The sequence below is a fragment of the Schistocerca piceifrons genome, chromosome 8, assembly GCF_021461385.2.
Source record: "Schistocerca piceifrons isolate TAMUIC-IGC-003096 chromosome 8, iqSchPice1.1, whole genome shotgun sequence".
Taxonomy (NCBI): Eukaryota; Metazoa; Arthropoda; class Insecta; order Orthoptera; family Acrididae; genus Schistocerca; species Schistocerca piceifrons.
In genome coordinates this window covers 162,403,193-162,691,550 of record NC_060145.1, presented here as the reverse complement: position 1 = coordinate 162,691,550, position 288,358 = coordinate 162,403,193, and the positions used below count along the sequence as shown (strand labels likewise).

Sequence of the window (288,358 nt, the reverse complement as noted above, 5' to 3'; positions counted from 1 at the left end):
TTGTTCCTAAAGGTATCATATGCTCATGACCTCTTCTCTTTGGGCAATTTATTTTCAAGCGAACACTGTTGGACTCCGATGCTATGTGGTCAGCGTAGACAGAAGACTGGAAGGAAGAAAGATTAGGCTGAAGCTTCCTAAAAAATTAAAACTGTGTCCTGGAGCGGAACTCGAACCCTGGTGAGTGGAGAGCTCCGTCGGTAAGAGCATTGACCTCGAAAGGGAGGGCTCCGTGTTCGATTCTTGGTCCATAACACGGGTTTAATGTGCCAGGGAGTTTCATAACAGCACTCACTCACTGCACGGTGAAAGATTTGTTCTGGAAACATTAGGTTGCTGACTGAGACAGCAAGTGATTACAGATACTTCTAAATTATCGTTATTTATTTGCCATACCTGTTTCGGGCCATTATGGCCATTTCAGATAGCTACACTTGCTTTATTATGCAGCCAGTATCATCAGCTACATCTGCTCTTGTACCGCATGAGAAAATTTATGCATTTATCGTCCCTTTACGTGCTGCATGGATTCCTTGCATGTACGAAAGTATGCTATTGAGAACAGAGAACGAGAATATTGACAGTGTAATACAACGAGAATAGCTATTCAAGATGCTTAAAGCAGCCTGAAACAGGTAATGGCAATGAAATAAAACTTTTTTAAAAAACTAATGAAGTGGTTGAGGTCGCTATCGACAATCTTTAATTGAACAACAGCGACGAAGATGAACAAGACCCATTGTGTGTAAATACCAACGATTTCTATTCTAAACTCTGTTTGTCATGAGGTTATTGGGGATGGATCTCATGTTCGGCATGAACAAGAATTGTTGATGGAACTGAATGTGTCGTTTTCGAGGGAAACAGTAGGTATTGCCTTAAGCGACTCAGGGGATCCTCAGGAAATCAAAATCTTATTGCCCGGGGCGGCATTTGAACCTCCCTTCCCCTGAATGCGAGGTCAGTGACTTATCCACTGCGTACCTTCTGCTTCGGAGGCACGTTTGTTACTCATTTTGATTCCGGTGACGGCGTGACGGTGATGTGTGTGGCACGCACTCATTGTGTTCCGTCCTTGGTTCTTGTGCAGCTGCTGTCGTGGCATTTCCGTTAAGTGTGAGGTGTACGCTCAGCTGATGGTGACGTTACTATTTTCCTAGTCACTGATACGTCCAGCGGCTGAAGTATTCAGCGTTCGTCTGAGGATAAATCTAACTCATCCCTCTCATTTAGTAGGACTGAGGTATTTTGCTTTAGGCCCACCAGACGAAAAACAAAGACGCCTTCACAGTAATAGCATGTAGCACCTAAAAGAGCCTGGACTGGCCTTATAGTTTTCTTCGGCACGTACTGGGCAAGTTTTGAGTCTAGGAGGCGTCAATGTTCAACACCTCGTAGCGCAACTGGCGGAAGTCAAGTATACCACATAAAGAGGACGAGGGTGAAGCCTGGTATCGGTTCAGCATCTATTTGAAGACAGGCAGTACACGAATGTTGCGGTACAGCAAATGCAACCAGGGCCGTTTGTCGCACACTTTCAGCATTATTTCGCAACTGAAAAGGTCAGACGTCTCCTGATTCTAAAAGTGTCGTTAATTAGCGAGATTTTCACACGCTGAGGTAACGTCGGCTGACGTTTGTTTAATACTTTTCTTTTTTTGGTGTTTCGTAAGCACAAGTGGCTGTCAGTGTCAGAGATTCGACCTCTACTGCAGGTAAGGGGGTTTAATACTGTGGAAGCCACTGGTGCTGGCGAAACGTCATAAAAATTACGAAGTAAACGGTGGCCGGAAATCCGAGCCACGAACGCCTCAACAATTTTTATTTTATTTTTACTCATACTATCTATGATCCAGTCTCAAAAAACCACTAAAATGTGGATATACGAGGAACGTTCAATAAGTAATACAACACATTGCCAGGCTCTGTGACCGAGTGGTTCTAGGCGCTTCTGTCCGGAACCGCGCTGCTGCTACGGTCGCTGGTTCAAATCCTGCCTCGGGTGTGGATGTGTGTGATCTCCTTAGGTTAGTTAGGTTTAAGTAGTTCAGTCTAGGTGAGTGATGACCCCAGACGTTAAGTCCCATAGTGCTTAGAGCCATTTGAACCATTTTTTACAACACATTTTTTTCTGAAAGCAAGTTGGTTTTAATCAGGATTCCAATACGTTATATTATTCCCAACTCTTCTGGCTACAAAATCCTGTTCTGTTCGATGCGCCGGTTTATGCCACCTCACCGGAGGTCATGTATGTACGCATTGTACAACTCTACTGGTCGATGTCGAGACCAGCATCGCGCTACATCAATTACGTCTCCATTATCCGCGTTCTGCTTCCCTCCTTTGGGCCAAGCAGATGGAAGTCGGAAGGTGTGAGATCCGGGTCGTAGCAGACTTGTGTGAGGCCTTGCGTTTTTATGAATGTGGAGAAGCTTGTTTGCGTTTTTGTGGCCACGAACACGCAGAAGCCTTTCTTCAGTTTTGCTCTGGGTAGTAAATTACAATTTTGAGTTGGTCATTGCACCAAGAGGGACGACATCGGACAGAATAGCCCCTTCAGAGTATCAGAAGCCAGTCGCTTTGATTTAATCGGGTGAGGGTGCAGCTTTGAACTTTTTCTTCGGAGGAGGGACGGTGTAGCACTACGAGGTACATTCAAGTTCTAAGGCCTCCGATTTTTTTTCTAATTAACTACTCACGTGAAATCGATGAAATTGGCGTTACTTCTCGACGTAATCGCCCTGCAGACGTACACATTTTTCACAACGCTGACGCCATGATTCCATGGCAGCGGCGATGGCTTCTTTAGGAGTCTGTTTTGACCACTGGAAAATCGCTGAGGCAATAGCAGCACGGCTGGTGAATGTGCGGCCATGGAGAGTGTCTTTCATTGTTGGAAAAAGCCAAAAGTCACTAGGAGCCAGGTCAGGTGAGTAGGGAGCATGAGCAATCACTTCAAAGTTGTTATCACGAAGAAACTGTTGCGTAACGTTAGCTCGATGTGCGGGTGCGTTGTCTTGGCGAAACAGCACACGCGCAGCCCTTCCCGGACGTTTCTGTTGCAGTGCAGGAAGGAATTTGTTCTTCAAAACATTTTCGTAGGGTGCACTGTTACCGTAGTGCCCTTTGGAACGCAATGGGTAAGGATTACGTCCTCGCTGTCCCAGAACATGGACACCATCACTTTTCTAGCACTGGCGGTTACCCGAAATTCTTTTGGTGGCGGTGAATCTGTGTGCTTCCATTGAACTGACTGGCGTTTTGTTTCTGGATTGAAAAATGACATCCACGTCTCATCCATTGTCACAACCAAGGAAAAGAAAGTCCCATTCATGCTGTCGTTGCACGTCAACATTGCTTGGCAACATGCCACACAGACAGCCATGTGGTCGTCCGTCAGCATTCGTGGCACCCACCTGGATGACACTTTTCGCATTTTCAGGTCATCATGCAGGATTGTGTGCACAGAACCCACAGAAATGCCAACTCTGGAGGCGATCTGTTCAACAGTCATTCGGCGATCCCCCAAAACAATTCTCTCGACTTTCTCGATCATGTCGTCAGACCGGCTTGTGCGAGCTCGAGGTTGTTTCGGTTTGTTGTCACACGATTTTCTGACTTCATTAAACTGTCGCACCCACGAACGTACTTTCGACACATCCATAACACCATCACCACATGTCTCCTGGAACTGTCGATGAATTTCAATTGGTTTCACACCACGCAAATTCAGAAAACGAATGATTGCACGCTGTTCAAGTAAGGAAAACGTCGCCATTTTAAGTATTTAAAATAGTTCTCATTTTCGCCGCTGGCGGTAAAATTCCATCTGCTGTACGGTGCTGCCTTTCTCTGGGACATATTGACAATGAACGCGGCCTCATTTTAAAACAATGCACATGTTTCTATCTCTTTCCAGTCTAGAGAAAAAAAATCGGAGGCCTTAGAACTTGAATGCACCTCGTACTCCATGGATTACCGTTACATTTCCGGTTGGAAGTGATGAACCTATGTTTCACCGCCTGTGACGATGTTCGACAAAATGTTTTCACGATCAGTCTCGTAACGCACAAGCAATTCCGCACAGACGGTTATCCGTTGAACTTTTTCGTCTTTTATGTGGGGAGGAATCCCACCTTCGAGTACCCAAACTGGTGGGCGAGTGTGTCATCACTGCAAACAGAGACGTCCAGTAGAGTACCGAGGTATTTAATTGTGATCCATCGATCATCTCGAATAAGAATGCCCGCCGCATGTTCCAACGTTACAGGAGTCACAGCTGTGTGGGGCTGGTCAGCACATTGGGAGGTCGGACAGATTTGTGCGACCTTGTGCAGTGATGACAGACGCCTCGCCCAACAACTTTGTTCAGTGCCAGGTCTCCATAGACATTCTACAAGTGGCTACGAATATCTGCGATTCTCTGTTTTTCCACCAAAAGAAACTCAGTGACAGCTCTGCTTGGTACAAGCCTCCGTTACGGATGCCATTTTGAAGGCTACGTACGGCGCCTCCGCATATCGGAACTTCGTTAATTATAGAGGCTGGAGAGGAAATTTTCCACAGTACCCCTCAACAAATTCCGCATGCTTTTCAATCGGAACTGGTCGAGAAAAAACGTGATGCAAATCTTATTGAACGCCCGTCGTAAAAATTATTTGTATGTGTATTCTAGCTTCATGTGACTGCAAAATATATAAACAACATTTTCTGAGTCATCACGTTGACTGCCGCAAGCGTAGTGATAGACGCTTCGCCGCCAGGCCAGGGCACAGCGTTAGATGAGAGGCTTGTGATGGCAACCGGCGGCCTCGTGGCAATCAACGTGTTACATTCATTGTGGATTTTAAGTACCTCTTGCGAAGAGGCAACATTAGTATGTTAGGTGATTTAACAAAACCACGTCAAACGAAAATCGAGTCTAGTTTCAGGTCGGTAAGAAGGTGGGCACGTTATCTTGGACGAGGATCATCGACGAGGATAGAAATAAGTTCAGGAAAGGCCAAAGGGGGTGTGTTGGTGTCATTTCTATTTATTTTTTATGTTAATGATCTGACAGACAATGTTTATAGTGACCTCAGACCTCGTTAATGAAGTGCTGTCTAGAAAAACCTGCAAAAATTTTTAGTGAGATCTTGAAAAGATTTCAATCTGGTCCAAAGGTTGACAACTGACTTAAAAGTTTCTGTAATTCCATCTCGTGTGGATGGAATGGGACTGTGGCCGGTCGAAGAAATAGATGCCAACAGCCGTAAATTTATTCAACAATTTTAATTTAGCTACCAGGCCTCTGTAAACGTCATCTAAACATGAAGGATACACGTCTGCCGGGAAGAAGTCCACGGAAACCAGTTGAATATAGTGGTCTCTACAGTACCACAGATGACTAGATGACTTACCTAGTTTCCTGAAATGGTGCTAATGAGCCATCGAACCTGGTAGCTAAATGAAATTATTGAATAAAATTACTTCTGTTGGTTACTGTTTTCTTCAACACTAACATGAAACGTTTAGAGATGTACAATTTTGCACTTAACTAAATGAGAGAGTGTAGTATACTTTGACTACAATCTCACTGGGTCACAAATGGATTCAGCGAGCAAAACCCCAGTGTAATTTGTAGGAATTCGAGATGGAATAAGAGTACCACCACAGCTGTAGGAAAAGCAGATGGCAGACTTCGGCTCATTGCTCGGAAAACAGGACAGTGCGGTCAGTCTACAAAGAAGATGACTTCCAAAACACTCGTAAGATTCATTACAAAATATTTCTCAAGTGTGTGGGACCCATATCACATGGCATTAACGCCGGGTATTGAATGTATAGCCTTAAGCTTGGGGTAATCACTTCCCTTAAAAATTATTGGATTGTTGTAGAAGAGTTTTATGATTTTGGTATAGTCATTTGAAACGTGGTGCCCGAACTGTTCCTGAGCATTACTTTGTTCAGTAATCCTTCCGACATCGTAGCGGTCAAGCCTACCTGATGGAGACGATTGTAACCACGTCAAGTGCCACACAACCATCGTATTGTTCATTATATTGGGTGGTGCGATTCCGAGGAGCCTTCACAAGTCAAGACCCGTTGGCTTCAGACAGGAAAAATCCCAGAGCCAAGAAGGAATTGTGTGGGATAAACGAAAGTTGGGAAGCGCTTTTCTACATCTAAAAGATGTCTCTTTAAATTAATTGCCTGTCGCATAAGAGTGACGCTAGTAACGGCACTATGAGGATGAAAATCAGGTTTGCTTCAAATACGTTCTGTAACGGTGGTCAGCGTTAGTTGCATTTGAGAGTGGATGTGGTGAGTTGATGTTAGTGAAGAATGCCTTTAAGACGACGAAGACGCCATTATCAACAGCTCACTGAGTTTCAGCGAGGTTGTGTAATAGGGGTACGAGATACTGGATGCTCCTTCCGAGATATTGCAGAAAGACTCGGCAGGAATGTAGCCACTATACAGGGTGTTACAAAAAGGTACGGCCAAACTTTCAGGAAACATTCCTCACACACAAAGAAAGAAAACATGTTATGTGGACATGTGTCCGGAAACGCTTACTTTCCATGTTAGAGCTCACTTTATTACTTCTCTTCAAATCACGTTAATCAGGGAATGGAAACACACAGCAACAGAACGTACCAGCGTGACTTCAAACACTTTGTTACAGGAAATGTTCAAAATGTCCTCCGTTAGTGAGGATACATGCATCCACCCTCTGTCGCACGGAATCCCTGATTCGCTGATGCAGCCCTGGAGAATGGCGTATTGTATCACAGCCGTCCACAATACGAGCACGAAGAGTCTCTACATTTGGTACCGGGGTTGCGTAGACAAGAGCTTTCAAATGCGCCCATAAATGGAAGTCAAGAGGGTTGAGGGCAGGAGAGTGTGGAGGCCATGGAATTGGTCCGCCTCTACCAATCCATCGGTCACCGAATCTATTGTTGAGAATCGTACGAACACTTCGACTGAAATGCGCAGGAGCTCCATCGTGCATGAACCACATGTTGTGTCGTACTTGTAAAGGCACATGTTCTAGCAGCACAGGTATGAAATCATGATAACGTGCTCCAGTGAGCGTAGGTGGAAGAACATGGGGCCAATCAAGACATCACCAACAATGCGTGCCCAAACGTTCACAGAAAATCTGTGTTGATGACATGATTGCACAATTGCGTGCGGATTCTTGTCAGCCGACACATGTTGATTGTGAAAATTTACAATTTGATCACGTTGGAATGAAGCCTCATCTGTAAAGAGAACATTTGCACTGAAATGAGGATTGACACATTGTTGGATGAACCATTCGCAGAAGTGTACCCGTGGAGGCCAATCAGCTGCTGATAGTGCCTGCACACGCTGTATATGGTACGGAAACAACTGGTTCTCCCGTAGAACTCTCCATACAGTGACGTGGTCAACGTTACCTTGTACAGCAGCAACTTCTCTGACGCTGACATTAGGGTTATCGTCAACTGCACGAAGATTTGCCTCGTCCATTGAAGGTGTCCTCGTCGGTCTTCCCCAGTCGCGAGTCATAGGCTGGAATGTTCCGTGCTTCCTAAGACGCCGATCATTTGCTTCGAACGTCTTCCTGTCGAAACACCTTCGTTCCGGAAATCTGTCTCGATACAAACGTACCGCGCCACGGCTATGGCCCCGTGCTAATCCATACATCAAATGGGCATCTGCCAACTCCGCATTTGTAAACATTGCACTGACTGCAAAACCACGTTCGTGATGAACACTAACCTGTTGATGCTACGTACTGATGTGCTTGATGCTAGTACTGTAGAGCAATGAGTCGCATGTCAACACAAGCACCAAAGTCAACATTACCTTCCTTCAATTGGGCCAACTGGCGGTGAATCGATGAAGTACAGTACATACTGACGAAACTAAAATGAGCTCTAAAATGGGAATTAAGCGTTTCCGGACACATGTCCACATAACATCTTTTCTTTATTTGTGTGTGAGGAATGTTTCCTGAAAGTTTGGCCGTACCTTTTTGTAACACCCTGTACATGATTGTTGCTAGCGGTGGTCACGGGAAGGTAGAGCACAAGAAGACCGGGGCTCGAACCGCGACGTGGCACTACCGACGGGGAAGACCGTCGTGTCCGCTGTGTGGCTGTGGCCCTTTGTACTACGTCTGCAGCAGCAATCTGAGCAGCAGTTGGCACCACTCTGACACAACGGACTGTTACAAATCGATTACTTGAAAGAGAGCTACGAGCTACACGCCCTGTAGCGTGCATTCCACTGACACCATCCGCTGCCGTTAGGGTCTCCAGTGGTGTCAAGCTAGAGTTCATTAGAGTGCGGGATGAAGGTCTGTTGTGTCTTCTGATGACAGCCTGTTCTGTCATGGTGCCAGTAACGGCTGTATGTTTCTTAGGAGGGGAGGCCAGATAGCGCCTGCAACCGACCTGCCTGCGGCCTATACACATTTGACCTTGACCTACACCTGGAATTATGCTTGGGAGTGCGATTTCGTAGGACACCAGAGGCACTCACGTGGTTATCCCACACACCCTGACTGCAAATTTGTTAAACAATCTGGTGATTATACCTGTTGTGCTGCCTTTCGTGAACAGCAGTCCGGGGGGTGTTTTCCAACAGGACCACGCTCGCTCATTTACCACTGCCGCAATCCGACATGCTCTACAGAGTGTCGACATGTCGCCTTGACCTGCTCGATCACCAGATCTGTCTCCAACCGAGCATGTATGGGACATCATCGGACAACAACTCCAGCGTAATCCACAGCCAGCATTAATTCTCCCCATACTGACTGACCAAATGAAACAGGCATGGAACTCCATACCACAAACTGAATTCCCCACCTGTACGACACAATGCATGCCGTTTCCATGCTTGCACTCAACATACTGGTGACTGCACAAGTCATTGATGTACCAGCATTTCACATCTGCAAAGGTTTTTCCCGCACTTACATTAATCTTTGGACTTGCAACGTTAACCATTTAAAACTGTTACCGACACAAACGTATTTCCGAAATTTCATTACTCTACATTAATTATTTCTTGGTGTTGGAGTTTTCGCCGTCAGTGTAGGAATCGATAGTTACATATAAGGGAACAAGTTTTGGAGTAGAAACATCAAGGTATCACGGTCTAGACAATATCAGACTTCAATTAACTCGAAGAGGTTATTTCCGCTACAGCTGTCCTGATAGTCTGATAAATGAAAAACTCTGATGAGTTTTGTCAACTTACTCTCAATAAAAGAATGCAATTATTTGTAGGTAATTAGAGAAGGGTGTGATCAAGATGTTGAGGCGATAGGCAGGTGATAATTTGGGCAGATATCTCACGGTATTCCTTGTAGGCCGTTATTACGAACGAAAGACAAATTTTAGTCTTTGACTACAGTTAGTTATTTGCATGTTCCGTGTCACGAGCCTTGGACAATCCTGCATGAGGCAGTTTACGTGCCTCGAGGATACGGATTACCGTTAGCGCAACCTCATCGGATGATTATTTGTGTGTGTGTGTGGAGGGGGGGGGGGGGGGAAATTATGGATGGGCCATTATGGTCCCTGAAGACGAACCCAAGCCTTCTCAGCGGTTGCGGGGAAAACAGTCTCGATGACTGACTGATCTGGCCGTGTAACACTAACCAACAGCTCTGTTGGTACTGCGAACATCTGAACACAAGGAAAAACTGCAGCTGGTATTTACCTGAAGGCATACAGCTTTACTGTATGACGTTATGACGACAGCATTCACATGCGTGAAATATTCCGGAGGTAAAATACTTCCTCCAGCACCGCCGTATTACACGTTAATACGCCTACAACTTCCACATATACTGAAGATGTAGAAAGGATGTATTCAGGTAGTTGAAGGAGATGAAAATTTAATATTGTCTGGGGGATTGGTATTCGTTAGTAGGGGAGAGTCTTGTTCCTTGGGGCATTTTAGAGAAGTTCGTCTCTAGCCAGCTATATAGCTGAAGTTTAACATATTTTCTTATTCCATTTTTAAATTATGACATTCTATTTTTATTTGCTGCAGCCTTTTCCTGAAATTACAATAATTACTCCGGAAAATTAAGGTTTCTCCAAACGAAAAAATATTCCAAGGAACAAATATTCTATTGAAATTTCAAAGCGTAACAATTGATAAAATCTTGTCTGTACTGTATTTAGTCATCTATCTGTTGCGTTATTACCCTACTGCATATCAGTAATCAGTGTGTAACATCAAATTAAGCAGAAGTATGATCAAAAAACCAGTTACAATTTAAATATCTTTTGAAATTGAAGCTGTGATAGTCCTTTGTCTAAATTAACTGATGGAACGACGCGTGACTCATCAGATATGAACGTAATCCGTGACTTATCGAATGTGAACAAATGTCTGTTGAAACAAATGATTTTAGTTTCTTTAGCGAGGGATTTGTACCCCTCGTTCTCTTGTGTCTTAGTCTCCGATGTAGACGAGGAGCTTTGAGAGGAGCTGCGGTGTTTTTGATGTCTGCATATTTTATGTTAATATATCACTTAAACTCTGGAATATTATTATTTAAGGTGAATTACTGCATCTACTTTGTCCTAAACTGTATTTATCTCTTTCAGCGTTAATCTGAGACGAGAAGAAGCGAAAGTCTTGATTAAGGTGTTGCAGCTGACCGGCTGCCATTACAGCAGCGTACATGCAAATTTTTCTGATCAATCATAGAACCTGCTTTCATTGTCTTTTCATGATTTACTTAGTCCAACTGTAATTTGTCGTACGCATTTTAATGCACGCCAGCGCTGGCGATTCAATCTTTTATTACCGATACGCAGTCTAGCACCACGCTGTTAATGAATGACCACGAAAACCAGCTAAGCCGATTTTAAAGCAAAACTTTTATTCATTTCAGTTTCTTTATCAGAGCGTCCCTATTCCCTTATAATATCACTGCTCTAATCAACTGGATTGTTGTTGTTGTTGTGGTCTTCAGTCCGGAGACTGGTTTGATGCAGTTCTCCATGCTACTCTATCCTGTACAAGCTTTTTCATCTCCCACCTACTGCAACCTACATCCTTCTGAATCTGCTTAGTGTATTCACCCTTTGGACTCCCTCTACGATTTTTATCCTCCACGCTGCCCTCCAGTACCGAATTGGTGATCCCTTGATGCCTCAGAGCCGGCCGGAGTGGCTGAGCGGTTAAAGGCGCTACAGTCTGGAACCGCACGACCGCTACGGTCGCAGATTCGAATCCTGCCTCGGGCATGGATGTGTGTGATTTCATTAGGTTAGTTAGGTTTAAGTAATTCTAAGTTCTAGGGGACTTATGACCACAGCAGTTGAGTCCCATAGTGCTCAGAGCCATTTGAACCATTTTTTTGATGCCTCAGAACATGTCCTACCAACCGATCCCTTCAAGTCAAGTTGTGCTACAAATTTCTCTTCTCCCCAATTCTATTCAATACCGCCTCATTAGTTATGTGATCTACCCATCTAATCTTCAGCATTCCTCTGTAGCACCACATTTCGAAAGCTTCTATTATCTTCTTGTCCAAACTATTTATCGTCCATGTTTCACTTCCATTCATGGCTACACTCCATACAATTACTTTCAGAAAAGACTTCCTGACACTTAAATCTATACTCGATGTTAACAAATTTCTCTTCTTCAGAAACGCTTTCCTTGCCATTGCCATTCTACATTTTATATCCTCTCTACTTCGACCATCATCAGTTATTTTGCTCCCCAAATAGCAAAACTTATTTACTACTTTAAGCGTCTCATTTCCTAATCTAATTCCCTCAGGATCAACCGATTTAATTCGACTGCATTCCATTATCCTCGTTTTGCTTTTGTCGATGTTCATCTTATATCTTCCTTTCAAGATACTGTCCATTCCGTTCAACCGCTCTTCCAAGTCCTTGCTGTCTCTGACAGAATTACAATGCCGTCGGTTCTCTTTTCTCCAAAGGTCTACTTTATTTTCCTGTAGGTAGTATCTATCTTACCCATAGTGAGATACACCTCTACTTCCTTACATTTGTCCTCTAGCCATCCCTGCTTAGCCATTTTGCACTTCCTTTCGACCTCATTTTTGAGACGTTTTTATTCCTTTTTGCCTGCTTCATTTACTGCATTTTTATATTCTCTCCTTTCATCAATTCATTATTTGTTCAGTTACCCAAGGATTTCTACTAGCCCTCGTCTTTTTACCCATGTGATCCTCTGCTGCCTTCACCATTTCATCCCTCAAAGCTACCCATTCTTCTCTACTGTATTTCTTTCCCCGATTCCTGTCAATCGTTCCCTTATGCTCTCCCTGAAACTCTCTACAACCTCTGGTTCTGTCAGTTTATCCAGGTCCCATCTCCTGAAATTCCCACCTTTTTGCAGCTTATTTAGTTTTAATCTACAGTTCATAACAAATAGATTGTAGTCAGAGTGCAAATCTGCCCCTGCAAATGTCTTACAGTTTAAAAACTGGTTCCTAAATCTCTGTCTTACCATTATATAATCTATGTAAAACCTTCCAGTATCTCCAGGCCTCTTCCATGTATACAACCTTCTTTCATGATTCTTGAACCAAGTGTTAACTATGATGAAGTTATGCTCTGTGCAGAATTCTACCAGGCGGCTTCCTCTTTCATTTCTTACCCTCATTCCATATTCACCTACTACGTTTCCTTCTCTTCCTTTTCCTGCTATTGAATTCCAGTCTCCCATGACAATTAAATTTTCGTCTCCTTTCACTATCCGAACAATTTATTTTATCTCATCATACATTTCATCAATTTCGTCATCTGCAGAGCTAGTTGGCATGTAAACTTGTACTACTGTAGTAGGCGTGGGCTTCGTGTCTATCTTGGCCACAATAATGCGTTCACTATGCTGTTTGTAGTATCTTACTCGCACTCCTATTTTTTTATTCATTATTAAACCTACTCCTACATTACCCCTATTTGATTTTGTATTTATAACTCTGTATTCAACTGACCAAAAGTCTTGTTCCTTCTGCCACCGAACTTCACTAATTTCCACTATATCTAACTTTAACCTACCCATTTCCCTTTTTAAATTTTCTGACCTACCTTCCCGACTAAGGGATCTGACATTCCATTCTCCGATCCATAGAACGCCAGTTTTCTTTCTCCTGATAACAATTTCCTCCAGAGTAGTCCCCGCCCGGAGATCCGAATGGGGGACTATTTTACTTCCGGAATGTTTTATCCAAGAGGACGCTATCATCATTTAATCATACAGTAAAGCTGCATGCCCTCGGGAAAAAATTACGGCTCTAGTTCCCCTTGCTTTCAGCCGTTCCCAGTACCAGCACAGCAAGGCCGTTTTGGTTAGTGTTATAGGGCCAGATCACTCAGTCATCCAGACTGTTGCCCCTGCAACTACTGAAAAGGCTGCTGCCCCTCCTCAGGAACCACACGTTTGTCTGGCCTCTCAACAGATACCGCTCCGTTGTGGTTGTACCTACGGTAGGGTCATCTGTATCGCTGAGGCCTCCCCACCAACGGCAAGGTCCATGGTTCATTAGGGGAGGCAACTGGATTAGTAATCATTTTTAACGATTAACTCTGAACTGGATCAGAAATATTGTGAACCCATGGAAACTATCACAAATTTCTATTTTCAAGTCAGGTAAAATTACAACTATCCCATGTACCATGGTAAGTGTTTCAAGGTACAAAATGCTGCTCGACCGTCGAATTAAGGGTTTTACCGCAGACGTTACTTAACTGGTTTTCAAAATATACAGAATTTTACATGTCATAAATTTCTGTAACTGAAGACTTAACAATATTACTTCGAAACAAATACGATAAAGGGGAATAACTTGGCTTCAGCTGTGTTAGGTATAGATGTACTAACTTCTGCTGGAGTACGAAATTGGTGCCACACCGAGACGCGAACCCGGATTTCGCGCTTACCGCAAACAGCCACCTTAACCGTTAAGTTGTGCGTGAACAGCATCCGAACTGACCCAAACATTCATATCTCACACTGGCTACATCCCAATTACATAGTCTCTATATTTATCAAGCAAATAAGTATTACATGGCGGGGCGAGCGTAACGCGATAACATCATGGGTCTCGATCGATTCCCCGTAGTCTTAATCTCACTGGTGCGGGAATAAAGAGTGTATCGGCGAGCATTTACTGATAAACGTAGGAGACTGTCGATTGGGATGTAGACAGTTGACATTTGGAGAATTGGGTGGGTCCGGCTGGCGTACACGGGTAGCCAAAGGTTAAGGCGACAGTTTGCGATAAGTGGAAAATCTGTGTTCTGGTCCAGGGGCGGCTCCAATTTTCCTGTATCACCAATAAGTTGTACATCTGTACCTAACACAGTTAAAGCCGAGTTATTCGCAATCAAAGAATTTAGTTAGAAGTAATTACAGACGGGTGTCTATCGATAACAAGTCTGTTCATCGAGACATGCAAGTAAATTAACGACGTATTCCAAACAGCTTTATTGTATTGCACAGCACTTAAATGTGTAGAACTCAAAATATTTACAAATGCTGCGCTAAACATAACCTCATGTCCAACAATAACAAAAACTGAAGAAAGTGGCGGAAACTGCTTATGGTGCATTGTTTCGTGTGATACTAAATTCAGTCACTAGACTGAAGTACCGGCCAAAAAAACATCACTCGTTCCTGGCTACACTATCCTCCAGGTACAACACACTCTTCTACGAAAACGAAGAGTAGAAATAATAGTAGGCGAACATTGACAGGGGGGGAAAGAAGAGAAAGGGGAAGACTCTTGGCAGAATTCTGCACAGAGCATAATTTAAACATTGCTAGCACTTGGTATACGAAGAAAGAAGGTTGATGCATTACGGAATTGTAAAATAGAGCTTTTTACTGCAAAACATTTCTAGATGCAGATGTGAACTCTAGTCACGGTTTACTGTCTGTACTCCGCAGATTAAAACTGGAGAAATTGAGGAGATGGGAACTGGAAAAGTTCAAATAACCAGAGATTATTGTGAGTTTCAAATGGAACATTAGATAACGATTGACTGAAACAGGAAAAAGGAATGCTATAGAAGATGAATGAATATCTTTGAGATATGAAAGAGGGAAGGCAGCAGAGGTTCAAACAAGCAAAAAGACAAAACCCGGTTGTAATACATTAATAAAAGATCATTTTAACTGAAGAAAAGAGAAAAATATAAAAATGCAGCAAATGTAGTCGGCACAAGCGTCGTAAAGCCTAAAAAGTGAGACTAACAGAGAGTGTAAAATGACAAAGGATAAACGGCTGAAGGAAAAACGTAAAACTGTAAACGCATGTATGAGCGCGGGAAAAATAAACGCAGCCTTTACAAAACTTAAAGCGTCGTCTGGAGAAAAGAAAAATACCGTTTGAAGAGCTCCAATGGAAAGTCAGTGCTAAGCGAAGAGGTAAGGGCTGAAAGGTGGAAGGAATTTATGAAAGGATTACGCAAGCGAAACGAACTAGAACACAGTATTATAGAAAGAAAAGAGCGAGTGGATGAAGATGAGATGGCAGATATCATATTGCATAAAGAATTTGACAGAGCGATGAAAGTTCTACGTTGACAACCTTCCTGAAATCCTTGCATAGCCCGTCATTCATGAAAAAGTATTTCACCTGCAAGATACGTAAGGCTGTCGAAACACCCTCAGACTTCTAGAAGAATATAATAATTTCCGATCCAAGGGAGGTAGATGCTGACAAGTATGAATACTACTGAGCCTTCAGTTTAATAAGTCATGGTTTCAAAATACTGACAGGAATTATTTACAGACGAATGGAAAGACTGATAGAACTTGAACTCTGGGGAGGGATTCTGGTGTAATGTAGAAAAACATGAACAATAATGACCCTACCACTTATCTTAGAAGATAGGCTGAAGAAAGTCAAACCTACGTTTATGGAATCTGCACGTTTAGAGAAAGCTTTTGTTATTGTTAACGGGAGTTTTCTTGTTCCGGCGTTACACCAAGCGCCGACACGTCGGCTTGGAACGTTACAGCGGAGAGGGCTGTGAGACGACGTCAGCCAGTAGTAAGCTGACTTAACTTGCTGTAATAAACCGCATTAATAAGATTTGCTTGAATTGTTGTCTAGCTATCCGAGAAAACAGCTTCCTAGGCACCCTATATTAGACGAGTGATCAGGATATGACAATTCTGATAGTAACAGAGATGAAATATTCGGAGCGAAAGGTGATGTACGATTTGTACGTAAACTAGACTTCAGTTGTTATAAGAGTGGAAGGATATGAAGGTGAAGCAGTAGTTGCGAAGGAAATGAGACCCGTTTATAGCCAATTCCCGATGTTATTCAATTTGTATCTTGAGCAAGCCGTGAGTGAAAGAAAGGAGAAATTTTGAAGGAGAATTAAAGATCAGGAAGAACAAATTAATTGTTTCAGACGCGACAAAGGACTTTGTGAATTGGTTTGGCAGAATTGACAGTGTCTTGAAAAGGAGTTATAAAATGAATATCAACAACAGCAACAAAAGTAACGGTATGTATGCAAGTTCGGTAATTGTAGTAGGAAATGAAACACTAAAAACAATGGATAAGTTTTATTATTTGGACAGCAAAATAAGTGGCGATGGGCGAAGAAGAGAGGATATAAAATGCAGACTGGTAATAGCAAGTAAAGCGCTTCCGAATAAGAAAAATTTATTAACGTAGATTATAAAATTAAATTAAAATCTTAAACATGCCTGCAACTTCAGCAACTGTGTGACAATAAACTTGGAGAGGTTGAAAAAATCCGTCAACCAGTTACAAAAAAAAGTTTTATTGGAACCCTTGACCTAGATTTTGACAATTTTAAAATTCTCTTCTGTAGGTTGTATAATGTGTCAAAAAAATTATGTTAATGATTACAGAACTATTTTAAACTGAAAAAAGTAGCAACAGTAGCCAAAAGATCATATGATAAGGGTACTCATTTGTTACACCAGGTACTGACTGAGTTCATTGAATAAAACGAGTCGGCTCTAGCCATATTCGACATCATCTTAAGAACACAAATAATAACAAGCCATGACTTAGGATTGCAGCTCTACAGTATTACAGGTGTGCGGTCAAATGTAAAGTGTAGTGGCCCACTAACATATGACTCTTGTTTACGTAAAAGTTGACTTGCGTACGTACAAGAACCTCCCTCCTTTTCTTTAAAGTGTTTATTACTTTTAATAACGCTACTTACAATATATACAGCGAAATGTCATAGCAATGCTGCTCTGTATAAGCTACTATTTATAAACTTCTTTAACGCTAAAAGCCCCCCCCCCCCCTCTTTACGGTATTTACTACTTTTAACCACAATATTACGACATGCACGGCGAAATGTTGCTGTCTGAAGCAATCAGCTCTTATCATATTTGACATCATCTTTAGAACACAAATAATCGCCGGCCAGGGTGGCCGAGCGGTTCTAGGCGCTACATTCTGGAACCGCGCGACACCTACCGTCGCAGGTTCGAATCCTGCCTTGGGCATGGATGTGTGTGATGTCCTTAGGTTAGTTAGGTTTAAGTAGTTCTAAGTTCTACGGGACTGATGACCTGAGAAGTTAAGTCCCATAGTGCTCAGAGCCATTTGAACCAACCACAAATAATGACAAGCCATGACCCAGGATTGCAGTGCTATAGTACTACAGGCGTGCAGATCAAATTCCAAGTGTAGTAGTCCATTAACACATGGCTCTTGTCAACGAAAAAGTTGAGTTGTAAACTCTTGTAATACAGATGTCATCACTGTGCTCTTTTATGTTCGACAAGAGCCTTATGTTAATGTCTCACTACACTTGGCATTTGATCTACACAGCTGTAATACTATAGTGCTGCAGTACTAAGTCATGACTTGCGATTATTTGTGTTCTTGAGATGAATATCGAATATGACCAGAGTCGTTTGGCTTTATTCAGTGAACTTAATCAGCATCTGATGTAACAAGTGAGTACCATTATCATACAATCTGTTGGCTACAATTGTTGCTTTGTTCTGTTTAAAATAGTTTAGTAACCATTGATGTTATTTTTACGGTCTATTATATCTTATGAAGAAGACAATTTTTAAATTGTTGAAACCTACGTCTGGGGTTCCCAAAAACATTTATTTTCAACTGGCTGGCTAATTTTTTCAACCTTCCCAAGTTTATAAAAGTAAGTGTTGGGAAATCGATTCTGAAAGTAGTATTCAGGAGTGTAGCATTGTAGGGCAGTGAAACGTGCACGTTTAGCAATTCAGACAAAAAGAGAAGGGAAGCTTTTGGAATGTTGTGCTACGGAAGATTAGGTGAGTAGATAATAACTACTGAGTGTAATCTGAGAGAGAAGAGCATTATGTCCCAGCTTGACAAAAAGAGAAGTTGAATTGAATGGACACATCGTGAGAAATAAAGGAATAATAAATTTGGCGATAGAGGGAAGTTTGGGGGAATAAAAATTGTAGAGAAAGACCAAGGCTTGAGCAGATTAAGGAGTTGAACTGGTGTAGGCGAAGAGATCAAGAAACTGGTACAAGATTGACTAACACAGAGAGTCAAATCAAACCAGTCTTCGGACAGACCATGACAACAACAGTAGACAGCCTGTGGAGTACCGTCGTTAAAAGGAGAGGAAGCTGTGGCATAATAACAGGTCCTTCTTCCAGGAAGTGGGAGCAAATCCGCGTTCCAAGCTCCCTGGCTATTCAGAGTGTAGCCGCACGCCGGAGTCCCCTCCATTGTACTTGACAGACAGCGACCAAGGCGGCGCCCGACACTTGCTTTGACCCAGAGGCCCTCAGGTAGCTAGACACGACCGCCGACCCACCTCTAGCTACAAGGCGGAAGCAGGAGCTTACCGGCATGAGGAAGACGTCCAAGCCGTACGCCCCAGATTTCTGTTTACTTGTCCGAAGATCACATAACCCATAGTAGTGTGGTAAGGGTAACAGGAAACGTCCCGCCTACACCGTAAGCACAAAAAGTTCAGAGACGGATTTTTATTCCTGGCGTACAAACGGTGTCAGCGCACTAACTATGGTGGCAGTTTGAACTGACAACTATAAACAACAACCCTGCATTCGACCAGTAAGCTGTGAGCAGGCTGTGGTAAGTCGCGGACGTGCGAACATTGTTTTGTCACGTATCGCAGTGGAGCAACTTTTCTATATCAGGTGTTCAACACGTTCTCTAAAAGGTTTTGAAGAAGAGAAAAGTGTGTGCAGAATTTTTAGTGCACACCTAGACTCCTGAACAAAACCAATGATGTGTAGACGCCTGCCGCGACTTGATTGAAGTGCTAAACGCGGACATTTCCTTTCTGGAGAAAATCAGCACTAGGCAGTACACTTTGTATTATCAATACGAATCTACCATAAAACTACAAAGTGCAGAAATTCGTATGAAGGATCAACACTTCGATGACGTAACCGGCATTCATGTCAATGCGAAGCGCTGGGTCAACATTAATTATCCCATAGACGAAATTTTATGGCGGTTTCACTTGATTCTATGAACGTTCTGCACGCTGTACTCAAGTGGAGGAAGACTGTGTAAAATACATGAAGCACCATCTTAACTTCTCTCAGTTTCTTATTAATCTAGTTTCGAAACGTTTTGAACGTCAGGTCGTAAGACTGGACGAAAAAATGATTCAAACGGCCCTGAGCAATATAGGATTCAACGTCTGAGGTCATCAGTCCCCTAGAACTTAGAATTGCTTAAACCTAACTAACCTAAGGACAACACACACACCCATGCCCAAGGCAGGATTAGAACCTGCGATCGTAGCGAAGACTGGACTAGAACGCGGAAAGGAATCGGTAGTGACCTTTTGCAAGGTACCACACGCAACTTGCCTGAAGTAATTTGGGACTTTTCACTGAAATACCAGTGACTTTCTTGATGTTTCTACGGGAAAGAACGAAAAATAACGTATCGATTATCGGAGGAATATATCTAAAAAAAATCAAATTACCGGTACGTCGATCTTAATTAAACTTATCCATTACGGATGTTCTAGAATCCGTACGACTTTCCCAACTGCCTGTAACTCTGCGTGGAAGCATAAAGAAGAAAAATCGTTCATTTTTAATCTGTATCTGAACATGTGTGTTATGTATAAATCGGGTACTTTTCTGTGTTCTATAAAATTTTCTAGTTAATGAATAGTGTTGATCTAGATACAAATAATTATTGGATTCATGTGCGGTAATTTATGTTTTTTGTATATGTTATGTGACGATTGTTTTATGGATATGATGATTGTGTTTGGTTTCTGATTGTTTTGTCTAATTGTGGTTTGTCTAATTGTGGTTTGTCTAATTGTTTACATGTACCTGAGGATGGTCTGTTGTTTGAGCGAGCTCGTAGTTTTACTAAAGTGACGTACAGCTATTGTGCCAAATCATGATTTTTCAAAAATATTTAAAAGCTGTAAATCATCGCTGTTTTAAATAAATTCAAATCTATGTACCGTGTTAACATATAACTCTTTTTTTTTAAAAAAAAAGAAAAATGCTGTTCTTCCTATTCCAAATCTGCATTTTATATCCTCTCTAATTCTGCCATAGTCAATTATTTTGCTACCCAAATATCAAAACTCGTATACTAATTTCAGTGTCCCTCCACATCACCTGATTTAATTCGACTACATTCAATTACTCTTACTTCACTCTTGTAGATATACATCTTATAACTATTTCAAGACACTCTCTGTTTTATTCAGCTTATCTCCAAAGTCCCTTGCTGTTTGTGAAAGCGTTACACTGTTGTCAACAAACCTTATACTTTTTTTATGTCTCCTTTTTGAATTTTAATGCTCTTTCCAGATTTCTTCTTGGTTGCGTTAATGTTTTCTCAATCTACTGGGATGAGCTTATAAGATAAACCTAAATTCATCCGATAAGGAAATTTTCAGATGATCTCAAAGTCCAGCGTACTCGTTGGTGTGACTGTTGCCAACGGCAGACCAATCTTTGAATGAGAATTTGATAAAAACAGTCATTGGCGGCCTTCGTACCTCTTAGCCGTCTTCACCGAACCTCCCGGATGCCGAAAAAGTTGGAAGTTAGTGCCCACGGTATATTAACAACAGGAGACTGGGCATGAAACCACTTTAAAGAGCGTCGTATTCACCATGAAAAACTGCGAGTTGAACAAAAAAATTATTTGCTAACAAATTCATTAACACCGTATTGTATTACAAAATGTAAAGCCTGATGAAGGTCTGTACAATCGAAACTAGTGATAAACAAATTTATTTGTTCAAGCAGCAGATGTCTTGTTGAACATTACGCTCTTCAAATATTTACAAGCCATAGGGAACCACTTGCATAACATTTAACATAAACACTTATCGGCTTCAAAGTTGGAATTGTCACGACTATACCGATGGTCTGAGGCGTCTTGCCACGGTTCGCGCGGGTCCTTCCGTCGGAGGTTCGAGTCATCCCTCGGGCATTGGTGTGTGTGTTGTCCCTAGCGTAAGTGAGTTTAATTTAGATTAAGTAGTGTGTAAGCCTAGGGACCGATGACCTCAGCAGTTTGGTCCCGTACGAACTAAACACAAATATACCGTTGGCCCTGCGCTATGGTTCATCTGGTAAACAATGAGTCGACGTGATTCAACCAAGATTAACTGGCTGTTCTCTGTGTCACAGCACCGGCTAATGGGGTTTCAAACATGAAACTATCGGTTACGAGCACACAACGCCAACTCAATGCATCGGCACTAGTCTATTTACGACTGTTGTGCTGCGCTACCGTGGCAACAACGTTTCTTGTTGACTGGACTGCGTGGTCCAGAGTTTATGTAGTTTTTTCACATTTGCCTGATTTATGGATACCCGTTGACATTTCAAACGGAGGTAAACGCCAAAGATCCTTATTCTTTACGTAATTGCTAAGTAGACAAACGCAACTGAGCACGGAAGGAAGGAAGAAAGGAAGGAATATTGAGCTTAACGTCCAGTCAAGATCGAGGTTATTAGAGTACAGACTCGGACTGTGTCAAGAGAGGGGAAGGAAATCGGCAGTGCCCTTTCAAAGGAACCATCCTGGCATTTGCCTGGAGTTATTTAGGGAAATCACGGAAAACCTAAATCTGGATGGCCAGAGGCGGGTTTGAACCGATGTCCTCCCGAACGCGAGTCCAGTGTGCTAACCACTGCGCCGCCTTGTTCTTTAATTGAGCTCGGAATAAATAATGCAGTAATACCAGCAACCATTTACGATTTCCTTGGTGATTATTGCTTATTAGTAAGCTTTTCAAGCACCTTTGTGTGTAAATACGAGGGTTGGAACTTTAATAGTGAAAACTATTTATTTACAGCTCGTAAAAAATAGATACGTGTTTCAAAGTTTTACTGACATTCATAGTAGTCACCAGCATTGTGTATAACCCGTTGCCAGTGATGTAGAAGTCGTAGGATACTCTTAGCAGTACCAGTTGTGTAGACAGTTCGAGCGGTGCGGTCTATTGCCCGACTAATTTGTAGCAGTTCTGAAGCGAATGCCGTGAAGTGGTTCCTTCAGTTTAGAAATCAAGTTGAACTCACTAGGGCTTAAGTCAGGGAGTGCAGTAGGTGGTATAGCATTAAGCTGCCCCATCAGTCAAACAAATCAGTAACAAATGTTGATGGTGTTAGGACAGCAATCAGCCACAAATTTACTTTCAGTTCCTTGATTCAAAGGGTACCCTTTGAATAAAGGGACTGAAAGTAAATTTGTGGCTGGTTGCTGTCCTAACACCATCAACATTTGTCTTCAAACAACAGCCACGGTCTCCATCATGTCATCATATGACAAAATTTCAAATCAGTAACAGCTTGCACTGTACATGCTTGAGTGCTTGAGCATTCTCCTGCAAAATGATGGTCAGGTCCTGCAGAAAGTGTCATCACTTCTGTCTCTAAACTGGTCGTACGTTGTGTTCCAAAAATGAACAGCATAGAGACATAAGTAATGACACTTTCTGCAGAACCTGACCATCATGTTGCAGGACAATGCTAAAGCACGTACAGTGCCAGCTGTTACTGATTTGTTTGACTGATAGGGCAGCTAAGTGCTATACCACCTAATGCGCTCCCTGACTTAAGCCCTCGTGAGTTCAAGTCGATTTCTCAACTGGAGGAAACACTTCACGGCATTCGCTTCGGAACTGCTACAATTTCGTCGGGCAACAGACCGCGCCGCTCGAACTGCCAACACAACCGGCACTGCTAAGAGTATCCTACGATTTCCACATTCCTGGCAACGGGTTATACACAATGCTGGTGACTACTTTGAAAGTCAGTAAAACTTTGAAACACGTATCTATTTTGTACGAGCTGTAAATAAATAGTTGCCACTATGAAAGTTCCAGCTCTCGTATGTAGATCGCCAAATTCACGAACTTCAAGAAATCATACTTACCGTTGAAATATGTGGCGTATTTTTTAAGTAACTGCTATTTTGACGTTTTGAAATAAAAATGAAACAAGTAGATTTTTCTTAGCAACTTTATTTTTCCATGAAAGCCTATACTTTAATTTACTTATTTACATAATTCCCACCAATATTCGACGTGTTTACGATTGTCTGTAAGTATGTGAAAAGCCTCTTCCGATTGAGAACCGCTCCGACTATGAAATACATACTATGATTTATTTTCCTCGTGCTAAAGGCGTGAAAGTGGCTGAAATTCATCGTCAGATCTGTGAAGTCTATGGAGAAAACTTTATGAGCGACGCAATGGTACGGAAAAGGGTGAGAGCTTTTAAAGGTGGCCGTACGTTTGTGCATGATGAGAAACGAAGTAAGTGACCTTCAGTCGTTACTGTCGAATTGCTGCAGAAAACTGATGATCCAAGTTACAGAGAGCAGACGCTGTACGATTTCGACGTTTTTGATGAGTTTCCTCAAGACGGCAGGTTTCTGCGAGGATGATATTCAAAAGTTGATTGTACGCCACGATAAGGCCTTAATATTGTTGGGAATTATGTAGACATGTAGTTTAAGGTACAGGCTTTCATGCAAAAAATAGAACTGCTAAGAAAAGTCTACGGGCTTTATTTTTATTTCAAAACGGTACTTACTTAAAAAAAACAAGCCTCGTATTTCGCCTTGTTGTCTCTTGTTCTGACTCTTCATCATCTTTAGAGAGTGTATTTATTAATATGGCCAAAGAGTGAAACAAAGCTAAATTTATAATACCGGAAATTATGTTCATTCAAAGATGCGTACCTTAGTGTGTTGATGAAGAGAGGCGAAAAGTAGACTCGTTTCAGGCTGAAGACAATGTGGCTTCTGCTGTGATGGGAGTGAACCATGGCGTCCGTCTTATGTAGATGGCCGGTGGCTGCTGAAACTAGTAGTTTCGTACTGAAATTGTTGTGATTATGCCAGACACTATTTTCAAAAGTAGCAATCACTTGTTTCCGAGATAAATGCCGTTCTTCACGACGAATGTCCGAGTTGCAGCAGCAGCATCATGAGACCTAATAGTATCACGATCGACAGTCATGTGGAATAACAGAGGCCATAACCACGGAGGATCGTAACACTTGTCCCTCCTTTCAACCGTCGTACGAGCGTCGAAATGGCAGATACTGAGATAACCGATCGTGGAACTGAAAAGCAGCTACAATCGCTTGGTAGTGGAAAGGCATCAGGACAAGATGAGATACCTATAAGATTCTATAAAGATTAGGCGAAAGAACTTGCTCCCCCTCTAGCAGTAATTTATCGTAGATCACGTGAGCAACGGAAGGCACCTAGCGACTGGGAAAAAGCACAGGTCATTCCCGTTTTTAAGAAAGTCCGTAAGACATCCACACAATTATAGACCTATATCGTTGACGTCAATCTGTTGTAGAATTATGGAACATGTTTTATGCTCAGGAATTATGATGTTTTTGGCAAATGAACATCTCCTCTATAAAAATCAACATGGAATCCGCAAACAGAGATCCCGCGAAACTCAGCTCGCTCTGTTCCTCCGTGAGATCCACAGCGCAGTGGTCAACGGCGCTCAAGTTGATGCCGTGTTCCTTGAGAGAGAAAAAAAACCGAGCTTACGGGGTATCGGAGCAGACGCGACTAGATATCAAGACTTTCTTGCAGATTGAGCTCAATACGTCACTCTTAACGGAACTAAAACGACAAATATAAAGGTAATATCCGGAGTACCACAGGGAAGTGTGATAGGACCGTTGCTGTTCACAATAAATATAAATGATCTAGTAGAAAGCGCCAGATGCTCTTTAAGGCTATTCGCAGATGATGCAGTTGTCTATACGAAAGTAGCAACTCCAGAAGATAGCAAAAATTTGCAGAACGACCTGCAGAGACTTGATGAATGGTGCATACTCTGGCAGTTGACCATGAACGTAAAGAAATGTAACATACTGCGCATACATAGGAAAAGAAATCCACTACTGTATAGTTACAGTTTTGATGACAAACAGCTTCTGCCGTAATATCTAAGAGTAACTGTCCAGAGCGACCTTAAGTGGAATGATCATATAAAACAGGTAGTGACCATATAAAACAGACATAAAACAGAAAAGGAGATACCAGAATCATATTCATAGGAAGAAGCTTAAGGAAATGTAACTCATATTAACAGAATCTTCCGTCGGTTCTTGGTAGAACAACATTATAATAACAAATGAAAAGCACCAGTTTGCTTTTGTTCTACAATATTATTTTTATTGCTAACCGATTTTCGGCTTACAAGGCCATCTTCAGACATTTGTAGAACAAAAGCAAACTGGTGCTTTTCATTTGTTATTGAAATGTAACTCATTGACGAAGGAAGTAGCTTATAAAGTTCCTGTTCGGCCGATTCTTGAGTACCATGTAGGACTGATAGAGGAGGTAGAGAAGATCCATCGAAGAACGGAGAGTTTCGTTACGGGATCGTTTAGCTGGTGAGAGAGCGTTACGGAGATGCTGAACAAACTCCACTGGCAGACGTTGCAAGAGAGGTGTTGTGCATCACGGAGAGTTTTACTATTGAAATTTCGGGACAGAACTTTTCATGAGGAGTCGGACAACATATTACTTCCCCCCCACATACCTCTCTATTATTGACCATGAGAAAATTCGAGAAATTAGAGCCAATACGGAGGCTCACTGACAATCATCCTTATCACACACTATTCGCGAGTGGAACAGGATTGGAGGAATCAGATAGTGGTACCGAAAGTACCCTCCACCACGCACAGTTAGGTGGCTTGCGGAGTATGATGTAGAAGTAGATGGAAATTTGCAGTCACAAGCCCCTAATGTACTGATGACGACCTCGTGATAGAGTGTTGTTGTGGTATGAGGTGCGACTTCATGCGACTGCAGTCATCACTGGTTTTAACAGCGCTCTTTGACTGTCCAGTCATCCATGTGTGGGGCCCGGGTAGTATTCCCGGTACTGTCTGGGATATTTTCTTAATGGGGGGATCGGTCCAGTGGTAGACTGATGAGATAGTTCAACCATTGGCTCTGCTGTTTCTGAATGCCTATGCCAGAGCTAAATCTTCCAGAGGATAAGGCTTCTTGTCGTGCTGCCGTCCCTACCCTTCATTCTCGGCTGCTTCGCGAGCTGCCCACCAGTACGACAACTGCACAAATCTCTTAGTTTAGCAGTAGCTATCTTAGCTGAAAAGTCAATATTAATGGAATATGGTAATGCACCAATTGTATGGCATTTTTAGTTCGGGGCAAACCCGTTAAAATAGTGCAACAAACAACGTACACCATTCTGTTCAAGTACCAGAAGTTGATCCAGATGCCGTCAATGCACACGAACACATTAGCTTATTCATTACGTAACATTTTCATTGACACTGTAGACTATCTCAGCTGCAAATTCCCACATTTCTTAATGAGACACTATTCCAAATGTTGCCGTCGCAATGTTTTGCAGAGTACGCCATGTCCTTCAGGTAGCACCATAAAAAGTAATCGAGATTTGGCACGTGAAGATTTGCGACTGGATTCAAGACTACCTTGCAGACCGACTTCAACACGTCACTCTTAACGGAACAAAATCTATAGATGTGAAGGTAATTTCCGGAGTATCCCAAGGAAGTGTTACAGGACCGTCACTGTTTACAATATGTATATAAATGATCTAGTAGAAAGAGTCGGATGCTCTCTAAGGCTGTTCGCAGATGATTCGTTTGTCTGTAACGAAGTAGCAACGCCAGAAGATAGTAACGATTTACAGAATGACCTCCAGAGAATTGAAGAATGGTGCAGGCTCTGACAGTCGATCCTGAACGTAAATACTCGTAAACGTAACATATTGCGTATGTATAGGAAAAGAAATCCACGACTGTTCAGCTACGCTACTGATGACAAACCGCTGGAAACAGTATCTGCAGTAAAATATCTTCAAGTAACTATCCAGACCGCTTAAAAAATGAAATACTATTTTGTCTAAAACTGACATAGTGAGACCGTGGCTGTGTACAATTAATGTAAGTTAATTCTTACAAAGAAGAAGACAGGAAGCAGCCACTATTAATGCTGCTATTTATTTAAGTAAATAGCGCAGTAACCGGTTTCTAACTTGCAAGTTCACCATCAGACGGCTGTTTACTTGATTAGAAAGATACACTTTACATAATCGTCAGTTTGCGATTTTTATTCTTCCAGTGGGAAAAGCCGGTGTCAGACTCAGATTCATAAGAAAAAGCTTAAGGAAATGTAACTCATCCACAAAGGAATTGGCTTATAAAGCGCTTGTTCGATCGATTCTTGAGTGTTGTTCATCTTTCTGGCATCCTTAGAAGAGAGAGAGAGAAGATCGAACGAATAGCGGCACGTGTCGTCGCTGGATCGTTTAGTCGGCACGAGAGCGTTATGGAGATGCTCAACAAACTCCACTATCAGACATTACAAGAGAGGCGTTGTGCACCAATGAGAGCTTACTACTGAAATTTCAAGAGCCCACTCTCCAGGAAGAGTCGGTCAACACATTACATCGCCCTACACACAACTCACGTAATAACGATGAGGAGAAAATTAGAGAAACTCAGCTAATACAGAAACGTGCCGACAGTCATTCTTCTCACGCGCTGTTCGCAAGTGGAACAGGGTTGGAGGGGACAGTTAGTGGTAGAAAAAGTACCCTCTGTCAAACACCGTTAGGTGGCTTGCGGAGTACGATTAGATGCAGATGTAGAACCTAACCGTTGTCGCAGCAGATCACGACATTCAGTCGAATAACAGAACATTGGATTGAGCGACATCATTTATGCATACTTACTTACTTTAATTTCGCAAAATTGATCAATTTCGGTCTTACAGGACATCTCAAGTGCAGTAGGTGCCAAAATGTAGTTGTGTCCCGTTTATGTTACAAAAAGTGCACAATATTTCTGCGCCTCACGTATTTGGCGTCACTAGGTGCTGCAGAAAAATCACGAATAACTTGTGATAGAAATATTGTTCAGTTTTGGCAGCACCATATGGCTGAAAATCCAAGCACAATATTAAAAACTAAAACCTCACTCCATGGGAACTGCTGCGCTACGGTCCGAAGGTTGGTTTGGCGTAGCTCCCTACTCTAATTCATACAGTAGAGATGAATTTTCTCGGAAAATATAATGACTGTAGTACTCATTACTTTCATCCTGTGCTGTTACCAACATACCAACAGTGTAAGGTGCTTGGATGATGAGAAGTGGCCTTAATTTTTATGATCTTTGCCACAGGAAGTTTTATACATGTTTTTATACCTGAACATGTGGGTGGAATAAATCTCTTTGGTATCCAGAGTTAGTGTTACGTGCAGATGGCGTCATAAGCTTCTTGCCGGGTAAGCTTATTACATCGTACTGTTGGCAGTGATAGAGGCTGATTTTGGGATGCTGTTTTTTCATGTCTGTGTGTATAGGGTAAAGTAACATGTAGGACGTATCAAAACTTTTGCATCTGCTGCGAGCGCTAATTTCCGCGAAATATGCTTAGGGCAAATTATTCATTTTGCGAATAAGGCTACGTGGAGGTCAAATTCATGGTTAGCAAAACTTTGTCCGGGTAGCCATTTCACGATTATCACGAATGTGTTCAGGAAACGGTTAGATCACTGTCCACTTTTTTTTAAAAAAAAAAAAAGAAAAAAGGAAAAACGCGATGTGGAGGTAAGGTCTTGCCAAAATTGTTTAATGCATCAACAGTTTTCCTTTTCCACGCTTGTGTCCAAGGGATTGTTAGCACCAACACTTCACGAGAGGCATGTACATACATTCAAATATTAACCCTTTAACAGTCCATGCTTTCTTGGTTACAATATACGAGCAAAATTGAAACATATTTTTGGTGTATTTGATATCGAACATCCATATTGTCCCGTAATGATTGAAGGCTTACTTTGTATGCCATTTCTGACATGCACTGCACAGACGCCTGATTAGTCTGTTAAACCTTTATGTGCGATTTGCGCTTAGCATGATTTATTTAATAGGCATTTGTTTAGCAGCGCGTTGCACAAGCAGGGTGATTCTTTTCCAAGTCCACACGCAGCGTGATTTATTACAGGTACTGTGTGAAGACCAGAGCAGATCGTCCTCTGCGCACGTAATGTTACAGTTAACAGTTCTTCAATGTGTTTAGGGAACAGTGATTTTTTTATCATTTTCTATATAATTCCAAAGCTGGATCAGTAATTGCACGTGGTCTTTGCATCCGATATTTAACATTACAAAGTTATGGTTGTTGAAGGGCAAGTTGATGAGTGACGTTTTTCACAGACAATTGCAGGTGAGCAGTATTCAAGCAGTGGGCGAACAAGTGTACCGTAACATACTTGCTTTGTTTTCGGAATGCATTTCCTTAGGATTCTTCCAATGAATCTCAGTCTGGCATCTGCTTTACCGACGATTAGTTTTATATGGTTATTCCATTTTAAACCACTCCTAATGCCTACCCCCAGATAATTTATGGAATTAACTGCTTCCAGTTGCTGACCTGCTATATTGTAGCTAAATGATAGAGGATCTTTCTTTCTATGTATTTGCAGCACATTACACTCGTCTACATTGAGATTCAATTGCCATTCCCTGCACCATGCGTCAATTCGCTGCAGATCCTCCTGTATTTCAGTACAATTTTCCATTGTTACAACTCTCGATACACTACAGCATCATCCGCAAAAAGCCTCAGTGAACTTCCGATATTATCCACGGGGTCATTTACATATATTGTGAATAGCTACGGTCCTATGACACTCCCCTGCGGCACACCTGAAATTACTCTTACTTCTAAAGACTTCTCTCCATTGAGAATGACATGTTGCGTTCTGTTATCTAGGAACTTTTCAGTCCAGTCACACAATTGGTCTGATAGTCCATATGCTCTTACTTTGTTCATTAAACGACTGTGAGGAACTGTATCAAACGCCTTGCGGAAGTCAAGAAACACGGCGTCTACCTAGGAACCCGTGTCTATGGCCCTCTGAGTCTAGTGGACGAATAGCGCGAGCTGGGTTTCACGCGATCAACGTTTTCGAAACCCATGCTGATTCCTGCTGAGTAGATTTCTAGTCTCCAGAAAAGTCATTATACTCGAACATAATACGTGTTCCAAAATTCTACAATTAATCGACGTTAGAGATATAGGTCTATAGTTCTGCACATCTGTTCGACGACCCTTTTCGAAAACGGGAATGACCTGTGCCCTTTTCCAATCTTTTGGAACGCTACGCTCTTCTAGAGACCTACGATACACCGCTGCAAGAAGGGGGGCAAGTTCCTTCGCGTATTCTGTGTAAAATCGAACTGATATCCCACCAGGTCCAGCGGCCTTTCCTCTTTTGAGCGATTTTGTTTTTCTGTTCCTCTGTCATCTATTTCGATGTCTACCATTTTGTCATTTGTGCTACAATCTAGAGAAAGAACTACAGTGCAGTCTTCCTCTGTGAAACAGCTTTGGAAGAAGACATTTAGTATTTCGGCCTTTAGCCTGCCATCGTCTGTTTCAGTACCATTTTGGTCACGGAGTGTATATACACTTTGTTTTGATCCACCTACCACTTTGACATAAGACCAAAATTTCTTAGGATTTTCTGCCAAGTCCGTACATAGAACTTTACTTTCGAATTCGGTGAACGCCTCTCGCATAGCCCTCCTCACACTACATTTCGCTTCGTGTAATTTTTGTTTGTCTGCAAGGCTTTGGATATGTTTATGTTTGCTGTGAAATTCCCTTTGCTTCCGTAGCAGTTTTCTAATTCGGTTGTTGTACCACGGTGGCTCTTTTCCATTGCTATGGTTTTGTGTGAACAAGCGATAGCTACCAAGTTATGAGTCATAGATGCTAGGTCACATTCCACAATACATTTAGAGCACTGCATTTGTAACTTTCCGTACCCTTACACTTTAGACAGTTGGACAGTCACGTTGCGTTTAGAAAAATGCAGACTGGAAAATTTCGCAGAAGTTTCAGTCTAAAGATTACAGCATAAACTTTACTTATTTGCAAAAGTATATTGGCTAATGCTACAAGGCTATATCAGTCAATCATCCAGACTGTTGCCCCTGTGAATACTGACAAGGCTGCGACCCCTCTTCAGGAATCATGTCTTAGACTGGCCTCTCGGCAGATACAACTTCGGTGTGGCTCCTTCTGCATTACGGCTGTCTGTGCCATTGAGATGTGCAGGGCATCCACCGCGGTAAGTTCCATGTTGGTAGGGAGTTTAGTTGTACAAGCTGAAAACTTTCAGCACAACTGGATGGTAAAATTTTCTGATGATAGGGTGCCGTTGGTATCTCCAGTTAGACTATAGGCGTGTCACATTACTCAGCGTCCGCAGGTTGACCACTGAGTTACGTAGGATCAGTCTGGAAGACTGGCAGCAAAACGAGCAACTTGCTCTTTATTCTGGGAGACTACCCAATTTATGAAATGTGAAAATGTAGTAACCTTTGACGACCTCATTACAGCTGGAGTCAGTCATGTCATACAAACGCCTAGGGATAACAACCGGTGCCTAGGGATATCAAAACATAGAAATGTGAGTTGGCAAGTCCGCATAAGCTCAGCTGCAGGTAAAGAAAATTGCAGGCGTTGGTTAAAGGGAAATATTAACGGAAACTCCAGTTTGTAAAAAGATTGCTTACAAAAGGCTTCTACAGCCCATATCGAAACTTCAGTTCCACACCTTTCTCTCAAGAAGTTACTACACCGGGAAAGCCTCAAACAGCATATCACAAGGTCATCTGGATGAGGAGACAGTAACAGAATCATGAAAACCATTACTCGCGGACACTCGGCGATAGATGCCACATGTATCATCAAACCCTGCTTCGTGAATTTCAAAGCAGAGACTTCTTCCCAAGCTCCATCTGTAAACGGGACGGGAAGAAAATATAGGCTGTAATAAGAAGTTATAGAAAGAACAATATTTAATGCCTTCCGGAAAATAAACGCAGCACCCTTAAGGAACAAAGCCATGTTATTGTCAGGTGATGTGCGGTCATTGAAAGAGTATACGATAACAGATTTAGGCCTAGTGAAACACACGTGTCACAGTAAAGATGCCCAAACAGCCGCATCAGTTTACAGTGTACCCCTCTCAGGCGGCAACCCAGACGTATATTCTCTAATGCAAACGATCGTAAAGGTGCAGAATGGCATCCTGCGATGGATTGTCCCAGGAGCTTGGCCTTTTGTTGCTTTCATATTCTGGAAACGAACGAGTTCCCGCTTCACTATGTACCATACGTGTTCAATTGGCGAGAGATCTGCTGATCTTTCTGGCTAGGGCAGTTGTACACCGTGTAGAGCACGATGCGTCGCAGGGGCCGTGTAAGGACTAGCACTGAGCTGCTGAAAAACCTGTGCAGCGCGCAGTGGCTACTTTACCATGAAGAAACACCAAATATGACAGTGAGTTATAACTGATGGACCTTCAACATACACTATGAGATCAAAAGTATCCAGACACGTGGCTGAAAATGACTTACAAGTTCCTGGCGCCCTCCATCGGTAATGCTGGAATTCAATACGGTGTTGGCCCGCCCTTAGCCTTGATGACAGCTTCCACTCTCGCAGGCATACGTCCAATCAGGTGCTGCAACGTTTCTTGGGGAATGACAGCCCATTCTTCATCGAGTACTGCACTGAGGAGAGGTACGTATGTCGGTCAGCGAGGCCTGGCACGAAGTCGGCGTTCCGAAACATCCCAAAGGTGTTCTGTAGTATTCAGGTCAGGATTCTTTGCAGGCCAGTCCATTACAGGAATATTATTATCGTGTAATCACTCCGCCACAGGCCGTCCATTATGAACAGGTGCTTGATCGTTTTTAAAGCCGCAGTCGCCATCCCCGAATGGCCCTTCAACAGTGGGATGCAAGAAGGTGTTTAAAACATCAATGTAGGCCTGTGCTGTGATAGTGCCATGCAAAACAACAAGGGGTGCAAGCCCCCCTCCATGAAAAAACACGACCACACCATAACACCACCGCCTCCGAATTTTACTGTTGGCAGTGCACACGCTGGAAGATGACGTTCGCCGGGCATTGGCCGATTAGCTGTCCACGTTCGAAGTCCGCGAGTTCTGCGGAGCGCCCCATTCTGCTCTCTCACGATACCTAATGACTACTGAGGTCGCTGATATGGAGTACCTGGCAGTAAGTGGTAGCACAATGCACCTAATATGAACAATCTTTTTGGCAGTGTCCGGATACTTGTGATCACATAGTGTATGAAGCCTGGGTGGGACCTGTGTGTCGTGAGTGACTCTCCGGATCAGATTATCTCACCAGGCCTATGCTGTACATTTGTACGTCCACCACTCATAGAAAGATCGATGATCATCATTTCACTCTCCGGACGACGCTTACAAGACACCAGAGTAGCCGTGCTTGGCGGAGTCCTGGTATCAGTGGCAGCTTGGCCGGAGTCACACGTGATCTTAGTCCTGCTGCAAGCAGATAGCCGGCAGTGGTCCTCGATGGCATAACAGGGGCCAATGTGCCCAGATTTCTTCCCTGGATAGTGTTCGGTCGGCCACAGTTTCTCTCAGAATGCGTCGCTCTTGACGTGCGCCTGCATTACGTGGACGACCAGAACCTGGTCTGTGGGTATGGGAATGTTCCACAGACCACTGTTGAAACCCTTGACACACCAGAGGTACACTGTGCCCAACATGTGAAGCAATCCGTCTATACTTCCAGCCAGCTTCCCGCGAGCTCCTAATGTTCAAATACATGTTGTTTACAGAAATACATACGTACTCGTCGGTTGGACATTGCTTCCGTACCCTAGAATGACTGTTGCACAGGCTATTCACCTCTAAATACAGCACAGTCACTGTCTGCAGAGTCAACATACAGAGGGCGCAGAGGCAGGCCTCCTGAACGCCATCTGATCGCCCATGACCGTGAAAGATGAATCACTAATACTGCAACCCATTCATATCTTTAGCGTGGTGCCACTGAACACTGTCCTTGAGTGTGTTGCGTTTTTCTTCCGGCAGTGTATATATTCACCACGATCGCGATTTCCGTCTGTTATGCCATTTTCAAGTGACATTTCACTATGAAGTGCGTCTGTAGAAATCGTCCTTCTTAAGAAGAAGGAGACCGATCGACTTCGGTTTACTTGGAGAGTTTTAGGAAAGTGTAGCTCATCTACAAATGAGATCGCGTGTGGAACACTTGGAAAACCCATTCTTGAGTACTGCTCGAGTGTTTGGTATCACCACCAGGTCGTATTAAAGGAAGACATCGAAGGAATTCAGAAGCATGCTGCTAGATTTGTTACCGTTAGGACAGATCAACGCACAAGAGCTCGGAGATGTTTTACGAACTCGGAGGGAAGACGACGATCATTTCACGAAACATTATTGAGAAAATTCAGTGGCCAGGAATTTCTGGCTGACTGCTGCCGTCAACGTACATTTCGCATAAGATCCGCCAAGACAACATAAGAGAAATTAGGGCTCGTGCGGAGGCATTAGACTAGTCGTTTTTCCCCTCGCTCCGTTTGCGAGTGGAACAGGGCAGGAAAAGTCTAGTAGTGGTACAAGGTACCCTCCGCCACGCACCATACCGTGGCTTACGGAGTAGGTATATAGATGTAAATGTAGAAATAGACAGTGTCCTCGTGTCAATCGTGTCTACGTATTCAATAAGCCTTAAATGACAAGAGTCTTTTTCATTTATATAAGGGAACGTAGCACTTTTATGTAAACGTCGAAGACTTTATTACACATGTGGAATGTGTAAATATGGCTGATACGAGGACAGTATCATGTTAAAAAAACGATCATGGATTGATGCATCTCATAGTGAGGTATCACTTGAGATTGGCATAATAGGCCGAAATCCCGACCATGTTAAATAAATGTTTAATAACAGTCTAGGCGATAAATGTTCTCCTTTCTAAAATATTGCAAGGCTGTGGACGCAAATAAACAGAAAATAATAAGAAAAGTAGATGCGTCAGTAACAGCGAACAGATTCACAACGGTCACATATATGAAGTTCAGGCAGATTGGTTTGCCTTTTGCCTTTACGAAACATGGCAGAAGTGAACCAAGGTTATGTAATACACCAGCGGAATATATTATGTAGAAATTGTGGTAGAAGAAACCACATTCTACCATGATCAACAAATACAAATACTATTGTCTGTGTAAGCGCATGTGTGGTGTGGCCAGTTACTTTCGCGATCAATCCTGTAAAGTACACTTTGTGTATTGATAAATTACCGAAACATATTAGCGCCAACACCTCATTGTAAGTGTACCTCCATTAGTGCCTTTAGGTATCCTTAATTCACCTGCCCTAATGGTATAATAAACGTACTACCTTAAGAATGTGTTTGCAATAGGGAAGGTGAAATCTGGTTCAGAAGGATCACCTGAAGTTGAACGATAAGTTTTGGAAAGAATGACATTTCGGTCCTGCAGGAGATGTCAGTGATTGTTACAATATTTTAAATAATGTTTTATTTTCCGGCACAGTCACAGACAATGTCAGCAATAATTTAATAAATTAGCGATTTAAACAATCGCCGGCTACTTTGAGATCATAAGAAGGAAGCAGCAGTTCAATTCCAAGCGCGTCGTGAAAGCCGCATTGTCAAACTAGGATCTGAATGTGGCCGGCGACCACCTTAAGACCGGTAATTTCTTGTTGAAATTGTATGTAATTGTCTAGGAGAATAAAAATGAATGCTTAACACGTAAAATATATTTAAACTGAGCCAGAGGTCTTTCTCCAAAACAACAGCGCGGACCGGGGCGCCTCGTCAAGGTTCGCGCGGCTCCCCCCCCCCCCCCCCCCCCCCCTCCCCCTCGTCAGAGGCTCGCGTCCTCTCTCGGGCATGGGCGTGAGTGTTGTTCTTAGCGTACGTTAGTTTAAGCTAGATAAGTAGTGTGCTAGGCTAGGGTCCCATAGGAACTTACGACAGCAGTTTGGTCCCACAGGAACTTACGACAAATTTCCAAAATTTTTCTTCCAGCGATTACCATTTAACTTAACACGAAAATTCCCGTAACAATCTAAAATAATCGGTCACTCTCTTGTAACACACCTGAGAATTTATTCGACCTGTGTGCTTCATACCGAGCTGATGAGGTCTTCGTGTTGTGCTCCACAATTTTCACATTCATTACATTGTCCCAGAATGCACCGAAAATCGAAGTCCCTATTCACAACCCTTACCTCTCACCTCCCTCATTCCTCCAAAGCTTACTCCTCTATGTATGCGTGCATCTTCTCAGTGCAGTAAATTTACAGGATAAATATTCCTTTGCGAGCGAGTGTTTGAACACGAGTAAAACATGTTATACACAGACGAAGATATGGATTAGCTTTTGTGCAACAACAAAAGGTCATGCTTATGTATATACGTGTATGACCACCTACATAATATCTGGGCGCTACAGTCTGGAGCCGATGCGACCGCTACGGTCGCAGGTTCGAATCCTGCCTCGGGCATGGATGTGTGTGATGTCCTTAGGTTAGTTAGGTTTAATTAGTTCTAAGTTCTAGGCGACTGACGACCTTAGAAGTTAAGTCGCATAGTGCTCAGAGCTATTTTTGAACCTACATAATAGCCAGTATGTCCCCTCTGGCACGGATAACAGCGGCGACGGGTCGTGGCATGGAAACAATGAGGCCTTGGTAGGCCGTTGGAGGGATTTGGCTCCACATCTGTACACACTGGTCATTCCTCTAAATTCGGGAAGGGTGGGGGGGGGGGGGGCGGCGATGAGCTCTGACGCCAGTTCAGTCACATCCCAGATGTGTTCGAACGGGTTCAGATGTGGCGAGTTGAGGGGCCAGCACATCAACTGGAACTCGAAACTGTGTTCCTCGAACCACTCCATTACACTCATGGCCTTGTGACATTGGGAAAAATGATCCTGATGAATGGGTGTACCTATTCTGTACGATGCTCCTTGGGCATCATGGCGCCTTGCAAGAGCTGCACTGGACCTAGGGATGCCCAGATGGAATGTTCCCGAGAGCACAATGGAGCCGCCGCCAGCTTGTCTACGTTCCGCAGTTCAGGTTTCAAGGAGAGCTGACCAGAAACAAATGTAGGGTGTTACGAATACATAGACACCCTACTGGAAAATGAAAGAGACCTTTGGAGAAAACACAAGGACCTGTATGAATATCAAGAGCCCAGATGGAAAACCAGTCCTAAGTAAAGAAGGGAAAGCAGAAAGGTAGAAGGAGTATATTGAGGGTCTATACAACGGAGGTGTACTTGAGGCCAATATTATGCAAATGAAAGAGGACGTAGAGGAATATGAAAGGAAAATATGATAATGCGTGAAGAATTTGACAAAGCACTGAAAGACTTAAGTCGAAACAAGGCCCCAGGAGTAGACAACATTCCGTTAGAGCTACTGATAGCATTGGGAGAGCCAACCATGACAAAACTCTTCCACTTGGTGAGCAAGATGTATGAGAAAGGCGAAATACCCTCAGACTTCAAGGAGAATATAACAAAACCGATTCCAAAGACAGCAGGTGCCGACAGGTGTGAAAATTACCGAACTATCTGTTTAATAAGTCACGGTCGCAAAATACTAACGCGAATCCTTTCATGAAGAATGGAAAAACTGGTAGACGCCGACCTTGTGGAAGCTCAGTTTGGATTCCGTAGAAATGTTGAAACGCGCGAGGCAATACTGACCCTTGTACTTGTTATAGAAGATAGGTTAAGGAAAGGCAAACCTACGTTTATAGCATTTGTAGACTTAAAGAAAACTTTTGACAGCGTTGTTTGGAACACTCTCTTTCAAATTCTAAAGATAGCAGGGCTAAAATACAGAGAGTGAAAGGATATTTACAAATTGTACAAAAAGCAGACGGCAGTTATAAGTGTCGTGGTGCATGAATGGAAAGCAGTTGTTGAGAAGGATATGAGACAGGGTTGTAGCCTATCCCCGATGTTATTCAATCTGTATACTTGTAAGGTGGTTATAATTTCGCACCTTACAAGCACTTAGCCACATACTTTGCCATGAACTATAACCTCAATTAGGTATCATTTGATAGGTTGTACATCGTATACATGAATATTTACAGCAGACTGACATTGTCACGTACACCTAGTAAATAATTGTTAACGCTTATTGCATGAAAGGTGACGGAGTGCCTTTATTAACAGAATAGTGTAATGAATGATTGCCTATGCTGGTAGAGGTTGGACCGCCAATGGAGATGAAACGGTAGGCTGAACTCAAGCTCTGGGTGGAAGGCCCACACGGGTGTGGCGGTGTAGCTCCACACAGGAAGTGCCAAGATGGACAGTCTGGACACCTGAGCGCGAAGACACAATACAGAACCGGCCGGCCGCTATCGGCTGCTATTGTAGCAGGGCCAGAAGGATAACCAGATAATACTTCCGAACTCTGCAAATCTTGGACGTAGGTGAGAGGAACGAAGAAGCGGCACCTCGGAAACCACGCAGGCTGGCTTATTTCCAAGGACTTTTACTCAGAAGCATACCAGTATAGGTTTTTACTCGCAAACTTTCCGCGCTGGACGACAAAAGACTAAAATATGGCTGGTCGGTGTTTGGAAGAATCTGTAGAGAGGGAGAATATTCCGCTATTTTGGGAATATGATTCGTTTTCGGAATTACGAGGGTGGGGAGCCGAGCCTTGCTGGGAAGCCAGCATTGGAGACACGATGTCTTCCGTTGTGAGCGCCCGTGTGTGACGGTCGCTCGGTATCAGCTTTGTTGGTACAGATGGACTTGCTGTCTTTGCTCTCAGGAGAGTTTATAAAAATGGTTCAAATGGCTCGGAGCACTATGGGACTCAACTGCCGAGGTCATTAGTCCCCTAGAACTTAGAACTAGTTAAACCTAACTAACCTAAGGACATCACAAACATCCATGACCGAGGCAGGATTCGAACCTGCGACTGTAGCGGTCTTGCGGTTCCAGACTGCAGCGCCTTTAACCGCACGGCCACTTCGGCCGGCGAGAGTTTATAATCAGAACAGTTAGGCACTGTACTGGTGCAAACCTATACGATTCTGGATTTCACCTCCGGGTTGGAAGTCGTAGTTAAGAACGCAGCGTTCAGTAATTGAGAGCACTTCATCTGTCTATACTCACTTTGAGACGTTATCTGGACTCCGTCGTTGTGGCTGGGAGTTCGCGTTTCTCGTCGGTAGAACACTGAGAGGAGAAGACAATATTAGACTATATTAGTCAGAGGACCGCCTTCTGCCATCCTACTGTTTGAAAGAGCTTATTTGTGGCTGTAGATCTTCCAAGGTCACAGACGAGTACCAGATCCATCACTTCAACACACCGGACTCAGTACATACGGTGATATCGCACATTGCTTCGGCTTATTAGGACTATAAAGCTAAACAGCTGTGATCACGTTAGTTTATTTCCAATGAGATTCCACACCACTGTAGATCATCTTTGAAAGTAGTGTCTTCTAGTGTTTGCTACGTACATGACGTCAGTCATTTAGCGTTATTGATATTAGTTCGCGCTGTCATAAAAATTGTCAGAGTTGGGCAATTGATTAATGATTTTAGTTAGGATATATAGACAACTGTACCTAAAGGATTGATTTTAATCTATAAAAAATATATTGAACAACAACGTTTATCATTTAGTAGTATTAATTGTCTTCATCATTCATTTATATTTTGAATGTAATTTACTTGTTAAGAAAGAGCATTAAGAGGTCCTAAGATCTGCTTCAGGGGGATAGCCAGACAGGGCCAAATCATTATTTTAGCTTTCATTATTTTCCGTTGCGCACATTCATTTTACACCCGCCTGGAGTAGCATCTTTGATACTGAAGAAGCAGTAAAGGAAAAAATTCGGAGTAGGAATTAAAGTCCAGGGAGAAGAAATAAAAAGTTTGAGGTTTGCCGATTACATTGTAATTCTGTCAGAGACAGCAAAGGACTTGGAACAGCAGTTGAATGGCATGGACAGAGTCTTGAAAGGAGGATATAAGATGAACAGCAACAAAAGCAAAACAAGGATAACGGAATGTAGTCGAACTACATCTGGCGATGGTGAGGGAATTAGATTAGGAAATGAGACAAAGTAGTAAATGAGTTTTGCTATTTGGGAAGCAAAATAACTGATGACGATCGAAGTAGGGAGGATATAAACTATAGAGTGGCAACGGAAAGACAAGCGTTTCTAAAGAAGAGAAATTTGTTAACATCGAGTATAGATTTAAGTGTCAGGAAGTCCTTTCTGAAAGTATTTGTGTGGAGTGTAGCCACGTATGGAAGTGAAACATGGATGATAAATTAGAGTAGAAGAGAATAGAAGCTTTCGAAATGTAATGCTACAATAGAATGCTGAGGATCAGATGGGTAGATCACATAAGTAACGAAGAGACACTGACTAGAATTGGGGAGAATAGAAATTTGTGGTGCAACCCGACTAGAAGAAGGGATCGGATGGTAGGACACATTCTGAGGTATCAATGGATCACCAATTTAGTAATATAGGTTGCGGTAGTTACTAGGAGATGGAGACGCTTGCACAGGATGGAGTAGCATGGAGAGTTGCAGCAAACCAGTCTATGGACGGAAGACCACAACGACAACAACGGACACAAAGACACCAGAACAATCACTGAAAGCAGTTACTCTGGTAAGAGGTAAGAGATCTAGGAGAATGCATACGGAGCGATCGAAGTGGAATGATCACATAAAATTAATCACAGGTAAGGCAGATGCCAGACTGAGATTCATTGGAAGAATCCTGAGGAAATTTAATTCATCGACAAAGGAAGTTATTTATGAAAACTATTTCTGGCAATACTTACGCATCCGTACCAGGTAAGATTGACAGAGGAAGTAGACAAGATCCAAAGCACGTTTCGTTTCAGGTTCATTTCGTAAGTGTGAAAGCGTCAGTGAGATGCTCAGCCAACTCCAGAAGCAAACTGTATCACAGTGTGCTTTAGTGTTACAGCTCCAAGAGTGTACGTTCCAAGCAGAGACAAGCAATGTATTGTTTCCTCAACCGTGTAACTCACGAAAAGACAACGAAGGTAAAATGCCCGCTTATCAGCAATCGTTCTTCCCGCGAAACTGGAACAGGAAAAGGTGACAGTGAGACAGGTACATAAAGTAACCTCCGCCACACACCGAAAGGTGGCTTGCGGAGTACAGATGTAGGTGTACGTGTGGAGTTAAGGAAACGCTGAGTAAGTGGCTAAAAACAACAAATTTCTCTGAGTACTTCTACTTTTCTTCTGACTCGTTAGCAAACAAAATGTTAAGCCGTATTCATACGGTACGTTTTTCTCATCGCGAAGCACACCAGGCGTGTTGTCTGTTGCGGTTGCTGCACGCTCTGAAACGACATGCTACATCTCACGGAACGTACTCCTCACCGTGATTTGCGACCTTAGCGCTCTCCAGTGGCAGTTACCGGATCCATCTGGCGCGTAAATAACACAATTTCTTTACAAAAATGAGCACGCCTAAAATTGCTGCTTTGACGCTGTTTGAGATTGTTGAAGAAGAGCGGAGAAATTCGCAATACGTTCCTGGACTCCTAGATGGCCTGAACACTACATAATGCTTTACAACGATCAGAGGTACGAACTAGTAGATGTTATTCTTTAACCTAATTGAACCTTCATCCCATTTGCGGTTTCAAATTGAATATGGTTTAAGTATAGTATCTAATGTCAGTCTGCACATGCATAATATCCACATTCTCGATGTTGCGTTGACTACCGTCACTCTAAAGTAACGTACTTCATCATACAATCGACGAGATCCGTTCCGTTTCGTAATTCCGTTTAAGTGGAAGAGAAGATTTCTTCGAGACTGCTCACCACCATCGAAAAAGATATTTAACAGCAAGATAAAACATGAGCCACTCCATTAAAGCTGCGTATAAGAGGGGCGCTTTAAATACACGTTGCAACTGTCGGACCGTTTGTTTGACATTAGACTTGGGGAGTTGATGTCAATCGAGGGTGGCTTTAAGACGACAAAGACGCCATTATCAACACCTCACGGAGTTTGAACGAGGTCCTGTAATAGGGCTACAAGAAGCTGGGTGTTCCTTCTGCGATACTGCAGAAAGACTTGACAGGAATGTAGCCACTGCACGTGACTTCTCGCAGCGGTGATCACGAGAAAGTACGGTATCAAGAATACCGGACTCCGGACGACCACGTGGCACTACCGAGAGGGAAGACCATCGCGTCTGGAGTATGACTCTGCCGCATCGTGCTGCGTCTGCAGCAGCAGTTTGAGCAGCTATTGGCACCACAGTGACTCATCGATCTGTTACACATCGGTTACTTCAGGGACAGCTCCGAGCCAAACGCCTTGCGGCGTGCATTCCGCAGACCCTAAACACAGTCATTTGCGACATCTGTTGTGTCAAGCGAGAGCTGGTTGGAGTCCAGGGCGGAGGTTTGTTGCGATTTCTGATGAAACCTGGTTCTTCTTCGGTGCCAGGGATGGCCGTGTTTTGGTTAGAAGGAAGCCAGTTGAGGGCCTGCAACCAACCTGTGTGCGTGTTAGACACACTGGACTTACACGTGAAGTTATGGGCTGGGGTGCGATCACATGATAGCAAGAGCTCTCTCGTGGTTATCCCACGGCACCTGACTGGCAATTTGACTGGAAATTGGTACGCCAGTCTGACGATACGACGTGTTGTGCTGCCATTCATGAGAGCATTCCAGGGTGTGTTTTCCGACTGGATAACGCTCGCCCACATACCGCTGTTGTACCCCAACATGGTCTACACAGTTTCGACTTTTTGCCTTGGCCCGCTCGATAACCAGATCTGTCTCCAATCGAGTACATTGGCGCATCCACAAACAGCATTAGCAGTCTCTGTATTACAAAATTGTTAAGGCTTTCGTGGCCACATGTTGACAAACTGCCTATTGGCTTCTGTCTCGGGTTCTTCGGCCGACGTTCATCTAATGATTTTTCTGACGTCGCAGGTAGCAAGAGGAGAACCGCACCGGAAATGACCGCGGTGAAGCCCTCGGACGTTGGCGCGCCAGGTACATATAGTCTGCGCCCGCGAGCTCGGCTCCAGTTCACCACCGGCAATGGAGGGTGAAGCTTTGACAATGCCAGCCACTCGTGCTGGCGAAACGTCAGAAAAATCATTAGATGAACGTCGGCCGAAGAACCCGAGACAGAAGCCAATAGGCAGTTTGTCAGTCTCTGTATTGACCGACCAAGTGCAACACGTATGGAAGTGCATCCCAAAAACTGATTTCCGGGACCTGTGCAACATAACGCATGCAGGTTTGCATGCCTGTATGCAGCATTCTGGCGGCTACATCGGTTGTTAATGTACCAGCATGCAAAATTTGCAGTAGCTTATCTTGCGCTTACATAAACTTGTGATGTTAATCACTTAGATGCATTATATAGAAAAATGTATCTAGGCAAATGTTCGACTTCGGTTTATTGGGAGAATTTTAGGAGGAGTGGTTCACCTGTAAAGGAGATCGCATATGGGGCGCTGGTGCGACCTATTCTTGAGTACTCCTTGAATGTTTGGGATCCGTACCAGATCGGATTGAAGCAAGACATCGAAGCAATTCAGAGGCGTGCTGCTAGATTTGTTGCCGGTAGGTTCGAACAACACGTAAGTATTAAGAAAACGCTCGGGGAACTCAAATGGGAATGACTGCAGGGAGAGCGACGTTCTTTTCGAGGAACACTATTGAGAAAATTTAGAGAACCGGCATTTGAACCTGACTGCCGAACGATTCTGCTGCCGCCAACAGACACTGTGGGTAAGGATCTCGAAGACAGAAGAAATTAGGGCTCACACGGAGATATACAGACAGTCGTTTTTCCGTCGCTCTGTTTGCGAGTGGAACAGGAAAGGAAATGACAAGTAGTGGTACAGGGTACCCTCCACCACACACCGTACGGTGGCCTGCGGAGTATCTGTGTGGATGTAGAATTTTCATTACTCAGCATTAATAATTTTTTGGTGTTGGGATTTTTTTTCCGTCAGCGTATTTTACGGAATGTTTCGTAACAGCAAGAACTTCCAGTGTGTAGCTTGTATTGGTTTCGGACTCAGAGTGGCAATGGCGTTAAAATTTCTGCCCACTGGGGGAACATTCCGATCGGTGGCCTTCGTAACAAGAATTGCAACAAATGCGTTATTTATTACTAGCTGACAAACACAGAAATGCCCGAGTGTCGATTTTGCCAATTTTCTATTAGAAACGAAAACAAAAAATGAACTGTTTTAGTAGCGAAGTATCAAAAAAATTTCATTTTCATTTTTTCGTGAAAACACCTTTGAAATTACGAAGCGATCATAGGAAGAAATATCCGTAATGTGCAAACGCATAAGTGCAGTGTCCGAATTAAGTAACGTCATCCCTGACAGTTTCTGTACGCTGGGGGCAGATGCTTTGCGAGTTTACAACGCGATTTTGTAATCATCTCTGTGGCAACGTCTCTTCATAGCTCTATAGACGGCTATCGTTTTCGCCTACAGCTTTGCGCTTCACAGTTGAAAGCTGTCAAAAGCGCTGCCAGGTGTCAGGGATATTAACTCGAATGTAGGAGTGTCTCTGTAGTGAAGAATAAATGTGTTTCAACTTCATGCAGTGTGTGGCATTTTTTCACGTATCTCAGTGTTTATGATTTCATATCTGCTGAACTATGTGTGGTATCATGATATTGTTCCGCAGGTGCATTTAGCAGCATACGCTCATTTAAACGTCATGTATGATGCGGCAGTTTTCATGCATCTCATTGTTTATTTTTAGGTAATTCTTACCCCTACACCGATTTTTGCCTGACAGTGAGGGATAGATACGAAGCCCATGCCTACCACAGTAGTACAAGTTTATATGCCAGCTGGCTCTGCAGATGATGAAGAAATTGAAGAAATGTATGATGAGATAAATGAAATTATTCAGGTAGTGAAGGGAGACGAAAATTTAATGGTCATGGGTGACTGGAACTCGAAAGTAGGAAAAGTGAGAGAGGGAAACATAGTGGGTGAATATGGATTGGGGGAGAGAAATGAAAGAGGAAGCCGGCTGGTAGAATTTTGCACAGAGCATAACTTAATCATAACTAACACTTGGTTCAAGAATCATAAAAGAAGCTTGTATACATGGAAGAATCCTGGAGATACTAGAAGGTATCAGATAGATTATATAATGGTAAGGCAGATATTTAGGAACCAGGTTTTAAGTTGTAACACATTTCCAGGGGCAGATGTGGACTCTCACCACAATCTATTGGTTATGAACTGTAGATTAAAACTGAAGAAACTGCAAAAAGGTGGGAATTTAAGGAGATGGGACCTGGATAAACTGACTAAACCAGAGGTTGTACAGAGTTACAGGGAGAGCATAAGGGAATAATTGACAGGAATGGGAGAAAGAAATGCAGTAGAAGAAGAATGGGTAGCTTTGAGGGATGAAATAGTGAAGGCAGCAGAGAATCAAATAGGTAAAAAGACGAGGGCTAGTAGAAATCCTTGGGTAACAGAAGAAATATTGAATTTAATTGATGAAAGGAGAAAATATAAAAACGCAGTAAATGAAGCAGGCAAAAAGGAATACAAACGTCTCAAAAATGAGATCGACAGGAAGTTCAAAATGGCTAAGCAGGGATGGCTAGAGAACAAATGTATGGATGTAGAGGCTTATCCCACTAGGGGTGATGTGTCGACAGAAGTGCCGACACAGTGTGGTTTGAGGGGACCGCAATGCACGCTATAAGCTCACGAAGGATGGCTTGAGGTCTGAAACAGGATACGTAATAAATGCTATAAAGAAAAGTACGTAGTTGCTGGAATACTTAACTTTAATCCATCCTTGTTGTACATCGCTATTGACGATACAATTGAGACTCTGTAGATTCAGGCAATAAACTACTAATGGCGCGTTGCTAGGTCGTAGCCATTGACTTAGCTGAAGGCTATTCTAACTATCTGCTTAGCAAATGAGCGAGGCTTCGTCAGCGTCAGTGTGCATCGCTAGCTACGTCGTCCGTGCAACTGGGGCGAGTGCTAGTCCGTCTCTCGAGACCTGCCGTGTGGTAGCGCTCGGTCTGCGATCACTGACAGTGGCGACACGCGGGTCCGACATGTACTAATGGACCGCGGCCGATTTAAAGCTACCACCTAGCAAGTGTGGTGTCTGGCGGTGACACCACAAGGGGTAAGGTAGATACTGCCTACAGGAAAATTAAAGACCTTTGGAGAAAAGAGAGCCACTTGTATGAATATCAAGAGCTCAGATGGAAACCCAGTTCTTAGCAAAGAAGGGAAAGCAGAAAGGTGGAAGGAGTATATAGAGGGTCTATACAAGGGCGATGTACTTGAGGACAATACTATGGAAATGGAAGAGGATGTAGATGAAGATGAAATGGGAGATAACACTGCGTGAAGAGTTCGACAGAGCACTGAAAGACCTGAGTCGAAACAAGGCCCCGGGAGTAGACAACATTCCATTGGAACTACTGACGACCTTGGGAGAGCCAGTACTGACAAAACTCTATCATCTGGTGAGCAAGATGTATGAGACAGGTGAAATACCCTCAGACTTCAAGAAGAATGTAGTAATTCCAATCCCAAAGAAAGCAGGTATTGACAGATGTGAAAATTACCGAACTATCAGTTTAATAAGTCACAGCTGCAAAATACTAACGCGAATTCTTTACAGACGAATGGAAAAACTGGTAGAAGCCGACCTCGGGGAAGAACAGTTTGGATTCCGTAGAAATGTTGGAACACGTGAGGCAATACTGACCCTACGAGTTATCTTAGAAAATAGATTAAGGAAAGGCAAACCTACGTTTCTAGCATTTGTAGATTTAGAGAAAGCTTTTGACAATGTTGACTGGAATACTCTCTTTCATATTCTGAAGGTGGCAGGGGTAACATACAGGGAGCGAAAGGCTATTTACAATTTGTACAGAAATCAGATGGCAGTTATAAGAGTCGAGGGGCATGAAAGGGAAGCAGCGGTTGGGAAGGGAGTGAGACAGGGTTGTAGCCTGTCCCCGATGTTATTCAATCTTTATATTGTGCAAGCAGTAAAGGAAACAAAAGAAAAATTCGGAGTAGGTATTAAAATCCATGGAGAAGAAATAAAAACTTTGAGGTTCGCCGATGACATTGTAATTCTGTCAGAGACAGCAAAGGACTTGGAAGAGCAGTTGAACGGAATGGACAGTGTCTTGAAAGGAGGATATAAGATGAACATCAACAAAAGCAAAACGAGGATAATGGAATGTGGCCAAATTAAGTCGGGTGATGCTGAGGGAATTAGATTAGGAAATGAGACACTTAAAATAGTAAAAGAGTTTTGCTATTTGAGGAACAAAATAACTGATGATGGTCGAAGAAGAGAGGATATAAAATGTAGACTGGCAATGGCAAGGAAAGCGTTTCTGAAGAAGAGAAATTTGTTAACATCGAGTATTGATTTAAGTGTCAGGAAGTCGTTTCTGAAAGTATCTGTATGGAGTGTAGCCATGTATGGAAGTGAAACATGGACGATAAATAGTTTGTATAAGAAGAGAATAGAAGCTTTCGAAATGTGGTGCTACAGAAGAATGCTGAAGATTAGATGGGTAGATCACATAACTAATTAGGAGGTATTGAATAGGATTGGGGAGAAGAGGAGTTTGTGGCACAACTTGACAAGAAGAAGGGACCGGTTGGTAGGATATGGTCTGAGGCATCAAGGGATCACAAATTTAGCATTGGAGGGCAGCGTGGAGGGTAAAAATCGTAGAGGGCGACCAAGAGATGAATACACTAAACAGATTCAGAAGGATGTAGGTTGCAATAAGAACTGGGAGATGAAGAAGCTTGCACAGGATAGAGTAGCATGGAGGGCTGCATCAAACCAGTCTCAGGACTGAAGACCACAACAACAACAAGGGATGTTTGAACCAAGTTTGGTTGAAATAGGTCTAGTGGTTAGGAGGAGATGTGGAAAACACACACACACACACACACACACACACACACACACACACACACACACACACACTTACACGTGCGCGCACATACATATCTACTCGTTTATAATACCTGTATGTATGGTTAAATAACATCGACTTTTGATGTAGTATTTCTATCAGATGAATAGGAAAGACACAGAATCGTTTAGAAAACAAAACGTGAAAAAAAATATTTTGTAAGGAGGTGGACGCGAACCTATTACTTTTTCTGCGCAGCTCACAGCAATCAACTTTGTTACATGTTCGATGTGACACCTGGACCTCCGTATATCGCTTACACTACAGACTGTATCTACAGCTGACATTGATATTTAATATCCAAACTGTACCAAAAATAGTTGCTTTTGATAGATCAACATTGTGCCGTAGCATTGACACAATATACTTTCATAGTCCACAAGCTACAACACTAAAAATATCAGCTACATGAAGCCTTCGCCTAACGAGATAAGCTGTCATTTTATCGCCGGCTGTAGTGGCCGTGTGGTTCTAGGCGCTACAGTCTGGAGCCGAGTGACCGCTACGGTCGCAGGTTCGAATCCTGCCTCGGGCATGGATGTGTGTGATGTCCTTAGGTTAGTTAGGTTTAATTAGTTCTAAGTTCTAGGCGACTGATGACCTCAGAAGTTAAGTCGCATAGTGATCAGAGCCATTTGACCCATTTGTCATTTTATCATTACAAATCGCAGCTAAAACGATACGTTTACGAAAGATCCTCAGTTTGTGTATGCTCTGAAACAGCTTATATTCATACCATGTACTATGTGAAGAAGAAGCCCCACAAAAGACGATGTATAACGGCATACAGTATGACCGCTCGTATGTTCTGCTTGCTGCGTAAGATGATGTCGCATCTCATTGACCACTCTCTTTTCCGCGAGGCGAAAATCTGCCATTCCAGATTCTTTATTTCACTCTGCGCAGTGTAGTGGGACGTGGAATTTCACACTATGCTCTTCGCCGACGTTCATTTTCATGTCCCGTGAGAGGACGGTTGGTTGATTTGGCGGAGTGGACCAAACAGCGAGGTCATCGGTCCCACTGGATTAGGGAAGGATGGGGAAGGAAGTCGGCCGTGCCGTTTAGAAGGAGCCATCCCGGCATTTGCCTGAAGCGATTTAGAGAAATCACGGAAAATCTAAATCAAGATGGCCGGACGCGGGTTTGAACCGTCGTCCTCCCGAAAGTGATTCCACCGTGCCAACCACTGCGCCGCCTCACACGGGGTGAGAGGACGGCTTAAACGAAAGAGAAAATTTATCGTGACTCGTTGCATCTACGGCGAGGGCCGGGGCCCGTGTAGAAAACGACGGTGGGGGCCACAACGAGCGCTGACCCGGCGTACGCTGACGTCAGCTCTGGAAGCGGCGAGGGCGAAGGCGCGCTAAACAGCCGGCCGTGCGCCCGCGCCCGCTGGTTGCAAAAGCCGCGGCCACTCGCTTTCCTGGCGGCCCCGAGGCCTGGCCGTTGCCCACGGCAGCTGCTGCTGCGGCGCAGATTTTGCCCCTATTCTCTAGTAACGTGCGAGTAGATTTGTGCTCTACCGAATTACCGAAACCACGGTTCGGTTGTTTTGGTACAGTACATAAATGACGTAGTAAATGGTAGGATTACCTATAGTATTGGTAGCATTGGCAGGAAGAAGCAGAGCTGTCCGCTGTGGCCGAGCGGTTCTAGGCACTTCAGTCCGAAACCGTGCTGCTGCTACGGTCGCAGGTTCGAATCCTGCCTCGGGCATGGTTGTGTGATGTCCTTAGGTTAGTTAGGCTTAAGTTGTTTTAAGTCTAGGGGACTGATGTCCTCAGATGTCCCATAGTGCTTAGAGCCATTTGAACCATTTTTTAAAAAGAAGCAGGAGCGAATGCGTGAGAGAGAAACCCGGAGTTGACGACTTCTCTCTGTTTTTTGTTGGTTTATTTTGCAAATAACTAGAAACGCACGTCGTACAGCATTAGTCAAAAAATGTTCAAATGTGTGTGAAATCTTATGGGACTTAACTGCTAAGGTCATCAGTCCCTAAGCTTACACACTACTTAACCTAAATTACCTTAGGGACGAACACACACACCCATGCCCGAGGGAGGACTCGAACCTCCGACGGGACCAGCCTCACCAGCCTCACAGTCCATGACGCCGTAGACCGCTCGGCTAATCCCGCGCGGCCAGCGTTAGTCCATTGTGCGTTGAAATGTAAATTACACTTTATAAGTAATGAAAATTAGCTGACTACGTAATTTATGCGCTGTTATATAACTTAGTCCAGATTACATGCACAAACACAAGAAAATCTCTATAATTATAGGTGTTATATCTTACTCAAAGAACGTTCTTCATCATGATCAAACGCAAGCGTTCCCTATTGTTATCGGTAAGTGCGAAAGTTGTTTCATATAAGGCAATGTTTGATAACTTTTTGTTTTGCGTTTCTTTACGTTTTCCTTTCTGTGAGGAAATTGCATTTTCTGGAGTTATATAATAAATCCGTGTTCTTGCTTTTATTTTTGTACGACGACCCTCTGTTTCATAGTATAAATCAGCAATGTTCGAATAAAATCTGAATTAAGAATTGACAGTGTGAATCCTGATATAAACACTGTTTATTTTTAAATAACGCATCGGAGGATAACTATGTAGAACAGGAATTTTCAGTGGATTACGCAGCCATTTATACACTGGTGTCCAAAATTAAAGCAACAAACGGAAATATCCCAAGGTTGTGTTTATTTTGCCACAGAACAGTATAAACAGGTGATAGTAAAGTAGCACTCCATCTTCAGGCCACGAATGGCCTACCGGGACCATCCGACCGCCGTGTCATCCTCGGTGTAGGATGCGGATAGGAGGGGCATGGGGTCAGCACACTGCTCTCCCGGTCGTAAGATGGTATTCTTGGCCGAAGCCGCTACTATTCGGTCGAGTAGCTCCTCAATTGGCATCACGAGGCTGAGTGCACCCCGAAAAATGGCAACAGCGCATTTCGGCCTGGATGGTCACCCATCCAAGTGCCGACCACGCCCGACAGCGCTTAACTTCGGTGTTCTCACGGGAACCGGTGTATCCACTGCGGCAAGGCCGTTGCCATGATAGTAAAGTAGAAAAAATGTAAAGAATACACAAAGTAAACAACTGCAATATGCATAACGGTATACACAAATGTTCTTCGTTTTTTCCAACTTAACGGATTTGTACTCATATTTCGAAAACTGATTAATGCACTCAGTGTCGGGTGTGACCACCTCTGGCATCAATACAGGCCTGACAACAACGAAGCATGCTGTGCATGATATCATCAATCTCATGTTGAGGCAATAACGCCCATTCTTCCTGGAGAGCTGCTCACAAGTCATGGAGAGTGGTTGGGGGATGCCAAAGTGATGCAACCCGTCTTCGTAGTGCATCCCAGACATGCTCTATAGGATTCAAATCGGGAAAGCGAGCAGGCCACGCCATGCGTGCAAGGTCTTCCAAGAAAACGTCAATCGCTCTTCCTCAATGAGGTTGATGACTATCGTCCATCAATACGAAGTCTGGTCCCGCACCACATCGCAACAACCACACATGAGGTCTCAAGATCTCGTCACGATACCTGACAGCAGGTAAACCTTACCAATTCACCCATACAATTTCATGAAGGGGTGTTCATGTGGTCAACGTAATCCCTGCCTACAACAGTAGGAATCCTCCTCGATTTTGGTATCTTTCCACAATGTCTGGGACCCGAAATCGTGTTCCACGTGCCCCCCAGATGTGAATGCGTCGAGAATCACTCTCCAGACCAAATCGGTACTCATCTGTGAAAAGAACATTGGCCCACTGTTCGATCGTCCGGGTGGCAGGTTGACGACTCCACTCTAAAGTCCCCTTCTTTGAAGAAGCGTCAGAGGTACACATACAGCAGGTCTCTGCTGAAGCCTTCTGTAGACCATTTGGCTCGCAACAACGCGTCCAGTGGGTGCTGCCATGCAGTACTAAGGCGGTACCGTCGTGCTCCTGCAGTCAAAGAACGCCTCTCTCTTTCTGATGTTAAACGTGGTTGACCCCGCCCTGGTCTTCGGGATAGTTTCGATCTCTACAAACTGTCGCCACATCCGATAATAAGAGAACAGTTCACACTGGGCAACATCAGTTTCCGACTGTCCTGCTTCAATTCTTCCCATAGCCCTCCACCACAGAGAGTCTGGTAGGCGTCTAATTTGTGCCCTGAAGCACCGTCGGTGACTGTATACTCAGCGATTGTGGATGTGAGACAGCCTGGCAAACACTACCCCGTTTGATGGGTGCCCTGACGTCATCGTTGACGTGGCTGTCCGTAGACCGGAATGCCATTTTCCGTGCAGAAGACGATTGGACGGACATCTGTTGACAGTTTGTACGATTATACGGTGAATTACACACAAGACGGGGAAACAACGCTTCGTTGCTTTAATTTTGGAGACCAGTGTATATCCTCACTCAGTTTCTAGATGGTTCACCACTTCCAGTTTCCAGTGCTAAATTTCTTGCCTGTTCCGATTCTCTGGGTGCCCTTCTCTCTCTCCAACGTTTGTACACAGCGGATGAAGTAATTCAGAATATCCAGGATGCCCTCCTCCAACTGCAACGACTGGGGAAGGAGATGTCTTAATTTTGGGTACCATGGCACTGCGGGGAACGAAAGAGAAGTGCGGATCTAGCAGCCAAGGAGGCGTGTCGTCATCCTCAGTTCTTTCAGTGTGGCATTCCCCTGTACGCTGTTACCTCACACTGTTGAGGTACAAAGTCACGCCTCAATGGGAAGACGAGTGGCTATAAGTTGCCGACAATAAGCTCCGTGTGATAAAGCCCACAGCTCGGCCGTGGCGTACCTGTTTCCATCCACGTCGACGGGACGAACTCCTTATTCGTCTTCTCCTATGACGCTTGGCTTCTTACTCGGGCGAGAAGACCCTCCAATGTGAGGTGCTTTTGGTGTACACAAAACTGTGCGCCACATTTGATTGGACTGTGTTTTATTTTTTGACCAGCGGGCCGCGGGAAATTTGTCGACGTATCTGCCCTCTATTTTAAGTAACGTTCGAAAGAATGTGGCTCTAGTTTTCAAGTTTTGTGAATTATCCAATATTTTCCACAAGATTTTAGGGGAATGGTTTTAATGTGTTCACAGGGTGACTGGGTCGCCCGTGTCTGTTTGTAAGTGGGCAGCCAATCACATTTCCTTGTGCCTTTCTTTTAGCTCCTCTGTCGTTTTACTTGTGTTTCAATAGCGTATTTGCGTATTTCTTCCTTGTCTCAGCGCGAATATTAACATTTCGCTGTTTTACCCACATTCGTTTCTTTTAATGTGTGTAAGGGCGCTGATAACGTCGCTATCGGGCGCCCTTAAGCTCAACACACACACACACACACACACACACACACACACACACACACACACTTTCAGTTTCTAGGGGACTGTAGTAAGAAACTGACCGCATATGCAGACAAAGCGATCGAAATGGTGTAACGCCCGATAGGCATGTAACACACCTAAGATACGCCGCGCGGGATTAGCCGAGCGGTCTAGGGCGCTGCAGTCATGGACTGTGCTGCTCTGCTGGTCGCGGAGGAGGTTCGAGTCCTCCCTCGGGCATGGGTATGTGTGTTTGTTCTCGGGATAATTTAGGTTAAGTAGTGTGTAAGCTTAGGGACTGATGACCTTAGCGGTTAAGTCCCATAAGATTTCACGCACACTTGAACGTGACCTAAGATACAGATAACGCGGTTACAATCTTAACTGACCAAAGCTAGCAGGAAAACTACCGTATTCTAGGCTTACTTACGTTAGTCAACGGTAGCCTATGGTAATCTTACAATTCTACGCGTGTTCAAGTTTCTGACTAGGTCGCCCCTTATCAAACGATGTAGAGTCACGATTGAGACACCATAGTGTTATTTAGGAGACGAGAGATTTTATGCATTACTGGTTCTGAGCACTATGGGACTTAACAGCTATGGTCATCAGTCCCCTAGAACTTAGAACTGCTTAAACCTAACTAACCTAAGGACAGCACACAACACCCAGTCATCACGAGGCAGAGAAAATCCCTGACCCCGCCGGGAATCGAACCCGGGAACCCGGGCGTGGGAGGCGAGAACGCTACCGCACGACCACGAGCTGCGGACTTTATGCATTACTATCACACCCTAAATCCATATGAGCCTGCAAGGATAGAAGGAAAACACAGTACTGACCATGTTAGAACGCAATAGTACACGCACTTCACTGCTGACAATATTATGAAAAGAATTGACTGCTACTCACCATATGGTGGAGATGTTGAGTTACAGACAGGCACTACAAGAAGACTGCTGAATGAGTGAGCTTTCGGCCAAAAGGCCTTCTTATAAAGTAGACAACACACACACACACACACACACACGCAAGAAAAACTCACACATACATGACCACTGTCTCTGCCAAAGCGGCCACAGGTAGTGGTCATGTGTGTGTGAGTTTTTTTGCATGAATGTGTATGTGTGTGTGTGTGTGTGTGTGTGTGTGTCCGTGTGCGTGTGCGTGTGTGTTGTTTTCCTTTGAAGAAGGCCTTTTGGCTGAAAGCTCACTCATTCAAACGGTTCAAATGGCCCTGAGCTCTACGGGACTTAACATCTGAGGTCATCAGTCCCCTAGAACTTAGAACTACTTAAACCTAACTAACCTAAGGACATCACACACATCCATGCCCGAGGCAGGATTCATTCGAGCCTGCGACCGTAGCAGTCACGCGGTTCCGGACTGAAGCGCCTAGAACCGCTCGGCCACCGCGGCCGGCTGCTCACTCATTCAGCAGTCTTTTTGTAGTACCTGTCTGCGACTCAGCATCTCCAGTATACGGTGAGTACCAGTCTATCCTTTTCATAATATTGTCATTACTTCAACCTGTATTTTCCACAGCCCACAATTGGTGTTACCTGGCCCTACGACTCACGATGAATGGTTACAAGAAGTCAACAACTACGCACACAATGAATCTATTGAATACATCTACACAAACACAACGGTTCGTTGCACAGTACAGGCTTTCACCGCTGGTATTTACTTCCTTCGTGAATTTTAATTTTGTGGTATTTGGTCCTTCGTCCAACGCTTATTACTGGCCTAAAGTTTAGTCTCCTAATGCAGGAGGTATCATAGGAGGCTATAAACAGAGGTTTGGAGCTACTAGTGAAAAATATCGAACTGAAGAGAAAGCCTTCCTCTCATTTCCGAAGACAGTTACATATGTCAGCAGTAGGGAACTAAGAAGACACGGCGTTAGCACAGCGTTCAAATAAACAAGAAAGATTCGAGAACATTTGAACACTGCAAAATACCTGCGCCCGCCACTGTTTATAGCAGCAGTACACAAAAACTATTGCACTGCGATCAAGTGTAAATAGGAACTACAAAAAGAACCATTATTTTTCTTTGTCATCAGTCTTTTGACTGGTTTAACGCTCCCCGCTACGAATTCCTCTATTGCGCCAGCCTTTTCACCTCAGAATAGCAATTGCAACGTACGTCCTCAGTTATTTGCTGGATGCATTCTAATGTCTGTCTTTCTCTACAGTTTTGCCCTCTACAGCTCCATGTAATACCATGGAAGTTATTCCCTGAAGTATTAACAGATTTTCTATCACCCTACGCCTTCTTCTTATAGGTGTTTTCCATATATTCCTTTCCTCGCCGATTCAGTGAAGAACCTAATTCTTTACCTAATCAGTTCACCTAGTTTTCAACATTCTTCTTTGGCATCACATCTCAAATGCTTCGATTCTCTTTTGCTCCAGTTTTTCCACAGTCCAGATTTCACTACTATGCAATGCTGTCCTCGAAACACACATTCTCAAAAATTTCTTCCTTAGATTAAGGCTTACGTTTGATACTAGTAGGGTTTCTTCAGCAGGAATGCCCTTCTTGCCAGTGCTAGTCTGCTTTTTATGAGTTCTTTTGCTACGTGAGTATCAGAATCCTTTAACTGCGTCTACTTTGCGATCCGCAATTCTGATGTTAAGTTCCTCGCTGTTCTCATTTCTGCTACTTCTCATTACTTTAGTCTTTTTTTGATTTATTCTCAATTTAAATTTTGTGCTCATTAGGCCGTCCATTCCATTCGACAGATCCCATAAATGTTCTCCACTTTCAACTGAGGATAGCAATGTCATCAGCGAATCTTATCGTTAATATCCTTTCACCTTGAACTTTAATCCCACTCTTGCACTTTTCTTTTATTTCCGTCATTGCTTCTACGATGTATGTATTGAACAGGAGGGGCAAAAGACTTCATACCTGTCTTACAGCCTTTTTCATCCAATCAGTTCGTTCTCAGTCTTCCAGTCTCATTGATCTTTCTTGGTTGTTATACATACTGTATGTTAGCCTTCTTTCCTTATTGCTTACCCCATTTTTCTCAGAATTTCGAACATCTTACACCATTTTACATTGTCGAACGCTTTTAGCAGGTCGATAAAATCTACGAATGTGTCTTGATTTTTCTTCAGTCTTGCTTCCATTATCAATTGCAACATCAGAACTGCCTCTCTGGTGCCTTTACGTTTTCTAAAACCAAACTGATCATCACAGATTCTCAAATTTCTTTTCCAATCGTCCGTACATTATTCTTGTGGATGCAAGAGCTGTTACGCTGATAGTACGATAATTCTCACACTTGTCTGTCGGCTCTTGCAGTCTTGCGAATTGCGTGGATGATGTTTTTCCGAAAGTCTGATGGTATTTTGCCAGTCTCTAATACGTGCGAAAGAACGGAAACCACACATATGATAGCAATTTACAGAAGTTGTTGCTGCCACTGAACGTAGGTCGTCTCAAGCAGTTTCCGAGTGACCATTGGGAAAGGAACTGCATGTAATGAAGGTTACGAGCCGGGTACCTCACAAAAGGTCCTTTCTCACACAAGCACATAAAGATGCGCGTTTTCAGTGGGCCAAACAACACTGGGCAGTATCCGGCTGGAGGTGTGAAGTATGGTCCGACGAATCGCGACCTTGGCGTCTGTTCAGGGGGTGTAACTCATCGGGTGCACCTATGGTCCAATGACGGGTGTTTAACACACAGTATGTGGTGGGTGAAGTTGGGGCAGCAGTTGGTTCAGTTCTTTTTTTATTACTGTTTGTGTGAGAAGGGAGACTTGTAACATGACATGGGCTCACTCAGATTACGCGAACAAGAACCAGATTGTTTATTAAAACATTCTGGATGATCTTATGTTGTCGCTCCTGCATCTTCATGATAAGAATGCTGTGAATCCGAACAAATTTGTGGACTCTGTTCTATGCCGCTCTCAGGCGATTACCAAGTCTAGAGGCGGTGTTGCACCATATTAGCATGTGATGTCTCCTCAGATGACTAATTTTTTTCATTGTGTTGACATCAAGTGTTTCAGCGCTGTTCCGGCACGTTTTATCCGCACAGTGTCTCTATGATTTTCTGTGCAATTGAAGGAGTACTTTGACCGGGTGCATAAAAACGTGTGTCAGAGACTTATCTTATTTATTCTTGACATCAAAGCATGAATATGTGTCCAAAAATCCCTCGCTAGGGAATTATGAAAGAAATTCCCTGTAGTGACTCTTAATTGTGTAATCTACCTCAAATGTGCATTTTTATTCACTTTCTTGTTTACAGCTGGTGATGCAATTTGTTTTGTTTCTACTGATTTTTTGTCGTTTGTTCTATTTTAAGATAACTTCCATCGCAATATCTCACAATGATGAATCCAGTGTCTGAATTGACGGATAAGCACTACACGTACGGCCTAGCAGATGGTAATGTCGACGCAGCACATTAACTTTATGCTTAACGTTATCCTGGGCGGCGGTTATCTTGTATAAGAACGACTCCACCAATGCCTGCCAGAGAAGCTCATTTGACGAGAGAGTTACAGATGGTGGGAGACCACACGATACACGAACGCCTGAGCTTTAATGACGGGTTCTTCTTACTGCGGATGAAACTCCGTCAATTAATACAAGGAGAACTGCGAGAAAAGTCGTTAATCACGCGACGATCTTGAACGTCCTGCATGAAAATCTTCTGTCATCACCTTCAACAGATGCAAGGCTTAAATGAGGCATACATTCAACCAAGAACAACTTTCGGTTAACTCATGTTAGGGCAGAGTGCTGTTTTTCTGCAGTTCTTAGAATATGCCTTATTCACTAGGAATGTGCTCTTGCAAAACAGCATCATATAGTAGTGAATCATGAACTATGGTTAAACCGGAACAGAGGAGAATGGAAGCACTTGAGATGTGGTGCTACAGAAGGAAGTTCAAAATTAGGTTGACTGGCAAGATAAGGAATCAGGAGGTTGTCCGCAGAATCGGCGAAGAAAGGAACAAATCAAAGATAGCGACAAGAAGAACGGACAGAATGATGAGACATGTATTAAGATATTTCGGAGTAACTTCCATGGTACTAGAAGGAGCTGTAGGGGGTAGAAACTGTAGAGGAAGACAGAAGTTGGAATACATACAACAAATAAATGAGGACTTAGGTTGCAAGTGCTATTCTCAGACTGAAATGTTAATCGTTTCGTAAAATATTTAGTTTCTTAAGAAAAAAGTTAATTTTTAAAAATTAATTTGTTTTTATTTAATTTTTAGATATAAATAATATACTATTTATTCTTTAAGGGATAAGCTTTGAAGTTATTAACCTATACTTTTTTTATTTTAAACTATAAATAGGGTTTAAACCAGCTATCTTCAAAACTGCGTTTCAGTTCATTATTTTAAAATTTGAATTCGTGGTGGGCTGCAACAAAGAGAAGACTGATAACTCAGTTACCATAAAAAACGCGTATGGACTTATGAAAACACTTATGAGAAGCGAGGTTCAGCCTCAACGTGTGGAATCATTCATGATCATAAAATTGCCCCCTACTTGTTTCAGTCGTACTGGACAAATGTATCTGCAATTTATCAGTCATGAGCTGCTTCATTTACTTGAAGATATACCCATAAACATCGTCCAAGGAATGTGGTTCATTAACGGCGGTGCACCACATCACTTTACAAGGATAGTTCACCACTGTCTCGATGACCAGTTTTCAAGCAGGTGGATTGGTCGAGGGGGATCCATTTTGTGTCCTGCACAATCGCCAGATTTAAATCATATGGATTTGTTTCCTTTTGAGGACATTTAAAATCAACTCCTGTACCCAATGTCGATGTAATAAGGCAGCATATCCAAAATGGATTTGGCCGGGTATGGAACACACGAAGAGTTTTTTCATAAAGTACAGCAGAGTATGGAACGCAGTCTCCGGGGCTGTATCAAAGCAGAAGGTGTTTACTTCGAACAATTTTTGTCATTCTAGATGTATTTGGTAAATGTATAATTTTTACCATAAATTTAAATCATTTTACATCTTCCCAACGAAAGATTGTCGGAACCACGCTCATATGACCTTTCAGTAATGCTTTTATGTCAAGAATATATCCCTACAGTTTCTGACAAATGTTTTTGTACAACTTATAGACAAGAGTGTAGCAACTAACAAGGGGACTACGCTTACACCTCATCACCGATTTCGCCCGAATTCATAGTATACGCAGGGCTTGGCCAGAAACGAAAGTGACGAAAGCGGGAGCAAAAAAAAATTTTTTTTGGTGCAGTCGAGTGACGCATGTGGAACGCATGTTAGCTTAGTTACCATGTAGCGGTTGGCGCCGGGGGAGTGCACAGTAGGTTAACCGAGGTCATGGTAACCGCTCCCTGCACAGAAACCCTATTTTCCATTTTTACGTTACTTACACTATATATGAACCTCATTATTGCTCGGTACAGCTACATCTACATGGATACCATGCAAATCACACCTAAGTGACTGGCTGGCAGAGGGTTCAACGAACCACCTTCATAACAATTCTCTATCACTCCAGTCTCGAACAGCGCGCGGAAGAAACGAACACATATATCTTTTCGTACGAGCGTTTTACCCTATGTAGGCAACATCAACAAAATATTTTCGCATTCGGAGGAGAAATTTGGTGACTGAAATTTTGTGAGAAGATTCCACCGCAACTAAAAACGCCTTTGTTTTAATGATGTCCATCCCAGATCCTGTATCATGTCAGAGACACTCTCTCTTCTCCTATTTCGCGATAATACAAAACGTGCTGCTCTTCTTTGAACTTTCTCGATGCACTTTGTTAAACGAATCTGGTAAGGATTCTGACCATGCAGCAGTACTCGAAGAGGACGGACAAGCGTAGTGTAGGCAGTCTCTTTAGTAGATGTGTTACATTTTCTAAATGTTCTGCCAATAGAACGCAGACTTTGGTTTGCCTTCCCCGAAAGTTTTTCTACGTTCTTTCCAATTTATGTCCTTCGTAATTGTAATTCCTAGGTATTTGGCTAATTTACGGCCTTTAGATTTGACTGATTTATAGTGTAACCGAAGTTTCCTTTTTGCACTCTTGTGGATGCCCTCACGTTTTTTATTATTTAGGGTCAATTGCCAATTTCGCATCATACAGATATTTTGTTCTAAATCTTTTTGCAATTTGTTTTCATCTTCTGAACAGCTTACTAGACGATAAAAGACAGCATCATCTGCAAACAACCTTAGACGGCTGCTCAGATTGTCTCATAAATCGTTTATATATATAAGGAACAACACAGGGCCTATAACACTATCTTGGGGTACGCCAGAAATCATTTCTGCTTTACTCGACGACTGTCTGTCAGTTACCACCAACTGTGACCTCTCCGACGGAAAATCTCGAATCCAGTCACTTTACTGAACAGATATTCCGTAAGTACGCAATATCACTACAAACCATTTTTGTGGTACAGTGTCAATAGCCTTCTGGAAATCTAGAAATACGGAATCAGATGTTCAAATGTGTGTGAAATCTTATGGGACTTAACTGCTATGGTCATCAGTCCCTAAGCGTACACACTACTTAACCTAAATTATCCAAAGGACAAACACATACACCCATGCCCGAGGGAGGACTCGAACCTCCGCCGGGACCAGCCGCACAGTCCATGACTGCAGCGCCTTACACCGCTTGGCTAATCCCGCGCGGCAAATACGGAATCAATTTGATATCCCGTGTCAATAGCACTCAACACTTCGTGTGAGTAATTTCTAAATCCGCGTTGACCGTGTGTCAATAGACGTTTCTCTTCGAGGTAATTCATAATGTTCGAACACAATATATGTTCTAAAATCCTGCTGCATATTGACAATGATATTGGCCTGTAATTTAGTGGATTACTCCTACGACCTATATTGTATTTATTAATATTTTCATAAAAGGCATGAAAAGAAAAGGCGAGGGAAAATTTGGGGTTGCAAATAAATTTTCAGAAAGACGTTGTAAGTGTACCCGAGATATTCGTTTATAAAATTTGATCCGTTTTGTGCAGTTGATGATTTACACGCGCTGAGGCGATATTCATCGTGAAAATAGGGGAAGCAGCAACTGTCTCGAAGTTTTGCCAGATTGCAAGTACGATGTTTTTAAAACTACATGGTTGTTTCAAGTTTCTATTCAAAAAGAAACTTGGTTTACGTTCATAGAGGATTCTTTCGCATAGCACAGTTTATCAGCAAACTACACTTGTAACGCATAATTTCATCAAATATCGGCGAGGGTAGCTGGTGATGTACAATGGAATGTATTTAGATGCAGTCTTCTCGGGATGTTATTTCCCTTTCTGTCTACATAAGCCGATTTTATCCGTATCTGGAACCTACTGAACACGTATGGCTGCCAAGTGCTAACACAATACGAAGTCCTGTAAACTTTAGTTGCGATATACTTTAGTTACAATTGTTGTCGTTGTGGTCCTCAGTCCTGAGACTGGTTTAATGCAGCTCTCCATGCTACTCTATCCTGGGCAAGCCTCTTCATCTTCCAGTACCTACTGCAACCTACATCCTTCTGAATCTGCTTAGTGTATTCATATCTTGGTCTCCCTCTACGATTTTTACCCTCGGCGCTGCCCCCCAATATTGAACTGGTGATCCCTTGATGCCTCAGAACATGTCCTACGAACCGATCCCTTCTTCTAGTCAAGTTGTGCCACAAACTTCTCTTCTCCCCAATCCTATTCAATACCTCCTGATTAGTTATGTGATCTATCCATCTAATCTTCGTCCGCAGCTCGTGGTCGTGCGGTAGCGTTCTCGCTTCCCACGCCCGGGTTCCCGGGTTCGATTCCCGGTGGGGTCAGGGATTTTCTCTGCCTCGTGATGGCTGGGTGTTGTGTGATGTCCTTAGGTTAGTTAGGTTTAAGTAGTTCTAAGTTCTAGGGGACTGATGACCAAAGATATTAAGTCCCATAGTGCTCAGAGCCATTTTTTTAACAAATTTCTCTTCTTCAAAAACACTTTTCTTGCCATTGCCAGCCTACATTTTATATCCTCTCTACTTCGACCATCATCAGTTATCTTACTCCCCAAATAGCAAAACTCCTTTACTACTTTAAGTGTCTCATTTCCTAATCTGATTCTCTCAGTATCACTCGACTTAATTCGACTACATTCCATTATCCTCGTTTTGCTTTTGTTGATGTTCATCTTATATCCTCCTTTCAAGACACAATCCATTCCGCTCAGCTGCTTTTCCAAGTCCTTTGCTGTCTCTGACAGAATTACAAAGTCATCGGCGAACATCAAAGTTTTTATTTCTTCTCCATCGATTTTAATACCTACTCCGAATTTTTCTTTTGTTTCCTTTACTGCTTGCTCAATATACAGATTGAATAACATCGGGGACAGGCTACAACCCTGACTCACTCCCTTCCCAATCACTGCTTCCATTCATGTCCCTCGACTCTTATAACTGCCATCTGGTTTCTGTTTAGTTACGATATCTTTTTGGAAAGTTATTTGCTGAATCCTCATGGACCCTGGAAGTACAATCCTTTCTTGGAAACTTCTTTACAATTCCAATTTTTCCTTTGCCTTTCCTTTCCATACCGTCTATCAATATATCAGTGAACACAATATATTTACAATTATTTCAGTTGATTTTCAGTGTAAGTAACGCAAAAATTGAGAGCAAAGGAAGTTTCTGCAAACGGATTTGGATTACTGTTCTGCACTCTTTTCGCTGCGCTAACCGCTGATTGGCTGATTGGCAACATGTTAACGCAAACTGCTCATGAGTAATGGGAACCGTGAAAGAATGGTATTTTTTCTAAACGCTTGACCATCTGCAACTCTCAGGTCCGTCATTTCCATTTCTAGCTGAGCCTTCTATATGCTACAAATTTGAACGAAATCCGTCCTCTCGTAAATGTCACAGTAATCAGTACCAGTCTAAAGAAAGAAATATTTGTGTTCACGCGACGCATTCGTTCAACCGAACGCTTGTGCAGGTAGGGGCCACATTTAGGCCACCGGCGAGGTGGCGGTGGGGCGCAGAGGCGTGGGCGGTGCGCGCTGGATACAGAGCACGTCGCGCGCCGTGCATAATGCGGCACGCTGCGGGTGGCTGGGTATTTCTGGACGGCTGGCATTTCGAGTTGGTAAGTTAACTTCGGCAAATCGTGTTCCGCTGATGGGCTCGCGTCCCCAACCTGCGTCATCCGCCCACGAGCAGAACAAGGCCCGCGGGCTGCGGGCTGCATCAACGTGGCACGTGTGGAGGCCTCGCAACGTGCTGCACGCCTGCCAATGAAGGCACAGTGCGAGGGGCTGCGAGGAGGGGATAGCGGAGGGAGGCAGGCGCCTTTCCGTGTCCTGCCTACCTCTCTCTGTCTTTCTTTCACACCTTGCCTCTCCATGCCTCCCTCCCTACCTCTCTCTCTCTCTCTCTCTCTCTCTCTCTCTCATATATACACACAAACACAAGTGCGCACAATTTCTACCTTGAAGAAAGGTTAATATTCCAGGAGGTGACAGAACATGTTTCTTTGAAACATTTACATCTACATCTACATACATACTCCGCAGTCCACTATACGGTGCGTGGCGGAGGGTACCTCGTACCACAACCAGCATCTTCTCTCCCTGTTCCACTCCCAAACAGAACGAGGGAAAAATGACTGCCTATATGCCTCTGTACGAGCCCTAATCTCTCTTATCTTATCTTTGTGGTCTTTCCGCGAAATGTAAGTTGGTGGCAGTAAAATTGTACTGGAGTCAGTCTCAAATGCTGGTTCTCTAAATTTCCTCAGTAGCGATTCACGAAAAGGACACCTCCTTTACTCTAGAGACTTCCACCCGAGTTCCTGAAGCATTTCCGTAACACTCGCGTGATGATCAAACCTACCAGTAACAAATCTAGCAGCCCGCCTCTGAATTGTTTCTATGTCCTCCCTCAATCCGACCTGACAAAGATCCCAAACGCTCGAGCAGTACTCAAGAATAGGTCGTATTAGTGTTTTATAAGCGGTCTCCTTTACGGATCCCAAACGCTCGAGCAGTACTCAAGAATAGGTCGTATTAGTGTTTTAGAAGCGGTCTCCTTTACAGATGAACCATATCTTCCCAAAATTCTAGCAATGAACCGAAGACGACTATCCGCCTTCCCTACAACTGCCATTACATGCTTGTCCCACTTCATATCGCTCTGCAATGTTATGCCCAAATATTTAATCGACGTGACTGTCTGAAGCGCCACACAACTGATGGAGTATTCAAACATTACACGATTCTTTTTCCTATTCGTCTGCATTAATTTACATTTATCTATATTTAGAGTTAGCTGCCATTTTTACACCAATCACAAATCCTGTCCAAGTCATCTTGTATCCTCCTACAGTCACTCAACGACGACACCTTCCCGTACACCACAGCATCATCAGCAAACAGCCGCACATTGCTATCCACACTGTCCAAAAGATCATTTATGTAAATAGAACACAACAGCGGACCTACCACACTTCCCTGGGGCACTCCTGATGATACCCTCACCTCCGATGAACACTCACCATCGAGGACAACGTACTGGGTTCTATTACTTAAGAAGTCTTCGAGCCACTCACATACTTGGGAACCAATCCCATATGCTCGTACCTTAGTTAGGAGTCTGCAGTGGGGCACCGAGTCAAACGCTTTCCGGAAGTCAAGGAATATAGCATCCGTCTGATACCCTTCATCCATGGTTCGCAAGATATCATGTGAAAAATGGGCGAGTTGCGTTTCGCAGGAGCGAACAAAGTAGTCCATACACACTGAGGTTACCAAAGTTATGGGATACCTCTTAACAGCGTGTCGGACAATCTTTAGCCGTGCATAGCGCAGCGAGTTGACATGGTAACGACTCAACACGATGTTGGAAGCCCCCTGGCGAAATACTAAGCAATGCTGCCACTATAGCCCTCTCGATTGCGTCCCAAAAAAGGTCGATGGGATTTGTCGGGCGATCTGAGTGACCAATATCCGCTCTAATATCCAGTATGTTTTTCAAACCAATCGCGGACAATTGTGGCCCGGTGACATGGCACTCTGTCATACATAAAAATTACATCCAAGAATTTTTAACATTGTACAGTCCTGTCAGCAACTGTCATAATTGAACACGTAACACGTCAGCCTCAGTTGCAAATATAAACCAATCTTTACCCGGGTTTCAGCCAAAATAATTTCGCCTTCTTCAGAAGCCAGTGACACTAAACTATTGCATGCCAAAGTTTGGCCATGTCAAGTATAAAACTGTAGCACCGTTGTAATCGGTCATAAATCTACATTACTTGGGCTGAAGACAAACATCAGGCCCCACTGCGCGGACGAGGTCGGTAGGCCGCGAGAGCTGCGCCGGAACTCAAGTTCGATTTTCATTTGAAATACATGTACCTAACTCTCTGAATCTCCCTTTATCCTCCAAATATCTACTGGTAAAGGACCTCTTCAGCGGCTCTTCTAAAGAAAACACTTTCACACTAAATTTCCTCGTACACCCACCCGTTTTAGCACCATCTAGCCTAAACTGGGGCAGCTCTCGCGGCCTACCGACCTCGTCCGCGCAGCTGTTTCTCTTCGGCCCAAGTAATGTAGATTTATGTCTGGTTACTAGGGTGCTGCAGTTTTATACTTGACAAGGCCACACTTTGGCATGCAATAGATTAGTGTCACTGGCTTCTGAAGAAGGCCAAATTATTTTGGCTGAAACGTGGGTAAAGATTGGTTTCTATTTGCAACTGAGGCTGACGTGTTACATGTTTACATCATTGTCTGGAAATGCGAAGTCCATGAAGGGCGACAAATGGTTCCCAAGTAATCGAACATAATCATTACCAGTCCACGTAAACACAGCAGAAGATACTATGAGCCACCACCAGCTTGCACAGTGCCTTGTTGACAATTTGGATCCATAGCTTCATCGTGCCTGCGCTACACTCGAACCCTACCATCAGGTCTTACCAACAGAAATCGGGACTCATCTGACCAGGCCGCGTTTTTACAGTCGTCTAGGGTCCAATCGATATGGTCATGAGCCAAGGAGAGGGCTGCAGAGGATGTCGTGCTGTTCGCAAAGGCATTCACGTCGGTCGTCTGCTGCCACAGGCCATTAACGCCAAATTTTGCCTCATCGTCCTAGTAGATACGTTACTCGTATGTTCCACATTGATTTTTGCGGTTATTTCACGCATTGTTGCTCGTCTGTTACCACTGACAACTCTACTCAAACGCTGCTGCTCTCGGTCGTTAAATGAAGGCCCTCGCTCTGTGATGAGAGGTAACTTAGAAATATGGTATTCTCCGCACTTTCTCGACACTGTGGATCTCAGAATATTCAATTCCCCAACTATTTTCAAAATGGAATGTCCCATGCATGTTGCTCCAACTACCAGTCCGCGTTCAAAGTCTGTTAAGTCCCGTAGTGCGGCCATAATCACTTCGGAAACCTTTTCACACGAATGACGTGACTACAAATGACAGCTGCACCAATACACTGCCCTGTTATACCTTGTGTACGCGATTCTACCTCCGTCTGCAATGTGCATATCGTTATCTCATGACCATGTCACCTGAGTGTACAGGGGGTGGACGAAATTATGGAAACACCAAAAACACAACACATTACAATGCCTAATACGGTGTAGGAAAACCGCTGGCTTTCAAAACAGCTTCCAATCGTTACGGAATGCTTAAATTCAGGTACAGTATGATAATTTAAATGGGGTTTTATGCCACTCTTCCCGCAAAACAGTGGCAGGTTCAGGTAAAAAATGGTTCAAATGGCTCTGAGCACTATGGGACTTGACTTCTGAGGTCATCAGTCCCCTAGAACTTAGAACTATTTAAACCTAACGAACCTAAGGGCATCACACACATCCATAGCCGAGGCAGGATTCGAACTTGTGACCGTAGCGGTTGCGCGGTTTCAGACTGTAGCGTCTAGAACCGCTCGGCCACCCCGGCCGGCGGTTCAGGTAACAATGACAGAGACCGCACAGCAACATCTCCAAAGTCGATCACAAAGACTGAATAACAGAGGGATCTGGTAACTGTGGTGGCAGGGGAGATGTGACAGTTTATCCTCATGCTAACAAAACCAATCCTGGACGATGCGAGCTGTGTGAGAAGGGGCCTTGTCTCTTGGAACTTCGCATCACCATTGGGGAACAAGCATTGCACGATGGGATGGACCTAATGAGACCACACAATCTTTGACAGTAATGCTAACTTGCAGAGTAACCGGCGAGGCCCATGGAATACCAGGTATGTCCACACAAAACATTACTGAAACCCCGCGCCATATTTCAGCCCTGGCAGCAAGAAGTTTGCATCGTAGTGTTGGGATGGCGGACGCCAGGCATGAACTCGGCCAGAATTTAGAACAAGACTCATCTGACCAAACGACTTTCTTTCGTTGATCCGTAGTCCAGGTTTCATTGTTTCGGCACGTTTCCCTGTTACAGGTATTTGCATCTCTGATGTGTGATTTTGGAATACTAGTTCGACATGGAATCCCCAGCTTATGGAGCTCTCTTTGTTTTGGTTTGGTGCAAGCAATGGTTCTGCAGTGATTTTTGCTGCTGGCGTCCTCTTATTTTCGGTCACAGTCTTCTCCAACATCCGTCTGTCACGATGACTCATCATACATTTTCGTCCGTGTTGGATGAAGCTTTTCCGTTTCCCTGTGTGCCGTGCTGTGGCTCGCTTTGGTGCCTTGTGTAGGTTTCTCCCAGACCGTATCGTTCAGTTGGCATGGTTGCGTTGTTTGTCTTCTCGTGTTCACTCGCGCCACTCGGTTTCATAAGCGTTGCCTGTCCGCTAGTGGCAGCAGCGGCGCTTATCGATATGTAGTTCTGCAGCCCTATCTTTGGGGGCGGCCTCGTGCTTCATCCGTGTGGTATGAGTGTGGAGTTCGGTTGGGGACGCAGGAGCAGCGAGGTCCACGCAGAGCGCAACACGCCGGGAGCGCTGGCGGCGTGTATGGACTGACGGATTGAAGGGCAGTGGTCACGATGGTGCACGACCCCGTCGAAACCGGGTCCTGGATGTTTAAGTTGAGTGAATTGCAATTCGCATAGGGAAACCTCCTCCACTGTGAAATCTCGCGATTCTCCAGTGACTTGGGTTCGTGTTGCCGCTCGTAGTGTCGCCGAGGCGAAAAGCACCTGGGGAAGGCGGATCTACATCTACATCTACATCTATACTCCGCGAGCCACCTTACGGCGTGTGGCGGAGGGTACTTATTGTACCACTATCTGATCCCCCCTTCCCTGTTCCATTCACGAATTGTGCGTGGGAAGAACGACTGCTTGTAAGTCTCCGTATTTGCTCTAATTTCTCGGATCTTTTCGTTGTGATCATTACGCGAGATATATGTGGGCGGTAGTAATATGTTGCCCATCTCTTCCCGGAATGTGCTCTCTCGTAATTTCGATAATAAACCTCTCCGTATTGCGTAACGCCTTTCTTGAAGTGTCCGCCACTGGAGCTTGTTCAGCATCTCCGTAACGCTCTCGCGATGACTAAATGTCCCCATGACGAATCGCGCTGCTTTTCGCTGGATTATGTCTATCTCTTCTATTAATCCAACCTGGTAAGGGTCCCATACTGATGAGCAATACTCAAGAATCGGACGAACAAGCGTTTTGTAAGCTACTTCTTTCGGCGATGAGTCACATTTTCTTAGAATTCTTCCTATGAATCTCAACCTGGCGCCTGCTTTTCCCACTATTTGTTTTATGTGATCATTCCACTTCAGATCGCTCCGGATAGTAACTCCTAAGTATTTTACGGTCGTTACCGCTTCCAATGATTTACCACCTATGGCATAATCGTACTGGAATGGATTTCTGCCCCTATGTATGCGCATTATATTACATTTATCTACGTTTAGGGAAAGCTGCCAGCTGTCGCACCATGCATTAATCCTCTGCAGGTCCTCCTGGAGTACGTACGAGTCTTCTGATGTTGCTACTTTCTTGTAGACAACCGTGTCATCTGCAAATAGCCTCACGGAGCTACCGATGTTGTCAACTAAGTCATTTATGTATATTGTAAACAATAAAGGTCCTATCACGCTTCCCTGCGGTACTCCCGAAATTACCTCTACATCTGCAGATTTTGAACCGTTAAGAATGACATGTTGTGTTCTTTCTTCTAGGAAATCCTGAATCCAATCACAAACCTGGTCCGATATTCCGTAAGCTCGTATTTTTTTCACTAAACGTAAGTGCGGAACCGTATCAAATGCCTTCCTGAAGTCCAGGAATACGGCATCAATCTGCTCGCCAGTGTCTACGGCACTGTGAATTTCTTGGGCAAATAGGGCGAGCTGAGTTTCACATGATCTCTGCTTGCGGAATCCATGTTGGTTATGATGAAGGAGATTTGTATTATCTAAGAACGTCATAATACGAGAACACAAAACATGTTCCATTATTCTACAACAGATTGACGTAAGCGAAATAGGCCTATAATTATTCGCATCTGATTTATGACCCTTCTTGAAAATGGGAACGACCTGCGCTTTCTTCCAGTCGCTAGGTACTTTACGTTCTTCCAGCGATCTACGATAAATTGCTGATAGAAAGGGGGCAAGTTCTTTAGCATAATCACTGTAGAATCTTAAGGGTATCTCGTCTGGTCCGGATGCTTTTCCGCTACTAAGTGATAGCAGTTGTTTTTCAATTCCGATATCGTTTATTTCAATATTTTCCATTTTGGCGTCCGTGCGACGGCTGAAGTCAGGGACCGTGTTACGATTTTCCGCAGTGAAACAGTTTCGGAACACTGAATTCAGTATTTCTGCCTTTCTTCGGTCGTCCTCTGTTTCGGTGCCATCGTGGTCAACGAGTGACTGAATAGGGGATTTAGATCCGCTTACCGATTTTACATATGACCAAAAGTTTTTAGGGTTCTTGTTTGGATTGTTTGCCAATGTTTTATGTTCGAATTCGTTGAATGCTTCTCTCATTGCTCTCTTTACGCTCTTTTTCGCTTCGTTCAGCTTTTCCTTATCAGCTATGATTCGACTACTCTTAAACCTATGATGAAGCTTTCTTTGTTTCCGTAGTACCTTTCGTACATGATTGTTATACCACGGTGGATCTTTCCCCTCGCTTTGGACCTTAGTCGGTACGAACTTATCTAAGGCGTACTGGACGATGTTTCTGAATTTTTTCCATTTTTGTTCCACATCCTCTTCCTCAGAAATGAACGTTTGATGGTGGTCACTCAGATATTCTGCGATTTGTGCCCTATCACTCTTGTTAAGCAAATATATTTTCCTTCCTTTCCTGGCATTTCTTATTACACTTGTAGTCATTGATGCAACCACTGACTTATGATCACTGATACCCTCTTCTACATTCACGGAGTCGAAAAGTTCCGGTCTATTTGTTGCTATGAGGTCTAAAACGTTAGCTTCACGAGTTGGTTCTCTAACTATCTGCTCGAAGTAATTCTCGGACAAGGCAGTCAGGATAATGTCACAAGAGTCTCTGTCTCTGGCTCCAGTTCTGATTGTGTGACTATCCCATTCTATACCTGGTAGATTGAAGTCTCCCCTATTACAATAGTATGATCACGAAACTTCTTCACGACGTTCTGCAGGTTCTCTCTGAGGCGCTCAACTACTACGGTTGCTGATGCAGGTGGTCTATAGAAGCATCCGACTATCATATCTGACCCACCTTTCATACTTAACTTAACCCAGATTATTTCACATTCGCATTCGCTAATAACTTCACTAGATATTATTGAATTCTTTACTGCTATAAATACTCCTCCACCATTGGCGTTTATCCTATCCTTGCGGTATATATTCCATTCTGTGTCTAGGATTTCGTTACTGTTCACTTCCGGTTTTAACCAACTTTCCGTTCCTAATACTATATGCGCACTATTTCCTTCAATAAGAGATACTAATTCAGGAACCTTGCCCTGGATACTCCTGCAGTTTACCAATATTACGTTAACTTTTCCTGTTTTTGGTCTCTGAGGACGGACGTTCTTTATCAACGATGATAATGTCCTCTCTGGTAAGCCGTCAGGTATTTTATCGTTTCGCCCAAGGGGGGGTCCCTCTAACCTAAAAAACCCCCGTGTGCACGCCACACGTACTCTGCTACCCTAGTAGCTGCTTCCGGTGTGTAGTGCACGCCTGACCTGTCTAGGGGGGCCCTACAGTTCTCCACCCAATAACGGAGGTCGATGAATTTGCAACCATTATAGTCGCAGAGTCGTCTGAGCCTCTGGTTTAGACCCTCCACACGGCTCCAAACCAGAGGACCGCGATCGACTCTGGGCACTATGCTGCAGATATTAAGCTCAGCTTGCACTCCGCGTGCGATGCTGGTTGTCTTCACCAAATCAGCCAGCCGCCGGAAGGAACCAAGGATGGCCTCAGAACCCAAGCGGCAGGCGTCATTCGTTCCGACATGTGCTACTATCTGCAGCCGGTCACACCCAGTGCGTTCAATAGCTGCCGGAAGGGCCTCCTCCACATTACGGACGAGACCCCCCGGCAAGCACACCGAGTGCACACTGGCATTCTTCCCCGACCTACCCGCTATTTTCCTGAGGGGCTCCATAACCCGCCTAACGTTGGAGCTCCCTATAACTAATAGGCCCGCCCTCTGTGACTGTCGGGACCTTGCCGGAGAATCGGCCACTGGCCCAACAGGCGAGGCATCCTGTGGTGGCTCGGAAACTATGTCATCACCACTAGGAAGCACCCCGTACCTGTTGGAAAGGGGTAAGGCAGCTGCCACGCGGCCAGATCCCACCTTCGCCTTTCAGCCAGGCACGCGCGAGCCCACCACTGTCCGCCATTCACCCTGGAGTGATGGCTGACCGGTAAGATGCTCACTGCCGGAAGACGCAGCGACATCAGGGGTTCCATGTGATTCCAAGGCCACCGAAGTAGGCATAGGTCTCACCACAGTTGCCCCAACGCCACTACGAGCCGACGCCTGCGCCTCGAGCTCGATGAGCCTAACAGACAAAGCCTCCACCTGCCCCCGAAGAGTGGCCAATTCTCCTTGCGTCCGCTCACAACAACCACAGTCCCTACACATGACTATGTTTACCCTACTCTATACGGTGACAAATTCCCAAGATAATCTTCTGATGAGCTACTCTGATAATCAAGAAACACTCACTGAAATACGAGACGCGAAAACTACGCTAGGTTTTCCCAGAAAAACTATTTAAAAGCTAAGCGCAGCAAATAAGTACAAAAACGCTTTATACAAACAGTACTCGCTGCTGCTGGTGCTCTCGCTCTGGCTGTCACAAGACAACTGCTGATTCAAGTGACTAGTGGCTAACGGCCGCGAAACAAACAAAAGACGGTTTTAGGGCGCTTTCTGTTCTAAACGATCAAGAAAACACTAAGAAATCTAACACGAAAACTACGTAAAGTTTTATCAAGAACTGTTAGTTACTATGCTGAGCAGATAAACACAAATAGAATCCCTTCCTTAGTGGATGGTCGTAAACAAAATGCAAAATAAACGCTTTATACAAACAGTACTCGCTGCTGCTGGTGCTCTCGCTCTGGCTGTCACAAGATTAGCCTTCCTGAGTTTATAATTACTACTTACTATTTTCAGCTTCTTACGTTGTTAAGTTCAACCAGCGGTAATTTTTCCTGCCTCGTGGCCGCTAACGTCCCAGTTACCTGCCCCGGGGGTTAGTGTATGTAACGGCAGTGTACGTTTCCTCGCCTTGCTGCCGCTGTCCGGTAAGGCGTGTAAGTTTGACAGCTTCTTGATTGTAGGTTGAGTGGCGTTCTTCTACCTTAGTGGTAGTTATTCTTTCTTGTTCCAGGCGCTCTAAGCACAGTATACTGCGGGTGGAGCGAAAGTCGCTCGTTAGACTGCCACTAGTCCGAGTTACCACCTTGTGATTTGAATGCAACTCTTTGCTGCCTTCATCTTCGCTCGCGAAAGTGTTTTAGGAGGTTGATTCCTGGAGCATCGTCTGTCACAGGCCCTTGTGATTTATTTTATTATTGTATTACTAAGTTACCATCATTTGTCTCACCTGTTTGGTGATCTGTTTTTTGCTTTTTTTAAATTAACTTTTGCTATGCCATTCACCGTTTGACAGTTGTTGTTGTTGTTGTGGTCTTTAGCCCTGAGACTGGTTTGATGCAGCTCTCCATGCTACTCTATCCTGTGCAAGCTTTTTCATCTCCCAGTACCTACTGCAACCTACATCCTTCTGAATCTGCTTAGTGTATTCATCTCTTGGTCTCCCTCTACGATTTTTACCCTCCACGGTGCCCTCCAGCACTAAATTGGTGATCCCTTGATGCCTCAGAACATGTCCTACCAACCGATCCCTTCTTCTGGTCAAGTTGTGCCACAAACTTCTCATCTCCCCAATCCTATTCAATACTACCTCATTAGTTATGTGATCTACCCATCTAATCTTCAACATTCTTCTGTAGCACCACATTTCGAAAGCTTCTATTCTCTTCTTGTCCAAACTATTTATCGTCCATGTTTCACTTCCATACATGGCTACACTCCATACAAATACTTTCAGAAACGACTTCCTGACACTTAAATCTATACTCGATGTTAACAAATTTCTCTTCTTCAGAAACGCTTTCCTAACCATTGCCAGTCTACATTTCATATCCTCTCTACTTCGACCATCATCAGTTATTTTGCTCTCCAAAGAGCAAAACTCCTTTACTACTTTAAGTGTCTCATTTCCTAATCTAATTCCCTCAGCATCACCCAACTTAATTTGGCCACATTCCATTATCATCGCTTTGCTTTTGTTGATGTTCATCTTATATCCTCCTTTCAAGACACTGTCCATTCCGTTCAACTGCTCTTCCAAGTCCTTTGCTGTCTCTGACAGAATTACAATGTCATCGGCGAACCTCAAAGTTTTTATTTCTTCTCCATGAATTTTAATACCTACTCCAAATTTTTCTTTTGTTTCCTTTACTGCTTGCTCAATATACAGATTGAACAACATCGGGGAGAGGCTACAACCCTGTCTTACTCCCTTCCCAACCACTGCTTCCCTTTCATGTCCCTCGACTCTTATAACTGCCATCTGGTTTCTGTACAAATTGTAAATAGCCTTTCGCTCCCTGTATTTTACCCCTGCCACCTTTAGAATTTGAAAGAGAGTATTCCAGTCAACATTGTCAAAAGCTTTCTCTAAGTCTATAAATGCTAGAAACGTAGGTTTGCCTTTCCTTAATCTTTCTTCTAAGATAAGTCGTAAGGTCAGTACGTTTGACAGTATATTTGTTAAATTTTTTATAATTGCCATTCCGGCGTTAAAGGCCTTCAGCCGAGATTGTGGCTACTTGCAGTAAAATTCTGATTGCGACGACACTGGCTTGTCTTCAAAATTATTGGCGGTCTGTATTTTATGTATTTGTTAAATTTTAAATAATTGCCATTTTTCGCGTAAAAGGCCTGCAGCCGTGATAGTGGTTACGTGCCTTAAAAGTCTGATTGCGACCTCATTGGCTTGTTTTCAAAATTATTTACAAAAATAAATGAGTGAAATTGCAAAGCAAACCAATAGTAATTGATTCGGGCCCCATCCACAATCGTAACCCAATCCTGGCTTCCTTAATTACCAGGTTTAACCCTGTGTGTGGTATAAATCTTCGGTACGGTGCCTCTTGATGCAACGAATACTTCGGCTACCTTGTCTACCGTGGCACCCACCATACGAATACAATTTGCCCACGTTCCAGTTCACTTAGCTTCAACAAAATGTACTCAGGACTGCACAGAACACGATTGACACCACTGCACAGGTGCCGTTCATGGTCAGATACAACAGTGCCGTCTGTAGGCTTGGCCAGCACCTGAATTTATGTTCAAGCAATCACCCTTCGCGGCGATTCTATATTTTTGTCTAACCAGCCTACACTCAAGGTGGCGCGTCGATTTCACGAACAACACAAGAAATTGTAGGCTAAACGACAATAGCTGGTCAGTGAGAACGTTGAGATAAACATCCTGGGTCATATTCATATTAACGTGAATAAGTAGGTCCAAGTCACGGTACGAGGAACACTCCTGAAACATCACAGAACCATCTCCGGCCTGAATTGCAACCTCCACACACTGCGTGTTAAATGCCCTGTTGGACCACCGATGCACCCGACGCCTAGAAGTTTTGGGAAGGAACAAAATCGCGAGTCGCTGGATCACACTGCACTCCACACAGTCGAGTAGTGCCCACTTTGTGTTTTGTTTAGCCCATTGAAGACGTGCAGCTTCATCCGTCGCTGTGAGCAATGTCTGAGGCCATGTACCCGACTGCTAATTTCTGTTGTTTGGAGTTCTCTCCGCAATGTTCCCGCGGAAGGCGATAGGGACGCATTCACAGATCACGCGTATTCTTGTCGAGTCCTGTACCGATTGCATTGACAAGGCGTGACACTCCTCTCTGATCACTGACATTTAGAATCTTTTTACGACAACTTCATGTTACTTGCCTACAAGTCGTACAGCATTCGTGATAGACACGTTGACAGTCCATGTTGTTAAGCAAATCGGGCAGGTTGATTGACTGTGTGGCCTTGGGCACGCCCAGACACAGGAGATGAAATGCAAGGGGAACAGACACGAATAGAACATAAGCCTCTAAGCCAGGAGTGAGGAAGACTTAGAAGATACATTGATACGTACAATAGGAAGTACCATCTGCCATCCACTTCACAGCTGTTTACAGACTGATGTGCATTAAGGATAAGCCAAGCAACGACAAAGACGGTAAATAAAAAGTGTGTAAGGCAGGAAATGTGTGGAAGAATATTAAATCAAAGACAGGTCTATTTGGTCCCGGCGGAGGTTTGAGTCCTCCCTCGGGCATGGGTGTGTGTGTTTGTCCTTGGGATAATTTAGATTAAGTAGTGTGTAAGCTTAGGGACTGATGACCTTAGCAGTTAAGTCCCATAAGATTTCACACACAGGTCTATTACGCATCATTTGTAACGAATACGTTTCCCAGTGAAATGCGTTCCAGTTTTTAACACAGAAGCTTTTTAGACACGGCCTATACATCTGACGTAGAATCCATGTTTCACTGTATATTCGCCACGCGGAGTAGCCGCGTGGTCTAAAGCGTCTTGTAACGGTCCACGCGGCTGCCCCCGTTGGAGGTTCGAGTCCTCCCTCGGGCATTGGTGTGTGCTTGTCCATAGCGAAAGTTAGTTTAAGTTAGATTAAGTAGTGTGTAAGCTTAGGGACCGATGACCTAAGCAGTTTGGTTCCATAAGATCTTACCACAAATTTACAAAATTTTTTTCACTGTATATTCGCATAAATGAGTTCCAGAAGTATGTGAGTAGCTTTAATATTCATGTATTTTGTTAGATTCCTAGGATAATCCCCATCTCTGACATTAACGATAATCTTGGAACGTATAGTAGATACGTAAGAGTGGGCAACAGCGTGTCTTGCATCCAGACACAGCAAACCCTCTGCACGACCATGATACTACTAAAATTCAGATGAAACCAGCAGGCTAAAAAACCGAGTCCTGTCGTCTTTTAGACGAGGGTTATCGCTACCAAACTTATTAAAAACACAAACACAGCCCACTACACTGATCTCGCCACGGACCCTTCTTTACTGCTCGCTGACAGCGAAGGAAATAAGAGGGGTGTTCAAAAGAAAAGGTACGAAACAACTCTGTGGGTATGATAGAAGGTTCCCTTTTGGGACTGACACTGTTTAACATATATGTATCTATGATACCAGACTTGCGTCTAGTCAACATAGCGTCCTTCGATGACGATACGGCCCATATACTCTCTAAGACAAAATAAGCGACGCACCACGAAGGAATTATCCGAATGGGACGGAAATCATTAGATGTGATATACATGTACGAGGGTTGTTTTTTAAGTAAGGGCCGTTCGCGTGTATAGTCCCGTAGTTCGCGCGGACGCCGCAACAAGCCACCGCGTCACTTGCCGGCATCCTTCCCGTTCACACTGATGCAAGTTGCAGCTCTGTAGCTGACGTGTACGCATCGCTGTGCTACTTTATAATGTTTACGATTATTGAATCACCCGCCACGTGTGAGATACGGTCAGTGACACGTTTTTTGACCGCGAGAAGCCTATCAGCTGCAGAAATGCATCGTCAGTTAACAGAAGTTTATGGCTTGAATGCAATGAGTGAAGGTAAAGTGCGTCAATGGGTTAGAGAGTTTAAAAATGGCCGTCAAAACGTCCATGACGAAGAACGCTCAGGCCGGCCTCTGTGATCACTGATGATTTGGTGGCTGCAGTCGAAACAAAGATTCCTGAGGACAGAAGATTCACAATTTCCACTCTTTCTTTGGAATTTCAACAAGTTTCAAGATCGGTTTTGTTCAAAATTGTGTCTGAAAACCTAAACTTTAAGAAACTGTGTTCTCGATGGGTGCCCAGACTCCTCACAGAGGACCACAAAGGGAAGAGATTTGCCACGTCATTGGACTTTTTGATTCGTTACGAGGAAGAAGGGGATGACATGTTGAGTCAAATTGTCACTGGAGATAAAACATGGGTATCCCATATCACTCCTGAAAGCAAACGACAATCGATGGAATGGCGACACACAACCTCACCCGTCAAGGTTAAAGCCAAACAGACGCTGTCAAAGCGCAAGATTATGGCAACTGTGTTCTGGGACCGGCACGGTGTTTTGCTAGTGGACTTTATGCCACGAGGAACGACAATCAACTCGGATGCCTACTGTGCAACTCTAAAGAAGCTCCGCAGAGAAATTCAAAACAAAAGGCGCGGCATGCTGACAAAAGGAGTTTTGGTCCTGCACGATAACGCTAGGCCTCACACCTCTCAAAAGACTCGGGATTTGATTGATTCTTTTGGCTGGGAAGTTTTGGACCATGCACCACACAGCCCCAAACTTGCTCCTAGCGATTTTCACCTTTTCCGGCACCTGAAACACTATCTTGGCGGGCAGCGCTTCAATGACGACGATGAAGTGAAAGCGGCCGTGAACTCTTGGCTGTCGGAGCAGGCGGCCGAATTCTTTGAAGAGGGAATTAAAAACTTAGTTGTACGGTATGACAAGTGCTTAAATAAACAAGGCAACTATGTAGAAAAATAGGTAAAAGTGTGTAGAATCAGAAAATAAAAGTTTTTTTACAAAAGTATTTGTATTTTTTAAAAAATAAAAACGGCCCTTATTTAAAAAACAACCCTCGTACAAAGAAACGATTATTCAGAAAATTTTGATGATTTATTCAAGAGAAAGAGTTTCACAAATTGAGCAAGTCAATAACGCTGTCCGGTGAGTCTGTAGAAAAATTTTCGACTGGAATCTCGTTGACTGGAGTAGAATTGTCTCCAATGAGTGAGTCGCGTTTCGGACCGAGCCACGATGACCGGTGTGGACGTGTCTGCTGACGGCACCGACAGCGGTCGGATTCCAACTTGACTGTCACCCGTTGTACGGCCTGGCAACCAGAAGTGATGATCTGGAGTGCCATTTCTGTTCATAAAAGGACACTGAGCCGTACTGCGGCTCGTGTTGGTGCTGTTTGTGTCTTTCTGTCCAAATCAAATGGCACTGAGCACTATGATTTGGTTGCGGTTGTTTGTCTTCTTCTCGTGTTGACTGTCGCCACTCGGTTTCGCAAGCGTTACCTGTCCGCTAGTGGCAACAGCGGCAGTTATCGATATGTAGTAACTGTTGCCCTATCTTTGGGGCGACGTCGCTGTTTTTCCGGGTCGTGTGAGTGGGCCAGTTCGGTTGGGGACTCAGGAGGAGCCAGGTCCGCGCTGTGCATGAACACGCTGGGACCACTGGCGGCACGCATGGACTGTCGAATGGAAGGGCTGTGGTCACGAGGGTGCAAGACCTCGTCGTAAACCAGATTCTTCAGGCTTTAAGATGAGTGCGTTTCAATTCAAGTAGAGTAACCTCCACCACTCTGACATCTCGTGATACTCCAGTGACTTGTGTTTGTGTTGCTGCTCGTAGTGTCGCCGAGGCAAAGAGCAGCGAGTGGAGTGCTTGGGGAAGGCAGACATGATTAGCTTTCCTCGACTTCTTGTTGCTATTTACTGCATGTTACAATTTGTTAACTTCAACCAGCGGTATTTTTCCTGCCTGGTGGCCGCTGACGCCCCAGTTACCTGCCCTGGGGGGTTAGTGTATGTAACGGCAGTGTACGTTTCCTCGCCTTGCCGTTGCTGTCCGGTAAGCTTTCTTGACTGTAGGCCGGTTGTGATTCTTCTACTCTGGTGTAGTGATTCCTTTCTCGTTCCGGGCGCTCACAGCACCGCATTCTGGGGGCGTAGTGCAGTTCGCCGGTTCCCGCTTTGGCGTTTTGTTCCATTCTTGCATTTGGTTTATTGGACGTTAGGAAGCTTCAGCAAGATTATCATTAGTCATTCGTTAGACTGCCACTAGTCTGAGCTACCATACTATGAAGTGAATGCAACTCTTGGCTGCCTATCTCATCGCTCCCGAAAGTGTTTGTTGCCGGACTTTCTCAGAGGTGGACTCCTGAAGCACCGTCTGTGACTGGTCCTTGTGTTTTACTACTGTATTATTTATTACCATACCTTGTAATGCATGCATTAAAGGTTATGTATGTCTAGTTAATATTTCCGGTCGCCGTCTGGAATAAATCCAGCAGTGTAAGGGTTGTGTTACATCTTATTTCACCCGTTTGGTGGTCAGCTGCTTGTTTCTATTAATTAACCTTTGCTTTTATTTGCTGTTTTACAGCTGGTTTCTAAATTTCTTTATATAATTATCGTTCCTGGCGTGTAAGGCCTTCAGCCGGAGTTGTGGTCATTTGCTTTAAAAATATAATTCGATGTTTTTTGGCACTAAGCCTTATAACCTTATTTACTGCCATTCCTGGCGTCTGATACCTTCTGCTGTGTTTGTGGTCACTTACCTTAATATTTCAATGCCTGTAAGTTGTAACTGTAGCGACTTCTTAAACATTCTTAATTTATTGCCATTCTTGGTCGTGTAAGGCCTTCAGCCGTGATCACAAAGGCTTGTTTTTTTAAACATTATCTGTATCTGTATTTTATGGTGATTTGCTAAATTGTAACACACTGTCAACACTATTATTTACACATCTGTTTATTCCTTCATTAATAACGTGTAGCATTTTTTATTTGTCGTTGAGATGGAATTACTGTTTTAAAAATAAATATGTGTAACTGTAAAAGGCAGCCACTAGTAATTGACTCCGGCCCCGTCCAGAATCGTAACCGAATCCTGCCTTCCCTTGCCTATCAGGTCACAGACACCTACGGTTCTCATCCGCGGCATCCTGACAGCACAGCGATACACTGACGATGTTGTACGCCCCATTTTGTTGCCCATCATGGCAAGCCATCATTGGTTCACATTTCAGCAAGATAATGCCCGCCCGCAATGTGCTTGTCTTCGCTCTTGCCAAACCCTACCCCTACCAGCAAGGTCGCCGGATGTCTCGACAGTTGAGAAAGTTTGCAGCATTGTGCGTAGTGCCCTCCAACCAGCTCGGGATTTTGACGAGCTAATGCACCAGTTGGACAGAACGATTTTCCTCAGGAGGGTATCCGACAACTCTATCAATCAATGCCAATACGAGTAACTGGTTGCATAAGGGCTAGAGGTGGGCCATCACGTTTTTGACTTCTTCAATTAGTGAAGCTCTTTCTCTTGAATAAATCACACTTTTTAAAAAAAAAAATTCTAATAATTTGTTTGTCCGTATATGTATATCACATCTACCGATATCCATCCGAATCTGATAATTCCTTCGTGGTGCTTTGTGCTTTTTTGAGTTTTTACAACACCGTATTGAACATTCGTGACAAAATTTACTGGGCTCTGCTACAATTTGAAAACTGGTACACGAAGTGACGGGTCAAAATAAATCTGGAAGTCAAACTACGTTTTATAGAAGAAAAAGATAGGATTTTCATACCCTACTGCTGCTATTCAAATATGATATTCCTTGGACTGACTCCGCAAAATATCTTGGAGCTCACCTGAATGAACCTGTTACCTTTAAGAAACATATAAGCGACGTTGCGAACAAAGCACACAGTGTATTAGCCACCTTGTATTCATTACTAAACATAATGTCTTCCCTAAACATGAAAAAAATCTTGTACTTTATAAATCGGTAATAGACAAGTCCTGTTGTTTGCCTATCCTATATGGGGCACACAGAGTCTAATGCAGCTTCACAAACTTCCCGTTGTTCAAAATAAGGCATTGTGCATCACACCAAATGTTCGTTAGGACCACTACGATTCACGACTTGCAAAAAAAAAAAACTGTTCCAGATGAGATCCAACACAAACTTCCTTCCTCAATCGACACACTCCTTCGTTAATTACCCATTCATGCTCTCAATGACCAGCACAAAAGTAAACGTCCTAAATTGGAATTTTTTGCACGTCGGTAATCCAAACTGAGGCTGACAATTCGCAAACAAGCTCCTTCCCATTGTTCTCACATATTCATGCGTGTTACCGGCCACACATCATTGTAAATAATGTTTTGTAATATTGTGAGGGGCCGGCCGGGGTGTCCGAGCGGTTCTAGGCGCTACAGTCTGGAACCGCGCGACCGCTACGGTCGCAGGTTCAAATCCTGCCTCGGGCATGGATGTGTGTGATGTCCTTAGGTTAGTAAGGTTTAAGTAGTTCTGAGTTCTAGGGGACTGATGACCTCAAGTGTTAAGTCCCATAGTGCTCAGAGCCATTTGAACCAATATTGTGAGTTGTGGCGTTCTGATTGTAATATTGTACATTGTAAATCTGTTTTGCTCTATTTATTTCATAATATATGCTGTACAATACTTATGTATGCGGCTATTCGTAAATTTATCGTTAATCACACTTTATTTATGACCTAGTCTTTGTCACACAAACTTGAATCCACGTTCTATAGTCATTTGTGTATTGGTATTGTCATTTTATAGGCTTTTATTGGTTCAATGGCAATAAAAACTGCTAATTATACGGAATATTATGTAGCTGGGTGTAAGGACCAACGAGTCGGAACCCTCATCTATCAACTCTACTTCCGTTAATACTAAACAGCGTGAAAATGCGATTTACGCTGAGTGGAATCAGTATCACCTCTAATAACTCTTGTTCGTCGGAGAACAAACCACATCGTTTAATGAGCACAAATTTTCTATTAGTTTGGATGAATGTATGACAGAATGCAATTACTTGCTAATTTTGGAAAACTGATTGGCGCGAATAAAGAATCAGTTTTGTTTCTTTAGGAAGTTTTTTTCTGAAATCGTGTTAGTTATGTGCAAGTACATCGTTTCCTTCGTGGTATTTTATGATGCTGAAACACAGTATATGTTCCAGAATTCTATTAAAAAGTAGTGTCAATGATATGGATCTACAATTCAGCGTCTACTTCTCTTTGGTTTCTTGTCTATTGGTGTGACCAGTGAAACTTTCTTGTCTTTATATGCCTATCTTACATCAAGCGAACAGTTCTACACACATCAAAAAAAGTTTTCTATCACCTCGATTCCGAGAGTTCCGGGACCTGTACAGAAAATTGGAATAGAGATCAACATAAACATCATTTCCACCCTTTTTATTGCTCATGAAAACACACATTGCTTGTTGTACCACCATAGAGAGAGAGACCTTCAGAGGTGGTGGTCCAGATTGCTGTACACACTGGTACTTCTAATACCCAGTAGCACGACCTCTTGCATTGATGCATGCCTGTATTCGTTGTGCCATACTATCCACAAGTTCATCAAGTCACTGTTCGTCGAGATTGTCCACCTCCTCAACGGCGATTCGGCGTACATCTCTGAGTGGTTGGTCACATCGTCCATTAACAGCCCTTTTCAATCTATTACAGGCATTTTAGATAGGTTTCATGTCTGGAGAACATGCTGGCCACTATAGTAGAGCGATGTCGTTATCCTGAAGGAAGTCATTCACAAGATGTGCACGATAGGACACGAACTGCCGTCCATGAAGACGAATGCCTCGCCAATATGCTGCCGATATGGTTGCACTATCGGTCGGAGGATGGCATTCACCTATCGTACAGCCGTTATGGCACCTTCCATGACCACCAGCAGCGTACGTCGGCCCACATAATGCCACCACAAAACAGCAGGGAACCTCCACTTTGCTGCACTCGCTGAGCCGTGTGTCTAAGGCGTTCAGCCTGACCGGGTTGCCCCCGAACATGTATCCGACGGTTGTCTGGTTGAAGGCATATGCGACACTTATTCAGTGAAGAGAACGCGATGCCAATCCTGAGCAGTCCATTCGGCATATTGTTGGGCCCATCTGTACGGCGCTGTATGGTGTCGTGGTTGCAAAGTTGGACCTCGCCATGGACGTCGGGAGTGATGCTGCACATCATGCAGCCTATTGCGCACAGTTTGAGTCGTAACACGACTTCCTTTGGCTGCACGAAAAGCATTGTTCAACACGATGGCGTTGCTGTCAAGGTTCCTCCGAGTCATAATCAATAGGTGGTGGTCATCCACTACAGTAGTAGCCCTTGGGCGGCCTGAGCAAGGCATGTCGTCGACAGTTCCTGTCTTTCTGTATCTCCTCCATGTCTGAACAACATCGCTTTGGGTCACTCCGAGACGACTGGACAGTGCCCTTGTTGACAGTCCTTTCTGGCACAAAGTAACAATGCGGACGCGATCTAACCGCGGCATTGACCGTCTAGGCATGGCTGAACGACAGACAACACGAGCCGTGTACCTCGTTCCTGGTAGAATGATTGGAAGTGATAGGCTGTCGGAGCCCCTCCTTCTAACCGGCGCTGCTCATGCATGGTTGTTTACATCTTTGAGCGGGTTTAGTGACATCTCTGAACAGTCAAAGGGACTGTGTCTGTGATACAATATCCACAGTGAACGTCTATCTTCAGAAGTTCTGGGTACCGGGGTGATGAAAAACTTTTTTTGATGTATGTATATGATTGCTAAAAATGGAATTCTTTTTACATGCTCTGAAAGGAACCTAACTGATGTACCTAAATGATGTACCAGAAAGCTTACTTTTGCTCTCACTTACGTCACTTCGCTACACCCTGGGTATCTATAAAGTCCCGTCATTGGATCGCATTTAGTGTTGAGATAGTTCTTAATTCCATATGTACAGCAGTAAACTATCTGCAACACCATTCTCTGTAAATTAGGCTGCACTCCTTGTTAGTTTTACGCCCTCGTGACGTCAGATGAGCAACACATTATAGCTGGCGCCAGTGTGGTGATGTTCGCGTTTCAAAGTACCACGTGTATCGGAAACGAGCAGGTTGTTGTGTTACTTCAACGAATTTTTCTTTCATCATTATGCACAGAATTGCCCACTTCAGATATATTACGAAATTGTAACTTATCATATCAATAGGTTAACTGAACATACAGTAGAGCAGTACTGTGCACTATCTCCAAAATAATACCCACATTTATCCTAATGCAGTCACTGTCCAGAAAATAATCGCGAAATGCTTCAAACAGATCGTTATTTCAAGAAATACTCTTGTTCCAATACATGTCATTTGTTGTTGTCTTTTCGATACAGCCTACGTTTCAACGAATGTTTGTAAAAACATTGTTATGTATTTGGTGACCACTGTCCAGTTACATGAACAAATACACCTGCCACAAGCATGAATAACAACATTTTGTAGCACGGACCACTGAGAGACCTGCAGGAAGTGAGTCACTGAGGTTCTGGAATGTACTGACACGGATGTGGAGCCATGGCGATTCCATTGTCGTGGCCAGTTGCTCTAGGTTTCTCAGTTGAGGATCCATGGCACGCACAGCCCGATTGAGGTGCTTCCATAAATTCTCCATTGGGTTTAACCCTGGGAGTTTGGTGGCCAGGGTTCATCCTGTTGCTCTTCGAAACACAGACGTACCCCGCGAGCTGTGTGTTACGTTGCTAGATGCCATGGTGCGAAGGAAAAACAAACTGCATGTAGGGGTGGACATGGTCTCCGAGGATAGACGCAAATTTGTGCCAGTTCATTGTGCCTTCCAGAATGATGAGATCGCCCAAGAAATGCCATGAAAACATTCTCCAGAACATGCCTCCCTCCTCTGGCCTGAACCCTTCCAACGGTTGTTGCAGGGTATTTGCTTTCAGGCGTTTCAGGTCGATGGAGCGTAAAACCTATCACCACACAGTGAACGTCCAATTTCGGGACTGGGATGCAAATTCTAGCCTTCGTCGCCGATGAACGGCAGTCAGCAGGGTTGGATGAACAAAGCGCCTGCTGCGGAGGCCCATATTCAGCAACGTGCGCTGAACCGTCGTTGACGAGACGCTATTGGTAGCCCCCTGGTTAATTTGGGCGATCAGCGGCTTAACAGTTGCACGTCTATTCGTCCTTACACTCTCCGCAGCCGTCGTTCACGCGTCATCTATGATCCGTGTTGTGCCACAATTGTCTCTGCGCCGGTTTTGGATAGCACCATTTTGCCATGAGCACCATACTTTTTAACCACAGCAGCACGTGAACAGTTTACAAACCTAGCCTTTTCGGAAATGCTTCTACCCTTGGCCCGAAAGCCAGTAATCATGCCCATTTGGACGTCAGATAAATCGTTCCGTTTCCGCAGTGCAGCAACAGCTGCACTGTTTCCCACGTCCCCCTAACTCCCTCTATATACCCTCCACTGCTAGTGCTTCCACCTGCCATCTGTGAGTGGTTACTGCACGTTGGTGCCGAAAACAGGCTACGGTCGCATTAAAATGACTGGACTGTGTATAAGACGTAGATGCTCCATCCATTTTTGTTACTATGGTACGGAAACGTCTGCTGCTAAATCATCTTGGCAAAGTCCTCAAATCCTCGCGCATAGCGGGGAAATGTTCTATGGTTGGAGCATCCTTACAGATTAACACTGTGTGCCGAACGGGAAATCGAAATAATATCCTTAGGTGTTTATGAATAATGTTCAAATCTTCAATCCGACAGTGTCTATTACTTCTAATTTCCAAAAAACGTATACTTCGCTACAAAATATTCTGGAAACGACACATTGATTGCCGTTGCTTGACCATTCCTAACAGCATCCTTTCTCTCAGCACTACGGTTCAGCACCTTACGCAGCAGGAGAACTTTTGGAAAACGGTAGGGAGGTGTACTCCCAGTGAAACGTTGAGACGAATCGTTAGGCGTGCTAGAATTTCTTAGTCTTTTAAGGGTGTTGCGAGCAAAACAGAATGGTAACTAAAACCAATAGACCAAGACCAGACCACGAAAACTCTACCGTACTGTAATAGCTTTCTGAAGAATTTCACAGCTGGAACCACGGACTCAGTAACACAAAGCTCACATGTTACTTACTGACGTAAGTTTATAAACGTTATCAGACTCTAGTTATGTGTTGGTCAACCGGTATCGCACTTCTCCATTGTCCTAGAGTCCACAGGCGATATGTTAACGCCGCTGTAATGACCGGACGGCGTTCAGTTGCATGATATTTCGTTCATATGCCTCAGCTCGCTCATGGAATCCAAATGAAAGCATTTCCTGGCGAATGGTGATTTTTCTTACGAACGGTAGAAGTTCCAGGGTAACTTCCTTCGACAATAGACAATTTTGATCGTTGCAGGTAAGAGACATTCCAGCCGCGTGCGGACAGCTCGAACTAGACTCACAGTATACCACGGTTGGTACAGTTCTTTATAACCATATTTCTGTCTTATACGAAATGCACACCTCTGCAACTATAAGCTTCAGAGGTATTCTCTTTCGGCAGCACGTTTGTGATCGTTATGGTGCTGTGATAATATATTGTGATGTCGGATCTTACGGATATCTATACCGACGACAAAATGTAAACTGCATTCGTGACGACAGTTATAAATCTACTGAAGGTATCTAGCGTTGTGGGAACATACAAACTTCAGGGGGAAATTTTATCTGAAAAATAGAGTAGCATTGTCTAACGAAGTACGTATTTGTTTACTTACAGAAAGCACTGTGGGAATAGTAATAATAATAATTATTATTATTATTATTATTATTTAATTTTCCTCGATCATGTTGTACAATAACAATATCACATGTGAAAAGGTGTACAGAATGTGAAAAAGGAAACACAGAAATTTTTTGTCTTAATTGTGTCTAACTGCTTTTCACATCTTGTTTTCCAAATCACCTCTCATCTCTCTCTCTCTCCTCTCTCGCCACCCCCCCCCCCCCCCCCCCCCGTCCACCCTCTTTCACACACACACACACAAGTTCACACAGAAGTTGAAGTTCATTGACTCAGTTACAAATAATATTAGCCAAACTCACTTCAGTAGCATTCTGGCTGACCGAATGACTGAAACCATCAAAACAAAGAAGAACAAACATTGTTTTCGTGCAAAGCGATAGCAAAAGATATCACATGTGTTCTTTAACTAAGTCGCACGTAACGAATCAATGTAAATAAGTTCTGTATTCCTCAATGGTTTAAAAACTATTAGATATAAGCATTGGCCTCATCTCTTTCTTAAATATGCCTTAGGCTTTTATATTTTTCATTTCTGCAGACAATACACTGAAGATTATTTTAGGTTCACACAGCATACAGTACTTTTCTGGTGATAATTACGCTACGAAGTTTTCTATCAATTGATAATTTTGTAATTGTGAAATTGGTTGTTCAAAAGTGAAAATTTCCTGTGTATTTTAAATTAGGACGAATTTTCGTGCATATGCAGTCCTGAAACAAAATTTTCCTGCATGATTCCTTTCATTATTCTTATTGTTCGCTTTAGAAACTTGAATGAATATTTTGCTAAATTTGCATTTCACAGAATAACACACAATACCATAACACACTAATTACATTTGCATAGTAAGTGCATAGTACAGTTTTAATGTTACAGCAGCGTACAAAGCTTCCAAAACTCTGAACTACATTTTTTTTTCTTCCAAATATTAGTAATACTGGACAAAGCGTTAATATTCCGGAACGCAGGAAGATAACATGTATAATTAGTGAAACAAACGGCAAAAATATACAGACTGTATCAGAATGACTCTTCACACATATTGTAGAGCATGAAATCTTGAACGTTTTACTATAAGCAACCCACAGCCGGAAATGTGAAGTAAAGTTTGTGCAGCCGCCACTGGGCGGTTGAAAATCCACGCTCTACCTTTCGAGAAGTTGCCAAGTGAGATTCTCAGTGAACGTTTCGGCTGGAATTCTTTATTACCTTACACTGAGGTGAGAAAGTCTTGGGATACCTCCTAATATCATGTCGCAGCTCCCTTTGCCTGTTGTAGTGCAGTAACTCGATTTGGCATGGACTCAATAAGTCGTCGGAAGTCCCTTGTATAAATATTGAGCCTTTCTGCCTCTATGCACTCTGTCTTCAGGCCACAAGTGGCCCATCGGGACCATCCGACCGCCGTGTCATCTTTAGCTGAGGACGCGGATAGGAGGGGCGTGTGGTCAGCACACCCCTCTCCCAGTCGTTATGATGGTTTTCGTTGACCGGAGCCGCTACTATTCGGTCGAGTACCTCCTCAATTGGCATCACGAGGCTGCACCCCGAAAATTGATAACAGCGCATGGCGGCTCGGACGGTCACCCATCCAAGTTACGGGCACCCCCGACAGAGCTTAACTTCGTTGATGGGAACCGGTGTTTCCACTGTGGCAAGGCCGTTGCCTATTCTGACTCTATAGCTGTCTATAATTGCGGAAGTGTTGCCGGCGCAGAATTTTGTACACGAACTGACCTCTCGATCATGTACCATGAATATTCATGGTATTCATGTAGGGTGATCTGGTTTGTCAAATCATTCGCTTGGATTCTTTAGAATGTTCAAACCAATCGCGAACAATTGCGACGTGATGACATGGCGCATTGTCATCCACAAAAATTCCATCGCTGTTTGAGAACATGAAGTCTATAAAAGGTTTCCAAGTAGTTGAACATAACCACATGCTGTCAACGATCGGATCAGTTGGACCAGAATACCCAGTCAGTTCCATGTGGACACTGCCCACAACATTATGGAGCCACCACCAACTTGCACAGCGTCTTGCTGACAACTTGGGTCCATGGCTCCGTAGTGTCTGCGGCACACTCGAATCCTAACATCAGCTCTTACCAACCGTAATGGGGACTCATCTGACCAGGCCACGGTTTTCCAGTCGTCTGGGACCCAACCGACATAGTCAAGAGCCCAGGAGGGGCGCTGCAGACGATGTCGCGATGTTAGCAAAGGCACTCGCGTCGGTCTTCTGCTGCCATAGTCCATTGACACCGCATTTCACCGTTTTGTCCTAACGGATACGTTCGTCGTACGTCCCAAATTGATTTCTGCGGTTATTTCCCGCAGTGTTACTTGTCTGTTAGCACTGAGAACTCTACAGAAACGCCGCTGCTCTCAGTCGTTAAGTGAAAGCCGTCGGCCACCATGTTGTCCGTGGTGAGAGGTAATGGCCCAAATATGGAATTCTCGGCATACTATTGACACTGTGGAACTCGGAATATTGGATTCCCAAACCGTTTCCGGAATGGAATGTCCCATGCATCTAGCTCCAACTGCCACTCCGCGTTCAAAGTCTGTTGATTCCCGTCATGCTGCTACAATGATGGCGGAAACTTCTTCGCATGAATCACTTGAGTACAAATGACAGCTCCGCCAATACACTCCCCTTTTATACATTGTGTACCTGATACAACCACCATTTGTATGTGTGCATATTGCTATCTCACAAGTTACGTCACAACAGTGTACAAAATCACTTGCACATGCGATCAGGTGCACATAGGAACACGCATTTTACCAGATCGTTTGAACTTTCTGGACAATGCCTTCCTTGAACTTCTGGAGGACGTCCACGTGCAACTGCGCACTGGTTGTTGATTTCAGTACGGTTGTACTGCAGCGCACTTTGATCGTCGAGCCAGGGCATACACTGATCAGCCAGAACATTATGACCAGTGCCCACCGCGACATTGGATGACACCTGATGGCGTTGCGGGCACGTGACGTGAGAAGAAAAGTATGTAAGCGGAGCAGACACTGTCGTGAGATCACCCTAGCGAAGATATGGGCTGCAAATGTGGAAATCATTGAGATAAGCTACTTTTAAATACGACATATTATTATTACGCAGAGCCTGTGAACGAGTGTCTCGAAAACGGCGAAGCTGGTCGAATGTTCACGTGCCACTGTCGTGAGCATCTACAGAAAAAGGTAGAACGACAGTGAAACTACCATTAGGCGCTGAATAGTTGGGCGTCCACGACTCTACACATAACGTGGGTTTCGAGGCTTGTCTGCTGTGTGAAGGCCGTCCGTAGTGGCCGAGCGGTTCTAGGCGCTTCAGTCTGGAACCGCGTGACCGTTACGGTCGCAGGTTCGAATCCTGCCTCGGGCATGGGTGTGTGCGCTGTCCTTAGGTTAGTTAGGTTTAAGTAGTTCTAAGTTCTAGGGGACTGATGACCACAGATGTTAAGCCCCATAATGCTCAGAACCATTTGCTGTGTGAAGTAGGATAGATTATGAGCTGTGGTATCTCCACTGAAAGAGCACAACGCTTGCGCATGCGCAAGTTTTCAGCGTAAATTGTTGAACACGTGCTCCGCAGCTCACCACCCTTACCTGTTCATATTTTCAACCAAACACATTGACAATTACCATTGTAGTAAGCACGAGACCATTTGGATTCGCCCATCGATCAGTGGAAACATGTCGGCTATTCGGGTGAACCACATTTTTCTACACTAGGTTGTTGATTGTCTCTACAAACGCCGACATCGAAGTGAACGGTGGCTCGAAACGTGCTGCGCGCCACGGACGCGGGTTGGTGGGAGCTATTTTACCTTTGGGAGATATTCTCCCCATGAGACCTGTGGTAGTAATTGAAGACAAGCTGACAGCTGCGAACCACCTGCATCCCTTCATGCTTGGTGTCTTCCCCGACAGCAATAACATCTTTCAGCAGTAGAATTGTCTGTGTCTCGGAGCCAGAACCATGCTACAGTGGTTTGAGGAGCAACATATTGAACTGACGTTGATGTCTCGGTGACCAAATTCACCAGATGTAAATCCTATGGAACGCACCTCGGTCACTGTCGGTCGCCGTCACCGCGTACGCAGATCAGCGGGCTGTTAATTACGCAGATTACATAACCTGTGCGTAGACATCTAACGACACCTCCAAAAACCTTCCAAGAAACTGTCGGATCGCTGATATGCATAATCAGTGATGTAGTTCGCCCCAAAGACGGACAAACAAGCTACACCATGTGATCAAAAGTATTCGGGCACCTGGCTGAAAATGACTTACAAGTTCGTGGCGGCCTCCATCGGTAATGCTGGAATTCAGTATGGTGTTGGCCGACCCTTAGCCTTAATGACAGCTTCCACTCACGCAGGCATACGTTCAGTCATGCGGTGGAAGGTTTCTTGGGGCACGACAGTCCATTTTTCAGTCATCCAATGTTTACGCTCCTTACACCAAGCGAGGTGTCATTTGGCTTTACCGGCGTGATGTGTTGCTTACGAGCAGCTGCTCGACCATGAAATCCAAGTTTTCTCACCTCCCACCTAGCTGTCATAGTACTTGCGTTGGATTCTGATGCAGTTTAAAATTCCTGTGTGATGGTCCGGGTAGATGTCTGCCTATTACATATTACGACCATCTTCAACTGTCGGCGGTCTCTGTCAGTCAACAGACGAGGTCGGCCTGTACGCTTTTATGCTGTACGTATCACTTCATGTTTCCACTTCACTATCACATCGAAAGAAGTGGACCTAGGGATGTTTAGGAGAGTGGAAATCTCGCGCACAGAAGAATGACTTAAGTGACACCCAATCACCTGACCACGTTCGAAGTCCGTGAGTTCCGCGGAACGCCTCGTTCTGCTCTCTCACGATGTCTAATGACTACTGAGATCGGCGATATGGAGTATCTGGCAGTAGGTGGCAGCAAAATGCACCTAATATGAATAACGTATGTTTTTGGGGGTGACCCCATACTTTTGCTCATATAGTGTATGAAGCAGGTCGTCATACGTTTTGGCTCAGTAGTCAGAAACAACTTCAGGCATAGAGTAATTGGAAGGGGGTGCCCACTGCCTCGGCTTGTGCGCTCCCCTGGTCTCACCCTCTTGACATTTTCCTCCGGAGTTAGGTTAAGTCTCTCGTGTTGTCCACACCAGTAGGAATAGCACCTGAGCTTACTGAACGCATCTTTACAGCGTTTGATACCATCAGAGCATGGGAGGAATCTTACTGAGATTCAGACAAAACATAGATCGTCGTTGAGCACTATGTAACCAAATTCATGGTCGTTAAAGTGAATTCCACTTTATTTTCTTTGATTGCTGGGTGGTGAAAGATTCAACTGAGTATATTTATATTATTTTCGCCAGTACGTTTCCCCCCAGTGAACCATGGACCTTGCCGTTGGTGGGGGGGCTTGCGCGCCTCAGCGATACAGATAGCCGTACCGTAGGTGCAACCAAAACAGAGGGGTATCTGTTAAGAGGCCAGACGAATGTGTGGTTCTTGAAGAGGGGCAGCAGCCTTTTCAGTAGTTGCAGGGGCAACAGTCTGGATGATTGACTGATCTGGCCTTGTAACACTAACCAAAACGGCCTTGCTGTGCTGGTACTGCGAAGCAAGGGGAAACTACGGCCGTAATTTTTCCCGAGGGCATGCAACTTTACTGTATGATTAAATGATGATGGCGTCCTCTTGGGTAAAATGTTCCGGAGGTAAAATAGTCCCCCATTCGGATCTCCGGGCGGGGACTACTCAGGAGGACGTTGTTTTCAGGAGAAAGAAAACTGGCGTGCTACGGATCGGAGAGTGGAATGTCAGATCCCTTAATCAGGCAGGTAGGTTAGAAAACTTAAAAAGGGAAATGGGTTGGTTAAAGTTAGATATAGTGGGAATTAGTGAAGTTCGGTGGCAGGAGGAACAAGACTTTTGGTCAGGTGAATACAGGGTTATAAATACAAAATCAAATACGGGTAATGCAGGAGTAGGTTTAATAATGAATAGGAAAATAGGAATGCGGGTAAGCTACTACAAACAGCATAGTGAACGCATTATTGTGGCCAAGATAGATACGAAGCCCACGCCTACCACAGTAGTACAAGTTTATATGCCAACTAGCTTCGCGGATGATGAAGAGATTGATGAAATGTATGATGAGATAAAAGAAATTATTCAGATAGTGAAGGGAGACGAAAATTTAATAGTCATGGGTGACTAAAACTCGACAGTAGGAAAAGGAGGAGAAGGAAACTTAGTAGGTGAATATGGAATGGGAGTAAGGAATGAAAGAGGAAGCCGTCTGGTAGAATTTTGCACAGAGTATAACTTAATCATAGCTAACACTTGCTTCAAGAACCATGAAAGAAGGCTGTACACATGGGAGAAGCCTGGAGATACTGGAAGGAATCAGATAGATTATATAATGGTAAGACAGAGATTCAGGAAGCAGGTTTTAAATTGTAAGACATTTACAGGGGCAGATGTGGACTCTGACCACAATCTATTGGTTATGAGCTGTAGATTAAAACCGAAGAAACTGCAAGAAAGTGGGAAATTGAGGAGATGGGACCTGGATAAACTGAAAGAACCAGACGTTGTAGAGAGCTTCAGGGAGAGCATTATGGAACGATTGACAAGAATGGGTGAAAGAAATACAGTAGAAGAAGAATGGGTAGCTTTGAGAGACGAAATAGTGAAGATAGCAGAGGATCAAGTAGGTAAAAAGACGAGGGTTAATAGAAATCCTTGGGTAACAGAAGAGATATTGAATTTGATTGATGAAAGGAAAAAATACAAAAATGCAGTAAATGAAGCAGGCAAAAAGGAATACAAACGCCTCAAAAATGAGATCGACAGGAAGTGCAAAATGGCTAAGCAGAGATGGCTAGAGGACAAATGTAAGGATGTAGAGGCATCACTAGAGGTAATATAGATACTGCCTACAGGAAAATTAAAGAGACCTTTGGAGAAAAGAGAACGACTTACATGAATATCAAGAGCTCAGATGGAAATCCAGTACCAAGCAAAGAAGGGAAAGCAGAAAGGTGGAAGGAGTATATAGAGGGTCTATACAAGGGCGATGTTCTTGAGGACAATATTATAGAAATGTAAGAGAATGTAGATGAAGATGAAACAGGAGATATGATACTGCGTGAAGAGTTTGACAGAGCACTGAAAGACCTGAGTCGAAACAAGGCCCCGGGAGTAGACAGCATCCCATTAGAACTAATGATAGCCTTGGGAGAGCCAGGCCTATCAAAACTCTACCATCTAGTGAGCAAGATGTATGAGACAGGCCAGACAGATGTGAAAATTACCGAACTATCAGTTTAATAAGCCACGGCTGCAAAATACTAACACGAATTCTTTACAGACGAATGGAAAAACTGGTAGAAGCCAACCTCGGGGAAGATCAGTTTGGATTCCGTAGAAATATTGGAATACGTGAGGCAATACTGACCCTACGACTTATCTTGGAAGCTAGATTATGGAAAGGCAAACCTACGTTTCTACCATTTGTAGACTTAGAGAAAGCTTTTGGTAATGTTGACTGGAATACTCTCTTTCAAATTCTGAAGGCGGCAGGGGTAAAATACAGGGAGCGAAAGGCTATTTACAATTTGTACAGAAAGCAGATGGCAGGTATAAGAGTTGAGGGGCATGAAAGGAAAGCAGTGATTGGGAAGGGAGTGAGACAGGGGGGTTGTAGCCTGTCCCCGATGTTATTCAATCTGTATATTGAGCAAGCAGTAAAGGAAACAAAAGAAAAATTCGTAGTAGGAATTAAAATCCATGGAAAAGAAATAAAAAGTTTGAAGTTCGCCGAAGACATTGTAATTCTGTCAGAGACAGCAAAGGACCTGGAAGAGCAGTTGAGCGGAATGGATAGTGTCTTGAAAGGAGGATATAAGATGAACATCAACAAAAGCAAAATGAGGATAATGGAATGTAGTCGAATTAAATCTGGTAATGCTGCCGGAATTAGATTAGGATGAGACTTAAAGTAGTAAAGGAGTTTGGCTATTTGGGGAGCAAAATAACTGATAATGGTCGAAGTAGAGAGGATATAAAATATAGACTGGCAATGGCAAGGAAAGCGTTTCTGAAGAAAAATTTGTTAACATCGAGTTTCTGAAAGTAATTGTATGGAGTGTAGCCACGTATGAAAGTGAAACGTGGACGATAAATAGTTTAAACAAGAAGAGAATAGAAGCTTTCGAAATGTGGTGCTACAGAAGAATGCTGAAGATTAGATTGGTAGACCACATACTAAAGAGGAGGTATTGAATATAATTGGAGAGAAGAGTAATTTGTGGCACAACTTGACTAGAATAAGGGATCGGCTGGTAAGGCATATTCTGAGGCATCAAGGGATCACCAATTTAGCATTGGAGGGCAGCGTGGAGGGTAAAACTCGTAGAGGGAGACCAAGAGATGAATATACTAAGCAGATTCAGAAGGATGTAGGCTGCAGTAGGTAATGGGAGATGAAGAAGCTTGAGCAGGATAGAGCAGCATGGAGAGCTACATCAAACCAGTCTCAGGACTGAAGACCACATCAACAACAACAACACGTTTCCATATTCCATACAGGGCGGGGGGGGGGGGGGGGGGGGGGCGGGGGGTGGAAGAATATACGGAAACATAAAAAAACAATACATTACCATGCCTAATATGGTGCAGGGAAACGACTGGAATTCAAAACAGGTTTCAGTCGTCTAGGAGTGGGTAAATGCAGGTCTTGTATGATTTTCAAGGAAAACATCCCATTTTTCCTGAAAAACAGTAGCAAGTTCAAGTAACAATGTTGGAAGTGGGTAGCGATCATGCACCCTTCTCTTCAAAGCAGACGAGAAAGGCTAAATAACACTGAGATCTGGTGACTGTGGTGGCAGAAGAGAAGTGGCAAGTCACGCTCCTGCTCACAAAAACAGTGTTGGCCTTTGCGAACTGTATGAACAGGGCCCTGTCGTCTTGAAACACAGCATCAGCACTGGGGAACAAATATTATACCATGGGATGGACCTGATGAGTCAGAATGGTCACATAGTCCACAGTATTGATGCGACCTTACAAAGCAACCGCGTGGCCCATGGAATACCACGATACAGCTGCCCAAATCTTCAACGAATGCTTCCCCCCTCCCCTCCCCCACATGTTTCACTCTTGGGGTGTACACTTAGCCAGAAATTGGAAACAGAGTGAAACAAGACTTACCCGACCTAATGACTTACTCCCAAAGTTTCATAGTCAATACTTTATTGCTTTGGCACTACGTTTTACAGTTACTGGCATTTGCATCACTGATGAGTGGTCTTGGAATTCCACCTCACCCAGTAATTCCCACCTGCTGGAGCTTCCTTCGTGTTGTTTTGGTGCTGGAGGGGTTCGCGAGTGCGACATTCAGTTCTGTAGTGACTTTTGCGTCGTCCTCTTATTTTTCATCACAATCTTCTTCAACGACCGCCCGTCACGATCACTCGACAGACATCTTAGTCCGCGTTGTGAAGTAGTGGATGGTGTTTTCCTGCCTTCTTCGCATGGGGTATAAATTTTTGACACGGTGCCTCTTGAAACTGCAAACACTTCTTCTACAGTGGTTAAGGAAGCATCAAACATATGAGCACCAAGAATTTGATCACTTTCGAATTCACTTAGCTTCGACATAATGCAGAGCACTGTTCTTACAGCGGTTGACATTTGCAGAGTATCGGGGACACTGCATAGGTGCAGTTCGCCGTCAAATAAATCTGCACAACATGCAGGCTTAGCTAGCATCTTCACCGAAGTCGAAGCAGGCATTTGTCTCGGTATTTCCACGTTTTTGTATAATGCTGGACGTGACTCGTGCGATCCGTTTTTCTTTTCTTTCAGTAGAGCTCGACCTCTAATATAAGTGCGAGTTTTGTACAAATACGGGCACGAACGCAGTTTCAACTCGTTAAATGAACACATATTTCAGCACGTCCCCCACTTTCTTCAATTATCGTGTTTCCTACGACTATGCGACGTATGAGCTTTCAAAGGTAGACAGCGCCGCTCATCAAGGAAGCAACAATAACGTCTCCGTCACTCACCACGGGGTTGCAAAGTTACCTAACGGTTTCCATGTCCACATTCTGTGAGTCATATTTGTTTTCTGGCGTTGCTTGTGTTCATCGTGAAAGATAGAGCAATGATTTTGTTTGTTCCTCTACCGTGACACTGCATGAGACAGAAGGTTGAAGGTTCGTCTTATCAACTCGAGCTGGCCTGTTCACCGATCCGCTCGTGCGAGCTGGCTCGCGATCACGTCACTGCAGTGAGCAACGTGCTGGCTCACGGCGATTAATGTCCGCCCCCGGTAGCTGAGTGGTCAGCGCGACAGACTGTCAATCCCAAGGGCCCGGGCTCGATTCCCGGCTGTGTCGGAGATTTTCTCCGCTCAGGGACTGGGTGTTGTGTTGTCCTAATCATCATCATTTCATCCCCATCGACGCGCAAGTCGCCGAAGTGGCGTCAAATCGAAAGACTTGCACCAGGCGAGCGGTCTATCCGACGGGAGGCCCTCGTCACGCGACATTTCATTTCATTTCATTTCACGGCGATTAATGGTTGCCGAAGAGGGGGAGGGAGGGAGGGGGGGGGGGGGTAGCAGGAATCGAAACGATGCAACTCGGCACAAGACACTTGTCGACGACTCTGTCCTACGGTCGTTAATAATTCTACGGAGATGTATCGCTTCACGGGGGCTAACTAACGCCTTTTTGCGGCAGATTTATTTTCTAAAACTGTTGCATTGATGATAAATGACAATGGAACGAAACTTTCTTTTCCTTTCATTGCTGAGACGAAGAACGCAAGATCACTAAGTACGAGTGGCTCTCACCCACTTCCATTTTCTCTCTTTGTTTCCTTCCTCTCCTCCTAGTACTGTCTCATTCACTCCCTTTCTAGCACTGTTGTGTCACTATCGACTATGGTTCACTGCCAATGTCCCCCCACCTTTCTCTGACACTGCCATTGTCTTCTTCGCTCTTTCTATAACACAGCCGTTATCTATAATGTCCTAGTATCCATTACTTTTCGGTCATTTTGCCACTGCAATTGTCTTTCTCTCTCTCAACATGAAAAAAGCGCGAACAAGTTTGCAGGCCAAAATTTTTTGCGAAAATTTTTGAAAATGCTGAAGATTGTAGGCTGAGGCAGATACTGCCCCACTTTTCAGTCAGAGTCTTTTAAACATACTCGCATTTTTTCTGCTCTGCTCTGATGAGTGCATTTTCCGCTGGTTCTCTTCTTTTCTCCGCTGCAGCAGGGTATGTAACTCATATGAAAAAATTCTATTGGTCAGTAAAATTTAGAAATTATTCCATTCTATTTTGGCATGCTGGTAAAACGACCTTCTATTGCTACTAATTAAAAAATAGTCGTAGGTTGCAGAACATTCCGCAACCTACGACTGTTTTTTATATAGGAGTAAACTTTAGGTTTACTTATGTGAAACTGAAATAACGGAAAACTAACTTTACATCTCAGATCTGATTTTACGTGCCAAAAATTTTGCGTGTGCTTCAGTACTACAAAATGGCGTTCCCAGATCACAACGGAGACACTACTACATATTTCTCCGTGTTACGTCACTTTACTCCTATAAACTATGTTTTCACCTCACACCGGATTTTACGTGCTTGTTTTGCATGTACAAGTAGGGTAACTTTGAAGCTCTGTATCTCGGAAATGGATAAAAACATGTAGAAAATTTTGAAGGTAATTGGAGATCTGGATCTTAGGAACATATTGCAAAAATTTCAACCATTTGCTGTGCATAGCCGTCTTGGTATCCTTGGCTGGGTTTTGGTCTCGTGGTGACGGCGAAAATATAGTAAAAACGCCTTTTGTGGAGTTATGTGAGGAGCCGTCCATGAACTAATGGTGCCTCCAGAAGTCCCATCAAACCCACCGTAGACCAGATCATATGCAAAAAGAATCAATCGATTTGCTAAGGAGAAGGAAATGTGTAATGTTCATATTTTGACCCTGTGCTGTAAGAGAATGATACTAAGACAATCATTATGTTGCGTATACAAATTGTCACTAGTCCAAGGGCTTTTCAAAACACTCGACCCTACCTTTTAATCACCAATAGGACCTGAGGAATGAGCACCGGTTCGTTGGATGATTCGGGGAAGGGGACCAAAAGCGAAGTTATTTATTTATTTAACTTATGGCATGACACACTGCATTGGAAACAGCATAAAAGAGAATATACATTGTTAAAATATAGAATACAAACCTAATAAAATAATGTAAATTGAACATTGGCACCAAAAGCGAAGTCATCGGTTCCATCGGATTAGGGAAGGATGGAGAAGGAAGTCGATCGTGCCCTTTCAAAGTATGAGCATCGGAAAATCCAGTTTTTCTGCGCGGAGTACTGGAACATTTTCGGCGCAATCGTACCGATAAACATTATTTATTTTGCTTTTCACTGAAGTGTCAGCGTCTGGTACCAGTTTCTGAGCACTGCTAATTCAAAGATAAGCTTTTAAATTGGGGTCTGTCAGTGAGATTCTTTGAGTAGGTTTCATTCTCTTCACTACGGAAAGAAGTTGCTGGCACATGTATGTAGTCCCAGACATCGCCATAATCGTAGCTGCAAACCTGTGATGTTATAAGAATTTATGTCAAATAACATTTTTATTCGAGCCTACAAGGTATATTTTATTATATGACGTATCACACAACTGCCTGCTCTTTAAGTTCTAACTGCAGCTGCGCATCGTGCACGAACGTTTTATAAATTGATACTGGCGTGGCTGACCTTCGCTTTGAAATACCCATAATGCTGCTTTTCATCGATTTTAAAAGAGCTGCTCTCCACTTCAAGCATTACCTCATTAAGTACCGGGAGATCAAAAAGTCAGTATAAATTTGAAAACTTAATAAACCACAGAATCATGTAAATAGAGAGGTAAAAATTGACACACGTGCTTAGAATGACATGGGGTTTTATTAGAGCCACCCCATATTGCTAGACGCGTGAAAGATCTCTTGCCCACGTCGTTTGGTGATGATCGTGTGCTCAGCCGCCACTTTCGTCATACTTGGCCTCCCAGGTCCCCAGACCTCAGTATGTGCGATTATTGGCTTTGGGGTTACCTGAAGTCGCAAGTGTATCGAGATCGACCGACATCTCTAGGGATGCTGAAAGACAACATCCGACGCCAGTGTCTCACCATAACTCCGGACATGCTTTACAGTGCTGTTCATAACATTATTCCTCGACTACAGCTATTGTTGAGGAATGATGGTGAACATATTGAGCATTTCCTGTAAAGAACATCATCTTTGCTTTGTCTTACTTTGTTATGCTGATTATTGCTATTCTGAGCAGATGAAGCACCATCTGTCGGACATTTTTTGAACTTTTGTATTTTTTGGTTCTAATAAAACTCCATCTCATTTCAAGCATGTGTGTCAATTTGTACCTCTCTATCTATATTATTCCGTGATTTATTCAGGTTTCAAATTTATACTGACTTTTTGATCATCCGGTATATACGTTATGACTAACAATCCTGTCGGAGGAACATCCGTAACTGAGCTTTATACCAGAGGTTGAAAGTACAGCTACAGTTGTAAGGTTCTTTTGTTTAGCACACGACCGGTTTCGGGATCTTAAAGGCCCATCTTTAAGCGGCGTAACTTGGTGCTATGACCCTGAGCGCCGCGGTTGACGACTACTAGACGCGGCGTGCTACCAACGAGCGCGGAACATGGAGAGGCATTTGGTCTGGGTGGAAGAACTGCAAAACTTTTCGTATCACTGCTCCAATGGTACTCATGCATGACGTTGTGAGTGGATATACACTGAGGTGAGAAAAATCCGTGCTCTGCGCTCGTTGGTAGCACACCGCGTCTTGTACTCGTCCACCGCGGCTTTCGGGGCCACAGCACCAAATTAAAATATCTGAAGATGGGCGTATAAGAGCCCGAAACCGGTCGTGTGCTAAATAAAAGAACCTTACAACTTGTGACGTCCCCTCTCCCCTTTTGTTGTCGCTGTTGATATTGAGCCGCTACTGTTACAGCTCGGTCGGTGGAGTGGAGACGCGACGCGCAGTGATGGTTGTCCCCTTCGGGTAACGTGGAACAGCACCTGAAAATCTATGAAGAAAATTGTTCCTCGCGTATTGTATGAAAGTCCGTTTGCGAGTCCACACAGTCTTCTCAGCGATGCGATCTGCTCATTTCAATTGTCTATTATGGTTCCATGATGATTTGCTATGCCCGGTTAGTTAGTTATTGCAGTATTGAGTGAATCATTCATCACCGGCGTCGTTTCACACCACTGAAGCGAGGAAAAATTCATTTGCGGTTCAGTATCAGTAGTTGTTGTTACGTTGGTAGGCAGAATTGTTCACTACAGCACGACGCTAATCTAGAGATAATCCATAATGCGTTCTTGCTTTCGTGAGTCGTAATATTATTTCGGCAGAACACTCCTTTCAATGCTCCATGTTCATCAAGTCACTCTTTCAATTAAAATGTTTACAGTTAATTAATTTTGATCATCAACTATCACACAGTTCAATTAATGATGGAGCCAACACGTGAGATTTCCATTACTGACGAACAATTTTTATTGTTCGTTCTTAGCAGTTAGTTTATAATCATCACACCACACGCACACCGATGCATCAGATTATTTACGATTCTTTTCAGTTCGGTGATCGTCACAATTACAACTTTTATAATCGGCATATTTGTTCAAAATGGCTCTGAGCACTATGGGACTCAACTGCTGAGGTCATTAGCCCCTATAACTTAGAACTAGTTAAACCTAACTAACCTAAGGACATCACAAACATCCATGCCCGAGGCAGGATTCGAACCTGCGACCGTAGCGGTCTTGCGGTTCCAGACTGCAGCGCCTTTAACCGCACGGCCACTTCGGCCGGCGGCATATTTGTATTATCTTCGTGTGCTCGTATTAATGTTTCCTACTCAAGGCTAATCAGGTATTGCAGTCTTCGACACTATGTCCATTCTTCGTTGTAACTGTTCGCTTTGATGAAGATCGAGTCCAACAATAATATCTCCAATAATTAAAGTTCATTAACTCGTCGTACACTATCAGAGTATCACTTCAAAAAATGGTTCAAATGGCTCTGAGCACTATGGGACTTAACATCTAAGGTCATCAGTCCCCTAGAACTTAGAACTAACCTAATGACATCATACAAAAAAAAAAAAAGGTCCAAATGGCTCTGAGCGCTATGGGACTTAACAGCTAAGGTCATCAGTCCCCTAGAACTTAGAACCACTTAAACCTAACTAACCTAAGGACATCACACACATCCATGCCCGAGGCAGGATTCGAACCTGCGACCGTAGCAGTCGCGTGGATCCAGACTGAAGCGCCTAGAACCGCTCGGCCACACCGGCCGGCATGATCACTTCAGTTCAAGTTCTCAAGTCAGAATAACTGAGAACAAAGTCCTCGCATCTCTATCACGCAATAGTACTTTTTTTAATAGAAACAATCCCTTAGCGTTCCGTTTGTAGTACTATAACAATCGGTGCACACTTACGACTTGATAGCAAGCAAGCTAGCAAACGCCTAACATTTCCACGATCGAGCATTTGTAGTGTAATGACGTAAGTTTTGTATAAATGGTTTTCTTTTGATATATGACCATGTGCAGACTTCGTCACCTACGTCAGTTACAACACACTTCAAAATTATTTAATTTCTTTTCAAATTGTCTCTGAATGGTTCTTGAACGAAACTGTAAAACATCATCATTTTAGTCGTATGCGCAGAATTACGTCACTCAGTCCAATTTGTTTGCGTAAACTTTTTCAATTTAGATGTCGTTTGTTTCTCCTCAGAAATTATATTAATGCAGGTTATCTGCTTTAATAGATATTAGAGCCACATTGAATAAACTTTCAAGACTCAAACTCGCGATGAACGTTGTCAAAAATTAATAATCTTGTCAAATATATTATTAATTCATTCACATAATTCTTCATAAATAAATTCTCGGAACACGTATTTAAACTTTTGTAGCATCCACTAGTTTATTATCTTCCTACATATAGACGTGAACCTGAGCCTTGACAAGACAGAACTGAACATTTACAACATGATTAACTTTCTATGACGTCATTGTTGTACAAACATTACAAATTCTTATTTTTTTCCATTTTTTAGAAGCACGACGCAACAACTCGGTTTCAGGATCTTCTGCTGCTCTTTGGCTGTCGACCCGCGACGTATAGTGGCCAGCAATTTTCTCTCTGATCCCGGCAGTGAAGATGCTGTCTCCGTTCGTTGCGCCGCCTTCTCCGTACATGAAACATAAAAAATAAATACAAAAACTTTAGACAATTCACAACCATTACAAATATTACAAAGATGCATAACCAAAACTAAATTAAACTTATATTCACCTGCAAACTGGGCTGACACTGGTGGATGGGTGACGCTTCAATTTCGCGTCCCACTACACATTGTAGACGCATTGAAGTTCCTTTTCGCCACGTTTACAACTCTCTTTCACAATAAATGTTATCTCTGACCGACATATTACTTTGGACTTAACTTTCATCGTACTGATTTGCATTTATTACTGAGTTGTTTGATTGCTAATTAAAAACAACCTTTCTTTCCTTCTACCTTTATATCATGACATACTGAGTAATTATTGAAACTGGTGTTCATCAAAACTTTAAGGTGTTATATTATTGTCAAAGCTGTCGTACCTGTCAGGATAACACTGTTCCCTACTTTAAATTGTCATGACATTCTTATCTGGGTTTTCAGGTTTCTTGTGGTGTTACAGACTGCAACGGTATTTTCAGCTTCTGGTATATACGCTTGCATTTAAAACTACGGCTAACATTCCTCTGCAGACAAAGCACAGTGTGTACTTTCCCTGCGCTACATAATGACGTCTGACGCCTATATTTTACCGCGAGGGGTCACTACTCAGCCGGCGAGCGAAAGTGAAGGCTCATGTTCACATAGCAGTTCCCTGAACAAGCCTGAACTAGAGGGCGAAACATCGGTGAAGCAGGATCAGAGAATAGCTACGACCGTGATGTGCTGATGTGCCCATCTTCGTAATAAAAACGATATGATAACATCTCATTTGCAATGTACATTCCATCGTTAATAAGAAACAATGATTTTCATTCAATTGTTTTCAATAGAGTTACGAATAACCTGAAAATAAGGAAAACTGACCATCAATTGTATTACCAAAACCAAGCAATTCCGCTTGGTCGTCTCTCTTTTTATAGTTCCTCATACATACATTTAAGAGTGGATCAGCTCCCCTTTTAGCGTTAGTTATTGCCTTTTAGTCTCGTTCCCTGGTAAGGCGCGTAGTTTCCTATACAAGTCAACCGTCATCTGAAAGGGATAAAAGGATCTGTCACAGTATTCGTAGGTAAAGACAGAATTGTCGTGATCGAATATACACGCCCTCCCCAGAACGATAAATCGTGGATTCAGCGTTTGTTATTCCCGTAAAGTCAGCTGTATTCTTTCGTCTGTTTTATTTCTCTACAAATATCTCATCATCGATCTTCTTACTGAACCGTTAGTAAATGTCTAGCAGACAATTTCCTGCTGAAGGCATTTCTTAGTTTTTTAAAAAAGAAGGGTAAACGAACGTACCTTGACATTCGAGCTTCTCTCTCTCTCTCTCTCTCTCTCTTTCTTTCTGTCTGTCTGTGTGTGTGTGTGTGTGTGTGTGTGTGTGTGTGTGTGTGTGTGTGTTGCTTCTTTTATGGGCCCCACGGTGAGTGCCGGTTACTGATGTCGTGTCTTATTAACATAATTAAAAGAAACAAGCTGATTATTAATTGAAGTTACACGCATTTATTTTTAAAACAGTAATTCCATACTCAACAGTAAATACAAAATACCACACGTTATTAATGAAGGAATGAGCAATTATGTAAATAATAGTGTTTTCAGTCCGTTACAATTTAGCAAGTGACCATAAAATACAGATACAGATAATATTAAAAAAAAACATGCGGCTGTGATCACGGCTGAAGGCCTCAACGCCAAGAATGGCAATAAATTAAGAATGTTTAAGAACTCGCTGCAATTACAACTTACATGTGTTGAAATATTAAGAGGTAAGTGGCCAAAAACACAGCAGAAGGTATCAGACACCAGGAATGGCAGTAAATAAGGTTTTTAAGGCTTACTGCTAAAATACAAATATCAAATTCTTTCTTCAGAGCAATTGACCACAATAACGGCTGAAGGCCTTACACGCCAGGAAAGGCAGTTACGTATATAAACAATTTAGAAACCTGCTGTAAAACGGCAAACACAAGCAAAGCTTAGTTAAAAGAAACAAGTTTCTACCCTCCAAACGGGTGAAATAAGATGACTGATGGTAACCTTGTAACACAACCCTTACACTGCTGGATTTATTCCAGACGGCGACCGGAAATATTAACTAGACATACATAACCTTTAATGTATGCATTACAAGGTATGGTAATAAATAGCACAGTAATAAAACACAGGGACCAGTCACAGACGATGCTCCAGGAATCGACCTCTGAGAAGGTCCGGCAACAAACACTTTCGCGAGCGATGACATAGGCAGCCAAGAGTTGCATTCACTCCACAAGATGGTAACTCAGACTAGTAGCAGTCTAACGAATGACTAATGACAATATTGCTGAAGGTACCTGACGCCCAATAAACCAAATGCAAGAATGGAACAACACGCCAAAGCCGGAACCGGCAGACTGCCCTACGCCCCCAGAATACTGTGCCTAAAGCGTCCGGAACGAGAAAGGAATCACTACCACCAGAGTAGAAGAATCAAAAACGGCCTACAATCAATAAAGCTGTGAAAACTACACGCCTTACCGAAGGGCAGCGACAAGGCGAGAAACGTACACTACCTTTACATACACGAACCTCCCAGGGCAGGTAAATGGGGCGTTAGCGGCCACCAGGCAAGAAAAGTACCGGTGGTTGAACTTAAGAAATTGGAACAAGCGGAACGCAGTAAATAGTAATAAGAAGTCGAGGAAGCTAATCAGATCCGCTTTCCCCAAGCACTCCACTCGCTGCTCTTCGCCTCGGCGACACTACGAGCAACAACACGAACCCAAATCACTGAAGAATCGCGAGATGTCACAGTGCTGGAGGTTTCTCTACTTGAATTGAAACGCACTCATCTTAAAGTCTGCAGGATCTGGTTTACGACGAGGTCTTGCACCCTCGTGACCACAGCCCTTCCATCCGACAGTCCATGCGCGCCGCCAGTGGTCCCAGCGTGTTCTGGCACAGCGAGGACCTGGCTCCTCCTGAGTCCCCAACCGAACTCGCCACTCACACGACCCGGAAAAACAGCGACGTCGCCCCAAAGATAGGGCAACAGTTACTACATATCGATAACCGCCGCTGCTGCCACTAGCGGACAGGTAACGCTTGCGAAACCGAGTGGCGACAGTCAACACGTGAAGAAGACAAACAACCACAACCACGCCTAGTAAACGATACCGTCTGGCCTATAACAGAGGGCGGAAACCTAACAACAGCACCAACGCGAGCTGCAGAACGGCTCAGTTTCTTAAATGAAACAAGGAAAATAAGCAATAGTCCTGTGCCTCTCAAAGGCAGTTGGCCCGGGTGGAGGAACTGCAAAACTTTCATATCACTGATCGAATGGTACTCATGGATGACGATGTGTGTGGATATATACTGAGGTGACAAAAAGCATGGGGTAGTGATATGCACATATACACATAGAGGTGGGATCTCGTACTCAAGGTGTAAAAGGGGAGTGCATTGTAGCATCTGTCATTTGTGCTGAGATGCTAAATGTGGAAACGCTTCCGATGTGATTATAGCCGCCCGACGGGAATTAACAGACGTTGAACGCGGAATCGTAGATGGAGCTAGACGAATGCGACATTCCATTTCGGAAATCGTTAGGGAATTCAATATTCCGAGATCCACAGAGTCAAGAGTGTGTCGAGACTACCAAATTTCAGGCAATAAGCTACTCCTCACGGCGGACAACGCAGTGGCCGACGGCCTTCGCTTAACGACCGAGAGCAGCGGCGTTTGTTTAGAGTTGTCAGTGCTAACAGACAAGCAGCACTGCGTGAAACAACCGTAAAAATCAATGTGGGACGTACTACGGACATATCCGTTAGGACAGTGCGTTAATGGGCTATGGCAGCACGCCACCGACTCGAGTGCCTTTGCTAACAGTACGACATGCCTGCAGGGTCTCTCATAAACTCGTGACCATGTCGGTTGGACCCTAGACGACTGGAAAACCGTGGTCTGGCCAGATGAGGGCCGACTTCAGTTGGTAAGAGCTGATGGTAGGGTTCGAGTGTGGCACAGACCTCATGAACCCATGGACCCAACTTGTCAACAAGGCACTGTCGTGGCTCCATAATGTCGGCTGTGACTCAAGGAATGGACTGGTATCTCTGGCCCAATTTAACCGTACATTTGGCTACTTGGAGACCATCTGCAGCCATTCACAGACTTTACGTCCCAAAACAATCATGAAATTTTTATGAATGACAATGCGCCATGTCACTGGGCCGCAATTATTTGCGATTGGTTTGCAGAACATTCTGGACAGTTCGAGCCAATGATTTGGCCACCCAGGTATCCCGACATGAATCCCATCGAAGATTTATGGGACATAATTGAGAGGTCAGTTCTGGCAAAAAATCTCTCATCGACAACACTTTCGCAATTATGGACGGCTATAGATGTAGCATGGATCACTATTTCTACAGAGGACTTCCAACGACTTGTTGAGTCCATGCACTTCGCCAGGCAAAAGGAGGTCCGATATTAGGCAGCAAGCATGACTTCATTTACATTTGTGTATTTCTTTTACAGTCGAGACTATAAGATCGTTACGTGTCTCTCTACACAATGCGTATATGTATATTACGACTAACTGCAGCTGCGCTTCATTAATTATGTGGTCAGACCTACACTTCTTAAGCGTTTAATCAGATACCACTTTCTCGCGCACGTCCGCGCTGGAGCTGAAGGTCGCGACTCAGATGCATCTAGCAGAGCGCGGTATAATAAAGCTGGCAGCTGAGCTCAGGCGGCCGGCATTGGCAGCCGCTCTGCCTGTTTATTCGCGACTTGACCTCGGCGAGTGCTGTAAGCCGATACGCGGCAGCCTGGCTTCCTGGCGGCCGCGCCTTCTATCAGGTGGGACGTTGCTCGCTCGCCTTATCTGCTTCCGCTGGACGGCCTCGCAGTTAGCAAACATCCTTCCTCAACGTTTCCTGCTCGTCAGCTTCCACGCGGCGTTTCCGTAGGACGAAACCACGCGCCGCTGCAGTCGTTGTTCATTCATTTGCACGGAATCATTACGATTAGGAGTAGGTATTAAAATCCATGGGGAAGAAATAAAAACTTTGAGGTTCGCCGATGACATTGTAATTCTGTCAGAGACAGCAAAGGACTTGGAAGAGCAGTTGAATGGAATGGACAGTGTCTTGAAAGGAGGATATAAGATGAACATCAACAAAAGCAAAACGAGGATAATGGAATGTAGTCGAATTAAGTCGGCTGATGCTGAGGGAATTAGATTAGGAAATGAGCCACTTAAAGTAGTAAAGGAGTTTTGCTATTTGGGGAGCAAAATAACTGATGATGGTCGAAGTAGAGAGGATATAAAATGTAGACTGGCAATGGCAAGGAAAGCGTTTCTGAAGAAGAGAAATTTGTTAACATCGAGTATAGATTTAAGTGTCAGGAAGTCATTTCTGGAAGTATTTGTGTGGAGTGTAGCAATGTATGGAAGTGAAACATGGACGATAAATAGTTTGGACAAGAAGAGAATAGAAGCTTTCGAAATGTGGTGCTACAGAAGAATGCTGAAGATTAGATGGGTAGATCACATAACTAATGAGGAAATATTGAATAGGATTGGGGAGAAGTTTGTGGCACAACTTGACCAGAAGAAGGGATCGGTTGGTAGGACATGTTCTGAGGCGTCAAGGGATCACCAATTTAGTATTGGAGGGCAGTGTGGAGGCTAAAAATCGTAGAGGGAGACCAAGAAATGAATACACTAAGCAGATTCAGAAGGATGTAGGTTGCAGTAGGTACTGGGAGATGAAGAAGCTTGGAAGGATAGAGTAGCATGGAGAGCTGCATCAAACCAGTCTCAGGACTGAAGACCACAACAACAACAGCAACATTATGAGCTTCCGAGAGCGCCACGTTTGATATTGCACTTGATAATGAAATAAAAATCAAGACCCTTCTTAGGATCTGTCGGCCTAGAAAGAGCGTTCGACAATGCAAAACAGAGCAAGGTGTTGGAATTTTTCAGCTATAGGTAAAGACGAGTGACATGCAATATTTACGGGAACGAGGAGGGAAAAATAAAAATGAAAAAACAAGAACAAAGTGCCCGTACTGCAATGAATCACCAAAGAAACTGGTATAGGCATGTGTATTCAAATACAGAGATATGTAAACAGGCAGTATACGGCACTGCGGTCGACAACGCCTATATAAAAGAACAAGTGGATGTCACAGTTGTTAGATCGCTTATTGCTGCTACAATAGCAGGTTATCAAGATTAAAGAAAATTTGAACGTGGTGTTACAGTCGGCGCACGAGCGATGGGACACAGCATCTCCCAGGTAGCGATGAAGTGGAGATTTTCCATACGACTATTTCATGAGCGCAACGTGAATATCAGGAATACGTTAAAACATAAAATGTCCGACATCGTTACGGCAGGAAAAAGATGCTGCAAGAACAGGACCAACGATAAATGAAGACAATCGTTTATCGTGACACAAGTGCAACCCTTCCGCAATTGCTGCAGGTTTCAATGCTGGGCCATCAAGTGTCAGACTGCAAATCATTAAACGAAACATCATCGACATGGGCTTTCGGAGCTGAAGGCCCTCTCGTGTACCCTTGATGACTGCACGACACAAGGCTTTAAGCCTCGCCTGGGCCCGTCAACACCGACATTGGACTGATGATGACTGAAAACATGTTGGCTGGTCGGATGAGCCTCGTTTCAAATTGTGTCGAGCAGATGGACGTGTACTGGTATGGAGACAACCTCATGAATCCGTGAACCCTGTATGTCAGCAGGGGAGTGTTCAAGCTGGCGGAGGCTCTGTAATGGTGTGAGGCTTGCGTAGGTTGAGTGATATGAGACCCCTTATATGTCTAGATACGACTCTGACAGGTGACACGTACTTAAGCATCCTGTATGATCACTTGCATCCATTCATGTCCTTGTGCATTCCGATGGACTTTGCCAATTCCAGCACTACATTTCGACACCTCACACGTGCAGGACTGCTACAGAGTAGCTCCAGGAACACTCTTCTGAGTTTAAACAGTTCCACTGGGCACCAAACTCTCCAGACATGAGCATTATTAAGCTTATCTGGGATACCTTGCAACGTGCAGTTCAGAAGAGATCTCCACCCCTCGTGCTCTTACGGATTTATGGACAGCCCCGCAGGATTCATGGTGTCAATTCCCTCCAGACATTAGTCGAGTCCATGGCACGTCGTGTTGCGGCACTTCTGCTGCTCGCGGGCGCCCTACACGATATTCGCAGGTGTACCAGTTTCTACGGCTCTTCAGTGTAGGAAGGGTGTGGGACAGGGTCGCAGCCTTTTGCTCCCACCGTTCAACCCAATCAGGTTGCCTCTTCTATGGTTTGTCAGGCACATTTTCTCTGGTGTTACGGGGGATATTTGAAATTTAGTTTTTGCGGTGTGTAGAGAAGTCTGAAAAGAAGGTTCTGTTTACTGTATCACAATCATAGATGGAAGCATAAGTGACTAAAGACATTCTAACATAGGACCTAACCAGCTATGACGAGCTAACGCACACAAACGGCAACATCCGCGAGTCCCTGCACGTCAGCAATATTGACTGGACACCCCAGCTGCTATCAAAGTCGACCAAAGGGCAACGGTAGGGAAGCCGATAAACTCGCAAACTAACGCACAAACAAACAGCCTAATCTACCCTACATTCTGTATCCGATATATAACCTAACTGACGACGAACTCAATTGTAGCAAGCTGATGCTGGCCGAGAAGAGAATGCCGGTAACTTCAGCCGCCGAGTGACAACGCATCGCAACGTCAAAGGTGTCCGCATGATACCAACTACTAACTAACCTAACGCTTGCACGATCTGTCGCAAGTGGCAAGCAATCCGCTACTGCTCTTAATTTCCGACCAGACTATCGCAGATTTTTTTCCCCTTAGCTCTTGCCGTGGCACTTTTTCTCCTCTACCCTTTCAACGGCTACACTTCGTTCAATTTCCGAGCCAATCTATCTCCAGATGAGCGCACATTAATGGTTAACCATAGCCGCGCGGTCACAGGCTCCTTGCCGCCGATCGCGCTGCTTCCCGCCGTCAGAGGTTCGAGTCCTACCTCTGGCATAGATTTGTTGTCCTTAGCGTAAGTTAGTTTAAGTTAGATTAAGTAGTGTGTAAGCCTAGGAACCGATGACCTCAGCAGTTTGGTCCCTTAGAAATTCACACACACACACACACACACACACACATTTTTGGTTAATCATAACCAGAAGTACGCAAACATCGCAGTACCCACATCATGCGTACACCTCACTTAGTGAGCAGTAACCGCTATGCAGAGTTTCATACTGCGCTTCGCATAGTCGGAAACGTTGGTTTGTTTACGGTTGCGTGTAAAACGATACATAAAGTGGAATTTTACGTGCCCATTCGATTGAGCGGCCCCAAATTAGTCTAGTGTGACATTCGTTTTACTCATTTCTCTTAACACGGACAGTAAAACACAAAGAATAACCAGTACTTCAGCAGTGTCAGCGCGGACTTGGGTAGTGCTGACTGCGACCGCCAACTGCAGCAAGGCTGTTCAGTTGCTGCTGGAGTATCCACAGAGAATATAGAAGTAAACTCTGTGCTCTGTGGGAATAACGGGTAATCTTCTTTTTTTACTGGCAACAAATATCGCAGTAATTTGAGACCGCTCAGTCAAATTGGTACTTGAGATTTCACTTTAACTTCTTTTTTTTTTTTTTCGTAACGGGAAACAGACTGATGCTTTCCGCCGGCAGCGGCCCTCGCATGGGAGGGTTGACTAGCAGTATTTCTTTGGGCTGACGCCAGCTACACATTGCATAACCGCAACTGCACATATCTGCCGAAACACCACAAAAAATGCGCCTGACTATAAATTAGGAGAGACACTTATGTAGAAGAAGCAATGACAAAAATAAAAGAAAGTCTCGGAACTTGGATTAAAATTCAAGAAGAAGGGATATCAATGATGATATTGCTATTCTCAGTGAAACTGAGGAACGAAAAGCCGTTGCATGGAACGAGAGTGTGGATTGAGAATAAACCGATGAATGACGAAAGTAATGAGGAGTAACAGAAACGTGATTAGCGATAACCTTAACATGGAAATTAATGATTACGAAGTAAGTGAATTAAAGGAATACTGATACGATGCTACTACAGTGCCTGTCTTCTTAAGAAGAATGATGCAGTGTTCCTTCGAACATAACGTGTGTACGGGTAGAGGGTGTGAACCAGGAAAGACAACATATGGAAGGTTTGGTCTGGCCGTGAGTCGTGAACGGATAGCCGAAGCGCTAACAGTGATCGCCAATGTAAAGCGGGTAATTCGGATTCGAGTCCCAGTTGGTTGTTCGTATTCGCAACTACGAATACATCAAACGAATTCTGATACCTTGGAAGCAAAATAACAAATGGCGGACGAAGCAAGGGGATATAAGAACCAAACTAGCACAGACAGAGAGGGCATATCTGGCCAACAGAAGTATTTAAGAAGGAGGATATTTCTGTGTTGCTGGAGACCACAGTGACTGAAAGTTTTGAAATTATTTTAAAAACGTTTTCGCAGTGGTGGGATTGAACCAAGCCTGTAACTAATGATTTGAGAATTTCTGATGCTGGTCGAAAACAGAAGTTTCGTTAGAAATTAATGTGCCTGTGCCTGATAATAAATTAATTTCAGAAGAAGTCTATTAGTGTCAAACGTTAGAATTTATTTGAAGAAGAAATTTCTGAGGGAGTACCTTTGGATCACAGCATTGTATGTAAGGGAACTACGAAATGAGAAAAAAAAGAGAACTGAAGCGCGTGAGATGTTGTAGCATAGAATGATGTTGAAAATTAGCTGGACTGATAAGAAATGAGATTTTCCGTGGGACTGGAGAAATAAGGAACATATGGAAAACCCTGACAAGCAGGGACAGGATGATAGGTCACTGTTATGTCATCAAGAAATAACTTTTATTGTACTAGAGATCTGTAGACGGTAAAAACTCTAGGGAAAGATAGAGATTGCAGTCTCGTTTTCTTCTTCTTCTTCTTCACTTCAAGGAGTAGGCTTATAGCATGTTCCTTGGTCTTCATGTACCTCTCTTTCCTCTTAGTCTGTCGTCTATTACATGTCTGATTATCCTTTATGCTACCGTTCCTTCAATACACTTCTTTCATTTTGTTTCACCGTATTCTGTTCTTTTATTCATGCAAAATATGTTTAATTCTTTCCTCATTTCAGAATTCTTTATTTTTTTACTTCTCTTTGTACATCATTCTACTTTCCTCAAAAATTTCATTTTAGCTGATTGTATCCTTCTTTGGTCTCAGCTGGTTATTGTCCAGGTCTCACTTCCGTAAGTGAACATAACTGTTCACTTGTAGATGACGTCAGTATCACATTCATAACTTACAACTCAACACAATAACTGAAAGTGAGATACCAGTCCTTGTGATTTTCCTTTTACGTTTATTTTAGAACGTACTTGATATTTTCCTTTAAAAACCACGACTTTGGTTTTTTCAGGTATTTTCAAGTTACAGAGTTTGCCTCCTTATTATTAGCCCAAGCGACGTACAGCAAATTTCAAATCATCCTCTCTCTTTTGAATTATATTGTCATCAGCAAAGAGAACAGTATTTAAATGTGTGTTTCTAGGAATTAATTTTGTTCCTGGGGTAAGTTCCTGTTCCCATTGTCTGTGTTGTCAATGTGGATATTAAAGTGGGTGAGTGACTGCATCCTCGTCATACTCCTCTGTTGACTGCTAATGGTTCTGTTCTCTATGTCCTTGTATCAGATTAAAATTTTGTTGTAAAAATACAAACTTTTTATCACTTGTATTAAATGTTTAGCATAACCTAGTCTCCCCATTATATTCCACAGCATACACCTGTTCACTCTATCGAAGGCCTTTTTCACAATCTGCAAATGTAATCTGAGTCTTCAGACTATGTTCTCGTCTCTTTCCAGTTATGTGCTACACTGTTGTAATATAGTTACTGCGTGATCGTCTTTTTCTAAATTTATTTTGTTCCTCCAGCAAGAGGGCCTTACTTATTCTTTTCAGCGCGTTATTAATTTATAGACAGCGTTCAAGTAGACTTAGTCCTCTGTAATTTTCACAAGAGTTCCTAGTTCCTTTTTATAGAGTGATATTACTAGCGCCGCTCGCCAAGAGTCGGGTATCATCTCTATTTCCAACATTCATTTAGTAAACGCAACAGCCCGAGTTCTAACATTAATCTTCCACATTTGATAAGTTAAGTATTCATTTCTTGGGTTTCTGCTGCTATACTATCTCTCCCGAAACGAATTTAAGTAAAGAAAACGACGCTAACTTGAAATAACTTCGTGCGGGTTGACTTTAACCTCATGCAAAGTATTACATGTCTTACTTGCTAAGACGTAAAAAATCTTGGAAAATTCCGAGTGCTTGTCGTTAGCGTAGTAATTTTTTCTTCTTGAGAGTAGTAGACTGAGCGGCTTAAAGTTGCAAGTAAAGTTGACCCTTTCTGCAGGTTCAAACCAATCCGGTTGGCATTAATCCGGACGATCTTTAGAGCGCCATAGTACTGCGTGAATAGGAATGTAGGTTTCGATTAAAATAATCACCAACACGTACCTTTTTGCATAAATATCAACTTATATTCCACAGACAACACTTTCCCTACATAAATGCTAGCAAATTCTAGTAATTAGCTGCGCGGGGTAGCCGAGCGGTTTAGGGCGCCTTGTCACGGGTCCCCCAGTTGGAGGCTCGAGTTCTCCCTTGGGCATGGGTGTGTGTGTTGTCCTTAGCGTAAGTTAGTTAAAGTTAAATTAAGTAGTGTGTAAGCGTAGAGACCGACGATCCCAGCAGTTTGGTCCCGTAAGAACTTACCGCAAATTTCTAGTAATTATTCTTTAGTATTAACTACTTAAGGCCAACGGGCTTGCCGCATTGGTAACACCGGTTCCAGTCAGATCAACGAAGTCAGGCGCTGTCGGGCTGGGCTAGCACTTAATGGGTGACCATCCGGTCTGCCGAGCGCTGTCGGAAAGCGGGGTGCATTCAGCCCTTGTGAGACAAACTGAGGAGCAACTTGATTGAGAAGTAGCGGCTCCGGTCTCGGAAACTGACATACGGCCGGGAGAGCAGTAGTAGTAGTAGCTTTATTCACCCGTAGATCTCTTTTTACAAGGATATAGGACATCAGCAGTGTGCTGACGACATGCCCCTCCATATCCGCGCCCAGTGACGCCTGTGAACACAGGATAACACGGCGGCCGGTCGGTTCCGTTTGGCCTTCATGGCCTGTTCGGGAGGAGTTTAATTTTTTATTAATGACTTTCATCAGATCAAAGTTTCCGCAGTGGTGGCTTACAAAAATACCTTGATCTTACAAAGACACACTCTATCTAAAGAATCGACTCAATTCTCCGACGTCTCGCACAAAAGTGTCCGCTGCATTCCAGCGTGCTATTAACATTGATGATTCACAGACTAATGCTGCGAGTCTAATAGCGAGGAGCGAACTCGCACGCGTTCCTCTTTGACTGTTAGCTATGAGGAAGCCGATGCTTTCAATAATTTGGTTTATACGCAACGTTTGTTTAAATGCTGTATGTGTTTCTTCCAAGTTAATGTTATTTACTACCGATAATAGCTGATAGTGTCTTATTAATTTTCTTTGACTGTTACATATACTTGTTCAAAATCTTATTGTGGTTTAATAAGAACTAAAATTAAAAAAGAGCTACTTGCTGTGTAGTGAAATTGAAAGGTGTTTTGATTTTCAATCATGTGACGAAAAAGTGACTCATACCATTTAATACACACACCAAAAAAAGTTTTGCATCACCTACGTTCCGGGAGTTCCGGAACCTGTACAGAAAATTGGAATAGAGATGAACATAAACATCAATTCCGCCCTTTTTATTGCTCATAAAAAATATACATTGCATGTTGTACCAACAAACAGCCAGACCTTCAGAGGTGGTGGTCCAGTATGCTGTACGCACTGGTACCTCTAATATCCAGTAGCAAGCCCTCTTGCATTGGTGCGTGCTTGTATTCGTCGTGGCATCAAGGGACTGTTGGTTCAGCTTGTCCCACTCCTCAATGGCGATTCGACGTAGATCCCTCACAGTGGTTGGTGGGTCACGTCTTCCATAAACAGCCCTTTTCAATCTATCCCAGGCATATTAGGTAGGGTTCACGTCTGGCGAACATGCTGGCCACTCTAGTCAAGCGATGTCATTATCCTGAAGGAAGTCATTCACAAGATGTGCACGATGGGGGCGCGAATTGTCGTCCATGAAGACGAATACCTCGACAATATGCTGCCGATATGGTTGCATGTCGGTCGGAGGATGGCATTCAAGAATCGTACAGCCGTTAAGGCGCCTTCCATGACTACCGGCGGCATACGTCGGCTCCACATAATGACACCCCTAAACAGCAGGAAACATCCACCATGCTGCACTCGCTGGACAGCGTGTCTGAGGCGTTCAGCCCGACACGGTTGCCTCCAAACACGTCTCTGCCGATTGTCTGGTTGAAGGTATATGCGACACTCATCGGTGAAGAGAACGTGATGGCAATCCTGAGCGGTCCATTCGGCATGTTGGTGGGCCTATCTGTACCGCGCTGCATGGTGTTGTGATTACAAAGATGGCCCTCGCCATAGGCGTCGGGAGTGAAGTTGCGCTCATGCAGCCCATTGCGCACAGTTTGAGTCGTAACAAGATGTCCTGTGGCTGCACGAAAAGCATTATTCAACATGGTGGCGTTGCTGTCAGCGTTCCTCCGAGCCATAATCCGTAGGTAGCAGTCATCCACTGCAGTAGTAGCCCTTGGGCGGCCGGAGCGAGGCATGTCGTCGACAGTTCCTGTCTCCTGTATCTCCTCCATGTCTGAACAACATCGCTTTGGTTTACTCCGAGACGACTGGACACTTCCCTTGTTGACAGCCCTTTCTGGCACAAAGTAACAATGTGGACGCGATCGAACCGCGGTATTGACCGTCTAGGCCTGGTTGAACGACAGACAACACGAGCTGTGTACCTCCTTCCTGGTGGAATGACTGGATCTGATCGGCTGTCGGACCCTCTCCGTCTAATAGGCGCATCCATAGTTGTTTACATCTTTTTGCGAGTTTGGTGACATCTCTGAACAGTCAAAGGGACTGTGTCTGAGATACAATATCCACAGTGAACGTCTATCTTCAGGAGCTCTGGGAACCGGGGATGATGCTACACTTTTTTTTATGTGTGTAGTCAGAACGGGCAATGATTGTTTTAAACTATCTATACATCCATAGCACCATCCCTATTTTTACGAAGACCAGTTGCTGGTCTTGCTTGAGCTCAGTTGTTGTTTTGTTAAACAGTTCAGTTCTTACCTACATCTGAATTTAATGTAAGTTATTGTTTTTGTGCTGTGTGCTGGTGTGATAGTTTCTAATTGTGGATAAGTTTGTAACGTAAAAGAAAAGGAAAACTGATTTTGATTCATCCGCTAGCGGCATGGTAAGTTAAAAACATGTAGGCATCAGTATAATAGTCTAATTATCCATTCATGGCAGTTTAATGTTAACTTTAGAGGCGTTATTTGGAGGCTGGTAGAACTTTGGGGTTGCAACATTTCAGGATTTCACAAAGCAACTGAGCGGTAAACATCATCACAAAAACTTTTAATTAAAATCACTGCATAAAAATAAGCTTTTATTTGTGTCTGTCGCCCAAAAACCGCATTAATCAACAAAAATACCGCGCAAACGGTGACGGTTGTATTTTAAAAAAATTGCTCAATATTCTATCATTAGTAGCCCAAATGGCAAAATATCGCCCAGTCTGGTCACCCGGCGGTGCTCAGTTATGAAAACCAGTTTCGATATGGAACAAAGTAGTGGGATTTATGAAGAGCGGATGGGGTATATAGTGGCAGCACATTCTATAGCTAGTTCGTTTCTAAAAGATTTTTTTCCGCAGGCTGCTTGAATTCGCCAGAGACGACTCGTTTTGCATCCATCCCTCCCCCTTTGGTCAAAAACCTACACTCATCCTCATAAATTAAGGATAATTGCAGAATGTGGTTCCACACAACATGGCACTACACAAAATTTGCGTTAATGGCATAGGCACATAGGGAACACACGAGACGCAGACCTGTAAGTCCACAGTGTTGGTGATAAGTTGAGAAAACCGTCCCGAAACATACGTGCTACGAAACGCCACTGTTTCCTGCGCATGTTCTCCGTTATCAATATGGTTTATAATCACCAAGCACAAGTACACAGGCCGCAAAACGGGTTGGCTTACTCTGGATCAGGTGGTCGAGCAGCTGCTGGGGTGTAGCCTCCCATTCTTGCACCAGTGCCTGTCGGAGCTCCTGAAGTGTCGGAGTGGTTTGAAGACTGCAGCGATACGTCGACTGAGAGCATCCCAGACGTGTTCGATGGGGTTTAGGTCTGGAGAACAGGCAGGCCACTCCATTCGCCCGATGTCTTCTGTTTCAAGGTACTCCTCTTCTGTTTCAAGGTACTCCTCCACGATGGCAGCTCGGTGGGGCCGTGCGTTATCATCCATCAGGAAGATGGTGGGACCCACTGCACGCCTGAAAAGGTGGACATGCTAGTGCAAAATGACGTCCCGATACACCCGATCTGTTACAGTTCCTCTGTCAAAGACATGCAGGGGAGTACGTACACCAATCATAATCCCACCGCACACCATCAAACCACGATCTCCATACAGGTCCCTTTCAAGAACATTAAGGGCTTGGTATCTGGTTTCTGGTTCACGCCAGATGAAAACCCGACGAGAATCGCTGTTCAGACAATACCTGGACACGACCGTGAACATAACCTGGAACCACTGTTCCAATGAGCATGTACTGTGTTCTTGACACTAGGCTTTACGGGCTCTCCTGTGATCAGGGGTCAGTGGAGTGCACCTTGCAGGTCTCTGGGTGAATAAACCATGTCTGTTCAGTCGTCTGTATACTGTGTGTCTGGGGACAACTGTTCCAGTGACTGCGGTAAGGTCCCGAGCAAGGCTACCTGCAGTACTCCGTGGCCATCTGCGGGCTCTGATGGTGAGATATCGATCTTCTTGTGGTGTTGTACACTGTGGACGTCGCTCTTGAGATCACAATTTGTGGCACACGGAGGGCCTATGCTACGACCTGCTGTGTTTGACCAGCCTCCAGTCGACCTTATATTCTACCCCTCATAACATGAGTATGTGTTCTTTGAGCCTTTTTCAATACACAGTCACCATTAGCACGTCTGAAAACGTCTGCACACTTACTCTCTGCCCCGTACTCTGACATGCACCAACACTCCTCTGCGTATGTGGAGTGCTGCAAGCGCCACGGTGCGACGACCGCAGGTCAAATGCACTGCATGGTCATACCCCGAGGTGATTTAAACCCGCAAACCGCCTACCAGAGCGTTGTTTCACCATGTATCAGCATTATCCTTAATTTATGAGCATGAGTGTATTTACACTCTTGTAATACTGTAGTAACCGACGCCAGCAATTTCGTGCACAATTAAATCTTAAAATATGCACGCATTCATGCACTTTCAATATGCTCAGTTATATGGGAAATATGTGATTTCAGAATTCAGTCTTTTGTTGTGATGCATTTTATTTTCTTTTAAGACGCTATAAAACAACCAGTTATTCCCGACTCTCCACCGAGTAGGGGTGGCTCTGCGAGTTTAGCCGCTGAATTAGCAAATGGCTCTGAGCACTCTGCGACTTAACTTCTGAGGTCATCAGTCGCCTAGAACTTAAAACTAATTAAACCTAATTAACCTAAGGACATCACACACATCCATGCCCGAGGCAGGATTCGAACCTGAGGCCGTAGCGGTCGCTCGGTTCCAGACTGCAGCGCCTAGAACCGCACGGCCACTCCGGCCGGCCGCTGAATTAGCAGTCCCTGCTTTGCCACCGCAAATTCCTTCTGAGAGTTTCATTCCTGATAGTTTGCAGTTCTCTTAAAGATGCAGCCCCTTTGGACACCCCACACTAACAGTAATCCAAATTCTCATATTAGCTCGTGCTTTTATCTGCTGGGACATTCTTTAAGGCGTAAAACGATCTTTCTTTCACTGCAAGAAGTGACGGCTTCATATGTAAGTGAGGGAATGTGGGAACGTTTAAGGTTGAATAATTCAAGATCCTTTGCAATTTCGTCATCAAAACTTGTTTTGTCTTTTCTGTAACAGGACAATATCAGATCTGTTTATTCCAACAGCCCTGTCAGTAATAATCACGGTGTCACAAAAAATTCATCCATTCCTGATCACTTCCCCAGCTCAAATCCAGACTAAAAGAAGAGTGCAAAGTGACCTTGGAGAGTGAAGGGAGACTCGAGCATGACAGCTCATATCTCCGCTTGGTGAAAACTCCGAGATCATTGTCAAACAAAATTTTTTGTCGTTCTTTAAATTTTCAGAATAAGTAAAAAACATGACTCATTTTAAAGTCCCCCTTCACAAATCGGACCTCCCCCCCCCCCCCATTTGGGGCAATATCCTGGTTACGTTTTGGATGTAGCTCATTTTAAATGTTTGTTTTCATGTCTAAGAAAATAGCGAGATAAGTCCATCAAGAATCCAGCATTAGCCGGCCGCGGTGGCCGAGCGGTTCTAGGCGCTTCAGTCCGGAACCGCGCGACTACTACGGTCACAGGTTCGAATCCTGCCTCGGGCATGGATATGTGTGATGTCCTAGGGTTAGTTAGGTTTAAGTAGTTCTAAGTTCTACAGGACTGATGACCTCAGATGTTAAGTCCCATAGTGCTCAGAGCCATTTGAACCATTTTTGAATCCTGGAATAGATTAGACGATATCCAACAAATAATTGAGAAAGGTTGTTGCAAGTGCTACTCTAAGATGAAGAGTTTGACATAGCCAGAAAACTTATGGCCCAAAAAAGACTAAGTAATCAAGCAATAATTTGTATGAAAGGATGTAGTACCTAACACTAGAGGTTGGCACGTCGCAACCATACACAAGGAAAACGAAAACAGAACGGAAGTTTGTAATGCAAAATTGAGGTTTATAGAGTGCGGTTTGAATCTCTATTTGGACATTCTGATTTATGCTTTCTGTGATTTTTCTAAATCGGTGTAGGTGAATGGCGGCACGATTTCTTTGCGAAAAACGCTGACGCTTCGCTTTACGGCCTCTCCGATCTTTTACTCCGTCTCTGACAACGTATTTGACCACGTTTTAAAGATCATTGGATCACTGAAGACTTCGGCAAATGTCGTACACTACAAAGACGACGACAGGACATATTATACCGTGATCATGTTAGCTTCTCCGCGGAACTGGGGACGAAGTCGTACGAGCTTCTATGCGCTGGCTTCGGTCCTGGGACAGATAATACACAAGTTGTGCAACCACCTTTCATACACGTAACTAATGAGTCCAAGGCGCCGAACTGGTTCTTGGGAGATACTAGATCAGTTTGTTGTTCTGGAGATACCCATTTGGATTTTCCTACGTCTTGCACAATCAACTGTTGACGAAGGAGCGATTCACTCTCAAAGAAGGTCATCTCGATCTCGGAAAACTTATCTGAAATCTTCAGTAATCCACACTCTGCCAACAGTGAACCCGACACCCGCACGTGTTACTGCCAATGTTTAACAGCGTTCCAGTACATTGTATCCGTTTATCAGACTTGTAGCCACTATTATCTGCCGAAAAATGGAGAGATTTAGAAGGCTTCCGGTCTTACTTGTGATTAAGTTACTGAAACCACTACGATAAGACTCACGATACACATAATGCTAGATGGTTGCTGTGATATTGAGAAATCGTTTAATGTCTTTAATTTTTTTTGTTGAAGAACCAGGACGCAAAATTATGTCTTTACTCACGTAAGTCGCGATTATGGAAACTGAAAACTCACACAGAAGAAACAAAACTCGTTACTTGACAAAGAAAGACACTGCAAATTCCCTACTATGTGTTTCTGTACGACATGTAGCTCAACTTTACCTCCAACTCTAAAAAATGTCTACGCATTACCAAAACTATGTACCCACAAACTATTATCCAACTTAAACTTGTTTGGTTATCCTAGACTAAACAGAACCAAATTTGAATAGAACTGTAGCTGGTCTACATACAACTTGTCTTTATGGTAAACGCGCAACTGAAGTAAAACAATTGTCTGCCCCAATGTTGCAATGCGAAATCAGAAACCTTCTTTAAACTGTAAGATGGGGAGAGAAAGTATTCCTATGAAAAAATATTCCTAGTCGACGATTTTAGAATCAAGTATGCATTCAGAAAGACAGAGTAAAATTTCGCGTGATCTACACAAATAACATTGATCTGAACAATCAATGATATATAAAAGAGTGTAATATTAACAGAGAACGTCTACAAAACCAAACGGCTTAATCAGTTGATATGCTAATGCACAGGGGAAAACAGTGGTCTTTCTCTCTGCTCTGGGCAAGTGACAAAGTTAACTAGCTGACAGTAATCAGTCCGACAAACTAGCTGCGCAGTGTTGCAGTCTTACCACGAACCTTCGCTCTCTCTCTCTCTCTTTATCTATTTCTTCATCTAACAGATACCATCACAAATGAACATAGCCCTGCTGAATACGTGTATCACCTACCACACTTCAACTAAGAATGTATCTGACTGCGCAGAGGCAAAGACTGTGCCACAAAAAGACCAAAGATTGTTTAACAGTAACATAACTTGTTCTCTCTCTCTCTGACGCGCACATCGATAACTAACAATAATTAAAATGACATGCCCACCTTACAAGATGAAGTGCGGAAAAAAGTAACAAAATTTTTGGAAATTTGTGGTAAGCTCCTATGGGACCAAACTGCTGGGGTCATCGGTCCCTAGGTTTACACACAACTTAATCTTAAACTAACTTACGCTAAGGAGAACACATACAGTCATGTCCGAGGGAGGACTCGAACCATCGACGGTGGGAGCCCAGAGCGGTACGCAAGTTGTACGCCATGCTGATATGTCCAAAACATAATACAACCTTGCCAATGCTTGCCACCTAAAATGTAAACAATAATCATACTGACAGGTACACTGCCACCGCTCTTTTTCCTTAGACAACTTGTGAACAAGCCTATATTTTGTTCTACCCTGACTGGGAGACCTCACTGACCGTGAGGCCATTTTCTAGGATGGCCTTCGGCTGTGCGTCTGAGCAGGACTTTGAGGTTTGCATTCACTGTGGTTCTAATAATTATACCATAATGGCCTGTACCGTCCCTGTCGAAAATAGTAATATCGATGCGCACACCTTATTCCATTTGGCATAAAAATAAATTCTCTGTATGCTTCCCTGAATTGCCGTATTAAATCGTCCAGATTTGGCTAATAATACCAAAGTTCTTCCAATACAATTACAGCAGCTGAATAATTAATCTTGTTTCCATAAAATGTAATTGCTAACTCGTCAATTCTTTCTTGACTGGTAGGAACAAGGAAGGCCAGGCGTAGGTCGTCCGGGTAATTTCTTATATGGTCCCAGTTGCCATAAAAAAACGCCAACGCAGACATTAGCTGTAAACAATAATCTTTATTCAGAATGTTACTGTTCCCTTGCGTTTACAAGACTGCGCGGCTAAAAAGAAAAAAACTAACAGACAAAATATACCACTGATTTGACTATATTTTCCTTGGGAAGGAGGATCCTCACGTGAGCGGAGCGTTTTCTGCGTGCGCGCGCGTTTGTGTGTGTGTGTGTGTGTGTGTGTGTGTGTGTTCCGTCTGGTGTATGCGCTAAAGTAAAAATGCAATGTTTCTAAATGGAATTATAACATTCTTCTTGACATGATGGTATTTCGCCTGTCTCATACATCTTACAGACCAGATGTAATGGTCTGTTCAAAAAATGGTTCAAATGGCTCTGAGCACTATGGGACTTAATATCTGCGGTCATCAGTCCCCTAGAACTTAGAACTACTTAAACCTAACTAACCTAAGGACATCACACACGTCCATGCCCGAGGCAGGATTCGAACCTGTTAGCGTAGCGGTCACGCGGTTCCAGGCTGAAGCGCCTAGAACCGCACGGCCACACCGGCCGGCAATGGTCTATAATGGGTGGCTCTCCCAAGCATCACAATAATTATGAAGAAATGTCGTTTATTCTAGGGGCCTTCTTTCGACTTGGGTCTTTCAGTGCTCCGTCAAATTTTGTCGTATTATCATATCTCCCAACTCATCTCCAACTACTTACGCTTCCCTTTCTATAATACTGTCCTCAAGTATGTTTCCTTAAGATAGACTCTCCATATATCTTCCTCCCATTTGTTAGGTTTTTCTTTTTTGACCAGCACTGACGTACCACCTGAGCTCGTGATATTCATGCAGCAATCCCTTTTTTCTCCAGAGGTCTCATTAATTTTCCTATAGACGGCGCCTATATTTGTCCTAGTCATGCAAGAGGATATATTTATCCTCTGGGCATACCTGCTTAGAATTTTGCATTTTCTGACACTCTCGTTTTCTAGACTTCTTATTCTCTTTCGCCTACTTCATTTGTCTAATTTTTGTATTTTGTTCTTTGCTCGTAGGTATATCCCGCGAAAAGAACTTCATGGTAAAATTATAAAGGTTCGAGTTCACACAGAAAATGAAAATTCCAGCGGGGCATTATTGACAGGAGTGGGAGAGGTGGGAACAAGACAGAGGTAAATAAAGTACCCTCCGCTACGAGCCATAAGGTGGCTTGTGGAATATAGATGTAGATGTACATGCAGACTAGGCATACTGCCTTAGGGAACCTCAAATTTAACATCTTTTCCTTTCTTGTGTTAACATCCGTTTAATGAGACACAGAAGAACACCTCCTACAACGCCGAATGTTCATGTCTGGCTGTTTTTCTGTTCTTCTGTTTGGAACGCTGTACAAGCACCACTGTGTACTTTGTTGAATCTTACTCGAGTGCTGTAAAAATTTGCACGAATGGAAGGGAGGTTCAAATGGTTCAAATGGCTCTGGCACTATGGGACTTAACTTCTAAAGTCATCAGTCCCCTAGAACTTAGAACTACTTAAACCTAAGTAACCTAAGGACGTCACACACATCCATGCCGGTGGCAGGATTCGAAACTGCGACCGTAGCGGTCGCGCGGTTCCAGACTGTAGCGCCTAGAACCGCTCGGCCACATCCTCCGGCTTGGAAGGCAGGGGGACGACATGGTGGCAACTGACTTTATCCCAAGTTTCTTAGTGTACAGCTTACCCGATATAAATCAGTGATGTGATGCCAAACGTGATAGACGAATTTAAAAAAATGCTTTCGTTGTTAATGACATGAAGTAAGAGATAAGACAGTAAGTAACTAAACTTTGTGGCTTACACAGAACGGACTGTAGCTTTACTACAACGAAATATGTACAATTTTGACAGGCAAATCTAGTAAACGTGTGATTTTATTGTCACAGTGTAATGTCCGACTTATTTATTTCCTACATAGAGGCATTATAAACAAATTGAAGTTTGCGATGTTGTGTCTTAAGTCCAAAGACTGGTTCATGTAACTCTCCTCTCTAGTATACTAGGTGCATTCAAGTTCTAAGGCCTCTGATTTTTTTCCTCCGGACTGGAAAGAGATAGAAACATGCGCATTGTTTTAAAGTGAGGCTGCGTTCATTGTCAATACGTCCCAGAGATGGCAGCACCGTATGGCAGATGGAATTTTACCGCCAGCGGCGAGAATGAGAACTGTTTTAAATACTTAAAATGGCGACATTTTCCTTACTTGAACAGCGTGCAATCATTCAAATTCAAATTCAAATTGCTCTGAGCACTATGGGACTCAACTGCTGAGGTCATTAGTCCCCTAGAACTTAGAACTAGTTAAACCTAACTAACCTAAGGACATCACAAACATCCATGCCCGAGGCAGGATTCGAACCTGCGACCGTAGCGGTCTCGCGGTTCCAGACTGTAGCGCCTTTAACCGCACGGCCACTTCGGCCGGCTCAATCATTCGTTTTCTGAATTTGCGTGGTGTGAAACTAATTGAAATTCATCGACAGTTGAAGGAGACATGTGGTGATGGAGTTATGGATGTGTCGAAAGTGCGTTCGTGGGTGCGACAGTTTAATGAAGGCAGAATATCATGTGACAACAAACCGAAACAACCTCGGGCTCGCACAAGCCGGTCTGACGACATGATCGAGGAAATGGAGATAATTGTTTCGGGGGATCGCCGAATGACTGTTGAACAGATCGCCTCCAGAGTTGGCATTTCTGTGGGTTCTGCGCACACAATCCTGCATGACGACCTGAAAATGCGAAAAGTGTCATCCAGGTGGGTGCCACGATTGCTGACGGACGACCACATGGCTGCCCGTGTGGCATGTTGCCAAGCAATGTTGACACGCAACGACAGCACGAATGGGACTTTCTTTTCGTCGGTTGTGACAATGGATGAGACGTGGATGCCATTTTTCAATCCAGAAACAAAGCGCCAGTCAGCTCAATGGAAGCACACAGATTCACCGCCACCAAAAAAATTTCGGGTAACCGCCAGTGCTGAAAAAATGATGCTGTCCATGTTCTGGGACAGCGAGGGCGTTCCAAAGGGCACTACGGTAACAGGTGCATCCTACGAAAATGTTTTGAAGAAAAAATTCCTTCCTGCACTGCAACAAAAACGTCCAGGAAGGGCTGCACGTGTGCTGTTTCACCAAGACAACGCACCCGCACATCGAGCTAACGTTACGCAACAGTTTCTTCGTGATAACAACTTGGAAGTGATTCCTCAATCTCCCTACTCACCTGACCTGGCTCCTAGTGACTTTTGGCTTTTTCCAACAATGAAAGACACTTTCCGTGGCCGCACATTCACCAGCCGTGCTGCTATTGCCTCAGCGATTTTCCAGTGGTCAAAACAGACTCCTAAAGAAGCCTTCGCCGCTGCCATGGAATCATGGCGTCAGCGTTGTGAAAAATGTGTACGTCTGCAGGGCGATTACGTCGAGAAGTAACGCCAGTTTCATCGATTTCGGGTGAGTAGTTAATTAGAAAAAAAATCGGAGGCCTTAGAACTTGAATGCACCTCGTACAGCAAAGCTCCGTGTGCTCCTTCGCCTTCTCCCGCTTCTTGATGAGCTCAGCATTAGGTTCGGCATTATTCTATGGGTTGTGTTGGCTGGATGCTCTTTCCTCCACCACCACTCCGCCTCCGCCACATTGTCACTTCAGGCTTGACTTTCTCTTCAGGATGTCTGTTACCTTCGTTCTCCTAATGTTTTCTGAACGAAACCTGTCGCAGAGGCTGGGTTCTGGCATACATAGCTCCACGGCTTGTTGTGAGCACTTCAGAGTACGAGCACTTGCCTCTGAGCAGTAATCGTCAATGTCTTCCGCTTCAGAGCCACACTGACACTGGAGGGCGACACCCCGGGCGGCAGAGGGAGTGTGGAGGTGTAAAGTGGCCACGCGAAGAGAAATTCAGTTTTCACTAAACCACGGTTATTGAAAGAAGGACTCGTTGACTAGCACAATTGCATTATAACTGTTAATTAAAATAGGCTGTACCTTTACCAGTATTTGTGTAGGTTATAAGATAGAAGACGATCACTGGTGATAGCAGATTCGTCCAGCTATTGTGTAACACCTTGTAAATGCAATTCGATTTTTGTACTGATTGCAGATAATTGTCACATCGCATACAGACGTAAGTTTTGATCATATTAACTATTGCTTAAGTGACAATGAACTTATTTCATTGTCGCGATCATTGTTGTCTATATTGTGACTAATGTAAGTTGTCATATTTGATTTCTGTTATTCCTTTTCACAACTGCAGATTGCACCATTACGGCTATGCAAAGACGCCGGAAGCCTCTGGCTGTCGTTCTCGCCCACTCCAGCGCTCTGGAAAGGCAAGTGCGGCCTTTTGCCTTTCGCGTGGCGGCCGACGAGCTACCTGTTCGGCTTGTCGTCTTCAGATGACGATCGCGTCTCAGTGTTTCCTATCTCGCCTGCTGACAGCCGAGCACTGGGCGTTACATTACATTAGGATACTCCACTAATCAGTGCAATGGGAAATTTTAAACGTTTTGATTGAAGATTAAAAGCTTCCCTATCCAGGAACGGATTGGCGCTGTCTTCACTGCATGAAAAATTTCCGCCTTTACTGGCACCAGTCCGCCAAAGAGTGTTGACTCCTAATCCGGATAATTTTTAGGGTTCCGAATCTCAATCGATAAAAACGGAACACTTAAAAAAGAATCACTTTATTGTCTGTCTGTCCGACTGTTAAAAACACTTCTTCTCAGGAAGGGGTAGACGTAAGTAGTTGAAATTTATACCACGTATACGGTCTACTGTCCCTTGACGGCGTAAAAAATTGAGGCCTCTAAGTCAATACAGTCAAAAGATGCGGATATACTTTGATCCTCGCAAACTCACTCATCAGAACCTATAGGGTACTTCTCGTTGACATGGGATCATGAAATTTGGTAAGAACCGCTGTTTCATAGTACAACCAAAGGAAAAAAAATCCGAAAATTCGTAATTTGTAATTATTTAACACTATTTTTTTGTCATTTGTTAGCAGATTGTCTGTACACTGATTAAGACACTTTTTTCTCAGTAACCGGTTAACGTATATTTTTCAAATTTATGTGAGATACTGAGGTATACAGTATATTGACATTGGAAAAAGATTAAGCTTCTATGTCAATGCAATCAAAAAATACGGCCATATTTTTACACTCACAAGAATTCTCATCAAAGCCTGTACGGTACTTCCCGTTGACCTAAATTACGAAATTTGGCAAACAGCAAGCTTTCACAGTCAAGTAAAGGAAAAAACTCCAAGTACCGTCAGTTTATAACTGTCCACCACAAAAAGAAAATTTTTGTTTTTTGTTATCTGTCTGGCTGTCCGTCCGCCAGTTAAAACCCCTTTCTCTCAGGAGCGGATGGACGTATGAAGCTGAAAGTTATATCTCATACGAAGTCCACGATCCGATTGTGATGCAATACATTTAAGTATCTGCATCAACGCAGTCAAAACAGACGGTCATTTATGTCACATAAACTGAAGAGCGAAAGAAACTGGTACACATGCATAATATCGTGTAGGGCCGCCAAGTGCATGCAGAAGTGCCGCAACACAACGTAGCATGGACTCGAACAATGTCTGAAGTAGTGCGGGAGGGAACTGACACTATGAATCCTGCAGGGATATCCATACATTCGCGACAGTACGAGGAGGTGGAGATCTCTTCTGAACAGCACACCGCACGGCATCCCAGATATGCTCAATAATGTTCATGTCTGGGAAATTTTATGGCCATCGAGAGTGTTTAAAAACAGAATAGTGTTTCAGGAGCCACTCTCTAGCGTTTCTGTACGTGTTGGCTGTCGCATTGTCCTTCTGGAATTGTCCCAAGTCCGTCGGAATTCACAATGGACATGAATGGATACAAGTGATCAGACAGGATGCTTAAGTACGTGTCACCTGTCAGAGTCGTATGTAGACGTATCAGGGATCCCATATCACTCAAACTGCACACCGTTACAGACCCTCTACAAGCTTGAACAGTCCCCTGCTGACATGCAGGGTTCACGGCTTCATGAGGTTGTCTTCATACCCGTACACGTCCATCTGCTCGATATAGTTTGAAACGAGACTCGTCCGATCAGGCAACACGTTTCCAGTGATCAACAGTTTAGTGTCGTTGTTGACGGTCCAGGCGAGACGTAGAGCTTTGTGTCAAGCAGTCATCAAGGGTACACGATTGGGCCTTCGGCTCCGAAAGCCCATATCGATGATTTTTCGTTTAATGGTTCGCACGCTGGCACTTGTTGATGGCCCAACATTCAAATCTGCAGCAGTTTGCACTTCTGTCACGTTGAACGATTCTCTTCAGTCGTCGTTGGTCTCTTTCCTACAGGATCATTTTCCGGTCACAGCGATGTCGGGGATTTGATGTTTTACTTGTTTCCTGATATTCACGGTACTCTTGTGAAATAGTCGAAAGGGAATATCCCTACTTCATCTCCACCTCGGAGGTGCTGTGTCCCATCGCTCGTGCGCCGACTGTAACATCACGTTCGAACTCACATTAATTTTGATAACCTGCCACTGTAGCAGCAGTATCCAATCTAACCACAGACACTTGTTGTCTTATATAGGCGTTGACGACCGCAGCGCCATATTCTGCCTGTTTATATACTTTGCATTTGAATACGCATGCCTATACCAGTTTCTTTAGTGCTTCGGTGTATTTTAATACCTTGCATAATCGATAACAGGCAAAAATCAGCGAAATTCTTGATTCGCATGATAGATGAGCTACCTATATACATAATGAAGTTTGTACGGGATCCTCGGTGCCTGAGTTCTACTCGCATTTACTGGATTTTTTATTTGTCAAATAGGACGTCTTAATGTCGTTCTTTTTTCCTTAATCACAGGGTGTGACGATGTAACACATTTTATATCAGCTATAACACTGCCAGTTGCGACAGAGAATAAATATTAAGTAACTTATCTTTACTATATTTCTGTTTAGTTTTAGTTTCCCATATTTTAAAACAGCAGTGACGGAAGTCAGTTTGGCTACAGAGCACATGTTCCCACATCCAGCAGCTCTAAGAATGTTGTCATGAATATCTACATCGGTAAGTCTTCGTTGTGACTTTTCAGTACCAGCTGAGGAGCAGTAAATGTCGTGAGGACATTATCGCGGAGAGCTGAAGCAGAAAATAACTTGATCGTAGCTCTAATGGTGTCGTAATGCTGGATGAGAATTGCAAGGAGATGTCTGGTGGTAACATGAGTATATTAGTCAATGCAACAACGACGAGTACTCTGTATCACACTTACTCTTGGAACGACCCATCTCAACTGAGAAAACCAGAGGAAGATACCTTGTGTTTTAAGTGCAAAGTCATCGCAGCATCAGCAGTGATCAGAAAGAATTAGTAATCCCGTATATGATAGCGGATCTCACTGGATTGCTGTATTACGAACACATAATATCATTTCTCTATATGGCACCGAGCGAGGTGATGCAGTGATTAGCAGACTGGACTCGCGTTCGGGAGGACGACGGTTCAAACCTTCGTCCGGCTATCCTGATTTAGTTTTTCTGTGGTTTCCCTAAATCGCTTCAGGCAAATGCCGGGATGGTTCCTGTGAAAGGGCACGACCGACTTCCTTTCCCATCCTTCCCTAGTCCAATGGGAACGATCACCTCGCTGTTTGGTGCCCACCCCCAATTCTGCCAACCAACCTCTATATGGCATTTGGTAAGATACCTATGAGCATTGAAAGACATAGTCTTGCTGTGGAAATTTTCTGTTGCATAATGGGAATATCCCTACTTGATTGTGTTTCCGGCAACAGTACTCAGCAGAGACTTGGTTTATCTCCTGTTTTTATATTTGATGACGGACTACAGTTTCAAAGATTGAAATTTATTCCTGAACTCCAACATAACTGTAATGGTATAGCTGCACTGCCTAAAGCGTCATACGAAAATTTGTGTCCGACCTGGACTCGAAGCCGGATTTCCCATCGACTCAAACCTACATGTTCCCCACGCCTATCCATTTCTTCTCGTAGATTATTGCTTCATTTATCCACACTCACAGATCTTGTGATTCCTGTGCAAGTTTCAGAACAAAAACAACGAGAAGTCTTCGCCTTACACATTAGGTTGGGGCATAAGTACGTAGCGTTTTTGTTTCCTGTATTAGTATTCTGGTTGGTATGGGTTTACCAACCGATTGTCACTTTTTATTTGTAGTTCGCTGTTGCTGATTGAATTTAAAAGTGTCATTTTACCATTTGGAGCTATGGACGCTAGAAAATGGAGTAGCAAGTGGAGAAATCGGAACATTTCCGATATATTCTCTTCAGTTTCAATAGAGGGGTGACAGCAGAGCAGGCACCCAGAAACATTTGTGCCGGGTACAGAGATAACAGCACAGGGCAGAGCACGGAATGAAAGTAATTTTCTCATTTTAAGGAGGATCTTTTGAATTTAGTGGGTCGTCACATTCAGGAAGACCTTCGGGGTTGATGAAGATCGTTTGAACGCATTAATCCACAATCATCCATGCAAGTTGAAACGTCCCCTTTGAACAATTATACATGACTGTGCTTAAACTGACACACAATATTTTTAGCGCAACGCAATCTAACTTTCAAAAATCCCTACAAAAGAATGGCCCTGACTAACATTAACCTATACCTTTCAAAAATCACTTACCTCACCAAAAATCTTCGTTACTCGAACTACTGCAATACAGCGAGTGCCACTACTGCCAGCTAAATAAAAGATACAAACTACAGAAGGCACTAACTACTGATAGGCATAGTTAGCAAATGAAAGATTTTAATAGAGAACAAACAATGTATTTACCTTAATAGACATGAAAAGTCATAATATATATAGCAGTTCATGACATCCAGTCATACAAATTTCAAAATTCCGCCATTTCTCTCCCCACACCCACCACTGCTGGCGGCTCACCTCCAACTGCGCAACACTACGCGCTGTTAACATCCAGCTGCCCAACACTACAATGGCAGACAACAATGCAAACTAGCCACAGACTGCACACAGCACAGCCAGTGATTTTCATACAGAGCGCTACGTGGCGTTACCAATAAGAAAACCTAAACAGCCTACTTACATAGCCCCCATGCTCCCCACAAAAAATTTTACAAATTGTTTTGGGCAGTGGCCAATAATGATTTGATAAAATTTTTCATAATTACAATAACAAAGATATCAAATGCACACACTTATTGATACAATGTTGGTCAAAAGCTTATGTTTTCTCACAGTCCATAAAGACAGTCGTGATCATTCATCACAGTAAAATTGCAGTGTTTTTCTCAAAGTCTGAGCAGTAAAAGAAAATGCACACAGAAGTAGTGGATTTCCATGCAGTCTTGAAGAAGTAATGTTGTCCTTCCAACGGAAAGACAGTGCTGACTCTTGACATGCAGACAGGTATTGGTCCACAACAGAGCAAACCCACAGCAGAGTCAGTCGAAATTTTGAAGAGTATTGGTAGGTAGGTCATTACAGAGCAGACCCACTGCAGTCCTGGTAGAGATTACGGTATTGGTGGGCTACCAGAGCTGCAGACCCACTGCAGTCCTTGTAGAAATAATGGTATTTGTGGATCATCAAAGATGCAGACCCACTGTAGTCCTTGCAGAGACGGCCAGCAACCATCTGTTGCGACTGTGCAGGTGCACAATCACCATCGAAGAGTCTTGCGGACAATATAGTAAGTCCATAAACCACCACTTGTGCACTCACAAATTTTTTTTTTTTAAATGTCCTTAGAACCAGCAATGCTGTTATCCAGTCCCTTGCTGAATTATCAACACACGTGCAAGCACTAACAGTCCCAACTTCTCACATACTGTGCATATACTATGACCAACAGAAACGTGTGCAGTCAAATGTAACTTACAAGTTACGTAATTTGATGAACTGGTGTCAATTACAATTTTATAATATAAGAATACAATAACAAAGGTACAAAAAACATCATTAAAACATAATAATACAGATAACATTTGTAGTACAGGCTTTACAAAAGAATCGAACTAACATATACATCAGTGTTACAGGAATTATGACATGAGTACATACATAAAGATCAGAATAACTTTTGAAACATCATCTTCACATATGAGCAACAAAACAGAATAAATCATGTCTAAACATCTTTTCAAAGTAAATAACATATTACCAGAAAAATTCTACAATGTAACTCTCATCAGAGAAACACATAAAGACAGGAAGATCACAAATATACAAGAGTACACAAAAACATAGCGGAATAACAGAAAGGGAAAGGACAGGGTCTGTTTTACTGCAGTATCTTGCAAACAAAACTTTCTTTACTTCTTGGAGATCTCCCTTCATTCTTCATTATTTCAAAAAGTGCTATCTGTACCTTCTTTCTGTACTTTTTTCATAAAACTTCTCAATGCATTTCTTCCAATTCATCGCAACTCATTCTCTTATATAGTCTACCCCCTCTTAAGCTAACTTAAATCTACTGAGCTCAGATGCTAAACTAAGGGACAAGGCAATGCAGCAGCATAAAACAATTAATACAAACAGCAATGAAAAAAATGGAAATTGTCAAAGCAAGCTGCAATAAATCTAAATTACCAAGCAATGCAACATTACAACTAATATGAGCCAATGTGCAGCAACAAGAAAAATAAATCAGTAGTAAAACTAGCTTAACAGAGTAATACAAAGTGAAATTTAGTAGCACTATGCCTGGCAAACAGCAGCAGCAAATGCAATAACTTATATCTAAACATGACAAAGCTCAATCATAAAAAATATTACAGTAAAAATGGCCATGTTTAATACCTATGTCACATCTTAACACTAGGGTGATGCATCACTGTAACTTGCTCTACCAGACAAGTTACCAAGTCACTGACAAAAATTATGTATGCAATTCCTGTGAAGTGGAAATGTCTTATTGTCCTCCCTCATTTTTTTGGAGTACATCCATCATAAAGTTATTTTTTACTGGATCTGTAGGCATAAAATATTTATGTTAGTACATCTATAAAATTTTATTTTAACCAATGCTGCAGTGCAGCTTGGAACTAGATATTAAACAAAATAGGCAAAGCAAGGCGTGAAACGTCATTCACTAGCCATATGGCATTTCATAATGCAGTAAACAATCTTTCAACTAGCAAGACAATAGACATGAAATGTTTCTCATCATTTCATTTCAGTAAATATCATAAATTAAGAACTCTACAGTGCAATCATGTTTTCAAGTTTGAGGGTGTCATATTTACGATGCGTTCTACAAAGGAATGTCAATAGCGAGGATAATGGCCTCCTTTTTTTTTTCTCCACCTGTGCCTCTGAAAGGCACACACTAATGGCTTTTTTCCAGGCGTCTGTCGCGCAGCTGAGTGCCCACGACGCATTACGTGAAGGTGGTCACTTAACTTTCTTACGGAAATATTTATGACAGCAGTTTCCGCTATAGTGACAGTCTCATATAAAAATATTTCACAGGTCAAAAATTTGCGTTACAAAGCTGTAGAAACAAAATCCTATTGATATAACAGTGTCCAAAAAATTTTCGTCAGCATTGTAATACATTCACGCATTTACATACATTTCATAACTCTTAAAGTACGATTTTTGGTTTCCAACAACCTTTTTCACAAACCAGAGTCCGTAACCACTACTCACTATTCCTTACCTTATTTGTCGACACTTCTTCAATATTTCATCATAACAGATACGTAGCATAATCAAATAACTCATATAGCATCAGCTTATTGATCATAAACATACCGCAACAACATAATACACATTGTCATCATAATAATAACATCATGAAAACTCAGCCAAATCTCAAAAACGTCATAGTTTTCTGCAATAATTTCAAAACCTAAGGAAAATTCTCTGCTCATTTCAATAGTGTCATCTACCTCAAATGTACTTTAAAAATCATGATCTCATACCAAATACATCATTCAAAGCTCTCATAGTATCACAATGGTTCTGAAAAAATATGAAGAGTTCACACAGTGCAGACAAAATACAGTTTCATAAGTGTGAAGTTATCCAACTGTGTAATTGTGTAAACATGAGTCACTGATTAAGTAAAAAAGTTTATCTCTCAGTTAAATGATCAGGTAGCTGTGTAATTTATGTGTTAGAGAAATATGGTACCGATGTGTAAAGTTGTATAAGCCAATACCATATTAGCTAGGGCTCCTTGTGCTTGCCAAACACATGATACACAAAGTAAGTGTGTACCCCCCTGCGGATTAATGTAATTATACCCTCAGGTGTTACAGATTACAGCAATGGAATGAAATGTATCACGGAAAACCTTTGTATCGTTGTGCTTCAAATATCTTTAAAAATAAATGGTTTAAGTACAAAATTAATCACTCAAATAAGTGTACTGTAGCGCTAAACTGTGCGTCTTGTTGTAAGATAATCTCTGTGGAAGTGTCGTAGTTATCGTCCTCCGAAAGCTAAGTTCTGCAGAAGCCAATGTACTTACCTCATGATAAACAAAAATGAAATGCTTTGCATATAGATATCTTAGTTATTACGCTTATTGCCATGATTAAGAAAGTACTGTACTGTAACGTATTGTTGTGCTATGGAAAAGGCAGTCTCATTGTAGCTATATCACAAAAGTTACTATTAAAACATGTTTTACTTTCCACAAGAGTAGAAAAACTGTGCAGATATAAAACAGATACACCACAAAAGCAACAATGTAAATTGTGTCACATATTAGTAGCATCGTGATATAATCGTGTAGCTGTCACATAAACTAACCACTGTATCATCTGGTATCTCACTGAAAGTACTTTAAATCCAGAATGTATTTTCAAGTAAACCAAAATGTTGCATTAAAATCTCATTAGCAGTACCAGTATATGTTCTAAGTATGTAAGCCTTATAGTCATTACGTAATCATGCAACTACCAAGCAAAAATGTACACATACAGTAACACTGTGTCGTCTGTTCACTATAACAATACATTTGTAATTTCTGTTTAAATAAGTTCTCTTGGTTCTTGATTGGATATTTAACTTCAAACATTGTTGCATGGTAACAGTTTCTAAGTCTGACAATGCATACAAGAAATGTGAAGTGAAAAGTTTTATGGCAAAGACAAAGTTTAAAAGCAGTTTATCTTTCAATAAACGGTTTTACATGTGAAATGTGGTGTAAACCTTTACTCTTTCTAGTATGCAGAGTTTCAACTTCAACGCAATTATCATGTGGTATACGTCGGATTCTGTAAGGTCCATTGTAAACTAGAAAGAATTTGTGACTCAAGTGTTTCTTCTTATGTGACAATGAATGAGCTTTAATGAGAACTTTCTGACAAATATATAATTTCTTTGCATTTGCTTTATCGTGTAGTTTTCTCCTTTTGTCTGCCGCAGATTTTATATTTTTAATAGCTAAGTCAATTATGTCTTTGTGTCGAAGTTTACGTGCATTCGGAAAAGGTACAAGCTCTCTGATTCTGTAATGCATTTTCATGCCACGAAAAAATAGGTTGAAAATGCTCACAAATTTGTGTTTTTACGTCATTACAGACTTTTTGACATTTCGATTCAATGTTATGTAACTCAGTAGTTAAATCTTCACGTGTTTGTTCAAGCGTGGTGTCTAACTTCCGAATATTTTGTTCCATTGTGTCTAACTTTTGAAGATTTTGTTCCATTGTGTTTAACTGTTGCTGTGTTTGTCTCTGGTGTTGTTCCATTGTGTCTAACGTTTGAAGCTTTTGTCCCATTTGTTGCATTAATTGTAATAACAGTGCACTGGTGTCTGAAACATGTTCCTCAGTGCTATTCGACAATGCATCTGAACCGGCAATATTCGCATTTTGAAAAGCAGGAAATGTGTCTTGACTTATTTGAGAAAACGACGAGGACGCAAAACCCGAATCTACAGTATTTGCAGGATTGTGTCCTGTCATTTCGGATTCCTGAGGCGAGCTGTTGCCGACCGATCGATCGATAATGCTTCCCTGTTCACTATTTGTTTCACTGTCTACGCCATTATTTGCAGCCTGCTCCATTTCCCTATGCACAATTACCAAATTACTACTTTGAACATTAGTTAATTCATTACTCGGCGGCGCTAACACACTGCTTTCGTCTTCACTGTCATTTCTCAGTTTACTTTGGAGCCTAGTATTACGTTTTTCACGCGCCATTATTATCACAGTATTTCACACGATAACACAGAAAAGCACAATTTGAAGAGCAAAAATAAGAGAATACATTAACATAGCACTGAAAATAATATCTACTTAATTGCAAGCGCTGCTGCGAAATACTTGGTGCGAATCTACATGCATGCCACAACTGTTTTACTGTACAACAATGAAAAACTACAACTACAAAGGAGATTCTCTCTACAATTACGCGCTAGCAATAAACAAAAGCTACACTAATTACACAAACTACAAGAAAAAATCAGAAGATTCCAGTGAGGTATCCTCGGCTAAGGGTCGACATATGAATCTTCCGCTTTGAACAATTATACATGACTGTGCTTAAACTGACACACAATTTTTTAGCGCAACGCAATCTGACTTTCAAAAATCCCTACAAAAGAATGGCCCTGACTAACATTAACCTATACCTTTCACAAATCACTTACCTCACCAAAAATCTTCGTTACTCGAACTACTGCAATACAGCGAGCGCCACTACTGCCAGCTAAATAAAAGATTCAAACTACAGAAGGCGCTAACTACTGATAGGCATAGTTAGCAAATAAAAGATTTTAATAGAGAACAAACAATGTATTTACCTTAATAGTCATCAAAAGTCATAATATATATAGCAGTTCATGACATCCAGTCTTACAAATTTCAAAATTCCGCCATTTCTCTCCCCACATCCACCACTGCTGGCGGCTCACCTCCAACTGCGCAACGCTACTCGCTAACATCCAGCTGCCCAACACTACAATGGCAGACAACAATGCAAACTAGCCACAGATTGCACACAGCACAGCCAGTGATTTTCATACAGAGCGCTACGTGGCGTTACCAATAAGAAAACCTAAACAGCCTACTTACAAAGTTTACTCGAGAACTGGCAAATGTGATGAACTATGATCATTCCATCATCGTGCCACACTTGCATGCAATGGGGAATGTTCAAAAATTGGTGTATAGGTACCGCATGGTCTAAGCCTGCCTGCACGGTAGCTCCGCGTGTTCGGTCAGAGGAGTTGCTGCCCTCTGTGATAACAAAACTGAGTGATATATTCAACGATCAGCTTGAAGGGGTGTCATGTGACGTCTGCCTTGACCAAATGAGGAGAACAACGACGAACAGAATGGACCAACGACGGGGAAAAATATCAGTGGGTGGTCATGTGCATCTCTGCTTGCTGGTCATCAATTGGCTCGTGAACATGATCGATAATTCCTATCCTGTATCGTTGCTGATGACGAGAAGGAGTGTACTTATTCTAACATAAGGAAAACAAAGTAATAGTTAAGCCCAAACAAAGCAGTAACTCCCCATACAAAGACCTGCGCGCGTTCACAAAAGATAATGTTATGCATCCGGTGGAATAGCGACATTGTGGTGTTCTACGCATTGATTCATCGATGTGTAACCAACACAGACGCAGTCCAAGACCAAAGACCAGGAAGACTGTGTGAGCTGATGCTGCTCCACGATAGCGCTCGCCCGTGTTCTGCTAGACTGATAAAAAACACTGTACAGGAGTTGGGTTGGGAAGTTACTTGGCACCCACCTTAGTCACCTGATCTTGCGCCCTCAGATATTCAACTACTCTATCTCTATGGAACGACCTTCAAGAAACTTCCTTTCTGGATGAAAAACAGCTCAGAAGATGTCTCACCGAATTCTTCTCCGGAAAACCACGTGATTTCTACAGTCACTGATTTGTAAAGTTACCCCAGCGTTGGAAGACTGTCGTAAATAGTGAAGGAGAATGTATCATTGATGACTAAAGTCTCTGTTACGTGCATCTCTTGTGTTTGTGAGAAGTATGTTACTAACTTACCCACAGTATTTATATTTAATGAGGAACTGCAGTTTCCAGTAGTGAACTATGTACCTGTAATTCAACTTATCACGAGTTGTGCGAGTGTGGGTAAATGAATTAATAATCTACGAGAAGAAATAGGTACGTGTGTGGAAGCTTGAGTCGGTCCAGGGATCCTAGTCGTTTAGCCTAAGCAGTAAGGCGACCGCTTGCGATAAGGCGGAAACCTGCGCTCCAATCCCGGTAGGGCATAAATTTTCATGGCCCCCTACGTAGTACATCAATACCTATTACAGTTGCGTCGAATTTCAAGAATAAATGTCATTGTCTACCGTTGCATAGGAAATGTTCAACGCCGGTTTCTAGTATCGACGAATCTTGAGAGAAACGTCTACACCTGTAGTCATAATTACGTGCAACCTGGAAACTACAGTATATCGACTACCTTAGCAGGGCCGGCATTACGATCCTAAGAGAGATTTGAAGAACTTTGCTCTGCACCCGAGGAAATACTGAAAAAGTGGCGTTATAGGATGTGAAGAAGCGGGCTCCAATGGGTACACACAACAATTGCAGGCAGAAGCGACTTATCCATACAGTATGTGCAGCATACGTTACGGGCTCCTCAGCCACACTGCTTTGTTTGTGGGTGCAAATACACTGATTACCAAAACATTGTTACCAGTGTTCATCTACATCTACATACATACTCCGCAATCCACCATACGGTGCATGGCGGAGGGTACCTCGTGCCACAACTAGCATCTTCTTTCCCTGTTCCACTCCCAAACAGAACGAGGGAAAAATGACTGCCTATATGCCTCTGTACGACCCCTAATCTCTCTTATCTTTGTGGTCTTTCCGCGAAATATAAGTTGGCGGCAGTAAAAGTGTACTGCAGTCAGCTTCAAATGCTGGTTCTCTAAATTTCCTCAGTAGCGATTCACGACAAGAACGCCTAATTTCCTCCAGAGACTCCCACCCGAGTTCCTGAAGCATTTCCGCAACACTAGCGTGATGATCAAACCTACCAGTAACAAATCTAGGCGGCCGCGGTGATCTTGCGGTTCTAGGCGCTGCAGTCCGGAACCGCGGGACTGCTACGGTCGCAGGTTCGAATGCTGCCTCGGGCATGGATGTGTGTGATGTCCTTAGGTTAGTTAGGTTTAAGTAGTTCTAAGTTCTAGGGGACTGATGACCTACGATGTTAAGTCCCATAGTGCTCAGAGCCATTTGAACCATTTGAACAAATCTAGTAGCCCGCCTCTGAATTGCTTCTATGTCCTCCCTCAATCCGACCTGATAAGGATCCCAAACGCTCGAGCAGTACTCAAGAGTAGGTCGTATTAGTGTTTTATAAGCGGTCTCCTTTACGGATCCCAAACGCTAGAGGAGTACTCAAGAATAGGTCGTATTAGTGTTTTATAAGCGGTCTCCTTTACAGATGAACCACATCTTCACAAAATTCTACCAATGAACCGAAGACGGCTATCCGCCTTCCCCACAACTCCCATTACATGCTTGTCCCACTTCATATCGCTCTGCAATGTTACGCCCAAATATTTAGTCGCCGTGACTGTGTCAAGCACTACACTACTAATGGAGTATTCAAACATTACGGGATTCTTTTTCCTATTCATCTGCATTAATTTACATTTATCTATATTTAGAGTTAGCTGCCATTCTTTACACCAATCACAAATCCTCCTACAGTCACTCAACGACGACACCTTCCCGTACACCACAGCATCATCAGCAAACAGCCGCACATTGCTATCCACCCTATCCAAAAGATCATTCATGTATCATTTTCGTATTGCTCCTGATGGTAGTGCGGGCACATGACGCGGTAATCAAAGTATACACTGACGAGCTGAAACATTAAGACCATCTGCTTAATAGGTTGTTTGTCCGTTTTGGAACGAAATATATCACTGATTCTGCATATCGGGATCCGATAGTTTCTTGGTAGGTTTCTGAAGATATGTGGCATTAGATGCTTACGCACAGGCCATGTAATCCACGTAAATAACGGACCGCTGAAGTACGTACGCGGTGACGACGTCCGATTGCGACCCAGATAGGTTCCATAGGATTTACATCAGGCGAATTTCGTCGCCGAGGCATCAACGTTGAGTTCACTATAATGCTGCTCAAACCACTGTAGCACTGTTCTGGCTCCGAGACACGGACACTTATTCTGCTGAAAGATACCATTGCTGTCGGGGAAAACCTCAAGCATGAAGGGACGCAAGTGGTTCGCAGCTGTCAGTGTGTCTTCGATTACTGTCACAGCTCCCATGCAAGGGCAGGTGAATATCTCCCATAGCATAACACAGCCCTCACCGGCCTGCGTCCGTGGCCCGCTGCACGTTTCGAGCAGCTGTTCACCTCGATGACGACGTTTGTGGAGACGTCATCGACATAGTGTAGCAAAAATGTGATTCACCCGAAGAGACGATGCGTTTCCATTGACCGACGGTCGAATCCCGACGGTCCCGTGCGCACTGCAATAGTAACTGACGATTTCGTTGGGTCCCCATGTGAACACATAGGGGTGATCTGCTGCGGAGCTCCATGTTCAGCAATGTACGATGAGCGATGCGCTCCGAAACACTAGTGTGTGGGCCACACTTGAGCTCTTTTTGCTGAGATGCCACCTATCACCATATATCCTACTTTGTGGGGCAGACAAGCCGCAGAACCCCACTTTCTCTGAAGAGTCGTGGACGTCCAACCCTTTAGTGCCTGATAGTAGTTTTACTGTCCTTCACCTTTCCGTAGATGCTCACGACAGTGGCACGTGAACATTTGACCAGCTTCGCCGTTTTCGAGATACTCGTTCACTGGCTCTGCGAATAATAATCTGCGGTTTGTCAAAGTCGCTTATCAGAATGGATTTCCACATTTGCGCCCAATATCTTCGCTAGGGTGATTCCCCGTCCGTGTCTGTCTCGCTTACACACTTTCGGTACCGCATCACGTGCTCGCAACGCCACCAGTTGGCGCCCAAAGTCGGGCTGGTCATAATGTTTTGGCTTATCAGTGTATAAGCCATGCAGACGCGAAATGAGAATCATTCTAACGACTACAGTGGTCGCAAATCGGGAAATCCAATGAGATAAGGGACTTTGAAAAAGGGCAGATTTTTATTTACAGGCGCCCCTGCACGAGCAATTGGATTGGGCGAAACTGACTGGCCATTCGTGTGCTACTCCCGTGAGTATCTATGGAAGATGGTTGCTCGATTTGCAGAGCAGGGTAGGCTGCGATCTATGGCAGACTGGACGACAGGGTACAACGCTGGTCCAGGCACAAGTGCCTAGGAGCACACTGTTCAACTCACACTGTTGAAAATGGAGCTCCGCAGCAGGCGATCCCCATGTATTCACATACTGGCACAATGACATAGTCAGATAAACTTGTAGTAGCTGGGATTCATAGTCATAAAAAATTGTTTTGAAGGATATCATCTTTACGCCAGTGACTGTTATAAGTTTTTATTACACTATTGCAATTTCGTCCTTAAGCCATTATCAAGTGCTGATATTATTGCTGTAAGCCAGGTCAACGTAATATAAGCTGGCACTGACAACGATGTACAAATGTGTCAGCTTACATTACGATGACGTGGCTTAAAGTCATAATATCAGCACTTGATAATGGCATAAGGCCGAAATTGCAGTAATGTAATAAAAACTTATAACAGTCACTGGCGTAAAGATAATGTCCTTCATAGTCAGATAAGATTGCAGTGGCCACGGAATCTTTGAGAGTGGACCGTGTACCAGTGGAAACGTGTCGCCTTGTCGGAGGGACCACATCTGTTATCACACCAGATCGGTGGCCTTGTTCGGATACGCCGTCACACAGGCCAAATGCTGGTAGAAGGAAAGGCACCGTGCTACAGACATAGCTTTATTCTGTGGGGGACAGTAATCCAAGATTCCATGCGATCTGTGGCAGTAATCGAAAACACCCTGACAGCTGCGTACAACCTCTCGACCACCTACATTTCTTTACGCTTGATGTCTTCCTCAACTGTGGAGGTATCTTCTAGCAGAATAAATGCCTGCGTCACAAGGCCAGATTCGAGCTATAATGATTTGAGGTGTATGATAGTGATGTTGATATGTTGTGCACCAAATTCGCCTGACATGAGCCCGGTTGAAGTATTAACTATTATTTGTTCGCATATCTTTTTGGGGAATAAATAAATAAAGAAGTATGGGACCATTATGTGGTTGGATTAAAAAAAGAGATAGACGATATCCGACGAAGAATAGTACTATAAGGTTTATAGCTTAAAACAACCACAAGTACGATTTTAAAAAGTTTATTTAAATCAAACCATTAGCAATTTCGAATTTATTACAACTCCATCTTCAGATGGCTCTAACAGATTTTTCTTGTTCTGCTGCTGGGGCCTTGTTTGTAGTTTTATGGTTTTGTGCACTAAGATAAACAGAAAGAATTTCGTTCAAAATTCGGTATTCTTACGAGAGATGTTTTGTTTCCTTTTTGACCTTAACAGAAACATACCTGAAATGTTTTTAAAATTAATAAAAAATTAAATGTGGTGAAAAGTTACTTAGGGCATATTTCTGTGCGACGATTTCGTCGTGTAATTGTGTGATACATTTTAAAGTTCCCAGATGTCTACTTTCGACAAGAATAACGGTACATTCCCGTACAGGATTGTTTTTTAAGTGTGAGAGCGTTAAGGCATGTACACACTAGACCAACGATCGACAGCAAACCGCTTCACTGGACGAGATTTGCTAGGTGTGTACGGGCGGCAAATCGCAGCCATCGAAGAAGTTGGCCTTGGTTGCGGTTCGGCAGTTTGGTCTGCAGACGGTAACATCAAAGTGTTGGCTGTTGTTTGGCGTCGGGACACCTCTCATAATGTGGACGCCGCGTCGAATGTTCGGTTGGTTCCGTAGCGATTTGCTGTCTCTTCAAAACGGATGTGTAAGTTTTTCAGGACAGCCACAAGTCGCACACGTTTTATTGACCGGTTCCAATCTTTAATTTAACAAAAAGATTATTAGAAAATTTGGAATTTACACTTTATAGTACATTAGAGCGAAACCAGTCAATAAAACATACTGAGTGGGACTTGTGGCTGTCCTGAAAACTTAACTTCATCAGTCTCTGTTCTCCTTGCAGGCAATGCCTGCTCTCGCTATGTGGTGTTATTATTACGTTTAAAAATACTGGAGTATGGAGTGAAATAGGGATGTAGCATTAAATCTGATAGTTTTATCGTGAACGTGAATTTTTGTGGTGATATTGAAAATAAACTGAATAATCTAGGTGCTTTGAGGGAAATAGCTCAGTTATTAGAAAGTGATATGCATGATGCGAAAAATAAAATATTTATTGACATGTTTTCGTTGGGGACGACAAAGAGAAACGGGGAAAACTGGGAGTGACTACTCACTTTCTGCTGCTGGTACATTTCTTCTAAAAGAGGTGTTATCTTTGGAAATTTTGGGCCTTACACAGCTCAATAACAAATCTAAATTTGTAGCTTTCATTTGGAGAAAAGGTACGAAACACTGAAAGACGTCCCTGGGGCAAGGATCTTGTCAGTCTATTTTGCCACTGAAAAGCGCTGAGTATCCCCTCTGAAGTGCAAGCCCTCCAGTATGGTCCGCGTGTATGTAAAGGAATTGTGCGCACGAAAACGGAAGGAAAGGATTGGCCTTAATACCTCTACTGCAGTTGTGTGCCCTGATTAAACATGAATAATTACTATGTAACGATGGCGACTATCAGTTACTGTAATGAAACACAGGTTACAATTATGTGCATTTATTGTGATGACTTCAATGATTGCTCAGAGCAAACAAGGATCAAATATTCGTCACGGGAGAATGAGTGCATGTACACTCATGAGCATATGATCATTGTGGATCTTTAGAGAGAAAAGACTGGAAAAGTTCTCAAATAATAGACTGAATAAAAAAGCGTGTTAACTGACTGCTGCCGTATTTTAGGCACTATAGGACGCACCTTGAATTTTAAGCAATTAAAAAAACATACTTACCATTTTTGTTACAGACTGCAAAGCCAGATTAAAAAGTATCTTATTTATAAAACCGAATTGACCTTTAAAATCGCTGAAAATCGTCATCTGAACATTCTTCTTCTTCTTTGTCGTCGTCGTCATCGTTGTCCTCTTCATATATAAGATGGTCTTCACAGCTATCGAGAGCGTTACTTACGCCGCAATCCTTGAAAGATTTAACAATAATGTCTTCTCTCGCTCTAGACCACGACTGTTTTATCCACTGACGCACTTGTTTAGTTGTCGGTCGTTTTAAAGCTCAGTTCGGCGTGAATACGTTTTGGGTTCCATCCATCATCCATTTGTTCCGTTACTCTCTTTAAATGGTTTACTTATCGAGAGTCCTTCCGGAATAACAGCAAGCTCTTTATTTCTCTGTCCCAACTTCTATTTCCAACAATGTTTCAAATGACTACTAAACTAGTCTAGTACAAGAAGAGAACTCTTCTTCAATAACGCACCTTTCCTTTTGCCGACACTCTGTTAATCCATAGTTTCATACCAGCCTCCTCCATCCAACCCCTGCCATGTACGTGAACGACAACACCTGGCGGTATACAGAAGGTTATCGCATATTTTTGCACTTGAAAATTATCATTGGATTAAGTTTAGTACCGTCAGCACAACGTGAAAGGACAATAGTGTGCATTTTTTCACGTTCACTTGTTTTTATAATTACAATTTTAGCACTTTTCATAGCAGCAGTTCTGTTAATCGGAACAACAAATGTCACAGGAGTTTCGCCCATCTTGCTATTTGGTTTAGTTTCACACTAGTTTTCTTTTGGTGTTGAATAATAAAGCGATGGAAAGATAACATTTTCTCTTCATACACTTGTGGCATTTTCTGAGATATTTTGGTTTCGGTTCGCATGCTAAGTTAGCTACTAACAAAGACATTGTACTTCTACCGATAACACAGATCGCTTTCTGATCAAGTTCATTGCCACTGTAGACTGCATTGACGGATCATTAGGCTAGACAGTGCTGTGCGTTTTTGATTGCGGGAGAGGAGGGGGGGGGGAGGGGCGAAGGTAGACAATATTAGTAGAATTGAGAATCCCCGCATCTCATATTCGTCGCATCGGTGCACCGCTGCTGCCAGTTGAATCCAATGTTGCCAGACAGAGAGAGACAGGTTTCCCACGGCATCGGATATATGGCCATTTTTAAGACTGCCAGGAATTTTAAATCAAACACTGGAATTTTTATATTAGTTTCGAGTATAAGACGCACCTGAATTTTGGAGGCAAATTTTCGAAGAAAAAAGTGTGTCTTATAGTCCGTAAAATACGGTAATCGTGGAACTGAAGTGCTGGTGATGACTACATCGGAGATTAGTGAGTAAAGAGAAATAGAGCCCCAAAGAGTAAAATCAAGGCCGAAGGGTCGCCACGCAATGACTGACTGATCAATCTGAACCACAGCGCCTATCGTCCCGTACGAATTTCGTACGACGTTGCTGCGACACTTACGAGATCTGTTCTAAAAATTCCAGAACATTCGTAATTTGGCGCCAATGGTGTCTTGGAGCGAAATGCGGTTGGCGTCCCTGCACACACCTGTGTTTAATGTGTACCTGCCAGAAGTTTCATTGTTGTATGTCAGTTATTGTTGAGTGCTGTATTGAGTAGAACGTTGTGTTGCACAGTTTACTAATTTGGCAGGGTTAGAGGAGCAACGCATCTACATTAAACTTTGGGTAAAACTCAAGAAAACTTTTAAAGAGACACACCAAATGAGGAAGAAAGCCTACGGTAATGAGTGCTTAAATCATACTGAGTGTTAGGAATGGTTCACACGGTTTAAAAATGACCGGTTGGGAGTTAAACATGATCTCCGTTCAGGACGCCCTTCGATGTCCACCGACGAAGCTCATGTCAGGAACGTCAACGAAATTATGCAGCCAATCGAAGACTGTCTGTCCGAGAGACTGCAGACGAATACAAAGTTTCAGTTGCATCATGTCATGAAATCCTGACGCAGCATCTTGGAATGCATCGTGTTGCCACCAAGTTCGTCCCACGGCTCATGAGTCCAGAAATCCTCTACAATCATCACCCACTCTCATGGATAATACCGCTGTTTTTTATGTACATTGGAATTTATTGATTAATTAGACCTATCTTGTTGATGAATTAAGTGTGCTGAGAAAAAAGGAGTATGAAACATGAGGCTGGCTACAGGCTGGCGCGTTTCAATAACCCATATTGCAACTTATACCCGCACATCCACCGTCGTCGCGACTGCACAGATATCGCTTTGCCGTTCCCCCCCTCCCCGGCAGCGGAGCTGACATCAAAAGTTTGTGTATATGTTGTCCGCCGCTCGTGGTCTTGCGGTAGCGCTCTCGCTTCCACCGCAGCGGCTCCCGGGTTCGATTCCCGGCGGGGTCAGGGATTTTCTGTGCCTCGTGATAACTGGGTGCTTGTGTTCTTCATGATCATTGACTCGCAAGTCGCTGAAGTGGCATCAGCTAAAAAGGACTTGCAATACGGCGGCCGAATTTCCCCTCATGGGGCCTCCCGGTCAACAATGCCATACGATCATACGATTATTTTTTTGTGTATGTATTGTCCCGGCTAGTTACGAACCATTCCCTGCCGTGTGGGTTGGGCATAAAACATCTCTGAATCACGGTGTGAATCTAAGTGTGTGAACTAGCAGTTGAAAATTGATCTCGTTTTCTATTTCCAGAGATATTTCATACACTTTCAGCCTCGACGGATCCAAAGATAGTGATTTTATTTATTACTCGTGAATAACATAGCAATTGGATTCCAGTCTATTTTTTTCTAATTTTTGTTTCCCAAATAACTTGATTTAATTACCTTCGTAGTCAATATGCCTTCGTTAAATCCCATTATCTGTTTGTAACAGGTTGATCAGCTTTTCTCAATAACCTTTGAATATTCACAGATATAATTGTCTATGTACAAGCTGATTTTTAGGATTTGTAAAACACGGAGAAAGTCTCGTATATATTCTGTTTTATTGACACAATTAACTTTTTAAATTAATGAGAGATGGTATTGGGGAATGAATGAAGAAGTTGATCCTAGTGTGTATCGTTTCGGTATAACAACACAGTCCGTACCACATTCCTCCGTGTTCCTATCACCAAAGATGTGATTTCTCATGAAACTGTCCTTTACCATTAATATCTGATAAATCATAAATATGTCTCTGGCTTTACAATGTCTAAGCTTCTTAATTCTCACCATACGATATTAATTATAAGTTCGAGTTCTTTCAATGTCTGTTCAGCACAAATTTAGTCTTTTCACGGGCACTGTATTTCACGTCTCGTTTATTAGCAGAATCGCCTTGACAACGATCGGCAAAGTTATTAGTATGATAAGGCCCAACTATTTTCTGTCCCAAAATCTCAAAATAATGTATTACCCACCACTCCAATGTCTTATCTAGTTATCAGAATGATATTTAATTAGGCTTATAATCCCTAACTTCCGACTACCACGGAAGACTGCGAACATGCACCATTGAAAACAAAGACTCAAGAGAGGTAACAATGCTGCGCATTGGTTTATATATTATATTTCAAACAAAACGCAGCTCTGTTAAGTCTTCCTTGGATTCCCTTTGTACCACTTTGCGTTACTCTATTTCAAATATCTATTCTTTGTAAAATTTTAACTAAGTGTTACTTCGAAATACAACTATCGTATTTTGGCTCTTGGGTCATTTCGTATTACAGAATTTAATCTAATATTCGTTTCTGAATACCCACTCTCTAAAGAGCTCAGTTTTAAGGCCAGTCGCACCACACTGCTCGCTACATTTTAAAACAGAGGTCGTCCAGAGCGTTTTTTCTTCTTCTTTTTCTGACGATCAGCTTCTAGCACATGCGAAGACTGCTAATTCCTCTTCTTCCCTCATAATACCGGCCAGTAAGTAAAACGCAGTTGAATGACCATAACAGAACGGAGCAATGTCGGCATGTTCTCAGAGCCACCTGTGATTCTACACGGCCGAATCCCTTGGCCACAAACCCTTCGTTTCGTGTGAAAGAGAAACCGGACGCCAATACACGGGCGACCAGCGTTCGGCTGAATCCAATCTCTGTCGTTCGTTGGCCTAGTGTAGACGTGTCTTTACAGGGATGTTCCAAGTCCTCCAATGGAGGATGCCTCAAGAGAGGCGCGGGAATGTTTACTGTAGAAATTCCGAAAGTATACATTCCAAGATGAGTCGGGCGAATGTTAATTCCTCTCGCATACGGTTCCTGAAATGTCCACAACGAGAGAATCAAAGAAATAAAAGATCCTACGGAGACTTAAGCCGTTGGCTCACGGACCGTGCTGTCGAATGTCAACGTTGAGCGTGCTGAAAGTTCAACGTGCTGCTGAACGCTCAAGAACGATGCGACTTGTGCATACGGTAAGTGGGCCCCAACGTGGTATACGCGATCACAACGCACTCCAGCGGCAGTTGCGGTATGTTTCTATTCGTAAATCACACTGTTTACTAAACGGACGCGCGTAAAATTCCCACGTTAGCTCTATTAAAACGCACATTTCTTCCATCGTCCACGAAAGGGAAAGTACAATGTCCAATCAATAAGGACACAGGCTTATTAAAGTTCCATTACAAACAGTGCGATACAAATTTGCAATACTTCTCCACATAAGAAAAACATTATTTCATCATTCTCACATTTTAGTAAAACCCCAAGGTCAGCCTTACTTGATCACTGCTCCTACCCAGTAGCAGAATCTTTGCAACATGTGAATTACGAAGCGTAAAAGAAAAAGGAGCAGAATATCTTTATACAAGCAGCGCAAGCTGTCCTATAGATTGAGCCAATCGAACAAAGTCACCCCTCATAAAAAGCTGAACTTATATTTACATAACATCAAATTTTATAGTATATACTTATATTAAACTAATAATAAAGTATCAGAACCTAATAAAACCCAAATGTTAGGACAAAAATGTGGAAGTGTCAAGTCGCGAACCACGGCCCAAACATTCTACTTCATACAGATTTTTTTTCGTTGTTGATCGTTGTGTTTGTTGATCCTTCCACTCAGTCTTTTTATTACAGAGGCCAACCAGATTTTTTTCGATATAGTTTCTTGCGCTTAGTCTGGGCAGACGTCACAAGACACCCGTTCAAGTTGATAGTTGATTCCTTGACTCAGTTATTTTATTACAGAGAGCGAGCAGCCCTCTGACCGAGCACGCTAAGCTACCGTGCCGGCTTCCTGACCGAACACGCTGAGCTATCGCGCCGGCTTACAGATCAGTGACGCTACTCACTGCACTAAACCAACAACACGCTATGGACACTCAATATTAGCGTGTTGGCACTTGCTAAAAACCTTATTCGTAGATACGTTAGTAATTAAAATTTAATTATAACAAATTATACCAAGAACAGTGCGTATTTGGTGGATCTTCAGTGTGTCGCTGTTTTCAAATAGCATACTTTCATAATACGCAAGTTGCACTAATTCATTTGCCACGAATGAATCACACAGTTGACAACGGGTTTTCTAGTGATTCTCAAGTTGCTGGTGCCCAGAAATTTCCGTCCAATGTCACTGTTGCCAGCATTCTCAAAAATTTTAGAAAAAGTAATGTACAATCGGCTTTATAACCATCTTATCTCAAATAAAATACTGTCAAAGTCACAGTTTGGATTTCTAAAGGGTTCTGATATTGAGAAGGCTATCTGCACTTACAGTGAAAATGTGCTTAATTCGTCATGCAAAAAATTGCAGGCAACTGGTATATTTTGTGATCTGTCAAAGGCATTTGACTGCATAAATCACAATATCCTTTTAAATAAATTGGAATATTATAGCGTAACAGGAAATGCTGCAAAATGGTTCAAATCTTATATCTCTGGCAGGAAACAAAGGGTGTTATTAGGAAAGAGACATGTATCAAGCCATCAGGCATCATCCAACTGGGCACTAAATACACGTGTGGTCCTACAAGGTTCCATCTTAGGGCCCTTACTTTTTCTTGTGCATGTCAATGACCTTTCATCAGTAACATTATCAGATGCCAAGTTTGCTTTGTTTGCCGATGATACAAACATTCCAATAAATAGCAAATCAAGTGTAGTCTTAGAAAGATCAGCTAATAGAATATTTGTGGACATTAATCACTGGTTCCTAGCCAATTCTTTGTCACTAAACTTTGATAAAAACACGCTACATGCAGTTCAGAACTTGTAAGGGGTGTCCCACGAGTATATGCCTAACATATGACGGCAAGCAGATAGAAGAAGTGGACAGTGTTAAATTCTTGGGATTACAGCTTGATAATAAATTCAACTGGGAGGAGCACATCGCAGAAGTGCTGAAGCGTCTTAGCAAATCTCTATTTGGTATGCGAATTGTGTCAGACATAGGGGACGTAAAAATAAAAAAGCTGGCATACTATGCTTACTTTCATTCCATAATGTCATATGGGATTATTTTTTGGGGTAATTCAACAAGCCAAGCTAAAGTTTTCCGGGCACAAAAACGTGCAGTAAGAGCTATATTCTGTGGCATCAAGGGATCACAAATTTAGCATTGGACTCAAGAACATCCTGCAGAAGCCTTTTTAGGGAAGTGAGAATACTAAGTACTGCTAGGGATACTAAGTACTGCTTGCCAATATTTTTATTTCTTAATGAAATTTGTCATTCAAAATATATCACTTTTCCAAACCAAGAACTCAATTCATGGAATCAATACTGGAAATAAGAATAATCTTCACAAGGATTTAAAGGCACTTAGTCTTGTACAAAAAGGTGTGCATTATTCAGGAACACACATTTTCAATAACTTGCCAGCAGCCATAAAAAGCTTAACAACCAATGAAATTCAGTTTAAGGGAAGCCTAAAGGATTTATTGATGGCCAACTCCTTCTACTCCATTGATGAATTTCTCAGTAAAACCAACTGATTTGCACAATATAACTTCTGCACAATTTCAGTGCAGTAATGCGTTCATTGTAAACGTGTGTGTGTGTGTGTGTGTGTGTGTGTGTGTGTGTGTGTGTGTGTGTAAGTACAATCTAACTTCTGCACCATTTCAGTGCAGTAATGTCTTCATGAATACTGAAGATTAGGCGGGTAGATCACATAACTAATGAGGAGGTATTGAATAAAATTGGATAGAAGCAGAGTTTGTGGCACAACTTGACAAGAAGTAGGGACCGGTTGGTAGGGCATGTTCTGAGACATCAAGGGATCACAAATTTAGCATTGGAGGGCAGCGTGGAGGGTAAAAATCGTAGAGGGAGACCAAGAGATGAATACTCTAAGCAGATTCAGAAGGATGTAGGTTGCAGTAGGTACTGGGAGATGAAGAAGCTTGCACAGGATAGAGTAGCATGGAGAGCTGCATCAAATCAGTCTCAGGACTGAAGACAACAACAACAACAATGTGTTCATTGTAAATAAGTATTATAATAGTTGTATTACACGTTTATTACCTTATAAATAAATAAAAAACTTTTTTATTTTAAATTGAGTGCATTAGTATTTGTACAATGGCTGTTTCACATGGTGTTCATTAAAAAATGACGAACATTCCACTTGGGACCTGTGGAATGGTACATTAGCTTATTTGTTTTAGTTATAAATATTTGTCATGTATTGTTGTTTTCTGACGTCTTCTACATCCTGGAGGACCTCCTCACTATGGATCAATCGGAATGAAAGTAAAATCCATCCGTCCATCCAGAAACGGCATATATACGTGTAGGCTTGAAATGAATGCCAATATGGCGCCTCACAGCTCTGTACTGAAGGGAGACGGCGTGCGGGGACGTCTCATTGGTCAACGCTCAGAGGCACGCTCAGAATATCTGACATGCCAGATATTGCCCTGCACGTTCGGGAAGACTCGCGAACGTTCTATTCCATGCCAGATATTGCCAGATATTGCCGTGCACGTTCGAGAAGACTCGCGAACGTACTACTCCACGCTATGAGGTCAGAAACTCGGCACGCTCAGCGCTCTACGTTCGGATGCACGGTCCGTGTGTCGACGGCTTCAGGAAGTTTCTCGTTCGCACGTGAGCCGGTTCTGTGACGTCGCGGGTGGTTGCGGCAGAGATGAGAGTGCGGTGTGTACACACGCGGCCCCGGCCAGCGCGGCGCCAGCTGCGTGAGTGACGCGGGGTGAGTAGCTGCCGGCTGCAACAGGCCGGCTGACTCAACTGGCGCCGCCTCGTCTGGCCGTGTGGTGGCCCCCGCGGGGCACGCTGACTCAGAGCTGCCCACCCGCCGTGTCCCGTGGCCACTCCTCTGCCTACCGTAAACACACAAGGGGGCAGCGCCGCGTCTAGGGTTGGGCCAGTCGCATAAGAGTGGCGTTATTAGCGCTGTTAACAAAGGAGCGGTAATATCCGTGAGAGTGGGTGATGATTGTAGAGGATTTCTTTTAACTTCTCTCAATCCTAAAGTGCACGCTGTATTCGTTCTGGTAGTTTGTGGGGAGTGAAAACGTGGCGAGGACGTTAGTACGGATAATTAGAATTATATATTAATACCTTGCCGGCCGGAGTGGCCGAGCGGTTCTAGGCGCTACAGTCTAGAACTGCGCGACCGCTACGGTCGCAGGTTCAAATCCGGCCTCGGGCATGGGTGTGTGTGATGTCCTTAGGTTAGTTAGGTTTAAGTAGTTCTAAGTTCTAGGGGACTGATGACCTCAGAAGTTAAGTCCCATAGTGCTCAGAGCCATTTGAACCATTTTTATTAATACCTTCAGCTGCTGACGGGCGTTGAATATCAACGGGGACAGTTGAAAATTTGTGACCCGACCGAGACTCGAGTCCGGGATCTCCTCCTTACATGGTAGACACTCTATCCCTTTTTTTTTTTTTAATGTCATTTTGCTCGCTTTCGTTCGTTGCATCTGCTCGGGGCGGACGTCGTAAGACACCCGTTTAAGTTGGTCGTTCATCTGTTAACTCAGTTCTTTTATTACGAAGGGCAGCTAACCCTCTGACCAAACACGCTGTATCCATCTGCGCCACCGAGAGCACAGAGGATAGTGCGACTGCAGGGACAATCTCGCGGACACCTCCTGCGAGACTCACATTCTCACCTTATATGTCCACACACTACGTTCGTAGTGTCCCTACCCAACACACTCATTACTCTTGGAAGACATTCTTACGAAGTCCCGTAATATGTGTGCATCCGCACGGAAGATTAAGGTCATGGCCGGTATTTCCAGAGATATATACTTATATCGATATGGTGTCTGTTCTCTCGGACATGTCCATATAAGTATATAGTTCTGACAATACCGGCCATGACCTTCCTCTTCTGTGCAGATGCACACATATTACCCGAACTCTTACGAGACTTGGTAAGAAGGTCTTCCACGAGTAATGAGTGTGTTAGGTAGGGACACTACGAATGTAGTGTGTGGAAATATGAAGTGAGAATGTGGGTCTCACAGGAGGCGTGCCTGAGATAGTCCCTGCAGTCGCACTGTCATCTCTGCCCTCGGTGCCTCATATGGATAGAGCGTATGCCATGTAAGTAAGAGATCCTGGGTTCGAGTCCCCGGCAGAGCACACATTTTCACCTATTCCCGTTCATATATCAACGCCCGTCAGCAGCTGAAGGTATTAATATATAATTCTAATTTAGTTCTAGACGGCTGCAGGTCATATAAGTACGGATAGGTCGGCGTTCGAAATCTTCCAAAATAATCGTTGTTGAACCTTCCAGAACAAAAGTTTTAGGAGATTTCGGATTGGAGAAATAAAGTACGCGGTCTCAGTTTAGTCAAAATGGCAATTTTGCCAGTCGCACACTGAGAAGGAGCACGAGTGTAAACTATCAGACACTTCCTCGCTGTAGCCCTTAGTGGACACTGACAGCCACAGTAAGCACTTCTTACCCCGGGAGCCACAATAGTCGTTCGCCGAGAGGTCTTCTTCAACGCGAGAGAAGCAGGCACTCCACGAGCAGACGGGACGTGCCCTGCCTGCCGTCTCGCGGAAATGATATGTGTTGGAGCCACGGCGTACGCAGTTCGTGCGGGATTATAGGCGCGTTGCTTCAGATTGATCAATCAGTCACTGTGTGGTGAGTTTTCGGCAATGATTTCAGTCTTTGGGGTTCTATTTCTCTTTACTCACTAACCGCCGATGTAGTCATCACCAACACTTCAATTCCGCGATTACAGTTTCTTACGCGACCATGAGACGCACTTTTTTCTTCGAAAGTTATCTCCAAAATTCAGGTGCTTCTTGTACTCTAAATTAATATAAAAATGACTATTGTTTGATTTGAAATTCCAGCCAGTCATAAGAGGGGCCATATTATTATTTAGCGTATGGCTAATACAGACATATCATGAAATTACATATACATATGTACATATTGACACACAAGAAACTTAAGTTTGTCTTTACAACTGAATATCCAGTCCTTCAATCCAGCGCACTGCATCTGGAGTTGCTAGCAGGAAGTCCTCTTTGGCGCTGTGATAGGCTCGAATCCTGCATTCACTGACAATGTGGTGAACAGTCTGGTATGGAGCCCAGCAGTCACAAGCTGGATCAGGCAGCTTCTTCCACTTAAAGAGAGCATCCCTGCATCGCCCATGGCTGGTACGGATTCTGTTGAGAGTAGACCACGTCTTGCGTGGTAAGTCGAATCCACTTGGAAGTTTAGCACCTGAGAAGATGTTATGCAGGTGCACATCTGTCACTGCTTCCCACCGACCTTTCCATTCTTCAAGAGGTTTGAAATTCTTAGCAACCATATCAGCAGCATCGCACAGAGTTGGATGACATGATTTCAGTCTCTTGCGATTTAAAAGTGGAAGGTCGATATGCACGGGTAGGTTAGAATTCCTGGAGATCTTGTGGAATTCTCTCATAAGGGCAGTACATCTGCGTAGATCAGGAGGCATTATACCGGTTAACAGTGGAAGCCAATAAACTGGAGTAGATCTGATTGTGCCAGATATTATGCGGATTGTTGTATTCAGCTGGGTATCAACAAGCCTTGTATGATGACTATTCATCCAAACAGGTGCACAATACTCAGCACTTGAGTATACCAAGCCCAGAGCTGAAGTTCGCAGGGTGGTTGCTGAAGATCCCCAGGTAGTTCCGCATAGCTTATGGAGGATGTTGTTTCGAGTCCTCAGCTTTTGAGCTAAGTTAAGAAGGTGTTGTTTGAAGCATAGTGTACGATCCAGGATGACACCAAGATATTTTGGATTCCAGTTGTGACGAAGAATTCTGTCTCTGAAACTTACCTCCAGTTTTACGTTTGCCAACTGGTTATTTAGATGGAAGCAACACACTTCTGTTTTACTCACACTGGGTTGGAGTCTCCAGATTTTGAAGTAATTGTCTAATGCAGACAGGTCATTGGCTAAAATCTCTTCTGTTGTCTTCATTTCCTGATGTTTGACGGCTAGAGCCAGGTCATCGGCATAGCAGTATTTTCTGGACGAAGTGTCAGGTAGATCAGATAGATATAGGTTGAACAGTAAGGGTGAGAGAACTGATCCTTGAGGCAATCCGTTGTTCAGCTTCCTCTCCTTACTTATGTTGCTTCCAGTGATTACCTGGAACTTCCGATCACTTAGCATGCTGTTAATCAGTCGAGCCATTGTTCTGCAGGGTATGATGCGGAGAAATTTGTAGATAAGGCCTTTCCTCCACACAGTGTCGAAGGCGGCAGTTAGATCAACAAGAAACATTGGACCAACTATCAGACTCCTTCAACTGAGAAGGGCCATATATTCGATGCCACGGGAAATCTATATCTGGCAAAATTCTATTCAACTGCCAGAAGTAGTGCACCGATGCGACGGACAGGAGGAGTTGATGCTGGTCAAGAATGCCTTCAAGCCGACAAAGACGATAGCATCAGCACCTCACTGAATTTGAGCGAGGTCGTGTAGTAGAGCTACGAGCAGCAGGATGTTCCTTCTGAGATACTGGAGAGAGACTCCAAAGGAAAGTAACCACTGTACAAGACTGCTGCCAGTGATGGTCGCGAGAATGTGCGCTCGCAAGGAGACCGGGATGCGGACGGCAGCGTGGCACTACCGAGAAGGAAGACCGTCGTGTTCGGCGTATGGCTCTGGCGCATCGTAATCCATCTGCAGCAGCAATTTGAGTAGCAGTTGGCACCACATTAATACGATTAACTGTTACGAATCTATTTCTTCACCGTCAGCTCCGAGCCAGATGACCTGTATGGTCCACCCCACTGACCTCAACCACAAACATTTTCGACTTCAGTGATGTCATGCGAGAGATGATTGGAGGGCAGGGTGGAGGTCTGTTGTGTTTTCTGATGAAAGCTTATTCTGCCTCTGTGCCAGTGTTGGCCGCGTGTTGGTTAGGAGGCCAGTTAAGGGCCTGCAGCCAACCTGTCTGTGTGCCAGACACACTTCACCCACAGCTGTGAAACTATGTCTTCACTTATTTTTATCATTTAAACATTGACCTACAGAGTTTTCCCTGACAAGGAAAACTCAAACTTAACCTATTCATTTATTACCCACAATACACAAGCCCAAGGCATTCTGACTGCTATACAGTGACAACATGACTTCCAATATTTAACACAAAAGAATGGCCCTGAATTGCAAGAAATCCTAACAATACTACATGTCCAAAAAATACGAAATAAAAATGGTTCAAATGGCTCTGACCACTATGCGACTTAACATCTGAGATTATCAGTCCCCTAGAACTCAGAACTACTTAAACCTAACTAACCTAAGGACATCCCATACATCCATGCCCGAGGCAGGATTCGAACTTGCGACAGGAGCGGTCGCGCGGTTCCAGACTGAAGCGCCTAGAACCGTTCGGCCACCCCGGCCGGCTATGAAATTAAAGAAATATGAAACTACCTTCAACTGTGTTAACTGCCTAAACTCATTTCAGTCACGAACCCCGTTTTTTTTTTTATTAGTCACTTACTTCACAGAAAATCTTCATAACACGAATTACGGCTTACGGCAATTACAGCAAGCAACAACGACATCCAGCTAAATAAAAAGATCCTAACTACTATAGAGTATCCAGAATGAGATTTTCACTCTGCAGCGGAGTGTGCGCTGATGTGAAACTTCCTGGCAGATTAAAACTGTGTGCCGGACCGAGACTCGAACTCGGGACCTTCTGTAAAGTTTGAAAAGGTAGGAGAATAGGTACTGGCAGACGTAAAGCTCTGAGTACGGGGCGTGAGTCTTGCTTGGGTAGCTCAGGTGGTAGAGCACTTGCCGCAAAAGGCAAAGGTCCCGCGTTCGAGTCTCGGTCCGGCACACAGTTTTAATCTGACAGGAAGTTTCACATCAGCGCACACTCCGCTGCAGAGTGAAAATCTCTTGCTGGAAACATCCCCCAGGCTGTGGCTAAGCCTTGTCTCCGCAATATCATTTCTTTCAGGAGTGCTAGTTCTGCAAGGTTCGCAGGAGAGCGTTTCCAAAGTTTGGAAGGTAGGAGAATAGGTACTGGTAGAAGTAAAGCTATGAGTAGGGGGCGTGAGTCCTGCTTGGATAGCTCAGATGGTAGAGCGCTTGACCGCGAAAGGCAAAGGTCCCGAGTTCCAGTCTCTGTCCGGCACACAGTTTTAATACTATAGAGTTGATCACTATAGACTGACTACTAGGAGGCATATGGTTAGCAAAAGAAAGATTTTCTTGAAGAGCAAACAATGTATTTAAAAAATTTATCTTACTCTTGTGACAACCAGTTCAAAAAATTATATAGTTTTCAATAATTCCACAACCCAAACATAACGAACAACATCCATCCTTATTTTACATTTCCTTGCGCTTCACTTTACAATACATGTCCTACCAACACAGAATCTCCACTAAGAATATCATGTCCATACATTTCTCTATCCACTCGCTAACGGCTAGTCCGTCCAACCACAGAATGTCTTGCCGAGGGCGCAGAGCGCTCTCACCGACATTAACACAGTTTATACGCTGCCAAGATACAAACAGGCTTCTTACAGCTGGAGTTATGTATAGCCTGGGGTGCGATCTCGTACGACAGCAGGAGCACTTCAATAGTTATTTGACGCAACCAGACTACAGATTTGTTCATAAAAAATGAAATGAAATTATCGTATGTCATTTATTTGCCGGGATATCCCCTTCGGGGTTCGGCCGCCGTATTGCAAGTCTTTTAGTTGACGCCACTTCGGCGACTTGCGTGTCAATGATGGTGAAAATGGTGATGAACGACATACAATGCCAGCAGCTGTGGCCGAGAGGTTCTAGGCGCTTCAGTCTGGCACCGCGCGACCGCCACGGTCGAAGGTTCGAATCCTGCTCGGGCATGGATGTGTGTCATGTCCTAGGTTAGTTAGGTTTAAGTAGTTCTAAGTTCTAGGGGACTGACGACCTCAGTTGTTAAGTCCCATAGTGCTCAGAGCCATTCGAGCCATTCTGGACACACAACACCCTGTCCCCTGTCGGGAATCGAACCGGCCCCCCTGCGTGCTACGCGGTAATGCCACCGCTGCGCTACGGAGGCGGACATTCGTATGTAAATCTGGTGGTTCGAATTATTGTGCTGCCACTCACAAACAGCATTTTTATGAGAATGGTTTCCAACAGGATAACGTTCGCCCACATACCGCTGTTGTAACTCCATAGAGTGTCGACATGTCCCTTGGCCTGCTCGATCACAATCTGTCTCCAATAGAGAACATATGAGATATCATCGCACAACAGCTCCACCGTCATCCAAAAACAGCATTAACCTCCCCTGTATTGACAGATCGAGTGCAACAGCCATCACTGACAGACCAAGAGCAAGAGCCATGGAACTCCATCCTGCAAACTATTCTTCGCTCAAATGGTTCAAATGTTTTTGAGCACTATGGGGCTTAACATGTGAGGTCATCAGTCACCTAGACTTAGAACTATTTAAACCTAACTAACCTAAGGACATCACCCACATCCACGCCCGAGGCAGGATTCGAACCTGCGACCGTAGCATCAGCGCGGTTCCGGACTGAAGCGCCTAGAGCCGCTCGGTCACAACGGTCGGCATTCTTCGCTCGTCATATGAATAAACAAGCGGGATGAATGGTCAGCCACTGTAACTCATGTACACTGGCGTTGTTCCGCTCTTGGATGTACGTCCAACATACGCACTAAATATCTTATTACTATGTTCAAATGGCTCTGAGCACTATGAGACTTAACATCTATGGTCATCAGTCCCCTTGAATTTAGAACTACTTAAACCTAACTAACCTAAGGACATCACACAACACCCAGTCATCACGAGGCAGAGAAAATCCCTGACCACGCCGGGAATTGAACCCGGGCGTGGGAAGCGAGAACGCTACCGCACGACCACGAGCTGCGGACTATTACTATGTCATTGTAAATGAAACTTTAGGACATTTTGATGTATTAACAGCCATCAACTGTTTCTTAATCGTACTTTAGCTACGTAATTTTTATATCAAAACTCGCATCATAGTCTCCGTAAACGCCACTAGTGCTGTGATTGTCTCGCTGTTAACACGTACTGTGAAAATCGATGACACTGCTTCCTGCTTCGTTGTGAAACATGCGTGCGGAACATCGGTAACGGTGAGAAACAAGTTGTTCTTAATGGTTTTCACAAACTTACAAGAAAAATCAGATCTGACGTTTTCCGAGAACCACTACGTACTATATAGCACCTGGCTTCCAACGTATATGCGTGGCGCAAGCGGTAGTGTCGTAGTTATTACTCATGTAATTTAGGGGGAGGGGGGGGGGCAGCAGTTCGAAGCTAATTTTTTTCGGTTCCTATACCCAGATCATTTAAATAAGAAAGTCTTCAAATATTTAGTAATTAACTCATACTAAACCATCATTTTTCAAGAAAATTGAAGTCTTCTAGTTTCTAATTACATACCTCAGGCAAAATCTGGTTTTCACTGCAAATATAAAATCTTAAGTGTCGATATTTTGTAAAAGATTGTTAAAGATTGCTAAAATTACGAAAACAATACACAATCAAATTTTTTGGAGAAAAAATGAAAAATCAAACACTTTTTATTCGAATACGCCTATTGTTTTGTAGGACAGACGTGGTCTCTCACGAGCTAGTGTGATAACCGTCGTAGAAACATGGAAAACAATAATTTTCATGGCGTCGAGCACACTGTAGAAATGCTGCGTTTTTACAGTTGTCACCGTACCATTGCTATCTGATCTAGAGCCAAGTTAAGGGATCAGCCGCGAGAAATAACACATTTTAGCTGCCAACCTTGCTGGAACTAATGCACGAGGCTTTGTGACATGTCACTGGTGAACGATGATGAGATGCACAACAGCACGTCATAAAAGAGGAGGAGGAAATGTTGACCTCTTGCTGGCTTGTGTTTCTGTTGCTGATCGCCTCATTACGTAGCAGTACTGAAAAGTATACTCCGGAGTCCGATGCGGAAGGTCAGAGATTACCAGACGATAGACTGTAATACCTACAATGGCTTCAATATTTAACTACATGGAAATCAGCAGTGCGCTTTTACACCATGCATAGCTCATGCAGGAAAATTACCCTTGTTAAAGCCAGAAATTTTCATCATTCTTGTTTTTATTACAATACTATGTTATCTAAGATCGAGGGCATTTATGTTTTCCGTCAGATTACCTAAGAAGCGTATCTTGAGTTTTTCTATGTATAATTTCCTTCTGTTTAAAAATTAAACGACATTCAAAGTTATATTATTCTCTGCTCGTTTCTTTTTACGTCTTTGCTACAGCTGTTCACATCACTGCAGGTTAGTTATATAATTTGCCTGGCCTGTGGTGTCCAGGTTAGATGCGCCGGTAAAGCTGTTGTCCCGTATCATTGCTGAGTCGATGTATGCGCAATGCACAGCATGAAAGTTATCCTCCTTAACGTACTTGACTGTACTAGAGACAGCTTGGCTTCCGCTGCACGTGAAACAAAATCCAATGAGGATTCAGCAAACGCAGAAGAATGCGTAGTATAATGTTTGCATGAGGTTTATTCTCATGATGGCGGAGTATAACATCCGGCACCTGTACAACACAATTCATGCTCGTTTGCACGCTCGCATTCAACATTATGGCTGTTACATCGGTAATTTTGTACCAGTATTCCATATTTGCAATGCTTTATCTAGCTCGTACATGTGATGCCACAATGTTAATCGCTTAAATATGTTACGTAGACAAATTTGCTCCCAAAATTTTTTTCCGACCGTGTATTTAGTTCGACATTTTATACTAAAAGCCGGATTACTTATTTAAAACAGAGTCAGCTGGAAATTTACAGTCGCTTATTAACAATCAATTACAGTCTTTTGAGAGATAAACTTTAAACACATTTAAACTAAAGACACAGTGAGTAAATTATTTGCCAATTACGACGGTAACTAAGTGCTCAGCCTTCACAACTGCCAAGTCTTCTTCCTAAGATAATCTCTTGCCAAAATAAAAGTTTTTCATTTAAAAAAATATTGTAAACAATCATCTATTCTTCTGGGATAGACAACGAAAATATATTTAATAACTTCGTTCGTTTCGATTAGATTTATAAAGAAATAACAACAGTATGAAGTTAAGTTCTCATCTGAACCCACTTTGTCAAGGACGTAGCATACTAAACCCTCGTCAGGTCTACAATTGCAGGTGGCACCAATTCGCTGTTCGCCCAATCTAGTATTGTCAGTTTATGCTGTAAAAATGGACATTTTGTACCTATTATACATGTGACATAGTACTGGAGACATTATAATTGTAATTGTACACTTTATTATAATTTGGTAACAATATAATATTTTCTCCCCTTTAGTGCTCTAGCGTAAAGTCAGAAATCATTCATTGTGATTGTATCGGGTCGCAATGTATTGCGTTCCATTGGTCGTTTATAAAAGGGAAAACCGTTTCAACGTTGACATTGTGGCCTGGGATTGCAAAGTAATATTATGCCAATAGAAATAATTCAGTAACTCCGAATAAAATTCTTGGTGATTGCGTGTTTTGAAACGAGCCCTCTAGTTTTCACGAACCAAAAGCTTTTTAAAGGTAGCGGCGTCCCCCTTGAATGTCGTAACATTTTGCCACTGATCGAAGAGTACACTGTCACCCAACTTTACGTTTCTTCTAGGACAGCACTGGACAGTACGTCTATACAGTCTTATTCTGAATCTCCTTACTCCTCGGCACACTCATTCCTCTTGCTTTCGTCATTAGCTTGGAACGAGCCTTAGTTGTGCCCTGTCTAGTTCATAGCTAAACACCCTAACAAAAGATGGATAGGCCGGACCTGTACAACTCTTATTTAGCTGGGCACGACCGTAACAAGAGAGACATGTTCGGTAATTGCCAGACACCTGCAGCCCTACCCATGCCACGAGCCTCGCTCTGTCATGGCCCTTTTGGAGAAGAACGAGAGGTAGAATTCGCACAGAGTTACGTCGCTGGTAGATGCGCAATCGGTAGGGCATACGAGGGGAGAGCGGTAATGGTGGGGTTTGCGGGCAGGCACTGTAGAAGAAAAGCCGAGCGCTGGAGGCGAAGTGCCGCTCCAAACTGAAGCCTAAGCTCCTGTTTCTTGTAAATATTGGGTGGAGCCCTTCGACACCCGCACTTGCATAGTGACCATTCACGAGGATTTACTGTTACTTCATCTTTCGTTAGTATCACAGAAAATTTACGCTGAAAATGTAACAAAAACAGTGATTTATTTTCGTGCGGCTTGTTAACCATTTGTAACTTTCAAAAAAGCGTGGTGAGTGTCGAATTTGAGAAAAATCTCTTGTTACTGTGGTAAAATTAGCTTCTTTTGCCAAAATACAGCGAAGTTTACACAGTTCACCTCACTAAAAATTGTTGCGGAGATGCGAGAGAATACTGAAACATTGGTTTATTAAATTCATTATGTGAGGAACTGAGGAAATGTAAGGTCAATAGCTTACGAAAAAGCACATCCTGACTACAAAAATAGACCTGTAATATCTTCACTTATGTTGTTCCAAAACCCACAGCATTTCTCGTTTCATCAGCTATCGAAGGCCCTTAAAAATTTCGTTATTTCATCGAAAAAGTCTGTAGGTAGTGCAATAACACGGTAGATAAAGAAGTTTCGCTTAATAACCATTTAGGAAAAAACCTTTCTCGTTTTGTGCCATAATTTGCCAAAATCTCATTCCGATATCTCAAACTATTTATGAAATGTGATGAATGTTGTGGATATTTCATTCTAGCTTTATGAGTTTGCCATATGAGATCAAATTTCTCGACATTTGTGACAGGTAGAGACATCCACCCAAGCCTAAAGATAATTTCAATGTGTTAGCTAAATGTCATATGTAGCAACATATTATGTAAAATGCACCAAACAGACACCTGTTTTTCATTGCAAACTTTTTCAAATTTTGAGCAGTGTCTTACTTAAATGCAGTTATCACAATAACTATGACCATTAACGAAATGATAGACACCTCATCACGAAGCTGACATTTAAAACTATTAGTATCGTAAAAATGATTTATTTTATTATTTTTATTTACCAGTTCCTATAAAATCGTTTGAGACAGACTACAGGGAGTGCACCTCGATTCTGTCATCCAGCACGTAGCAGACCGGCTGAAAGTGGGCAAACAACTTTCACGTGACCTTCCAAAACAAGCAAATGAACTCGCACCGCACTTTGGACGAAAATTATTTACTGCGCATCGGCCACCATATCCTATACGGACTCTAATCATATATATATAGTCGCATGTGTCTTCTGAGTGGTTTGATGCGGCCCGCCACGAATTCCTCCCATAAAAGCAATGTCCTCAATTATTTTCTGGATGTATACTGATCTCTGTCTTCCTCTATAGTTTTTACCCTCTGCAGCTCCCTCTAGTACCATGGGTGTTACTCCCTGATGTCCTGACACATGTCCTCCCCATCTTCTCCTGAGTGTTTTCCAGACCTTCCCTTCCTCGCTGATTTTGCAGGGAACCTCATTTCTTCTCTTAACGGTTCACTTAATCTTCAAATCTTTCTGTAGCACCACATACGAACCCTTCTGTTCCCTTCCTTTCTGATTTACCCACAGTCTGTGACTGACTACCTCACAATGCTGTGCTCCAAATGCACATTCTCAGAACTATCTCCCCTCAAATTAAAGCGAACGTGTGACACTAGCAGACATCTTTTGCCCAGGAAATTCCTCTTTTCCTGTGATAATCTGCTTTCTGTGCACTCCGTGCGTTGTCCGTCATGTGTTAGTTTGCTTCCAAGATTGCAGAACTCCTCCACTTCGTCTACTTCGTGAACCCAATTGTTTCAGATGTTCAAAGGTGTGTGAATTTCTAAGGAACCAAACTGCTTAGGTCTTTGGTCCCTAGACTTACACACTACTTAAACTAGCTTAAACTAACTTATGCTAAGAACAACACAAACACCCATGTCCGAGGGAGTACTCGAACCTGCGGTGGGAGGGATCGCGCAGTCCGTAACATGACGCCTCAAACCACGCAGCCACTCCACGCAGCTCTCAATTGTTTACGTTACGTTTCTCATAGTTCTCATTTCTGCTACTCTTCATTACTACCATCCTTTTCCAGTTGATTCTCAGTGCATCGTGTGTGCTCAATTCGCTGTTCATCCCATTCAATGGATCCTGCAGTTCTGTTTCACTTTCAGTGAGGTTAACAATGTCATCAGTGAATCTTATCGCTGATACCTTTTCACTCTCAAATTTAATCCCACACAGAACATCTTTTTTTATTTACGTAATTGTCTCTTCGAAGTATACATTGAACAGTAGGGGTGACGAACTAAATCCCTCTCTAACACTAATTCTAATGAGAATACTGCGTTCTTCGTCTTCCACTTTAATTTTTGCCTGTTGGTACTTGTTCAAATTGAATATTACCCGTCTTCCCATATTGTTTACACAAATTTTCCTGAGTATTTCGAACATTTGACGCCATTTTACATTGTCCAACGCTTGTTCTAGGTCGACAAATTCTATGACCATGTCTTCATTTTCCTTAAGTCTTGCTTGCAATATCAATCGCAACCTCAGAACCGACACTTCATGGTTTTACCTTTGCTGAAGTAAAATGATCGTAATATTTTAATTATCGCCCCGAGAAACTATGAAATTTGGTAATAGTGTTATTACTTGGAAACAAATGACAGCACCAGTCAGAGCTTTATTTTCTAACATGACGCTCGATTTTAGCCACCACGGCCACTTTCATGTCGTAACATCGTGGATGTTCACTGTCTGTGTACCTATCTCTAATCGGCCGTGGGTACCTCCATAACGACGTCATAACAGGTAGCCCTAGGTGAGTTTCGCGCAGGTAACCGGAATACACCCCCCCCCTCCCCCCCCCCCCCCTGACATCCTGACAGGTTCGCCGCCCCTCATTGCAGCAGAGCATGGGATGATTACACTTACCACCAGGGAGGGGAGGCCCATGTGTGTCGTGAGCTTCGCGACCCTCTCGAGAGGAAAAAGCAAAGAGCATTTCAGTATACGCGCTTACATTTTTACATTCAGGGTGAACCACAGCTCAACCGATAAAATTTTCAGGTATATTTTCCGACTATTTTGGTATCTGTGGTCTCCGATGACTCGTTACAGGTCAGCTTTGTTTCTGTGAAAATACTTTCACAACAGTGGAAAGGCCTGTAATACCCAGTCACCAAAACCTAGTGACATAGAAGGATCCTGTTAGTCGAGGGCGTCTATGTCAGATTCAAAACTACTTTGTTGTGGTTGCTGTCATTGCTTTTCCATTCCATTCAGTGATCCCATGGACGAGATGTATATCGGCCAGTTCGTCCGGTCTACATTGTCGTGTATCATTGTTTACGTACAGCTAACACAAACCCAAGACAGGACCGTTAGTACTGAATGCAGGCTTGAGGAGCAGGAGTAAAATGGTCCTTCACTAATGTCAACACCAGGTACCATGAGTAACAGGAACAAGTTTTCAAACAAGACACACAGCGAATGCCGTAAACATTTGCGCTGTTGTACCGATATTTTTCATAGAAAGAAGATGCAAGAGGTAAAAACCAAACGAGACACCGGAGACCACACTCCCTTGTACGCGGAAAATACCGGTACCCCCGAAAAACTTCCGAAATTTTGTTCGGTGGTTCACGTTGTATGTCAGTTCCCAAATTTCACAATTAACTTTTGGAGAACAAAGTAGTATGAAAACTAAAAATTTAAAAACTGCCAAGGAACTCTAAAAATGCTTGCCTCAAGGGCTTATGCATTTGGATGGGGTTGCAGTTCGAATCGTAACATTCCAGACAGCTAATGGCGCATATTCACACGTTTATCATACCTGGTGACAGCAGCTAACCTGACGAGGTCCGTGATTCCTCAGGCAGAACAGGCGAACTACAGGGAGACGAGTAAAGGAACACAAAAAGGGACAGATGCTTCACTAAGACAAAATAACACAAAAGTGATGTCCTAGAAGCAAACGAAAACGACTGGATAAAACAGCATTCCTCTCCGACCCGATTTACACGGACGTGTAGCCATAATCTGCAGACTTGTCTACAAAGCGATAGTTCTTACTGAATTACGTCTATTCATAATGGCAAGTACATACTTCAGTTTTGTCCCGTGTAAAACATGACGTCAAAGTTTGGAGATCTTGATGCAGCTATATTTCTTAATCTAAATGCATGACACATGAACTTCCTCAAAATTTGGACGTATGCTTTCTATCCACCCCGAACCACACCATTCACGGCAGTGGTGTGACTTTCGTGCATCGAAATTACAAATAGCCGTAACGTAGGTAGAGCCACAACGGAGAGATGTCTGTGGAGAGGCCAAACAAACACATATGGCTCCTGAAGAGGGGGAGCAGCCTTTTTTAGTAGCAGCATGGCCAACAGTTTGGATGATTGACTGATCTGGCCTTGTAACAATAGCCAATGGAGCAAATTACCATAAAAATTACAGAAATTACAAAGTCAAGGATGATGAGGTGTTTCCAAAAGCGGCAAAGCTGTATGAAAGTGCCTTATTCGCAACTACCGGTTTCACGTCAGTATAGATGCATCTCTAGTTTGGTATGGTTATCTTTCCATAACGTAGATAGCCAATCACGGATTGCCAGCTTTCGGGACGTTATCCACTTTAAAACTCAAATCACTGTGGTGCGTTGTCATAATAAAGTTGAGTACACCCAAAAGATGCTTGTCAAAATGTAAAAAGCATGACTGCTTAATGAGCCAGGCCGGATTACACGAAGTAGTATATATTATAAGAACCGGTAGACACAAGCTGATAAAACTAATGAAGCAAAACTTAAAACCCCCGTGTAATCTGCGTGCTTCCGCCATATTGATAACAGGCCGATGTGATGTAAGCAGCCCGTGGAGGCTAGCAACGCCCTCCCCAGCAAGCTGAATGTAATCATACTTACCTATTCCAAAGAAGAAAAAATGGCTCTGAGCACTACGGGACTCAACTGCTGAGGTCATTAGTCCCCTAGAACTTAGAACTAGTTAAACCTAACTAACCTAAAGACATCACAAACATCCATGCCCGAGGCAGGATTCGAACCTACGACCGTAGCGGTCTTGCGGTTCCAGACTGCAGCGCCTTTAACCGCACGGCCACTTCGGCCGGCTCCAAAGAAGAAAAGTGTAGAAATGTATGAATATTACTATACCACCTGATTAATAAATCATGGTTGCAAAATACTGACGCGAGTTATTTACAGAAGGATAGAAAAATTGGTGGTAGCCAACCTTGGAGAAAGTCAGTATTGAGTTCCAGAGAAGTATGGGCGCTGCTGAACCTGTGACTTATCATAGAATGTAGTATGAAGAGATGCAACTCCATGTTTACTGCATTTGTAGAATTAAAGAAAGCTTTTGAAAATACTGACTGGAATAAACTCTTTGAAATTCTGAAGGTGTCACCGCTGCTAGCAGTGTTCCCCATTACGAAAAGAGTACCACACTCTCCAGTCACATTAATGCGACCACTTGTCAGTAGTCTGAATAACCACTTTTTGCAAGAGCGGACCGCTGCGAGACGTCGAGGAAAAGAGTCAATGAGGCTCTCGAAGGTACGGTCAGGAATGAGGAGCCTTAGCGACTGCAGTTGACAATTCGTGGCACGAACAGCCCGATCGAGGAGATCCCTATGGTTCTTGATTGGTTTTAAATCTGGGAAGTTTGATGGCCTGGGGAGTACGGTAAACTCATCCCAGTGCACTTTGAAACACGCACTTACGTTGCGAGCTGTGTTATGCCATCGTGCAGAGGGAAAACAAACTGTATGTAGTGTAAGGTGGCTATAATTTCGCACCTTACAGGCACTCATCCATATCCTTTGCCGTGAACTACAACCACAATTAGATATTATTTGATAGGTTGTACATGGTATATATGAATATTTAACGGAGACTGACATTGCCACTTACACCTTGTAAATAATTGTTAAAGCTTATTGCATGAAAGGTGATGGAGTGTCTTTATTATCGTACTAGTAGAGGTTGGAACGACAGTGTAAATGAAACGGCAGGTGGAACTCAAGCCCTGGGAGGAAGGCCCACACTGGTGTGTTGGTCCTGCTTGTACACAAGAAGCAGCAAGGCGGAAATTGTGACACCTGAGTGATGGGGCACAATAGAGTCGCGACCGGACGGTTTTGTAGCGAGACTAAAAGTATTGTACTTCGGAAAATACGAAAATCTTGGACGCAGCTGAGAGGAACGAGGAAGCGTCATCTCGGAAACCACGCAGGCTGGGTTATTTCCAAGGATTTTTACTCAGAATCGTACCATTGTACATGTATACGTTTCTCCTCGCAAGCTTCCCGCGCTGGTAGACAAAAGACCAGAATATGGTTGGTCGGCGTTCAGAAGAATCTATAGAGAGGGAGAAAAGTCCGTGGTTTCGGGAATACGATTCGTTTTCGGAATTAAGAGGGTGGGGAGCCGAGCCTTGCTGGGAGGCCAGCGGTGGAGAGACGAGATCATCCGTTATGAGCGCCCGTGAACGACGGTCGCTCGATATCAGCTTTGTTGGTACAGGCGGACTTGCTGTCTTTGCTCTCAGGAGAGTTTATAGTTAGAACAGTTAGGCACTGTACTGTTGCGAACCTATACGATTCTGGACTTCACTTCCGGGTTGGAAATCGTCATTCAGTACGCAGCGTTCAGTAATTGAGAGGACTTCCTCTGCCTATACTTACGTTGAGACGTTATCTGAACTCCGTCCTTGTGGCTGGGAGTTCGCGTTTCTCGTCTTTAGAACACAGAGAGGAGAAGACAGTATTAGAGTATATTAGTCAGAGGACCGCCTTCTGCCGTCCTAGTGTTTGAAAGACTTTATTTTGTGGCTGGAGTTCTTCCATCGTCGCATCCGAGTACTAGAATCATCACTTCAACGCACCGGACGTAGTACATACGGTGATATCGCAAATTGCTTCGGCTTATTAGGGCTATAAAAGCTAAACAGCTGTGACCACAATGAGATTTTCACTCTGCAGCGGAGTGTGCGCTGATATGAAACTTCCTGGCAGATTAAAACTGTGTGCCGGACCGAGACTCGAACTCGGGACCTACCAAGCTTGGGTAGCTCAGTTGGTAGAGCACTTGCCCGCGAAAGGCAAAGGTCCCGAGTTCATGTCTCGGTCCGGCACACAGTTTTTATCTGCCAGGAAGTTTCATATCAGCTGTGACGACGTTAGTTTATTTCCACTGAGCTTCCACACCACCGTAGATCATCTTTGAAAGTAGTGTCTTCTAGTATTTGGTATGTAGAAGATGTCAGTCATTTCGTTTATTGATATTAGACTGTGTAGTCATAATAAGCAATTGATTAGTAATTTACTTAGGAGCTGTAAACTTTGTAATATAAAGGCTTTTTTAATTTACAATAACTATACAAGCAGGAACAACGTTTATCATTTAGTAGGATTAGTTTCCCTCATCATTCATTTATGTTTTGATTGTAGTTTATAGACTTAAGAGATCCTAAGATATGCTTCAGGGGGTAGTCGGACAGGGCCAAATCTTCATTTTAGCGTTTATTATTTTCCGTTGTGCACGTTCATTTTACACCCGCCTGGAGTAGCATCATGGAGTAGGGACGGACTTTTCACGCCATAAGCGCCAACGGCCAGCTGTCCGATGGAGCATAAAACGTGATTCATCTGAAAAGGCCACCTATCGCCAATCAGTGGACGTCCAGTTGCGGTATTTTTATCCAAATTTCAGCCTTCGTCCGATGAACAGCAGGTAGCCTGGATGTATGTGACCCAGGTACCTGCAGCGGAAGCCCACACGCAGCAACGCTCGTTGAGCGGCCGTTGAGGAGACACTTTTGGTAGCCAGTTGGTTCATCACGGCTGTCATTTGCTCAACAATTGCTCGTCTACTCGCCCATGCGCATCTCCGCAGCACTTGTGTAATTTATGGCCCATGGTGGACCACAGTTATCTTGGCGCCGGTTCTGGATATTACCATTTTTCTATGCACATTAATCCACATCTGCGTGATTACTCTGCTATTCACAATAAAGTGTCTGGCAGAGGGTTCAATGAACCACCTTCAAGTTGTCTCTCTACCGTTCCACTCCCTGACGGCGCGTGGGAGAAACGAGCACTTAAATTTTTCTGTGCGAGCCCTGATTTCTCTTATTTTCTCGTGATGATCATTTCTCCCTATGTAGGTTGGTGCCAACAGAATGTTTTCGTAATCGGAGGAGAAAACTGCTGATTGAAATTTCATGAGGAGATCCCGTCGCAACGAACCCGCCTTTGTTTTAATGATTGCCACTCCAATTCACGTATCATGTCAGTGACACTATCTCCCCTATTTCGCGATAATACAAAACGAGCTGCCCTTCTTTGTACTTTTTCTATGTCATCCGTCAGTCCCACCTGATGCGAATCCCACACCGCACAGCAGTACTCCAGAATAGGGCGGACAAGCATAGTGTAAGCAGTCTATTTGGTAGACCTGTTGCACCTTTTAAGTGTTCCTCCATTGAATCGCAGTCTTTGGTTTGCTCTACCCACAATATTATCTATGTGATCGTTCCAATTTAGGTTATTTGTAATTATAATCCCTAAGAATTTAACTGAATTTACAACCTTCAGATTTGTGTGACATCGCGTAATCGTAATTTAGCAGATTTCTTTTAGTACTCATGTGGATAACTTCACACTTTCCTTTATTCAGGGTCAATTGCCACTTTTCGTACAGTACAGATATCTCATCTAAATCATTTTGCAAGTTGTTTTAATCAGTTCATGACTTTACAAGACGGTAAATGACAGCATCATCTGCAAACAATCTAAGACGGCTACTCAGATTGTCTCCTTTGTCGTTCATATAGATCAGAAACAACAGAGGGCCTATAACAGTTCCTTGGGGAACGCCGTATATTAATTCTGTTTTACTCAGAGACTTTCCGTCTATTACTACGAACTGTGACCTTTCCAACAGGAAATCGCGAATCCAGTCCCACAACTCAGGCGATACTCCGTCGGCACGCAGTTTGGTTAGAAGAGGCTTGTTAGGAACGGCGTCGAAAGCCTTATGGAAATCTAAAAATATGGAATCAATTTGACATCCCCTGTCGATAGCATGCGAACTGTTTGTAAACTTAGCCGTTTCGGAAATGCTTCCATCTTTGGCCCGAAAGCCAATGATCATGCCCTTTTGGACGCATAGTAAACCACTCCGTTTCCGCATTATGACAACGACTGCACTGTTTTCCGCGCCCCCCACCTCCTCTCGCCATCCCACGCCCACACTCTCCACTTAGGCTGCCACCTGCCGGCTGTAAGTGGTTACTGCACGCTGATGGCGAACATAGGAGGTGGTCACATTAATATGACTGGATCGTCTAAATATTGTTTGCTTCGAAGTCTTCAGTCCAATCATATACCTTATACAGGGGACAAAAGATTCTCTACAAATTGTACAGAAAGCAGACTGAAGTTACAAGACTCGACGGAGGTATTACTTAAGAAGAGAGTGACACAGGGTACATCTCCTATACTATTCTCTTTGCATTTGTAGAAAACAGTAAAGGAAACCACTGGGAAATTTGGAAAAGGGATTAAAGTGCAGGGAGTTGAAACAAAATTTCAAGGTTTACCGATGACATTATAATTCTGTCGGACACGGCAAAGGTCTTGGGAGACTGAGTGGAGCAAATAGTGTCCTGAAATGAGCTCTGAAGATGAACATCACCGAAAGTAAAAGCAGGGTTTGGAGTGAAATCGAATTAAAGTAGTAGATGCTGAGGGAATTTGGTTAGGGAACGAGATTAGAAGCAATAAACTAGTTTTGTCATTTGGGTAGCAAAATAAGTAACGACGGCCAAAGCAGAGAGGTTATAAATAAAGACAGGCAATTGCAAGAAAAGCTTTTCTGAAGGAGAAGAATATTTTAACACCTAATACGCTCCAAGTAAAAAAAAGAAAAGAAAAGACGCGCGATGAAGTTCCTGCTCTGGCCCTTATGGAAGCCGTTACTCGGCCTTGCATTGATTGATAAAGTTGTTGAATGTCTTCCTGAATAATATTGTGCCTAATTCTGTCCAATTGACGCATTGGATCATCAAAATCTCCAGCTGGTTGGAGGACTCTGCCCATAATGCTCCAAACGTTCTCAATTGCGGCGAAATATGGCGACGTTGCGAGCCAAATAAGGGTTTGCCAAGTACGAAGACAAGCAGCAGAAACTCTCGCCGTGTGCGAGCAGGCATTGTTATGCTGAAATGCAAGCCCAGGATGGCTTGCCACGAAGTCCCACAAAACGGGGCGTAGAATATCGCCAACGTACCTCTGTGCTGTAAGGGTGTCGCGGATGACAACCAAAGGTGTCCTCCTACGAAATGGAACGGCAGCCCACATCATCACTGTTGGTTGTAGCGTGGTATGGCGAGTGACAGTCAGCTGGACCCTCTCCAGATAAGCCTTTGCTAGTCATCGAGGCTTACCACTGAAAACAACTCTACTCCATTCAGTGGGATTCCGGAACGAAGTGTGGAGACGCTATGGGCAGCAATGGCATACGAACCTGATTCTCTCCCGCCGTACGGCCCGACAACAGTGCCATTTCATAGCAGACCCCTTTGGTTCCCATCAGCGGTACCCTTACACCACAGTGCTACGTCGACGATATTACACGCTCCATTTTGTTGCTCTTCATGGCAAGCCATCACGAGTTTACATTTCAGCAAGGTAATGCCCGTCTGCACATGACGAGAGTTTTTCCTGCTTTTCTTCGTGCTGGCCTACCTTGGCCAGCAACGTCGCTGGATCTCTGCCCAATTGAGAACATTTGGAGCATTGTGGGCGGGGCGCTCCAGCCAGCTCTTCATTTAGACGATCTAACGCACCAATTCGGAAGAATATGGTACAACATCCCTCAGGAGGACATTCAGTAACTCTGTTAATCAGTGCCAAGCCGAATAACTGTTTACATAAGGGCCAGGGCTGGACCAACGCGTTATTGACTTGCTGAATTTGTGAAGCTCTTTCTCTTGAATAAATAATCTAGTTTTTCTGAAATTATAATCGTTGTATGTCCGAACACGTACAACGCATCTACCTATTTCCGTCCTATTCGGATGATTCCATCGTGTTGAATTGTGTTTTTATATAGAGTATAAGAGTATAAGTGTGTTAGGAAGTTTTTTTTCTGAAAGTATTGTCTTGAGTATAGCCTTGTGCGGAAATTGAAATATATCAACGTCAGGCAGCACTGGCAATGTGTTATTACAGACGAATGCTGAACATTAGATTGGGAGGTCGAGTAATTAACGGAAAGGCACTACATGGAAGTGGGGAGAAAAGAACCTTGTGGCACTACTTGACTACACGAAGAGATAGAGGTTCCCAGAGTGTAGTTAATTTGGTAACAGAGGGATGTTTAAAAGTCGTAGGTTAAAAATTGTAAGGCTTCACTAGAGTAAGCAGGCTCAAGTGGACGTATGTTGCAGTAGCTATGCAGAGTTGGAGCGACTTCTGCAGGATAGGGTAGTGTGGTTATGTAGAAAGTGAGCCGTAACAGTTGTTACCACACTTCTTTGAACTATATCTGACTTTTTTTCCGCTGCCGGTGGTGTTTCGCCATTAAGAAAGAGATACTACATGTTGTTTGCTCGAAAGTCGTCCGTCCAATGAAATGCCTTCTCCGATAACTAGAAAGCATGTATCGTGTTTGCTAGGTGACGTGGGTCGCAGGAAAACACACTAATCAACCCGGGCTCTACTGCCTGGTTGTCTGCATTTCCTGAACAGAAATGAAAAGCAGCGTTTCACACGATCGATGCTTGCTGAATCCGTGATGTTTCTCATCAGTGAGTTTTCGGTCTCCGAAAGAAATCAGACACGAGCAGAAAATATCTTCCATTTCATAAATAATGCACACTTTTTTTTTTACTTAAACGTCTGTTTTTTTTTTTTTAATTCAATGTATATTTACATTCCTTCAGTATAGTCTCCCTGTTCCTCTATGACTGAATCCCGACGTCTCGGAAACTCTGTTGTTCCATTCAGGACTCCACTTCTGTTCATCTGTCGAACAGCTGGCAGAAGGCTCTTCCAGAGAAAGAAAACGACGTCCATGCATGGGTTTTTCCAACTTCGGGAGCGAGTCGAAGTCTGGTGGACTCATGTCCGGGCTGTGGGGGGGATGTGGCAACGCTTCCCATCTGTGTCTGCGCAGTTTATGGGCTACAACACTGCCGATATGTTGTCGAACATTGTCGTGGAGTATGAGTGGCCCAGTCTCGGACAAATGAGGTCGGGTTTTATGTATTTTGCTGCACATGTTTTATATGAAGTTAAGATAGTACACTGCTGTGACACGGGACTACCTGTCACGAGATTCCTTGGTGGTCATGAACAAAAACCCTCATTTACTTGAGCTTTGAGTGAGCACGTTGAAATTCTGTTGGACGCGGAGGATCTGAATTTCTCCATTCACTGAACTGTGATTTCAACTCCGGTTCAAAGTCTTTAATCCATGTTTCATCAGTCGCGACAATTCGACACAAGAATCCTTGACCTTCACGGTCGAATCGTTGTTTGAGCAATGTTACAATGTCCAGGCATTTCTACTTCTCTTCAGCACTCAAACAGTGTGGGACCCATTTCGCAGAAATTTTTCTCTTCTTCAAATCATTTGTCAGAATACGGAATACTGATGTTGGGGGAATTGCCTTGGTTTCAGAGAGTTCCTCATACGTCCCACTGCGATCTTCTTCAAGAGCATGTGCCAAAAGTTTCGCGTTTCGTTCATCTGTCGACGTTTATTGCGTTCCAAGTCTTCGATTATCGTCTATGCTCATAGGAGCACCACGAAAACGATTAACCTAAAGTGAAACTGTACTATTTTCCGCTGTAAACTCACCACGAACTTCACTTAGCACTGTGGATTTCTGTCGGCTTTTTGCCGCTTGCCGTCCGGTGTGGCCGCGCGGTTCTAGGCGCTTCAGTCTGGAACCGCGCGATCGATACGGTCGTACGTTCGAATCCTGCCTCTGGTATGGATGTGTAGGATGTCCTTAGGTTAGTTAGGTTTAAGTAGTTCTAAGTTCTAGGGGACTGATGACCTCAGATGTTAACTCCCATAGTGCTCAGAGCCATTTGAACCTTTTTTTTTTTTTTTGATGTCCGACCTCTGTCCTTCAACTATCATCGTACCCGAGAGCCCTGCAGGGAAGCATTTCTACCTCTTGCCAATTTTATATTAGATTACACACCGAAAAATCAAAAACACGTGCTTCTTTCTCTAGCTCCCATCCACATCTAACGCAATTTTCATTGTTGCTGCATCCAATAATCCATATTAATACCAACCCGCGCCTTCTTTATGAAATGTCCTTCGTACAACAAACTGAGATGAGCAGAACAGACTTGTAGTTCAGTGCACCTGTCGTGTTACTTGTGATAAATGATGTTCTTGTGTCTTTTCTCATCCACCTGAGACGCTCCGTTGTTCTAGTGTCCAACTATAGACTTTATTCAACAAATTCAATGAACAGAATCTAACGGTTCGCCCTTCCAGGTGCAACATGTTTTCCTCTATCCATCAATTCGACGCTCACTTATTTTTGTATATTCAGTACCTTTTGTATTTTTGTTTCTTTGCGACGGCTGACGGTGGAACTTCCTTGTCATCTTCGGTGGCACATTTCCGTAAAACAGAACATAGTATTTCTATTTTCATATTATATTAATCGGCCGATTTTCCGCGGAACCAAACCCATTCTTCTTTTTCCACGACTCTGGACATCAGACAATAAGACATTCATCCTTCAGTTGCAAGGTAAAATTTTTTAGTTTACCTAAGTTTAGATGTCAATAATGGTATCTTCTTCAGAACCTCGGCAGGCACAAATTTACAAATCTTTAACAGAATCCAGCGCTTCAGCAACCGTGAATTCTTCAGACAATAAGAAATTCAGCCTTCAGCTGCAAGGTTCATATGGCTCTACGCAGTATGGGACTTAACATCTGAGGTCATCAGACCCCGAGGCTTAGAACTACTTAAACCTAACTAACTTAAGGACATCACACACATCCATGCCCGAGTCAGGATTGGAACCTGCGACCGTAGCAGCAGCGCAGGTCCGGACTGAAGCGCCTAGAATCGCTCGGTCACAGCGTCCACCTCCAGTTACAAGGTTAAATTTTTTTTAAATTTATCTAGTCTTCGATGCCAATAATGATATCTTCTTCAGAACCTCGGCAGACACAAATTCACAAATCATTAACATAATTGTTCAGACAATTGCAACAGAAGGCTGAATTTCTTATTGTCTGAACAATTCGCAGTTGCTGAAGCGCTGCATTATGTTAAAGATTTGTAAATTTGTACCTGCCGAGGTTCTGAAGAAGATACCATTATTGGCATGGAAACCTATGTAAACTAAAAAAAAAAATTACCTTGCAACTGGAGGCTGCCTTTATTATTGTCTGAACAATCCGCGGTTGCTGAAGCGCTCCATTATGTTAAAGATTTGTAACCTCTGAAGACCTCTCATTCGAGCCATTAATGCCAGTTTTCTATACCAGAACCTCAATTACCTCTTCAGGAACACAGAAAAATCAGTTTGTAGGATTTGCAGGTGATCTATGGTCCGCTCTTTCACTCTGGTAAAAGAGGATATGACGACTGGAATTGCCTCCGACTACGAAAATTATTCAGTTATCCCATCAGCAGTTCCCATGATGTCAAGTGAACCCCAATTCAGTATGTCCACCAAAGCAACACGTTTTTCGGAACCTGGGATCGAAACCGACCGCCAAAGCACGTAATCGAACAAATAATTTTACGCATACGAACAATTGGAAAGTTAGTAAACTATGGTAGCTTCACGTATAACAGACAGGTAAGAATATTGCAGCTGTCAGCTGTTCTCTTACAAGTTGCTTGTCAGCCGCTCGTATAAATTCTGTGCGGTAAAGAAACTGACCGCAAGGATGACAAAGACCTTGTACAGAGCCGCAGTGCAGCGCCGATGTCACAGGCCAGAGAATCACGGCGCTACACAAAAGGAAAGTTGTGCACGCCGGCAGTAATGTAATGGTACTACAGCAGAACTCGTTTCAAGGGATTTCTCTAGCTTAGGTTTTTATGGGGGAAAAAGGAACAAACCGAAGAAAATAGCGCTATTATTTTGATGTGAGCAGTACTACGTCACTGAGAGACGGGTGCATCAACAGTTTTTAATAAAGAAAAATATTTAGAAAAAAAGACTACTGTGACTTCTTCGTATAGCTTAACACGCGGCGCGCTAGCTAGAGAGACAGGGAGGTGAGAAGGCTCTGAACCGAATTCACTCCAGAAATACCTGGTACCCCGGCTAATCTGGATAAGATTTTTAGGCGGATTCTCACGCTCATTTAGACAAATGCCAGGCTAATTATCTCCTCAGAAACACAGAGTCACAGTTTGTACGATTTACGGATAACCTATGGGACAATATTATTCTGTGGTATAAGAGATATGGCGATCGGAATCGCATCCGACTGTAAGAATTGAATATATCCCAGGAGAGGGAGAGAGATTTAAAAACCAAAAGGTTAATTACAAATTTTATTTATGTATTTTAAATTTATTGAACAGGACATATCCAAAATCAGAAATATCAAAACATTCTATTATGTGACACCGAAACGAAAATAAACCAGATAAACCTACTTCAAGAGACAGCTTCAAAAGCAACCATATGTATACGGTATCTTTTGAAGAAACAGAGTATATGACATATGCGAAAGCGGCACCGAAAGACATGGAAACTGATTATGGAAGTATAAAAAAGCTGCAAAATTTAAACATGTAGGTAAAATAATACAACGAATTGCTTTGGATAAAGAAGCTAACCTAGCAAGGGCAAGGAAAATGGAACTGGTTTTTCAATTAACAAAAAACCTGTGTAACAAGGAATCTTTATCCATATACGTAAAACTCCATCCCTACAACACTGTCATTAGAGCAGAATGCCTTTACACTTCAGAGGTCCTTTCGTTAAATACGGGCAAACAGTTAGGTGAAATGGAAAAGAAGTAAAGGAAAATAGTCAGGATACATCTGGGGACCAAAATATAAGTACGGGATACAATAACGGGAAGCAATACAGAATTTTTTGAAAGAACAGGACGAATATTAGACGCTGTAAGGAAGAGAATAGTTTTATTCTATGGAAACCTGAAAAGGCCAGGTGGAAAAAGAATAACAAAAAGAATTTTTTATCTTTTTTGATATAAACTCAAGAACACCAATGAAGTTAAAACAGACCTGAGGGAAATGGAAATAACGGAGGAAGAAATAGGAGAAAGAGAAGAGTTCAGAGCAAAAATAAAACGTTTAAAGAGCGTCAAGGAGAATACGGAGAGAAAGGTACAACTTGGACAGAAGTAAGGAGAGAGCAACATAGAGAAAGAATGAAAAACTACTGGGAAGAATGAAAGGAGAAAAGAAAGATGACATAAAGTTATTTCATGTGATCCTCAGCTGGCCAAACCGATTCAAAAACTGAAAAAATGTTATATTTAATATTTGTAGGTGATGTTGGACAGTTTTAAATAATTTAAGAACGTCAGCAGTGCTTGACTTTTTGTTGAAACAATTTCAGTCAAGATACAGGACCACCTTCAGATTATAAAACACAGCACTTAAACTGATTATCAAAACGAAGAAAGGATTCGTGTGTATAAGATCCTCATATGGCAACGCCACTGTTGTAAACTTGAAAATGGTCCCATTTCTTGATTGATTCCGGCTCGTTTAATAAAAATTCAAGCGCAGTTCTGTAATCATATGTCATATAAGTCTCTAAGCGTTGTACTTATTCTGCTTTGCAATAAAGGAGACTGGTGTAGTGTAAAAAGAACTGTAAAACTGTGAGCATGATTTAGTGATGATGTTTGTAAACTGTACACAACAGACGTAATATTATTGGGATTTCCGTCGTATGAGAGCTTTGAGTACCCTTGGAAAGACATTCACCTATCTGTATATTAAATGATCAACTTATGAGATGAGACCTATTCTTAGAAAGACATTTATTTTATATAATTTACGTACCGGTAACTGTAAAGATGCGCATCTAGCGCGGACGCTAATACATCGATTGCGCAGTCAAAGAAACATTTTAACAGAAGCTGAACTGAACAGTCCGCTTCGATCTAAATAAAAGATGACATTAAAAACCTTTGTAGATCTTCAGATTTTATCGTACTTCTGATTGTAATGTGAAAGCGTAAAGAAGGGCGTCTTTAAGCCATAAAAGTGAACGGTCTTGCCAGCGTGCAGACTACATTATTAATTAATAAAATTCAAGATATTGTTATGAAGGTATTGAATGGTGCAAGAATTGTCTCGAAGGAAGGAGAAAAGTAATGACAGTAATTTGTGACAAAAACGTGAACCAAGAAGCTAGAACAGGACAGGCTGAAATCTGATCGCACCATACAGTTAGAAAATTACTTATGTAAGTTATACTGTTTACAAATAAGCTCTAATTGCTTGTGAGAATTATTTGAATATATTTAGTGTTTACCAGATTTCTTATTCTATTCTTTTCCTTTATTTTTTTTTTACCTCCATGTCATATTATTTTTATAAATGTCAAACAGCCTTTACTACAGCAGAGAATACTGCGGCATCCTGGTCGTAGACAGAAGGCCGCTCCTTGTCTCCTATACAACTCATTTATTAATGATTTCATTTGCAAATGCAATTTTTTTATTGTTCATTGTTAAAGGTCCCTTAGGTAATTATTAAATTCATACTGATTACGTAAAGAAATCCGGGTTGTTCTTTTCCGAATAATAGAAACCTTTGCGTAATCAATAACTAGCCTCCTTCTGACAACGATCAGGAGCCGACCAGAAGACGGACGTCTTCGACCGCTTTCGTGTTTCCTGTGGCAACGCTGTGCCAAACTGGGAACACGACATTCGTGTCATGACTTCAGTACAGCGGTGGCCGTGCGGTTCTAGGCGCTCCAGTCCGGAGCTGCGCTGCTGCTACGGTCGCAGGTTCGGATCCTGCCTCGGGCATGGATGTGTGTGATGTCCTTAGGTTAGTTAGGTTTAAGTAGCTCTAAGTTCTAGGGGACTGATGAGCACAGCAGTTGAGTCCCATAGTGTTCAGAGCCACTTCAGTACAATTCGGCAATGTGAAGATGCTCAACGAACGAAACCGGTCTTAACACAATAATTGTGTTTCCATTAATCATTAATTTCTGACTGACACAGCATATGTGTCATAACTACAACAGTGGATGACGTTGTGTTTTTTTAGCATTCTTGCTATTTCTTTAACTTTTATGTGCGATTATGAATAGAGACTGAAAAATAATGGATCGTAATCGACATTCTTTAACCGCTCTATGTAATAATAAAATGATGTTCAACCATGTGTAGCTTTTAAACGTGGGCAACAGAAGGGCGGAACCTTTATAACCGAAACTAATGCGATTTGGACCGATACTTTGTATTTATCCTAAGTATGACCGCTGGCGCTTCAACATGATGCAGAACCCGGCCAGATCGGGACTAGAAGCCAGGACCTTTGCCTTTCGCAGGCGAGTCTCTGCCTCCTACTGAGCTATCCAAGCACGACTCACGACCCGCCCTCATAGCTTCAGTTCCGGCAGTACTCTTCTGCTACCTTCTCTGTAATATCCTTTCTTCCAGGAGTGCTAGTCCCGCAAGGGATGAAAGAGAGCTTCTGTGAAGTCTGGAAGATGAAAAGAAGAGGTACTGGTGGCAGTGAAGCTGTAAAGGTGGGTCGTGAGTCGTAGGGGATAGCTCACTTGTTAGTATACTTGCCGAAGGCAACAGTCCCGGATTCGAATCCCCATCCGCCACGAGTTTTGACCTGCCAGGTAGTTTCCAATCAGCGCATAATCCACTACAGAGAGATTCATCCTGGAATGAGCATATTTCGAAACCTGTTCAGCTAATAATGACATTTACAATGCGTCATAGGTGGTGGACTGGCAACATATTTCAAGGATTAAAATTTGGCCCTTTTGATGTTTTATCTCCCTTCTTCTATTGTACCGGTGACGGTGTTTCCTCCTTGCAGCTGACCGTATCGTGGTAACCCACGAAGTTTTACCGGGGCGGGAATATTTGGAATGGTGAACGAGCAGTCTCTTGAGAACCACTCATAAGTTGTTGGAGCAGATAAGCAGCGAGAGCGAGAAGGAGTCAGGGTTGCCGGTTTGTGGAATGACCCGCTTGTTGATAAAACGGACGGGAAGTCAGTTGGAGTTGAGACACGCCCGACAAGAGGTGAAGTGCGAAACGTGACGTGAGCTCCAAGCAGGTGAAGGGCGCCAACTTCACGCAGTTTGGAAGCGTAGTGACTGCGGAGAGTACACCAGCGTCTGCCCACACCAAGGACATGTACTGGCCTCGCCGCTTCATTGGGACCTCATCGCTTCCATTCCACACGCAGCTGACGCTCCACTGCATATAAATAATGCTTTGATGCTTCTATTACTGGTAAAATTTGCTAAAAACAGTCTTGATCGCTTAAATATTTTATTTAAACTGGTGACCGGTTTCGATGTATTGCACTTAGATCAACTTCCGACCTTGCAATCCGTAATAGGAGCCGGGATAGCTGAGCAGGCTGCTCTAGAGAGATGTAATTTCTCACCATTATGGAGTATAAGGTTTGCAGATGATGTACGTGCAACAGATCGAAACCGGTCACCAGTTCAAATAAAATATTTATGCGATCAAGACGGCTTTTGGTAAATTTTATTGATACGCTTGAGATCGCTGTTTTTCTAGAACAATGTTCCAGAAACTATCCTATTATTGGCTTAGTACGTCCTTCAAGGACTGCTTTTAGCAAATTTTATTGACACACCTGAGATCTCTGTTTTTCTAGAACAATGTTCCAGAAACTATACTATTATTGGGTTACTACGTCCTTCATCAACAGTCTAATCATGCATTACACGGCTGACATTACTCTTAACAATATTAGCAATTTAGAGGCTGGGAGTACAAGTGGTACAAGAGCTTGCTGAAGCTAACTGAGTAGGTGACTCCCGAAGTTGAATGGCTATCTATAAATTGTGTGAGTTAATATCGAAACTTAAGAAATGTTTTTCTAATGGTCAGTTAGTCCGCGTGTAGCTGTGAGCATGGTTCGAGATGACAGAGCTTCTGCATTATTTTTATAATATATTAAAAATACATATGCTCATTGCATCTTAAAATTTTTTAGTATAAAACGGGTACAAGTGCGAAAACATTTTTTTACTGTGCTTTATTCTGAATTTTTTTGATACAACACAGTGATGCTCTTGGCACAATACGTGCTCATTATAAAAAAGGAATATGTGCTTAATTACGACAAAATTAATATAACAAGCTGAAAAACAAAATGAAAATAGCAAATTAAATAAAAATACTAAATCGAAAATGTATTGATGTGGTTGCAACACGTACGAGAGATTGTTCATTGTCACTTTCTATAATCCTCTCACAGTCAGTGTCTTAACATAGAACTAGAATTATTTCCTTTTGTGGTATATCTTGGAGAATGTCCCTCTTGGGGCAACACTCGTCGTGCTGTAACATCGTGCTGTGCATTTTTCGGTCCTCCTCATCACCTTCTCTGACCACGTCCTCTTCTTTCTCCACTCCCTTTTCTTACATCCGTACTAACTGCTGTCTGGGAACGGGATACGTTATTACAGAAGTCGTGATAAATTGGAGTGATATAGTTCTTCATTTCCTGAAGATTTTTTCACATTCCAAATTTTATTTCATGTAATCTTGATGCAACAACTACAGAAGAGGTATTGATGGGCGACAGTATTGTGCTTCGCTAAACCCAAGATTGCGTTTTAGTAAGAACTTGAGCAGCATTGTTAGAGGATTGCTGGTTCAGATCCTACTACTATTCCTCCACTGTATTTTGTTTCCTTGAGTGTCTTTAGCAGCTTTGTCCTTTGCTATGGAATCCATGGCTGTACTTGAAATAAGGTTTTTTTTCATTTCCATTAGGGAATGTTTGAGGTTGGCCTTTTTCACTGCTTCCATCCTGTTGGAAACAAATACATATTTCACTTGTTTCGTTGCATTATCATGTTCCATGTGCGTATGACCAGGTTCAAGGACCTTTTTTCAGTATGCTTATCTTGTCCTAAGAAGTACATCTCCTATTTCAAAATAGGGCCTATTTAAACGTGCATTAAAATTACAATAAATAATCTTAAAAGCGTTGCACTACTTTCAAAAAAATGCATACTTGAAGCTTCGTTAAAGACTCCTTTCGTTCGCCATTTCACTTGTACTAGTTATATTGTAAATGCGATCCAGACATTGACTTAGAGCCTAACGTTCATCATCTCAAGAGTGCAAGAGACTCAACACTTTAGCGTGACTTAGATAATTTTATCGTGAAACCTCACTTCTACCGCTTATTCTCTCAGAACCTCAATTTGTAATAGATACTGCGGTAGCTGTCTTAGGGTCTCAGCAGATGGTCCACTGGGTCTTTAAAAGGACTTCTTCATTGAACGGTCACTGGAGCCTATAAATCATGAAATTTCCTAAAGTACAAAATAGCAAACTCAAATTGTTCGTAGATGATGCAGCTGTCTGTAGGGACATACTGTCCGAAAAAAAAGATGCACATATATACAATAGGGTCTTGACAAGATTTCAGTGAAGTGAAACGACTGGAAGCAAGCTTTAAATGTTCAAGAATGTAAAATTATGCAATTCATAAAACAAAACAAACCTAGTATCCTACGATAACAATATCAACGAGTCACCATTGGAATTCGTGAACTCACACAAATTCTAGGGTGTAAAAATCTGTAGGGATATGAGACGGGACTACTACATACGCTCATTTGTAGATAAAGCAGGTAGATGATATTGGTTCATTGGTAGAATACTAGAGAAATACAGTGAGTCTCCAAGGATATTCCTTACAAAACACCTGTGCGACCCATCCTAGAATATTAGGACCAACAGGTGATACTGAACTTATACGCGCGGATGGCAGCACGAATGGTCGCAGGATTGTTTGGCCCGTGGGAGAGTGTTACGGAAATGATGAGGAAACTGAAATGGCAAACACCTGCAGATGCACCCAATGTATCCCTAGATAGCGTGCTTAACAAAGTTTCAAGAGCCAGTTTAAAGTGTTGCATCTATAAGGTGGCGCAGTAGCCCGCGTCCCCTTTGAATGCGACTTCTGAAATAGAGTAATCAACTACAGCAGTGGACATTTTTAGGCAATAATCACTTGTTAGCCTTCTTTCAGTTTATTTCACCAGTGACATTAGACGTTTCTCTTTGAGGTCTGCAGAATGATTTTCTGGATAAAAGACAAAAAAATGAAATTGTGAAAGCATGTATGAAAAGAGGTTCGTTTAAGGAAAGTCGCTAGATTTTCGAGGTCAAATATCCGGATAGAGGACTACTAGCAAAGAGTATAATACAGAGTCTATATAAAAATTTCCGTACCTGGGGATATGTGCAAAATTTAAAACGACAAAGAATTCCTTCAGTTGCAAACCCCAAGTTAATGTAGACATTCGCCGGAGAATTATTCAAAGCCCAAAGAAGTATCTACGTGATTTGACCCAACAGGCGCGAGTAAGTAGTAGGTGTTGTCAATGGATATTAAAAAATCTTAATTTGAAGCCATAGTGTGTGACGGTTGTGCAATATTTACAGGAGGTTGACAGAAACTTGTAGCTTACTCCACGAACCCTTTGAATAACATCAACGAGAGTTTGTTAGGCCCATACCATTACATCATGAACGATGAAGCATGGTTTCACCCTTCCGGTCATATGAATTGACAGAATACGAGGTACTGGTCAACGGAGAACTTATCTGTTTTTTGTAACCTCTCCATTACGAAAAAATCGGCGGTTGGCGCAGTGTAACAGGAGCGCGCATTATTGGAACGGTATTTTTTTTACGCTACCTTCATCACCATTGCGTATATGGAAATTTTTGATATATTTTGTGTTGAACTCACTGAATATGAATGATGATACTGTTCCTTCCAGCAAGATGAGGTAACATGCCAAACCTCTAAGATATCGCTGAAACGAGTACAAGATGTCTTCACTGAGGAACGAACTTTCAGCAAACATTTATGGCCACCACGTTCGCCGGGTCTAACAACATATAATTTTTTCACTGTGAGAACACTTGACGAGCAAGGTCTATGGCGGCGTAGTTGTTAGCACACAGGACTCGCATTCGGGAGGACGACGGTTCAAGCCCACGTCCGGCCATCTTGATTCAGGTTGTCCGTGATTCCCCTAAATCGCTTTGAAAGAGCACGGCCGACTTCCTTCCTCTTCCTTCTCTAACGCGGTGGGACCGATGACCTCGCTGTTTTGCTCCCTCCCCAAAATCAATCAGCCAACCAACCAAAATCTATGAAACAAATCCACACACAGTACAGGAATTGAAAGACAACGTCTGACGTGAAGTTGCTGCCATCGATATCCGAACATTACGCCAGATGTATCTGAATATGCTTAGATGTGCGCAGTGGGTCAGTTTCAACATCTTCTACAAATGTAATGTTCAAATGCGTGTGAAATCTTATGGGACTTGACTGTTAAGGTCATCCGTCTCTAAGCTTACACACTACTTAACATAAATTATCCTAAGTACAAACACACACACCAATGCCCGAGGGAGGACTGGAACCTCCGCCAGGACCAGCCGCACAGTCCATGACTCCAGCGCCTTAGACTGCTCGGGTAACCCCGCGCGGCTACACATGTATTTTTCACTATATTTTTCATTGTATTTAAAGGGTAAGTCTTTTTCAGCACTTATTTTCTGTAATTTCACATCATTTCCTTTATATTTACGCGGGCTACTTTTATCTGCCTCTCACTGTTCATCTACAAGACTCTACGAAATAGTATGAAGTCCATGGCAGAGAAGACGTCCCACTGTACCAGTTACTAGGGCTTTCTCCCGTTCCATTGACGTATGGAGCGCGGGGGAAGAACGATTGTTTGAATGCCTCTGTGCTTACTGTAATTATTCTAGTCTTATCCTCACGATCCCTATGTGAGCCGTACGTAGTGGGCTGCAGTAAGGTCTCAGAGCCATCTGTTAAAGCCAGCTCTTGAAACTTTGTTAGTAGATTTTATCGGGATATCTTCGAGAGTCTGCCAGTTCAGTTCCTTCAGTATCTCTGTGACACTCTCTCACGGATTAAACAAACCTGTGACTATCCGTGCTGCCCTTCTCTGTATTCATTCAGTATCCGTTGTTAGTCCTATCTGGTACTGGTCCCACACACTTGAGCAGTATTCTAGAATTTACACGAGTGATTTGGAAACTCTTTTGTAGACTTACTTCCCCAGTATTCTACCAACAAACCGAAGTCTGCTACCTGCTTTACCCACAATTGAGCCTATGTGATCGTTCCACTTCGTGTCCCTACTAAGCATTGCACCCAAGTATTCGTATGACTTTATAGATTCCAACTGTGACAGACTAATATTATATTTATAGGATATTATACAGGGCTATTACAAATGATTGAAGCGATTTCGTAAATTCACTGTAGCTCCATTCATTGACATATGGTCACGACACACTACAGATACGTAGAAAAACTCATAAAGTTTTGTTCGGCTGAAGCCGCACTTCAGGTTTCTGCCGCCAGAGCGCTCGAGAGCGCAGTGAGACAAAATGACGACAGGAGCCGAGAAAGCGTATGTCGTGCTTGAAATGCACTCACATCAGTCAGTCATAACAGTGCAACGATACTTCAGGACGAAGTTCAACAAAGATCCACCAACTGCTAACTCCATTCGGCGATGGTATGCGCAGTTTAAAGCTTCTGGAAGCCTCTGTAAGGGGAAATCAACGGGTCGGCCTGCAGTGAGCGAAGAAACGGTTGAACGCGTGCGGGCAAGTTTCACGCGTAGCCCGCGGAAGTCGACGAATAAAGCAAGCAGGGAGCTAAACGTACCACAGCCGACGGTTTGGAAAATCTTACGGAAAAGGCTAAAGCAGAAGCCTTACCGTTTACAATTGCTACAAGCCCTGACACCCGATGACAAAGTCAAACGCTTTGAATTTTCGGCGCGGTTGCAACAGCTCATGGAAGAGGATGCGTTCAGTGCGAAACTTGTTTTCAGTGATGGAGCAACATTTTTTCTTAACGGTGAAGTGAACAGACACAATGTGCGAATCTGGGCGGTAGAGAATCCTCACGCATTCGTGCAGCAAATTTGCTATTCACCAAAAGTTAACGTGTTTTGTGCAATCTGGCGGTTTAAAGTTTACGGCCCCTTTTTCTTCTGCGAAAAAAACGTTACAGGACACGTGTATCTGGACATGCTGGAAAATTGGCTCATGCCACAACTGGAGACCGACAGCGCCGACTTCATCTTTCAACAGGATGGTGCTCCATCGCACTTCTATCATGATGTTCGGCATTTCTTAAACAGGAGATTGGAAAACCGATGGATCGGTCGTGGTGGAGATCATGATAAGCAATTCATGTCATGGCCTCCACGCTCTCCCGACTTAATCCCATGCGATTTCTTTCTGTGGGGTTATGTGAAAGATTCAGTGTTTAAACCTCCTCTACCGAGAAACGTGCCAGAACTGCGAGCTCGCATCAACGGTGCTTTCGAACTCATTGATGGGGACATGCTGCGACGAGTGTGGGAGGAACTTGATTATCGGCTTGATGTCTGCCGAATCACTAAAGGGGCACATATCGAACATTTGTGAATGCCTAAAAAAACTTTTTGAGTGTTCGTATGTGTGTGCAAAGCATTGTGAAAATATCTCAAATAATAAAGGTATTGTAGAGCTGTGAAATCGCTTCAGTCATTTGTAATAACCCTGTACATAGGAACCTAGGGATATACTGTAACTCCTTTCGTATCACTCCTATAGGATCGCGTAGATAACATTAGATTAAGTACAATGCGGACAGAGATATTTCAGCAATCATTCTTTCCCGCGTTCCATATTTGAATGAAATAGGAAAAAGACCTATTAAGTGGTACAATGGTAGGTACCCTCTCCCCTGGACTTCACAGAGGTTTCTGGTTCATGGACGTACGTAAGTCTAGACGTTCATCGATTTCACGATAAAAGGAAAAAAATGATTCTTACTTGCAAATAAAAAGAGACATTGATTCAGTTGTTTCAGCAAATATTGCGTATCATTTCCTATAGTCACATGCCGAACGGATTAATTCTGCAGCATTGAGAAAGTCTTATGTCATGCTCCTTTTTTCGCCGTTAATGCAGTTCGATATATCGCACCACATGGAGCCACCAAGCACACTATTCGGAAATAAGTTTTCTGACATACTGCATTTGCTTTCGCCTTCTGACTTGAGGATTTCATTTCCTTGTATCATATTATATGCGGCACACAGACAGTTTATGCAGCAAAGGAAACACTGTTGTATTACTCACGTCCTTTTTCTGGTTAATGTGAAGTTGCTTTCACTAGAAAACCACCTTGGCGTCCGCGGACGAGTGTTCAAGCATCCCTAATGCTTCCCACCAACAGCGAGTCAAAAGCTGGCAAGAATATCTTTGGGGTATGTGGCCATCGGGGAGAGAACACTGCGTGGGTGGGCAGCGTAGCAGGAAGTGAAATTTGGTATGGCCATTTGCGACGAGGAACGAGTGTGGGTTGCCTTCGTTTTTAATAGTTAAACTAAGGCGACGGAAGTCACGGGATACTTCCTAACGTCCGCAGCTCGTGGTCGTGCGGTAGCGTTCTCGGTTCCCGCGCTCGGTTCAAAAAATGGCTCTGAGCACTATGGGACTTAACAGCTGCGGTCATCAGTCCCCTAGAACTTAGAACTACTTAAACCTAACTAACCTAAGGACATCACACACATCCATGCCCGAAGCAGGATTCGAACCTGCGACCGTAGCAGTCGCGCGGTTCCGGACTGCGCGCCTAGAACCGCGAGACCACCGCTGCCGGCCCCGCGCCCGGGTTCCCGGGTTCGGGCACAGGCGATACCACGAGAACTTCAAAAACTTCCTGCAGATTCCACTGCAGACAGCAAGCGCCAGGGTCCTTCCCAGCCTGTGACCCTCAGCACCGCCACCAGCCACCTCACCTCACCACACTCACCACAAGAATAACGTGTGCAGTGATAGTGAACAAGTGCAACAAAAAAGATAAAGTGCTTTCTCTTCTCGCATCAAATAGTGAAGTATAGTAGTATAAATTGTTTCTTCTTAGTGAAATCAGTGACACAAAGTGCTCCTTAGTGGAAAGTGCCAACTACTCATTATTATTATTAGATTTTTTTTTTAAATGATTTCCTTTACTTTGTGCCTATAAAATTCAATTGATTACTCACACTATCCTTTCTGCTTCTCTTATGTAATATGACAAAAATTTTCTCTCTTCTTAAATTTAGGTATATTCTGTAGTATATGTAAAAAAAAGGTTTCTTCCACTTCTGCTCCACCTATCATGGTGACGTTTCCTTCATACTATCCCACTTAACAGTGTAACTAGAGGAAGAGATCAAACCAGAATACACAATGTGCCTGTGGTGGCATCACAAGTGCATCACATACAGAAACATAAACTCAAAATCAATGCATCGATGCCAAATATAAACTGTTATGCCTGTCCTGCAATGTCTACCCCCCTCAAAAAAAAAAAAAAAAGGACGGCAAATGGCCATGTAAAAGGGTTTAAGGAACAAACAATAAGAAAAAACGAAAAGGGAAAATATAAAAACGAAAACATATAAAATGACAGTAATATTAACCATCACTAGGAACATAATAGATTAATAGAATAAAATGTCTTTTTTTAAATGTATCGTTGTTAATATATTTAAATAAATATATATGGTTACAAAAAAAAAAAAAAGATTCCCGGCGGGGGGTCAGGGATTTTCTCTGCCTCGTGATGACTGGGTGTTGTGTGAAGTCCTTAGGTTAGTTAGGTTTAAGTAGTTCTAAGTTCTAGGGGACTGATGACCATAGATGTTAAGTCTCATAGTGCTCAGAGCCATTTCGACCAATACTTCCTAACATCGTGTCCAACCTCTTATTGCCCGATGTACTGCATGACGTAGCATGGACACAAGAAGGTGTTAAAAGTCCCCTGCAGAAATATCGAGCCATGCTGCCTCTATAGCCGTACATAACTGCTGAAGTGCTGTTGGTGCAGGATTTTGTGCACTAACAGACCTCTCGATTGTGCCTCATTAAAGATGGGAGGGATTCATGTCGGGCGATCTTGGTGGCCACATCATTTGCTCGAATTGTGCGGAATGTTCTTCAAACAAATCGCGAACAAGTGTGGTACGGTGACATGACGTCGTTGTTTAGGAACATGAAATTCATGAAAGGCTGCAAATGGTCTCCAAGTAGCCGAACATAACCATTTCCAGTCAGTTGCAGCAGAGGACCCACTCTACTCCAAGCAAACTGCAAGCCGTCGTTTGCTTTAATCATAAATACATGTCCGAGCGATGCTTAATGTTTTCATCTCTACATAAAGGCAAGTATTATCTTCTCAATAACCTACAAATCGTGAGCTACACCCTTAATTTTTTATATGTGCAATTAAAGAATTTATTCATGCCATTTTTGTTGCCTATGTCTGCGGTCAATTTCAGAACTCAAATTAATAATCAATAAAATTAAAAAAAAGAATAGTTGAGGGAGTATGAATGAGAACAGTGGCGTATTTAAGTTTATAAAAATAATGACAAGTTTTATTTATCATTTTATAGCTACAACGAGTTGATAAAGCTAGCAAAAAAATGACAAACACAAATCAGAAAAAGGATGCTACATGATTGGCAAGGCATTCATTGGGATGGAAGCTATACAAATTCTCCACTTACAAGGGGAGGCCGCCAATTGTGAAATTCATATTCGATTCATACTGCGCATAATAAAAGCTCATGGGCAGAGGTGTAATGTGGCAAAGCACCAAGATGCACTTCTCAGCCGTTGTCGAGAAAATCGACAGTTAAAGAAACCGTTGCCGTGAAATACTCTCTACGATCAATAATTTTCTACATCGTCGTGGCGTAGCGGTACGCGCTAGGGTTCGTAATCCGAAGGTCGCCGGATCGGATCTCGCGCCATGCAACATTTCTTTTATTATTAGTTTATTGTAATTCACACATATATATATATATATATATATATATATATATATATATAAACTATCAATGAATTGCTTATGCATGTTGGTGAAGGCGGATCGCTCTCCAATTGTACCGCCTCCATTTTTCCGCTTGTTTAACAGGGTGTACCAAAGCTCTCACGTCCGCACTGATTTTCGACGATGTTATAAGTTGCGCTAGGGACCGCATCTACCTTCTTTCGAAGTTAGCAGGCAACTACGCTCTTATGCGGCGGCTCGTTTCGGCCCATTCAATGTCTGTCCTTCAAGTGTAACGAGCGAGTAACGGAGTTTATATTTCATACCTGCCACAGCAAATTTGTGTTCGTGGGGTTTCTATTCTAATTCGAACGTTTGACTTACGCTATACGTATTCGTTTCGTAATATCGTTTCTACGTCTTCCGTTAACTATACGTGGTTAACATTATGAAGACAATTAATAATATTTGTGAAATACAACTTTGTTTGCGGAAAACATAATGATGTTCGAAGTCGCCAGTTTTTCCACGACAAACGACTTTCAACAACTTATTATATCCATAATTATTGCAACTGATTGCCGGGAATTTTATATATATATATATATATATATATGTGTGTGTGTGTGTGTGTGTGTGTGTGAGTGTGTGTGTGTGTGTGTGTGTGTGTGTGTGTGTGTGTACACACATTTGAATTACAAAAAAAAAAAATACTAAAAAAAAAAAAAGGTTGCATGGCGCGAGATTCGATCCGGCGACCTTCGGATTAGGAACCCGAGCGTTTACCGCTGCGCCACGACGCTGTAGGAAATTCTTAATCGTAGAGAGTATTTCACAGCAACGGTTTATTTTAACTGTCGATTTTCTCGACAACGGCTGAGGAGTGCATCTTGGTGCTTTGACACATTACACCTCTGGCCATGAGCTTTTATTATGCGCAGTATGAATTGAATCTGAATTTCACAATTGGCGGCCTTCCCTTGTTAGTTAATTTCTTTTACAACGCAATCTGACTTTGTTTACATGAATCAACTGTGAGGCACAATTCTATTCAAATGGAATCAGCTACGACCAAGTACACCACAAACTATGGGTCACCGGAGAACAGAGAGCTGTGAATATTATTTAACAAGCCTATGCTGGTGCAGCAGTACTTCACCTTTCACCTTGATTCAGGCGGCAGCAGAAAACGGCGCGGTAGCTGTAATGTTCTGACGCGTCCACGAAATTTTGCAAACTACGCAGACAGGCGTTCTGATTATTAGAACACGGGAAAATTGCCTATCAGAGCCCTGAAATACCGGCAGGTTTCAGTGTGAGGTGCACCCATTCGCTGGTCTCGCCAAACCAATGTGACTCACAGGCACGATAGTGCATGCTGAAATTGTGGACTCAGGATCAGTAAGTTCTCCCTCATGACGCACCATATGTCCAAGATGATATGCAGTCGATACAGTTGGGAACTGCCACTGGCTCTTAGTCCAGCATAAGATACAGACCACAAGTATCACCCACTAGGGGAAGACCTGAAATTCTCTACCAGGGGAGGACTAGAAGATGAACAAGGCAAAGAATCACAACCACATGCCACCAATGCGATTTTGTCTAAAATTGACATGGTGAGACCGTGGCTGTGTATAATTAATGTAGTTTAATTCTTACAAAGAAGAAAACAGCTACCAGCCACTATTAATACTGCTATTTATTTAGGTAAATAGCGCCGTTACCGGTTTCGAACTGGCAAGTTCATCATCAGACGGCTGTTCACATGATTTTCAAGATACACTTTACATTATCGTCCGTTTTCGATTTTTATTATTCCACTGTGGCGAAGTATTTTTGGTGTGTTGTTGCCCTATGGTAGAAAACAGTGTTAGAAGCGCCCTGTGTGAAAATAATTAACCTCCAAACGATGAAACACAGCGTAAATAAATATGTGAGGTTAACCTCACATATTTATTTAAGAGAGGTTAACCTCACATATTTATTTACGCTGTATTTCATCGTTTGGAGGTTAGTTATTTTCACACAGGGCGCTTAAGAGAGGTTACAGCTCTCTTAAATGGTTTCCTCCATCCACTTTCTGTCAACTGGCCACATTTTCAATGGACTGTCGCCTGGCCCAGGTAAAATGTTTTGAGAACCAGCACCCTCCTGCTCCGACCCTAAGTGCAGGCACAATTCACACAGCGCTGCTTCCCGGAATCACTCACACAGCCAGCTCACAGGATTTACAGCCTACCGTCCACCTCTCTTCCTGTTCGCCTCCGACCGTAGCAGTCCCGCGGTTCCGGACTGCAGCGCCTAGAACCGCACGGCCACCGCGGCCGGCGATGGCCGTAAGTCCCAGGCAAGCAGCATGTAAGCTTCTGCCCACATACAGACGTGAAGGATTCTATATTCACAGCATTGATGCACCTTATGCTGTATCAGATGTCACGCAACTCGACGTACGTGATAACGGTTAGCGGCGGTAATGGTGTCAACACTTGTTACCCCAGCAGTCGCATATTATGACGAAAAGTGACTCTTTATGGGGTGTATATACTCTGTACACAATGGCTTTTCCGTCAAAAAGTTTGGAAAACCATTCGAAGGGAATAATGGATGTTTTCGGATCGTTGATTTCAGACTAGAGCGACAACATGCTGGGCCGTGACCTGCCTTTGCTAGGAGCTGCCGCTTTAGCAAAACCGATATAAGTGACAGCTCACAAGTCTCACTTCTTTGCTAATGCGGCCTTTTCACGCCATCCAACTAATGCAGTCTTTCTTCCACATTTCCGCTACTTTGTCCCTGAGTCAACACCACTGCGCTGCAATAATACATCACATTTCTAAAACTATTCTGTCTTTGCAGTATTTTAGAAGAGTGTTACTTTCTTATTAAAAATGAATCAACCATGAACGCAAAGTTTTGTTTTTAAAACATCAGTGTCTTACCAGGAAAGATTCTGTAGGTGACGGTATACTTTGTTGGCTGGCTGAGATTGCCTGTGTGATACATTTTACAACATCAAGGCTGATACTAACCACGAGTCAGGAGGAACGGCGGTTTTCGCTGAAAGAGCCGGCTTTCGGTTACACTGGTTCGTCTCCAGCTGAACCTGACAGTCAAAACCGCTCAAAGTAACCAGTTCCTGGAAAAACCTATTTTCGGTTTTGTACTGTTGTTATTTCCAGTAATAAATGTAGACTTTAAATGATATGAATTGAATGAAAATGCAAATAGAGCCAAATGTTAGCTTCCCACAGTAATAAAACTCAATGATAATAAAATGTGCAAAAATGTTAAGTCCCCACAAAATTAACGTTAAGGTCAACCTGGTAAATTTTATAAGGGCAGCTGCGCTGACCTTAGGCCCTGTGCAATAATTAATCTGATAAATTGATTCTGGGAGGAAAAGCATAGGATATATTGTTTCAATTGGAATGATTCTTTTCTTAAAAAAAACGATTGCTTTGAAAACAAAATTATTATTGGGGCATTTCTTGAACAAATTAATTACAATTAACAGATGTTATTGGCTGAGCGCAATGCTGCTTCATTACCTTTGATAACAATATACCTCGTCCTGAATCGTGATCAGAGACCCATGTCGACGGCCTCCGACTCCTCACACACGACTACAGTCTCACGCGCGCTACTAACACTGACGGAGCGCAGCAAGCAACTCAACTCTCGCGCGGTCAAGCGCAGACTAGAAACGATAAATAATTCTCTGGTCAGAGATTCTGTCATGCCTCTCCATCGCTGGTACATATGAGACGTACGCGTTTCATAACCCTCCACTGGGGGGGGGGGGGGGGGGCAAAAATTTGGCAGCGATGGTTAGTCATTTGGACTTGCCATGAGCAACAAATTTTTTCTTAACTAGCATTTTCACAACAAATAAACATAATGGCAAAAAATCATGTTGACAAGTGACATAAGTGCACATGCACTGCAGTTCAGAACATATCAGCAAATCAAAATGTACATACAATGAGTAGTAATCATGTTATAAAATGATAAAAGTGCACACGCACTGAAATTCAGAATATATCAGCAAATCACAAAATGTATATACAATAAGTAGAAATCATGTTAGAAAAATGACAAAAGTGCACACGCACTGTAGTTCAGAATATATCAGCAAATCGAAATGTACATACAATGAGTAGTAATCATGTTAGAAAATAACAAAAGTGCACTCGCACTGTAGTTCGAAAAAAAATGTATAGGCCATAAATACAAATGATGTTAGCAAAAAATGATTTTCACCATGTTACAAGAATCAGGATAGGAAAGGGAAGGATTGCATCATGGTTGTAGCACTTTAGGTTGCACGCAGTTGCACTCAAAGTCCATATCTTTCCACAGAAGTACAACACCAAGTCAGACAATCTGAAGTTCTTTTCCCAGAAGTATTTATCAGCGTACCCAAGACACTGAAATGTCGTAGTAATATACCATGTTATCATTTTGGCAGTACATCAGGTACACCGAACAGTGGGACCGTAATAACGTCTCCATCGCTCGCGGTGGTGGACAGCATGTCGTGTCAACACCACGCTCTTACAAGGCACACCAACGTAGAATTAGTGCAAAAACCAAATATAGTGCTCCATGATCAAGAGGATATACAGGACAAATGGATATTGCAGTAATTCAGGGTAGTTAGGTCAGAAAGTGAAGGACATTAAGTCACATACTAGTCTTCATTGGGAATTACATTAGTAGTTTGCGGCATTCATAGCCCAGTTATTGAACATTTCTGTGCCATGTAAGTAGTATTACAGAAAAACGTTCATTAATTGATTTACAGACAACATTGTCATTGGTCATTTCAATACCGTAATCAGTAGCGTCCATTTCCCAGTTACAAAGCATAATCAGTAGCATTCATTTCCTTGTTACAAAGCATAATTAGTAGCATTCATTTACTAGTTACAATGCATTATTAATCATTGGTCATTTCAATACCGTAATCAGTAGCATTCATTTCCCAGTTACAAAGCATAATCAGTAGCATTCATCTCCTTGTTACAAAGCATAATTAGTAGCATTCATTTCCTAGTTACAAAGCATTATTAATCATTGGTCATTTCAATACCGTAATCAGTAGCATTCATTTCCTTGTTACAAAGCACAATTAGTAGCATTCATTTCCTAGTTACAAAGCATTATTAATCATTGGTCATTTCAATACCGTAATCAGTAGCATTCATTATTCAAGTGACATATTATTCATAGCTGATCAGCATTACTCAGAACTCTCTTAAACTAGTATCATTATTTGGGACTGGTAATACATTTTTTGTTAGGAATGCATTGCTTTGGGTAATTATAGGGGAAAGCAAGAAAAAAAAATTTGCTTCTGAGTTGTTGCTGTAAATGAAAATGTGTAACGTCATTCGTCATGAGTCCGCTGTTGCAAGATTGTGAAACAAGTAGAGTATATGTAATCACATTCATAAATGACATAGATTTAATGAACAACTGCTTATGGCACATTAATTTCATAAATAATTTCTCCTGCAAAAATATACAAAAAAATGAATTATTAAGCTGAAAGAAGAAATGAATTTTATGCTGAAAAGTAGCGAACTTCGAATTAACAGGTAGTGAAATGTGTATAAAAATGTGTTCCATAGCTGTCCTTTCCAAAACCTTCCGTCATTATACTATGCAATATAACACCTGCTGTCAAAGCAAACTGCAACAAATACTTAAATAACTACATAGCATAAATACATAACTTCAACAATATCCTCATCTGTAAAGAAAAAACTTCATTATCCATCACTTCATTATCATAACTCCATTATTATCATCACCTGTAAAGAAAAACTTCATTATCCATAGTAGCATATTCTTCATCATTATTCATCAGCATTCATTATCATCTGCAAAAAAAAATCATTTCATTACTCATTACATAACTATTCCTTATCTCTAGCATATTCCATCCCTAAAACTAAGATGTGTAGTTCTGTCTGACAGCCTGCATCAATCGCCTTGTATTCTGAAAGAAAAAATTAGTTCAGACTGCTATTCTACGATGTGTATAGTATATTCTTGTTAATGCTTGTTAATCCTGATCCATTTACTCTTCATCACGAGGTTTGCATCTTCTTTCGTTCATTACGAAGGTGAAATTCCCATTTCTGTTTAATTTATTTCTTTTACGCATCATTTCTTTCTGAAATTGATGAACAAAGATTAATGTCTTGCATTTACATCATATACTCACTAAATAATGACTGGTTTTTGATAACATAATTAAGCATACAGCATACCATGACAGAAAACGTAATATGAAAAAAAATAGACAGTGTTCAAATGCAAAAATGTACACAGAATATCACAATGCAGCAGCAAAAAATGTAAAACAGTCACGATGTTGAGATATCATAGGGCAAATGTCAAAGTCAACTGATGTGTGTTATATCTTAATTATTTCACAGTGCATATAAACAAAATATGAAAACTATCGTATATACATAAAAAGTTGACAAGAAATGTGACCTTCTTTGAGTTCACCTTGTATGTTGTGTAGTTAGTAGAGGCGAGAATTAAAGACTTTAATGGAGAGAGAATTTAATAAAATTAATATGTCAGTAGATAAAATTGCATAATTATTCATAAGATACGTAAGTTTCTCTGAAAAAAATGTGCACAGTCTGATATGTAACGACAAGAAGAGCGACTTGCTAACCTTACCTTGCTGGGCACTTGCCAAGAAAAAATACGATAATCATCAATAATTAGTCATGTGAATATAATTGCATAAGTGATCATAAAAATTAGTAAATGGCATCATAGTATGTTAAATCATAAAGTGTCTTTATACAATAAAGGGTTTAATAGTGGAGACATGGTGGTTGCCTTTACTTTTTCTGGTTCTCAGAGTTTCGACGTGTACAACATTGGGGTGAGGAATGCTGCGAGTCCGATATGGACCTGCGTATAGAAGTTCAAATTTACTGCACTTACCTTTTATTCTGCTGGATAAATAGTGTGTACGTACTAATATCTTCTGTCCAATGTGAAAGTCACGGTGTATACAAACTTGTTTTTGCTTTCTTCTCCGGCGCTCTGCGGCACGTTTGATGTTGTTCAGCGCAATGTTAATTATTTCATGGTGTCGTAGTCGACGAGATGTAGGAAAGTTTACTGATTCTGTAATTTTGTTAGGTGGTTCTACATTTTTCGGTATAACAGACGGAGATAGCATAGTAGATTCATTTGGTATGGAATTAATGACATCTTGGAATGAGAATATGTGTGTGTCCCAATCAATATGTCTTTTGTGGCAGTATATTCTACACAGTTTACCAATTTATTTCATTAATCGTTCACAAGGGTTCGAAGAAGCATGGTACCTGGATATATAGATCGGAGAAATGTTTCTAGCTCGTAACATACGTGTCCATATAGCAGAACGAAATTGTGATCCATTGTCAGAAATTACTTTCAACACATGCCCTACATGAAATAGAAAATGCTTTACAAATGCTTTCGAAACGATTTTAGCAGTTGCTTTGCGTAACGGAGTGAAAGTAACAAATTTTGAAGTGAGTTCAACAGCGACAAAGATGTAGCAGAAACCTCTATTAGTTCTCGGAATTGGACCAAAAATGTCTACAGCGGCCATATGTCTCAATTTAACAGGTACAATGGGATATAATGGAGGAATATATGAAGTCGTATCTGATTTAGCTTACTGGCAGATTTTACATGACCCTAAAACTCGTCGTATACGTTTCTCCATGTTGGTAAAATAACAGTTCTGTGTCAGTATAAGAAAACATTTTCTGGCTCCGTAATGTGCGTAACTTAAATGAGTATACCAGATTAATATGTTAACAAGTTCATCAGGAATGCATAATAACCAATTGTTGCCGTCAGGATGAGAGCGGCGAAACAGAATGTCATTGCGTATAGTGTAATGGTTTCTAATCGTAACATTATTCTTATCTTGCCAAAGGTGTTTAATTTCTTTCCACACGTTGTCTTTATTCTGCTCTTGTGCTATGTCCTGTAATGACGACGAAATAAAATTTTCAAATGCAACTTGTTGAATGTACATAACGTTGAAATTTGCTTTACAGAAGTTGGTTGCGATGTCTTGCTGATTGTTGCTGAGAGAACGAGATAGTGCGTCTGCTACATTTTGTGTGCCGGGAATGTGAACAATTGTAAAATTAAATTCCTGTAAATAAAGCTTCCATCTACTTAGTCTGTCGTGTGTGAATTTAGCTGGAAGTAAAAATTGTATCGCTCTGTGATCTGTGTAAACGGTGGTATGTCTTCCATAAAGAAAGTGCCTAAATCTCGTAAAAGCCCAAACGACACATAACGTTTACAGTTCTGTAACAGAATAATTTCGTTCAGCAGGTGACAGAATGCGGCTTGCAAATGCGATGTTTTTAATTATTGTAGAACCCTTCAATTTCCTGGAAAAATATGTACGCCTAAAGCGGTGTTAGAACTGTCGGTAGCAATGGAAAAATTTCTGGTAAGATCTGGGTGCGATAAAAGTGGTGCATTCAACAGAGCATGTTTCAGGTTCATAAATTCAGAATGTACTTGCTTATCCCAGGACCAAATAGTGTTTTTACCTGTCAATTGACATAATCTAGGTGTGTCTAAAGCAGAGTGATGAATAAATTTACGAAAAAAGTTAATTAAGCCCAAAAAGCTGCGTAATTGTTTTTTTTGTCGTAGGAACAGTAATGTCACGTAAAGCTTGAAGTTTTTCCGGATCAGGCGCAATGCCTTCTGCTGAAATTACGTGACCAAGAAATTTTATAGAAGTTTTACCAAAGTGCGATTTACTGAGATTAACTGTGAGTCCTTGCGCATGAAAAGTTTGCAACAGTCGTTCAAGAATCCTATTGTGTTCAGACCAGTTAGCTTCTGCGATAAGAATGTCGTCTACGCACGTCGTGATTCTGTTTTTACGTTCTGTCGGAAGTATTGTGTTCAAACCGCGAATAAAAGCTGCAGAAGAAATAGTTAAGCCAAACGGTAATTTACAAAATTGATAACAGTCACCAAAACAGAGAAACGCTGTGTACTTTCTGCAATTCGGATGAAGCTGAATTTGCCAAAATCCCGATTTCAAATCTAGTGTGGAATAAATAGCCGTACCATGAAATTTCTGTAGAAGTTCCTCTAATGTCTGTGGTCGATATGTTTCATTAATAATTATGTCATTGATGTGACGTGAATCAAGCACGAGGCGAAGTGAGCCATCTTTTTTCTTAACAATATGTAGCGGGTTTATGTACGGACTAACTGCCGGTTCTATAATTCCTTGGTCGAGCATATCTTGCAACTCTTTTTTAACTTGTTCTCTGTGGATATATGGAATGGGATAATGCTTTGCTTTAAATGTGTCGTGCTGTTTGACTTGAAATTCATACATAAAACCGGACATAGTACCAGGAATGTTGTCGAAAACTGGAGCTTGCTGTAAAAGAATTTTGTGTAGTTGCGTGCGTTCGTCGTCTGTATTTGCACTGCTTTGTTTAACTTTATCAGAAATCATCTGCATTACGTCGTAGTCAGCTTCGTCTGGAGTATTATAGTTATGTACGTACGTATCTGTGAACAGTGTGGAATCACAGTCTATGTTACGTGATGCGGAAATGACCTCTGTGCGATTAATTGTTTGTTATTCCGTAGATAAAGAGTGCTGAAATTCTATAGCAAATTGTATATTTTCATCCCTCAACATTAAATAGGAATTCTGAAAATCGATAACTGCGTCGTGTTGTACCAGAAAATTCGTACCTAAAATAACTTCTGTTGTCAATAACGGAATAATCCAAAAATTTGAGTGAAATGTGTGACCTGCAATACAAAATGATAAATGTGTCTGTAATTTAACATCTACTCCTTTACTCGATACCGCTCCTTTTACTTTCGTTTTGCCTAATGGAAATGTAGGATAGGTATTCTCTTTGTTACACTCGTTAAAAGTTTCTTCATTTATTACAGACATAGGTGATCCGGAATCGATTACTGCTGAAAATTTCGATGAACCAATTTTAATTTCGATGACAGGATGTGAAATGGTTTTCTGAACAACTGGTCTTTCCTGTAAAAGAGTGTCTCGGATGTCGTCGAAAGTAATAACATTTTCGTGAACAACATTCTGCGTGTCAAAGGTAGTGCTTGTGTTATTGGAAGATGCGACCTGTACAGTATCTAGTCAGATTCTATCTGACGTGTTATTATTTTCTGGAGGATGTTGTGGCATTTCGACTATTTGAACTGTTCTGTTATTTCTTCCAGACGTATTACGTTCTGGATGATACCTACTGTCGGGTTCATTCATGAGAATATGTTCTTGCGGATGATTTTGCTGTTGGTAAGACCGACTGTTATATGTACGCTGAAAATTTTGCTCATTAATTTTACGTCTGTTGTAATAGTCATTTTTATACGGTGCACTGCGATAGGAATTGAAGTACTGTGTTTGCTGCACGTGGTTATTTCCTTGCAGGCGTGCGTTACTATTTGTTGTAGATGGGACTATACGTGCACGCGGTGAAACATTAAAGCTTGGTTGACCTTGTGTACTGCATTGTTGGTTAGGTATGCTAACCGGCTGACTTTCATGCTGTTGCGGTGAAAAACCTGTATTGTTACCAAAATGTGTTTGCTGTCGCTGATAATTTTGACGATATTGATAGTTAAAATTTTGCCTGTTATTAAAGTTCTGTTGGTTGTCGTTCCTAAAGCGTCTATTACCTTTACTATTGAAATTACGTGACTGATCATAATTACTGTAAGTTTGTTGGCCTTGGTTATTATATGAAAAATTTTTGTTTACAAAGGAATAATCCGATTGCTGCACTTCCAGAAGCTGTAACAGATCTCTAAATGCCGAAATGTTTTCTTTTTGCTGACCCGTTAAAAGTGACACTCTTAATGATCGTGGTAATTTAGAGATACATAGTTGAATAAGTGCTGATTCACTGTAAGGTTCACTTAAGTACTGCTTTTGTTGTACCATATGCTCAAAAAATTGCGTGACAGTAGAAAAATTTGAGTTCTCATAATTAGGTAAACTAATTAATTGATCTTTAATTCCACGCTGTGTCGTCTTCGACCAATACGCTGACAGAAAGGCATTCTGAAACTCTTCTACCGAATAGCATTGCCTCGCGATCGGTCTCATACGAGTTGCCGGTTCGCCTTCCAAAAAACTGCAAATAAATTCAAGTTTATGCATTACGGGCCAAGTTGGTGGAAAAGCAAAGCTAAATTGTTGTATCCAATCCAGTGGGTGAATCTGTGTTCTGTCATTTTTAAACACTTTAAATTTTCTCACTGACAGAAAATGTTTGTAATCAAAATTATCGTCTCTGTATGATGGAACAGGTTCATGATTGTAAGAGAATCTATTTGTCTGTGTCTGTTCGGAATCTAAGTCGCGTACTCTCTGTAGATTACCCAAATTATATGCGCTGCGTGAGTCTGACAAATGTTCGCAAAGTGGCGTCTGCTGTGATGTGTTATTAACTGAAATATTTTTCATCTCTGTTACTTCTTGCTGTAAACTTGACAATTTTCTACGCAATGAGTTATTAGATGAATCGATCTCATTGATTGTCTGTTGTAGATTTTGAAATTCCGGTGTTTGATTAAATGAAATCGGTGAGGTATCGTCTGATTTGCTGTCATTATTACTTTCAATAACGTCAATCCGACTGGCCAATTCATCATATTTTTCAGTCAGTATTTCTACCTGATCATCGGTTTTAGTGTCAGAGGCATTAATCTGTTTTTGCATTTTACGTGTGGTTTCGTTCAGTTTTTTAACGTCAGCTTTGATGTCATCGGAATCCTGTGTTAGTTCTAATTGTTCGAATCTGTCTGTCACTGTCTGAATATCTGCTGTGTGTGTATCTGTTTTTGATTTAAGGTCAGAAATTTCATCACGTAATTCCGCGTTCAACTGTTCGATGGTATTAATTTTGTCGGACACTGTAGCAATATTGTTGTCTACGTATGTTTTTTGCCTTCGCAAACAATTTACGTTTGTCTTCTTGTCTCTGTGCTGTGATTGTTTCCATTACTTGTCGTTTTACTTTATTTTGATCCTGTATAAATATGCGGAAACGCGTATCACTGTTTTGTATGTGAAGATTAAAACGTTCGTCAATTTGAGTGTTCTGATGGTCGAATTTCACGTCTATCTTTGCATCCATTGTGCGCGAAAGTTCTGCTGTCATTAGTTTAAAGTCGTCGCGCAATTGTGTAGCTTTTTCAGAGCATTGTTTACCGACTGTAGTAGTTTCCTCTCTAAGTGTTTCTGTCGTAGCTGTTTGCATATCCCTTAATTCTTGAGCAACAGATCTAATTTCTTCGCTACTTTTCCTAGCACAAGCCTCAATTTCCTCATGTAACTGTTCCTTAGTATCATGAAATTGTGCGGCAACGGCTCTATCTGTTCACTAAGCTGTCTGGAATTGTTGTCTAATTTTTCATTGAGCTGTCTGGAATTGTTGTCTAATTTTTCACTCTGTTGTTTGACCTGTTCACTAAGTTGTTTGAAATCTTCACTAAATTGTTGTTTGAGATCTTCTTTAAGTTGTTTGGAATCTTCATTCTGTTGTTTAGAATTGTTATCTAGTTTTTCATTAAATTGTTTAAAAAATGCCATAATTTGATCCAACCCAATACCACCTACTCCATTCTCTGTACTGTTTGATGGTGTATCTGCAATTGTCGCGTTTTGTGTGACCATTTGGTCATTCTGTAATTTACAAAAAGGTTTGCCAGTCGGATGTACACTGTCAGTCACTATTTCAGAATTAAATAATTCTGTCCTACTTTGAGTATCCCGTTCATTTTCATTAGAAAAATTCGTCTGTCCGTTACGTGAATTTTCCAAACCGGGTGTGTTAAGCTGGGCAGCGCTCATTACAATAGAGCGCCCTGCATCATCAATTGTCGTCAAATTAACAGAGGAGACAATTGAGTTCGTTAGTTCATTATTAAGATAAAAATCATCATTAGTGGTTGGAATGCACTGATTGTCAGTGAACGCAGGATTGTCATCATTACACTGCGTGTCACAGGTACAATCGGTGAAGTTGTTTTTTAAGTCGGTAATTTCATTCATTACACCTTTCGATGTACTATTAATAGTTTTTCGCGGCATTTATACAATAGTCACAATTATTCACAATGAAACAAAGACAATACAAAATGCAACAAACACAAATACAACAAAGAGCAACAAATTGCCGATGACGTGTGGGAGAAAGTCACAAAATTGTAAAAGCGTTGCGCCAAATGCTAATTATATTTTAGTAAATAAGAGCAGATATCTGACTACTTTTCAGAATATTCTCAAAGAAATACGATCCTGGCAGGGTCGCCAAGTGTAACCTCCCCACAAAAAATAAATGAAAATATTTAAATGAGAATTGGACATCGTGCTAAGTGTAACCTCCCCGTAATTATTTTTAAATGATATGTATTGAATGAAAATGCAAATAGAGGCAAATGTTAGCTTCCCACAGTAATAAAACTCAATGATAATAAAATGTGCAAAAATGTTAAGTCCCCACAAAATTAGCGTTAAGGTGAACCTGATAAATTTTATAAGGGCAGCTGCGCTGACCTTAGGCCCTGTGCAATAATTAATCTGATAAATTGATTCTGGGAGGAAAAGCATAGTAAATATTGTTTCAATTGGAATGATTCTTTTCTTAAAAAAAACGATTGCTTTGAAAACAAAATTATTATTGGGGCATTTCTTGAACAAATTAATTACAATTAACAGATGTTATTGGCTGAGCGCAATGCTGCTTCATTACCTTTGATAACAATATACCTCGTCCTGAATCGTGACCAGAGACCCATGTCGACGCCTGCCGACTCCTCACACACGACTACAGTCTCACGCGCGCTACTAACACTGACGGAGTGCAGCAAGCAACTCAACTCTCGCGCGGTCAAGCGCAGACTAGAAACGACAAATAACTCTCTGGTCAGAGATTCTGTCATGCCTCGCCATCGCTGGTACATATGAGACGTACGCGTTTCACTATAATAATCCAATATTTCAAAGCAGTGGATACTTTACGACTAAACATTACTAGTTTTTCAGAAAAGTGTTATTTAAAAACCAAAAATATTAGCAGTGCTGCTATGTCAGACTGTAATGCCGGTCCTTTTACCTGGTTATTAGTAAAAAAAATCATATAACCTGTTATAAGTGAGATCAAACAAATACCGAAAAATACAGATTATTTAGAACTAAAACAGCAGTATCGGCTTCAACGGGTCGGTTTCTCCCATCCCTAAGAGTCAGTATCCAGATTTACGCTATTTAATATCTCCGCGCATGGCCAGTATCAATAGCAATTCAGAAGCGCTACGGATCGCAACTGACTATCGCCGCATGTTCAAGGCGGCATGTCACGTGGGCCGGGTTGCACAGAGCAGCAGGGCCAGGCAGACGCCCGTAATTCAGTCTTCAAAATTTTGTGTTTGTGGGGATCCACAGCCTCTAGGTCCTCGTTTACGTTTATTTAGTAATTCAGTCTGGCAAAATCCGTTTCATGAACTATCAGTCACGCCATTCCGCTTATTAGATTCCGGCCCTGCATTGTCCCTGGACTTCCTTGTCCTTTTTTTTTTTGGCTTTTCTTCAATATTCTGCTCTCGACTAACTTCTCTTTGTTTCCAGATTACGTGGGTCGTGTTGGGACCACACAGCAAGCCCGACATATGTCTTGGTGGGGAAGTCCGGCGGATCGTAGCGGTCACGGCTGACCACCAACTGATTCGGAAACAGACGTGTTGAAGCTCATTAGCGGCCTCTGTATTTGTTCAACAGCGGACATATTGATTCCCATTAGTCACCATCTTATTCTTCGATAGTGTTCGTATTGATTCCCACAAACTATGAACAGTGCCACAACATCTCCCCTCCCATTTTACGCAGGCTTAGGACCGTCTACACTTTGTAAGTATCGTTAAAAATGTTTCCCTTTTTATATACCCATAATGTAAGTACTATACAAACAAAGTTGCAATTATCAAGCATAAGTAATAAAATTGTGTGCAAACAACTCTCTAGGGGGGAGGGGGGGGGGCAACCACAGCTCAGAGACATTATTAATAACGATAACATCACTCAACGCTCAATAACCGTTTTGATTACCATAGAAACTACAAAGCATTATCATAAATATCAAAGCAATTATCATAAAAGCTATAAGGTGCTTTATGAAGCACCTTCATACAGTTATTCGGCTTTTGGAAACACCTCAGAATTCTTGACTTTTTAAGTGTTGTAATTTTTATGATAATTTGTATGGTTACTGAGTGTTGTTATTGCTATTAAAATTATGTAGGTGGGAGAAACGTGTAGCAGATGTTTTGAAGATGTTCATAAAAGCAAAGAAGGGAAAGTTGAAAGGTGGAAGGAGTATATAACTGGTTATACAACGGAGATGAACTTGAAAGCAATACTATAGAAAGGTAAGTGGATGTAGAGACGTAGATGAGATGGGAGATGTGATGCTGCGAGAAGAATCTGAGAAAGCTCTGAAAGTTCCAAGTCAAAGGAGGCCCCGGAGGCAGACGATATTCCGTCAGAACTTCCGATAGCCTTGGAAGAACCAGCCATGACAAAACTCTTCCATCTGGTGTACAAGATATATGGGGCAGGCGAAATACACTCATTCTTCAAGGAGAATGTAGTAATTCCAACTCTAAAGAAAGCAGCTGCTGAAAAGTGTAAAAATTAGTAAACTTTCAGTTTAATAAGTCATGGCTGCAAAATACTTACACGAATTCTTTACAGAAGAGTGGAAGAACGGTAGAATCCGACCTCAGGGAGATCAGTTCGGATTCCTGAGAAATGTAGGAACTCCCGAGGCAATACTGACTGTACGACTTATCTTAGAAGATAAGTTAAGGAAAGGCAAACCTACATTTATAGCATTTGTAGACTTACAGAAAGCTTTTGACAATGTCGACTGGAATACTCTCTTTGAAATTCTGAAGGTAGCAGGAGTAAAGTACACAGAGCGAAAGGCTATTTACAACTTTTAGAGAAACCAGGCGGCAGTTACAAGAGTCGAGTGGCATCAAAACGAGGCAGTGGTAGAGAAGGGAGTGAGACAGGGTTATAGCCTACCCCGATGTTATTCAATATGTACACTGAACAAGCAGTAAAGAAAAAAAGAAAAATGTAGAATAGTGATTAAATCTCAGGGAGAAGAAATAAAAACTTTGAGGTTTTGCGGATGACACTGTAATCCTATCAGAGACAGCGAAGGACTTGGAAAATCAGCTGAACGGAATGGACAGTGTCTTGAAAGAAGGATATAAGATGAACAACAGCAAAAGCAAAACAAGGATAATGAAATGTAGTCGAATTAAATAAGCTGATGTTAAGGGAATCAGATTAGGAAACGAGACACTTAAAGTAGGATATGAGTTTTGCTATTTGAGCAGTAAAATAACTGATGATGGCCGAAGCAGAGAGGATGTAAACTGTAAAATGGCAATGGCAAGAAAAGGATTTCTGAAGAAGAGAAATTTGTCAACATCGAATACAGATTTAAGTGTTAGGAAGTATTTTCTGCAGGGGTTTGTCTGGAACTTAGCCATCTTTGAAAGTGAAACATGGAAAATAAACAATTTATGTAAAAAGAGAATATAAGCTTTCGAAATTTGGTGCTAGAGAAGAATGCTGAAGATTAGGTTGGTCGATCACGTAACTAAAGAGGAACTAATGAACAGAATTGGGGAGACAAGATATTTGTGACCAAATTGGCCAAAAGAAGGGATCGGCTGATAGGACACATTCTCAGACATCAAGGGATCACCAATTTAGTATTGGAGGGAAGTGTGGGGACTTAAAAATCGTAGAGGGAAACCCAGAAATGAATACAGTAAGCAGATTCCGAAAGACGTAGGCTGCAATAGTTATTCGGAGATTAGGAGGGTCGCACAGTATAAAGTAGCATGAGAGTTGTATCAAACCATTTTTCAGACCGAAGACCGCAACAGCAACAATGTTTGAATTACACAGCTTTTCCATTTGTTCTTTTACATAGTTTTACTTGTCCAAATTATTTTTCCTTTAGTAGTTTTCTTCTCGCTTCTTATTTTAACGTTCAGGTTGAATACCCTTTCGTGTCTCTAACAGATAGAATACGGTGAGATGGGAAGAGTAAAATTGATCATTCAGTTTAGCGAGAAATGTCTCACAGCAATTAGTAGACTTTCAGAACTACTACTAAAGCCGGCCAACGTAATGGGGGGAAAGTTGTTTCCTGCAAGAATACAGGTATGAAGTAAAATACTCAAAAAAAGTCATCAAATGTTCATTGTTAACTTTGCCGGACATTAGGTCTTCGACAAAACATTCTTCATGAAGGTGGTATGTGTTATTTCGGACACCATGCAGCGCTCTTAGAATGAAATGATAATTAAATCAAGACCCTAAGCTGTCGTCAAGCATTGATATATATCAACGGTGACAGTTTTAAATGTGTGCCCCGACAGGGACTCAAACTCGGGATCTCCTGCTTACATGGTAGACGCTCTATCCTTATGAGTCACCGAGGACATAGAGGATAGTGCGACTGCAGGGATTTATCCCTTACACACTCCCCGTGAGACCCACATTCCCAACTTAATGTCCACACACTACATTCGTAGTGCCCCTGCCCATTACACTCATTACTCGCGGCAGACAATCTTACCGAGTCCCGTAGGAATTCAGGCAATGCATGTGCATCCAGCACAGAAGAAGAAGGTCAATGGCCGGTTAGCCTTAACTATATGACATGTCCGAAAGAACAGATACCATCGATGACCATGCAGCTCTCTTAGAATGAAATGATAATTAAATCAAGGTCCTAAGCTGTCGACAGGCGTCGATATACATCAACGGGGACAGTTGTGAATGTTGCCCCGACTGGGACTCGAACCCGGGATCTCCTCCTTACATGGCAGACGCTCTATTCATCAGATCTACCGAGGGCACAGAGGATAGTGCGACTGCAGGGATTTATCCCTTGCGCGCTCCCCGTGATGTATATCAACGCCTGTAGACAACTTAGGGTCTTTATTTAATTATCAAACATTCTTCAATTTGGTCAGGCGGCAGGAGAGGCAGTCAAAACAAAATTTTCAGAAGTCATCCAATTTCAGATTCCTTTTATTTAAAATCATTTGATAATCCCAATGATTGAATCTTTCTCCAGTATGTCTGCCCAAAATGAATCTGCCCTTCATATTCGTTCGCCGTCAATCGTAACAAATTGCTTGGTGAAGTGCCATCTCAGAGTCAATGTATACAATGTCAGGGCTAGGTTACTGGCAATTAAGGATAAAGCTTCCTTACATGTATCTTTTTCTTTTGAGGAACAAAAAAAAAACTGATGGAAAATAATTTTTTTCACTATCCCACGAGGTGACAAAAATCGAATTACACACTAAGGTGACAAAAGTCATGGGACAGCGACATGAACATATAGTAGTATCGGTGTACACAAGGTATTGTATTTGTGGAGCTGCCATTTGTACTCAAGTGACTCATGTGAAAAGTTCCCGACGTGATTATGGCCCCACGACGGCAGTCAACAGATTTTCAACACAGAATAGTTGTTGGAGCTAGACGCATGGGATAGTCCATCCCAGAAATCGTTAGGAAATTCAATATCCCGAGGTCCGTAGTGTCAAGAGTGTGCTGAGAATACCAAATCTGTGGCATTACCTGTCACCACGGCAATGCAGTGCCCGGTGACCTACACTTAAAGACCGGGAGCCGCGACGTTTGCGTAACGGTGTCAGTGCTAACAGACAAGCAACACTGCGTAAAACAAACGCAAAAATCAATGTGAGACGTACCACGAACTATCCTTTAGAACAGGGCGGCGAAATTTGGCGTTAATTGGCTATGGCAGCAGACAACTGACGCGAGTACCTTTGCTAACAGAACGAGATCGCATACAGCGGATCTCCTGGACTCATGACCATGTCGCTTGGACCCTAAGACTCATGACCATGTCGCTTGGACCCTAAACGACTGGAAACTGTGGCCTGTTCAGGTGAGTCGCGATTTCAGTTGGTAAGGGCTGATAGTCGGGTTCGAGTGTGGCGTAGTCATGGACCCACGTTGTCAACAAGGCACTGTCCAAGCTGGTGGTGGCTCCATAATGATGTGGACAGGTTGGCCTGTCCAACTGAACCGATCATTGAGCATCATTTGACATTGTGGATACTTCGAGCGAATGATCTGGCGGCCCAGATTGCCCTATATGTACCATTCAACATTTATGGAACATAATCGTGAAGTCACTTCGTGCACAAAATCCTGCACTGCCAGCACTTTCACAATTATGGAAGGCTACAGAAGCAGCGAGGCTCAATATTTCCGCAGGAAACTTCCAACAATTTGTTTGACCCATGCCAAGTCGAGTTGCTGCACTACGTCGGGCAAAGTTAGTCCCACACGATCTAAGGAGGTATCCTGTGACTGTGGTCACCTCAGCGGAAATATTTGGTGGAACAGCTTAGCGCAACTCTTCAAGGTCCCATCTACACTCATGGTCATAAATTAAGGATAATATCAGAATGTGATGCCACACAACGTGGCACTAAACAAAACTAGCGCTAATAGCATAGGCACATAGGGGACACACATGACACAGAGCTGCAAGTCCATGGTATTGGTGATAAGTTGAGAAAACCGTCCCGAAACACATGTGCTACAAAACGTCACGGTTTCCTGCGCATGTACTCCGACATGAATATGGGATATGATCACCGTGCACACGTACACAGGTCGCACAACGGGTTGGCATACTCTGAATCAGGTGGTCGAGCAGCTGCTGGGGTATAGTCTCCCATTCTTGAACCAGTGCCTGTCGGAGCTCCTAAGGTGTCGTAGGGATTTGAAGACGTTCAGCGATACGTCGACCGAGAGCATCCCAGACGTGCTCGTTGGGGTTTAGGTCTGGAGAACAGGCAGGCCACTCCATTCAGCTGATATCTTCTGTTCCAAGGTACTCCTCCACGATGGCAGCTCGGTGGGGCCGTGCGTTATCATCCATCATGAGGACGGTGGGACACACTGCACCGCTGAAAAGGCGGTCATACTGGTGCAAAATGACGTCCCGATACGCCTGACCTGTTGCAGTTTCTCTGTCAAAGACATGCAGGGGTGTACGTGCACCAATCATAATCCCACCCCACACCATCAAACTACGACCTCTATACAGGTCCCTTTTAAGGACATTAAGGGGTTGGTATCCGGCGAGAATCACTGTTCAGACTATACCTGGACTCGTCCGTGAACATAACCTGAGACCACTGTTCCAATGACCATGTGCTGTGTTTTTGACACCAGGCTTTACAGGTTCTCCTGTGACCAGGGGTCAGTGAAATGCAATGCACCTTGCAGGTCTCCGGGCGAATAAACCATATCTGTTCAGTCGTCTGTAGACTGTGTGTCTGGGGACAACTGTTCCAGTGGCTGCGTTAAGGTCCCGAGCACGGCTACCTGCAGTACTCCGAGGCCGTCTGTGGGCACTGATGGTGAGATATCCGTGTTCTTGTGGTGTTGTACACTGTGGACGTCCCTTACTGTAGCGCCTGGACACGTTTCCTATCTGCTAGAAACGTTGCCATAATCTTGAGATCACACTTTGTGGCATACGGAGGGCCCTTGCTACGACCTGCTGTGTTTGACCAGCCTCCAGTCGTCCTAGTATTCTACCCCTCATAAGGTCAGCAATATGTGTTCTTTGAACCATTTTTAACACAGAGTCACCATTAGCACGTCCGAAAACGTCTGCACGCTTCTCGCTGTACGGTACTCTGACATGCACCAACACACCTCTTCGTATGTGGTCTGCTGCCACCATGCGACGACCACAAGTCAAATGCACCACATGGTCATACCCCGAGGTGATTTAAACCCACAAACCGCCCACCAGAGCGTTGTTTCGCCATGTATCAGCATTATCCTTAATTTATGAACACGAGTGTATAAATAAAGTCAAATCTTTTTTATTCCATTCTTTGATCACAATATCAATTCTTTTGACGATGACCGGTTTCAGTCCGTAATGACCATCCTCAGATCTTTTCTATAAATAAAGTTCTCTTTTAGAAAAGTCAGATTGCTTTGGCGTGACAAACCCACAATATTCTTTTCAAATTCGTTCACAAATAAAAGATATTCTGCCCTGTTTGTGTGGAAAACATTTCTCGCTAGGATTTCGATTAATCCTGGTAAATTATTGGGGAACTTCGGAAGTTTGGGTACTCAAATCGCACTAATATTTTTCCTTATTCGAACTAAATCCTGAGATTTGAGAGTGTGAATATCACTCGAGGCGTATAAGTTGGAAGGAGCGCTCACTCAAACTTTCTTCGGCTTTCTCTTCACAATGTTACTGACTCTCTGCCGGTTTAAGGGGAGGTTTAATATCTTCGGCCCGAAAAAGCATGTTCTTTGAGATTTTTTTCTCGGGATGTGTTATAGATATCAATGTCAAATTTGGTCAAAATGTTTATTGATATTTCCTCTACATAGTATGAAGGCTTTCACGACCGGATGACATATCTTCTGGTAAACCTTGCGGGATGTAAGGTCTTGCCGGCAAGACTCACCGGAGGAGAAACACCCCTCTGAAGATGTCCAGCGAAGCACTGGACGAAACGTTAGGAGCTGAAGAGTTTCATGGACCACGACCTTACATCCCGCAAGGTTTACCAGAAGATATTTCCTCTACAAACCGAAATTTCTTGGGCAGGAAATGTGGACGAGCAAAGGCGAAAGTGCTGTCGGAACGAAACAAAATTCTGATGTAGACCTCCACGCGCGGTATGTCACAGGTCAGCCGGCTCGTCTGAAATCAAAATTGAGTTGACGTTAGCGAAGTATATAAGATTTTTTTGAGCTGTACCTCGCTTAAATTATTGGGAACATAGGAAACAAAATGGCGGCCATTTGAAAAAAATAGGGTTTCTGTCATCGATATATTTATAGTTGATGCATAGGGATAAAAGTGGTACAACTCCTAAACAATTTAGTTAGCTTCGTCAGAAATAAAGAATCATGCCAATCGGTTCAGTAGGTTTGAAGTTACCATACCTCGCGATAAAAAAAAGTCATTTCGACAAAAACGCGTTTGAAGTTTTGACTACATATAAATGCAATATCATGCAACTTACATTCAATCGGCTATTCCGGGACCATAAACTAGTCCTTCCTCGTCCTCATAGAGGGCGTTCTGCTCGATCTGGGCCATCCTGCGCTGCTCCAGAGCCGCTCGTAAGGCCGGTGACAAGCGGTTTTCGGCCGCTTTAATCCGGTGGTCGTCCGAATGCTTGTCGAACTACGTCGAATAGAGTCCCAGGGTGACGTCCATCGTTGTCATGGACTTCAGAATTGCTGAATACCCTTGGTTGAATCTGTTCACTGCCAGGAAAGTCGCAATCTCCACAGTCTTCGCACCAGAAAGCAAATGCTTGGGGGATAACGTCCAAACACACGTGTTCAAACTGTCATTTGAATTTTCTGTTTGTCATTTGAATTTTCTGTTTCCTCCCAAGCACCGGTACAACAACTCGTCCTCCGAAAGAAACAAACTGGTGCGTGTAAAAGGCCGATTTCAGGCAGGTGCATTTTTTTGTTCAACCGCGAATAACAAACATTTCCGTTCCGTATTCGGAAAAACCGTTTCAGGAGTGGATTCTAAACACTTTTTGGATCCAAAAATGCAATTTAAAAAAGATCGATTTTGTGAACCAAAAGATAGTAAACCTTCCCTTAATAAATCAGCCATCCTTTTCATGATTATGGTCTAATTGCGAACCTCCACTACGCGATGGCGGTGAGCACGTTTGGTTTGGAGGGAGGTGGTATCAAGCATCGATACCACTCCACAGGCGTTCTAAACTTGGTAACGGAATGCAAGTCTCTGTTTGATGCCCATAGCGGTCGCATAGAATCTGGCGGACCCAAAGGAGTGTTCCCGCTGAGCCTCGCCTCCAGTGTCTCTGGAATCCAGAGCGCCCTCTGCCACCCCAATATAGGATGACTGGCTGCAGCCCACAGCCAACTTGCTCTTGCAGCTTCATCGCTACGAGCCCATCATTAGTACTTAGTACAGCGAGCCTCACCCTAATTTCATTTTTTGTATTGAGTCTTCGTACACTTGAAGAAATACAACTTAAGTAAATCTTCTGTTTGTTGTACCAACTTGTTTGCTAATCATTTCTGCATCTGTCCAACTTTCGTGCAACGACAGTTGCGGCACCACTCTGTACCCTACCTCTCCTTATCATTGTGTACGAAGCCATACACGACAGTAAAGAAGGCTGCCAACATCTTACTGTGTGCTTAGATGACCTAATGAAGTGTCTGTGCAACACAACGGCCGGTGGTCTTGTAAGACATGACGTCTCCCACGGTGCCACAAGGTTCTCTCATAATGTTGCTCGGCAGAAACCTTGGAAACTGACACATTCCTGCCCTTTCCAAGTCATTCGAGCGTGAGCCACACCTCAGAGCTGCAAGTCACTCCATCCGCTTAGTGAAGAAGGTGATACAGTGGTAGCACACTCGACTCGTATGCCAGGGTACGGCAGTTCAAATCCCCACCCAGCCATCCTAATGAAAATTTTCTGTGATTTCCATAAATCACTTTAGGAAAATGATGGGCTGTTTCCTTTGAAAGGGAACGGTAGATTTCCTTCCTCATCCTTCCCCAACCGAGTTTGTGCTCCGTTATATCGAAAGATTGTTACATTATGAGAAGTGGCAGTTTTGATTGTGGTACTGGCCACTGTAAACTCTTTTCATGAGTTCGTGTATGAAAGACTCTCTGGATCGCAAAGTTTATGTTGCTGTGAAAAAGTCATTCCGAGTGAGAGAGATGTGTCGAACATGGTGTGTAAGCCTAATTTCGGAATGCTGTTCCTGTAACTTAGGATATGTGAAATGAGATAATTTGCCAAGTGCATTAGCTATGCTAAAAAGAGGGTGTCGCGTCTAGAGGACATTTTCAGTCTCGCTTTGTAAAGTGTCGTAACTCACATTGTTTGAGTATTTGGTATTGTTGTTCTAACATACTGTAAACACATGAACTCATGAAAGAACTAAATCACTCTTTGCCCTGTTTCATTTTTAAAATCTTGAATATAAATTTTCTGTAAAAAATAATTTTCATTTAAGTTTTGTCTCAAGAGCGAACTTTGGAAATTAACTCTTTATTTCCAAAGTAGCTGACAAACTGCCTGGGTATTCATTTTGCCAATTTCATATTAGAAACGAAAACAAAAAAAGAACTGTGTTTGTAGTGTAATATCGAAAAAAATGGCTCAAATGGCCCTGAGCACTATGGGACTTAACATCAGAAGTCATCAGTCCCCTAGAACTTAGAACTACTTAAACCTAACTAACCTAAGGACATCACACACATTCATGCCCGAGGCAGGATTCGAACCTGCGACCGTAGCGGTCGCATGGTTCCAGGCTAAAGCGCCTGATCTCACATAGGCCGGAATTAAGAGGGGAGTTCAGTAACTAATGCAATACATTTTTTTCTGAAATCAGTTTGCTTTTATCCAGAATTCCAGAACAGAATATCATTGCCTACCCTTTTGGCTACAAAACTGTATTTCTCAACATAGCCTCCATTCAACGCGACGGACTTACGTCAACTTACTGGGAGGGCCTGTACGCTCGCATGGCAACACTCCACCAGTTTATGTCGGAGCCAACGTCCGGCTGCATCTGTAACCTCCCAGTTATCCACATACTGCTTCCCGCGGATTGCATCCTTCATTGGGCCAAACACATGGAAGTCGGAGGCTGAAAGATCCTGCCTATCCCCAACTGGTGGACGAGTGTGTCAGCGCTATCAATAGAAACGTACAGTAGAGCAGCGAGGTGTTGATGGAGATCCGTCGATCACTTCGAATGAGAGTGTCCGCACGTTCCAGCAATGCAGGTTTGACAGCTGTGTGCGACCAGCCGGCATACAGGAGATCGGACAGGATTGCGGGACCACGCTGCGATGATGACAGTCCCCTTGCCCAACAATTCACCGTGCCTTTGGTCACTGACGGGTCTCTCTAGACATTCTGCAAGCGCCTACTGTATGAATCTCTGCGATTCTCTGGTTTTCCGCCAAAAGGAGCTCAATAACAGCTCTCTGCTTGGAACGCAACTCCGTTACAGATGTCATTTTGAAGTCTACGTATAGCGCCGCCATCTATGGGAACTTTATGAAGCTATAGGAACTTAAGCTGGACTATTTCACGCAGTACCACAGTACATTCCGCATTTTTTAGCCGAAATGCGCCGAGAAAAAAATATGTTGCCTTACTTATTGAACGCCTCTCGTAATATTCTTTAAGCATCTAGGATCGCATGTGTGAAAGTAGACGCACAGTGTAAGATAGTTTGATATTGACCTCCCGATAGGCATACCGTCACAAAGTATACCGCTGAAACAGTGGTAGAAGGGATGAATTCGTCGGCGCACGGGACATGTTTCTCTCTGCGAAGCGCACCAAACGTGGTTTCTATCATGGTTGGTGCACGCTCAAGAAACAGAACGTGCTCCTCATCGTGATTTGCATCTGCACCGCTCTCCAAAGGCAGTTGTCGGCAATGTTTGCCGCACAAACCGAACAGGTAATTTACTAAAATGACGAGCGTAAAATTTGTACCTTATAACATTCTTCCTTGTCCACATTCTAGCCTTGTTGCTCTGATTTTAGTATACATAAATAGAAACTTTGATGTACAAGATTACAGTTCAGTCAAATATCTTTAGAAATGATGATGATGAGGCCCCATACTCCGAAGAGCTTAGGGGAGCGATGCGGGAGACCCGCACCGCTGTACTACGCAAGGTCCTAGTGGAGGTGGTTTGCCACGAATGGTGACGATGAAGACGACATAACAATAGCCAATCATCTCGAGGCAGGAAAAATCCCTGACCCAGCCGGGAATCGAACCCCGGACCGTCTGCGCGGGAAGCGAGAAGGTTACCGCATGACCACGAGTTGCGGATTATCTGTAAAAAAGGCTTCGTTTGTATTTACGTCCGCTAATTCCGTCAGCATCGTTTGATTTAATTCGACTACATTCCATTATCCCTGTTTCACTTTTGTTGCATCTTTTCAAGATACTATCCATTCTGTTCAACTGCTCAACCACGTATTCTATCGTCTCCGACAAAATTAGAATGTCATTAGGAAACTTCGAAGTTTTTACTTTTTCTCCATGGACTTTAATTTCCTTTTAAAATTTCTCCTCTGCTCTTTAAATTGTACCTGTAATGTGAGATTCTGTTGTATGTCTTACTGGAGCCTGCAGTGAGGTCCTCCTGTGGCGAGAATTTCCTGCGCTGCTGCAGAGTCCGGGAGCTGCGTGGGAGCACCTGCCTGCAGTTCGCGGAAGCGGCTGGTACCGACCGCCGGTTAATGGAGGGCACTTCCGGTGCAAGTTTCTGCCGATCGCGACTCCGTGGCCACTCCGGACGCCCTGCTGCAGTAGCCGCCTCGCAACTAGCACGCCGAACCACTCAACTGTTCATTCCATCGTTTCCACAGCGCCGTCTCGTAGTTGCCGACATCCTGTGCACTCTGTTGTATCTGATTTCCCTTGGTAGTAAGCTGTCTCTGCTTTCGAGGGTAAATGTGGGATGAGATACAGGAAATCGAGCGAATTATGACTGAACTCTGCTGGGCAGAGAACGACTGTAAAGGCAATATGTTCCGGAGACTCTTTTTTTCTCTCTCTTTCTCATTTCACTACTTGCGTTCGTCTGTAATACTACTATCGACACATGCTCAGGGAAAAAAAGGCGACGATCTTTCAGCGAAACCCTATTGTATAAATTAGAGAAGCGGTATTAAAGAAAGATAATCTGACAGTTTCGCTGCCTCTCACTATATTTCACACGGCGAACATGAGAACAAGATCGAGAAAATAGGGAGCCGTTTGGAAAGGGATATGACAGAAAATCGGTAGTACTGGTACGAGGAACCCTCCGTCATACACTGGACAGAGGTTTCTGGAGTGTGCAGAGTGGGTTGTAACACAAATTTTATTTCCTGAACGGTTCAGGATTTTTAAACAGGGTTTTTGGCAAATGAAATAGATTCAACTATATATAGACAAATCATTGTTTAACGATGTTACCAAAAATCTCGAAAAGTCCTTGACCGAATTGCTTCAAATTTTTACACGATACAGTAATAAACATTCGGAAGGACATAGGCTATACAAGGCCTGTTCTTTAAGTAAGTACCGTTTTGAAATAAAAAAAAGACGTGCTAAGATATCTCAATAATTTTATTTTTACATGAAAGCTTGTACCTTAATCTAGTTTTCTACATAATTTCCGTCAATATAAAGGCACTTGTCATGAAGTTGTACCAGTTTTTGAATACCCTCCTCATATAAGTCTGCCGCCTGACTTGTTAACCACTGCATCACCACTGTTTTGACTTCGTCATCGCTGACCGCCCAGGTGTTTCTTCAAGTGCACGAACAGATGGTAGTCACTGGCCGCAAGATTGGGGCTGTACGGAGGATGATCTACAGTTTCCTACCGAGAAGATGTGATGAGATCTTTGGTCTGATTCGCCACATGCGAACGGGCATTGTCTTGCAGCAAAACGATACTCTTGCTCAATTTCCATGGACTGTTGCTTTGATTCTGGTGTGACGTAGGCCACCCATGTTTCATCGCCCGTAACAATTTGGCTCAAGAAATCATCGTCGTTGTGGTACTGCTCAAGGAAAGTCAATGCACTGTCTACAGGTTTGCTTTTGTGCACATCCATCAACATTTTCGGTACCCAACGTGCGCACAATTTTCGGTAATTCAAGTGCTCGGTCACAATGCCATACAAAACACTACGAGAAACATTAGGAAAGTCATCCCGCAAGGAGGAAATCGTAAAGCGTCTATTTTCTCTCACCATATTGTCCACTTCCTGCACCAAACTTTCATTAACGACCGAAGGACGCCCACTCCGTTGTTCATCATGCACATTTGTGCGGCCATCTTTAAATGCTCTCACTCACTTTCTTACCATTCCATCACTCATAATGTTTTCTCCGTAAACTGCACAGATCTCAAGATGAATTTCAACCACTTTTAGCCCTTTAGCACTAAGAAATCTTAGCCCGTACTTCACAGTCGGCGGGACTCACGATTATCGGAGGCATCTTAAACACTCAGTACAGAACGTAAACAAGGAAGGATCAGATTATAATGGCGTCAGTGCGTACATTAAGGTACACACTTTCATGTAAAAATAAAATTATTGAGATATTTTAGCAAGTATTTTTTAAATTTCAAAACGGTACTTACTTAAAAAAACGCCTCGTAGATAGTCAGAACATTATGATCACCTACCTAATAGCATTTGAGATGTGGTGCTATAGACGAATGTTGAAAATTAGGTGGACTGATAAAGTAAGGAATGAGGAGGTTCTACGCAGAATCGGAGAGGAAAGGAATATGTGGAAAACACTGATAAGGAGAAGGGACAGGATGATAGGACATCTGCTAAGACATGAGGGAATGACTTCCATGGTACTAGAGGGAGCTGTAGAGGGCAAAAACTGTAGAGGAAGACAGAGACTGGAATACGTCGAGCAAATAATTGAGGACGTAGGTTGCAAGTGCTACTCTGAGATGAAGAGGTTAGCACAGGAAAGGAATTCGTGGCGGGCCGCATCAAACCAGTCAGTTGACAGATGACCAAAAAAAATAAACCTAATAGCAGGTACGTCCAGCTCTGGCAAGGACAACAGCGGCGACGCATCGTGGCATGGAAGCAAAAGAGGCCTTGGTAGCTCGCTGGAGGAAGTTGGCCCTACATCTGGACACACAAGTCACTAATTTCCCGTAAATTCCTGGGAGAGATGCAATGAGCCCTGACACCACATTCAATCACACCCTTGATGTGTTCGATCGGGTTCAGATCTGGCTAGTTGGGAGGCCAGCATAACGACTGGAAGTCACCACTGTGTACCTTGAACCACTCCATCGCATTCCTGGCTTTGTGACATGGCGGATTATCTTGTTAAAAACTGTCACTGTCATCGGGAAACATGATCGTCATGAAAGGCTGTACGTGGTCTGCAACCAGTGTACTCCTTGGCAGTTGGGGTGCCTTGCACGAGCTCCACTGCACCCATGGATGCCCACGTGTATGTTCGCCAGAGCACAACGGAGCCGCCGCCAGCTTGTCTCCGTCCCGCAGTACAGGTGCCAAGGAGCTGTTCCGCTGGAAGACGACGGATTCGCGCCCTGCCACCGGCATGATGAAGAAAATGTCGGGATTCATCAGGTCATACAACGCTCTACCAAAGCGCCAAAGTCCAGTGCCGATGGTCAGGTGCCCATTTGAGTGGTAGTTGCCGACGTCACGAACCCTGAGTCAACAGATGGGGACGTTCGCAAGACAACAACCATCTGCACGAACAGTTCGACGACGTTTGCAGCAGCATGGACTATCAGCTCGGAGACCATGGCTGCGGTTACCCTTGACGCTGCATCACAGACAGGAGCGCCTGCGATGGTGTACTCAACGACGAATCTGGGTGCACGAATGGCAAAACGTCATTTTTTCAGATGAATCCAGGTTATGTTTACAGCATCATGATGGTCGCATTCGTGTTTGGCGACAACGCGATGAAGGCACATTGGAAGCGTGTATTCGTCATCGCCATACTGGCGTATCACCCAGCGTGATGGTATGAGGTGCCACTGGTTACACGTCTGGGTCACCTCTTGTTCGCATTGACGGCACTTTGAACAGTGGACGTTACATTTCAGATGTTTTGCGACCTGTGGCTCTACCCTTCATTCGATCCCTGCGAAACCCTACATTTCAGAAGGATAATGCACGACCGCATGTTGCAGGTCCTGTACGGGCCTTTCTGGATACAGAAAATGTTCGACTGCTGCCCTGGCCAGCACATTCTCCAGATCTCTCACCAATTGAAAACGTCTGGTCAATGGTGGCCGAGCAACTGGCTCGTCATAATACGCCAGTCATTACTATTGATGAACTGTGGTATCGAGTTGAAGCTGCATGGGTAGCTGTACCTGTACACTCCAAGCTCTGTTTGGCTCAATGCCCAGGTATATCAAGGCCGTTATTACGACCAGAGGTGGTTGTTCTGGGCATTGATTTCTCAGGATCTATGCACCTAAATTGCGTAAAAATGTAGTCACATGTCAGTTCAAGTATAATATATTTGTCCAATGAATACCCGTTTATCATCTGCATTTCTTCTTGGTGTAGCAATTTTAATGGCCAGTAGTGTATGTTTCGAAACTTTTCAGGTAATGGACGCAAACGGATACTTTCTGGCTCATTACAACTGAATATGTCATCTGGTCCCAACTACAACTAAGATTATTGACATACTTGCTGAGAAAAGAGAGACCTTTACCGTACGTAGTTTTTATTCGAGACAGACTTTAAAGCGATTTTCTAGCGGGGAGCCGTGGTGGCTTCTTGCACGACAACGTCGCAGCCTTGTACCTGAAGCGTCAGACGGGAACTCATTTAAACCAGACCATAGCGTCTTAAAACAGCCGTAGGTGCAAGAACATGACGCAGCCACTCCAGGCACGTTCTGTCCGCACTGACCACCCACAGGGGCCGCGGGCGAGCAACGGTTCTCAAGGACACGGGCCACCTGCGGCTGCTGCACATTGTTCCCCGCTGTCGTCAGGACGAATCAGCTACAGAACGTGGCAACCGAGGGCCGGGGGTAGCGTCACCGCCTCGTAAGGCAGGCTCAGGTCGCGCCTTCCACTCCCACCTCGGAAAGGCTTGTGAGGCTTGAATGCACCGCTACTGTATCTACCTTACTTATAGATCAGAATGTGATCCACAACATAATCTGTATGCAAATTTCATGAGCTGTGTCCTGTAAATGCATCAGAGAGAACTCACAAAATACTTTGAACTTCAGTAGTTAATCTCTTGCTTAAGTTCATGAAGTTCAGGGTCATACTGTCTGCGGTATTCCAGAATATCCTAGCAACTAAACGGAAAGTTGCAGAGGGAAGGCCCTCCTTGCTTTACCTTACGCGGTCAGGCCTCGCTTCGCCTTGCGCAGTTTCAAGGCTCCTTCTGCACTAGATTCTGTTTCCTGCTTCCTACCTCCAGTTTTCCTCTATGCCAATCTCCTTGCGGATTCCACTTCTCTCCCTTTTCTTTGGTTTACCTAGTGGCCTTCTTCAGCGCGGAGTAAAATGCACTCACAAGGACACCGATGTTTACCCGTCAGAAAGACCTGACCTGCACATACAAAGCACTTGCTTCTCATCACGCCTACAATATCTGCTCTTTTTCAAATCTCATCCAGCTCATAAGTATGCCGGATGCTGTACTACCCACTGGAATCATCTCGTACCAGACCGTAGATCTTTCTTAACAACTTCCTCCCGAAAACGAGAATTTACACTACTGGCCATTAAAATTGCTACACCAAGAAGAAATGCAGATGATAAACGGGTATTCATTGGACAAATATATTATACTAGAACTGACATGTGATTACATTTTCACGCAATTTGCGTACATAGACCATGAGAAATCTGTACCCAGAACAACCACTTCTGGCCGTAATAACGGCCTTGATACGCCTGGGCATTTGGATGGAGTGTACAGGTACAGCTGCCCATGCAGCTTCAACACGATACCACAGTTCATCAAGAGTAGTGACTGGCGTATTGCGACGAGCCAGTTGCTCGGACACCATTGACCAGACGTCTTCAATTGGTGAGAGATCTGGAGAATGTGCTGGCTAGGGCAGCAGTCGGACATTTTCTGTATCCAGAAAGGCCCGTACAGGACCTGCAACATGCGGTCCTGCATTACCCTCCTGAAAAGTAGGGTTCCGTACGGATCGAATGAAGCGTAGAGCCACGAGTCGTAACACATCTCAAACGTAACTTCCACTGTTCAAAGTGCCGTCAATGCGAACAAGAGGTGACCAAGACGTGTAACCAGTGGCACCTCATACCATCACGCCGGGTGATACGCCAGTATGAAGATGACGAATACACGCTTCCAACGTGCGTTCACCGCGATGTTGACAAACGCAGATGCGACAATCATGATGCTGTAAACAGACCGAAAAAAATGATGTTTTGCCATTCGTGCACCCAGGTTCGTCGTTGAGTACACACACCATCGCAGGCGCTCCTGTCTGTCATGCAGCGTCAAGGGTAACCGCGGCCATGGTCTCTGAGCTGATAGTCCATGCTGCTGCAAACGTCGTCTAACTGTTCGTGCAGATGGTTGTTGACTTGCAAACGTCCCCATCTGTTGATTCAGGGATCGAGACGTGGCTGCACGATCCGTAACAGCCATGCGGATAAGATGCCTATCATCTCGAATGCTAGTGATACGAGGCCGTTGGGATCCAGCACGGCGTTCCGTATTACCCTCCTGAACCCACCGATTCCATATTCTGCTAACAGCCATTGGATCTCGACCAACGTGAGCAACAATGTCACGATACGATAAGCTGCAACCGCGATAGGCTACAATCTGAACTTCATCAAAGTCGGAAACGTGATGGTACGCATTTCTCCTCCTTACACGAGGCGTCGCAACAACGTTTCACCAGGCAATGCCGGTCAACTGCTATTTGTGTATGAGAAATCGGTTGGAAACTTTCCTCATTGTCAGCTCGTTGTGTGTTGCCACCGGCGTCAACCTTGTGTGACTGCTCTTAAAAGCTAATCATTTGCATATCACAGCATCTTCTTCCTGTCGGTTAAATTTCGCGTCTGTAGCACGTTATCTGCGCGGTGTAGCAGTTTTATTGGCCAGTAGTGTAAGTAAATATTTTTTATGAGCACTCCAAGTTTCCCAACCCTACCGCTCTACTTGTTGGATCAGAGTTTTCTTTTTCAGCTGGACTTTTGAAGTTGAGTGGCTCCGCGATTTAAGAAACTGAATCAGACAGAAGTGCGATCGTTTCGATGTCTGCCTCAACAGAGAGGCCGAAATACTGAATTCGGTATTCTCAAATTGTTCCACCACGGAAGATCATAATGCGATTCAGCCTGTCATCGCACGAACTCCAACGTGGGAGATACCGAGATACGTGATCGTCGAATAGAAGGAGCAACTAGTATCGCTTAATTGTGGATAGGCATCTAGATCTGATGAGATACCTGTGATATTCTCCAAAGATCGTGTGAAGCAACTTGCCCCCCTTCTAGCGGTAGTTTGTCGCCGGAGCCACGAAGTGTACATAGTCACTGGAAAAAAGTGCAGGCTATACCTATTTTCTAGAAGAGTCGTAGGACAGATGGCATACCTACAGTCCGATATTGCTGACGACACTTTATAATAGAATTACGGTTCAAAAGGCTCTGAGCACTATGGGACTTAACTTCTGAGATCATCAATGACCTTGAACTTAGAACTACTTAAACCTAACTAACCTAAGGACATCAAATACATCCATGACCGAGGCAGGATTCGAACCTTCGACCGTAGCGGTCGCGCGGTTGCAGACTCTAGCGCCTAGAACCGCTGGCCACCACTGCCGGCTAGAATTAGGGAATATGTTTTCTGTGCCCTTATTAAGACGTGTACTGAGAACGAAAGTCTCCTCTACAAAAACGGGTTCCGAAAACAGAGATCTTACTAAATTTATCTCGCTCTGCTCGTCCGCGACATCTAGACATTTGTGACCAGGTTCATGCTGTGATCCTCGGCTTCAGAAAAGCATCTGATACAGTTCCACACTTTCCGAGTGTCGGACAGGATTTGAGACTGGCTTCAAGTCTTCCTTGCAGATAGAAGTACTCAACACGTGGCTCTCAAAAGATGACAATCGACTGATGTTGTACACCAAGGAAGAGTTATATGGCTATTACTGTTTAGCGCTGGGAAAAACAATAAAACACCATCAGGGACTACGGTTAGTGGCACCAGGGTATAATACGTGGATACTGACGGGTTGTGATGACAGTGATTCATTTCCAAGATGCTACTCCAGGCGGGTGCAAAAATGAAAATACTGAACGCGAAAATGAAGATTTGACCCTGTCTGGCTATCACCTGAAGCAGACCTTAGGATATCTTAATGGTGATATTATTTCCTCCTTCTTTTTAACATTGCAACAAAAAACATAAATGAATCATTAAGGAAACTAGCAACTACAAAAATGATAAATGTTGTGATTCTTCAGTTTCTCCCGGCGTATTTGTTTCTCGAACAGTCCACGGGTATACTGCCGGTTCATAGTGTCCAACGGGCACAATAATTCGGCGATCAGACATGTCGCCATCGTCAGGTGCACTGACGAACTGAGCTCCTGAGGGCGCCCACCACGTCCCGATCCCTGAGTCAACAGATGGGGACGTTTGCAACACAACAACCATCTGCACGAACAGTTCGACGACGTTTGCAGCAGCATGAACTATCAGCTCGAAGACCATGGCTGCGGTTACCCTTGACGCTGCATCACAGACAGGAGCGCATGCGATGGTGTACTCAAAGACGAACCTGGGTGCACGAATGGCAAAACGTCATTTTTTCTGATGAATCCCGGTTTTGTTTACAGCATCATGATGGTCGCATCCGTGTTTGGCGACATCGCGGTGAACGCACGTTGGAAGCGTGTATTCGTCATCGCCATACTGGCGTATCACCCAGCGTGATGGTATGGGGTGACACTGGTTACACGTCTCGGTCACCTCTTGTTCGCATTGACGGCACTTTGAACAGTGGACGTTACATTTCAGATGTGTTACGACCTGTGGCTCTACCCTTCATTCGATCCCTACGAAATCCTACATTTCAGCAGAATAATGCACGACCGCATGTTGCAGGTCCTGTAGGGGCCTTTCTGGATACAGAAAATGTTCGACTGCTGCCCTGGCCAGCACATTCTCCAGATATCCCACCAATTGAAAACGTCTGGTCAATGTTCGTCGAGCAACTGGTTCGTCACAATACGCCAGTCACTACTCTTGATGAGCTGTGGTATCGTGTTGAAGCTGTATGGGCAGCTGTACCTGTACACGCCATCCAAGATCCGTTTGACTCAATGCCTAGGCGTATCAGGGCCGTTATTACGGCCAGAGGTGATTGTTCTGGGTACTGATTTCTCAGGATCTATGCACCCAAATTGCGTGAAAAGTAGTGACATGTCTGTTCTAGTATAATATATTTGTCCAATGAATACCCGTTTATCATCTGCATTTCGTCTTGATGTAGCAATTTTAATGGCCAGTAGTGTAGTATAGACGCAAGTCAAGAACGAGGCGTTTTACGAGCAACGGCGGCCGACTGATCGTCATCCAGGGAAGACAACTGGGGAAATGTTGCACCTGATGTGTCTGCCGGGACAACTGGGAGCTGTCTGTTTACAGCAGGACTAGCGTCACATGTTGCTCTTGCTCGCTAGGCTACAACTTACACGACCTTCGAAGTAGGGCGACTCTGCTGTAGTTAAATGAGTCGACTGGGGTGTGCAATAGCGCCATGATGTCTTCAGTAATGAGGCTCTTTCTGTATGCGAGTGATGGACATACACATCTACGGCATAGACCTGGTGAGCGGCCTATTCTGCTGCGCATTCGCCCTCAAGACAAGGGCCCTATCCCAGGCTTTGAAGTGTGGCGGGCTAACACTTACAGCTCGCGGTCAGATTTGGTGTATCTGCAGGATAAAGTAACAAGTTACCGTTACATTGCATACGAACTACCGCTATTTAGCCGACTGATGGTGAGCAAATTCAGTGAACAATGCACGTCCATAGGCAGCTGCTGTGAGGCAATGTGCTCTTCCTAATGTCCAACAAACGCCCTGACCAGCAAGATTACAGGATCTCTCGTCAACTGATCACATATGGGACACGATGAAGCAGGACCGTACTCGCTCTCCAGAGCTTGCAAGAACCATTGCTGAATTGAAACAAAAGGTGCAAGATGCTTGGGACACTCTACCACAGGATGCCATTTGACATCTTTATGATCGTTTGCACGCGAGAATACACGACTACCTTGCTGCCAGACGTGTGGTGAGAGGAGGCTGAAGGTTCATTGCGTATTGGTGTTTTAAAGCGACTGTTTCGGCACCCTATGTTTCATTTGGTCTGAATTGGTCATTATACACTAAAGCGCCAAAGAAACTAGTATACACCTGCGTATTTAAATACAGAGATTTGTAAACAGGCAGAATACGGCGCTGCGGTCAGCAACGCCTTGTGCAGTTGTTAGATCGGTTACTGCTGCTACAATGGGAGGTTATTAAGGTTTAAGTGAGTTTGAACGTGGTGTTATAGTCGGTGCAAGAGCGATGGGACACAGCATTTTCGAACTAACGATGAAGTGGACCATTTTATGAGTGTACCGTGAATATCAGGAATCGGTAAAACAGCAAATCTCCGACATCACTGTGACCGGAAAAAGGTCCTGCAGGAACAGGACCAATGACGACTGAAGAGAATCGTTCAACATGGCAGAAGTTCAACCCTTCCGCAGATTTCTGCAAATTTAAATGCTGGGCCATCAACAAGTGTCAGGGTGCGAACCATTCAACGAAACATCATCGATACGGGCTTCCGGAGCCGAAGGCCTTCCCGTGTACCCTTGATGACTGCACGACACAAAGCTTTACGCCTCGCCTGGACCCCTCAACACCGACGTTGGACTGTTAATGACTGGAAACACGTTGCCCGGTCGGTCGAGTCTCGTTTCAAATTCTATCGAGCGGTCGGACGTGCATGCGTATGGAAACAACCTCATGAATCCAAGGACTCTTCAGGCTGGTGGAGGCTCTGTAATGGTGTCGGGCGTGTGGAGTTTGAGTGTTATGGAACCCCTGATACGTCTAGATATGAATTGCCCGGTCGGTCGAGTCTCGTTTCAAATTCTATCGAGCGGTCGGACGTGCATGCGTATGGAAACAACCTCATGAATCCAAGGACTCTTCAGGCTGGTGGAGGCTCTGTAATGGTGTCGGGCGTGTGGAGTTTGAGTGTTATGGAACCCCTGATACGTCTAGATATGAATCTGACAGGTGACACGTACGTAAGCATCCTGTCTGATCACTTACATCCATTCATGTCCTTTGTGCATTCCGAAGGACTTGGGCAATTCCAGCAGGACAATGCAACACCCCAAACGTCCAGAAATGCTACAGAGTGGCTCTTGGAACACTATTCTGTATTTAAACAATTCCGATGGCCAAAAAACTCCCCAGACATGAACATTATGGAGCAAATCTGGGATTCCTTACGGTCTGCTGTTCAGAAGAGATCTCCACCCCCTAGTGCTCTTACGAATTTAAGGACAGTCCTGCAGGGTGTCGATTCCCTCCAGCACTACTTCAGACATTAGTCGAGTCCATGCCACGTCGTGTTGCGGCACTTGTGCGTGCTCGCGGGTGCTCTACCCGATGTTAGGCAGGTGTGCCAGTTTCTTTGGCTTTTCAGTGTATATTCCCATTATGACGAACTACCTGTAACATCACTTGTCAATAAAATGACCCTACCCTTGAGAGGGTGTTGCATTTTTTTGCGTTATCTAACGGAAAACGTCGGAAGCTCCATACAGATGTTCGCAGATGATGCGGCTGTGTATAAAAAGATGGCAACGCCAGAAGACTGTAACGAATAGCAGATAAACATGCAGAGGGTCGATGATTTGTGCAGAGATTGGTAATTGATCCTAAACGTAAATAAATGCAACGCAGTGCGCACAAGTAGTCGAAGAAATCCAGTACTTTGCGGGTGCACTATTGGCGACAAATCACTTGAACCAGCAACTACTGGAAAATACCTACGCGTAACCATATGCAGCGAAGTTAAGTGGGATGACCACATAAAACAAATTATAGGTAAAACATACGCCAAGCTGAGGTCCATTGGAGCAATCTTAAGCAAATGTAATACATGCACGAAAGAAATAGCTTTCAAGACACTTGTTCGACCGATTCTTGAGTATTGCTTGTCAGTCTGGCACCCTTATCAGATTGGATTAATAAAAGAGATAAAGAATATTTAACGAAGTGCAGCGCGTTTTCTATGATATGGCAACGTTTCCTCGGTACGAGAGCGTTATGGGGATGCTGAGCAATCTCCATTTCCAGACGCTACAAGAGAGGCGTTGTGCGTCATGGAAATGTTTAGTATTGAAATCCTGAGAGAGTACGTTCCGGGAAGAGACAGACAACATTTTACTTTCTCCCATATACGTCTCGCGAATGGACCAGAATGAGGAAATCGGAGAAAGTAGAGACAATACGGAGTGTTACGAACATTCTTGGCAAGCGCAACTCGCGAATGGGACGCGGATGAGCACAGCAGATAATGGTACCAGAAGTGTCCTCCACCACACTTCGTAGGGTGGCTTTCGGAGCGTATATATACGAGGCCTGTTCAGAAAGTAAGCTCCGATTGATTGCCAAATTGAAACCACAGTGAACATCAGAAATGTTTTACTTGTAACAATTAGCTACACCTTTCAGCTACTTCTCTACGTAGTCGCCGTTCTGACTTAGACTTTTGTCATAGCGTTGTACCAACTTTTCAATAGCCTCATCATAGAAGGCAGCCGCCAGTGCTTTCCGCCAATTCTCCACGCTGGCCTACACCTCGTTGTCTGTGTCAAAATGTTGTCTTCAAAGACAGCGGTTCATGTGACCAGAGATGAAACTCAGGGGGAGACAATTGCGGACTGTATTGTGGGTAATCTCACATTTCCATTTGAAAACGATGCAGGAGCATCTTCATTGCCCCTGCAGAATGCGGCTGAGAATTGTCTTGAAGAAGAAACAGCACGACAGTTATGTAATGTTAGCTGCATAGCTTCAGGCGAAATTTCTCACCAGGCCCTCGTACTTGGCGGCAGACACTATTTTCTAGACATCTTTACGCACTCACTGCGAGCTCAGAAATGAGAAGAGCGACGTGATGCTAACTGGGGTTATACTAGAGACACTACTCAACACATCTGTGCAAAGCTTTATCGGATTTTCATAGTCGTTTCCATTTCGCGACCGATCGGAGCTTACTTTCTGAACGCCCCTCGTAAATACAGAATGTAGCTCTTTGGTTTATAACTCTGCTGACCTAACAGCTAGTCTCTCGTGTCAGATCACAGCACTGAGTGTCCCGTTTTGGACGATCTCGTAACAGTCGTCAGGCGCATTTGCTTTGATATTTTGCCAGATGTTCGTAACTGCGATTTGGCAATGTTAAAACGCTACTAGGCCAAACAATACTATTCCTCGCTTCTCGCCTTCCGAAGTCCATGATCAACGTGAAATATTGGTTTGTTTCTCGCCACAGATAATACCTCTTTTAAAATGAAATTTTGACTGCCGGGTCAATAGAGTCTTCCCAAACTGTTAAAACGAAATTGCAAATACCTAACAAAATTTAAGAGGAAATGCGCCTGACGATTCTTGGCAGTGACATACGATGTATCTTTTGTTGTAAGGCGCATTGTTAATTTGGTGACAACTGTACATAAAGCTCCGTAATTACGTACAGTAGTTATTTTAACTCGGTCAGAGAAAAATCTTCAATTGTACTGCACATTTTTGTGAATGTAGCATGTAGGACATACAAAATAACTCTGCAACGAAGACCAAAATTAAGATTTTCAAAGAAAGTGAGCGAACGTGGGCTTATGTAATTATTAACAACCAGCCAGTTATTTTAACTCAATCGGACAAAGATGTTCAATGGTACTGTTCATTTTTGTGAATGTAGCATGTAGGACATATAAAATAACTCTGCAACAAAGACTAAAATGATGATTTCCAAGGTAAGTGAGCGAACTTGGGCTTGTGTAATTATTAACAACCAGAAACAGAAAAGGTAAACAAATCGTTATATTCACGTCGTGATATCATTAAAACAGCTATTTGGGACATGAGCAGAAACCCTAACAAAATTGGAAGGAGTAGACTGAGACCAATATTTTCGACCCGTAAATTAATTAAAGTTATTTTTAATGTAAATGTTGATCATTAACCAAACAACATAGGGAGCACAAATACAAGATTCTACGGAACAGTGCTGTAATATTAATTACTATATGATGACAAAGCTTATATATAAGACATGAACTAAATATGTTTAATCTGAATACGAAAGCAAAAAAACATAGTAGCCATTGGAAGTAAAGAAACGACAGGTATGGGTGGAGATTGTATTCCGAAAACGTTGTTGAACAACTAGCCAAAACGAAGGTAGTTCGGCCTAGGAAAAGATCAAAAATTTCCAAGGCCAGAGCAAACTAGAAATGGTGTAGTCTTTGATGAAGCTGAAATATGTTTTTTTCCCAGAGGGTACGATACTAATATCTTTTTACAAAAATAAATAGGAGGTAAAATAGCCATTCTTAGAAAACATATTGTGCGTCTACAACAAGATAACAAAATCTATACTGTCGCTGGCCAGATCTATCATCTCTGGCTCTTCCCAGAGTGCCAGAAGAGGAGCACCGTCTGCGTTATTATCTGAGACGAAAAGTCTGAACATCTTCTCTTTCTGTCTAACGACATATTTGCAAAACACACGTGTTTCTGCTCTGACTTTTATTCTATGAATTTGTTTCAAAACAGCAGCTTTATTCTCAGTTGGCGCTCTTTATTTACCAATATGTAATTTTGGTGTGAAATGCTTTGTGAGATGATAACAGACATAAGTGAGTGAAAACTGAAACGATTTTTAAGATAAAAGGTTTCTAGCCTTTCACTGAAAATTGTTGCATTTATGACTCATTGTATGATATCTGTCCTTAGATTTTTTGAGATTGCATCTTCGAGTCATACACGAATTCATATTTTTTTTTTAATTTCCGCTAAAACAGTTACAGAAATAAACGACTGCAGAATAAACGAAAAATCACTGATTATCCAGTGAAAACCGTGATTACAGAGCTTGTAAGTATCAGTTATTTTCTCTTTTTCCCAAAATTGAATTCTTTTAGAAATATGCTATGAAAACTATGACAAAGTTATCTAAAATGATGTAGGTGGAGGTAACATCCTGTGTTTTAATATACGGGGTGAACCAGAACTCTACCTACAAACTTTCATAGCTTGTTCAGGACTACCTTCTGGTATTTTGGTATAAGGGACCCATTGACTCCGGCGGCTCATTACAGAGTTATTGCTTCTCGTTTGGTTTCTTGCCGCAATTAGCTTTGCATCTGTACTGCACTGAAAATAGTGCACTACAGTGCAAATGTCTTGTTCCATGAACTCACGGTAATTGCTGTTGACAACAGTGATGCCCACTTTAATCTTAGCCTTCAAGCTTGCAGTCCGTACCGCTCGATTCCGTCGACGGTTTATTTTGTCTGAGGATTGTTGCGTTACGCTATGCTTTGTGTTATATGTTTTGGTGATTGGCATATTACAGAATTCTTCACTGTTGTGAAGGTATCTTTGTAGAAACAAGTGCAGCTACTGTGCCAAACCAAGTAAATCATAATTTCTTTATCACTTTGTGACCAGCCACCGGCGACTGTGGATTCATTATACCAAAATATTCAGAATGTATCCGTGAATAACGTATAAAAATTTGTCGGTCGAGTTCTGGTTGACCCTGAATATGTTGCCTGAGGAAAAAGTGAAGCACCGAGAAGATATCGTCGCGTGTCAACGTAACTTCGTGTATGTACACAGCCTGGGGAGTATGTAAATGATTAGGAGCTACAGTTCTCTGTGATCAGAGTACAACAGTGTTATTCGCGTTTAGTATTGTTGTCAGGCCTGGTAGGGTACAAAGGCGAGTACACAGTATCAGATGTTGCATGATCACTGTGAAGGACACGAAGATGCGGCATATCGTGTGAGACAGCATTATCAGCACCTAACAGAGTTTGAAAGTGGCCTCATTGTAGGTCTCCATTTTGACGGCTGGTGAATTCGTGCTGTACCCAGATTTTTGGGGTATTCCGGTGTGATAGTGGCCTATTGTTGGGCAGCATGCTAACGGGAGGGGAGCCATACTCGTCGTGAGGGCTCCATGTGGGAGGTTCGCTGTATTGTGCACCAAACACATCGTAGCCCCTCCACCACTTTGCCTGCCCTCCGAGAAAAAGTAATGGAACCCTGCAACATTCTGTACCATAACACAGAGACCAGCAACAGTCTGACTAGTGAATTACAGACCTACACGGAGGCTGCTGTCGACACCACAACCCAGGTGAAATGCCCTAGGAGTGGTGCTGTGATTGGGAAGCATGAACTGCTGATGGGTGGGGTCAAATTGTTTTCAGCGATGAATCGCGGTTGTGCACGACCTTGGATGGCCATCGTCGACCTGTATGTTCGTGACCTGGGGAGAGGTCCAATTCTTCCAACGGGAGGGATACTCGTCGTGAGGGCTCCATGTGGGAGGTTCGCTGTATTGTGCACCAAACACATCGTAGCCCCTCCACCACTTTGCCTGCCCTCCGAGAAAAAGTAATGGAACCCTGCAACATTCTGTACCATAACACAGAGACCAGCAACAGTCTGACTAGTGAATTACAGACCTACACGGAGGCTGCTGTCGACACCACAACCCAGGTGAAATGCCCTAGGAGTGGTGCTGTGATTGGGAAGCATGAACTGCTGATGGGTGGGGTCAAATTGTTTTCAGCGATGAATCGCGGTTGTGCACGACCTTGGATGGCCATCGTCGACCTGTATGTTCGTGACCTGGGGAGAGGTCCAATTCTTCCAACGGCAGGGATACTCGTCGTGAGGGCTCCATGTGGGAGGTTCGCTGTATTGTGCACCAAACACATCGTAGCCCCTCCACCACTTTGCCTGCCCTCTGAGAAAAAGTAATGGAACCCTGCAACATTCTGTACCATAACACAGAGACCAGCAACAGTCTGACTAGTGAATTACAGACCTACACGGAGGCTGCTGTCGACACCACAACCCAGGTGAAATGCCCTAGGAGTGGTGCTGTGATTGGGAAGCATGAACTGCTGATGGGTGGGGTCAAATTGTTTTCAGCGATGAATCGCGGTTGTGCACGACCTTGGATGGCCATCGTCGACCTGTATGTTCGTGACCTGGGGAGAGGTCCAATTCTTCCAACGGGAGGGATACTCGTCGTGAGGGCTCCATGTGGGAGGTTCGCTGTATTGTGCACCAAACACATCGTAGCCCCTCCACCACTTTGCCTGCCCTCCGAGAAAAAGTAATGGAACCCTGCAACATTCTGTACCATAACACAGAGACCAGCAACAGTCTGACTAGTGAATTACAGACCTACACGGAGGCTGCTGTCGACACCACAACCCAGGTGAAATGCCCTAGGAGTGGTGCTGTGATTGGGAAGCATGAACTGCTGATGGGTGGGGTCAAATTGTTTTCAGCGATGAATCGCGGTTGTGCACGACCTTGGATGGCCATCGTCGACCTGTATGTTCGTGACCTGGGGAGAGGTCCAATTCTTCCAACGGGAGGGATACTCGTCATGAGGGCTCCATGTGGGAGGTTCGCTGTATTGTGCACCAAACACATCGTAGCCCCTCCACCACTTTGCCTGCCCTCCGAGAAAAAGTAATGGAACCCTGCAACATTCTGTACCATAACACAGAGACCAGCAACAGTCTGACTAGTGAATTACAGACCTACACGGAGGCTGCTGTCGACACCACAACCCAGGTGAAATGCCCTAGGAGTGGTGCTGTGATTGGGAAGCATGAACTGCTGATGGGTGGGGTCAAATTGTTTTCAGCGAAGAATCGCGGTTGTGCACGACCTTGGATGGCCATCGTCGACCTGTATGTTCGTGACCTGGGGAGAGGTCCAATTCTTCCAACGGGAGGGATACTCGTCGTGAGGGCTCCATGTGGGAGGTTCGCTGTATTGTGCACCAAACACATCGTAGCCCCTCCACCACTTTGCCTGCCCTCCGAGAAAAAGTAATGGAACCCTGCAACATTCTGTACCATAACACAGAGACCAGCAACAGTCTGACTAGTGAATTACAGACCTACACGGAGGCTGCTGTCGACACCACAACCCAGGTGAAATGCCCTAGGAGTGGTGCTGTGATTGGGAAGCATGAACTGCTGATGGGTGGGGTCAAATTGTTTTCAGCGATGAATCGCGGTTGTGCACGACCTTGGATGGCCATCGTCGACCTGTATGTTCGTGACCTGGGGAGAGGTCCAATTCTTCCAACGGGAGGGATACTCGTCGTGAGGGCTCCATGTGGGAGGTTCGCTGTATTGTGCACCAAACACATCGTAGCCCCTCCACCACTTTGCCTGCCCTCCGAGAAAAAGTAATGGAACCCTGCAACATTCTGTACCATAACACAGAGACCAGCAACAGTCTGACTAGTGAATTACAGACCTACACGGAGGCTGCTGTCGACACCACAACCCAGGTGAAATGCCCTAGGAGTGGTGCTGTGATTGGGAAGCATGAACTGCTGATGGGTGGGGTCAAATTGTTTTCAGCGATGAATCGCGGTTGTGCACGACCTTGGATGGCCATCGTCGACCTGTATGTTCGTGACCTGGGGAGAGGTCCAATTCTTCCAACGGGAGGGATACTCGTCGTGAGGGCTCCATGTGGGAGGTTCGCTGTATTGTGCACCAAACACATCGTAGCCCCTCCACCACTTTGCCTGCCCTCTGAGAAAAAGTAATGGAACCCTGCAACATTCTGTACCATAACACAGAGACCAGCAACAGTCTGACTAGTGAATTACAGACCTACACGGAGGCTGCTGTCGACACCACAACCCAGGTGAAATGCCCTAGGAGTGGTGCTGTGATTGGGAAGCATGAACTGCTGATGGGTGGGGTCAAATTGTTTTCAGCGATGAATCGCGGTTGTGCACGACCTTGGATGGCCATCGTCGACCTGTATGTTCGTGACCTGGGGAGAGGTCCAATTCTTCCAACGGGAGGGATACTCGTCGTGAGGGCTCCATGTGGGAGGTTCGCTGTATTGTGCACCAAACACATCGTAGCCCCTCCACCACTTTGCCTGCCCTCCGAGAAAAAGTAATGGAACCCTGCAACATTCTGTACCATAACACAGAGACCAGCAACAGTCTGACTAGTGAATTACAGACCTACACGGAGGCTGCTGTCGACACCACAACCCAGGTGAAATGCCCTAGGAGTGGTGCTGTGATCGGGAAGCATGAACTGCTGATGGGTGGGGTCAAATTGTTTTCAGCGATGAATCGCGGTTGTGCACGACCTTGGATGGCCATCGTCGACCTGTATGTTCGTGACCTGGGGAGAGGTCCAATTCTTCCAACGGGAGGGATACTCGTCGTGAGGGCTCCATGTGGGAGGTTCGCTGTATTGTGCACCAAACACATCGTAGCCCCTCCACCACTTTGCCTGCCCTCCGAGAAAAAGTAATGGAACCCTGCAACATTCTGTACCATAACACAGAGACCAGCAACAGTCTGACTAGTGAATTACAGACCTACACGGAGGCTGCTGTCGACACCACAACCCAGGTGAAATGCCCTAGGAGTGGTGCTGTGATTGGGAAGCATGAACTGCTGATGGGTGGGGTCAAATTGTTTTCAGCGATGAATCGCGGTTGTGCACGACCTTGGATGGCCATCGTCGACCTGTATGTTCGTGACCTGGGGAGAGGTCCAATTCTTCCAACGGGAGGGATACTCGTCGTGAGGGCTCCATGTGGGAGGTTCGCTGTATTGTGCACCAAACACATCGTAGCCCCTCCACCACTTTGCCTGCCCTCCGAGAAAAAGTAATGGAACCCTGCAACATTCTGTACCATAACACAGAGACCAGCAACAGTCTGACTAGTGAATTACAGACCTACACGGAGGCTGCTGTCGACACCACAACCCAGGTGAAATGCCCTAGGAGTGGTGCTGTGATTGGGAAGCATGAACTGCTGATGGGTGGGGTCAAATTGTTTTCAGCGATGAATCGCGGTTGTGCACGACCTTGGATGGCCATCGTCGACCTGTATGTTCGTGACCTGGGGAGAGGTCCAATTCTTCCAACGGGAGGGATACTCGTCGTGAGGGCTCCATGTGGGAGGTTCGCTGTATTGTGCACCAAACACATCGTAGCCCCTCCACCACTTTGCCTGCCCTCCGAGAAAAAGTAATGGAACCCTGCAACATTCTGTACCATAACACAGAGACCAGCAACAGTCTGACTAGTGAATTACAGACCTACACGGAGGCTGCTGTCGACACCACAACCCAGGTGGCTGCGTCAGGAGTGGTCATGGTGTGGGTAGCCATCGGGTATAGCTTCAGGCTATGCTCGGTAGTGATAAAGGGAACTTTATCAGCGCAACGGTAAGTCAAGGACATCCTTCGTACTCGCGTGTTACCTATCACGCAACGGTATCGTGGTATCATTTTTGTACATAACGATGCCTCTTCGCACGTGGCACATAAGTCTATGATATTGAAGTACTTCCATGTTCTGACGCCAGCTCTGTCCCTGCGTCACTATATAACATACCAAAGACGAGTTACAACAGTTGTGTGCCAGCTTCCCTAAGGAGAGAATATGGTGTTGTTATGATACCCTTCCAAACCAAATTAGGGCATGCATTCAGGCCAGAGAGAATCCAACGTCATACTGGTAGGTTCTAAATTCCCCACTATAAGTTCCTGTTTGAAATTTATCCCAAATTTACTTCCCACTCTATAAAAATCTACGTATTACCAAATGTGTGTACCCACAAACTGTTATCCAACTTCTACACGTATGCTAACCTTTGACTACACAGAACGCAATTTGAATTGCTTGATTTGGGAACACTGCTCACATTAATTCGGGCATTTTTTTTAGAAAAGAGTTTTGAAGCAGATAAGGTACTTCAATCTAAGCAAGAAGTCAATATAACTAGATTCTGATACTTAAATGATGACTTTTAATTGCTATTAGTTAATTAAAACCTCGATAAAATTATGTCGATAGCCTAGAGCGCCGTTTCTCAACCACCATGTCGAGACGCATTGGTGTGTCGCGAATACATGCCTGGCGTGTCGCGAGATTTGTAATGTCTTCTAAGCTTCCACCAAACTTATCACCAAATCGCTTCTTGGAGTAGCCCCTTATCAAGAAATTGCCCATCAGTATACACGATTATATGTGTAACGTCCGCCCCGGTAGCTGAGTGGTCAGCGTGACAGACTGTCAATCCTAAGGGCCCGGGTTCGATTCCCGGCTGGGTCGGAAATTTTCTCCGCTCAGGGACTGGGTGTTGTGTTGTCCTAATCATCATCATTTCATCCCCATCGACACGCAGGTCGCCGAAGTGGCGTCAAATCGAAAGACCTGCACCAGGCGAATGGTCTACCCGACGGGAGGCCCTAGCCACACGACATTTCCATTTTTATATGTGTAACAATAAAAAAATATATTGTATGTTTGGTTTTTTGCATCTAGGAAAACATCACATGTAGGGGCCTCGCGAAAAGTTGAAACGTATTTTTGATGTACCGCAAAGGAAAAAAAAGTTAAGGAATGCGGGCCTGGACATCGACTGCCTCGACGAAATCCAGTTTCAGTTTCGTAACATCTAATCTACATCTACATACATACTCTCCAAACCACCTGACGGTGTGTGGCGGAGGGTACCTTGAGTACCTTTATAGGCTCTCCCTTCTATTCCAGTTTCGTATTGTTCGTGGAAAGAAAGATTGTCGGTATGCCTCTGTGTGGGCTCTAAACTCTCTGATTTTATCCTCATGGTCTCTTTGCGAGATATACGTAGGAGGGAGCAATATACTGCTTGACTCCTCGGCGAAGGTATGTCCTCGAAACTTCAACAAAAGCCCGTACCGAGCTACTGAGTGTCTCTTCTGCAGAGTCTTCCACTGGAGTCTATCTATCATTTCCGTAACGCTTTCGCAATTACTAAATGATCCTGTAACGAAGCGCGCTGCTCTCCGTTGGATCTTCAATGTCTCTTCCATCAACCCTATCTGGTACGGATCCCACACTGGTGAGCAATATTCAAGCAGTGGTCTAACAAGTGTACTGTAACCTACTTCCTTTTTTTCGGATTGCATTTCCTTAGGATTCTTCCAATGAATCTCAGTATGGCATCTGCTTTACCGACATTCAACTTTATATGATCATTTCATTTTAAATCACTCCTAATGCCTACTCCCAGATAATTTATGGAATTGCTGACCTGCTATATTGTAGCTAAATGATAAAGGATCTTTCTTTCTATGTATTCGCAGCACATTGCACTTGTCTACATTGAGATTCAATTGCCATTCCCTGCACCATGTGTCAATTCGTAGTAGAATCTTTTGATATACAACATCATGTTCCAGTTTTATTTTGGCGTTTTCCTAGTGACTTTTGTTATTTTGTTCTTAGCACTGCTAAACAGTTTCAGCCTGGTTCGATCAACACATTGCAAAGACGATCTGCATGTGAGAAAACCGACAATTTATGAGGGACACCCAATGGCATTGGGATGCACTGAATTGCATATATCTATAATTAGTCATCAACATAGCTTAATAGTACATGAAACTTAATTTGATTCACAAGTCATGTCGTATGATGCAGGGCTTGTTTGGCGCCATGGGAATGACGTCACAAGCTACTAGAAAACTGAACCTGGGAAGTAGGAGCACTTGGGCGGTAGTGGCAGCTGTGGTGACCGTCTTGAAACGATATGATGGACGTAGCAAGGAGACGCTTGGACAGCTATAGGTGTGTGCATTTTTCAAGCTGGTGCTGTACTGTTTTGCCTGGTGTGAAGGCAGCAACACCGATGCGGGAGATATTCCACTGTATCGCACTGGTGATATTGGTTTCGTACTAAACAATAATAAACAAACATTACTCAAAGACTATGTTTGTTGTTTATGAAGTTGATATCACATCAAATACATAATGAAGCATTGGACCTGCGAAGCTGAGCAACCAACGACCACAAGATAAGTACACTGGCTGACAAAAAAAGGTGAAGCATCCAGAATGGGTGGTGGAAACGAAATGAAACTTCACAGGTTGAAACGGTGTGCGATGACATTGGAGTGGAGAGCCTAATTTATAAAGAACTTCGCAGTGTGAGCCCAGCTGTCAGTATGAGATTGCACCTCCAGTTGCCTGGATGCATGCTGATACGTTTGGGAGGGGTGCCTCTCCTGAGGTGAGCAGCATCACAACGTTTGTGACTGGTGCCTGACATCTTGCATACCGAAAGTGATGGATCTGATGTCGAAAATGGTTCATCAAATGTTGTATTGGGAAGAAATCTGGGGATCTTGCTGGCCACGAAGGTTCCTCACATCACATTGGGAGGGGTGCCTCCCCTGAGGTGAGCAGCATCACAACGTTTGTGACTGGTGCCTGACATCTTGCATACCGATAGTGACGGATCTGATGTCCAAAATGGTTCATCAAATGTTGTATTGGGAAGAAATCTGGGGATCTTGCTGGCCACGAAGGTTCCTCACATCACATTGGGAGGGGTGCCTCCCCTGAGGTGAGCAGCATCACAACGTTTGTGACTGGTGCCTGACATCTTGCATACCGAAAGTGATGGATCTGATGTCGAAAATGGTTCATCAAATGTTGTATTGGGAAGAAATCTGGGGATCTTGCTGGCCACGAAGGTTCCTCACATCACATTGGGAGGGGTGCCTCTCCTGAGGTGAGCAGCATCACAACGTTTGTGACTGGTGCCTGACATCTTGCATACCGAAAGTGATGGATCTGATGTCGAAAATGGTTCATCAAATGTTGTATTGGGAAGAAATCTGGGGATCTTGCTGGCCACGAAGGTTCCTCACATCACATTGGGAGGGGTGCCTCCCCTGAGGTGAGCAGCATCACAACGTTTGTGACTGGTGCCTGACATCTTGCATACCGATAGTGACGGATCTGATGTCCAAAATGGTTCATCAAATGTATTGGGAAGAAATCTGGGGATCTTGCTGGCCACGAAGGTTCCTCACATCACACAGGCAGTTTATCGAGGTATGAGCCACGTGTAGATGAGCGCTGTCCTGTTGAAAATGGCACGACGATACCGTCAGGCTACAGGGCGTCCGCGTCCTACCATTGTGCCAACAGGATCCATCAATCACCGTCAACTGTGACCTGAAGTCACATCCGATGGGCCACCACACCGTGGCACCAGAAGTGCTCTAAAACATTGGAAGGGTGGAGCGCCTCCCAGGTTGCCGCCGTAGTTGTTGACGGTGGTCATTCGGGACTGCGCAGGTTTTGTTGTGGTGTTAACGGCAGCGTACCTTTGAGACTGTAATTCCCTATCTGGGCAGCTAGCTATTCTCCACCAATTGGGGCCAGGTGATACAAAAAGTTGTAGAGACTTCGTTATTTGTTTAGGGTTGGCGGGTGCAGATGTGAAGGTGTTATGATGCGCTCAGTGCACAATACATCAGCCCTCTCTTGTGCTGCGTGACGTGGTCGACCCGAAACTTGACTACGTGTATGCCTGCCCACATGTTTCCATAAACTCCAGCATCAGACCACTGTCATATACAAATATCCTGCAAATCTGGATTTTGGGCGATTCGACCAGCTGGCCTAACGGTGTCGCACAAATGAAGCCCCTTACACTCTCTGTCAGGTGGTGATAACCTTGTCTCACAGGAGTACAGGGCATCTCCATGATCACTCAACATATGACACTTTTGCTGCAGCTTGCATACCCTACCACGCCTGATAACAGTAAACACGAATAACACTAATGACCTCTGGTGGGCGTTCCATTTGTCACAGAGAATTGCAACTCTAATTATTTACATACCTGCCATAGCGTGTACCTGTGCGAAGTTACATCGACATCCGACCATATCTTCTGAGCGCTTCACTTATTTTGAAAGGCAGTGAGTACCCATATGAGTTGTGGATTTTGGTTGATACGTTATTAGTTGGGGCGGGTATTAATACACTACTGGCCATTAAAATTGCTCCACCACGAAGATGACGTGCTACAGACGCGAAATTTAACCGACAGGAAGAAGATGCTGTGATATGCAAATAATTAGCTTTTCAGAGCATTCACACAAGGTTGGCGCCAGTGGCGACACCTACAACGTGCTGACATGATGAAAGTTTACAACCGATTTCCCATACACAAACAGCAGTTGATCGGCGTTACCTGGTGAAACGTTGTTGTGATGCCTCGTGTAAGGAGGAGAAATACGTACCATCACGTTTCCGACTTTGATAAAGGCCGGATTGTAGCCTATCGTGATTGCGGTTTATCGTATCGCGACGTTGCTGCTCGCATTGGTCGAGATCCAATGATTGTTAGCAGAATTTGGAATCGGTGGGTTCAGGAGGGTAATACGGAACGCCTTGCTGGATCCCAACGGCCTCATATCACTAGCAGTCGAGATGACAGGCATCTTATCCGCATGGCTGTAATGGATCGTGCAGCCACGTCTCGATCCCTGAGTCAACAGATGGGGACGTTTGCAAGACAACAACCATCTGCACGAACAGTTCGACGTCGTTTGCAGCAGCATGGACTATCAGCTCGGAGACCATAGCTGCAGTTACCCTTGACGCTGCATCACAGACAGGAGCGCCTGCGATGGTGTACTCAACGGCGAACCTGGGTGCACGAATGGCAAAACGTCATTTGTTCGGATGAATCCAGGTACTGTTTACAGCATCATGATGGTCGCATCCGTGTTTGGCGACATCGCGATGAACGCACATTGGAAGCTTGTATTCGTCATTGCCATACTGGCGTATTACCCGGCGTGATGGTATGGGGTGCCATTGGTTACACGTCTCGGTCACCTCTTGTTCGCATTGACGGCACTTTGAACAGTGGACGTTACATTTCAGATGTTTTACGACCCGTGGCTCTACCCTTCATTCGATCCCTACGAAACCCTACATTTCAGCAGGATAATGCACGACTGGATGTTGCAGGTCCCGTACGGGCCTTTCTGGATACAGAAATTTTCGACTGCTGCCCTGGCCAGCACATTCTCCAGATCTCTCACCAATTGAAAACGTCTGGTCAATGCTGGCCGAGCAATTAGCTCGTCACAATACGCCAGTCACTACTCTTGATGAACTGTGGTATCATGTTGAAGCTGTATGGGCAGCTGTACCTGTACACGCCATCCAAGCTCTGTTTTACTCAATGCCCAGGCGTATCAAGGCCGTTATTACGGCCAGAGGTGGTTGTTCTGGTTCCTGATTTCTCAGGATCTATGCACCCAAATTGGGTGAAAATTTAATCACACGTCAGTTCTAGTATAATATATTTGTCCAATGAATACTCGTTTATCGTCTGCATTTCTTCTTGGTGTAGCAATTTTAATGGCCAGTAGTGTACATATCAAATGAACTGCAAGTATAGGGACACGTCAGTAACTCTGCCTGAAAGTTTACGGAGCAGCCCACCAACGTGGGGGGGATAATACTTAGAGGCATACACTGCTTTGCTGTTGTCGTGCTAGCCTTTTATGAAATCGCTTGATTTATGTAAGTGTGGTAGGGAGTCATCGCAGCAGGTGTGGCGTAGAAGCAGAGGCAGAAGAGCGCAGCTGCAGACTGCAGCGGCCGCCGCTGTCGTCATCGCCGCTTGCGGCCGCACGGCGCCCGGGAGCTCCAAGGCCAGGCGAGGCCTGCGGCTGCTGCTGTTGCTGTTGCTGCGAAAAAGAAGGCGGCCGGCCGGCTCTCGCTGCCTGCTGTTAATAGCCGTCGCCGCAGCTCTACCTGCTCCGCGAAAAACTCGCCCTTCTTTTCTTGAGCAAACAGCCTATTTACGATCACACACGTCCAGACGTCGAATGTCTCAAATTCTGCCACATATGGTTTCTTTCTTTAGTTCTTACGCCTGATCTACGAGCGGTTGCCATGAAGTTTTAGCTATCACATCGAAAAAATGAAGTCGTTTGATTAATTTTTTGTGTTGTCGTTGAAATGATATACAATAAAACCCTGTTTATACGTTCCGCACACTGTACATTTTCCCCTTCCTTACGTTCATTTTTGTCGGTACCGACAGAAGTCGCATTCTGTCAGTACGACCCTTTCCTGATATTAACGAGTCCATGTTACAACATTTTCCGCATTTTAAGTTTTCTATGACTGATTTTCATACAGATTTCTGCTAAAAGTTGATCACATAACTGCTCAAAGTCTGCCTTGGTCAAAGCACAAAATACAGACTATATGCAAAGTTGTTGTTGTTGTTGTTGTGGTCTTCAGTCCTGAGACTGGTTTGATGCAACTCTCCATGCTACTCTATCCTGTGTAAGCTTCTTCATCTCCCTGTACCTACTGCAACCTACATCCTTCTGAATCTGTTTAATGTATTCATCTCTTGCTCTCCCTCTACAATTTTTACTCTCCACGTTGCCCTCCAATACTAAATTGGTGATCCCTTGATACCTCAGAATATGTTCTACCAACCGATCCCTTCTTCTAGTCAAGCTGTGCCACAAATTTCTCTTCTCCCCAATTCTATTCAATACCTCCTCATTGGTTATGTGATCTACCCATCTAATCTTCACCATTCTTCTGTAGCACCACATTTCGAAAGCTTCTATTCTCTTCTCGTGCAAACTAGTTATCGTCCATGTTTCACTTCCATACATGGCTACACTCCATACAAATACTTTCAGAAACGGCTTCCTGACACTTAAATCTATACTCGATGTTAACAAATTTCTCTTCTTCAGAAACGCTTTCCTTGGCATTGTCAGTATACATTTTATATCCTCTCTACTTCGACCATCATCAGTTATTTTGTTCCTCAAATAGCAAAACTCATTTACTACTTTAAGCGCCTCATTTCCTAATCTAATTCCCTCTGCATCATCCGATTTAATTCGACTACATTCCATATCCTCGTTTTCTTTTTATTGATGTCCATCTTATATCCTCCTTTCAAGACACTGTCCATTCCGTCAGTTGCTCTTCCAGATTCTTTGCTGTCTCTGTTAGAATTACAATGCCACTGGCGAACCTCAAAGTTTTTATTTCTTCTTCATGGATTTTAATTCCTACTCCGAATTTTTCATTTGTTTCCTTTACTGCTTGCTCAATATACAGATTGATAGCATCGGGGATAGGCTACAACCCTGTCTCACTCCCTTCCCAACCACTGCTTCCCTTTCGTGCCCCTCGACTCTTATAACTGCCATCTGGTTTCTGTACAAATTGTAAATAGCCTTTCGCTCCCTGTATTTTACCCCTGCCACCTTCAGAATGTTATCCATCATTTATCGATGCGCGGTAAGCAAGCTGTTCGTTGCTGACATGTTGGATAACGTCCGCCTGTACTACACGTTCGCAGTGTTCGCAAGTGTGGGAAAGAAAGCAGTGTCACTGTCTTAATGATGATAATCACGATCTGATGATAATGACTCTAATAGCAACCTTTCTTCTGCTCACTGTGCTGTATTATAAAAGCTTTCATTTAATTTCACTGTAATTTATTCAAATAAATACCGCTTTTGAACACGGCCGTTTGTATAAGGGACTTCCACGAATTGTTGTTACTCCCGCGTGAAATCCGCTAATCCGCACAAGGCTCGCAGTCTTAGGTTAGTACCACCTGATTTCAGACATAAATATTCCTCCTCACGACGCTCCGTAACATGAAAATTTACGCTCTCATTCTCATCCAGAACGTTTCTGAACCGAGTGACGTGATCGTCAACAAGTTCTAGATTTCGTACCTATTGTTCTTTGTTTACGAACGCTGCCAACTTTAGTGTTTTAACTAATATTGTCTTACAGTTTTTATTTACTGTTATTTTATAATGATTATCAGCAATAAATCTCACAATATATTTATATTGTGGTTTCACGGAAGAGTAGAGCTAATTACTGTTAGAAAGAAAGAAAATCAATTAATTATTACCGATTTTTTTAAATAGGCAAAATTTAAAGTATTTTAATTTCATATTTTGAACAATATAAAGAGGGTAATGTATTCATTTGCGCTTGGTGTGTTGCCTATGCTTTACACCTTTTTGGGCCAGTCTGCTGAAAAGTGTAAAAAGAAAGTTTTAATGTATTATAACACGTGAAGTTGGTGAATCATTTACTTTTCTTTGTACGACCGGTTTCTGTCCGACACCATTTTCCAGTACCTGTTGTACAACGCTATGGATACCGAATAACTGTCATGCAGAAAGGTTATTTGAAAATTGAAAGATATACACAATACTTAAATTTTTGCTAATAACAGGTATCAATTATATCTCATAAAACAGTTCTGAAAGTATGACAGCCGGCCGCTGTGACCGACCGGTTCAAGGCGCTTCAGTCCGGAATCGCGCTGCTGCTACGGTCGCAGGTTGGAATCCTGCCTCGGGCATGGATGTGTGTGATGTCCTTAGGTTAGTCAGGTCTAAGTAGTTCTAAGTCTAGAGGACTGATGACCTCAGATGTTAAGTCCGATAGTGCTTAGAGCCATTTGAACCCTTCTGAAAGTATAACATTTTTTGTAAACAACATTCCGTTGTGCAAAAATAGATGCATGAAACGATCGTTACACAACTATCCAAAGAATATACCAAATGGAACAGCAAAGAATTGCTATTATGACCTGCACTGTCTGTGTAATATACTATCACGAATATTTTCAGTACATTATTCTGGTTGCCAGTTCAAACCGTTCGTTCAAAATAAAATTTGGATCTTCGGCATAATGTGAAAAAATTCAGTTTCTTCCATGAGATTTATGTAGCCACCTTTCTCTGTTTTATGTAGAACAGTTAGACTGGCAATGGCAAGTAAAGCGTTTCTGAAGAAGAGAAATTTGTTAACGTCGTGTTATAGATTTAAGTCTCAGGACGTCGTTTCTGAAAGTATTTGTGTGGAGTGTAGCCATGTATGGAAGTGAAACATGGACGATAACTAGTTTGGACAAGAAGAGAATAGAAGCTTTCGAAAAGTGGTGCTACAGAAGAATGCTGAAGATTAGATGGGCAAATCACATAACCAATGAGGAGATATTGAATAGAATTGGGGAGAAGAGGAGTTTGTGGCACAACTTGACTATAAGAAGGGATCGGTTGGTAGGAGATTTTCTGAGGCATCAAGCGATCACCAATTTAGTATTGGAGGGCAGCGTGGAGGGTAAAAATCGTAGGGGGAGACCAAGAGCTGAATACACTAAACAGATTCAGAAGGATGTAGGTTGCAGTAGGTACTGGGAGATGAAGAAGCTTACACAGGATAGAGTAGCATGGAGAGGTGCATCAAACCAGTCTCTGGACTGAAGATCACAACAACAACAATGTAGAACAGTAACACTGTTTTCAGTGTACCATATACATTTCGTCCCTGAAATGTGTAGCAAATGTCGATGGGTTGCTTTGCTCAGAATGGCTCTAAGCACTATGGGACTTAACATCTGAGGTCATCAGTCCCCTAGACTTAGAACTAATTAAGCCTAACTAACCTAATGACATCACACACATCCATGCCCTAGGCAGGATTCGAACCTGCGACCGTAGCAGCAGTGCGGTTCCGGACTGAAGCTCCTAGAGGTTGCTCGACCACAACGGCCGGCGGTTTGTTTGGTCAATGTTACAATGTTCTGTATATCGTCAATATACTTTTCTACCTGTTGCAGCTGTTACTAATAAAAAAAAGCAAATATTGTGTATATCTTTCTACGATTTTCAAATATCTTTTTTTTTCACGAAACTTCTGTATCCATAACGTGAACGACAGGTCCTGAAAAATTGTTTATTTCCGAAACCAGTCGTGCAATGTTAAAAATAAATGATTCAGTAGCGTCAAGTGTTTCTACAATTTATCAAAGCTGTACAACACAACCAACAAAAACTACAGCATGTTTCAAAAAGAATAACCTGATTTCAAAATTTTATATTTATGGAAAAAAATACTACGAACTTGGAATGAACTGCAAAATACTCCCAAAATCATAATGTTTTAAGTATGCAACGACAAATGCTGTATGTGTTGGCCAGCAGCAGTACGAACAACATCTGGACCATAGCTAAATTCGTCATAAATTTTACACAATGTATCTGGTTTTACAGAAGTTATAGCGGTTGTTTCTCTGTCCTTCACTTCTTGTACGTGAAGAGTTAAGAGGGAAGATAAACGTATTTTCCTTCACATATCCCCACAAGCAAAAAAATCACATATGGTCATGTGTGGCGATCTTGGAAGCCGAGGATGCAGGACAGTGTGTCAGGGTTCCGTGCGTCCTAACCATCGTTGGATTCGGAATGTCACTGAGAAAGTGACGTACGTTGTTGTGCCAGTGTGGCGGTGGAGCTCCCTCCTGTTTTAAATTGAAGTCATCGGAGTCCTGAAGGTGTGAAAAAAGTAAATTCTGCAGCATTTGAAGGTGTGATTTTTTCTTGTGGGGATATGTGATGGAAAATGTGTTCATCTGCCGTCTAACTCGTGACTTAGAAGGAATGGAGAACAATGACAGCAACCATAAATTCTGTGAAAGCAGATACATTGTGTAAAGTTAATAACGAATTTAGCTACGGTCTAGATGTTGTTTGTGCTGCTGATGGTCGACAAATAGAGCTTTTGTAATAGCAGAGCTAAAACCTTTACGATTTTGTGAGTATTTTGCAACTGATCACATATTTGTACTACGTTTGTATCAATAAACATGGAGTTTTGAAATCAGTGCATTCTTTTCGAAAAACCCTGTATTTTGGAATGTTTTGCTTGCACGTACGCACATACCCGCAATCGTGGTTCACGCGGAATCCTCGCCCCCCACTACAGTAACAAGCTGCTGGAGTCGCCAGAAGATGATGTCACAGCCCACTTGCTGCAGCGAAAATGGTACAGCTATGTGGGGCCAGTACAGGTGACGTTTATAGCTGTCTGGATTGGCCTAAGACAGTACAACATTTTCGCAACTGCCGAAAACGAATTACCGGAAGAATAAGTGCCAGATTATAAATCCGATGGTCTGGTTTTCGATCGACAGTCCGTTCAAGGATTTTTTCCCTCTCATTTACAGCTGCTTTCACTTCTGCCAATGTTTTATGTGTATGAAAACCGCCGAGTTGCAACGTGGTTTTGGATCTCTCTATAATTGACTGAGAAGGCAGTCCGAAGATCGAAGCCATGCGAAGACACACCACCTGGAGTAGAAGCATGTCTGTTAAAGTGCTGAGCTGTTCAAACCACCTTCGGGTTGATGACAGCTTTACCTTTTTCCTTTTTATTTCACCATTTTAATGGACTTTTTGATTCCTCCAGCTGCATTTTACAGTACTGCTAAATGATTTCAAAGTCTACTGCAAATAAACAAAACATTAAGTTTCCTTTAATTTACGTCTATGCTCAGAAACTTTTTAACAGATTACCGGTTTCGGTCTTTAATTACCATCATCAGATCAGTTTCATAAAGACAAAGTCCTAATGCACTGCATCCATAGTGGCATCGTCAAATACATATGCTGGTGCTGATTCCGTATTTAACATTTCACGATGCCACTATGGATGCAGTGCATTAGGACTTTGTTTTTATGAAATAGATCTGATGATGGTGATTAACGACCGAAACCGGTAATCTGTTAACAAAAAGTTTGTGACCATAGACGTAAATTAACGGGAACTTATTACATATACGGGTTACTGTTTCTTCGCGACGATGTCGCAGCTTGTGAAACAAAACATTAATTACATTTATTGAGGCTTAATGGCTACTCTTCGTATGCTGCGGAAACCGTCTTACAGCCTGTGGCGGAAATTAGTTAGTTACTTGTTCCATAGATCAAATTGACGATAAAAATTATGATACGAAACGTATCAAATTAGCTATATCGAACACTTACATAAAACTAAATTTAAAAAAAAAGTATGTATGTGTCGACGTACTAGCCGTTAACAGTTTTTTGTAATGACTAATTATTGTTCCACTCAAGAATTTCTCAATGGTACAGGAAGTACTAAGGAGAAAGCTCTCTAATGTACATTTTTAAAACATTTCTGGTAACTGTCAGATATTTTATTTTCATAGGCAGACTATCAGAGCTTTATAGATGCATATTTCGTCATTTATTTTTTTAGAGGGCAATGCAGTTTATTTTTCTTTCTAGTGTTGTTTTTGTAAATATCCCTGTTACGCTCAAACTTAGATGGTTTCTTGATGAATACATCAAAGGTACTTCGTGTACCAAAATCGCTTCCGCCTGTACCGCACATGGTACGCGGGTACGCGGGTACAACTGTTGGTAAACCAGCGTCTGGACTCGAAAATTTATAATTTACCTTCATGTTTTCGCGAGATATGCAAGAAAAATAAATATCTTTATGACTCTTCTTGGAACCTAGGCCGTCGGAAGTTTGAGAGTAAACCATGCCGTGATGTACAACTCGTTTGTTGTAGCTTTTGTCGGCCGTAGTGGCCGAGCGGTTCTAGGCGTTACAATCTGGAACAGCGCGACCGCTGCGGTCGCAGGGTCGAATCCTGCCTCGGGCATGGATGTGTGTGATGTCCTTAGGTTAGTTAGGTTTAAGTGGTTCTAAGTTCTAGGGGACTGATGACCTCAAAAGTTAAGTCCCCTAATGCTCAGAGCCTTTTTTTTTTAAGTGAACCCGAGACGGAACGTGCTGCTCTTCTTGGATCTTCTACCTTTAGTCTGTCAATCTTACTAGGCAAGTTTCTCAGACTGAGGCGAGGAAATCAGACGGAAGGTGCGTCTCGCGGCGTATGGACAGCAGTAGCGCTGTCGCGAGCTTTCTTGACGCAGAGCGACACAGGAGAAAGTTTGCGCTACGGAGACGAACCGACAGCTTCACCTGGAGGCCAGCGCCGTTACCGCTGAGGAAGCAGCTAACACTTCTGCAGCCTGTATCTGGGGGCTAAGCTCTGGCGCTATAGCTGACGCTGTCTGTACCAGCAGGCTCACCCAGGATGTGCAGGAGCAAGAACGGGAGTATGCAGTTCGGAGTGCCAGCAGCAATTTTGACTTGAGCCACCTCGCGGGTAGGATGGCGCTGAAACTCATATGGGGCGCTGGCCGCTTGTGTTTTGGATTAGCATTGCTGACCTAAGAACGAGGGGCGTTAAATAAGTAATACAACATATTTTTTTCTCGACCAATTTCCGTTCAAAAAGTGCGAAATTTGCTGTGGGACACCATGAGATATTCCCACTTGATCGCCAATAGTTTCATGAAGCTCCGTGAGACTCCCGCTAAAGCCACTGGGCAGAACAGGCGATTAGGATTGTGGAAAGGGCCAAATAAGGTGTCGGTCAGGTTCGCTCAAAATTATAATTTATTGTAATTTAATAACACCTTTAATCCAAAATGGCACATAGCCGACCCTTTAGAACTATGAGTTTCAAAAAGGCAATTATTTCACGGCTGAAGGCCTCCAAACAAGAAATCTTAAAGCAACAAGATAAATCTCAAGTGGTAAAAACATGCAGTTAAAATTGCAAATAAAATAATTAATATATATATAAACAGCGAGGCTGTGCGCCTCAAGGCAAGGGTGAAAAGACAAACATAAACAAGATGCAATACAAACGGCTAAAGGCCCACAGTAAAAATGTTCAAGATTTTAAAATAAATCACCATAACCTTTCAAAGGCAGGAGGCCGCAATGTTTTTTCTTTTCTTTTTTTTTAAGAATAAGGATTTGAGTGGTTGAAGGCCCACAATTAATTTTCCAAAATTCAAAAATACATAAAACCCAGTAAAAGCAAGAATTTTTTTAAATCATTGGCTATGATAGATCATAAACAGACAGTTAAACACCGGTCAGAAGGACAATGAAGAAAACGGCACTCAGAAGCCTCCAGGGAGGTCGGTCTGCCCTCGTTCACTTGGGTGAGACAGGTGGTGAGCCCAACTACACTTGATTACACTTGATCCGTCGGAACCCAACCAAGAGACAGGCACGGACCGATCGACAAACGACTTGCTTGCCACCATTCGGTGTATGAGAATTCAAACACAAAATGTTAAGGCGTGATTATCCACTATCAAATATGTATATGAATTAAGCCGTCAAAACTAGACACCGTGTTGGACAGCGACAATAGGTGAGGAAAGGACACTGCCTGAAATTAATTTAGTGGCCAGTGCAGGTAACCAGAACACTAACGGCCACAAGACAGAAAATTCCGCTGGTGCACTTGAATTGCAGTCAACCAACATAGTTAATTCCACCGCATGGCGGCTAAATTTCATCAATACAAACACTCGGTGTTGCTCACAGGAAAACCTCCTCAACAGCGAACCACCGAAACGATCCACACAACTTGAATGGACGTGGTTTGGGTACTTGAAACCACTACTCAACTTTGATGTCCTGGGTCAGTGAACCACGAAGCTCGTAGCGATCGGACAGCTTCACACACACTCCGACACTGCGCATGGACCGCAAGCCAACCCAGCCGACTGCGCCGCACGGAGACAACTTCCCTGGTCCGCAGCAACCGACCGACTGCCGCAGAATGCCGACAACACCTAAAATAGTCGTCAGCCGAAAAAAATTCAACTACACACACAACCTGACAAACACTTGCACGAAGACCTGAATGATACCCAACAGCAACTAAGCACACACGAAGACAAATCGGGAGTCGGTGCGCGCGCGCGCATACACACACACACACACACACACACACACACACACACACACACACATAGCCGACTCATGAACGATGGGTGAGCCAAAACGCGTCGTCCAGTAGGACGACCGACCGACGGTCCACCAAGACCGTGGCCGGATCAAGTGATGCGTGGCGGCAACAGTCGGGTGGGCCTTGTCGATGCAGACCTTACTGCTGCTCCAACCCGACTGCACTAGTGCCGCATTGCAACTCCCCTACTGGCAGGTCCGGACTGCGCTCCAGACGCGTTCCAACTGACTAGCAGACCCGAACCCCGTGAACCAAACTCTCCTACGACAGACAACGACCAGGAAGTAATAGCAGTCGAGCAACGATACTACGAGAGAGGATATATCGATATGCACTGCTAGCGCCGGTCATGGTCAGGCAAAGCAGCAACTCAGTGACTCTTCATAATTCTCCATAAGGAAAAGATTCTTCCTAAAATACTGCAGAACTATGGACACAATTGCAGAAGTGCGACAGTGCATTGTTCCTTTTAAGAGCACGCTGTCCTCGAGTCAACCATGTGTAGACATTCCCTACGTGTAATAAGAGTGGAGTATTTGGCATTTATTTAAAAAGAACTAGCACTTCAGGTAATGACTGCTATCGAAGCGATACCTCAAATGTCACAGCTGGTAGACGCGCTGTCAACATCATGTGCGTAGGCGATGTACACTGGAGAGACAAAGAATCTGATAGACCTGCTTAATATCGTGTAGGGCCCCCGCAAGCACGCAGAAGTGCCGCAACATGACACAGCATGAACTCGACTAATGTCTGAAGTAGTGCTGAATTGGCACCACGAATCCTGCAGGGCTGTCAATAAAGCCAGAAGAGTACGACGGTGTGGGGACTTCTTCCGAACAGCACATTGCGAGGCATCCCAGATATGCTCAATAACGTTCATGTCTGGGGAGTTTGGTGGCTAGGGGAAGTGTTTAAACTCAGAAGAGTGTCCCTGGAGCCACTCTGTAGCAATTCTGGATGTGTGGGGTGTCGCATTGCCCTGCTGGAACTGCCAATGTCCATCAGAATGCACAATGAACATGGATGGATGCAAGTGATCAGACAGGATGCTTACGTATATTTCACCTGTCGTCATATCTAGACGTATCAGGGGTCCCTTACCACTCCAACTCCACACGCCCCGCACCATTACAGAGCCTCCACGAGCTTGAATGCTCCCCTGCTGACATGGATTGATGACGTTGCCATATCCGTTCATGTCCATTCGCTCGGTCCAATTGGATCGAGACTCGTCTGACCAGGCATCCTCTTCCCAGTCATCAAGAGTCCAATGTCGGTGTTGAGTTTCTCACGTGAGGCGTAAAGCTTTGTGTAGTGCAGTCACCAACGATACGCAAGTGGGCCTCCGGGTCCGAAAGCCTATATTGATGATGTTTTGGTGATGGCCCAGCATTGAAATCTGCAACAATTTGCGGAAGGGTTGCACTTCTGTCACGTTGAACGATTCTCTTCAGTCGTCGTTGGTGCCGTTCTTGCAGGATCTTTTTCTAGCCGCAGCGATGTCGGAGATCTGGTGTTTTACCGGATTCCTGGTACTCACGGTACACTCGGTAAAAGGTCGTGCTGGAAAATACCCACTTCATAGCTACCTCAGAGTTGCTATGTCCCACTGCTATTGTGCCGACTGCAACACCACTTTAAAACGCACGTAAATCTTCATAACCTGCCATTGTAACAGCAGTAACCGATTTAACAACTGGGCGAGATACATGTTCAAATGGTTCAAATGGCTCTGAGCACTATGGGACTCAACTTCTCAGGTTATCACTCCCCTAGAACTTAGAACTACTTAAACCTAACTAACCTAAGGACATCACACACTTCGATGCCCGAGGCAGGATTCGAATGTGTGTGTGTGTATGTTTTACAATGTTCGTCGTTTTCAAATTTTCTATTTCTATAGCTTTCCTGAAACTTCCGGGCAGTTTAAAACTGTGTGGCAGACCGGCATTCGTGCACGGAACCTTTTAATCTACCAGAAAGTTGCGTATCATTGCACACTCCTCTGCAGAATGAAAAAATCGTTCTGTGAAGTTTAGAAGGTAGAAGATGAGGTACTGGCGGAAGTAAATTGTGAGGAAGGGTCGTGAGCCATACTCGGGTGGGTTAGTTGGTGGAGCACTTGCCCTCGACAAAAGTCAAAAGTCCCGTGTTCGAGTCCTAGCCCCTTACAAAGTTTTGATCTGCCAAGAAATTTCATATCAGTGCACACTCCACTGCAAGGTGATAAATTCATCCTGTTTCCATAGCTTCCTGTCTGCCCAATTTCCTTCCATCTTCATGAGTTAATTGTTTCAGCATTTGACGTTAAGCATGTAACCGAGAAAAAAGTTTAGAGAAGGTTTGAAATTATTTTTAAAGTTTCTTGGAAGTCGTTAAGTGCTCCCGTTAGCAAGCTCTGCTCCGTTTGAAACAAAAGTTTTTCACGCATCTGGATGTTTATGACGTCATACCTACAGAACTATGTGTCGTACAGTGATATAATTTTGCAGGTACATTCTGTGGCATATGTGGATTTTGTTTTCAAACTTTGTTTGTAGTGAAGAAGTAGTAAATTGAAGCGTTACGTCTGATGTGTGGCCGCGCGGTTTGAGGCGTCATGTCACGGACTGCGCGGCCCCTGCCGCCGGAGGTTCGAGTCCTCCCTCGGGCATCGGTGTGTGTGTATTGTTCTTAGCATAAGTTAGTTTAAGTAGTGTGTCAGTCTAGGGACCGATGACCTCAGCAGTTTGGTCCCTTAGGAATTCACACACATTTGAACATTTGAACAATATCTGATGCAGTCGGCTTACTGCACGAACGCACACGATGGAGTAAGAGATAAACTTTTTTTCCTTTCATAATTTTGTGGAGGGCTGTCAGCGAGAACGAGTTCCGTAAATATTTGAAGTTATGTGTAAAGTTTTTTTGGAGTCGCTGAGTGCTCTTACAATCAGCTACTGAGTGAATGTAATCTGGATATCCGTCCACGATGAGCTCCTCTGACTCAACACACACGAGGTGTGGCTATAAAATAACGGGACTATTGCTGTAAAACATTTAATTTTTTAAAAAAAGGTTTACAACGCTCAATGCAAACTCTCCATTGGTGGGAAGAGTGCTGAAAGTCTTCCTCTGTGGGCGTCCTGATGACGCGTGCCGCTTTTTCTTTCAGTGCTTCAATGGACTGAAATCTCAGTTATTTTAATGTGGATATGACCTTCGTGAATAGGTAAAAGTCACTTGGTGCTAGGTGAGACGAATAAGGTGGGTAGCCTAACACTGGGATTCTCTATAAACCTCTTAATGGACAATATGGTAAAAGCCGGTGCAATGTCCTGATGCACAACCCGTGACTTGTTCTTCCGCAGTTACGATCTTTTCTTTCATATTTTCTCACCGAATTGAGCAAGTACCTCAAGGTAGTTGTGTTGATTATTGTGGTGTCACCGCCAGACACCACACTTGCTAGGTGGTAGCCTTTAAATCGGCCGCGGTCCGGTAGTGTACGTCGGACCCGCGTGTCGCCACTGTCAGTGATTGCAGACCGAGCGCCACCACACGGCAGGTCTAAAGAGACGTCCTAGCACTCGCCCCAGTTGTACAGCCGACTTTGCTTGGAATGGTTCACTGACAAATACGCTCTCATTTGCCGAGACGATAGTTAGCATAGCCTTCAACTACGTCATTTGCTACGACCTAGCAAGGCGCCATTACCAGTTTATATTGAGATTGTTATTAATGTAGCTTCAAGAGCGATGTACACCAATTATGGATTAAAGTTAAGTATTCCAAGATCTTCGTACTTTATTTGCAATTCTCAAGACATTGTCATGTTCCAGACCTCACGCCAGTCTGCGTGAGCTTAAACGCGTGCCTTTCGGCTACCTCCGAGTGGCTTGGCTGTCTTGCCAAGTCACTACAATTATAGTTTGATCTTCAGGAACCCAGTGAAACTACACACTTTCTTTAATATCGAAAACAAATCGTAATCGTTTTGAATCTATATTTGCTCATTCGAGCTTCTTTGGCTTTCGGTGAAGTTGGGGCCTCCCAGTACACAGATTAGCACTTGATTTCTGCATCAGAAGTGAAAAACATCACTCTTTCGCAGAAATTAAGATCTTTTTCAGTGCTATCCAAAGTGTCAGTACAAACATTTTCACGAACCTCTTTTTGTTCGAGAGTGAGAATTTTCGAGACCAGTTTCGCACACACTTTCTTATGTTTAACTGGTTACTTAAAATTTGCTTTACGCATTCTTTGTCAAGCCCTGCAATCTCAGCAATCGATCTAATACACAAACGACGGTGAGATGGATTCAGATTATTATCTACTTTTTCGAAATTTACGTACGTTTTGGATATTGCAGGGCGTTGCAGATGTGAGCCACCTATAACGTCTTCTCGCCAACCTTGGAAAGGCTTAAGCGACTCAAAAACTCGCGTGCGTGATAAACAGTCTTCGCTCTACTCTTATTGTAGTAAAAGATAGGTTTTCGAAGTAGTTTATCCAACTTTCTTGCTGCTGTATCACTAAACTTTGTAATGTTATGTGTGCCTCACTGCTTTTTTTTTCTTTAACTAATTTGTGCCTGATTTTATTCTGAGAAGCTCAGTAATGTATGTAAATACCGTAAACGTAAATGTGATTCAAAATGTACTTGAAGTGAAGCGAAGCACAGCTGGACAGCAAGAATCTCTTTAGCACGCAATCCCCACAACGATAGTAGTGGACAATCTTTGAGTATGGACTCTAAAAAAAAAAAAAAAAGACAATTGATCTATTAAAAAAAAAAGACTGTTAATCTGTATCTTGTGGATAGGGGACGTGTTGCTAGGCCGTCGCTCAGAACGTATTGTTACATTTAATGAAAATTGATATTTTAGTGATAAAACAGAGTGAAGTATGTGTAAGAGTTGTCAAATATTTATGTATACAAATTTTCTGGAAGTGAAGAATAGAAATATCTTGTTTTTGGAAAAGGAGGTGAACTTCATTGTCGTTGCCGTCTATCAATCGACAGAATTGTAAGTGTACAAAGTTCACTAAAATACAGGAAAAGAAATGCATTCTATATAGTTTTCATTCAGTAAGTAACAACTTCTCATAATTTCTTAATTACAGTAATTGGATTATGTTCTTGTACAGTAGTATGGTGCTGAACTCCACTGACTAATTTTGATGTAGCAGGACGTGTAGTTTGAAGGAGGTTTGTGTGCCAAGCAATCTCCTTTTCTCACGAAAAGTAGATTGCTGTTTGATCTTACTTACTTACAACAGAGGTCCCTTAGGTACGAGAAGCTACGAAAACTTGGGCTCAAAGCTATCCGCAATACGGCCAAGTAACAAACAGAGTCGTATTTTAAACCTTAAAGAACAATAACTTCCTCCAAATTGCAATACGTGGCCGGCCGGCGTGGCCGTGCGGTTCTAGGCGCTTCAGTTTGGAACCGCGTGACCGCTACGGTCGCAGGTTCGAATCCTGCCTCGGGCATGGATGTGTGTGATGTTCTTAGGTTAGTTAGGTTTAAGTAGTTCTAAGTTCTAGGGGACTGATGACCACAGATGTTAAGTCCCATAGCTATTTGAACCATTTTTTGCAATACGTGAACAACTGGTGCAGTATCTGACCATTCAAGGAGGCAGCGACCAAAATTCAGGTACCAGATACGACTTAAAGTAAAAATCTCAATCAAAAATCGATCTCTCTCTCTCTCTCTCCAAACACGTATATAAATATTGATATTATTATTAAAAAAAGTCATTTTTATAACTTACCATTTTTCAGTCAAAACAATGTAACAGGTCTTACTCAAACGAAGACCATGGCCACGATGATTTGTCTACAGACACCTGAGATGCCGTATTCGACTGTAAAGGCCTCACGCTTCACCGCTATTGGTCGTTCATCTTTTGCGGATGCGTACTTACTCTGTGACAGCATCAGTACGTTATTTTATAGCCACACCTCGTACTCACAGTTTCTGATTATAGTACTTGGCCTACTGTCTTAAACCTTTAACACAAGACTACACATCTTAATGAGTAGATTATGACAGAATTTAAAATTTTTAATTCGCTCAATAATTACATCAAATATAATTAAATTTTTGTTGCCCCTGGAAGTCATCAGACGGGCATCCCGCAACTGGAATAGTGCGCCATAAACTATGAACCGAGATAGTGTTTTAGTTAGTGGAGTGACCATAGTTCGAGGCTAGAAACACAACTTTGCGAGTCCACGAGTAACTCTTGCAAAGTCACCTGACGTCAGATAAAGTTTGGGAGTGAACCGGTTATCTAGATTAGACGAGCCACTTTGCTCCGTTTGGGAAAACTCGTCTCTCAACCGAATCTTACGTCACCGATAACATCGCTACGCCGAGTAGAATGTGTGACATAATTTCTAAAAATAGGGATCAGGTTCAGCGCAGATTTCTTGCGATCGGAAACTCCGGCGGAACCTGTTTCCCCGCGTTGGCCTTTCTAGAACGGACAAGAACGTCTTGGCAGGTGCACTGGAGCACACCGCCTCAGAGCAAAACAGTTTTCCTGTTCTTCCCGCATACCTCGTAATTCTTGCAGCTCGGCAAGACACACGCTGAATGCTTAGGTCTGTGTGACTCGTTTATAGCCTGTGAAACTGCCTATTTCGGTATTATTACTCCGTTAAACTGACTACGTGCTTCGCCGCCATAGTTTCATTGTACTTGTATGTCTTGTGTCACCCTAGAAGTTAGACGCAAGGTCATGTTGGAAGCACGAGCAGACAGTCAATTTAAGACCTCTGGCGCCTATATAAGACGAGGTGCAATAAATGGACTCTCGTTTGGACTATAAGATTCATCTTCTACCGATCATCTACAACTGCCACAACATAGATAATTTAGATTTCTTACCAGATACGCTGTAGGAAGAAAAAAAGGAAAGAAGACGAAAGAGAACAACAAAAACGACGCTCCACGAAGCAACTATCTGAATGGATCGGAAATCGGTAAATGTGATGTACATGCACAGAAAAACGAATGATTTCAATTTTAGAAGAACCGAATGATTTATTTAAGAGAGAGAACTTCACAAATTGAGCAAGTCAATAACGCGTTGGTCCACCTCCGGCCCTTATGCAAGCAATAATTCGTCTTGGCATTGGTTGACAGAGTTGTTCTCCTGAGGGATATTCGGCCAAATTCTTCATCTGTGCTTATCCGCTGTAAATGTATGTAGGCCAGTCAGAGGGGCCGTAGTTTTCATTGTACATAGGAGTTAGTATTCGTCCACTTGCATATTATAAGCATGTAACATGCTAACAAACTACTGCTATGCTTCTGTCTGAAATATAGTAATACAGGGTGGCCGACTAAATGACCTTTTGTCCCAAAACAAAATAAAAAATGTTTCTAGACGCTTCAGTCTGGAACCGCACGATCGCTACGGTCGCAGGTTCGAATTCTGCCTCGGGCATGGATGTGCGTGATGTCCTTAGGTTAGTTAGGTTTAAGTAGTTCTAAGTTCTAGGGGACTGATGACCTCAGATGTTAAGTCCCATAGTACTCAGAGCCACTAGAAAAAAATATTTCACGAAAATATTGTTTAGCTAGCAGGGGAACATTAGCCAGCATGACTGCCGTTCTTGTAAATTTGATCGTTATGAAGATTTGCATAGAAGTACGTCTTTTTTTAACAGCGTCCTATATTTTTTATTCTATAAATTCTCTTCCTCTCTTCAAGACCTGTTTAACAACGTATCACAGTGCACCATTCACCTAAACTTGATGTTATTAAAAACGTTACTGAAAATGGACTTTGACTCTCCTGCTGCTAACACACAATGTAAGTATCGATGGTAACGTGTTCTTTGTCTCATATTTAGATGTACTATTTGAGCACGGAGAGGATATCCTCCAGAATGTGAAACATATCAGAAAACAAGAATATACAATAAATATTTGCGAAAACAATTCTAACGTATCTTCCACAGATCCCACGAGAAATGTTGCTCATGGATATGGAATAAATAAAAAAAAGTCACATTTTACGTAGTACACGTATTATTTGATATTATTAGTACCATATGCGATCAGGAAAATTAAAGAGACCTTTGAAGACAAGAGAGCCACTTGCATGAATATGAAGAGCTCAGATGCAAACCCAGTTCTAAGACAGGAAGGGAAATCAGAAAGGTGGAAGGAGTATATAGAGGGCCTATGCAAGGGCGATGTTCTTGAGGACAATATTATGGAAATGGAAGACGATGTAGATGAGGATGAAATGGGAGATATGATACTGCGTGAAGAGTTTGACAGAGCACTATAAGACCTGAGTCGAAACAAGACCCCGGGAGTAGCCTTGGGAGAGCCAGCCCTGACAAAACTCTACCATCTGGTGAGCAAGATGTATGAGACAGGCGAAATACCCCCAGACTTCAAGAAGAATATAATAATTCCAATCCCAAAGAAAGCAGGTGTTGACAGATGTGAAAATTACCGAACTATCAGTTTAATAAGTCACAGCTGCAAAATACTAACGCGAATTCTTTACAGACGAATGGAAAAACTGGTAGAAGCCGACTTCGAGGAAGACCAGTTTGGATTCCGTAGAAATACTGGAACACGTGAGGCAATACTTACCCTACGACTTATCTTAGAAGAAAGATTAAGGAAAGGCAGACCTATGTATCTAGCGTTTGTAGACTTAGAGAAAGCTTTGGACAATGTTGACTGAAATATTCTCTTTCAAATTCTGAAGGTGGCAAGGGTAAAATACAGGGAGCGAAAGGTTATTTACAATTTGTACAGAAACCAGATGGCAGTTATAAGAGTCGAGGGTCAGGAAAGGGAAGCAGTGGTTGGGAAGGGAGTGAGACAGGGTTGTAGTCTATCCCAAATGTTATTCAATCAGTATATTGAGCAAGCAGTAAAGGAAACAAAAGAAAAGTTCGGAGTAGGTATTAAAATCCATGGAGAAGAAATAAAAACTTTGAGGTTCGCTGATGACATTGTAATTCTGTCAGAGACAGCAAGGGACTTGGAAGAGCAGTTGGACGGAATGGACAGTGTCTTGAAAGGAGGGTATAAGATGAACATCAACAAAAGCAAAATAAGGATACTGGAATGTGGTCGTGCGGTAACGTTCTCGCTTCCCGCGCCCGGGTTCCCGGGTTCGATTCCCGGCGGGATCAGGGATTTTCTCTGCCTCGTGATGACTGGGTGTTGTGTGATGTCCTTAGGTTAGTTAGGTTTAAGTAGTTCTAAGTTCTAGGGGACTGATGACCATACATGTTAAGTCCCATAGTGCTCAGAGCCATTTGAACCATTTTATACCGAGCGGGGTGGCGCAGTGGTTAGACACTGGACTCGCATTCGGGAGGACGACGGTTCAATCCCGCGTCCGGCCATCCTGATTTAGGTTTTCCGTGATTTCCCTAAATCACTGCAGGCAAATGCCGGGATGGTTCCTCTGAAAGGGCACGGCCGACTTCCTTCCCAATCCTTCCCTAATCCGATGAGACCGATGACCACGCTGTCTGGTCTCCTTCCCCAAACCAACCAACCATTTTATACTGGAATGTAGTCGAAGTAAATCGGGTGATGCTGGAGGAATTAGATTGGGAAATGAGATGCTTAAAGTTTTGCTATTTGAGGAGCAAAATAACTGATGATGGTCGAAGTAGAGAAGATATAAAATGTAGACTGGCAATGGCAAGGTGAGCATTTCTGAAGAAGAGAAATTTGTTAACATCGTGTATAGATTTAAGTGTCAGGAAGTCGTTTCTGAAAGTATTTGTGTGGAGTGTAGCCATGTATGGAAGTGATACGTGGACGATAAATAGTTTAGACAAATAGAGAATAGAAGCTTACGAAATGTGGTGCTACAGAATAATGCTGAAGATTAGATACGTAGATCACGTAACTAATGAGGAGGTATTGAATAGAATTGCAGAGAAGAGAAATTTGTGGCACGACTAGAAGAAGGGATCGGTTGGTAGGGCATATTCTGGGGCATCAAGGGATCACCAATTTAGTATTGGAGGGAAGCGTGTAGGGTAAAAATCGTAGAGGGAGACTAAGAGATGAATACACTAAACAGATTCAGAAGGATGTAGGTTGCAGTAGGTACTGGGAGATGAAGAAGCTTGCACAGGATAGAGTAGCATGGAGAGCTGCATCAAACCAGTCTCTGGACTGAAGACCACAACAACAAAAACACGATCAGTTGTTTCTACTAAGCTGGATTCGAAAGAGCTGGTCACCAATAAATCGTTAGTCTCCTCTTAAACTGAACATTATTGCTAGTTAAACTTTTTACTCCTACTGGTAAGTTATTGAAAATGCATGTTGCACAATAATGGACGTCTCTCTGGATCAAAGTAAGTGGCTTTAATGGATTATTTTTATTCTTTTTCTTAGTGCAGATTCCATAAACTCAGCCGTTGCTCTGAAAAAGAGATACATTTTTATGACAAGTTCCATTAAGCAATATACCCCGGCGGAAAAATAGCATCATCTGAAAGATACGTCTATTCAAATTTCACGCCAATCACATTAAATAAACGCTGTACGGGTCCTATATGTCAGTTACTATTGGGATTGGACGTGGTAGGTTGATGTTAGTCAAGAATGCCTTTAAGGTGACAAAGACGCCAATATCAACACCCTACTGAGTTTGAATGAGGTCGTGTAATAAGGCAACGAGAAGCTAGATGTTCACCCTGTGATACTGCAGAAAGACTTGGCAGGAGTGATTGCTGGCAGCTGTGGTCACAAGAATTTATGGTTCCAAGAAATCCAGGCTCCGGGCGGCCACGTGGCATTACCGAGTGGGAAGACGATCGTGTTCGGCAATGGCTCTAGGGCGTCGTACTGAATCTGCGGCAGCAATTTGAGCACGGACAACTTCGAGCCAGACACCACGTAGCGTCCATTCCACTGATCTCAGATCACCACCATTTGCGACTTCAGTGGTGTCAAACGAGAGCTCATTGAAAGGCAGGGTGGAGGTCTGTTGTGTTTTCTGATGAAAGCTGGTTCTACCTCGGTGCCATTCATGGCCTTGTGTTGGTTGGAAGGAAGCCAGTTGAGAACCTGCTCCCAACATGTCGGCATACTAGTCACATTGGACCTACACTTGGAGTTTGGGAAGTGATTTCCTAGAACCTCGTGGTTGTCCGACCCACCATGTCTGCGAAACTGTACGTCAGTCTGGTTATTCTATCTATTGTGCTGCCATTCATGAAAAGTATTCCAGGGGATGTTTTCCAACAGGATAACGCTCGCGCACACACCGCTGTTGTGACCCATCTTGCTCTGCAGGGTATCGACATGTTGTCTTGGGCTGCTCAGTCAACAGATCTGTCTCCAATCAAGCATATATGTTTCATTATTGGACAAATCCTGTCATACACAAACAGCATTAACCGTCCCTGTGCTGATATAACAGGTGCAACAGGCACGAAACTCCATCCCATAAACTGACTTCATCTACATCTACATTTATATTCCGCAAGCCACCCAACGGTTTGTGGCGGAAGGCACCTTACGTGCCACTGTAATTACCTCCCTATCCTGTTCCGGTCGCGTATGGTTCGCGGGAAGAACGACTGTCGGAAAGCCTCGATGCGTGCTCTAATCTCTCTAATTTTCATTCATGATCTCCTCGGGAGGTATAGGTACCCTCTCGAAACCTGGACAGCAAGCTACACCGCGATGCAGAGCGCCTCTCTTGCAGAGTCTGCCACTTGAGTTTGTTAAACATCTCTGTAACGCTATCACGCTCACCAAATAACCCTGTGACGAAACGCGCCGCTCTTCTTTTGATCTTCTCTATCTCCTCTGTCAACCCGACCTGGTACGGATCCCACACTGATGAGCAATACTCAAGTACAGGTCGAACGAGTGTTTTGTAAGTCACCTCCTTTGTTGATGGACTACATTTTCTAAGGACTCTCCCAATGAATCTCAACCTGGCACCCACCTTACCAACAATTAATTTTATATGGTCATTCCACTTCAAATCGCTCCGTACGCATACTCCCGGATATTTTACAGAAGTAACTGCTACCAGTGTTTGTTCCTCTATCATATAATCATACAATAAAGGATTCTTCTTCCTACGTATTCGCAATACATTACATTTGTCTATGTTAAGGGTCAGTTGCCACTCCCTGCACCAAGTGCCTATCCGCTGCAGATCTTCCTGCATTTCGCTACAATTTTCTAATGCTGCAACTTCTCTGTATACTACAGCATCATCCGCGAAAAGCCGCATGGAACTTCCGGCACCTGTACAACACAATGCATGCACTTTTTCATGCTTGCATTCAACATTTGGCGATGACACCGGTAATTAATGTACCAGAATTTCAGATTTGCAATGGCTTATCTCACGCTTACGATAACCTGTGATCTTGCAATGTTAATCATTTGAATGTGTTACTTAGAGAAATGTATTCCCGACATTTCCTTACTCTACATTTATTATTTACGGTGTTGTCATTTTTTCCCGTCCGTGTAGGTAGTGGTAAGTTCCTATGGGACCAAACTGCTGAGGTCATCGGTACCGCCAGCGTTCTTGGAAGCAGTAGTTAGTATTGCCAGTTCGCTAGAGAGGTCTCTGCATGATTTCACATTACAAACAATTCTTATTGCCTGTCTCTCAACACAGAAAACTTATGCTTGTCTTCATGATTTACCAGAGAAACTAACCCCTATGATATTACAGAACGAAAGGAAGCATAGTATGCTAGCTCTTTCGTTGTTACCGTACGTCACCTATGTCTGACAACACTCGCATTGGAAATATAGTTGAGAATAAAGACATGGGACCAAAGAAAATGAACGCTGGTCTTCACCATTCTCCTAACTTACATTCTGCATAGATGAGTAGAATTTCAACCTTTTTACGTTGATACTCATTGTACTCACAGAAGACCGTTGACTGAATGGCCGATGCGTAGTACACAGAGTATATCAAAAAGAGTGATCCGATTTTTAAAAAATTAGAACCATTTTTATTTTAGACATGTGGGTGACCAACGTACTGTTGTAAAGAGCAAACTCTCGAGTCTTACATGGTTCCCGCTAGGTAGCAGCGGTGTGCTCCCACTTCAGTTCTAGTAAAAATGGTTTCGGGACAACAGAAAGCGTTTTGTGTTGTACGTTTTGCCCGGTGCGGGTCAATGGTAACTGTTCAGCATGACTTTCGTATTAGGTATGGTGTGGACCCTCCACAGCAAAGAGCATTAGACGATGGTATGAACAGTTTCGAGAAACAGGTTGTTTGCGTGAAGGCAAATCTCCGGGACCTCCCCGAGTATCTGATACAGACGTCGAACGCATCCGCGGTAGTTTCACAAGGAGTCCGCAGGAATCCATTCGCCGCGCAACTAGGCAGCTCAGCATACCCCAATGTCCGTCTGGCGTGTGTTGCGTCGACGTTTACACATGAAACCATACAATATTCAGCTACTGAAAGCTCTTCATGGAGGTGACAAACAACAATGTGTGGAGTTATGTAGTTTCGTTCTTGGCAAGATGGAAGATGACAGTTATTCTTCCACGATTAGTGTTTATGAGAGGCACCCACATGCCTTGCTCATACTGTGGCATCAAGCAGTCAGGCCTGCAAGATGAGTGGTCTGCCAAGCGAGTGGATTCATTCTTATTTATCGAGTAACATGAACTCTCGTACTCACAATTAAGTTACAAATTATCCTCCTGTATGAATAATACGCAACGGCAACTCACATCTGACTATCAGTAATTTACAGATCTTTGACTGTTCATTACGCACTGGCAACACCACATTTTCTTTTTTTATTTAACGGCTTTTATCAACACGTGGCCATCGCACTGAATATGAATGGCGCACACATTATAAATTCTGGATATCATGACAACATACAATTCGAAGGAAAAGGCCACCAATCTTTTCCTTTTCACTATCTTATGTATTCCGATAAATTCTATAACCTAAAAACACAAATTCTATAACCTACAACAATAACACATGAGAAATTCCGCCCAGTGGGCATGACTGTACATTGGTGAATCTCTATCTTATGGTCTCGTAATTGTTTAACGCTACGGTGCACTTTCTGGATAGGATGGTGGATCTTTTATTATTTCTCACACTTCGACTCTCACAATCATCATCACGAAACTTTCCTCCAGACCGAGCAATACAAAAGGAACACGCATGACCCACTACCTCTGAAACTACCTTGCTACTCTCCCATGCAAACCACACATACTTAAATTACATGACATACACCACACTACAACATGAAATACAACACAGGGAATAGTCACAACATTATCACTTTCAGCTTTCCCACTTCAATTAATATTTATCCCAGTTTCACACGACACTGCCCCACTTCGTAATTCTACTTTTCTACTACGAACTCTGGAGATATATGCACGTCTTCCTGTGCAATGCAAGCCAAGTGGCGTTGCTGGATAGACGGCTGACTCACCTTGTTTCTCTCTCAGAGTGTTATAGTTTGAATCAAGCGTCACACGGAAACATATCTCGCAAAGTAATATTAAGAACATATTCATCACACACACGAGTCCTCAACTGATACCATGGACGAGTACTTCTCTTTATCCTTTGTCTCATACACAGATTGAGACTCACACAGTACTCACCACGTGGAAGTACTCGCCTCTAATTTCAAGTCCTGCACACGCTATTTCTTAAATATTTCAACTTATAGTACACACACTAGTAATTCAGCTTAACTTAAGCACACGGAAGTATTTCAACTTATTGCTACACGTTGTTTCATTGTGACCGTTGGTCACTGCCTAAGATTACCACGATCCCATTAATATTACGTGCCTGACATTTAATTCTCCCCACAAAAGTTCCTGAAATAGAGAAATTATTATTTCAAACTACTCTTAAATATTCCACATGCATACCATGTCTCCACTCTTTTGTCTTTACGGAGCACAACTAAGACAGGTCTTAACAGCACAAGATCCAGTGGCAGAGTGCTGAAACATGGCCGTTCTTCAGGTCCTCTCGCACCTCTGTCGAAGTGGGGGAGCACCTTGCTACCGTATTGGTCATAAACACTTCAGGCCCTCAAAGCTCAGGTAAATTTCAACTCTTTGGTCCCACCAAAGGTGGCCAAAGGATCGTCTCAAAGATGATCATATATTCACATTCACTATCTGTGGTTAGCAGACGACCATACATTCATTCATTTCACAGATCTCACCAAACTGGATGTAGGGATTTACTTTGTGGGAGTGCACATGTGATCAGTTAAATAAATAAATTGTCATTCTTTCCCACACTGGTATCCGGCTTCGCTGTATTAATTGAAATTGAGTTATTTTTACAAAAAGTATGTTGTTCAGACAAGAATAATGAAGTATGTTGTACCTATTTTCAATGTCGGACGGTACTGTACCCTTTCAAGTGACGAGGCAACATTCCAATTAAATGGAAAGGTGAACCGTCATAATGTGAGAATATGGGCTACGGAACAACCACATGAAGTTGTACAACATGAGAGGGACTCTCCAAAATGTTGTGTGTTTTGTGCCTTTTCACGGGAAAAGGTGTGTGGTTCATTTTTCTTTGCCGATAACACTGTTAGGAAGCACATATCTCGATATGCTTGAGAATTTTTTTCCCGCAGTTGGAGACTGATTCGAACGACTTCATTTACCAGCAGGATGGGGCATCGCCACACTGACATCTAGAAGTGCGGGAGTTTTTAAATCAAAGAATTACTGAACGATGGATCGGTCACATAGGACCAAATGATTCAGCATTACACTGCTGGTCTCCAAGGTCACCGGGCATGACTGTATGTTATTATTTCTTGTGGGTTTTTTAAAAAGACTCTGTTTATGTGCCTCTGTTACCAACAACAATGAATGAACTGAGACACCGCATACAGCAGCTGTGGAAGCTGTAACTCCAGATATGCTCGCTGCAGTGGGGGAACAGTCTGAATACCGCATTGACATATGCAGTGCGTCTCATAGGGGGTGAGGGGGGGGGGGGCATATCGAACACCTATGAAAAGGTATGAACGCTGGTCTTCACCATTCATATTCATCAAATAACAAAATTCACTGTATATGTTTATCAGCCTCAGAAATATAACCGCGCCAACTCAGATGATTCTTTGATACGCCCTGTACTATGTTTCCGTTTGTTTACCGTCAATGGCAGCTAGTCGACGAGTTACGTGCACCAGTAGTTGTACCTTCCTGACCAATCTTCTGGCAAGGGAAACTTCTCATCACACCCACCTCAGATTTAGTGGTAAGATGGCATCTTGCATCGTCGGAAACTGAACACAGGTCAAGCATGAAACCAGGAAGAAGCGAAATACAAACAGTGATCAGTCGAGATCAAAATGTGCAACATTGAGCAACTTTGATTACCCGTGGTATTGTGGTCATATGGTCCCGGTATGGGACTGCAACCAAACGTTCCAGAGTTTCCTGCAGATCCCGCTTGACGTTGCATTCAGGAACGCCCTCCGCACACCAAGACCGTCCCCCTCCCGAAACACCCACGCCCTCTTCGCCGTCGACGTCGTCCCAACCCTCCAACGCCCCATAAAATCAAGGCGAATCCCGTGTGATCAAAGTGTGGCAAGTATAAAGTGATAGTGTTTCAGTTCCAAAGCAATCTGAAAATTCTAGCCGGCCGGAGTGGCCGAGCGGTTCTAGGTGCTACAGTCTGGAACCGCGCGACCGCTACGGTCGCAGGTTCGAATCCTGTCTCGGGCATGGATATGTGTGATGTCCTTAGGTTGGTTAGGTTTAAGTAGTTCTAAGTTCTAGGGGACTGATGACCTCAGAAGTTAAGTCCCATAGTGCTCAGAGCCATTTGAACCATTTTTTGAAAATTCTCAAAAATAATCCAACAGTGACTTGTATGCAACATATGTACAACAACGACACCTGTCACAATACAGAGTGTGCCCTTTCTCTCTCTCTCTCTCCCACTCTCCCTCCATCCCTCTCTCCCTCTCTCTCTCTCGTTCCGCCTTCCAAAAAAAAATTACGTTACTAATGTGTCACAATATATGCGGCACTGACACACTGATATCCATTCAACGTGTTTCGTGTACGTAAATGTAATACGTTCCGAGAGTCCGTTTCACATCTACTTCATATTCCTTTTCTTAATAATTGTTTAAATTGTTTTAATTTTTTTGTGTTCCTTATCACTTATGTGATACTCTATCACATAATTTACTAAAATAATACCCCAACTGAAGTCACTAAGACAAAATCAGCAAATTGATGATACAACAGTGTACTAGAAAACTAGAAGTCCTAATATAATGAAATCAAATCCCAAAAACAGTAAGACGGAATAGCGGAAAATAACGCGAAATCTCTACGCAAGAACACTGGAAAACAAAAAAATAGGTGTGTCTTGTGGATTTCTTGAAACAAAAAGACTTTTACACCATTACATACAAAATGACAAGGCTGTCCTCACCAGTTCTAAAATAAATGAAAACTGTGTGTGTGTGTGTGTGTGTGTGTGTGTGTGTGTGTGTGTGTGTGTGTGTGCGTGTGTGTGTTTGTGTCATTGATTAAAGCGTAAATAAACGTCTATATTTGTTACAAAAAAAGCTTCAAATCTCCTTCATGCCTCAATTTTTTTTATTTCACAAGATTATGAACTGTCCGTCATTGACGCGTCTGTAGGCTGTATTCAAATTTGTGTCTGTATCCTGGAGTACCGTCCAGTTACAACTGCGACGTCCAAGGAAGGGCTCCAGACGTATGTACCTATTTGTTCTACACAGGCACCACATGTTATGCCTCTTGCGTTCCGTCTTGGAAGTTTTGACTCTTGAATTCCTTCATTGTGACATGGTTCACTCCTGTTTATTTTTTATTTGTTATTTCTGTGAGAGATTTATAAGGCACCTAGCCTGCTCTCACTGTTCATCACGTTTACTTGCGACGGTAATACATTCTTACTACATGACTCATATTCTATAACCAATGTATGGTATGACAATTACCAAGACAACAGAAGGAGACCAAACACGTCAACGACCGAACGGACTGTTCATAACTTTGTTAAAAAAAGGGGGGGGAGGGGGTACGAGCGAGATTTGAACATGAATCGTGGCTCTCCCGTTTCGTAATCCAACACCGTGGCCACATAACAACAAAATCGTTGTTGCTGCCATTTGGTCGATGTTACAGATCTAAAGCTTGGACTGTTGACTGTTTCTATTTTGCTTCTCTTGTCACAGTTCAGTACACTATCTTCCTGTTTTCATGCTTGATCTGTGTTCAGTTTTTGATGGGCTATCCTCTGGGACATTTTACCACTAAATCTCAGTGTGTGTGTGGGGGGGGGGGGGGGGTGCGATGGGGAGTTCCCTTGTTAGTATTTCGCACATTTATTTATTCGTCGCAGATGCAAACAAAGCAGAAATAACGTGTCTCATCTACGAAAGAAATGTATAGCCCAGGAATCTTAATCAACTGTAGGCCAGAATTCGGCAACCTAAATCCTATATGGTAATAATGGGTTTAAGCGACACAATAAGATTGTTGTGACTTGCATAGCCACGCAATCACAAAACACAGTCTGCACTCTGAAAACCTCATTACTGGCGCTTGGTTCTTGTGATACCAGAACGGATTCGGTTGAGTGTCTTTCAGATAGCCCATTGTTCTATGTGTCCTTGAGGGAGTTCGTATTCAGGTATCCAGCACCAAAGAAAGACTGTACACGGGTGTCATTGTCCCATACGACATTCTTTTCTCTAACCGCACAGCACAAGAGGCCCGAAGCGTGAAAGATGATTAGGCGGATTGATGTGTCGTTTATCATCATGATGCAAACCGATTACAACAAGCATTCTCAAGTAGATGTGGTGCTTCCTTCTTGTGGGCTGGGATACCGGTGACAGAATTATTTATATAAAATTAAAGTTTCTTTCGGGATGATGGGTTACCAGATGCAGATGGTACAAACATTACTTTTGCAAATGAAGGAAACACGTAGGAAGATCGGTTAACGAAATTTTTGCTGACGTTAATGAATGTTTTCTATTCAATTCGTTGCTACTAAACTTTGAAAAAACACACCACATTCAATTTAGAATTTATAAGAGATTTCCCAACAATATACGCCTAAAATATAACAACAAACAGATGGAAGAAGTTGACAGTGTTAAATTCTTGGGGTTACAGCTTGATAATGAATTCAACTGATAGAAGCACACCAAAGAACTGCCGAAGAGCCTCAATAAATCTCTATTTGCAATACGAAAGTTGTCAGACACATATGATACAAACATAAAAAAGCTAGCACACTGTGGATACTTTCATTCCAAAACGTCATATGGAATTATTTTTTGGGACAACTCATGAAGTTAAGATAATGTTTTCTGTGTCCAAAAACGTATAATAGGTATTATTTGCGGTTTGAACGCGAGAACATATTGCAGAGGCCTACTCTGGGAAGTAGGGAAAGTAATTACTGCTTCTCTGTATATTTATTTCTTACAGAAATTTGTCATTAAAGTATATCTCTTTTTCAAACCAACAGTTCGGTTCATGGAATCACCAATGGAAATGATAATAATCTTCTCAAACATTTAAGATCATTTACTCTTGTTCAGAAAGGGTCCATTAATCTGGGACAAACATTTTCAGCTACTTGCCAGCATCCTAAAAGTTTAACTCTTGATAAACTTCAGTTTAAGAGAAGCCCGAAGGATTTATCGGATTTAAACTCTTACTCTGACGCATTTATCAGTAGAACCAACAGATGTGCATATGTTACTAATACTAACAAATAATCCGAGTTCTCCGAACAATCTGATTTTCGTAAAAATTCAGTACAATAATGTCATCATTGTAAATAAGTATTGTAAAATGACTTTTCTACTTGATGATGCATGGCTACAATAGCGTAAGAATTATCATATGCATGTCTGTGAACTGAACATTTACATGTCTTATGATAAATTTGATATTAACTTTAAATGAAAATAGTTTATGATTTTTTTTCACTTTTTCCACGTCCTTGAGGGTCGTTTTCGCTTGGGATCTATGGAAGGTACATTATTAGCATATTAGTTTTTCTTTGTCAATACGTAATGCATATTGTTGATGTTCTGAAATGTTCTACTTCCTGTGTAAAGTCCTCGCTATGCATCTTCTGACTGGTTCGAGTCCCATAGACACGACTTACTTTCCTGTGCCAACTTATTCATCTCATCTCGGAGCTGCATTTACAGCCAATATCCTCAATCATTCGTTTTATATATTCCAATCTCTGTCTTCCCCTCCAGTTTTTCCCTTTGCGTCTTCCTCTACTACAACGGAAGTTATTTCCCGATGTCTTTAACCGTGTGTAACCACATGTCCCTTGTTCTAATCACTATTTTTTGTGTGTTTTTTTTTCTCGCCGATTCTGGGCAGGACCTCATTTCTTGTCTTTTCACACCACTTAATTTGAGTATACTACTGTAATATCACTGAAAGGAGAAAATATAAAAATGCAGTAAATGAAGCAGGCATAAGGAATACAAACGTCTCAAAAATGAGGTCGACAGGAAGTGCAAAATGGCTAAGCAGGGATGGCTAGAGGACAAATGTAAGGATGTAGAGGCTTATCTCACTAGGGGTAAGATAGATACCGACTACAGGAAAATTAAAGAGACCTTTGGAGAAAAGAGAACTACTTGCATGAATATCAAGAGCTCACATGGAAACCCAGTTCCAAGCAAAGAAGGGAAAGCAGAAAGGTGGAAGGAGTATATAGAGGCGATGTTCTTAAGGACAATATTATAGAAATGGAAGAGAATGTAGACGAAGATCAAATGGGAGATGCGATACTGCGTGAAGAATTTGACAGAGCACTGAAAGACTTAAGTCGAAACAAGGCCCCGGGAGTAGACAACATTCCATTAGAACTACTGATAGCCTTGGGAGAGCCAGTCCTGACAAAACTCTACTATCTGGTGAGCAAGATGTATGAGACAGGCGAAATACCTCAGACTTCAAGAAGAATATAATAATTCCAATCCCAAAGAAAGCAGGTGTTGACAGATGTGAAAATTATCGAACTATCAGTTTAATAAGCCACGGCTGCAAAATACTAACACGAATTCTTTACAGACTAATGGAAAAACTGGTAGAAGCCGACTTCGGGGAAGATCAGTTTGGATTCCGTAGAAATGTTGGAACACGTGAGGCAATACTGACCCTACGAGTTATCTTAGAAGAAAGATTAAGGAAAGGCAAACCTATTTATAGCATTTGTAGGGCATTTGTAGATTTAGAGAAAGCTTTTGACAATGTCGACTGGAATACTCTCTTTCAAATTCTGAAGGTGGCAAGGGTAAAATACAGGGAGCAAAAGGTTATTTACAATTTGAACAGAAAGCAGATGGCAGTTATAAGAGTCGAGGGACATGAAAGGGAAGCAGTGGTTGGGAAGGGAGTGAGACAGGGTTGTAGCCTCTCCCCGATGCTATTCAATCTGTATATTGAGCAAGCAGTAAAGAAAACAAAAGAAAAATTTGGAGTAGGTATTAAAATCCACGGAGAAGAAATAAAAACTTTGAGGTTCGACAATGGCATTGAAATTCTGTCAGAGACAGCAAAGAACCTGGAATAGCAGCTGAACGGAATGGACATGGTCTGGAAAGGAGGATATAAGATGAAAATCAACAAAAGCAAAACGAGAATAATGGAATGTTGTCGAATTAAATCGGGTGATGCTGCGGGAATTAGATTAGGAAATGAGACACTTAAAGTAGTAAAGGAGTTTTGCTATTTGTGGAGCAAAATAACTGATGATGGTCGAAATAGAGAGGATATAAAATGTAGACTGGCAATGGAAAGGAAAGTATTTCTGAAGAAGAGAAATTTGTTAACATCGAGTATAGATTTAAGTGTCAGGAAGTCGTTTCTGAAAGTATTTGTATGGAATGTAACCATGTATGGAAGTGAAACATGGACGGTAAATAGTTTAGACAAGAAGAGAATAGAAACTTTCGAAATGTGGTGCTACAGAATAATGTTGAAGATTAGATGGGTAGATCACATAACTAATGAGGAGGTATTGAATAGAATTGCAGAGAAGAGAAATTTGTGGCACAACTTGACTAGAAGAAGGGATGGGTTGGTAGGGCATGTTCTGAGGCATCAAGGGATCACCAATTTAGTATTGGAGGGCAGCGCGGAGGGTAAAAATCGTAGAGGGAGACCAAGAGATGAATACACTAAACAGATTCAGAAGGATGTAGGTTGCAGTAGGTACTGGGAGATGAAGAACCTTGCACAGGATAGAGTAGCATGGAGAGTTGCATCAAACTAGTCTCAGGACTGAAGACCACAACAACAACAACAACACTGTAACATCACATCTCCAAACCTTCGGTTCTCTTCTTCTCTTACTCCCCACAATTCATGATCCACTGTCAATCAATGCTCTGATCCACACGTAGCTCTTTGCCTGCACTAGTCTGCTTATTATATCCCGTTTGCTTCTTCCGTCAAGCGTTACTTTGCTGCCAATGCAGCAAAACAACCTCACTTGGTTCGCTTTGCACTCCCTAATTTTGACGGTATGTTTGTCACTAATCTCGACTTTCCTACCGGGTATTTTAATTAAAGCTACTCACAGAGGTTCAGTGTGGGCTGTACTTTTCCTAGGACAACGAAAAGTGGCAGATATTCTAGTGCGTTAATGCGGAACCGATTTACGCTCCAAGGAAAATTAGTTACAAGTTTGGCCACTAGATGCAAATCTGGCGCTATGAATGCGAGAAAGACGTATAGAAATATTTCCAATAGTAATGGGTTGGCAGCGGAACGTGAGCAGAAAAGCTCGAACAAGTGAGAAAGGCGTAATGTTGATTTTATTCCTAACCGCCGCTTACACATTTTGCTCAATATGAGCACCGGAGATGCCGAAGACTTGATGTATCCGTAAAACGACGTGACCAGCTGGTGTTCGCAGCAGTTCTGGGGGTATCTGAGGAACGTGTTACTGTATGCTTGACCTTCAGATTAGGCAGAGACTAAACGTTTCCCTGGTGAATACTTTCTTTTAGGTATTTCCAGAGCCAGAAATGACAAGGATCCGGACGAGGTGATCCTGCAGGCCATACACCTGGAAAACTTCTGGAGATAACACGCTCGTGGAAGGTTGCATTAAGTGGTTCTTTCACTAAGCGAGCGACATGAGATGTTGCCCTACCTTGCACGGTGTACAGCCAATGCGGTCTTCCAAAGCAGGAATCACAAGCTATATAAGGTCTCGATAACGTGCTGACATCACGGTGTTCCTGACAGGCTCTGTGTGTGTGTTCTCTTCAAGGAAGAACGGATAGAGAATAAAAGTATTTGTGAGTCTACACCACAGTCTCATTCGGTGAGTGCAATGGTATAACATGCGGTTAAATAGTACCCCAAATTCGACAATTCTGTGTATTTACTGCATCCTGCAGTGTAAAATATACCTCGTCACTCTGCTGAATATTGCCCGGCCACCTGTCATCAACTTCATCTGTGCCAGAAGCCGAAGAGAAAATCAGAAAGTTGCTGGTAATCATGAGGTTCCAGTTGCTGCAACATCTGGATCTTGTATGGGTACTAGTGTAAAATAGACCGCCAAACTTTCCGTAGTATTGATCATAGGATAGACAATTCTCGTTACACTTCACGAGCACCAACACTAGTCAGGGTAGCTGCTGCATGGTCAGTTACAGCGACGGTAACCTAGTCAATAACCCTTACCGGGATAGGACGTCTTCCTCTTACATGTGCCACACCAAGTTCACACGTGTCTTCGAATTTCACTACCATTTTCTGCAAACCATTTAACGACATCAGACCTCTCCTCCGACCTTTAAGTCGGCGATACATTCTCAATGCAACACTCTGCCTGCTGCCGTTCACATAATATAGTTTCGCCAACAGGGCACCGTCTCTCTTCTCGATAGCCGTGCTGTTCACACGCTTTGTGGCTTGGCAAATGGCAGCGTGGATTTCATACCGTCATAGAAACAATGTACAGCTCCAGATTTGCACCTGGTGGCCACAATTGGAACTAATTTGTTTTGCAGAGTAAATTGGTTCCGCATTAACTCGTTAGCATATCTACCAAGTTTCGCTGCCAGACGATAATTACAGGGCACACTGAACCTTCGTGAGTAGTAGCACTTTAATTACAATCACCTGGAACTTTTATCTTTCTTTGGTTTACTCTCAGTCTATATTCTGGCGAACGTCACGGTATCGTACTGACGTGTAAATCCGTCAGATGACCAACAGCACCACGCTTGGTCTTGTACATTCAGCAAAACAGTGCATCAAACCGTATCTGAATTCTGTCACTCACTTACCTGGAATAGTGTCATGATCCACAAACTACTTTTAGCTTATTGCAGTTGCTCACTATAAATTACAGTCCGATAAGTAGTAAAAACGTGTCATCTCTGCGGCAGAATAGACTAAAGACGTTGTACACATTTTCATTTCTTATTTTTATTAAACATGTAAGTAATACTGTTCCGAGGGTTGTTAGGGCTATCGATCTCGATATCACCAGTCGCAGTAATTTGTGAGCTCTTAATCAGTAATAATACGCTACCTGACAAAAAAAAAAAAGTGAAGCACCCAGAAGACATGGTCGAATGTCAGTGTAATTTCATGGATATGTATTCCATGATTAGAGTTGCAATTCTTCGTGTCAGGCAGAACGACCACCAGCGCGCATTAGTGATGTCCGTGTTTAGTTCAAAAATTGCTCTGAGCACTATGGGACTTAACACTTGTGGTTATCAGTCCCCTAGAACTTAGAACTACTTAAACCTAACTAACGTAAGGACATCACACACATCCATGCCTGAAGCAGGATTCGAACCTGCGACCGTAGCGGTCACGCGGTTCCAGACTGAAGCGCCTAGAACCGCACGGCCACATCGGTTGGTTGGTTGGTTGGTTGGTTTGGGGAAGGAGACCAGACAGCGTGGTCATCGGTCTCATCGGAATAGGGAAGGATGGGGAAGGAAGTCGGGCGTGCCCTTTCAGAGGAACCATCCCGGCATTTGCCTGGAGTGATTTAGGGAAATCACGGAAAACCTAAATCTGGATGGCCGGACGCGGGATTGAACCGTCGTCCTTCCGAATGCGAGTCCAGTGTCTGCGCCACCTCGCTCGGTTGGCCACACCGGCCGGCTCCGTGTTTAGTGCTATTATCTGACCTGGTACGGTATATAGAGGGCTTGAATAGCGTCAGATGATGGATTATGACTCGTATGAGAGGGCGTTATCAGCTTCTGACATTTTGAAAGGAGCCTCACTGTGAGTCTCTCTTTGGCAAGCTGATTAAAGTGTTCAGCATCCAGATCTGCGGAGCATTCGGATGGGACAGCAGCCTGCTGTTGGACTGCATGGGAACGTGAGAACAGGCGGGCTCGCATCAAGGTTCTGGTCTACCAGAGCGTCAAAAGGGACGATCACCGTGTTGTGCACCAAGCACGTCGTAACCCCTTCACATCAGAGTCCGCCAACCGAGAACAAGTAATGGACTCCCTCCAACATCCTGGGTCATTCTGCACGATTGCTCGGAGACCAGTAGTAGCCAGGCTACGGAACAACAGTCTCATGCGTAGGCTGCCGTTAACACCACAACACCAACCGCTGCTTTTGGCGTGGTGCCCTGACCGGGAAGCATAAATGGATGATGAGCGGCGTCTCATTGTGTTCAGCGAAGGTTTGCCGTTTGCACTACCAGTCGGCGAGTATGGCGACGACTTGTGGGAGGGGCCCATTCTTCCAATGTTCTGCACAGACACAGCTGCGCAACTCTTTGTTTCATGGTGTGGGGAGCCACTGGGAATGACTTCAGGTTACGACTAATAGCTCGGGATCTCTGAAGGTAGAACAGGGTGTCACGAACATCCTACGTCATTTGTTATATGTCTGATGATAGTACACTACTGGCCATTAAAATTGCTACACCAAGAAGAAATGCAGATGATAAACGGGTATTCATTGGACAAATATATTATACTAGAACTGACATGTGATTATATTTTAACGCTATTTGGGTTCATAGATCCTGAGAAATCAGTACTCAGAACAACCACCTCTGGCCGTAATAACGGCCTTGATATACCTGGGCATTGAGCCAAACAGAGCTTGGAGTGTACAGGTAGAGCTGCCCATGCAGCTTCGACATGATACCACAGTTCATCAAGAGTAGTGACTGGCGTACTGTGACGAGCCAGTTGCTCGGCCACCATTGACCAGACATTTTCAGTTATTGAGAGATCTGTAGAATGTGCTGGCCAGTGCAGCAGTCGAACATTTTCTTTCTCCAGAAAGGCCCGTACAGGACCTGCAACATGCGATCGTGCATTATCCTGCTGAAATGGAGGGTTTCGCAGGGATCGAATGAAGGGTAGAGCCACGGGTCGTAAGACATCTGAAATGTAACGTCCACTGTTCAAAGTGCCGTCAATGCGAACAAGAGGTGACCGAGACGTGTAACCAATGGCACCCCATACCATCACGCCGGGTGATACGACAGTATGGCGATGACGAATACACGCTTCCAATTTGCGTTCACCGCGATGTCGCCAAACATGGATGCGACCATCATAACAGAACCTGGATTCATCCGGAAAAATGGCGTTTTGCCATTCGTGCACCAGGTTCGTCGTTGAGTACACCATCTCAGGCGCTCCCGTCTGTGATGCAGCGTCAAGGGTAACCGCAGCCATGGTCTCCGAGCTGATAGTCCTTGCTGCTGCAAACGTCATCGAACTTTTTGTGCAGATGGTTGTTGTCTTGCAAAGGTGGACTCGGGGATCAAGACGAGGCTGCACGATATGTTACAGCCATGTGGTTGGTTGGTTGTGGAAGGAGACCAGACAGCATGGTAATCGGTCTCATCGGATTAGGGAAGGATGGGGAAGGAAGTTGGCCATGCCCTTTCAGAGGAACCATCCCAGCATTTGCCAGGAGTGATTTAGGGAAATCACGGAAAACCTAAATCACGATGGCCGGACGCGGGATTGAACCATCGTCCTCCCGAATGCGAGTCCAGTGTCTAACCACTGCGCCACCTCGCTCGGTCCCAGCCATGTGGATAAGATGCCTGTCATCTCGACTGTTAGTGATACAAGGCTATTGGGATCCAGCACGGCGTTCCGTATTACCTTCCTGAACCCACCGAATCCATATTCTGGTAACAGTCATTGGATCTCGACCAACGCGAGCAGCAATGTCGCGATATGATAAACCGCAATCGCGATAAGCTACAATCCGACCTTTATCAAAGTCGGAAACGTGATGGTACGCATTTCACCTCCTTACACGAGGCATCACAACAACGTTTCACCAGGCAACGCCGGTAAACTGCTGTTTCTGTATGAGAAATCGGTTGGAAACTTTCCTCATGTCAGCACGTTGTAGGTGTCGCCACTGGTGCCAACCTTGTGTGAATGCTCTGAAACGTTACTCATTTGCATATCACAGCATCTTCTTCCTGTCGGTTAAATTTCGCGTCTGTAGCATGTCATCTTCTTGGTGTAGCAATTTTAATGGCCAATAGTGTATGTTAGTAGTGGGGCAATAGGCGCATCACCCCACCTTGTGGATTGCCTACCTCAGGGGCAAGTATGCATTCTCTTTTGATTGACAGGCCACTAACCTGTTGTTCTGCTAGAAGGATCCCTTTAGCAGAACAATAGGTTAATGACCTGTCAATCAAATGGAAGGCTCCATTTAGCAGAACAATGCGTTAATGACCTGTCAATCAAAGGAGAGCATTAGTTTTGCCCCTGAGTGCATACTTGCCCCTGATGTAGGCAACCTATAAAGTTGGGGCGATGCCCCTGTTGCCCCACTACTAATGTTGGCGCCATTTTTCAACGTTATCATATCCACACATGGCGTATCTCTACGATCTGTTAGCATTATGTTGAGGTATTCCCGTGGCCAGCACACGCATTAGACCAGCTCTAACGTCAACTCTGTCCCAATGCCAGTATTCAGGATATCAGGAAACAGCTGCAACAGTAGTGGGTCAGCTTGCCTCAGGAAGGGATACAATGTCTTTGACATCCTTCCCAAATGAATCAGTGTACACCTCAAAACCAAAGAGGGTGCAATGTTGTATGGTAAGTGGACTCATGCCGCTAAGTTCTTTGTATATTTGACTAGATATTGTAACCACTGAAATAACATCACATACCCTGTCAATCCGTGAAGCTTCATTTCAATCCCTCCTCTCCTCCCTGGGTGTTTCACTCTTTTTGTCAGGTAATCTATATCAGTGCGCCTACCCATGATTTGTGGTGTCTTTGAAAAATCATTGCCACCAAGAACAGCAACAGTCATCGAGTGCTGAAGAGCTGCAGAACTTTCTTAACAAAACGAGTGAAAGGCACTGTAGCTTCCGCTCCTCTTTCAAAAATGTACAAATTAGCAGGATATCGGCGAATGGGGGAAGGAGTGTGTGATGTCTAACCAATCAGTTCATCTCAAATAATTAATTAAAAAAGCTTATTATTGCTGTACAAAACTTCAATAGACCAGTAAAAAGTAATAAATGTAAAGTTTCACAAGCTGCGATATGGTCGCGAATGGAACAGTGATTCAGAGACTGCAGAATAAGTTTCTTTATTTCATGTCTACAATCACAAACTTGTAGGTCCCTAGACTACCCGTTTCGGTCAGCAATGACCACCTTCAGGTCTGTAACAAAATGCGAGAATAACACAAATGCAACTAGTGGATTGTTTACAGCTTAAATCGATAAAATTGGCCACGATGAAAAGTATTACTGACATACATTTGAAAAGTATTAACTCCCAATATAATGGAGTGCTAGTGACATCGTCAAATAATAAACACAAAATCAGCAGCAGCATTGTCACACATACATAAAATATGGTATATATTACTGTGGTGTCACCGCCAGACACCGCACTCGCTAGGTGGTAGCCTTTAAATCGGCCGCGGTCCGTTAGTATACGTCGGACGCGCGTGTCGCCACTATCAGTGATTGCAGACCGAGCGCCGCCACACGGCAGGTCTAGAGAGACTCCCTAGCACTCGCCCCAGTGCCGACTTTGCTAGCGATGGTTCACTGTCTTCACACGTTCTCTTTTGCAGAGACGACAGTTTAGCATAGCCTTCAGCTGCGTCATTTGCTACGACCTAGCAAGGCGCCATATTCCGTTACTATGTCTTCTGAACAGATAATATTGTGACTCATGTACCGTCAAGAGCGACGTTCATCATTAATGGATTAAAGTTAAGTATCAACTTAAATTCGTCTGCTTCCTGAATTCTAATTTCTTGCCATGTTCCAGTCCTCACGTCAGTATAGTTCTTCCCTCCTCACGCAGCCTGCGTGAGCTAAAACGCGTGCATTTCGGCCTCCTCTAGTAACACGGTGTTGGCTCTTCAGTCAACACAACAATTACAATCATCTTGCTAGCAGCACTACTGTTCAAAGCAAACTGCCGTACAGTACCCACGAAATGTTTGTGTCGCAAGCTCGCCAGATGTCGCTACAGTAGACGTACAAATATTTTTCAGTGACGCAATTGTACGATATTTAACAAAAATAAGAATAATGTCAGTAAAGTCTGCAGCTGGCTTACCGGGTGTATAAGTCATTACAGTAATAAAATGCAATAAATTAACACGAAAAAGCCGGCCAGAGTGGCCGAGCGGTTCTAGGCGCTACAGTCTGGAACCGCGCGACCGCTACGGTCGCAGGTTCGAATCCTGCCTCGGGCATGGATGTGTGTGAGATGTCCTTAGGTTAGTTAGGTTTAAGTAGTTCTAAGTTCTAGGGGACTGATGACCTCAGAAGTTAAGTCCCATAGAGCTCAGAGCCATTAGAACCATTAGCCATAACACGACAAAAGTTTGATTGTTAAAAAGGAAATTGTGATGTGACAATAAGTCTGATACACTCTTGTGGTGAATTTTAGATGAAAATATAATTACATACCTAATAACAAGGTTACGTAATACTAAAAATAATATAAAAATGATAAAACAAATAGGGAAAGAAGCCAAACGAACGAAAACGGCCTGTAGTAAGTATTCAGCACCTTTTGTTAACATAACCGCCAGAATGTCGCATAGGCGAGAACTGGTTAAATGAACGTAACCGCCACTGTACAGCAGTTTGAACATTAGCGCTGTTAACAAGATGTGTGTAGTACATACCATATTTTGTATACATGAGAAGTTGCTGGCGCTGATTTTATGTTTATCATTCAACGGTGCCACTATAGCTCTATTATATCAGGACTTGTTTTTAAAACAGAAATGCCTCATCATATTAAAAGCGCATAATTTTCTCATGTTTGTCACTAGTCTCTTTCAACGTCGCCTATTTTATTGGTTTAAGGTGTAGACAACCCATTTCTTGTATTTATGTTTTCCCCATGTTTTGCTGCAGATCTGAAGATGATAACGACTGACCGAAACCGCTAGTCTGAGGACCTACAAGTTTGTCATCATAGACGTGAAATAAAGGAATGTGTTTTATAAGTGCAAAGAACCAGAACAGCTAGTCATCCGACTTAACTGCCCCACACTTTCACTTTCGTCCCATTAAGTGCAACACCGACGGCACTTCATTAAAGTCAACATTTATGTCGTATATGTGTTCAGAAAAGCTGCTACGAAAACCTGAATGGGAGAAAAAGGGCGCAGGTTGTGGCCGTGAGACGTTGGAATACCAGGTTTCCCGACAGTCTGGCGCCAAGGGTTTGGCACAACTCTAGCCCCCTGCTATCGGCACTTTCTGGCCTCGTCTTGTTAACTGTGGGACATGCATGCACTGGTCTGCTCAACACGATGGTGAGGGGTGGTTACTTCATGTCACCCCGACTGAGTTGGTATACTGAGCCGGGTGGTGGACGAAACACTCAACTGACAAATCTGAACGGCAGAGCTTAAAGTCCCCAGTGTCTCAAGATCAAGTACTCAGTCGCTCCCAACCGCACGCCGACACGGCAAATTTGTGAAGAGTCGCACCAGCACGTGAGTTGTTTCTCCACATGAAGTGCATCTCTCGCGTCATTACCTTCCCTTGCTGTAAATTTGATCCTATCATCTTTCGTTACGCCGTTGACATACTACTCCTTGGTGTCAGAGCAACGAAATCCAGCCAAAGCTGCATATTTATCTTTTTATTTACTCGATGTCAAGTTTCGGACTGGGACTCATTTGGATGAACCCTCTGCCAGACAATTAAATGTAATTTTCAGAATATCCCTGTAGATGTAGATATCGTCATGACAGACAGTCACAGTGATATTTCTGGAAATACAAAAACTATGACAAAAATGTATACCTATTATGAAGTGCAAATGAACAGTCATATTGCATACAGGTAATACTTTGCAGTGATTAACTGCGGAAGGGCGATGTCTTCTTTCTATTTTTTCTGTGAGATGTGTGTGTGTGTGTGTGTGTGTGTGTGTGTGTGTGTGTGTGTGTGTGTGTGTGTGCGCGCGTGTGCACGTGTGTGTGTGTTTTTGTGCGCGCGCGCTCCAGTTTATGAGTGTTGTTCCATTGAATTTTAAAGTATACTTTTCCCGCAGTTAGTTGCCATCTACAATACAATGAAAACGGTTTTGGTAGGCCAGTTTCAAAGTTTATGTCGATTACAAGGCTGTAAAGCACATTCCTTCAAAGGTATACCGTGTTCTTAGGTTTTAATGTTGAATGCAATGTTAGTTTGATACGTGCTTGCACAGTGTGTGCACAATGCAGATCGAAAATAACAATCAGTTCATAAAATTTTGGATCTACATCAGTCACAAAATATTTAATTACAGAGCACACAAGTTACTTTATAAACAATTCATAGAGAGTGTTTATCACCATCTACTGGCAAACGTTTCACAAAAAGAGGCAGAGTGTGCGTACTACTAGATAAAGATCTCACATGTAGTTTTCCGCACTCAGTCAACGCTGTTACCCCAGTGGCGACGGTATTGTCACAGATATTTTAAGCGTTGATAAAGTGAGACCCTGAAATCACAAACGTGCTTGGAAAATACATCATTGGAAAAAACGCATGTTCAAAGGTGATAAGGTACTTCCGAATGTCGGCGGCTTTACTGAGAAGGTACGTGACAGTAGGATTAAAGAAAGTATCAGTAATTTTGAACTAAACTTGTTATGTAGTTTATGATTGTACACAGGAAGTACACTGAAGCATGAAATGA

The 288,358-nt window shown here is 43.2% G+C and overlaps 1 pseudogene; it reads right to left on the bottom strand.

Moving 5' to 3' along the window:
* Positions 1-51,404: 51,404 nt before the first annotated feature.
* On the bottom strand, positions 51,405-51,522 carry LOC124712848 (annotated as a pseudogene).
* Positions 51,523-288,358: the final 236,836 nt, after the last annotated feature.